This window comes from Macrotis lagotis, chromosome 1 (assembly GCF_037893015.1).
Source record: "Macrotis lagotis isolate mMagLag1 chromosome 1, bilby.v1.9.chrom.fasta, whole genome shotgun sequence".
Lineage (NCBI taxonomy): Eukaryota > Metazoa > Chordata > Mammalia > Peramelemorphia > Peramelidae > Macrotis > Macrotis lagotis.
In genome coordinates, this window is record NC_133658.1 from 732994394 (window position 1) to 733282751 (window position 288358).

Below are 288358 nucleotides of genomic sequence, written 5' to 3' on the forward strand. Positions count from 1 at the left end.
TTCATGGAAATAATCCAGTCTGTAAAATACCATGATCATGTTTGGTATCAGTATAATGGGGGGACTGGTTAATGAGAACTCAGTCCTAGAAGTTTGCTTCTATAAGTGCCTGATGATGTGAAATGGAGCAAGGCCCCTCAGTAAAATCACAAAAATGAAACTGGTAATATTTTAACAGACAGGAAAGAGCCAACTAATTGGCTTCTGAATCAGTAGACCATGAAAATTAGGATTAAAATTATTATTATCACCTTAGATGAAAAGGTAAAAATAAAAAGTCAAGCAATTCAGGTCACTCCAACTTGACCTATTTAAACTAGCTATGGAAATGGCCCCGAACTTGTACGTGTTGTTAAGTCCTTTGTAGCACAGGATAGACAGACATGGGTGAGTTGCAATCTGTATCTTCAAGGGAATTCACACATCAATGCAATTACAGATCCATTAGAGTATTGGACCAATGGACAATTGATTCAGATTATCAGTATTTCCTGTGATGTTTTAGCTGATATAAATAATTTACCACAATGAATGCAACAGAAACTAGAAACATACTGCTCTAGTCTGCAAAAACTTGATCTCCTTGCCAAGAGTTAAGATATAGCAACTTAAAGGTAACATTAGTTATAAATATGAACAGAATTCATATGAAATTCCATAGAAAGGTTGAGGAAGAGTATGGGCAATATATTATTTCATAAAACTTTTCAGATACTCAGGCATATGCATGAACAAACAAATGATCCAAATAAGTCTTTTGTCTATTCTTAATCCCTTTAACATTCATTCAATAAATACTTGTTCATTTTCTATCATATGCAAGGCACAATACAAGTAATTGATAAGGACCAACTGGGGGAGATTAATCGGCTAGAACACTTCTGGGGAAGGGTAATCAGAAATGTGATGTAATGTAGATTATGTCATATGGAGATTAGTTGGAGGAAATGGGGATTTTTGCTCTAGAGAGAGGAGTACTTAGAAAATGGCTATTTTCAAATATTTGAAGTACAGTCTTACAGAACTAAGATTAGTTTTGTTTTGTCATGCCTCCTCAGAAGACAGAACTTGGAACCATAAGTAAGAGTGGCAGAAAGGCATATTTAAGCTTGACATAAGAAAAAACAAAACTTTGAGCTATTATAAGTATCTAAAAGCACAATGTATTACTTGAGGAGATCTTTTTTTTTCATGATATTGGTAATCTTCAAGTAGAAGACCAATTATTGCTGCTCAACAATGTGTTAGAAAGTACTACTGTTCAGATCAGGCCTAACAGCCAGAAGACTTAAGAAGTTCCTTTTAATATTGTGATTCTGTGAAGATGAGAAGACTGATAGAAAATTTAAAGAAAGGAGGAATTAACTTATTTTTTGTAACTCAACAGATTCCTATTGAAATGATGTTGGTTTCTTCTGTGTCTTCATCAGTATAAACACATTATTTCACTCATAGATTTGTAAATATATGAGTCATTTGGTTCCATCTCTCTACTGATTTAGATCAATCTTTGGGCAAGAAGGAGACTCCATTGAGAGAAGGGAATAATGTTTGTCCTTCATTCTCAAAGGATGAGGACATCAGTGAGGTGATGCTGGATAAAGCACATGAATTAGATTTAGGGATGGGGGGTTGGGCTGTGCTAAGTCTTTCTCCTCCAGAGTCATCTGGGTCTAGTGACCAGATGTGAATCAAGATGACTAGAGTTGGCCCTGGATGTGGGGCAATCAGGATTAAGTAACTTGCCCAAAGTCACACAGCTAATAAGTGTCAGAGGCTGGATTCAAACTCTCTTCCTCCTGATTCCAAGGCCAGTGCTCTATCCACTGCACCAAAGAAGACACCCTCTAAAATGCAAAGGGGAACTAATTCTATGGAAGTATACTACAACAAATTAGAGGAGAGAAGAAAACTGTTTCTGCTGCTTAAAATGTAGAATGACTCATGATAAATTTTGCTTATCCTAGAAGACATGGGATTTTCCTGGTAGAATGCAGGAAAATCTGTATAATTTCAGGAGCAGCAATGACTTAATAACCTCCAGAAATTTTGTCTGGCATCCTCCATCTTCCTACTAATCCATTTGGTGAGATAAGAGGAGGTGAAGTCATAACTCAGATGTATTTCCCTGAAATGTAGGTCTGAAACTTTTGCTTTACAGCAAGACTAAATTTGTTGGGCAGTGAGGTGGCACAGTAGAGTGCCTCAGACACTTACAAACTATATGACAAATCACTTAACCCTATTTGCTTCAGTTTACTCATCTGGACAAGGAAATGGAAAACCAATCCAAGTATCTTTGCCCAGAAAACTCCAAATGGGGTCACAGATACACTGCACAACAATAGTTACAATAAAAGTTTGCTTTATTCTGTCTCTAGGAAGTCAATCATAAAAATCTCCCAGTTATACTTTATTAGAAATTCTGCCCAACTCTAGTGCTTTGCTCTATCTGTTAAAATTACTTTGGAAGCAGATAGGAAGAGGAAATATAAAAAGAAATCTCTTCCTTGAATAGTTGTCTAGAGTAATCAAATGAAAAAGAATGATTATATTTCTGTCAAATGAATGAGTTTAAAACAATATGCTTTCACGTTTATGTCTTGGGGAGAATTCTTAACTATAGAAAGATAGAAGAGATCATAAAAACAAAATAGATATTTTCAAATACATAAATATTGAAAACTTTTGCATGAATAAAATCAATGAATATAGAATAAGAGGATCTCAAGTGGGAAAATATTTGTATAAAATATAACTGATAAAAGTATTATATCCAAGATATATAGATGATGCAAATATATAACATTGAAAGCTGGTTTCCAATTAATAAGTGGTAAAAGGATATGAACAAATTTTTCATAAGAATTACAGAGAAATAATTAAAAATGTTTCCATTCACTAAATCAAAAAGTATATCCATTTTACGTAGAAATAAGATATGAGATTTATCAGAAGCTGTACAATTATGCTATAAGAATAGAAGATAATATAACTTTTCTCCATATCTTATTATATATCCTTGAAATAATGCATTACCTCACCAAATCTATAATATATGTATATATTTTTAATTTTTATGTTATTATATTTTTCAATTACTTGCAAAGATAGTTTTCAACACTCATCTTTTATAAGCTTTTGAGTTCCACATTTTTCCAACAACCTCCCTTTCTTCTTCTCTTCCCATGGCAAGCAATCTGATATAGGTTGTACATGTACAATTGTTTGAATATATTTCCTTATTAGTCATGTTGTGAAAGAAGAATTAGAACTAAAGGGAAAAGATGAGAAAGAAAAAAACATAAAAGAAGTTTTAAAAAGTGAACATAATACATTTTGTTCTGCATTCAGACTCCATAGTTTTTTCTCTGGATGTTGATTATATTTTCCATCACCAGTCCTTTAGAATTGTCATTGATCACTGAACTGCTGAGAGGAGCTGCAGTAAATATATTTTTAAACTTTTTTTCTTTTAAATTTTATTTTATTTTTCCAAATTCCATGTAAAAATAACTTTTAACATTTTTTTAAAAATACAATTTGATTTCCTAATTTTCTAACCCTTCTCCCTAAGACAGGAAACAATTTTATATAGATTATATATATATATATATATATATATATATATATATATATATATCCCACTCACCTTTTCAGACCCAACTCAAGTTCCACCTTTTTAATTGTCACCTGTGACAACCCAGTTTTCTCATCTGCTAAATAGGGATGGCAATAAAAATATTTGTAAAACACCATTTATAAATGTTAGATTTTCTCAATATCATCCTGGTTCTGTTACTTATTACTGGTGTGACTTCAGGCAAACACTTCTTTCTGGAGCTCAGTTTTCTCTGTAAAGTAGGGTTAATGGATTAAACCTCCATGGTCTCCAGATCTATAATTCCTCTGGCATTACTAATATTGTTATTATTACGTTATTGTGTATACTATAATTATTATTGTTACTACCATTATTTCTACTTCAGCTTCTACTGCTATTACTATTACTACTACCACCCCCCACCCTCCACCACCACCACCACCATCACTATACTACTATCACTTTAGATGTCTACTGCCTTAATAGATACTAGAAGCAAATATTTTTCAAAAACCTTTAGCTGGGGGCAGCTAGGTGGCGCAGTGGGTGGTGCAGTCAGGAGTACCTGAGTTCAAATCCATCCTCAGACACTTAATGATTACCTAGCTGTGTGGCCTTGGGCAAGCCATGTAACCCCCATTGTCTTGCAAAAATCTAAAAAAAAACCAAACCCAAAACCTTTAGCTGATCACTCAATGGGCAACCGTAACGTTGAGAAATGGTATTATTTTTAGATTAGAATGATACTATAATGTTTCCTCCCAGGAATGATAAAGATACAGGATTCCATTGCCTGAATTGTTAAGTTTCCCTAAAACCTTGAGAAAAAATAAAAATTTTTCTCAATGTGGTAGAAGGCAGAAAGCTTTAGAATCTCATGAAAAATAGTATTTCAAAAATACATTTTGAGTAGAAAATAAAAGCTTCATTTAATTAGTAAATGAAATAATGGAGAAAGACATTTGAGCTAGCTAAAGGTTTTTTTAGTATTATTGAATTTGAAAGAAATTGCTAAAAAAGGCAAATTGAGTTATCTTTCTTTTTTACTGAATCTCTTAACCTTTAAGCCCTCTTTTAAAAAAAATTGTTATCCCTTTTTCCTTTTTTTTTTTTTTTGCAAGGCAAACAGGGTTAAGTGGCTTGCCCAAGGCCACACACAGCTAGGTAATTATTAAGTGTCTTAGGACTGGATTTGAACCCAGGTACTCCTGACTACAGAGCCAGTGCTTTATCCACTACGCCACCTAGCCACCCCTATTATCCCTTTTTCCTATAACACTTAGTGTTTATAGTTGAAATTTTTTTTAATGATTTTAATGTATTAGTCATATCCCAACCAAAAAACCCTCACCCATTGTTCAAGTAACTTCCTATAATGATTGACAATACATGTATCTACTTAAAAAGAAAATTTCATTATGAACTTAATCATCAAGAAAGTTCATTGTTTTCTTTTTGAAACTTCTCTTATATGTAGTTTGTTTAAAAACCTCATTTTTCCCACTTTTGCTTCTGTTGAGTATTGCTATAAAAAGTCATGAAGTTACACTGATAGCAGTTTTAAATTTATCCTCCACAGTCTTGGTTGAGTCTTTATTGCTCATAGGATCATAGCTCTCGAACTGGAGGGGACTTTAGAAGTCTTTTAGTCCAGCTCCTTTATTTAACAGATGAAGAAACTGAGGCAAAGGAATGTTTTTGTGACTTCCCCAAGGTCACACATGTAGGAAATGTCAGAAAGTAGAATGTGAGAGCAGTTCTCAACACTTGAGAGCCAGTGCTTTTTACATCTATACTCATTCTTTTATTTTTGATTCTTGTCTCAGCCCTCATAGCAAATGTTCCACAAATTTTTCTCCCCTCAGCAGATGACTTTTTCTCTTGTCTATTCTACAATCTGTCTCTAATGTCATCACTCTTCTTACTCAACATCCTGGACCCAGATGACTCCAAAGGAGAGAATGAGGCTGATTTCTTTGCACAGCCCTCCTTCATTTAAATCCATTTTATTTGGAAATCATGACTTTACCATCCTGATGCCCTGGTCCTTTTCAAGAACAAGGGACAAACAATAAGTTGACAGAGAGATGACTTTGGAGTCTTGGTCCATGTCTCATATATACTGCCTGTGTTTTGACCCTGGACAGGTCCTTTAACTGCTTGGTACCCAAATGTCAAGACTCTAAGTTGAAGAGCAGCTGGTTGATCTGCATTAGGAAATAGTAAAGAAAGAAGAGAAGGAGGAAGAGGAGGAAGAAGATGAAGAAGAAAAAGACATTTAAATTTCTAATAGTGAAAGAAAAGCAAATTACAAAATGAAAATCAGCAATGAAATGGGAATATTTACATTTCAAGGGTTGTAGGTAGTCAGGCACACTATTAGGAAAGCTAGGAAATGATTCAACTATTCAGAGCATCAATTTAGAATTATACAATGAAAGTGACTAAACTTTTTGTATTCTTTGACTCAGTGATTTCCTCTATTGGGCACATACACTGGAAAAGTCAAAGAAAGAAACAAAGCTCCAGTATATACTGAAATATTCATTGTGTTCAATTCATTGAAGTTGCAACAATTTGTAAATGAAGTCTTTTAATTGGAGATTGACAAAAAACTGCGGTAAATGGTTATAATGAAATATGATTATGCAAGAGAAACAATGAACCTGAGGAATTTAGAGAAAGATGATAAAATTCAACAGAGTGAAATAAGAAACAAAAGACTATATACAACTCAGGGCTAATGTAGCACTGAAAGATTCAGGTGCTTTGGGATAATGAAACATTCCCCTTATTGATCTCCAAGCCTCAGGATGATTTGGGATATATCATGAAAGGGATTGCAACAGTAGAGAAAGATTCTGGCTCATACTTATCTTTGACTTTCCCATATAGCAAAAAGTTCCCTTTCCCTAAACTTGATGTAGTGAAGGGGAGGGCACTGGAAGGATTGCCTCTTTTCCCAAAACCCAGCAGCATGGAATCTGCCAGCACACCAAAGATAAAATAGGGGCTCAAGTGGGTGAGCTGAACCTAGACCTTGGGGAAACTAGTTTCCTTTTTCTGCTTTGTGATTGGGTAGGTCTTACCTTGAACCAATTTTACTTATTACAAAATCCAGATTTCCTGGGTCTGACTGGTGACAGTGGTAAGTTCTGGATAAGAAAATGCCATTTAAAAGGGGGAGTAACCCAACTCCTAATCTACCTTTCCAGAAGATATGACCTTGAATTGTTTGAATGGTGGAATGATGAAATAAAATGTAAAATGTAAATTGATGAAATAACAAGTCACCTGAGGAGAGATAGGAGACAGCATGTGGTAGGCAGTTCAGATCACCATTACTACCTCCTTTACCTCCCCTCCAGACCCTGAGAACATGAGTTCAAGAGCCTTGGGAATATCAGTGCCCTACCACTCCCCACTCCCAAACCACCAAATGTCCTTCCAACTATCTTTGAAAGGAGAAATTATTATAGAGAGAACCAACCCCAATTACTGACCAATTGCCAGACAGATAAGCCTGAGAACCCTTCAGAACACCTTCCGTGTTTTCAACCAATCCCTCACAGCCATCATACTAGGAAGCAACTCCTATGGAGATGGAGACAGTCATCTATACCAACTGCCACTAAACAGGGTGGTCAAGCAAGCCCAACTGAAGTAACAAAGTTCCCTGAAGGAGAGACAAGAGACATCATATGCAAGGCAAATCAACTACAATCTCCTTTAACACCATTTCCCCTCAGACCATGCTTGAGATTACTCAGAACCCAGAACCCAAGAGATTTGGGAAAAACAGTGTTTCTAGCCCTGTATCCCCAACCATTATCCTGAGAAGGAACCCCTCCAGAGATGCAGCCTAGCACCTGCTTCTGCTGGTGTAACAACCACAGATTTGAAGTCCCTGAAAGAAAGTTCCTGCCAACAAAGTCTTTGAATTGTCATATGTTTCAATTTTATCAGTAGAAATTACTTTGAAGAAAAACCAGTAATAATTTTCTTTGCTTTTGCATTCTAAGGATCTTTCCATCTAACTTGAAGTTGAAACTTTTCATATACGTTGGACCTCATTAGATTGTAAGTTCCTTGAGAACACGGGTTGTCTTGTCTAACTTAAGTATTTGTATCCCCAACTCATAGCATGGTGCTATGCACTTAAGTAAGCACTTAATAAACATTTTATTCATTCATTCCAAATGTCTATTAAGCAGTCCCACAAACTGCATCATATTCTAATTTTTTTAAGTTTCAATCTTCTAGGAAAATATAACTGGAGTTAGTTATAAATTATTGTATCATTTTGTCTTTGCCAATGTACATTGCAAATGTCTTTTTTTAGTTTTCTAGATTTCTGCAGGGCAGTATGTAATCACCATATAATAAATCTACAGTAGGGGAGGGACCTTAATGGAGGGGAAGAGTGCATAATATCCCAGACCCTTGGACCATTAGCTCTTAAAATGATTTAACATCAATAAAAGAAATGGCTTTTAAAAATCATTATTCTTATTCAATTCCATAAGTATTTATTCAATATAATAGCTTTTCCTAGCTTTTGAACTAAATCTTTAAATTTTACCTAGTTATATTCTGATGGAATAAATATGTTCACTATGAACTTATAGTTGAAAACTTTTGCTTATTATTACTTGCTGATAAAGGTCTAAAATTATTTTATCCTTTAGAAAAATCATTTTATCTGAAGTCTTTAGTAAACACTTTTTTTGGAGACCTAAAAATATAAATTCATTCATTGTAATAAACCATGAGGACACCAAATTGCTTCCACAAAACAACTGATAAATATCCTTTAAGGAGCTTTAGCATTGGAGATTTAGACCTAGAACATAAAACTAAATGTAAAAGGCCTTTGAAAGAGATTATTTCAATGCTTATGATTTACATTGTACTTTCAAATTACATAAATGAAATTATTACAAAACCATTTTTAAAGATAACTTTTGACTTACTAGAAGAAGATTATTGGTTTCTAAAATATTCTCTCATGATGCTGTAATGATTACAAAGTAGAAAAATAGCACAATCCCTGAAGAATTAAACTTGTGGTTCAGCTAATGCAGATGAGGAAAGTGAGGCAAATGGGGTTTAAAGGACTTGCCTAAGGTCACATAGTTAGAAAGTATCTGAGACTGGATTTCAAGTCAGGTCTTCCTGACTCTAGGTCCATCACTCTAACCTCTGTGCTGCCTAGCTACCCAACCAAAGTTGATTATCACCCAAAAGGCAATGGAGACATACATCAGATATTGGATACATATTTTTATCTTCACACATAACACACACACACACACAAAGATAGTAAAATTAGTCACTAAAAGTTATACAGTTGTATGCAGTTTGTGAGACTGTTTCCTCTTAGACTGATCCTTTTGAGAACTGGCAACAGTAAATTTTTTATTTTGTTTCCTTTTTTTTTTAACCACAGTGCTTAGTACAGTGGTTGGCACATGGCAGATGCTTGATCGATGCTTGTTGACTGATGTATATCACCATGCTTCTGCATCCTCCAATAATTCTCTGACAAGCAGATCAGGGGTTGAGCTTTTCCCTCTGTCACTAGCGTCCTCCCCCTGAGAGGGAGAGATAATAATAATAATAATAATGATAATAATAATAATAATAACAATAGCCAGTGAAATAGTGAAATTTTATGATGAGAGACTATGGGGAGTTATCTGTGAGTCCAGATATGAAACCCTGAAGGAGTAGATTTTACCCTAGGATAAACCTTGATTTAGGGAGAGTGAGTTGCCCAGAACTGGCCTCAGAGACTGAATGTCAATATCATTTTCTCTTCCCTCAGAGCAATTATAGTTTTCTAGGGACATTTATGAGAGAATATTCACAAATAAGATATCTAAGTGATACCGTTTTTAACCCTACATTGGTATCAACATGAGAAAAGGGAGCACCCATGAGGGCAGGTGACTTAAGCAGACCCAGAACCCAATATATGAATATAATCAGCATATATGTGTGATTACATACATGATATAATCTATAAAAGAACTTGCTTGTGTGAATGTATGCATGCATGCATATTCTCAAGGAAAAGGTTTAAAGATAAGTAAAAGAAGCCTTGACAAATAATTCATTTCTACTTCTCTTCCTTTTCTGGCAGAGTTTAGCACAACCTTTCAAACATCTCTAATAAAATCTCAATGGAAAACGGATCTCTTCTTCCTTGTCTAGACTACTTAATTTGTCCTCCCTTTAGCTATTGTCTTGTTCCAAAAGAAGCAACTTAGTGTGAAATTCATGGGAAAGATGCTATTCAAAGTTGAATTTCATTATTCAGTAACAATCTGAAGACTCAATGAAAATAATGAATGTTTCTGAAACCTTGATGAAAGATACTGAAATTATGGAACATGTCATTTTCTCTGAAAATAGAACATTGGAAAGCTAGTACATTAGTAAATGAAACATTAGTGATTGAATGAATGAAGGGCAGCAGTAATTAACTGAAAACACATTGCTAATATATAACTTGTTCCTGAAAAAGAATTCTTGCTACTGTGAAGATGCATTCAACCAATCTTAAAATTATTTTCTTTCCTCCATGGCATTTTACCATCTCTTGATCAAAAATAGGAGAATAGTGTTTTTATTTCAAGTTTGTTCCCACCACGACCTGGAATTATTTACTAACCAATTTGATATACCCAAGGCATTCTAATCATGAAATTATACAACTAGATGTCTCCAGAAAACCAAGGAAGACACAATTACCAATTTGATGGCTCCAATGAGAAAGTCTTGATGCTTTGCTTACCATGGATTGGAAGACTAGATAACTAGAATTAACTCTAATTTCAACAAAATTGAAAACCATCTGAAGGCTGTCTTTTAGCAATCTTCTCCACTTACCCTCCCCAATTTTTAAGTCTCCTTTTCCCCCCCAGATATCTCCACTTTTCTTCATTCCTCTTAATAAAACTGCTGATAGCTTTCCTTTTAAGTTACTTCTAGTACTAAATATTATGATATTATGAATGTCCATATAATGTACCACCTCTAGGCAATGTGTGCTTTTAAATAGGGAACAATATTTTCCCTGGGGAATGAATGTCTAATAATAAAACTATATAAAGGCATTATAATGACTGACCAGTGGAGGAACTAAATTTCTTGGGAAGTGAGATAAAGAGATCTTCTTATCTCTCCCCAGATCTTAAAGCCACAGAAGCAGCTGATTGCCTACTTCACCAGTGCATGTAGTATCAGGAAGAATAGAACTAAAGGATGGAAGGGTTAAAAGGAAGCAGTTTAAAATTTCTTGAGGTTTGGGGCGGCTGGGTGACACAGTGGATAGAATGCAGCCCTGGAGTCAGAAGTCCCTGAGTTCAAATCTGACCTCAGACACAATTACCCAGCTGTGTGGCCTTGGGCAAGCCACTTAACTCCACTGCCTTGCAAAAAAAAAAAATTCTTGAGGTTCAACAGACAAATTTCTTTGTATTCCCAGAATTTAGCACAATGTGGGACAAGTATCAATAGTAGTCTATAAACATTTAAGTGCTCATACATAGTACATTGAGCACTGTGTTAAATACTGGGGATACAAATGAAAAAGACAGTCTTTGCCCTCAAGAAGCTTAAAATCTAATGGGGGGAAGATAAATTGAAACAAGGAGAGGTAGGAGGGCATTATGGAGAAGTCAAAGAAATCCAAAATGAATGCAGCATGGCAAGCATTGACATATCTTATGGTAAGAATGCACATCTTATAATCTGGTTGTGACTTTCTTCCTTGTCTACTCCACTCACAATAATCTAGAACAGAGACAGACAGCATTCTTTCGGGGTGCATCTCTTTCACCCAATCTTCTCCTGAATATTCTAAATGGCACATCTCTCAGTCCTGGATTCCCTTTAGAACCAACACCCTGGAAATGGGTATGCAGCACTGGTAAGAGCCCAGGATTCAAAAGAGATATCTATGGTCCTGTGGAATGGATGTAACAAATTGTCGTAGAATGTGAGCATGTGAAAGTGGTAAAGGGTACTTCAATCAGGATTAGAAATGTGGGAAGGAATTGAAATCAGAGCAAGAAATATTGGATCTCTTGTTCTGTTTTGTCTTCTGCTTTTGCAAGACAATCAGGTTAAGTGACTTGCCCACACAGCTAGGTAATTATTAAGTGTATGAGGTCTCATTTGAACTCAGGTCCTCCTAACTCCAGGGCCAATCTTTCTTTAAATCCATTTTAGCCTCCATTGTTTCTCTCCCATTATCTCCCCTTGTCCTTCTTGGCAGAAAAAAAAGGTAGAATTAAATAAAATTATTTAAAATTTTTTTTATTCATTTTGAACTTTAAAACAAAAAGAGAAAAAAGAAAATATTTCCATTTGTGCAGCACTACATGTATATAGAAAGTTTCTCCGTCTCTCTGTCTCTCTCTCTCTCTCTCTCTCTCTCTCTCTATATATATATATATATATATAACCATATGTCTATTTATCAATTTTATGAATAGCAGCTTCCTTCATGGGTTCTTTGTGGTTGATTTGAGAGCTTATAATACTTATAATGACAATTGTTCTTAGAACAATATTACTATTACTGTTCCCTTGGTTCTGCCCATTCCACTCTTTGTTATTTTAAATTTATTATATTTTTATATATTATTCTAAATTTATTATATTTTATATATCTTACCATATAAAACAAGTTTTTATTCTAAATTGCTATTTCCCTTAAGGACTACCATGTTTCTCTACTTGTCAAATAAGTCCTATTAGCTGAATAAGGTGCTTTTTGGCTCTTTTGGTCTCCCTTGTTCTAACAATTAGTTGTTTGTCTCAATTGCAAATTTTTTTTTATTTTCATTTCTTTTAGTTTTATACTAATTCTTTTCTTTGCATTAACAGTTCAGGAGTCTGGCTATACACAGATAAAGACCTCTTCATCCAGGAAGATCACTTCAGCTCAGGAACCCTTTTGATACCTTTGAAATATTCTTTGGCCCTGGAGTCCCTCCCTCTGATCGGAGGGAGGAGAGCTTTACCTAGAATTTCCATTTAGACAACTCTTCATTTCCCTCCTGGCCGAATTTTTATCTCCCCCTGGCCCTTTAGTTTCCCTTTATGTGCTGTCTTCCCTATCAAAATGAGGAAAGGGTTTGTCTTTCTTTTTGCTTGTATATGTATTTGCAGAGCTTACTACTATGCCTATCATGTAATAATCATTTAATAATAGTCTGTTGATGAGTAAATTTAATGAGTCTTTACCTTTCTATTAAAATATAATCACTTTATTTTTTTGGTGATATTGTAACTCATGTTTAATGTCTTCAGAATTTTAACTTGAAAAAAGAATTCATAAGGTAACTTCAGTCCTAAGAATCTGTTGCTTTGATAGGAGTCTATCTCACTTATCCCTCTCAGACAAGCTTCATATCCCTCCTTATTCCCAGGCTATCTTCTAGACCCTTCTGGTCATTCTACTCCCACTCTCATTCTCCAAGCTCTAGAATGATGATCAAATTAATTACAATATTGTGTGTCAGTCTATTTTCTGTAATCCCACTCCCTCCAGTAATTTTCTATACTCTCTTATGTGTGTTTTCGCCTTTTATATTGCAAGCTTCTTAAGAGTGGAGACTATTTTTGCTTTTGTATCCTCAGTGCTGGATACATAGTAAATGTTTAATAAATAAAAGCTTTTTCATTCATTCCTTCATCTATTCATTCATGTAGAGATATGGAATTTCTGTTCATTACATAAGACTTTGATTCCTCTCATTCCTGATTTTTTACTCATGTTTCCAATATGATTCTCATTATCTTTCCCATACACACTTTTGCATTAAAGTGGTGGTCATTCAAATGAGAGATAGAGAACGTTATGAAATACAAAATGGATAATTTTGATTACATTAAACTGAAAAGTTTTTGCACAAATAAAACCAAATACAACCAAAATTAGAAGCAAAATAGGAAACTGGGAAAAAATTTTTAGTCAGTGTTTCTGATAAAGGTCTCTCATTTCTAAAAATAGAGAACTGCATCAAATTTATAAAAATATAAGTCATTTCCCAATTAATAAATGGTCAAAGGATATGATCACAAAGTTTTCAGATGAAGAAATTAAAACTATCTATAGTCATATGAAAAAATACTCTGTCACTATTAATTAGAAAAATGCAAATTAAAACAATTCTGAGGTACCACCTCACACCTATCAGATTGGTTATATGAAAGAAAAGTTAAGTAATAAATGTTGAAAGGGATGTGGGAAAACTGGAACACTAATGCACGTTTGGTAGACTTGTAAACTAATCCAGCCATCTGGAGAACAATTTGGAATTATGCCCAAAGGACAATAAAACTATGTACACCCTTTGAGTCAGCAATATCCCTACTAGGTCTATATACCAGAGAGATGACTGAAAAGGGGGAAAGACCTACAGGTACAAGAATATTCATAGCAATTCTTTTTTATTGTGGTGGCAAAGAATTGGAAATTGAGGGGATGCCCATCCATTGGGGAATGACTGAACTAGTGGTATATTGAATATAATGGAATATTGTTGTTATATAAGAAATCATGAGCAGACTGATTTCAAAAAAATCTAGAAAAAATTACATGAACTGATGCTGAATGAAGTGAGCAGAACTAGGAGAACATTGTATATCTTAAGGCAACATTGTATGATATTTAACTATAATAGATGTAATTGCTCTCAGCAATATAGTGATAAAAGATAATTCTAAAAGATCTGCAATAGAAAATGCCATCTACATCCAGAGAAAGAACTATGGGATTTAAATGCAGATCAAAGCATACTATTTCACATTTTAAAAATTTATTGTTTTTTCCTTCTTGTGATTTTTCCCTTTTGCTTTGATTCTTTTTTCACAGTATGACTGATATGGAAATATATGTAATATGAATGTACATATATAACCTATATCAGATCAGTTACTAACCTAGAGTAGGGGGGAGGGAAGGGTGGAAGGGAAGAAAACTACAAAAATGAATATTGAAAATTTTCTTTGCTTATAATTGGAAAAATAAATATATAAGAAAGAATGAAAGAGAAAGAAGAAAAGAAGAGGTGGCTAGGTGGTGCAGTGGATAGAGCACCGGCCCTGGAGTCAGGAGTACCTGAGTTCAAATCTGGCCTCAGACACTTAATAATTACCTAGCTGTGTGGCCTTGGGCAAGTCACTTAACCCCATTTACCTTGCAAAAACCTAAAAAAAACCAGAAATAAAAACAACAAAATTTTGGTCATTTAATTTGAAGAATGTCTTACCAAATCCTTCATAAAATTTGCCTGTCTCTAGCCTCAGCAAGTAATACATATTGATATAAGCTAGTTATCTCCATGGTGACCTTTTTTGCAAATACTTACCAAGAACACTATGATACAAATGATCAACAGTCATAGAAAATGCTGTTTTTGATTACCCTTCAGAAAATGAAAAAACAATTTAGCCAGTCATTTCTTTGCTTCTCCAAGGAGTACTTGTCAGCTGTCTTTTCACATAGTTGTAGCTTTTTTGTGTTCTTTTCTAACATCATGAATATTTAGCATGTTTACTCATTTGTCATTGGACAAAGATTTCACATTTAGAGTACTAGCAGCTAAGTTAATATTTCTAATCTAAATTTGATATAATTTTTAGCACCCCTTTGCCTCCATTTCTACCATTTTTTCTACCATCATTACCAGGTTTTCAGTGGATTTACTGCTGAGCCAGAAATCAGAAAAACCTGAGCTCAAGTCCAGGTTAAGATAGTTACTAGCCATGTGATCCCAGACAAATCACTTAAACTCTGTCTCAATTTCCTCATCTGTAAAATGGTGAATAATACCACCTATCTCCCACCTATCTTTTTTATGTCACTGTCTGCATATTAACCATCATTAGTAATGTGTTGCAATGTACATATATGTACACTTTTCCTAGGACTGTTGTGAGGGTTAAATGGGAAAATATTCATAAAGTACTTAGCACATAGTGTGTGGCACATAGTAAGAGCTATAGAAATATTAGCTATTATTTTTAACAGTACAAAAGCAGAGGAATCTGAGGAACATTTTGTGCTTTTCCTTGTTTCATGTTTTGCCAGGGCCAAAGAATTCATTACCCATTAGCAAGTCTACTAGTGATAAGCCTCTCACCAACTGGACTAGTTGTCCAAAAGCAGATTCAATTTAATACTTGGGGTCATGCTGGAAACCTTTCCAATGAACTTGTCAGAGCTTATACTGCAATGATGTAGTCTTTGAGAGATCTAAGTCACCTTCATATCATCATGAGGCATACAAGTAGGACTCTGTAAGGACATTACCGGGTTTTAAAGAAAAATGAGCACTTTTAAATAGAGGCACATCTGGAGAAATGAAAGATTATTTTAAAAATGAAAAAATTTGAAAAAGAAAGATGGTTAACTCTCTGAAGAATTTTGTTTTGGGAGCAAATCCTCCTGTGTACAAGTCTTTATACATTTGGAGACTTTTTGAACTCTTGGAGATGTATCCTCTGGTAATTAGCAGGATAGTTTGTCCTTTATTTACATATATACATACACACACATATATACAGTTTGATTCTCTATATGTCTTTTGAACATCTGTCTTTAGCAATACTATGTTTTATAATGTGAACATCTGAAGGATTTGGCATCAATGTTGTTTTCATAGGACTGTGAAAAATGAAACAGTGCTGAGTAAATGAATTTTTATGATAATGTTTATGAACTACAGCTGATGACAATCTCAAACAACAGTATTTCACTGTCTTCATTATCTTTAGGAAGTACCACCTGCTGACTTTTCTAAGAAATAATATGGTGTTGGTTGTTTCTCATATTCATTCTCTCTTCTTATGTCTTATGTATGTAGTCAGCATAGTATAGTAGTAAATAGCACTAAATTTGGAAACAAAGGACTTGGCTTCAAGTGTTGGGTACTAGTTTTATAACTAGGTGAACAACTGTATCTTAATTTTCTTATCTGTAAAATGGGGATAATCATATTGTATTACCTATCTCACAGGGTGGTTGTGATAAAAGGGTTCTGTAAATTATATATACTTTGAAGAATATATGAATTCTCATTCATGTGGATTATTCCCTTCATCAATCGACAAATTAACAAAGAATCTGGAAAGAATTTGATAAGACATTCTCCAAATAATACTAATAGAAACAAATGAAAGTCATTCCTTGCCCTTCATTAGCTTACATATTAGTGGAGAAAGAAAATAAGGAAACTGAAAGAGGGAAGAGGAGAAATAAAGGAAAGAAAAATGAAGTTAAGAATTGGTCAAGAGAGGCATTGTAGAGAAAAAGTTTCAGATTCAGGAGATAAGCTAAGTGAGGGGGAAAAAGGGAATGAATATGTCTGTCACCTATCCTTCCTTAAACTAGAGGTGCCAGGAAGAACTGACCAGTCAGAGGGAGGAGTGATCTTCCAGTGTGAGGATCAGGGTAAAGAATGAGAATGCTGCTGGGGCACCTGCAATACATATCCCATCCAGAGTTCATCTTGTGTGACTCTTCACTATATCTTTCCATAAATTCTCTCTTTTTTTTAGGTTTTTGCAAGGCAAATGGGGTTAAGTGGCTTGCCCAAGGCCACACAGCTAGGTAATTATTAAGTGTCTGAGACCAGATTTGAACTCAGGTACTCCTGACTCCGAGGCAGGTGCTTTATCCACTACACCACCTAGCTGCCTCCCATAAATTCTCTATAAAGGATCTACCTAATAAATTGTGGGCCTCCTTTGATTCTTTTAATATCTTGTAATTACCAGTTTCTTGGCTAGTTCTCACTACATGACTGACCCCCTCCCTTTGCTGTCATGTATTTTTCTGATGATATTTTTATGTCACTGTTTGCATATTAACCATCACTGGTGATGAGATTGTGGGCAACTTTAAAAGGGACAGTACTCAGGGGTGTGCTGGAGTCAGATGGAACTGGCTCACAGAGGAAATTGTTAAATTTTCAGTGTAAGCAACCCAGAAATTAGCAGATGTTACAAAAAGGGACTATATTTATTGTTTAGACTTAAGAAAATTATTTAATAAAAAATAAATTTAATTTAATAATCAAGATTAAAGTATGCTATGTGTACATCCCTGCTCCCCCTAGAAAGCTATTTGTTAAACATTTACCACCACACTCCTGGGCATAGTTTCCAGGAATAATGTTCCCCCTTGTTCTCTACACTGCCACATCATTCTAAATACCATACTTTAAAAAGAACATTGATAAACTGAGGAGCTTATATCAGAAGCCTTGCATTCATATGATGTCATATAGGCATCAGTTGAAGGAAATGGGTCTGTTTAATCTTAAAGAAAAGGAAAATCATAGAGAAGGGATATAATAGTTTTCTTAGAGTATTTGAAGGGTTACTATGTGGAAGAGGATTTGTATTTATTTTTTTGAGTCCCAGAAGGCCAAATAAATAGAAGAATTAAAAGTTGCAGAAGCTAATTCAGGCTGGATGTAAGGAAAAATTCCCTAAGAATTTTGTTATTGTTTAGTCGTTTCAATCTTGTCCAACTTTTCATGATCCCATTTGGGGTTTTCTTGGCAAGGATACTGGAATGGTTAGCCACTTCCTTCTCCAACTCATTTCACACATGAGGAAATGAGGCAAACAGGGTTAAGTGACTTGCCTGTCACACAACTAATAAGTCTAAGGCCAGATTTGAACTCAGGAAGATGAGTCTTCCTTACTTCAGGCTTAATGCTCTATCCCTGCATCACCTAGCTGCCCTCCTAAAAGTGCACTGGGTTGTTCAGGACAAGGCTGGATGATCACCTGTCAGATATATTGTAGTAGTAATTCTTTTTAGGAGTTAGACTGATTGATTGTTGAAATCCCTTCCAATTCTAATGAAAGAGGGACTGACCAATAGAGGATCAAGTCCTTTAAGCATGTTACTCTACCTTGTACCAACTCATATAAGAAGCATGCTGATCCTACTTCTGGAAGATATGTGATTTAGGGACAGCCCTCCTCTACATCACCTCACATAGTATGTGCAGGTCTGTGGGCTTACTCTGTGGTAATAAAAAGCCTTTTAATTGCCTGCTATACTGGAACTATCTATCTCTCTCTTTCTCTATATCTATATCTATATCTATATATCTATCTAATATATGTACATATATACATACATACATTCTATTAAAGATGTATATATATACACATATATGCTTTATATATATTTATATATATGTACATATATATATATATATATATATATATATCAATAACTGAAATAAACAGACTAGGGAAGAGACCAATCCTGAAAAATCATCTATTTATCCCAATTGAGTAGTGAATTAGCCAGACAGACAGCCATGTCCTGTAAGGAAGAGAACAACCATTTATTGTCTATGCCTTGCCTAGAAGTGTACTTGGTCAGGGGCAATGTTTCATAGCAATTACCTCAACTTTGAGCCTATTCTTTCCAGGAATCGTGGTTTTAGAAGAGAGGTTGTGAACAATGGGCTTGCAGTTTCAGTTAGATCTAACTATATCTTTTTAGTTAATATTCTTTTATAAAGTTTAATTGATTATATTTACTGTGAAGACAAAATAAGACCTAAAGTGTGTGTGTGTGTATGTGTGTGTATGTCTTTTCACTAAATGTTCTTTGACAAAAGCAAACTGATCATATATCACAGCTGTATATTGCAGTAAATTGAGCACTGCACCTGGAGTCAGGAAGACTTGAATTTAAATCTGGCTTCAGGTGCTTACTAGTTATTTGACACTGTACACGTCATATCATTCTGTTTGCCTCCATTTCCTCATTTGTAAAATGAGCTGGAGAAAGAAAAGATATTCCAGTATCTTTGCCAGGAAAACTCCAAATGGGGTTATGAAGAGTGAGACACAATTAGACAACAAAAAGAATTAATCATAATTATTTAATTGATATTGAGAAAGTGGTAGGTAGTCAATTGATATTGGAGCAGTAATTCATTGTTATATGATACTGAGATGATAGTAATTGGCATTTGTCATAAATATTGAGGAGGAACATATTAGAAGAAGAAGAATTAAGAGAAAGAGAAGCAGTGAAAAATACCCCTATCCCTTAGAGATACCTTGAGAATTCTGAGAAGTATAACCAAGCTCTAGAGAGCTGATCTTCTGGGAAAAGTATGAACTGGAAAAATGATCCACAAAGCCTATCTTTGTTACACTAAAAATGTGGAATTCTGAGATGCATCATTTCATTGTCCCTTAGGCCAGATTAAACTGTTCCAAGGATCATAACCATATATCATTATGAAGAGAAACTGTGAAATCATTTTTTGTTTCAGAGATTAGTTCAGTATTATTAAAAATACCACACAATTTCTCAACTCATTCTCTTACTATTCACTATTACAACTCATTGCCTATCTATAATGTCTATATAAATTTGAGATTAAGGGCAACTAGATGGCACAACGGATAGAGCACTGGTCTTGGAGATAGGAGGACTGGAGTTTGTATCCTGCCTCAGACATTTACTAACTGTGTGACCTTGAGCAAGTCACTTAAACCTGATTGCCTCATATCCAGAGCCATCTCCTGATCCATAATTGGTCACTGAACCCAGAAGACTCTGGAGGAGAAAGTGAGGCTGGTGATGTGGCACAGCTCCCCCCTTACTTCAATCCAATTCACATGCTTGTCATGGCATCATGTCCCTGATGTTATGGTCTTCTTCAAAAATGAAGGACAACCCTTAAATCTGATGTTAGTATTATAAAAGTAATAAAATATTACAAGTAATGTTCTTTTTGTTCAGTTGCTTCAGTTTTGTGACTTCATAACCCCATTTGGGGTTTTCTGGCAAAGATATTAGAGTGGTTTGCTATTTTCTTTTTCAGATCATTTTTTAGATGAGTATCTGAAGCAAATAGGGTTAAATGACTTGCCTAGGATCACACAACTAGTAATTGTCTGAGGCTGGATTTAAACCCTGGTCTTCCTGATTCCTTCATCAATAACGTGTTTCAGGTATACATAGCTTTTATTCATGTACAGACACAAAACTATAATTATAGCACATATTTTTACAAACCACCACTTCAATCTTTATTATATTATGGTGGCACATGAATTACTCCAAATTCCTGAAGGTAACAGAAACAAGCTGTAGCAGGTCCTACCAAACCAAAAAAGTTTTGATTGTGAGCCCAGAAGCTAACTGTGTATCTGTTATTTTACAAACCAGTCTAGCTAAGTTTTGTGTCATTGACAAAAGATGATTCCCTATCCCCTTCCCCCGCTTTGGCCACAGCACTCTTTATGACTGTGTCATTAAATACAGCAGGATTGCAATCAACATTAGGGGAAAGAATGTCCAAACCAATAAAACTACTGATCCTTGAAGAATTGAGTCATCTTTATAGCATCCACAGGAAATAGGCACAAATACAACATAGAATACTGAATTATCAGCTAATGGAAATAAAAAGTTTAAATAAACAGTCCTTGGCATCATGGAACTTATATTCTAGAAAGAGGAAGACATAGAGATCTCGTTATATGATATTATATAATAGATGCATTCAAATGTTAGTTCCCTGCATTCCTTCACCCCCAGAGCTATATAAATTAAAAGAGAGAAATTTGTTACTTACCTGGAAACATCTGAGAGACTTCTTAGAGAAGATGGAATTTGAATTGTTTTTGAATGATGAAGAAGAAGAAATGAACAAATGAAATGGCAGTGGGTAGGGAGGGCAGGAAAAAGGAGATTCCAGACAGAGACAACAGTTTGAATGAAAATACAAAGTCATGAAATAGAATGTGTCAAGAATTCTTACATAAATCCAGAAAGATATGATGCCATCAAAAGCAGTGAATTTTGATTGCCAGATTGGAAAGTTTCTCTGACAAGGAGGGAGCTATTGAAAAATTTTGAGCAGAGGAATGACAGGATCTATGCACAAGGTAAGATGAATTGGAGAGATGGAAGAACAAAAGCATGAAGACCTGTAAGTAGGTAGGCCATTACAGTAGTCATATGGATGGTAATGAGAACCTCAATTAAGGTAGTGGCAGTAGTACTGAATAAAGAAGAGAGCATATGTAAATAATATTGTAAAGACAGAATTGATAAATCTTAGTAGAAGCAAGTTTTATTCCTATTTATACTGAAGCATAGGTTGAAAGTCAGATTGTAGAATGGGAAGACTGAAATGAATCATGAGAGATCAACTAGTCAAACCCTACCCTCAGGTAGAACTATTTAAAAATATCCCTGGAGAATTAATTATATTTCAAAAGACCTCTAGATATAATCTTCCCAGATTTTTTTGTTTTAACATTCAATAATCTTAACAGTATTTTCTTTCTTATCTTCAACCTAAATCACTGATTGCAATTTCAGCTTAAACTCTTTTCCTTATTCCTGGTGTTCCATGAAGATAAAGAGCAACAAGCCTTCCTCCTCTGTGTCAAACTCCTTTCGAGAGCTGAAGGTTATTATTTAGTCATCCTCTAACCTTCTTTTCCAAACTGAGTCATTTTAATTTCTTTACTTTTCCTGCATCAGTTTTATTTTCCAAACTTTTAATTGCTCTATGGGATTCTTCACTGAAACACTATCCAACCAAGTTCTCCTAAGTCATTGAACACAAACCTAGGTCCTGCATTGTGGTAATGATTCTAGCAGCAGAATAGGATTCCTAGAGAAATATGATGGATATCAAACATCTCAGGATTTGTAAAGAACAAGCATTCTCTCTTAGACCTGAAAGTGATTTAGGTCTAAATCCAGGGCAGCTAGGTGGCACAGTGGTTAGGGTACCAGTCCCAGAGTCAGGAGGTCTAAAGCCAAAGAAGCAAGGCTAGGCCTGGAATTGGGAAGATCTGAGTTTTTATCTCGCTTTGATACTTATTGTGTAACCCTCTGTTTGTCTCAGTTTCCTCAGCTGTAGAATGGGGATAGTACCTCCTTTTCAGAATAATTGTGAGGATCAAATGAGATAATATTTAAAAGTACTTATTTAGTACAGTGCCTAGAATATAGTAGGTGTTATGCAAATACTAATTATTATTATTATTATTATTATTATTATTACAAAAGAATTAAACCATAACTAGGAGTTCTTAAAGGGAAAAATATAGTCTGACAGACAGGAAAGAAGGAAAAGCAGGGACCTAGAAAACTCAGCAATAATAGCTGTAGTACTTAAGATTCAACATCCTTGGTTCTACTCACAACCAAGAAGCCAAGCTGGAAAGATTTAGCAGCACAAGGACAATGACCAAGAGGAGGAACTGAGAGCAGGATTGAACTTGTAAGAGAAAGATGGACATGGGTCATCAAGTCTGAAAGCATCTCAGAAAAGAAAACTCATGCTGAAGTTTATTATACCCATCTCTTCTCAGAATAAGGAAAGTTCCCTCCAAAAGCTCTACCTTTTTCTCAGCTCCCCCACCCTGTACCCCTTTCTATATTCTGTTTGCTTCTTTTACCTAAATATATCATGTATCCTGAATTTTGCTTCAAATATAAGGAGGCCAAGGGTTAGGCTAGAGATACATTTAACTTTCAGATCTCTGTCTCTAAGTTAGAAATTTTCCTAACTGGGAACTCTGAGATATAATGATCATATCAGTAACTTTATTGTGTATAAACTTCACAAAATAGAAGAGAAAGTTTCCATGAGGACTTTAAGGCCATTATGTTGAGTACAAATTCATACACAATAAAGTAGCTTGCTGTCATAACAGGATATAGTTAATTAGATCCACAGCCTCCTATGTGAGAAAGGAAAAGGGAAATAGCTAAGACATAGGTAAGATAGGCAAGGTTTTAATGAGAATCAACTCCACCCCTTCCAGAAAGGAAGAGGAAACAAAGACAAGGAATGGAAGTACAATTCTGCAGTGGGGAAACAAAACAACTTGATCAGTTTAGCTGGAACATAGAGTAGGTATATGAAGGAAATGATATTTAAAATTTTTGTTTTTAGTATATTTTTATTTAGTGAAATAGTTCTCAATTACTTGTAAAAAAAGTTTAACATTCATTTTTTAAAATGTTGAGTTCCAAATTTTCCCTCTCCCTCCTTATTTTCCCCACCTCTTGAGAAGGCAAGCAATTAATATCAGTCATACATATGATAACATGAAATATATTTCCTTTTTAACCATATTGCAAAAGAAAACACACACACATACAAATCCAAGAAAAATAAAGTATAAAAATATGTAATATACTCTCTACAGTAGATAACATTTTCTTTGGAATTATTTTGGATAATTATCTTTTTTTTAAGTTTTTGCAAGGCAATTGACTTGCCCAAGGTCACACAGCTAGGTAATTATTAAGTGTCTGAGGCTGGATTTGAACTTAGGTCCTCCTGACTCCAGGGTCAGTGCTCTATCCACTATACTACCTAGCTGCCCCAGGATAATTGTCTTGATCAGAATAGCAACGTTTTTCTCAGCTGATCATCCTTATAATATTGCTGTTACTAGTTCTGCTTACTTCACTTTGCATCAATTCATATAAGTCTTCCTAAGTTTTTCTGAAAGTATCCTGATCATCATTTCTTATAGCACAGTAGTATTTTATCATAGATTTAGAATAAAATAGTATTAGAACACATAATTAGAATACAATAGTATTTCAGTAGTAATCATATATCACAACTCATTCAGATTTTCCCCACTCAAAAGGTATGTCCTCAATTTCCAATTCTTGGTCATTACAAAAAGAGCTGCTATAAATATTTTTGTATGAATAGGTCCTTTCCCCTTTTCTTTGATCTCTTTGGAATACAAATCAGGAGTGTTATTGTTGAGTCAAAGGGTATGCACAGTTTTATAGATGGAATGCACTAGGGAGCCATTGTTCTTTTTTTGATCTGGAAAGGACATGTTCACAATTCAAGTCATTTAAGAAATGGATTAGAAAGGGTAGATCAGTACAATAATTTTGCAATCTTTTTCAGAAGCCTTAAATTCATACACAACTTAATAATGAGAATAAGAATAGTTCACATTTATATAATGCTTTAGGGTATGTAAAGACTTTATATTCATTGTCTCATTTGGTTCTCACAACCTTTCTGAGGTAAATACTATTAAAGAGAGAATGTAATACAGGCTGTTTCTTATTTGATCAAGGGTTAAGTTATGTGGTATAAGCATAATAATTGTATGGGGAACATGTATATATTGTGAGAGAAGATTTTCATGGACTACATGGAAATTGAACTGTCTTATAGGATAAGTAAGATTATGCTAGGTGAAAAGAAGTTAGGAAGTAGATTTTAGTCTGAGTAAATACCAAGAACAAAGAGGTGGTAATGAAAACTATGAGAGTGAGGATTCCTTGTTTCTAAGGAAACAAGTTTGACTGGAGCAGTATCTGGCTTCCATTGGGGGAAGGGGTATTATAATAAACTTTCTTATTCCTTCATTCAGAACATTGGGGAAAATGTTAATAAATTCATATTTTTCTTTAATCTTATTTCCAATATCCTATTGTTGCTAGAAGTCTGATGCTGAATATCACCAGCTTCTGCATCTCTGGGCTACGCCTTTTTTTAAAAATTTTTTTTGCAAAGCAATACCCACAGTCACACAGCCAGGTAATTATTAAGAGTCTGAGGCTATATTTGAACTCAGGTCCTTCTGACTCCAGGGCTGGTGCTCTATTCACCACACCACCTAGCTGCCCCAGTTATGCTTTCTTGATCATCCTCCTTTATCACTTCATGTGTGATCCTAATTACTTCTCTAATGTTACCCCTACCTCTTTCCCTTTTTTGTCTGTGGTGGACTTGCTTTCCAGTCAAAGTTGCAGATTATTCCTGTGACTTCTTCTTCAAGTACAACTTCCCAACAATCACTCCAAGAACCAGTGACTTATATTTCTATTTTTCATACCCATTCTTTTTTTTTTTTTAATTTACTGCCAATTGTCTATAAAGGTGATAGCTGTGGCTTAAAGAGCAGAGGACTCTTCACAGGGAAATCAGTACAATCTCAGTAAAGGAAGATTTGAATTATCCTACCCAGAATTCTGTTTAATGATGTTCTTAATGCATCAATTTTCTTTTCTTTTCATTAGCATATTTGGTAATTGTTACTTTCAGATAAATTATATCTAAATTATCTCTGAAGTTCTGTACTTCAGAGTTCTTTTTTTTTCTTTTTTGGTGCTGCTGTCTAAACAAGTCTTTTAAATTGCTCCATCTAGAGTTTTTGTTCAAGTTCTGAGACTCTTATAATTTAAGGGGAAAAAAAGGTCTATTCATCTTGTAATTTTACTTATCATGGAAATTAGATAGTCCAGGGTACATTTCGTCCTGTTGACTCACATCTGACCTCATTATGATACAAAAGAATATGTATTATAATAAAAATGTAGTCATTTCTCAGTTATAAACCTACTTAGACCTTGAACCAGTTGATCTGTATGGTAATAAAACTATCAGATTATTAACATCATCCTTATTACTGAACTGAATGCTCCAAAGTGAACTTTAAATATAAAATTATTGAAACTGAGACTCAATCTTTGGGAATTCAAATAAAGCTGGTGTAGTACTGGAAGCACAGAACTCAATAAATAGTAGATGGATTGGAATAACATGACTATTATTGATAATCTTCTTTTTATCCCTCCAGTTACCTTTAGACTAGAAAAGATAAGTTGCTATTTTTTTGTCACACCATTAGTCAAAAAGAAGGTTCAACCTGAATTAGTCAAATTTTTACCTATACAATTTTGTGTAATTTATTTATATTCCTATGGGGTAAAAAAGGCTCAATTTCATTATTTTTTAATATAACTGTAGATGAAAAATGACTCAAAACATGTGGATTATAAATTATATTATAGATTCTTTTACTGATCCTGCAAATCAAATACTTCAAGACATCTTTTGTCTTTGTTGACTCACAACTTGTCATTATAGGTTTTTACTGATACAGTAAATTAAATGTTTTGTGACATTTCTTATTCTTGTTGACATACAACTTTCTATGACACAAATAATAGCAATTCTACAATCAAAGAGCCTCTTTTCAGGAGAGAATTTGTTAAACAGCTCTCAGAGCTTAGAACTATATAGCAAAGTTCTCTATGCAGAGAAGTGAAACAATTAAATTATTTTAAAAATTATATTACAAACTTAACCACCACCAAACACTAATAATCAGTTGTACACACATAATACAATGTAAAAGAAAGACTAGCTTAATGGGTTGAATATGTGACTGGTATAGTTAGCAAAACCTGACTTCAATTCCAATCTGACTTCACACTTTACAACAAACACCAGGCAAATTTCCACACCTGGAAGTACCCTATAATTAAATCACACATCCTTCACAAATTCAAACAATAAAGAATATAATTTTATATAACATTTTTGGTATTGAACAAAGTACAAGTGACTAAATTAACACAGTCTGTTACTCCCAAGATAAAATGTTTTTGTTTTGTATTACTAAGTCAATCAGATATTGTGAATTCTGGGGCTTTGTTTTTTTTATATCTATATATGCTTTAGGCAACTCTTGGGATTTGATTTATTAATTTGTGATTTGTGATGATGAAGAGCAGTTATATATCTGGATTCCTCTATATTGATTAAACTACTAATCCTTCATATATTCAAGTACTGAAGAACATGCTTTTACAAAAAAATTCTTAAATTTGGGAAGGGTTAAAAATAATCACATTAAAAAACCATCTCTTCCCAGAAGTTTCTGCTTTATATCTCTTAACAAGTCAGCCTGACATTTCATTCCCTGTGACTTTTTTACATATATGTATATGTTGGCATGTGTACAAATAGACACGTGCATGTGAATGCATGTATTTATACATGTGTGTATGTGTAAATGTGTGTATACTCATATAGGGATGTGTTGAGTCAACTTGAACCAGCTCATGTAAGGACCAATTGTTAAGTTTTCAGTATAAATATTCACATCTTGAATAATAGCAAAGTCTAGAAATCAGGGCTTGATTTAGTGTTTTGTCTGTTGTCTGGACTTAATAAAATGATGAAAAAATATTAATACCAATTAAATTATAAAACATGTCATATCCACCTTTTCTGAAAATGCTGTTTGTTAAACATTTGCCAGTATCCTCCTGCTTGCATCCATATGCACATAAGTATATTGCATATTTCTTGTGTATATGTACATGTATATATGTATAGATACATGTGTATGTGTGGCCATTCCTGTTTTCAAGGCAACTGTCTAGAACTACGAGTTGCAGAGCAGTTACTGACCTGCCCTGTAAAATTTCTTCCTTAGAAGTTTCAATGAAATTACAGGTCAAGTTCACATATAGCTATGTAGTTCCATTGCTACCTAGATATACTACTGCTACATAGACAAAGAATGTAGAATTGCACATGGGTCACCCAAATGATGATATAGACCAAAAAAAAAAATCACTGAATTACTGAACTGTCCAAAGGAAAACATGAAGATGCAAGTGACTAATCTGGAGTATAGATCACAACTGGACAATTTCAGGATGACTGACTTTTCAGGAAAGTTAGGAAACCTAAGGAAATGATAAATATGAAGAATGCAAAGAAATTAGAGATATCCTTACAAAGTGTTGCCAAACAGGATCACCATCAAAGTATATTTTATTTCTGCTGTCCTTATACCTATCCTTTTGCTTCTGCTGGTATATTATTTTATTTATGTTGTCAGAATGTACTGATGACTTGGCTTGGACTCATTTGATAAGACTCTACATTTCCTTTCATTCTTCATATTTATCATTTCTTTCATTTTTTCTAATTTTTGGAGAAATATTAACAATCCTGAAGGTTATGATGTTATGTTTTATGTATGTAAAGTTATAAATTACGATGTATTTTCCAGGTCTGTCACTTGAGTCTACATGTTTTCCAATTCTTTGGATAATTCAGGGATTTTTTTGCCTATATTTCTCTCTGTGAGCTGCACTCTGTACAATTCTTTTTAATGCTTCAGTGGAAGTGTATGTGTATATTATATATATATTATATATATATATTTCTAATATGAAAACATGTATATATAAGCATATTTCAATACATGTTTGGACTGAATCTATTTGTTGTTAGTTGCTCTTTTGAATTTTCTGAGTTTTTCTACTGTAAACTCCAAATTGGACACTTTCTTCATCATTTCCTAATCTAGTCTTTTTCATCATCTTTCAATTCTGGCTTCAGTGTTTCATGTGATTTTTCATGTGTTGATTTTTATTTTCTTGTGTAAATGGGGGGAGGGAAAAGAGCCGTTTTTCTTTTTCTTTCTTTCTTTCTTCCTTCCTTTTTTTTTTTTTAGTTCTTCTCTTGTTTTGGAGTGGTATATGAGAACTTTGATTCCCTTTGCCTCTCATGCTCTGATCTCTGGAAAGCCCCAAATGTAACAGTATCTATAGCACTTGCTTAATAAAGATGCTAAATAGGATTCAACTAAAGCAATAATATTGTTGCTATTAACAATCCTTTCAGTTATAATAATTTATTCTTTAGTTCCCTTAGTCATTCAATCAAGAAGCATTTATTAAGCTCCTTCCATATATATGTTAGATACTTTTAAATTCTGGGGATATAAAAAAAAGGTAAAAAAATGAAAATAGAGCAAAAAAATTAAGGAGCTCAGAGTTGAACAGGATATTGTTATTGTTCAGTCATGTCAACTGTTTGACTCTTTGTGACTTCATTTAGGGTTTTCATTTGAGGTATTTCAGAGGGAAGGTACTAAGATTAAGGAGGACCTGGAAATGAGTCTTACAAAAGGTAAGACTTTAGCTGACACTTGAAAGTAGCCTGGAAGACTAGGAGGTGAAGATGAGAAAAAGAATTCCAGGTATGAGGGACAGCTAGTAAAAATGCCAGGAGTCATGGGGTATAGCATTTATTGTGAGGAACTGCAAGGAAGCCATCAGATTACCAAAAGGTAGAAAAGGGACAGATTATGAAGAACTTTAAAAGCTGACTTTGTTCATGTTCATTTTATTTCATCTTTTTCTTCTGATTAACCTTTACATCATTAATCATCATCATTATCAAGTATTTAATGAGTACATTCTGTGTCCCAGGAATTGTGTGTTGTCCAGGTATGAATGTATCCCAATCCACAGTCAAACAGTGAAGTGACCAGAAACAGTAAGTGAACTTACAAAGTAAATTAAAATAATTGATGTGTTCCCTTCAGGGTACATGTGCCTACACTGGAAACATTTTCCTTCTCATTATTTAAAGTCTTGCCTTGATAAAACATTCAACATAAAATATTTAGTGGGAGTTTTCACTGGTTCTTCAGGATCCTAAGAGATAATTTAATTTAATTTTAATGCTACAGCATTAAAAATCTTTTTGGCAGAAGAAGGGAGGAAGGAAAAGAAGTCTGAGAAGGGGGGGAGTGGGTGAGAAGAGAACAAGGAAGACAATTTTACTTAGTCTTGCCAAGTTCAGAGACACAGGCATACACGGAAAGTATATTTCCCTTTCTTAGAAACTGAGAATTATCTGCCTCCTTTTAGTAATTGCCCTATAAATCCAAAGAAACACTGACTTCTCTTCTTTCTTTTTTTTCCTTCTCTTCTATAAATGTTTAATGACTGCTTAATAGGTGCAAGGCCCAGTGTTGGGTGATATAAAGCGATAAAGATCAATTAAAACCTAGACCATACCCTTAAGGAGTTTGTAATCTAATAGTGAAGCTAAGATATACATATAATTCAAAACCAGAAAAGTTTATTAGGGACTTACTATGTGCATGGTGGTAGAGATAACCTAGCACCAACTCACCCCCAAACCTTTCAAGTCTTCTTATACCCTATTCAACAGCAAATACTCTTGATCCAAGATACTAACCTGGCTATACTACTCCATCTCTTGGCTGGGCACTTTCTCTGCCTGTACCCCAGGTCTGCAATACTCTACTTTGACCTGGTGACCTCTCTGGCTTCCATCTAAAATCTTACTTTCTGCAGGAAGTTTTCCCTAACCTAACCAACCTAAATAATAATTCTTGGAGCTTCAATCTTCTGAACTACAATTCATAGGATTCTATTTTTCAAACTATGCTACCAGTTTCCATCCATTGTTCTCCCTCTCCTTTCTCTTCTCTGTTAATTATTCTCATACTTTGAACACCTATTCTTCTCAGTTTCTTCTGTTCCTAGGAGCACTCAAGAAAGGTTCATCAAAATCAAAGTATGACATTCATGGATATGATGTCTGATTACAAGAATGAAAGCAACAAAACATTCTTAAGATTTAAAGACATTCAAAATTGTAAACACTAATCATCTTTTAGGGAAAAAAAATCTCTGGAAGTATCAAGAGTTCTTTTTAAAAATGAGTATAAATTTTAAACATTATTCTTATAAGGAAAAAGAAAACAAAATCAAAGGTAATAGAACCTCAGACAGGACCTGAGGTGTCAATGAGAAAATTATTTTCATTGTGTGTTACTTGTTAAATTGTTATGTACTCTCTTTAAATATAAGCTTTCATCCCTTATTTATGTGCTTATTTGACATTTTTTGACTGAACTATTGAGTTTATAATTTTAAAGACAATTTCAATTTTAATTTTTTTATTATTATTATTATTTTAAGTTTTTTTGCAAGGCAATGGGGTTAAGTGGCTTGCCTAAGACCACACAGGTAATTATTAAGTGTTTGAGGCCGGATTTGAACTCAGGTACTCCTGAATCCAGCCAGTGCTCTATGCACTGTGCCACCTAGCCACCCCAGCAATTTTAATTTTTAAAGGTCATATTTAATTACTTTTCAAATGGTTATCAGGAAGGAACTATTTTGAAAAAAATACAGTTGTTGATGCCCACTATATTTAATTCCAATGATAGAACAATTAATGAATGAGAAATAATAATAATAATAACGACCCATGATACCTTTGATTTCTACATTTTTAAACTGATCATGTCTCATATAATTTCTTAATGTGTATTTGTCTTTTATTTCAGTGACAAAGGGAGATAATTTTAAAAATTAAATAATAAAATCATAACTGAAATTTATCTAGATTTTAAAGGGTTTTGTACATATGATTTCATTTGATGTTCACAACAATTCCATTTTGTGTAGATGAAGAAATTGAAAGTGACTAGCCCAGAGTGTCACCATTACTAAAAATTTACAATGGGATTTAAATCCAAGTCTTTCTGGTGTCTAGACCAAGGGCTTTAATCACTGAGCAATGCCACTTGCCATATTTTTCATAAACAATATGTTCAATTTTTGAAGGGGAAAATTCCCTCCAATATATATTCAGATATACACACAGTGTTTAAGTAAATAAGTATGTGTGGATGTATTGGGAGAGGATGGAAAGGCTGATGATTTTATTTTTAACTACAATCCATGAAAAAACAGGAATGTAAAACAAAGGAACTGGGACAGAGGTCTCTGGCTCCTCTGGTTTCTCCCAATCCTTTTCCCTAAGTTAATGTGCATGGCAACTAGGACAGAAAATTGGAAAGATTGGGTAAGAATTATAAATGCAGTAATGCAGAAGGGGGATAGAGAAGGCAGTACGAATTTGGTTATTTTAGAAGCTCTATTCTCCTTAGAGACACAAAGCGAATACAGAATAAAATACAGAGAAAAATAATTAGAAAATAGAATTTTTAAAAACTAGAGGGAAGAGAAATAATAAGAGACAAAGAGCACAGTTTTCACTGGAAAACATGATCAAGAGTATCTGTCTGTCTATCTAATGATATATTGACATAATATGTGGTCTGTCTGTCTATCTATCTATCTATCTATCTATCAATCTATCTATCTAATGGTATATTGACATAATATGTGGCCTTATCACTATGGGCCTTGAATGCCATTGTAGGTTGTTTGGATTTTATCTTATGCACATAACCATTAATAATTAATATAGGTATTAAAGAGTTTTAAAAAACTAATTAGATGTTAGTGTGCTAGATGAAATGGAGTAAGGAGAGACTAAAAGCCAGAAAATAGTTGCAAAGCAATGGCAAAATTACAGACATGAGGTAATGAAGACTTGAATTACTATAGCTGCAGTGGCAATGGAAAGGAAAGAATGGACTAAAAAGTGTCTACTTAGAGATTTAAAAATGCTGTGGTTTTAGGATCTGTAATGATTTGCTTCCATTCAAACCCTGAGCCCTATTATAGAAAATGGAATGGGCTTCTTTGACCCAAGTAATAAAATGAGAAAGAACAAATGAAGTCAACATCCCCTGACATCATTGCAATTTCCTCCAACAAATTTCATTATTAACATCATCAATGCTTTTTAATATGTGTCCATTTGATATTCCTATTCATAGACATGCTTCTGTATTATCTCTTAAAGGAAAACAAAGGTAAAAGAAAATTTTCTGTTAGAAACTTTTGCTTAATAACTGCAGGTCATGCCTAGACCATTTAATAATACACCTGGGACAAGAGGTACTTAAAACACTTAAAGCATAACCATATATTCAAGAGATGGGAATTGCTCCTAAGGAGATTTGATAGAGAAATCAGTATTCCGGTGTTATTTATTTGAACCTGGTATGTGTCCCTGAAAAAGATCATATTGACATCCTGATTTCATAGGGGTCAAGCTCTTCCTTAAGATTAAGATTTAGTCTTAATACCTAAGCTTCTTTCATTAGTATAATTTCTACTTCCTCATGCAGCTGGAACTGTGAAGTGAATTAATCAATATTTACTTGTTCAATGCTATTAGGAGCAGTTAGGTGGCAGAGTGGATAGAAAACCGGATGGGGAAAAGGTTACCATATATTTCTCAGGGTTATCGTGAGGATCAAATGTGATAAATTTGCAAAGCATTTAGTACAATGCTTGGGACATAGTAGATGCTGAATAAATGATTGTTTCTTTTGTTCTTTCCTGGCTCCTGGAACTAAAAAGTGCACATTGCTTCACTGGATATTAGACAAAAGCTTACTGTACTCTTCCTCACTATCCTACCCCTTTGGGAAATTCAGTTCTCAGGATGCAACTAAGTAAAAAAGCCAGCTTAGACAAAGAAAATGTCTCTCTGTGGTTATGTTCATTTGTGTCTGACTCTTCATGACCTTTCATTTGGGATTTTCTTGATAAAGATCCTTAGAGTGGTTTGCCCTTGGGAAACTGAGGCAAATGAAATTGAATGACATGCCCAGGGTTACACAACTAGTAAATATCTTAGGCCTGATTTGAACTCAGCAAGATTTGTCAGAGAGATTCCATGTTCAATCCTCCATCCACCGGACTTTTTAGCTAATGCTTTTTCTGAAGTAGAACTCTCAAATGTAAAGCCAAGTAAAATTATGAATGGGTCAGTCAGCCTTTATTAGGTGTTTGGGGCAGCTAGGCAGCATAATGGTTAGAGCACTGTCACTTGCCACTTAACTCTGACTGTCTCACATCCAGGGCCATCTCCAGTCATCCTGACTCATATCTGGCTACTGGACCCAGATATGACTTAGCATAGCAGTTCCTCACTCAAATACAATTCATGCCCTTGTCATGGTATCACCTACCTGATGTCATGGTTTTTCCAAGAATGAAGGACAAACAGCATTAGGTGTTTACTCTGGGTTCAGGTACTACCCTTGGAACACAAAGAGTTAAAAACAATCCCTGCCCTCAAGGATTTTACATTCTCATGGGAGAAATAACACATAAATTTGCATACAGAGTATATGAAAGGTAACCTGAGTGGGTATTACAGGTGAAGGGGACAGGAAAGGTCTCTTGCCAAAAGTGAGATTTGAGCTGAATCTTGAAGGAATCCAGAGAAGCTAAGGGGCAAGGGGAAGGAAGGAGAGAATTCCAGGAAAGGGGGTAGAGGGTCATATAGTGCAAAGAGAAAGGAGAAGAGGGGTGTGTGCAAACAATAGAAAGTATGTCAATGTTGCTGAAACACAGAATGCTTGGAGATGGAAGGAAAAAAATGTTTAAGAGGACTGGAAAGGTAGAAAAGGTCATAAAAATCTTTAAAATTCATATAAAGGAATTTGCATTTCCTCCTGGAGTCATCAATGGTGGGTGATGATGGGTTAATATGGTCAGGGACTATGCTTTAGGAAAAATCTCTGGAAGCTGAGGAGAGGAAAGAGTAGAGAAAGAGAAGACAAAGAGGCCAATTAGAAGGCTGCCATTGCAGTCTAGAAGAGAGGTGATGAGGGTCTGAAATAAGGTAGTATTTGAGAGCAGAGAAAGAGACTTATTAGAAAAATGTTATAAAGAGAAATATGAAAAAACCTAAAAATAGTAATTGACAATGGGTAGATTCTCAATTTGGTAATGGCATATTTGAAGATTTTTTTTAGGTTTTTTTTTTTGCAAGGCAAATGGGGTTAAGTGGCTTGCCCAAGGCCACACAGCTAGGTAATCATTAAGTGTCTCAGGCCAGATTTGAACTCGGGTACTCCTGACTCCAGGGCCAGTGCTCTATCCACTATGCCACCTAGCTGCCCCCATATATTTGAAGATATTTTAAATCATCTGGGCCAGTTACCAAAAACAAAGTCAGATATTCTTCAAAGATAGTGAACTATTTCTTAGGGTAAAAAATAAATCTATATACTTTAGAATGTAAGTTTCCCAAGGACAGGAACTATTTTTTTCTTTCTTTGTAATTTCATGTAACTAGGCAATAGTACATACAGCCAAAAAGAAGTGCCTGGTATATAATAAAAGCTTAATAAATGTTTGTTGATATTATCTGATATCCCTTTCACTGTCATGTTTGCCCAATGATCTTCACTTATGAAATAGAAATCTCTAAGCCCAAAACAGTAATAATTGTTCTTGTCATTCATGGTTAAAAAAGCAACAAAAACAAACTTTTCTTCTTTTTTTTTCAATTAGTATTTTATTTTTCCCCAATTACATATTTTTTCAACATTTATTTTTGTAAGATTTCAAATTTCAAGTTTTTCTCCTTTTCTCCCTCCCCTCCCCCCCTTTCCAAGACAGCAAGCCATCTGATATAGGTTATACATGTACAATCATGAAAAAAAAAAACTTTTCAAATGCCACTTGCTATACAGTTTTGGAAAAGGATAGAAATGATAAGTGTTGTCTAAGGTTGCATAGTGAGTAAATGGCAGAACAAAACTATAAACCAAATCTTAGACTTCAAGAATGGCATTTGAGCTTAGAAGAACATATTGCTTCTTTTAAAATAACATTTACTTTATGACCCCTCTCTTGCAGGGCTAGTCTTGTTACATATGTACAATTCGGTATTCTAAGATACTCTGAAGGATTTGTGTATCTCTCTCCTATCATTATTAACTGGACCTACCATTGGTTGAATTGCCTCCAAATTAGGGGACAAAAACTATTACTCCTGGTCCTACCTAATTACTTAACATCAAATTAGTTTTTACAGAGGGATATTTACTTCAAAGATATAGCAAGAACAAATGTACAAACATTTCCTCCAACACATTTGAGACATACTCTTCTTTAACTACCTTATTCTCTGAGAGAATAATTTTGAAATTTAGTTCACTTCCTATGTAACACTGGTCCTACCAAGTTCATATCCAGGTGTGGCACCAGATGAATCCTTCCATTGAGCTAGAGTCTTGAAGGTCACTCCCAAAAATCAGTCCTTGCCCTCCCAGATATCAATATTGCACTAGCTATAAAATCAAGCCTGGATCTCAGCTTCCAGATTCCTACAACATGGAAAATATGAGCTCCTTAGTCACTGAAGTGAATGAGGACTAGAGAATATAGCTAAAGGAGATAAAACTTTTTGAATGTCTCCATAGTCAATCAAAGAGTTTTCCTTTTAACACAAGGTTAGCAGACCAGAACCACTCACAAACTGTTTAGGAATATTTCATATATATCTCTCCAAGGTATTTTCCTTAGACATTATCAGGATTCTCCCTGAAATAACTCCTCAACATCTTCCAACTGAAGAGATGCCATTTTCTCCCCTAGTATCTCAATGTGGAAATAACCGCTCAGGTATTCTGGACATGTACCAGGTGCCCCATTATATATTAACAAAACTATGAATGTGTTTAACATTTTTCCTAAGTTGCTTAAGTTAAACTCTAATGTTTCATCATAGCATGGCAGTGATTCTAGGTTCTCAAAATCCTTTTCATCAAAGTATAGGCTTTACACTATTAGTGTATATAATGTAATATATAATCACTAATGAATGTAATCCTTGTATAAGATGAAATTTAATTTCTGAGGACTGTCTAACTCAGCATGGAAAGGTTCATCACCAGTAGGTTTACTATTAGTGATGAATTTTTTTAACCATGGTATCTCATGAAGCAAAGAAAAATATAAGATGTCCTTTCTCATAAGCATGATGCCTCTTTTCTATGGTAATGGTGATAGAGTGGTGGGAATGGGGGTAGAAGATACTAAGAATGGCACCCTTTTTTGACTGTAAACATTAATTTAGCTATTGGTATTCCAAGTATGACATTCTTTCTTGATGATTAATAACTGGACATATTACTTGAGGATCTGAATCCTATCACCTTGACATTCTTGCTATTAAAATAGAAGTTGCAGTTATTTGGAAGAATGACTCAGTTTCTCCTTAGGGAAGCAACTAATGTAGTTAGCAGGGCTGGTTTTCTCTTTTCAGTCCAAGGAAATATTGTTTCATGAATATTTTGTCATCCTGTATTACAGTATTCATAAGTGAGAAAAGACCAATATATAAATAATTACAACTTATGCTCGAATATCTGTTTCAAGGCATGAAGAGGTAAAAGACCCTCAACATTACATACATATCTACCTTGATTCATATTAACCTCAATGCAAAGGGTGGTAAGGATGGCAAGAAATATGCTAGAAAATGTGAATCAGAAATAAGGAATAAAAGAGGACAATAAATATATTATCATAAATACTTTCTTGAAGAAAAGATTCTGAAAGCTAGGTATAGAAAGGACAAAATAATGTTAATTTTTTTTATTTTAACAGACAGGAAATTGCTCATTATTGATGCAGGAGTTATTTTTAAATCAGTTATCAGTGTAGTCAGTAAAGGTCAAAATTTGCTCAAAACTAGAAAAACTTATAATTAGAAAAAGAAGTGTTATACAGTTGGAACTCCTTATTAAGCTATTTAAACAAAGTATTACAAAAATGGGATAGAAATGTAAGAAAGAACATGGGAGAAAGAGAATAAGCATTTATTAAAAGTTTTACTGTGTGCCAGTAATATTATCTCATTTGATCAAACAGGATAATAATTGTATTGTGTAAGTACAATGTTTGGCACATAGTGCTATATAAATGTTAGCTTTTATAATCATCATCATCATCATCATTATCTTTACAACAACTCTGTGAGATAGGTCCTATTTCCATTCCTATCTTTACAAATGAGACCAGGGTCATATAGCTATTAAGTATCTGAGGCTGAATTTAAAAACAAATCTTGACTCTAGGGTCCATCTACTGTGACACCCAGCTGCTATAGACACTGATCCTATTCAAAATAAACTACTCTATATAAAACATTTTGCAAACCTTACAATGCTATAAAATGTTAGCTGCTATTGTCCAATAAATTCATACTGAAGTTTAATAAAAACTAGCATAATGAAGAGACCAAAATCATCTAAAAATTTTGGGGGTTTTTTATGCGTGTTTTTTTTTCAGAAAGGAAATATTTCACTTAACTGACAAATATAAAAACATAGCAGCTGAGGGTAATATTAGCTTATAACATAAACTTGTTTATAAAATATTATGGAGAATAATGGAAAATTCTGAGTAGTATTGCTTCATAAAACAGGGAGAAACAGCTGAAGGCAAGAACCAGTTTAAAGAAAGCGTGATAGGAAATCCAACTAAGAAAAGTCATCCCAAGGGCATTTAAAGATAAAAAGGGATTAGAAAACAAATAGAAGAATGAAAAAGGTCTGCAAAGATTTTTTGCAATAAACATTTTTTTAGGTTTTTTTTTTTTAAGTTTTTGCAAGGCAAATGGGGTTAAGTGGCTTGCCCAAGGCCACACAGCTAGGTAATTATTAAGTGTCTGAAACTGGATTTGAACCCAGGTACTCCTGACTCCAGGGCTGGTGCTCTATCCACTGCGCCACTTAGTCGCCCCTGCAATAAACATTTTGACAATAAAAAAAAATACAGTCACCCTGCTTGAATTCTAACATCACAAACCTGGATTGCTTGTATGGATATTAGAAATGCACTAAAAAAGAGCAAAACAAAGGGGAAAAGCTGCTAGATTAGACCATGAAAAAAAAAGAGTAGAATTGTAGTGGAAATTAGACAATTATCAAAGTTTTGAGGGATAGAAACCCAAGACATCCAAGGAAAGGAAGATAGGAAAGGAAGATAGTAAAGCCAAGAATTAAGAGGACTGCTCATGAAAAATTGCAAGCTACTCAAAAAACTTCAAACTTCTCCCTGAAATGAAGGTCCATTTTTTAATACTAATATTCTACTAGTGTTATTGTTGAACAATGAATCATGGCACACTACCTTCTCTAAAGGATTGAGTATTGCCCAGGGGAAAATGCAAAGTTCATGGAGGTGTTAGAAGGCCACAATATATATACTAAATTAAAAAATATGAAGAACCATAACAAAGAATAGTATTAAAGAAATGCACGATTGAAAAAAAATGATCTTTTTGTGGTCTGATTGGAGGTTAGCCATTAGATGATCTATATGAATACCAGATAACCCTCTGGTATCAAGAGAAAGCAAGGAAGGCTGTCAACATGTTGGGTGGATCTCTTTTAGTCAATTTTTGAGAAGATTTGGTCAAGTCTCAGTCACAAAAGAATGTTACTTCTCTACTCAATAAACTCCTATTGCCCTCAGTAACAAATGCAAAATGTTCTGTTTGACCCTCTAAGCCTTTCAAAAATTAGCCCCTTTCTACCTTTCCAGTCTTCTCAAACCTTACTTCCAAAAAACATACTCTTTGATCTACTGACAGTGGTCTTATAGCAAACATTTCACTCCATTGCCAGGTATTTTCTCTGGCTATCTCCCATGCTTGGAATGCTCTCTCTCCTCTGCTCTCACTACTCACCACCCGGTTTCTTGATTTATTGATTGAGATATGGTTTATAATCTCTAACATTATAAGGAACACCTGCATTGATTAGGCAAAATTGTTGAACAATGTTATCTCTGTTGCTACATCTACCAAGGAATTATATATGGCTTAAATGTTCAGGGTCTGTTTCTTACACTAATATCTCTCACAGAGACATGAGAGTACTTGCTCTCTTGGTTGGTTTGCTTATTCCAGCCTTCCCTCACACTAGCAGACTCAATTCAGACAAGGACCACCACCACCAGGTTACACACAAATGATTCCTAGTGTATAATATTATTGAGGAATATATTTTCTCTACTGAGCAATTCAGTTCTGAAGCTCTCTACAATGCTTTTCCTTTTATATAAATCCTGTCAGTTACAATACATCTTAAACATAACCATTTGCTTCTCAATAAAGCAGAATAAATAACAGTGATACCATAGGAATTCACATATCAAAGAAAATGCAGGAATAATATATCATATTCACACACAAACCTGAATCATATTTGCTCACCAATTAAATCAATCATGTGAGTGTGCACACAATTACAGAATCCTGCCAAACTAATATATGATGAAAGAAGTCCCAGGTGCTCAAGGTAACAACTCTGGAACCATAAATTTCTCTCTCAGGAAATAATAATGCTTTGGTGAGTGTAGGGTCTTGTGTTAAATAGACACTTCTGCTAAGCTGAATCATGTAATGCTTGACTAACACCCCACTAAACCTGACATCTCACACTAGTTTATCCACTGATGACTTCTCTGCTTTTACTCTGATCCTCTGCTCAGAGAGATTTACTCAACAACAATTGTTGACTCCCCCACTTCCAATTTTAAACTTACTGATGAAAATCTGAAATCTGTACTTTCACCTCTCTCTTATCTTTCTGGATTCAGACTCTTGAACCTTACTGTATGATTAGTAATCAAATTCTCATTTTCTGTCTATAAACCAATAAATTAAATTTGTCCTATAGAACAAGTCTGGGGTCAATATGTCCAGAACACTATATAGTTGGACATGTTAAAAACTTAGCAAATGCATGTCTCTGAGATCTTTGGGTTAAACTCAACTTTCTGGGGGCAGCTAGTGGATAGGATAGAAAATTGTCTAGCTTGTGTGACCTTGGGCAAGTCATTTAATCCTATTACCTTAGATAAATAATATTAAACTCAACCTTCTGTAACTATTTTTCAGAGTAATTATTTCTCTTAGAACTTTGAGTAGATTTAACTCAGCAACAGCATTAAAAGAACGGAACATTACATCAACATGAATGAGACATACTTTTTTGGTAGAGAATTTAATTCAAGAAGTATTTAAATGTTTATTATGACGATTATTATTCTGCTAAATACCAGGGATACAAATACATTCCCTGTCCTTAAGGAACTTTATCAGAAGATAAAATACATACATAAATAAAATAAGGACATGAGGTAGTGAGTTAAAGTGGGGAATGGAGAGATCACATAATCTGGTAAACTAGATTAAATCTAGTAAAGGGGAGTGAGCGTACATATCAAATAGGGGAATGTGGGGGGAGGTTCCACAGAGGTTGAACCTTAAAGGAAGATAGAATTCTTTTTTTTTTAGTTTTTTTTTTTTTGCAAGGCAGTGGGGTTAAGTGGCTTGCCTAAGTCCACACAGCTAGGTCATTATTAAGCATCTGAGGTCGGATTTGAACTCAGGTACTCCTGACTCCAAAGCCAGTGCTCTATCCACTGCACCACCTAGTGACCCCAGAAGACAAAATTCTGAAAGGTTTATTGATAAAGAATATACTTCAGGAATAGAAGATGGTTTGTGTGGCTGCACAGAGAGGGAAGGAGGACATGCTGAACTTGTTGAACAAATTGTAGTTTTGTTGAATTATAATGAAGAGTCCTTTTCCCCTTCTGATCCCCTCCATTCAATCAGTTGGTAGGTCTAATTGATTCTATCTATAAATGGCTTACCTCTCTTCCCATTTTCCCACTCTTATTGCTATCTTTTTCATTAACTTTCACCTGGGCAATTGTATTATCCTCATAATTGGTTTCCTTGAGTCCAGTCTAGCATTTCCAATTAATTTATACTGAACACTGTTGGAAAAATAATATTCCTAGTAAAGGAGTTTGATTATGTTACTCCCTCATTACAAAGTTAGTGAGTCTCATTTTTCCTACAGGATGAAATACACATTCCTTAGTTTAGCATTCTGGGTTCTCCACGATCTACCTTCAATCTGTTTTTTTTTTTTCTCTAAAATTTTAGGGAAAATTTTATTTTTTTCTCTCATTTCCATTTCCCCATACTCTTTTCTTCTCAGTTGGTCAATCAGTATTAAGTGGTCACTATGTCCCAGGTGTTGTGCAATGGATTTACAAAGAAACGTAAAAGCCAGTCCCTGCTCTCAAGGAGCTCACAGTCTAATTGTGGAGACAACATGTAAATGGCTATGTATAAATTAATTATATAAGACAAAAATGAAAATAAATACCAGAAGGAAGGCACTAGAATTGAGAGGGATTTGGGAAAGGTTTATGGTAGGAGGTGAGATTTTATTTTTTTTTTATTTTTTAAAACTTATTTTATTTATATATTATTTTTTCCCAGTTCTATATAAAAAAAATAACATTTGTTTTTACAATGAATGAGTTCTAAATTCTCTTCCCTCTTCCTACCCACAAGCAATTTGATATAGGTTATAAATGTGGACTCATGCAAAATATTACCATAAATGTCATAATATGAAAGAAAATAGATTCCCCCCTTAAGAAAAATAAAGTTTAAAAAAATTAGGAGGTGAGATTTTAACTGGGACTTAAAGGAAGTCAGGCAAGTCAGACAAAACAAGAGAGATGGAGATCTGAAGAGGGGAGTATCAAACAATTAGAGCCTTCCAAGGGGAAATTCCCCTATACTAGTCATAGGGACATGATGGAGGCTCTAGTACATATCAAGTTTCCATGGGATGTACATGTCTTCTCTAGTGAAACTGGAAGTTGTTTTCCTGGTTCAGCTTTTCTCACTTTACATCAATTAGCATGACTTCCCATGTTTCTCTATATTCACCACATTATTCATATTATTATTCTTACCACAAGGTCATATTCCATTATATTCATTTTTCACAATTTGTTTAATCCTTTCTAGTTATTTGTTACAAAAAATGCTATAAATATTTTGGCATAAAAAGGATTTTTCTTTTTTGACATTGACCTCCCAGGAGTATATACCTAGTAGCAGAATCTCTGGCTCAGAGGGTTATTGATACTTTAATCATTTTTTTCTCATAATTTCAAATTGTTTTCCAGAATATTCACACTAATTTTCTAACCTTATCTGACACTACTATCCCATTATTCATTGAAGTTCCAATCACACTGTATTCCCCAAGCTTAGTTTTCCTCTTGATCTGAAATAAGTTCTTGCATATCCCATTCTTTTGAAAGCTTTCCTTTCCTTAAGAGTCTAGCTCAGGTGCTACCTATTTTGTGAAAACTTCACACAGCTAGTGTTGAGTGCAGATGTAAACTCAGGTCTTCCTGCTTGTGGGACAGGAGCTCTATCCACACTGTACCCTCCTAGGTGGTACCCTGTTCTCTTTTTAAGTACATCACAACATTTTGGAATAGTATGTGGTTGCTTTAAAAAGCAAAGGATGACCTCTACTAGGTGCATGCCTAATCCCTAGTTCTTTTTTGGGGCGGGGCAGGTTTTTGATTTCCTTTATTTTTGGCATTGCACACTTGGATTTCTTTGTTTCATGAGTAGCAAAGGAAAGCTGAGTATAACTGTAGCATGTAACCAACAAAGGACTAATAGGAAGAACAGAAGTAAATGATGTCATCAAAGAATTGTTTGAGAAGAGAAAGAGGGATGACAGAGAACTGGAGTGTACCAATGTTCCCCTTGTGACATCAGGAGGAAGCAAGGACCTCCTATGGTAAGTTTTCATGACATGAATGAAAATCACACAGAAGGGGCAGGCATATATTAAGTTTGAGGAAACATCCGCATTGATGAAGTCCTGAATTCATTTTATTTTAGTCAACAAATTCAATATGGTTAAATGTAAAGTCTTATAATTGGCTATAAAAAGCAAGACTAAAAGACAGGATAGGGGGAAGCATGGCTAAATGATTGATGTGAACAAAACCTAGCAGTGTTATTGGGCTTCAATTTGAGTGAATCAGTATTGTGACATGATAGCCAAAGAAAAAACTAGTACTCAAGGTAGGAAGTAACAGTCTTGCAGGAATTAGTAAACTTAGCTATTTCAGTTTTGGTTACCACAAAGTGGGGAGGATTTCAGTAAAGTGGAGGTGGGAGATTTCTGAACAGGATGGCAAAGTAACTTGTGACCAGTTGAAAGAACAGAATATTGATAACTGCTTTTATCCCATCCATAACAGTCCCTCTTTTCCATAACATTACCAAGAAATAATGTTCAATGGTTTACTAAAATCTAGCTAAAACATGTTTCTAATTTACTAATGTGGCAATCTATCATCTATCTAGATTATTCTGGAGATTAGAAGATTTGTTGGTGTTATGTGTATGAATGTGTAGGGTTTGGGGTTGATTGTATACTACATGTATTTGAAAATTAGATCTATTGTTGAGGGGTTAGTTTTAGTCTGCTTATCTGTCTACATTTCCCTACCCAAATCCTGGCTGAAGTCATCTATTGATAACCAGGTTTTCCTCTTCTTTCTCAAGGAATTCAGTACTTAGCTCCAAGTTTCTGTCTCAACCCTTATTTGTCCTTACACTTGGGAACTTCAGGGTATATACTGACGCCTCCTCAAACATCTTACTTTCTAAGTTTATTTATTACTACCAAGTCCTACCTCTTTATTCCTTCTAAATCACACATAAGGATGGTCATAAATTTGACCACCATCTTTGTAGGTAATCTTCTTTAGTCATCTTGCTCTTATCTTTTGAGTCATTTCATAGGTAAAAACCACTCTGATATGTGAAGCATGAAAATAATCTCTGATTAATTTGTTTAATATAGTTAAAATTTTTTAACCCTATAGGGAGTTGAAATCTGTCTTCAAGATCACAAGGCTAGACCCTGAAATAATAAGAAAAGACTTCAAAGTTAATGTTTTCTTCTAGTTACAGGTTATTAGACCTTTTCTTGAAGTAACCTGCTCCCCCACCACATCCCCTTGCATTTCACAGCCATCTGGTCTTACCTATCACAATCATCTGCTTTCTTAAGAATAGCAGTGAAAAATCACATGAAGGGGCTTTTCTTTTTTTCTTTCTTATATTAAGTTTTTGTGGTTTGAGACAGTAATTAGAGGAAGTCAATGGCAACAGTCCTCCCCTCCAAGGTAATCATCTGAGAAGTGGTTATTACATGTCCTTTTATCCCTCCAAAATAATTACTTGAGGGAAAAGTCATTTCTTTGAAATTCTAAAGGTCACTTCTCAATAAAAAAACAAGCAAAGATATTTGTTAAAATATCTTACAATATGGAAACTTTTATGAATCAATACATCCCTCTGTGGAATATAGTTATATATAAATGTTTAGAAACATACAAACACAACCCCCCCACACACATATAGAGCATTTTATATATATATATATTATATATATATATTATCTCATTTAATCCTCAAAACGACCCTGTGAAATAGATTTAATATAGTATATATCAATATAATGTATGTTTGCACATATGCATACATATATACACATATATATTGGGGGGAAAAGAGGGCAGTATTTAGACTTTATAGCTCACTCTACTTTCCATCTTCAAAACCATGGGACCCCTGATATACCCCTCCCCCTACTTCCTAGTTTCTTTTTGAATGTTGTCTTCTCTGAATAGATTTCAAATTTTTTGAGGACAGGAACTGTTGAACTGTTCTTTTTCTTATGTGCTTAATAAATATTTATTGAATTGAATATACACATATATGTATATGTATCTCACATAAAACTTACCTCACTAGGTTGTTGGGAGAATCAAATGAGATAATAAAGCTAAAGTACTTTGTAAACTATAAAATGCTAAATAGATTCTAGCTATTATTATTATTATTATTATGCTAATTTTACTTTGGTTAAGAGTTATTTTCTTTCTTTTTTTTCATTCCTGCTGGGGAAGCAAGAGTAATCTCTTCCCCCTCTCATCCCTGGAGTTTGCTCATTTTGTTTTGTGGTTAGTAATATTTCTTTATTATGTTAAATCAATCTAATCCCAGAGTTTACTCATTTTGTTTTGTTGTTAGTAATATTTCTTTGTTTTTATGTTAAACCAATCTAATCCAAAGTAGGAAGAAACCAAGTATTTAAGATCCTCCTGCATATAGATATAATTAACTAGCACTTACTAAAAGTAGATAAAGATTCTCTGCTAAGTATTATATGAATAATTTTCTTGTATGCCCTTAAAATACATGTATATTTTTCTTTTTATTTGTTGATTTTTAGAAAAGTCATTTGTAACCATAATGAGAATACATATTTATACCTAAATATATTTCTTTGTGCTCTTGCTAAAAGAAAACAGTACCTCAGTGATTATTTTCCATCGCTGATATTGAATTAATATAGTCAATCTAATCTCCATTTGCTCCCATTGCTGGCAAGAGTTAAGACTTCATAGATAAAGCACACAACTGAAAAAAAATTTGCTGTCCTAACCTGAGTCTAAAGAAATATAAGACTATTTCTTCATAGAACCAATCTCTAGGACTACTACAAAATGGTTTTTAGGCTGAACTCCATTAGCCTCATCTAATAAAGATTTTGGAAATAAGTTAAGATAGACAGTAACTTCAGAACACAGTAAGGAAGTAAGACCTATAATATACATAAGAAAGGACTAAAGTCCTATCTTCAGGTTTTTTTTTTTTTGAGGCTGCATATCAATTATGTTTAGCAATGGGTTAGAAACCACAGATATACCAGGTTTGGTGGAATAGAACCTCATTTGGAAATGTGTCCCCGCCTTAAATAAGTTGGTGTGTTACTCCTACTTTTAACCCTCCTGCTTCTCCTCTGGGTAAAGAGATGACATACTTCATGAACTGCTTCTCCTCCTCCTCCTCCTCCTCCTCCTCCTCCTCCTCCTCCTCCTCCATTTCAGAACTTTTCCTCCTATTTTCCCCCATTCTGTCCTCTTTTGTTCTAGGATCTGATGAAAAGGTGGTTCTACTCTTAGCTAAGACTGACTCCTCTATTTGGGCCCTTCATCCTTTTCCTTTCTGTTTACCAGGAACTAGCCCATGATTGATTTTCAAAGAGATTTTTGTTTGACATCTTGCTATATTTTATGTATCACTACATTCTTCTATGGGCAATCCTGCCTCCTCCCTTCAAACTTCTTGAGGGCAGGGACTGCTTTCAACTCTTTGATTTGCTACAGTGTTTCTCTGGCTTCTACTGTTTTAAGGCCACCTGTTGTTACATTGCTCATTCTCCATAGCCTAGGGTTCTCAGAAAAGGTTGGGAGATTAGTATTTTCTCTGTACTGGCTAGAGCTCTGACCAGTTGTGTTCTCCAATTTTAGGGGGAAATGACTTGCATTCTAGTTTCATTTAGCTTTAACAAAGTAATATTTTCCCTAGCACCTGAGACCCTAATCCCTCCTATACATCTCAGTCTTGGAAGGCTCAATTCTTAAACTAGAAAAAATTCTACCAAATTCAAGTCTATCTCGAACTATTGCTGGACTGGCAGCAACATCTAGCCTGGAATCCAAAATTCCCAAGGCTCAGTTTTCTAGGTCTGAGATTCCACTCCCTGTACCTAGAACTGAAAAGGACAAATAAAACAGACCAAAGCTCTAAACCCATTTCTCAGGGCCTCAAGGTCTGTGGGGAAGGTATAACTCAGTCCTAACTCCCCATTTGCTTTCTCTTTTTTCTCCCACCTTCCTCAATCCTCCTACTTACTTCATTGTGTCATCTGCTGTGAGTGAATGAACCCACCCCTAGATGGCAAGTGCTGGAAAAGAGGACATCTGTATTTAGTCAGGTAGATTTAAAGTTGTATTTAGTTTTGTAGATTTAAAGTCACAGATAATTCTGACTGTATAGTCAATACAAAAAAGCTGCTCCCAGACATATAGTTCTCCAATTCAGAACATTCAGCCATGTTCTAGTTTTCCTGTCTCTCAGAAGCAGGGCCCAAGCCAATATAAAAAAGCTGCTCCCAACCACATGGTAGGTCAATTCAGAATGTTCAGTTGTGTTCTAGTTCTCCTGTCTCTTAGAAGCAGCTCCTAAGCATTTCCCATCATTGACCTGGGCATGTGCCAAACCTCCATTAGGTATTTCCACCACTTAGCACACTACCTGGTACATTTTAAGCCCAATTTGATAGATGCTTTTTCCTTGCTTTGAGTTTGTGATACCTCCATCCTGATCCTTCTACCTACTTGACTGCTTTCTCAAGTCTCTCCTCATGGATCAACATTCATGCCCCATAATCCAACTGCATTTAATTTACAAAATTCTTTCCTGGGCCTTCTTCTTTATCTATATTCTTTCCCTTGGTGGCATTTTGGGTATGATACTAAATTACTTTTGAAGGGTTGTATCATTTTATAGTCTTTCCAATAGTGAATCAGTCTCTTCCAAAAATGGCCATTTTCCATTTGATAATCTTATTGGTAGAACCTCAGATTGTTTATTTCTTCTTTTGAAAATTGTCTATTCATAACCTTTGATCATCTATCAATTGGGAAATGGTTCTTGTTCTTGTATTTGGATATCAGGCTTTTAGGAGAGAAATTTGCTTCAATGATTTGTTTTTCAGTTAACTGTTTACCTTCTAATTTAAAATTGCATTAAATTTGTGCAAAGTTTTCAATTTTAGAGCCTACTTTTCCAAGTCTTTTCCCCATTACAATGCTAATATTTTTTAATTTACTTTATCATCTGCATTTTCCAACATATCCTTCCACCTCATCTTCATAAGGAATCATCCCTTATAAAAAAGAATAAAAGAGAAAAAACTCAGTTCAGTAAAACTATAATAACCAAGTCTGGCATCATATTATGGGTTTCACACCCATAATCTTCACTTTTGCAAGGAAGGAAGGGAGGTTTAGGCTTGTTCCTTTACTCCCTTTCATTCCACCAGTACTTGTCATCATTGCACTGGCATTACATCTTCTGTCCTTCAACTGTATAATATATAGATTTTCTAGTTTTCTCTGGACTCACATAATGAACCACTATTTTCTGTCTTGATTTTTGCTGATGCTCCTCAAATGTTTTTGCAAATGTGTGTTGAGAGTAGGGAATATAAGGAGCAGTAGAGAGGGTCAAGGCTGAAAAAGGAGGTTTTAAAGATTAAGGCTAAAGAGTTTTATTTTATTCAACAAGCATTGGAGGAATCACTGGATAATAGGAAAATAATATGATCCAGGCTGTCTATCAGGAAGACTGGTAATGGTGTATATAGGTGGTTTAAAGGAAGATACTAGAAAAAGCTACATAGGTTAGGTTAAAAATCAAATAAAAAACTATTTATGATTTTCCTACTATGTGCAATACCTCACTGGATGCTATTTGATTATAGAGGATAATTTTTTTCTAATGAATTCAATATATAATAATGAAAGTCAATGTGGGAACTGACTTCATAGCAAACTTTAAACATCTTTAGCCCTGTAGCTTAGAGATAGTTATTCGGGTGAGTACAATCTCTACATACCAGAGAGAGAACCGGGCAGAACCTTGCTTTGCTCACCTCCCTCGATTACTTTTGTACTAATATTTAAAAGCAAACTAGACTTTAAAAGCAACAACGGGGCATTTTTGGATCATTTTAGGCAATTAAACTAATTTCCGGTTCAAGAAAATTAAAGTTGAACTTCCTGAAATGAAGGCTGGGTTTTCAAGCGCTGCACTTTAAAAATAGACAGAAGGAAACTGTTGTACTAGTTTACGCTTCAGTGTTACTTCTCACAGTTTGTCTATTTTTCCACTCCCACTTCCCAGTCTTATCAACTTCCTTGGGTCTGCCTGGGTAATATTATCCTCGTTGGGTCTCGTTCCGTTCTTCCCTGAGCAGTTCCTGCTGTCTGGAAAAAATTAAATTTAGAGAGTATATTTATAAGCATCATCAAAACTCATACCAAGAGGCGGCTGCCTTTTTGCAGCCCACTTACCCTCCCTCTCGCATCACCCGGCTAAGCAGGCGGGTACGTGCCGCGTCCTGACTTCTCTCTAACTCTTGCTTTGATAAAGGGATAGTTGGGGCGACCGGTTGCCCTTCCCGGGGCCTCGGTCTCCCCATCTGTAGGGCTGGGGATTGGGCTTGGACTCGGGGTTCTGCTCCCCCGGGGGGTCCGACTCGCTACGCGCCTGAGGCTTGGACTCGGCGGGGCCGGGGCCGGCTGCGGCGCCGCCCCGGGGCGGGGGGGGGGTGTCGGCAGCTCCCGCGTCCCCGGCCCCGGCCCCGGCCCCGGCCCCGGCCCCGGCCCCGGCCCCGGCCCCGGCCCCGGCCCCGGCCCGGTTGTGCTCCCTCTCCCGGGCCGCCGCGCCGCTCGCCGGGCCGGGAGGGCGGGAGGAGGGCAGCAGCCCGGCCGCGCGGGCGCTAGGACCCGCGGGGCGCGCGGGCGGTGGGCTGCGCTCCTCCCCGCCCCCGGCCCGGCCCGGCCCGGCCCGGCCCGGCCCGCCGCGCGTTGGGGGCGGGGCCCCGGCCCGGGGAAGGAGGAGGAGGAGGAGAGGGCGGCGCCTGGCGCGCGTGCGGCCGCTGGGCTCGGCGGGCCGGCGGCTGGGGGCGGGGCTTGCGGGGCTCTGGCGGCGGGCGGAGGCGGTGCGGGCCGCTCGGGCTCTGGGTCCCCGGGTGCGGCTGGTGGGTGGCGCCGGCGTTGCCTGGGCAGGCCGGGCATTAGGGCCCCGGCGGAGCTCGCTCCCCAGGCCGCGCTGGGCGGAGTGCGGGGCGGACTGGAGCGGGCCCCGGAGGCTGCGCCCTGAGCCGGGGAGGAGCCGCAGCCCGAGCCGGAGCCGGAGCCCGAGCCCGAGCCGGAGCCGGAGCCCGAGCCGGAGCCCGAGCCCGAGCCGCAGCCCGAGCCGGAGCCCAAGCCCGAGCCGGGGCCGCAGCGCCGGGGCCGGACCTCGTCGCGCTCGGTCTGGGGCTCTCGCGGGCGCTCCTTCCGCCGGCCGGGGCTGTCGGGCGGCCGCGGCTGAGGGCGGCGGCCCCGCCGCCCTGCTGCTGCTCCTCCCCCGCGCCCGGCGCTCGCAGCCCGGCGCCGCCGCCGCCGCCGCCGCCGCGCCTGGGTGGAAGATGGCGCTGGGCGGATGGAAATCCTAATGACAGTCTCCAAATTTGCCTTCATCTGTACCATGGTAGGTGCGAGCCGCCGGGGCGGGCGTCCCGGGGCCTGACCTTCCCCGCCCGCGGCCGCCCGACACCCGGGGCCTAGCCGCGGGGAGGGCGAGGGCGGGCCGGGCAGAGGCGCCGTTAGAGGCGGCGGGGGCGGGCCTGGGGCTCGGGCGCCGCGGCGGGGCCCCGGAGGCCTCCCCGGACCGGCCGGCGCGGGCGCGCGTGGGCGGCCGGCCGCGGGGCGCGGGGCTCCCCTCCCGTGGGCGTGCGCGTGTGCCCCCAGCCCCTCCGCCAGGGCCGGGAGCGGGCAAGGGCTTCCCTCCTGAACGCGCGTGTGCGTGTGTGTGTGTCGGACCGGCACGCGCGTGTGAGGGTCGGAGGGGCGTGTGCGGATCCCCGCGGTCTCCGCCTGCGCGTGTGCGCGTGTGCGGTGCTGGGGGGCCCCGGCGTGCGTGTCAAGTTTGGAGGCTGCGGAGGCTTGGCCGGGAGCCCTCCCGGTGTGCGCCTCCTCCAGCCTCCCCGGGTGTGTTGTTGGAGGCTGAGATCGGGGACCCCCCTCCCTCGTGGGAGTTGCCGAAGGCTCTTCCCTGTGTCTGGGTTAAGGGGAGACTTGTGGACACACGTGGGTGGACGTTGACAGCCTCCTCTATGCGAGTGATGGCACGAAGAGGGCGTCTTGGATTTTGAGGGCGATTGGGAAATTGGGGACCAGGAGGGGAAAGAAACTTCTGTCATTCAGCCCAGAGTGGTTCTGTTTGGAAGAAGAGGAGGAAAGATTTGTGAGATTCGAGGGCAGAGGAGACTAAGTGGGGCGGGGGGATTGGTCAGAATAGAGGGAAAGCAAACAAATTAGAAATTTTAGATTTTGAGTGTGGAGGAAATCTTAGGTTTTGTCACTAAGGAAGGGCCTACTAAAGGTGTCGATTGGAAGTCTGTTGCTCATTGTGGAGGATTGGGTAATTTTTTTTTTTTTTTACTTCTTACCTCTAATGTTTTCAGGTTGAAAAGATGAGCTGGTTTGTTTAAATGTAAAAATCTGGAAATAAGTATTGCTTCAGAATTTTTCTTATTTTTTTTTTATTTTTAATTTACTGAGTAGTTCCATAATGAAGTGCCTGCCCCCTTTTCCAAACACAGTGACTGTTCAGGTGCTAGCTAGTTCTCTCAGAATACAAGTTATTTTTAAAAACTTCATTGATTCTTATTTAATCAAATATAGCAAATCCATCTGTATTTATTTAGTTTAAAAATATCTCCATCCAGATTCTGATATGGATGGGATATTTGTGTGTATATTCTGTGATCACCTCAACCCCCCCCCCCAAATAAACCCCCAGCTTTTCTCTTCAAAACAGAAGTACCCCAGTGATGCCTAAAACCTCGACTGTAACTCAACAATTATTAAGTCCTGTGTGTCAGGACTGGCTGGCTCTGGGGATACAAAGGCAAAAACAAGCAAAACAACCTAGGTCCTCAAGGAACTTAGATTCTATGAGGGAACTGTCATCTGAATGTGAGAGCAAATAGAAACATACTTATAGAATAATTTGGAGGTGGCAGGTTGTGGGCTGGGGGAGATCTCCATGAAAGGCCTTCCCATATGAAGGGAACACTTTAGCTGGACTTTGAAGAAGCTAAGAATTGTAAGCATGGGTTCAGCATATATATAAAAGGGCTCAGACACTGGAGAGAGGATGCTCTATTTGGGGAACTTTTTGGTGAGTTCAGGGTAAACCTGGAAAGGTAGGTTTGGGACTAGGTTATGAAGAACTTCAAAAACCTGAGGAATTCTTGTTTGTTCCTAATTGCAACCACAACTTCTTAGGCAGGGAATGATGGTCAGATCAGTGCTTATGGAATATCAATTTGGTAGTTGTTTGGAAGATGAATAGGAAAGGGAAGGGAATGGTCCAGAGAACCTAATTAAGAGGCTATTAGTCCTACAAAAAGGTGATAAAGGCCTGAGCCTGGTGGAGGCCATGTGAGGAGTGAGAAGGAAATTGCTCCTTATGGAGGTAGATAAGATTTTTTCCACTGATCACACATAAGAGGTGCTAGATGGAGAATTAAATTGTCAAGGGTCACACAAATTACAAGCCTGAGTGACTAGAAGAATAGTAGTCTTTTCAACAGAATTTAGAATTGGGAAGAGGAGGGGGGGGTGTGTAAAGAAATATGAGCTGTGTTTTGGATATATTGATTTTTGTGATAACTATGGAAATATATAATAGATGATATAACTAGAGTTGAAATACTAGGGCAGGATATATAGCTCTGGAAATAATCTGCCTAAGCAGTTTTTTGTGTGCAGCTGAAAGGACAGCAGTAGCCAGCATCATAATGGGAACAGTTGTGATTCTAGACTGTATATGTATGGGTGAGAATAGTTACACTTTGAAAAATAAATGGACCCAATTTAGGTTCATAGGTTTTGAAATTTTTATTCTTTTTCTCCTTAATATCAACGCCTTAAAAGATCACAATTAAGGGAAAGATTCTAATTGTCAGAAGTCATTGTCCTGACTCCAGGGCCGGTGCTTTATCCACTGTGCCACCTAGCCGCCCCCAGAAGTCATTTTTTTATGTTATCTCTAAGAAATGAATAATCAGAGCATATTAAGTACTTAAATCAAGTGACAATCTAATATCTTTGAGTAAGGAAAATATGTAACTCATTCAAACTAATTTTTTTCCAAATGTTGCAGTTTTTAATAGGATTTAGGGAGATCTGTGGAGATTTTTCTCCATAGAGAGCTAAATGTGACTGGGATCTAGGTAGACACAGGTTCTAATCCTACTTCCTATACTTAATAGCTGTATGACCATAAGTCAGTCATTTGCCCTCAGAGTTTCAATTTTTCTTTTGTAAAATGAGAATATCTATAGTAATTCAGTTATTATGAGGCTCAATTATATAAAGCATCTTACAAATTTTAAAGTGCTATATCTTTATTCACAAATATTCACATTTGCTTTCTATATTCTTTATATTCTTTAGACTATTTTATGTGTGTGTGTATATATATATATATATATATATATATATATATATATATATAGTGGTTGGGTTTTTTTTATCTGATACATTTCAGGATGAATACAGAATTTATAGTTTTGTTTTAAAGTAAGAACTTTGTTAGATTTGCCAACAAGGCAGTTCAAAAAGAAGAGGAAATCAAAGAGACTGAGGTTACAAGAAGTATCATGGTAGAATTCAGGTAACTAAAGACAAGGGGTAGGAATAATATTTAGCTTTGCCTGTTGTAGAGTGGACAACTTTTGAATGAATGAATTAAAGATTTTCATTTCCAAGTGTCCCTTGTTTGCCTTCTCCAAAGTGTTTACAAAACTACAGGTGATTGAGCTTGACTTCCTAGATTCCTAGGAAAATTCTAGAATGAATCATTAAAGAGCTAATTATTTAAAATCTAGAAAAGGAAGTGATTACAGTGAGCTAGTATGGCTTCAAGAACAAATAATGGGGGCAGCTAGGTGGCTAGGGGAATAGAGCACTAGCCCTGGAGTCAGAAGGGCTTGAGTTCAAATGTGACCTCAGACACTTAATTACTTAGCTACATGACCTTGGGCAAATCACTTAACTCCATTGCCTTGCAACCCCCCCCCAAAAAAAAGAAAAAGAATGGCAGACAGACTTTTTTTTGGACATAATTCCTAATTAATATATGGGAGGAATTCTGTAAATATATTTTACTAATTTTAGCCAATATTTTAATTATATTTCTCATGTTATTCTTGTGGAGATGATAAATTAGTTAATAATACAGTTAGTTGGATTCAGAACTTTGTTCTTGGCCAAATTATTGTCAGCTTGGTGGGAAGTGCCCCAGGGATCTGTTCTTGATTTTTTTTGTTCTTGGGTTTTTTTTTTAAATGTGAACTTGACTAAAGGTATAGATGGTATGTCCATCATATCTGCAGATGGCACTAAATTAGGAGGGATAGCTACCACATTGGATGAAGGAATCAAGCTCTAAAATGACCTTGAAAAATTTAGACTAATGTACTGAATTTTAGTAAGATGGCATTCTTTGGGGATAAATGCGAAGTCTTATATTTGGATTTTAAAAAAGCACTAATTTCACAAGTATAGGATGGGGAAGCATGAGACAGTAGTTATTTTGAAATCTACAGGGGGATGATATTAGTGGATTACATGTTGGATAAGAGACAGCCAGTGTGATGTGGCAATCAAAAAAAAGTTTATATGATCTTGGGGTGTATTTAAAGAGGCATAAAGGAATAAAGAGGTAATAATCTCACCACAGCCTGTACTCCTCAGACCTTATAGTATTGTGTTCAGTTCTGGTCACCACAATTTTGAAAGATATTGATAAATTGAAGGGGAAATATCAAGATCTTAAGGACTTTGAATCCATATCTCCTGAGGATCACTTGAAACATCTTGTTTTAACTCAGGGACAGGAGAGGGGAAACAAGATAGGCCATCTTTAAATAAAGGGCTGTCATTTCAAAGAGGGGTTACACATGTTTTATGGGTCCCAGAGAGTGTTGAACCAGAAACTATATATGGAAGTTGCAAAGAGGCAAATTTGGTCTTGGTGGCTATCAAGAAAAAAAAAACTTGCCTAATAATTAGAGCAGTTCTTTGGTTGAATGGGATGCTTTGAGAAGTGTGATTTTTTTCCCCCCTATCTTTGAAGGGAGTGATATTCAAGATGAAGCAGTATGACTACTTGTCAAGGTATGTTATAATGGAGACTTATTTTGAGAACAGATGGCCTCAAGTCCCTTCTACCCCTCAGATTCTGTGATTTTCTGATATCTAATTCTGGCCATTCACTTTCAAATTTGTGTCCTTTGTCACAAGGAGAGCTAGATAAGGATAACCTCTAGTGTATGATTACCATTAAGGGAAAAGCAGTAACACAATACTTGCTAATGGTAGAATAATATTTTCATTTGAATGTATAAAACCATTGGTTAAAACAGAATTTTTAGACTTTTCCATGGTCTTGTTGATACTTCTCTTCAACTTTTTATTATTTCCTGAAATGTTTCAAACTGGACTTCTCACTATTACTCAAACTTTCTCTTACCATATATACTTGGAATCCACTCCCTTTAATTTCGTTGAATTTTCTTTTTTTTTTCTTTTTGAATTTTCATCTTTCAGGGTACATTGAAAGTGCCATTTTTTCCTTTGAACATTCTCTAAGATAGAAAGAAGTAAAGAACTAATCTTGAGTTCAAATCCCAGCTCTGCTGTTTACTACCACCATTGTTATTATGGGAAAATCTCTTAACCCCTCTCCAAGTTGCTTAGCTTCTTCATTTCCAAACTGAGGAAACTGAACTAGCATTCTTGCTCTAGATGTATGAGCATTTATGCTCATATACACTTACTAGAGCACCTTGGTTGGTACTCCAAATTTGTATAGAATACTTACTATACGTTCTAAGATTATGACTTTTTTGATTCTAGGGATGTTTGTTGAATTACAATAATTAATTAAGAATTTATTACATATTTTCTATGTATCAAACAGTGTTCTAGACTTGATAAATGTGAAAGTGTTGGGTTGCAAATACAAAAATGAGACCTTTGTATCACAGCTCAAGAGTGTTTTGTTAGGGGGATGCACCATGTTCACATGTGTGAACTCCAGGGTTTATATAAAATAATTCAGTGATTTCTTGGGGAAATGCCTGAAAAACAGAAGAATCGGAGAAGGCCTCTTAAAGGAGGTGCCGTTTGAAAGAAACAAGAAATTGGAGTCAGATATGAGGAGAGAGAGATCATTTCAAGTCTGGTGGATAACACATGTAAAGTTCTTGAGGGAATACTTCAAATGAGGACTAAGTGATAGGGAATAATGTATAATCAACTTGGAAAGGGAGATCAGATCCAGATCCTGAAAGTCTTTAAATGTCAAATTGAATCTGTATTTTAATCTAAGGGGAAAGACACCACAAAAACTTTTTATGCAGAAGAGTGTCATGATTAGATGTGCACTTTAGGAATATCATTTTCGTAATTCTGTGCTGTTTGGATTAAAGAGAGGAATGAAAGATGTAGGGAAACCTAATGAGACTGTGTCCCAGGCCAGAATTGTTGAGTGTTTGCATTAGGGTTGATGTGTTGAGTCAAAAGAAGGGAGCGATTGTGGGTAGAAGAAGGCTGACCTTGGAGTGTTGAGGGTCTGGATTTCAAACTTTCCTCTGACAGATGTATAACCCTGGACAAGCCACTTACCCTCTCAGTGTCCTGGGCAGTTAGCCAAGGGAAGAGCACTGATCAGTATTGGTGGGGGCAGTTTTTTCAACTGGTACTTTTCTATGTTAATGAAATCACAATCCTGGTTATAAAAAAATGAAAAACATTTTTTTAGGAGGGGAAAAATTAACCTTTGGTAGGCTAATTTTTAATATAACTACAATTTTTTTTATTTTCAAAGTAATTTAGTTAAAACGTTTGGGTATAAATTCCACTGTATTTACTTAAACACCCTTTCAGGAGAATAATAAAACTTGGATAATAAAGAACTGTTTGTTATGGTTGGTTGAACATTGAAAATGAATATTTTGGGGGCATGAGATTTGTTGGTAGAACAATTCAGCAGAAGCATTATGACATCTTATCCCAATCGCCATAGAGCTTTTAGTAAATACTCCAGAAGAATTAGAATTGAGTTGGAAAGCTTGGAAAGGATCTCAGAGGTCATTTATTCTAAACTCTACTGAAAGTATGAATCATATCAATAATAACTAACAAAAGTTCATCAGTCTCTGCTGGAAGAGTACCACGGACAGAACTTAACTGTATTTGCAGCAAGCCCATTTCATTGGACAGCTTTAATTGTTAGGAAGTTTTAACTTTGTGTGGAGCTGGAATCTTCCACCCTAAGAACTTTTTCCATTTTCTCTCTCTTTAGGGACAAACAGAATGAGTTTAAATGAGTTGTCTTCTCCACTCCCCTACCCATCAGATGTGTGAAAAGGCTAAACATCTTTGTTTCTTAAAATTGATCCTTATTTGACATAGTTTGGAGTTTTCTCACTGTCCTTTGGAAATGTTTCAGCTTGTGTGTCTAAAATGTGACAATCAGGATTAGACACAGTAGTCCAGAGTGATTAAAGTAAAGATCAACATATCATGGAACTGTTACTACCTTTGTTTTGGATACTGTACTTCCATTAATGGACTATTAATTATAGTAGCCTCCTATTTGCCTTCCCTTCCTGAAATATAGTGGTACCTTGATACTCCGGAGCTTCATTACCAGTCAAACCCTTTACTTTGCATTTTGATGAGGGAAGAATGTTTCAGAATTCTGAGCTTGTTTGAGACTTATCTCACTTGATAGAATTTGTATGATTCTTGGTCTTTGGTTCATAGTGAATGTTTTAGCCAGAAACTCTGAGAGCCTCCCCTCCTGGACTTTTTTTTTTACTTGAGAAAAGAGACTGTTCTTTGCTTTTCTTATTTGTCAGCTTTAATCTTTGAGAAGCCCTGAAGGTTGTTCCTCCCAGTTTAAGAAAAGTGTTCATTGGCCTCTTTTCCTCTTTTCTTCTTACCTAACCTTAATCACTCTGCTTCAGTCAAACTGAGACCTGGGAAAGACTGTAGCTCTAAAAGGTTAAGGTCTACTACTGCATTTCCAGGCCCTCTTCAGTTGTCCTGATTCTTATCTGACCATTGAACCCAGATGACTTGGGAGGGGGAACTTGAGATTGGTGACTTTGCACAGCTTCCTCTCACTTACATACAATTAAATTGCATGTCATGTCATGAGATCACTTTCCTGATGTCATGGACCTCTTAGAGAGTGAAGGACATACAACAACCCATTATGCCAGGAACTCCTTTTAGTATATGTAAAAGTGAAGTGACATTTTATTTTTCTATGTACTTAATTGCTTTTTTATCCATGTCTATTTAGTGTTAAAGTTCGGTATTACAAAACTACATCTTTTCTTAATATTGACCCAGTAAAGTGTGAAAGTTCTGGGGAATTTTTCATGAATTATTTCTCATTATGTTATTTCTTATGGAAAAAATTCATACCTTTTCCGTTTTATCACTCTTCAAGATTTCTGGAATGAGATAATGAAGAGTATCAAGGTACCACTGTGTGCATGTGTATGTGTTTCTCTTATTTGAATAACTCTGATGACTTCTATTGCTTTTAGTTATCAAATACAAATTCTTCTGTTTGATATTTAAAGTTCTCAATTATCTGGCACCTTAATTTCCAATCTCATTGTACATTGTTCTCCTTATTCATGTTTCTATTCAGCAAAATTGACTGTTGCTTTGTTGCTTTGCAATGTGCCTTTGTCCTGGTTCTTGTACTTGGTCATCTTTGCCTCTATTAGAATCCCTTATGTACTTCAAAATTCATCTCAAATGCCACAACATACTTGAAACCTTTCCTGATCTCTTCTTCCATTTATTTTATATACATAATATGTTTGTATATGCATCTATTCAGTTTTACCTTTTTTTTTTGTATATCTGACTTCTAGTATAGTGACTGGAATGTATTATCTAATTGGTAATTGCTTGTTGAGTGATTACAGCATCCTAAAATTATAATAGTTTTTTGCCTTATATATTTTTTTTTGAGGCAGTGGGTTTAAGTGACTTTCCAAGGTTCACACAGGTAAATTAAGTTTTTGAGGTAAGATTTGAACTCAAGTCTTCCTGACTCCAGACTGGAGTTCCAGCCTAACTGCCCCCTAAATCTTTTTCACATGAATGGATTGCTTTTTAATCATATAGTTTCCATTACATACTTGTGTTGGATTTTTTGCTTTTAAGTGTAGGACTTAAGTTAATTCCTAAGATTATCCTAAAATAATCCCTAAGATATAGTCTTTGCACTCTTCAGTCCTGTTAAGTCTTTTTTGGATCCTGATTTTTGTTTTCTATTGTAATAACTATTTTTTCTAGTTCTTGTAATTAGTATATGTGGCAAGCATACAGCTATCTATATCTTCAACCATTGATCAAAATGTGTGTGTATCTTCAACCATTGATCAAAATGTGTGGCAGAAAGATATCCATCTAGGCTGATTTTAAGGGATCATAGGTATTTATTGGGTTGGTCAGTTCTGAACTCATTTGGTCTGATCATTCAGTTATTTCATCTTGTCCTAAGTTGTCATAGAAATTGTAAAATGCCTTGCAGAAACCCACAATTACTTGTAGTATTATCCATGTTTCCTAGTCTCTAGTAATCTTGTAAAAAAAAAAATTAGGGTGATATTTTTATATTGTTCTAGGCAGTGCTAGGCATTGGGGATAAAAAAGCAAAAATGAATTGACCCTCCAGGGTCCAGCAGAACAAGTTTAATCCCTTTTCCAAAAGACAGCCTCTCTAGTACTTGAAGACAGTTATCAAGCCTCTTACTGTTCCTTCTCTGTCCCCCTCCCCCCAGTCTTTTCTTTTCCAGGCTAAATACCCTTACCCTTACTTCCTTCATCAGTTTCTCTTACTAAAAGCCCGTCACCATTATCCTTTCTTCCCTCTAACTTTTCAGTGTAATTTCTAAAATGTAATATCCATGCCTGAACATATTCCAATTTTAGTCTGTATATCAAGATTGCCTTCCTCTTCTTGTTCTCTTAATGCAGCCTGAAATCATGAAATCTTTTAGCCAACATATCACTAGTAACTCTCGAATTGAGGTTTCAGTACAGTAAAACTCCCAGATTTTTCTGAAGACAGATTGATGTCTAGCCAGGTTTCTTTCATCTTATATTTGTAAATGATGTCAATTTCTTGATCTTAGTTATAAAACTTTGCATTTATTCTTAATGAATTTGTCTTAGTGATATTCTACCCAGTGTTCCATGTCTATCAAAAATCTTTTAAAGTTCTTTTATTTAATGTGTTGCCAGTACTACAGATCTGATAATAATTTATGTCTTTATCTGATAAATTCCAACTCAAGGACAAACATAACCTTGGAGCACTCCTTTAGAGTCCTTTCAAACTGACACGAAACTATTATAACTACTTTACATTCTGACTTTCTTTCACAATCTATGTAGCCTATCTTGACTATCCTATGTGATTCTTCTTATATCCTTATGAATTTGCCACTAGGAATCCATTAACTTATTGGGGAATCTTTGAGTTTTCCTGACATTGAGGAAATATATCCTTTGCAGTACTTGGTGGTTTTTTTGGTTTGTTTTTTTTTTTTTGCAAGGCAAATGGGGTTAAGTGGCTTCCCCAAGGCCACACAGCTAGGTAATTATTAAGTGTCTGAGGCTGGTTTTGAACTTAGATCTTCCTGACTCCAAAGCCAGTGCTTTATCCACTAGCCACCTAGCTGCCCCTATTGGTGGTTTTTGTCCTGTTGAGCAGATCTTTTTCAATCAAACATTGATAACATCTTTTTCACCACTTTCTCTTCATGATTTTTTGTTTGTAATGTGTACAGCCCACTCAAATCTACCACACAGTTCCTCAGCTTCTATAACTCTTATGATTCAGGTCTTTGGAGACTGTTATATTCCATGACTCACAACCATCCAACATTCCAAGAATATTGGTATTAAAAAAATAGGCCTGCCTGTGTTTTAGGGAGATAACTGAGGTCCTTAGAATAACTTTGTAATTTCCCAAAGATAATCTTGTTCTCTTCTTTTTCAATTCTGGGCCTGACTATCTGTTCAAGAAATATACTGTTGGCTAAGGTCTGTGAGTTGTCTATCCAACTGAGCATTATATTCTCACCATAGGTATATTTCATTTACTAGTATTTTTGGTGGATAATTGGCTCATACTTTTGAGTGATTATGGATCTCATTATTCCAGGATTTGATATCCTCTGCAAAGAGGAGCCTCTGAAGGACCTCCCTATCCTTAGGGAAGCATTCTTTGACTTGGATGCTGCACTGAATCTTCACAATGACAGTGTTAAGTACCTTTGTTTTTGGTGGGGGGGAAATCTTATTGTATCTACTATTGATTATAAAAAATTAAAATTTTTTATAAATTATAATAAAACTTTATGATTTGATAGAGTGAATTTTAGACTTTCTTCCACTGGTGCATATTGAAAGGTGCTTATTAAAATTATACAAGCTATCTTATAACATGAAACAGCGATAGTCTTGTTTGATCCCTTTATGAATATCAAGTTAGGCATAAAAAAGGAAGAATTATATGTATTTTGTACAGTTTATATAAAATGTTATTGTTTCCTTTGGGGAAGCTAGTCTAGTGTTTATACTTGGAATTATTAGAAAAATATCTTAGTAGTCTGAGTCCAGGAAAACTACTTCAGGAAGAAAATCTCTAGAAATCAGAAATTTTATTTAGAAATATTATTTTACAGTCCACGCACAATTTTTTTTATCCTTGAGAATTAGGTATGAAAAACAGAATTATCCCTTTTCTTTCCATTGATAGTCTGAGGGTTTATCACATATCATTAAGACTTTTCCAAGAATCTTTTGATTATTAATTATATGATTATTATTATATTAATTTACATTCACTGAATACTTAGAACCTTTTAAAACTTATCCTGTGTCAATTACTGTAATAACATTTTTGTTGGCATATGATGTAGTTATATCTTTAGATATCCCATGTAAATTTTGTCACTTTTTAAAAATCAGACATAGTGAGAGAAAATTAAATAGATATCTGTATAGCATTGTAAACTTTTTACAATGAAATGTTATTTAAATGCTATGTATTATGCCAGAAATATATATATTGAAAACTTATTACAACAACCCATAATTTTTGAATATATTTAAAACTAATAATTAGATTTAAAACATCTATGATAAATATCTTAAAAAGAATATATTGTAGTCTGATTTTCTTTGGAAAGAAAATTTTTGACTATGGTTACTAAGAATTGACTAAAGTGAGATTTAGTTTTGCATAATGTTAAATACAAATGTTTGTGTGAAGTTTAAGATGTGCAACATAGAGCATCTTTGAATGAATTTATATATCTCAGTGCTTCTCACTTTATGATTCTTCTTTGTATTTAATCTATGTAATATCTGGAGTAATGATGTTTGTTCTTTAATGTTGTGTTTAAAACTCTTATCAGTAATGTTCTCAAGTTTGAGATTAAATACCAGTAAGAATTAGTGATCTGTCTAGGTATGAGAACCTCACCAGTGTGATACATATGCTAGCAGGTGTTTGGTATATAATGGTTTATTTAAAGTTTTAATTTCAGTGAATTAGGCTTTAATCTTTGAAAATTGAATCTTGCTTTTTATTTTTGGGCATTTCAGAGTGAGTTTATATGTGGGACTGATTCAGAATGTTAGGATTATATAGCAAAAGTCTTAATTAACTTGAGAGAACTTTCAAAGATAACTTTAGAGAACATGGAATTCTTTCCCAAAAATTTTGTTTTCTCTACCGTGAAATAACCTATAGGGAAGTTAGTTTGAAACCTCTCGAACAACATATGATTGGATTGTACACTTGTTTTCCATCAAATGTGTCTGTTTTTAAAAATGGAAGTTTCCTCTGCATCCCCAAAGTGGAGTAGAAAAACAAAAGAAAAGGTATTTTTTTATTTTGGAAATATTTGTCAAACATAACCACAGGTGCAGCTAGGTGGTGCAGTGGATAGAGCACTGGCCCTGGAGTCAGAAGTACCTGAGTTCAGATCCGGCCTCAGACACTTAATAATTACCTGTGTGACCTTGGGCAAGCCACTTAACCTCATTGCCTGGCCAAAAAAAAAAACCCCTATAAACAAAACAAAAACACAACCACATGCTATTCATTGTTAGTGCTGTATTGAGTATAACTAACAGGGCAGTATTAGTAGTACTACATTATAAACAGATACTATAGAAAGCATAGAAGGAATTAATCTCTAAGGGTAATATTTCATGGAGGAGTTGAAACTAGTTGGGCCTTGAAAGATTGGCTAGGTTAGATGGTGGGGTGGGTGTGGGGTTGGGGTGTTGTGGATATACAGATGGAAAATACTTGATTCTACTGGTGAAATTGTTTGCCAGGGGTTAATGTAATAGTAACTCTTAAGGAGGGTCATCTGGATGAATGCTTGTTATTGTTTAATTGCTTATTGCATATTATTTCAGAGGTAGGTTCTTACAAAAAGGAGAACTTGAAAGAAATGGACATTTATCTATAAACTATAGAATACTAAGAAGAGTAATACACAATAGTATAAAATTAATCCATCTTTTGAAAATGAAATCAAACAATATGTGTTAATTGTACACATAACCTGTATCAGATTACTTGCTATCTTAGGGTGGGGGAAGGGAAGGGTGAGAGGGAGAGAACTTGATAAAAATGAATGTTGAATATTATTTTTACCTATAATTGGATAGAAGAACACAGAGAAAAAGGAAAATGACATTAAATTAGAGTGAATGATATAATAAAAGGAGGAAAAAATATTCCAGATGTATTATATCAAACTTTTAATAATACCTATAAGAAAGAAATCATCCTCAGACTTTGTGAAAGAGAACATAACTATCAACCCCACTTTGAGACAATCTAATCTCTTTTTTTAGGGTGGTTTTTTTTTTGCAAGGCAGTGGTGTTAAGTGGCTTGCCCAAGGCCACACAGCTAGGTAATTATTAAGTGTCTCAGGCTGGATTTGAGCTCAGGTACTCCTGACTCCAGGGCCAGTGCTCTATCCACTGTGCCACCTAGCTGCTTGAGACAATCTAATCTTAATATAGGTATTCTTTCTTTACTTCTTTTATGGCATGGAACCCTGTGGCAGTTTCTAGGTAAGACTTTGGACTCTTCTTAGAATAATATTCAATGTTTTTAAATGCACAGGATTACAAAGAAAACCAATTATTTTGAAATGGTTATCAAAATTAAAAAAATTAAAAACTCCAACCAAAATAATTCATAGGTCCTAGATTAAGAACCCTTGTTATAAATGCTTAAATCAGGCAAAGATGATGAAGAGAAAGAACTATAGGCTAATATCACTAATGACTCTAGCTTACAAAAATGTAAATAGTCCTAGCAAAAGGACTAGTAGCACATCCTTAAAATCATAAACTGTGAATAAATTAAATAATTTTATTCCAAAAAAAGGTAAGGATAATTTAACATTAGGAAAGTAGTAAACATAATCATAAACAAATGCCCAGAATAGCATGATTATATAACAGGGCAGAAAAAGCCTACAGAGTCATTTATCCTAGAAGTATAGGCATTTCAACATATCTCAAACCAAAAGTTAGAATTTTTTGGTTTTTGCAAGATAACGGGGTGAGTTGCCCATGAGCACACAGCTAAGCAATTATTAAGTGTCTGAGGTCACATTTGAATTCAGGTCCTCCAGACTCCAGGACTCGTGCTCTATCCATTGTGCCACCTAGCTGCCCCAAAAGGTGTGTCATTAATACCTCTGTGGCAAGCCCCCTTCGTCCCTCCCTCCCTCCCTCTGCAATGGGGTGAAGTGACCTGCCCAAGGTCATGTAGCTAGGCCATCTTTGAACTCAGGTCCTCCTGACTCCAGGGCTACTATTCACTGCACTACCTAACTGCTCCTAAAATTGTTTTCAGTGAAAAAAAATTAGAAACTTTATCAGTAAATACAAGAGGGAAAAGAGAAAGGGAGACCTTTCTCCACTATTACTTGACAATTTTAGAAATGGTGGAATTTCAAGAACTATGTGATAGCAGTTAGACAAGAAAAAGAAATTAAAGGCATAAACATAGACCTTTGCAAAGGCAAAGCAGAGTTGAATCTAACCCTTTTGCTAATATTTTCTTTCAAAACTCCTGAAGATCATTGAAGACACTATTTGAGACAGTAGTAAATTAGTAGGATACAAAATAAATTCACAAAAATCAACACTATTTCCATATAGCAGTAATAAAATCCAGAAGGAAATATAAAAAGAGAAGTCTCATTCAAAATAACAAAAAATGAATAACTTATCTGAGAGGCAATCCAACAAGGGACACTAAAGGCATATAAATACAATTTACAAAACACCCTAAAGGAATAAAAAAACACTTTAAACAACTGTAGTGATATTCATTGCTCATGTTTGGGCTACTAAAATAAAATAAAGATGATGTTATCTGTTTTAATTTATAGATTTAGTGCTGTACCAAGCTATCAAGGAGATTCTTGATAGAGTTAAGACAAAATAAGAACCCAACTCCTTTGGAAAAGCAAAAAGTCTAGAAACTCAAGGGAAATAATGAAATAAACTGGAATAAAGAAAAAATAGTGCTTCCATACTTCAGTCATACTTTAAAGTAGTAGTTGTATTTTTTTTTAATTTTTTTTATTTTTTTAACTACATGCAGTGGTAATTTTCAACATCATTTTTTCAAGGTTTTGAATTTTACATTTTTCTCCCTCCCTTCTCTCCCCCGATAGAAAGCAATAGGCTATACATATTTTACTATGCTAAACATAGAACCATATTAATCATGTTGTGAAAGAAAAATCAAATTAAATTGGGGGAAAAATCATTAAGAAAGTAGGGGGGGAAAAAGCCAATACATAAAATAGCTTTTAAAAATTGAAGATAGTAAGCTTTGCTTTGTGTTTAAGTTTCACAGTTCCTTCTCTGGATATGGATTGTGTTTACTATCACAAGTCTTTTAGATTTGAGTTTGATTATTGTGCTGCTGAAATGAACAAGTACATCATAGTTGATCATCACTCAATGTTACTTTTAGTTTTTTAAAGCAGTAATTGTCGGAAGAGTTTGATATTAACTTAAAAAATGGAAAAGCAGGGCGGCTAGGTGGCGCAGTGGATAGAGCACCGGCCCTGGAGTCAGGAGTACCTGGGTTCAAGTCCGGTCTCAGACACTTAATAATTACCTAGCTGCGTGGCCCTGGGCAAGCCACTTAACCCCATTTGCCTTGCAAAAACCTAAAAAAAAAAAAATAGAAAAGCAAATCAGTGAATAACACTAGAAAAAGAATTAGAAACAATTTATCTCTACCTATAATTTGCTAAACCTGAGAAATATGAGATACTTGGGGAAGAAACACCTGCTTACTAAGAACTGTAGAAAGTCTGTCAGAAATATGGCTTAAACCATATCCCACAATAAGCTAAAAATAGATACTGTGACCTGCCTAATAAAGGGAAGAGTTAGATCAGGTATCTTTTGCAGGTATGGAGAGGGTAGAAAATTCTTAACTAAACAAGGGTCACATTTTTTTTTTGAATAATCTTTTTCCCCAATTACATGTAAAAGCAATTTTTTTTTTAGGTTTTTTTGCAAGGTACTGGGGTTAAGTGGCTTGCCCAGGGCCACGCAGCTAGGTAATTATTAAGTGTCTGAGGCCGGACTTGAACCCAGGTACTCCTGACTCCAGGGTCGGTGCTCTATCCACTGCGCCACCTAGCTGCCCCCTGTAAAAGTGATTTTAACATTCATTTTTAAAATTTTTGAGTTCCAGATTTCCTCCTTGTTCTGTGACAGTAAGCAATGTGATATAAGTTACACACGTAGTCATGCAAAACATTTCCATATTAGGCAGACGGAAGAAAACATACCAAAATAAAATAAAAACCACAAAAGAAGTATAATTTTTGTGCTTTGATCTCCATTCAGACTCCATCAGTTCTTTCTCTGGAAGTAAAATAACATTTTTTATTATGAGTGCTTTGGAATTGTCTTGGATTGCTGAGAATAACTCAGTCATTCCAAAGTATTGCTGTTACTGTGTACAATGTTATAATGGTTCTACTCACTTCATTTTCCATACATGCAAAGGTAGTTTTTTACATTCATCCTTTTGCAGACTTCTAAGATCCATATTTTTCTACCACTTTCTCTTTCCTCCCCCCCCCTTCCCATGGCAGTAAACTATCTGATAGAGTATACATATATAATTGTGTTTAACATATTTCCATATTAGTCATGTTGTGATAAAGAAATTAGAACTAAGGGGGGGGAATCATGAGAAAGAAAAAAAATATTAAAGAAATTTCTAAAAAGGTGAACAGAGTATATACTTTGCTCTGCATTCAAACTTTATAGGTAAAAAACACACCCTCTGTATGTGGATGGCGTTTTTCATAATAAGACTCAGGATTGTCCTTGATCACTGAACTGCAGAGAAGAGTTGTGACCGTAGTTAATCATCTCACAATATTGCTGGTAATGTGTACAGTGTTCTCCTGGTTTCTGCTTACTTCACTCAGCATCAATTCATGCAAGTCTTTCTATGCTTCTCTGAAGTCATTTTGCTCATGATTTCTTACAAAACAATAAGACTTGATCACATTCATATTCCATAACTTTTTCCAACCATTCCCCAATTGAAGGGCATCTCCTAAATTTCCAATTCTTTGCCATTACAAAAAAAGAGTTATTATAAATATTTTTGTACAAGTGAATTTTCCCCCTTTTTTATGATCTCTTTGGGATACAGAGCTAGCTAGTATAGGTACTGCTGGATCAAAGGGTATGCACAGTGTTATAACACTTTCGGTATAGTTCCAAATTGCTCTCCAGAGCAACCCTTAACAGAAATATTTAATGCAGTGATTTTCCCCATTAACTACTTCACCTGTTATCCTAGCTACAGTGATTTTCTTTGGGCAAAAGTGTCTCAATTTTACATAATCAAATTTATCTGTTTAATCTTTTGCAATATATCTAGTCATATGAAAAAATGCTCTAGATCATTATTAATTTAAATGAGAAAAGCAAATTAAAACAACTCTGATGTACCTACCATCTCACACCTAACAGATTGGCTAATGTTACAGAAAAGAAAAATGACAAATGTGGGAAAACTGGAACACTAATGTTGCTGTGAATGGAACCAACCTTTCTGGAATACCACTTGGAATTCTTCTAAGAAAGTGCCCAACATAATAAAGCCTTTTGACCCAGAGATTCCTAGGCACAAATCATAGAGAGGTCAAAAATAAAAAGGGACCACAGAATTCATGGGAGCACTTTTTTTGTGGTAATAAAGAACTGAAGATAAAATAGGTACCCAGTGACTGGGGAAAAGTCTCAAGAAATTGTACTGTGTGAATGTAATGGAGTATATATCTGTGATATAAGAATAATTTAGAGAAACATGGGGAGACTTAATTTGAACTCATAAAACTAGGTAAACAGCATGCACAGTGACTATAGTAGTTTAAATGAAAAAAAACAGATGGATGCTGTTTAAACATGATGAAGGGAATATGAATAATTGCTCCTCTTTCCCTTCTTTGTAGATATTGAGGATAATGGGATGTCACATTGCAAATGTTACCCAGATTGGTTAATGTTTTGCTTAGTTTGTTGAACTGCTATTTGAGATAGGTAGGTGATACAGTGGGTAGTGTGATAGGCCTGGAATCAGAAGACCTGTATTCAAATCCATTGTAAGACACTAGCCATGTGACTCCTGTCTGCTTTAAAATGGAAATAATAATAGCACCTATTTCCCAGGGCAGGTGTGAGGATGAAATGAGATGATAATTTGTAAATGTATCACACAGGGGCCTGGTACAGAATAGGTGCTTAAAATGGCTTTTCTCCCTCTCTTTTCCTCCATCCCTCCCTATTTTATTTAATAAGTGGTTTGATATTTGGAGGAGGGGTTGAATGTATGTATGGAAATGAAGCTAATATTGCTATAAAAGCAAAAGAGGGGAAGACAATTGGAAGTTAAGACACCAGAATGATGTATGAGAACAGGTTGTTAGAGAATTTTAGAGTTACCAGGGACCCCAGTGGCCAGGTAGTACAACTCATAAGTGAAAGCAGCCCGACTCTAGCATACTAAACAAATGTTCATCCCTCCTTTGATTAAAGAGGGAGGGAAATCTCAGTTATTAGAATATTTTTCTTGACATCTTGCCTGGATTTGTCTCTTTGCAACTCTGCCCATTTTCTCCTCTTAGGGTTGACATAAGCTACCACCCAAACCCCTCTCCACTCCCTTCTTCAGGTTAAACATTCCCAGTTGTTTTAATTGAACTTCTTATGACATAAACTCATGGTTCTTTTCCATCCAGTTTATCAGTGACTTCAACTATGGTGCCCAGAACTTGCAGATGAGATCTGACAGGATCAGTGTGTAGCAGGACAATTATTACTTCCCTTTTGCTGATGTTGTACCTCTCTTTAAGAGGCTCAAGAAATCACATTATCTTTTTTTGGCTGCTGTATCACACTGGTTTATATTGAGCATTAGCTCTACTAACAAATCCCTCCCTGACACCCCCCTTCCCCATCTTTTTCTGAATAACTATTATCTTATTCCTGTCTTGTCCTGTACTTTTTTTTTTTTGCACAGCATTGGGGTTAAGTGGCTTGCCCAAGGCCACACAGCTAGGTAATTGTTAAAAAGTTAGATTTATCCACTCAAATGTGACTTCACATTTACCCCAAATGAATTTAATTTTATTGAATTTATCTCAATGTTCTATGCTTGTTGAGGTCTTTTTTGAATGCTGCTTCTGTCACCAGTGTACTAGCAATTCCTTTTGGATGTTGTTGGCATGTTTGATGAGCATGTCATTTATGCCTTTATCCAAGTCACTAACAAAAATTTTAAATGGCACAGGACCAAGTGTAAATACCTGAGGTATTCTACTGGAGAGTTCCTACCTAGAGTTTAGCCAGTCAAAAATAGTTTTGAATTCATCCAGGTGTATAATAGTCTAGACCACAGTTCTCTATCTTTTCTACAAGATTTGTATGAGATAGATCATCAAAAGCTTTGCTAAACATCTAGGTTTACCAATAATTGTAATATTCTACTTATCTATTACTTTAGTAATCCTGCCCAAAAAGGAAATGAGGTTTGACTGGTATGACCTGTTCTTGATAAAGCCATTCTGACATGTAATCTCCGATTCCCTTTGTAGATCATCATCCAGACTTTTCTCAGGAACTGCAATGTATAGAGATTTAAGAGATGATTTTTGAAATGATAGAACAGGAAAAAAGAATGATGCGGTTAGAGAGGGAGAACTAGAGGGGGGAAAAGGTCTTATGGTATACAGAGTATTAAAGTTACATGGAATAGGTAGCTAGCATTTTCAGGAATAGGAGCAAAGTAGGTGGTTGTTAGAATTATTTAAAGGACAATATATCTATGTGTGTGTGTGTGTGTGTGTGTGTGTGTGTGTGTGTGTATGTTTAATTGTCTTAGTCTTTCCCCATTAGTTTTCTTTGAGTAGTTTTTCTTGTGCAAAGAGTGGTATGTCAGTCAAGTAAACATTTATTAAGGAGTTATTATGTAACAGGCATTATAGTAAGCACAGGGGATATAGATATGAAAGAGTCCTTGCACTCAAGGATCTTACAATCTAATGATAATGATACAGAAAAGAAAGCCGAAAGGGGAGAAGAGGCAAGATAAAGCATGATGGAGAAGTCAAAGGAATGCAGCTAGCTAGGAAGTTAAGAGATGAGACTGGCTTAGACTACTCTTTAAATAGTGGGTTGGTTGCTCATCACTTATTTCTAGTCAGAGGGAAGAGAAGGTACTGATGCGTAAGTACCAAGACTGAGTGAATCTTGCAGAAGATGATGTTTCCCAGTAATGTGATTCCTTAGGGGCATGATGGAGAAGTCAAAGGAGGTTAGAAAATAACACATTTTTTCTTTTTGGATTTAATGTTTATTTTACTTAACGTGCCTTATTCTTTAATAATTTTTTGTTGATCTCTCTTGTTTTTCTTGACTGCTAATAAAATAGCTACTGCAGGCATCTTGCCAAAGATTTCTTTTTGGAATTAGGTCACCACCTATAAAAGTTGATAAGGATAAAGGACAAATTGTAAAACTTTAAAAGTTACTTAATAAAGTAATTTAGAACACCCCCCCCCCCCAACCCTATGTATTTATCCAGTAAAACTGAGAGGTCTTTTCTCTTCACTATTGTACTCCCATCTCTTAGAGTCTTGGGAAGGTCTGGTGTGGTGAAACAAAGATATTTTTTCCTAGAAAAATTAGAACAATGGAAATGTTTGGGCATTTTTGAACACACCAAATTTTCTTCCATACAGTGTTAAAATAGTGGCTCAAAAAGAAATCTGGGGGGCGGCTAGATGGCGCAGTGGATAGAGTACTGGCCTTGGAGGCAGGAGTACCTGAGTTCAAATCCGACCTCAGACACTTAATAATTACCTAGCTGTGTGGCCTTGGGCAAGCCACTTAACCCCATTGCCTTAGAAAATCTAAAAAAGAAAAAAAAAGAAAAAGAAATCTGAAGAGGCAGAATCAACAAAAGAATGGGGTGAACTGTTTTCCAGCTCAGGACCACTGAGAAGATTGACAAGAAAGTCTGTTTTACAGGGATCAGATTGAAGTGCAGTTTAACACAGGTTACACTAGTACATCAGACTTGGCAAGCTGGTAGCAGGCTTTAGGGGTGACTGAATTAGCAGAGCTTTCAGAATACTGACTGACAGTAAGGAAGTCAAGGATTGAAGGATATTATAGGGGACCCTTTGCTGACCCTGTGAGCAGCATTCTGTTGCATTACCTATACATGGTTTGGGGTTGATGTCCTAAATTAAGGAGAAGCAGTTGCAGGAAGCAAGATACTGGAGATAGTTTCAGATTATTCACAATCCAGAGCACATGAAAGGATGACAGTGATCAAACCTCTCTTTAGATCATACCACCTTGGAAGAACTGAAAACTTAAGAAGACACCACCCCCTCCCATCCCCCAAATAGCTCTGAAAAACAATAGCATGAAAAAAATCTGAAATTTGGGACAATGTCCCTTTCAACCTGGGAACGGAGGCCAACTTTGATATAAAGTTAAAAATCAAAAAAATAGGCTGGAAAAATGAGTAAACATCAAATAGAAATCTGACTATAGAAAGTTACAGTGATGAGAGGGAAGATCAAAACAAACTCAAAAGAAAATAATGTCAATACAGCTACCTGCAAATCCTTAAAGAAAAATGTGAATTGGACTTAGGCAAAATGAAACAAATGAACAAACATACTAAAAAGGATACCTGGAAGAGCTCAAAAAGGTTTTTAAAAATCAAAAAAGATAGGTAGAGGAAAAATAGGGAAAAGAAATGACAGTGAAAAATCATGTAAAATCATGTGGAAAAGGGAACATCTTGATAAAGAAGTCTCAGAAAACAGAATTAACTAAATGGTAAAAGAGGCACAAAAATCCAATGAAGGGCAGTATGTCTTAAAAAAGCAGAATTGCCCAAATGGAAAAAAGAGGTACAAAAACTTACTGGCAAAAGAACTCCTTAAAAAGTAGAATTGTGACCAAATGGAAACAGAACCAACTCCTTTAAAAGTAAATGACCGTGGCCTTGGGCAAGCCACTTAACCCCATTTGCCTTGCAAAAACCTAAAAAAAAGTAAATGACCAACTGGAAAAGCAATGTAGCTCATCAAAAAGTAAAATTTAACAACTAGAAAAGGAAACAAAAGCTAATTGAAGAACATAAAGGTGTAAAAATTAGAATTGGACAAATGAAAACTAATGACTAGACATCAAGATTTCATTAATGAAAAGTCTGAAAAAAATAGAAAAAATATAAAGTACCTCTTGGGGGAAATGATTGATCTGGAAAATAGATCCAGAAGAGATTATCTATGAATTATAGATGTACCTGAAAACTATGATTAGAAAAAGATTCAGGACAATATCCTGCAGGGAATTGTCATGAAAAACTGCCCTAAAATAAGAAAGTAAAATAGTCTTGAAAGGATCCATTGATCACTTCTAGAAAGAGACCCCAAAATTAAAAATTGCAGAGGACAAAGGAGCTTGGATTGCATTCAAGGATAAACTACTCTGCAAAATTCAGCATATTTGTTTAGGGGGAAAGATGAACTTTCATTGAAACAGAGGACTTTCAAACTTACCTGATAAAAAGACTAGAACTTAACTAAAAATTTGTTCTTCAAATATAAGACTGGAGATGAGTAAAAAGGTAAATATGGAAAGGGGAAAAATATTAGTCAATAAGACTAAATTACTACCACAGGAAAATGATCCTTGAAACTCTTGAGAATTATCTCTTTCTTAGGACAGTTGAAAGGAACATACTTAGGCAGAGGGTATAAGTAGAAATTGACTGTGATGGGGATCAGACTTTTTAATGGGACAGTTGAGGTGGAGAGGGTTCTTGGACAAAAGATGTGGGTATGAAGTGATTATGAGAATTGTACTTCAATCAGGACAGATAAAAGGAGTATATTTTGACAGTGGATGTGGAAACCAGTCAGATATAAAACAATTAAGACATGAAAAAAGAGAATTATTCCAGAAGAAGAAAGCATTAAAAAGATAATTAACACTGCATGATGAGACCCAAAGGACCTGTTATAATAAAGGGTAAGCAGTGAGTGAGTACTGAGTTAATCTAACTCTCAACAGTTTTGGCTCAGACAGAATAACATATATTTCCAGTTGAGTTTAGACATTTATTTTATCCTGCAGGAGGAGAGGGAAATAAAGAGGAAGGAACACAATTTTGAGTTACAGAATCAGTGATCAATGTTTAAACTAGATGTGAACAATTCCTGGATACCTCTACTGAATCAGTCTATCAAAGTTATAAAAAGGAAATGGGGGGTGGCTAGGGCAAGCCACTTAACCCCATTTGCCTTGCAAAAACCTTTAAAAAAAAAAGGAAGAGGGCTGATAACAGAGAGGGCAGATTGAGAGAGGCAGCAATTAGAAGCAAAACATTTGGGAGAAGGGAGAAGGAGAAAGGAGAGAAAAAAAGTACAAAGGGGGAAAAGATATAGGATGGAGGGAAATAAAGAATTTGTAATCTTAACTATGAATGAGAATGGGATGAACTCTTCCATAAAATGGAAGTGGACAGCAGAGTGAATCCTGTACTATCTTGTTTATAAGAATCACATTTGAAACAGAGAAATTACACATTGGGTAAATGTTAAAAAGACTGGAATAGAATATATTGCCCTTTAGCTGAAGTAAAGACAAAAACCTAGGGGGTAGTAATCCTGATCTCAGACAAAGCAAAAGTAGATCTAATTAAGAGGGATAAGAAAAGAGAAAGACAATAAAAGACTAACATGCATTTGTGAAATATTCCTTATAGTACCCATCAACTGGGAATGGCAGAACAAGCTATGATATATGAATGTTATGAAGTACTATTTTTCTATAAGAAATCATGAACAGACTGACTTCGGAAAAACATAGAAAGACTGGTGCTGAATGAAGTGAGCTGAACTAGGAAAACATTTTACACATAACTATAATAATTGTGAAATGATCAACTATTCTGGAAGTAACTTTTCTCAGCAGTTCAGTGATCAAGGACAATCCTGAGAGAGCTATTAAGGAAAGTACCATTCATATCCAGAGAAGAAACTGGATTTTGAATGCAGAGCAAAGCAGTGTTTACTTTTTAAAACTTTTTTTGAAAAAACAACATTAATTTTTTTAAGTCACAACCCAACTATTCCTACCTGTCCTCTCTCATTTATGCCCTCCAATAAATTTGCCAGGAGGTGCCTATCCAAAATATGTGGAGTCTCCTTTTAATGCTCTCTACTCCATGTAAATGCTAGTGGAGCATCCATGATATATAACATAAGAAGGATATCTCAAACACAATGAATATAACTGACAAAATATGTTGTATCTTCATCCTTTTATCAAGCTAGAACACGATTTTGAGTTAAAGAATCAGTGATCAGTGTAAACTAGGTGTGAACAATTCCTGGATAGCTCTACTGAATCAGTCTATCAAAGTTATAAACTAGATAGGAGGAGTGAAGTGCTTCAAACTACTGGATGGAACTGCATGGCAAAAATCATTGAGATTGGTTGAAAGAATTAGACATAACCTCTTGGCCTAGATATATCAGAAATATTCTGGAAAGTAAGAGAACAAGGATTGCAAGTAAGAATTGTGTGTGATAGTTCAGTTGGAAAGATGGATATTGACTGAAATGGAGGACTTTGAAGCATTCCTGAAGAAAATAAGAATAGCTGATGAAAAAGTTTGATTTTCACAAAGACTTAAGAGAAACACAGAAAGGTAAACAAGTGATTGGTTGAGGTTAAATTGTTTATATTTCTACATGAGAAGGTGATACTTGTAACTCCTAAGAACTTTCTCATTTTTAGACATTTAGAAGGAATATCTGTGTGTGTGTGTACACACACACACACACACACACACACACACACACACACACACGGCACTGGTGCGAGGTGACTATGATGAGATGATAGAGGTACTATGGGGCTAAATTATCTCACATAAAAGAAGTGTGGGAGAGCTTTTACAATGGATGGGAAAAATGGGGTGGGGGTGGGAAAGTACTTTGGCAGGAAACACTAGAACTTACTCTCATTGGAACTGGTCAAAGAGGGAACTGCAAACTCAATTGGGTGTAGAAATTTGTCTTATATCCTACAAAGAAGTAGAAAGGGGGGCAATGATGGAAAGGCAGATGGGGAAGAGCAAAACACTTGAGGGACAGGATAAAAGGACAGAATGATAGGGCAAAAAAATAGAATGAGGGAAATACAGTTATTAATCAACTGTGAATATGAATGGGATGCACTCACCTCATAAATGGATAGAGTAGATTACATAATTTAGATATAAAGATGATATGATCATAAGCAAATTAGGGTAGTATGGAATAGTTTACTTGTCAGTGAAGAATTTATGAGACAGCATTATAAGATATAAAGTGAATAATTTTGATTGCATTAAATTAAAAAGGTTTTACCCCAAACAGTACAACCAAGATTAACTGAAAATGGGGGAAATTTTAGAAAAATCTCTAAAGGCTTTATTTCTCAACTACATAGAGAACCAAATCATATGATTCATGACTATGAGTCATTCTCCAATTGATAATTGGTCAAATAAAAAAATGGAATGATTGGTCAAAAGGTATGAATAGGCTGTTTTTAGATGAAGAAATTATAACTATATAAAGTTATATGAAAGAATACTCTAAATCACTTTTTTTAAAGGTTTTTGCAAGACAAATGGGGTTAAGTGGCTTGCCCAAGGCCACATAGCTAGGTAATTATTAAGTGTCTGAGACCGGATTTGAACCCGGGTACTCCTGACTCAAAGGCCAGTGCTTTATCTACTACGCCACCTAGCCTCCCCTAAATCAATCTTTATTAGAGAAATGCAAATTAAAATTCTGAGATGCCACCTTACACCAATCAGATTGGCTAATTTGACAGAAAAGAAAAAATAAAGGTACTAGGGATATGGCAGAATTGCAACACTAATGCATTGTTGGTAGAGTTGTGAACTGTTAATGATTCTGGAGAGCCATTTGGAATTATGGCCAAAGGACTTAGAAGACTCTTTTTGCCATCAACAACAATTAGGTCTGTATCACAAAGAGATTAAAAAAATAGGAAAAAAGATCTAATATACAAAAATATTTATAGCAGCTATTTTTGTGGTGGTAAAGAATTGGAATTGTGGGCTTGCCCATTGCTTGTTAAATGGTTGAACAAGGTGTGGTATATGATTGCGATGGCATACTATTGTGCTATAAGGAATGATAAGTAGTAGAATGCTTTCAGAAATTCCTGGGGAGACTTACATGTATTGGTGCAAAGTGAAATGAGCAGAACGGAACATTGTTAATGTGCTTACATGTTATCAGAGAATGCTAATAGCAAATTGTACAATAATCAACTCTAAATGACTTAGCTGTTCTAAGAATTGCAATGATCTAAGACAATTCTGAAGGACTACAACTGAGAAACAACTGATACTTTAAAAATCCACCTTTATTTTACTTATTTTTTCCTTTTTTATTTCTGCATTTTCTTTCACAATATGACTAATATGGAAATTTTCTGTGTGAGGGCATGAACTGATTAACCTATATAAAAATTGCTTACCTTCTCAATGAGGGGTATGGAGATAAATTGGAACTTAAATTAAAAAAATGAATGAAAACATTTTGTTTTAATAATTGGAAAAATGATTGTCATAAGTTTAATATTTTGTATAATGTGGAATAATTTATGAGTTTACATTAGGAATGCAGTCTGAGATTCTACCCAACTCTCCTGACGTAGAATTGTTTATAATGTCAGAGCTTTTAGTCAGGACTTTTAGAAATCAGAGGGATAGTGTGGCTCCTAATAGAGGTAAGATTGGAAGGAACATCAAGAAACTGTATAGTTTAGCCCAGTGAAGAAACTGAGGTCCAGATAGGGTAAATGATTTCTTCAAGATTACAAAATTATAAGTTCCAGAAACAGCATTTGAAACTTAGGTCCCCTGACTCTAGAGTTAGTGGGTTTTTCCCCCCTCTCATATTAGCTTTTCTTGTTTCATCTAGTCTGTCTTCTTCATTTAATAGGTAGTAGACTGAGGTAAATTTGGACTTAAACTCCGACTTTCCAACTCCCATCTTAGTATTCTTCTCATGTAATGGTAAGTAAGTCCTTTGTGTAAGAGCCATTATTCTTGTTTTCTGTTTATTTCAGTCCTTTATATTCTGTGTCATCTCAAAGAAATCAATCGGTTTGGAATGTGAAAAAGGATTATTGGTAAATAAATAGTTGCCATGGAATAGTTTATTAAAGCCAATACTAGTTTTTTATTCCTTCATGTATTCTTAGGGTAAGAAACTTACATTATGAAAATTTTCCTAATATTCATCCACAGGCATATGCATATTTATAAATTACATAATTTCTTTTCATGCTTCTTTCCCACTGCCCTTCCCCTCAGCAGAAAACAGTCTGGTGAACATTGTACATATACATTCGTGTTTAACATGTTTACAGATTAGTCCTTTCTTTCTTTTTTAACATTTTAACATTTTATTTGTTTCCCAGTTATATAAAATAGTAGTATCTACCTATCATTTTTTGTAAGGTTTTGGATTTTACAACCCCCCCCTCCCCCCACAGAAGGCTGTCTGATATTTTTTACAATGTTTCAATGCTGTACATTGATCGAAATTGAATGTGTTATAAGAGTAAACATACCCCCCCCCCAAGAAGATAAGAAATCTCAAGAATCTCATGTACTTCAGTCTGTTCAGATTCCAATGGCTCTATCTCTGGGGTGAGTTGCTTTCTTTATCATAAGTCCACCAGAGAAGTTACTTCAATATTTTTCCCACAGTTGCTATTATTAGCTGTAACTTTATTCCTCTCCACTCTTTATTCTCTCTCTCTCTCCTTTCATCCTAGCCCTGTCCAAAAGTGTGTTGTATCTGAGTATCCTCTCCTTCAATCTTCCCTCTCTTCTATCACCTATTCCCCCCTTCCCTCTCCCCATTCCCCCTTATCCCATCCTTTTCTTCTCATTTTTCTCTAGGGTAAGATAGATTTCATCGCCCTATTAAGTGTGTATGTTATTTCCTCTCTGTGCCATTTCTGATGAGAATGAAAGCTCCCTCATTCCCCCTTGCCTTCCCCCTTTCCACTCCATTGAAAAAGCCTTTTCTGGACTCTTATGTGTAATTTCTTAGTTTCTTCTTCATCTCCATTCCCTTCCTCCCAGCACTTTCCTTTATCACCCATTGACTCTATCTTTTTTACTTTATTATACCATTATATTCTGCTTCTTCCTATGTCCTGTCTATATATGCTCCTTCTAACAGCTTTTATAAATGAGAAAATTCATATGAGTTATCAATGTCTTCTTCCCATGCAGGAATACGAAGCAGTTCAATATTATTAAGTTCCTCATAGTTAGCCCTTCTTCCACTCCCTCTATGGTTTACCAGTCCTGTACTTTGAGATCAGACTTTCAGTTCAGCTCTGGTTGTTTCAGTAGGAAAGTTTGAAAGTCCCCTGTTTCATTGAAAATCCATCTTTTCCCCTGGAAGAGTATGTTCAGTTTTGCTGGGTAGTTGATTCTCAGTTGTAAACCAAGAAAGTTTGCCTTCTGAAATATCATATTCCAATCCTTATGAGCCCTTAATGTAGATGCTGCCAGATCCTGTGTAATCCTGACTATAGAGCCACGGTAGTTGAATTGTTTGTTTCTGGCATCTTTTAGAATTTTCTCTTTGATTTGGGAGTTTTGGAATTTGGCTATAATATTCCTGGAAGTTTTTCTTTTGGGATCTCTTTCAGGGGGTGACCAGTGAATTCTCTCGATTTCTATTTTAACCCTCTGCTTCTAGGATCTCAGGGCAATTTTGCTGTATTATTTCTTGAAAAATGAAGCCTAGACTCTTTTCCTGATCATGGCTTTCAGATAACCCAATAATTTTGAAATTATTTCTTCTGGATCTGTTTTCAAGGTCAGTTGTTTTTCTAATGAGATACTTCACATTTTCTTCTAATTTTTGACTTTTTGGGAAAAGTTTTATTTCTTCCTGATTTCTTGCAAAGTCATCAGCTTCCTTTAGTTCCATTCTGCATTTGAAGGAATTATTTTCTTCAGAGAGCTTTTTTATCTCATTTTCCAGCTGACCAATTCTGCTTTTTAAGGCATTCTTTTCCTCATTTGCCTTTTGTTTTGCTTTTTCCATTAGGCCTAAACTGGTTTTTAACATATTATTTTCTTCAGTATTTTTTTGTATATCTTTCACCAAGCTGTTGATTTGGTTTTCATGATTTTTCTGCATTGCTCTCATTTCTCCTCCCAATTTTTCCTCCATCTTCCTTAATTGCTTTTCAAAGTCTTTTTTGAGCTCATCCATAGTCTGAACCCATTTTCGGTTTCTCTTGGAGGTTTTGGATGCAGAGAAGCTTTGACTTTGTCGTCATCTGAGTATGTGTTTTCATCTTCCATGAGACTAAAGTAATTCTCTATGGTCAGATTCTTCTTTTTCTGTTGTTTACTCATTTCCTCAGCTTAAGACAGCACTTCCAAGGCTTTGGGGTTTTGGGACACCTCACTGGGACCTTTATTCTTTCAAGGTCTCATGCTCTCTTGCCTGTGCTTTGATATGAAGATGACCACCTCACTTCCCTCTACCTTGGAGCTGTAAGAAGGGATCCTGCTTGGTTACCTAGTATGGAAGCCCAAACTAAAACCTGGATCTGAGTGTAGGCAAGCAGCAGAGTCTTACCCTGAGGGACTGCAGAGAAATTTCTGCAGTCTGCTCTGACCCCTTACTGTCTTTAGGGGTACAGGCTGCTTTCTCCAGATTCTTGCAGATTCTGTGGCTGTGCTCCTCACTCCATACTCATTCTATTGGAGCAGAGTTCTCTCAATGCCTCTTCAAGCTGTTGCCAGTGATCTTTGGGCTGGGCTGCGGCCATGGCTTTTTTCCAACCCCTAGTCCTGGTAAAACACATCTTTCCGGCAGAACTTCTAAGTTATCTTCGCCTGGGTAAATATCACTCAGTCTGTGGGTTCTGCCCCTCTGAATTTTGGCTAGAGTCAAATTTTGTTGGTTTTTGGATTTTTGTGGGGGAAGGAGTTCCTGGGAAATGCTGCCTTCATGCTGCCATCTTGCCTCCCCCCCTTCCCCATTCATGGTTTCTTATAGAACAATGGTATACCATAACTTGTTTAGCTATTGTGTAATTGATGGGCATCCCCTCAATTTTAATTTTTTTTTTGCTCCATCAAAAAGAGCTGCTATGATATGTGGGTCTTTTCCCTTTTTTATGATTTCTTTTGAATATTAGAACTAGTATTAGTATTGCTGGGACTAAGAATATGATCAGTTTTTACTGCTCTTTGTGACGTTCCTTATTGCTCTCCTGAGTGGTTGGATTAATTTACAACTCCACCAATAGTGCATTAATGTTCCAGTCCTCCCAAAACTTCTCCAACATTAATTGTTTTCCCTTTTTGTCACCTTATCCAATTTGATAGATGTAAGTTGGTACCTCATGGCTGTTTTAATTTGTATTTCTCTAATCATTAATCATTTGGAGCATTTTTTTGTATGATTATATACAGCTTTAATTTCTTCATTTGAAAACTGCCTGCTCATGTCCTTTGACCATTTATCAATTGGGGAATGGCTTTATAAATTTGATTCAGTTCTCTATATATTTAGAATTAAGACATTTCTCAAGACTCCTGTCTGTGAAAATTGTTTCACAGTTTTCTGTTTTCCTTTTAATCTTGGCAGCATTTGTTTTATTAGTGCAAAAACTAATATTGTCTAAATCATCCATTTTGCAGTTGATAAATATGCACTATTTCTTGTTTGGACATAAATTTTTCCCTTTCCATAGATCTGAAAATATTTCTTGATTTATTAATTGGTCTATAGTAATGCCCTTTATGTCTTTTTTTAATTATTTATTAAAGATTTTATTTGAGTTTTACAATTTTTCCCCAATCTTACTTCCCTCCCCCCCCATGGAAAGCAATCTGTCAGTCTTATTCTTATGTTGTACAAGTAATGTTTTTTTATACATTACTAAAATATTCTTGTTTAAGAGTAAACATAATACCCCCTTCCCCCCAAGAAAATACAGACCCGCATAAGAGATAAAGGGGAGAGAAAAAATAAAAAAATAATAATAATTGTAGGTATGGCCAGGTGGCGCAGTGGATGGAGCACCGGCCCTGGAGTCAGGAGCACAAGCCCAAATCTGGCCTCAGACACCCAACAATCACCCAGCTGTGTGACCCTATGCAAGCCACCCCAACCTCATTGTCCTGCAAAAACCAAAACAATAAAAAATTAAAAAAAGACCCAAAATAAAATAAAATAGTAATAATAGTAGTAGGGGCGGCTGGGTGGCAGACAGGTCACTGGCCCTTGAGCCAGGAGCACCCAGGTCCAAATCCAGCCTTAGACACCCAAGAATCACCCAGTTGTGTGGCCCCAGGCAGGCCACCCAGTCACATTTGCCCTGCAATACCCCCCAGAAAATAATAATAAAAAAAATGTGCTTCAGTCTGTGTTCTAACACCACCAGCTCTGTCTCAGGTAGATCACATTCTTTAGGATAAGTCCATCACAAAAGTTACTTCCATTTTTTTCCACCATTGCCATTGCTGATTGCAACTCCCTCCTTGCGTATTTCTCCACTACCGTGATCTATATTTTTTCTCTCCTTTCACTCTGACTCTGCTGTAGGGTAGCTGAGTGGCGCAGCAGACAGATCCCCAGCCCTGGGGCCAAGAGGCCCCGAACCCACATAGCACCCCTTACCCAGCATCTACCTGGCCCTATGGTCCCAGACAGGCTATCCAATCCCAGCCCCTTGCAAGAAGTAAAAAAGAAAATGTGTTATAACTGATCACTCTCCCACCATGGTCCATCCTCTCCTCCATGACTCATATCCTCCCCTTCCCCTGGCCCCTTCTCTCCTTCTTACTCCAGATGTCTATACCCCATTGAGTATATATGCTGTTTCCTCTCCTAGCCACCTCTGATGAGAGCGAAGATTCCCTCATTCCCCCTCACTTTCCCCCCTTCCATATCATTGCAATAGCTCATTGTAATAAAGAAAAATCTTATTATATGAAATATCTTAGCCTATTCCTCCTCTCTTTTTTTCCTCCCATTATGTTTCCCTTTTATCTCTTGACTCCATTTTTACACCACAGTATATCTTCAAATTCAGTTTTCTCCTGTGCTTTATCTATAAAAGCTCCTTCTACCTGCTCTATTAAATGAGAAGGTTCATATGAGTTATTATCAGTGTCATTTTTCTATGCAGGAATACATGTAGTTCATCATCATTAGGTCCCTCATATTTTCCCCCTTTCCTCCAATCTCTATGCTTCACCTGAGTCCTGTATCTGAAGATCAAACCTTCTGTTCAGCTCTGGCCATTCCAACAGGAACATTTGAAATTCCCCTGGTTCATTGAAAGTCCATCTTTTTCCCTGGAAGAGGACGTTCAGTTTTGCTGGATAGTTGATTCTTGGTTGCATTCCAAGCTCTTTTACCTTCTGGAATATAATATTCCAAGCCCTACGAGCTTTTAATGTAGTTGCTGCTAAGTCTGACTGCAGTTCCACGATATTTGAATTGTGTCCTTCTGGCTGCTTGTAATATTTTCTCTTTGACCTGGGAGTTCTGGAGCTTGGCTATAATATTCCTAGGGGTTGTTTTTTTTGGGGGGGGGGTCTCTTTCTCGGGGAGATGGGTGGATTCTCTCCATTTCTATTTTGCCCTCTGCTTCTAGGATAGCAGGGCAATTTTCCTGTAATAATTTTTTGAAAATGATGTCAAGGCTCTTTTCCTGGTCATGACTTTTAGGTATTTCAATAATTTTTAAATTATCTTTCCTAAGTCTGTTTTCCATATCAGTTGTTTTTTCAATAAGATGTTTCACATGTTCTTCTAATTTTTCATTCTTTTGGTTTTGAAGTATTGAGTCCTGATTTGTAAAATCAGCAATCTCCCTGAGTTCTATTCTTTGTCTGAAGGATTTGTTTTCCTCAGAGAGCTTTCTTATCTCCTTTTCTATCTGGCCAATTCTGCTTTTTAAAGCATTCTTCTCCTCCCTAACTTTTTTGAACTGATTTATCCATTTGACCTATGCTGGTTTTTAGCATGTTATTTTCTTCAGCATTTTTTTGGATCTCCTTGACTAAGCTGCTGACTTTGTTTTCATGTTTTTCCTGCATCTCTCTTATTTCTTTTCCCATTTTTTCCTCTATCTACCTTACTTGATTTTCAGTCTTTTTTGAGCTCTGTCATGGCCTGAGCCCAATTTCTGTTTTTCTTGGAGTCTTTAAATGCAGGAGCTTGTGCTTCCTCATCTTCAGACTGAGTGTTTTGATCCTTCTTGAGCTCACAGGAAAAGTATTTCTCAATGGTGTTCTTATTTTTTCTCTGCTTACTCATTTTCCCAGCCTGAGCCTGGTTTTGGGGTGCTTCCTGAAATTTTGCGACACTCCCACAAGGGTCTCAGTGTGTGAGGCTCTGTCTTCCCTCCTGGTCTGTGAATGACCCATAAGCGCCCCGCTCTGCCACAGGGCCGAGGTGGGGGGGGCCCCTGCTGTTCTGTGGGGGGGTCTAGACTGTGATCAGGATCTGAATGTGGTCAGAGCCCCAGAGTCCTGTTCCAGGGACAGAGGACAGAGCTCTGCAGTTTCTCTCCACTCCCCTCCCTTGGCTCAATGGGCTCATGCCCTGGGGCCTCCTGCTTATCAGCTCTACCTGCTCCTGGTTCCTGGATCTGGGCTGCTGCAGCCAAGCTGCTTGAGGTGAAGTTCCCCCGCTGTTCCCCCAAGTTGTGCCCGGTGCTCCCTGGGGTGTAGGTGAGGAAACTACCCCTGTTGCTGTTAGCCCCGGCTCCCTACTCCCTGGGGCTGCCTCCTGGTCCTGCGCTATGGTGGTTCACCCCTCTGTTGGGCCACCCCTCCAAACCTGTGGAGCCAAGTCTTTCCACTCTTTCTACTCTTTTTCCAGGTTTCCTTGGGTTGGAGAACTGCCTCACTGGATCCCTCTGTGGATTCTGTCTCTCGAAAATGTAGTTAGAGTCCTTAGTTTATAAGTTTTGGTGCAGAGCAACTGAGAGAAGGTCTTCTCCTGTAGCCATCTTGGCTCGGCCATGCCCTTTATGTCTTAATCCTGTACCCATTTTGACCTTATTTTGGGTTAGGGTGTAAGATGTGAGTCTATGCCTAGTTTTTGTCACACTGTTTTCCAATTTTCCCACCAATTTTTTGTCAAATAGTGAGTTCTTATCCCTGAAGCTGATGTCTTTGGATTTGTCAAACTAGATTATTATAGTCATTTACTACTGTTTCTTTTGTACCTATCCTAATTTACTAGTCTCTATTACTCTATTTCTTAACCAGTACCAGGCAGTTTTGAATGTAAAGGAAGGTAGCCTTGATCAGTTCCTTTGATATTCTTGACCTTTTGTTGATATATTTTCCTAACTTGGAAAAATAGTTATTTGGTGGTGTGATTGGTATGGCACTGAATAAGTAATTTAATTTGGGTAAAATTGTCATTTTTATTATTTTACCATTATTTTACCATTTGACATTTTTCCAATTGTTTAGTTCTAACTTTATTTGTGTGAAAAGTGTTTTGTAATTGTGTTCATACAGTTTCTGGATTTGTCCTGGGGGGATTGATTCCCAAGTATTTAATGATGTCTGTAGTTATTTTAAATGGAATTTTTCTTTTTTCTTGCTCTTGGGCTTTGTTGTTCATTTATGTGGATTATATCCTAATACTTTGCTGAATTTGTCAATTGTTTCAGGAGATTTTTAAGATGATTTTTCTCAGGTTCTCTAATTATATCATCATATCATCTACAAAGAGTGAAAGTTTTTCTTCCGTATTGTCAACTTTAATTCTTTCAATTTCTTTTTCTTTTCTTATTGATAAAATTAACATTTATATATTGAATGGTAATAGTGATAATGGGCATCCTTGTTTCACCTGATTTTATTGGAAAGGCTCCAAGTTTATCCCTCTTATATAGTTATTTTGATGGTTTTAGATAGATATTGCTTATTATTTTAAGGAAATGCCATTTATTTCTATACTATTTTAATAGGATTGGATGCTGTTTTTTGTCAAAGACTTTTCAGCATCTATTGAGATAATTGTATGATTTGTTGGTTTTATTGTTGTTATGTTTAATTATGTTGTGTTTCCTATTATTTATACTTGGTATAAATCTTACCTGATCATCATGTATTATCCTATTATCTCTTTGCTCAAATTTCATTTAAGATTTTTGCATCAATGTTCAATAGGAAGATTGGTCTATAATTTTTTAAATCTGTTTTGTTTCTCTTGTTCTAGGTATCAGTACCGTATTGGTATCCTAAAAGGAATTTGGTAGAATTACTCCTATTTTTTTAAATAGTTAATGTTGAATTGGAATTAATTGTTCCTTAAATGTTTTGGTAGAATTCACTTGCCAGTCCATCTGAAGCTGGAGACTTTTTATTTGGGAGTTTATTAATGGTTTCTTCAATTTCTTTTTTTGGAAATGGGGTTAAGTTTTTTTCTCTTCTGTTAACCTGGGTAGTTTGTTATTTTTATAAATATTCATCCATTTCACTCAGGTTTTCAAATTTATTGGCAAATAGTTGATCAAAATATATCCTAATTATTGCTTTAATTTCCTCAATGGTAATGTTTACCTTTTTATGTTACTGGTAATTTGATTTACTTCCTTTTCAAAAGCAGATTAACAAGCTTTATCTATTTTTTTATTTATTTAATATTTATTCTCATTTTGTACAAATAATGGTTTTTTACATTAATAAAATATTCTGTTTAAGAGTAAATGAAATACACCTCCCCCATAAATATAGACTTGCTTGAGCAATAAAGTAAAGGGGAGAGAAAAAATAAAATTAAAAAATATAACAGTAATAATTGTAGGTATGGCCAGGTGGCACAATGGACGGAGCACCAGCCCTGGAGCCACGAGCACCCAAGCCCACATCCGGCCCTGTACACCCAACAATCACCCAGCCATGTGACATGCAAGCCACCTGAACCCCAATGCCCTGCAAAAACCAAAAAAAAAGGAAAAAAAGACCCAAAATAAAATAAAATGGTAATAATAGTAGGGGTGGCTGGGTGGCAGACAGAGCATTGGCCCCTTGAGCCAGGAGCACCCGGGTCCAAATCTGGCCTCACTAGACACCCAACAATCACCCTGCTATGCAGCCCCAGGCAGGCCAGCCAGCCCCATTTGCCCCCCAAAAACAATAATAATAATAATAAAAGATGTGCTTGAGTCTTTGTTCCAACACCAACAACTCTGTTGCAGGTAGATCACATTCTTTATGATAAGTCCATGGCAAAAGTTACTTCCATATTTTTCCACCATTGCCAATGCTGATTGCAACTCCCTCCTTTCTTATTTCTCCACTACCATGTACTATATTTTCTCTCTCCTTTCACTCTGACTCTGCTGTAGGGTAGCTGAGTGGCACAGCAGACAGATCCCTGGCTCTGGGGTCAAGAGGCCCTGAGCCCCCATACCACCCCTTAGGCCTAGCATCCACCTGGCCCTTTGGTCCAGGACAGGCCATCCAATCCCAGCCCCTTGCAAGAAGTAAAAAGGAAAATGTGTTATAACTGACCACTCTCCCCGCAATGGTCCATCCTCTCCTCCATGACTCATATCCCTCTCTTCTTCTTACTCCAGATGCCTATACCCCATTGATTATATATGCTGTTTCCTCTCTGAGCCACCTCTGATGAGAGCGAAGTTTCCCTCATTCCCCCTTACATATCATTGCAATAGCTCATTGTAATAAAGAAAAATCTTATTATATGAAATATCTTGGCCTATTCCCCCTCTCCTTTTTCTTTCTCCCATTACATTTCCCTTTTTTTCTGTTGACTCCATTTTTGCACCATATTTTATCTTTGAATTCCACTTTCTCCTGTTATTCAACTATAAGAGCTCCCTCTACCTGCTCTATTAACTGAGAAGGTTCATATGAGTATTATCAATGTCATTTTTCTATACAGGAATACATGTAGTTCATGATCATGAAGTCCCTCATATTTTCCCCTTCTCTTCCAATCTCTATGCTTCCCCTGAGTCCTGTATCTGAAGATCAAAACTTCTGTTCAGCTCTGGCCATTCCAACAGGAACATTTGAAATTTGAAATTCCTGGTTCATTGAAAGTCCATCTTTTTGCCTGGAAGAGGACATTCAGCCTTGCTGGGTAGTTGATTCTTGGCCGCATTTTAAGCTCTTTTGCCTTCCAGTATATTATATTCCAAGCCCTACGAGCTTTTAATGTAGTTGCTGCTAAGTCATGTGTGATCCTGATTGTAGCTCCACGATATTTGAATTGTGTCCTTCTGGCTGCTTGTAATATTTTCTCTTTGACTTGGGAGTTCTGGAGCTTGGCTATAATATTCCTAGGGGTTGTTTTTTTTTGGGGGGGGGGTCTCTTTCTCGGGGAGATGGGTGGATTCTCTCCATTTCTATTTTGCCCTCTGCTTCGAGGATAGTAGGGCAGTTTTCCTGTAGTAATTCTTTGAAAATGATTTCAAGGCTCTTTTCCTTATCATGACTTTCAGGTATTCCAGTAATTTTTAAATTATCTTTCCTAAGTCTGTTTTCCATATCAGTTGCTTTTTCAATAAGATATTTCACATTTTCTTCTAATTTTTCAGTTTTTTGGTTTTCAAGTATTGATTCCTGATTTCTAGTAAATTCATTGATCTCCCTGAATTCTGTTCTTTGTCTGAAGGATTTGTTCTTCTCAGAGTTTTCTTATCTCTTTTTCCATCTGGCCAATTTTACTTTTTAAAGCATTCTTCTCCTCAATAACTTTTTGAACTGTTTTATCTATTTGACCTAAGCTGGTTTTCAGCATGCTATTTTCTTCAGCATTTTTTTGGATTTCCTTGACTAAGCTGCTGACTGTATTTTCATGTTTTTCCTGCATCTCTCCCCTTTCTTTTCCCAGTTTTTCTTCCAACTCCCTCATTTGATTTTCAAAGTCTTTTTTGAGCTCTGTCATAGCCTGAGCCCAATTTCTATTTTTCTTGGATTCTTTAGATGCAGGAGCTTGTCCTTCCTCATCTTCAGACTGAGTATTTTGATCCTTCTTGAGCTCATTTGCAAAATATTTCTCAATGGTGTTCCTCTTTTTTCTCTGCTTGCTCATTTTCCCAGCCTGGGCCTGTTTTGGGGGTGCTTCCTGAGCTTTTGGGACACTCCCCCAAGGGTCTCAGTATGTGAGGCTCTGTCCTCCCTCCTGGTCTGTGAATGACCATATGCTCTGCACCCCCTCTGCTACAGGGCTGAGGTGGAGGGGAGCGCTGCTGTTTTATTGGGGGGCCTAGACTGTGATCAGGATCTGAATGTGGTCAGAACCCTAGAGTCCTGTTCCAGAGGCAGAGGACCAAGCTCTGCAGTCTCTCTTCACTCTGTTCCCTAGGTTCAATGGGCTCATGCCCTGGAGGCTTCTGCTTATCAGCTCTGCCTGCTTCTGTTTTCTGGATCTGGGCTGCCCAAAGACCAGGTTGCTTGCTGTGTGCCCTGAGGCCTGGGCTTCATGTGCTCCCTCTGGCAGAGGTCCCCTTCTGTTCCCCCAATTTGTGCCTGGTGTTCCTGGGTCGTAGGTCAGGAGACTTCCCCATGCTATGAGCCGGGGCTCTGAACGCCCTGGGGCTGCCTCCTTGAGACTGAAGTTCTTTGACTCTGGCCGGCGCCTCTCCAGCCCCGGGGAGCAGAGCCTCTTTCTGCTCTTTTCCAGGTTACCTTGAATCAGAGAACTGTCTCACTGGGTACCTTTATGGGTTCTGTCTCTTGAAAGTTTAGAGTCCTTAGTTTATGAATTTTATCAGAGAGCTCCTAAGACTCAATCCTTTCTTGTGGCCATCTTGGCCCCCTCTCTATTTTGTTTTTTTAAAACAAAACCAACTCTTAGTTTTATTAGGTTAGTGTTCTTTTCCTTTCAATTTTATTTCTTTGCTTTTATTTTCAGAATTTCTAATTTGGTATTAATTGAGGATCTTTAATTTTTTTTTCCCCAGCTTTTTTAGTTGCATGTCCAATTCATCGATCTCTTTCTCTAGTTTATTTATATATGCATTTTGAGATAAAAAATTTCCTTTAAAAATGCTTTGGCTGCATCCCATAAATTTTGGTATGATGTTTCGTTGTTCTTATTTATTCAGATGAAGTGACTGATTACTTTTATGATTTACTGTTTAATCCACTCTTTCTTTAAAATTAAGATATTTAGTTTACAATTTTTAGTTTATCTTTCTAAGACCCTTTATCATATGTAATTTTTATTGTCATGATTTGAAGTTTTTATTATTTTTGCCTTTCTGCATTTGATTGTAAGATTTTTATGCCCTTATTACATGGTTACTTTTGGTATAAGTGCCATGAATGGCAGACAAAAAAGTATATTCTTTTCTGACTTCATTAAGGTTTTTCCAGAAATCTGTCATATCTAAGTTGTCTGAGATTTTATTCACCTTTACATCCTTCTTGTTTATTTTGTAGTTAGATTCTGAGAGAAGGACTTTGAGGTCCTCATTATTATAGTTTTGCTGTCTGTCTCCTAATTCGTTCATCTTATTCTCTAAGAATTTGGATGCTATACCACTGGGTACATATTTGTTTAATTGCTTTTATCCTTTTTAATGAGATCTCTTTTTGCTTTCACTTTGTCTGAGTTTACTACTCCTGATTTTTTGTACTTTGACTGAAGCATAATATATTTTGTTCCAGGCTTTTACCTTTACCCTCTGTGTATTTCTCTGCTTCAAATGAGTTTCTTGTAAACAACATATTGTAGGATTCTGGTTTTTAATTCATTCTGCTATCGACCTCTTTTTTATGGGAGAGTTCATTCCATTCACATTTATAGTCAAGATTGCTAATTCTTTATTTTCCTCCATATTATGTTTCCCTGTTTGGACTTCTCTTTCTCCTTTCCTCCTATTCCTCCACACCTATGTTTTGCTTCCTTTCCCTTTTATCTTTTCTTTTAAATTTTAACTTTGTTTAACTTTCAATAATACCTTCAACTTCCCTTTTAATTGGTCCCTTCTTCCTCCCCCCCCCCCCCACTTTCCTGTAGGGTAGAATAGATTTTTAAACCTAAATGGGAATGTATGTTATTCCTCTCTGGATCAAACCTATTGAGTAGAATTTACTTAGTGTTCACACTCTCCCTTTCCCTTCATTCTAATAGGTCTTTGTGTCTCTTTACCTGTTATTTATCCACTATTGCGTAGCCTTCTCCTGGTATAGTACATTTTTTTATGTTTTTATTGTTTTAACACTGAGTTGTTCTTACATCCCATTTGTCAAAATATACTTTTATCTGATTTGATAGAAGCACTATCAAAGTATAATTGGCTTGCTGTCTAGGTGCTGGGACCTGGACTGCACTGTGGCTAAAAGCCTCTTGCTGGCTTTCCTGCTCTCCTGCCTAGCTGGGCTCTATTTCCCCATTCCCCCCAAAGAAACATCTTCACTAAAGATCCTTCATGATGTCTACAATTGAAAACTTGCTTTGAGCTTTTCTTTTTTTTGGGTGGGATCTGTAGCTTTAATGTCTGTGTAGAGGCTTCATTTAGCATTGTGTAGGGAAAAACTACAGGAGCATGCCAGCTTCATGCCCCCATCTTGGCTGACCTCCAGAAGTCTCTATCAAAATTTACATTGCAAAAAGACAAAAGTTACATGAATCTTGGAACAACTTTTGACCAACAAAAGAGTCACTTTAAGATGTGAAAAAAAGAAAGCAAATTGAAACATTGACTATTGTGTAATAATAGTAGCATGAGATTGAAATCACATGGACAGAATGATTATCATTCACTTACAGATGTCATATCTCATGAATAGGGTTTGTTAGTAGCCCGTCAAATTAAAGTTTGATAAACATTCCTTGAATTTTGATATTTCTTGCTAGGACAATCAGCAAATAATCTTTAAAAAAGGAATCTTATTTTTCACACAAAGGTAAGAAGTTGGAGGTGAATTTGTAGCATATTCAGATGAGTTTGTTAAATGTAATTGCCTTACCTAATGGCAACCAAAAAAAAAACCTCCTAATTTTTACTAAGCTTACAGATTTCACTGTGTTTCTAGTGTATAGAACACTGTCCTGGGAGTTAAGAAATATGGATAGTTTCTCATATTTTTCAACTCTGTAGTATTCACTGTTTTTGAGACTTCATTTGGTTATATTTAAGCTTAGATTACTTGCTTTTTCTTACCAAATAAGGCTATTGAAAGATGAATGTTAGTTGAAAATACTTTGAGCTCCCTGAAAGAAATAGTATGCTATAAATTCCAAGTATTTTGTAAAACCTCAAAATTCATTCACTAAGGTGATTTAACTTAAATTAAAGCTTTCTGGAACTTAAAAATAAAACACCCCTTATTTTTCCAGGCAGTAGCAAAGTACTTTATTATACCTAGTTTAATTCATTTTATTCTTAAATTTTTACTGTTAACAGTGTATATATAGCCAAGTATTAAATTATAAAATGTATCTAAAAGTTTGTTTGAAGTTCTACAATATGTTGTCAGACTATTCTCTAAAAAAATATCAATCTGCTTCCCACCAGAAATGTACCTGCTTTTTCAGATTCCTGCCAGTATTGAGTTTGTCATTTTTGCCAGTGGATATGAAGTGGTACCTAAAAGTTTTAATTTTCTGAATGGTTGATAATGTTGAACATTTTTTGAGTGAATTTTGAAAACCTTTCGAAATTCTTGTTTTTTAATCCATAGTAGAAAATTTTTATCTTAAATTGTTTCAAATTAAATGATAGTCAGATAAAGAAATTGCCAATTTGATGTAACTTTTTTTATTGTTAGTTATTTACAATGTGAGGTAAGATGTGGAAAAGATTAGTATCCTAAAGACTTAAAGCCCAGCTATCAATAAAACAATTTCTGTGTTTCTGTCGTAAAATGGTAATCCATCCTTTTCATTTGGGAAACCAGAATATTTGAAATGTATCCCTAGCATTTCAGGTTGATTTTGTGTAGGGCTACAGTGCAGTCCCTCAAAATATTGTTTTAGTTCTACCATCAAAGAATACTGAGATGGGTGATGCTGTGCAAAACAAATGTGACAATTATGTTCTTTTATTAAATATCATTTTAAAAACTTAAGAATCTTTAGTCCCTTCGATTTGGAAGTTTTTTCCAGAGGAGAAACTCTCAATTGCTTATTCTATATTATTCTAGTTTATAACCTCTCACAGGGTAAGGGTTCCTGACTTTTTTTGTGTCATGGACCTAACTAACTATTCATTTGTTTCATTTGTGTCAGACTCTTTGTTATCCCATTTGGGATTTTCCTGGTAGAAATAATACAGTGGTTTTCCATTTCCTTCTCCAGCTATTTTACAGATGAAAAAACTGAGACAACAGGTTTAAAGTCACTTACCCAGGGCCCCACAGCTGGTAAGTGTCTTAAGGCCGGATTTGAATTCTTGAAGAGGAGTCTTAGTCCCAACATTCTATCTAGTTATCCTGAAGCCTTTATACCTCTTCTCAAAATGTCTTTAAATCAATAGAATTATATAGTTTTATTGAAATGTTTTTTTACCAGAAAATTAAAAAAATGACAAATTTATGGTATGATTCATAGATTCCTCCTGAAATCTATCCATGAATCCTAAGACATAGACAATTCTTGCTGTAATGGATGCATTCAGCATATTGGAGGCCATCTTTTTTCTCTTGGTATCAAAAGGTATCGAAGGAACACTGATTGACCACTTGCCATCTTCTCTCCTTACCATAAGACCAGCTCATCTTTTCTTCCTATTCATTTCTTTGAATGTTTGTCCCTCTTCTTTGGCTTTCCTCATTGATTACATATTGTAACCCATCGAGATATAGGGTAGAATGTATTCAATTGTTGTATTCCATCATCTCATAGCACCATGGTGCCACAGGAGGAATTGAAACCATTTAAAGCCAAGAGACTCCTGTAGCAATCAGATCATCTCTGATAGTCCTGTTTCCTATAAATCAGGACCTGGGATGGAATGATTTTGGTAAATGCAAATGAGAAGAATGCCTTGCACAGCATACCACTCTCTATAAACAAATTGTGCAACTCATGCCTTCAATCATTTGGTAGGTTGGTGTGGTCTTTTTCAATACTTGAAAGACTACTAGTAGTAAAATAAACTGGAGAAGGAAATGCAAACCACGGTAGTGTCTTTGCCAAGAAAACCCCAAATAGGGTCATGGTGAGTTAGACATGACTGAAAACAATCGAATGTTACTCATATGTAAAATAGGGATAACAATAACCCCAGTCTCAGATCAGATCAAACGAGTCATGCATGTCAAATGCTTGTAAACCATACAGCACTAAATAAATTGTTAGCTGTTTGTATTAGTTATTTCATATACCACAGTTCTGTTAAGCTAGTCTTGCAGTTTCTCACATATGATGCTTTATCTCAAATCTCCATTCCTTTCCTATTTCTTATGAATCTCTGAGCTAAAGTTTGAGCTAAAGCCCTGGGTTTACTTGACTCTTTTTTCTGATTCTTCCAGCTACTAATGTCTTTTCCATAAAATCATGGTCCAGATTGTTGTTCACTTCCTACCTTACAAAAAAAAAAAAAACAAACCAGGTTGCAATTTGTAAATTTCTCATGGTTAGAGATGGTGTTTCACTTTTTGTCTTTGTGTTCCCAGTTTCTGGAACAGTGCCTGGAATTACTTGGGATTGGAGTTCATTTTGGCCAGATCAGTGAATATTGTTTCTATAGACCATTAGCTGGAAAGGAGAATAACTTAGGGATATAAGAAAATCTCTTGACAGTGACACTGGTATTTTATAGGATTTTTTCCAGATTAGCACTTTTTACTTGTTTACATATGGATAGATGTATATGCACACATACGTATTTTAATAACCCCTTGAGATCTTGTGTTTTATGATTACATCATAATATCATAGCTTTAAAGATGTATTAGATGAAAAATAAAATCTAGACCAAACCTCTCATTTAATAATTAAGGGAACTGAATCCTACTGAATTGAAGAAATTTTACCTAGGCATGTCATTCTTTCTGTTATGCCATGTTGTGAGTATTAGTATATCATTTCATAGATGACAGAAAAATCATGATTGCTTTAAAACTTTCAGAGTAGGCAGCAAACTTGGAAGACTCAGGTTTTTCATCCTAGGAAGGAAAGAAGGAAGAATTTCTTCAACCCTTTTCATATTGCTAGGTATTGTGCTTTACAAATCTCTAATTTGATCCTTACAACAGTCCTGGGTGGTAGATGTTATTGTTAGCTCCATTTTACAGTTGGGGGAGACGGCTAGGTGGCACAGTGGATAAAGCACCGGCTCTGGAGTCAGGAGTACCTGGGTTCAAATCCAGTCTCAGACACTTAATAATGACTTAGCTGTGTGGCCTTGGGCAAACCACTTAACCCCATTGCCTAGTAAAAACTTAAAAAAAAAAAAAAAAAAAAGGCATTTTACAGTTGAGGAAGCTGAGACAGATAGTTTAAATGACATGTCAGAGACCTGAAAGAATTTGAAGTCAGGTCTTCCAGATTTCAGGTCCAGTCCTCTTTCCACTACACTGTTAGCTGACCTAGATTAGTGCTTCCCTAATATTCCCCTCCCCATCTCAAAACCAGTCTGTTAACAATGTAAATTTCAGGAACAGACTACAGATTCTAAAGCTGTACCATATAAACATTGGAAGAAAATATGCATTCTTTAAATTTATTTATAAAGTAGATATTGTGTGAGTTTGTGTGTGTGTGTGTGTGTGTGTGTGTGTGTGTGTGTGTGTGTTTTGAATTTTTTTTGTTGTAACTGATTCATTTTAGGTCAAACATAGCAATGGGAAAATTAAACTTAAAAAAACCCCAAAACACTAATTTGTCAAATTATAAGTTAATGAAAATTTGGGGGAAGACTATCTAATGAAGATTTCTTTCATTCAAACTATAATTATAAGAATTTAATGACTGCTGTATGTGATACTTGACAAGTTACAATTTCTTAAGCTTTTACTTCTATTATAATTTTAGGCAGTTTAATGTATTTTTTCTTTTAATAAGGAAACTTCTTAAGGATTTGATTTAGAGCTACTGGAAAAAAAGCAAGATTCAGTCATTTCAAGCTTCATTTTTTAAGGTTTAAATAGCATTTTTGATAATTGTATTGAATTGGGATACTTTCTACTTGTTTTTCTTTAAATTGTATAAATTTGTAATAAATGTTCTCCTTAGTGTTACTTAAATAAAAATGGCATATTAGATGAGGAGAGAGCATTATAGGTATGAGGGCAGATTTTTGTAGCTTGTGTCTATAAGAACTGATGATCATTAATTAAAAAGCATTATTAATTAAGCTCCTACTATGTGGCAGACTATGCTGTGTACTGAAGATATGCAAATTTAACTGATCTCATTATTTTAGTTCCCTCCATGGAAACTGTTTGTAACTTATTCATGCTTGCCCACTCTGCAATTCTCCTCAATGTTCTTTCAGAACTTCTCAGGGTGGGGTAGGGGGTCGAGTTCATGCTAAACTTCTTTTCTTCCAGTATTGTGAGGATACCAGTGGAGCAATTTGACTGTTCATTCATCGTCTCTTTTGCCAAGTTACCATCTCATCTTCTTTCTGTCAAAAATTTCTTAACATCTTTTACTCTTGTTCTTCAGAGTTCCTCTTTGATTTTATGTCAGGCACTGTGTACCTTATATTGTCTTCTGTATGACATTCATCTTTAGTTCTTTGAAAGTAGTAGTGTTCTAATTCTCATTGTTGTACAGCAGCAGCAGTAAAATGTTGTAAAGATAAGGTCTTTGAATTCACAAGAAACTTGGGGTCAGTAAGAGTGATTTGCAGTTTTCTCAAAAGTATTCCAACCTGCTCTCTTCTTCCTTTTCAACTCTGGACCCAGTTCATTTTCTGTCTCTAGATTAATACGTGGTATTGGTTGAGGTCTATCAAATGTCCTCCCAGATGCGGTTTAAAATCTGGGCTTCATCATTTGGTCTTTCCCATATGAATGGATAGGCCAAACACCTTTGAGTGATTACAGATCTCTTCCAGGAGTCCAGTTCAGTGATCTGAGACTTGATTCGATCAACAGTGTCATCTGCAAAAAGGAGCATTTGGAGGACCTCATCATCCACAGGGAAAATATCCCTCTTTAATCTTGATTCTAGGTTGGATCTCTTTCTAAGATGAATACTTTTGGTGAGCATACATCTCCCTGTTCTGTGCTTTAACTGATTTCTTATCAGAAGATCATTTAACAGGATTATTCCTCTTGTTAAATCTTCCAAGGAGAATATCTTTATAATATAGATGAGAGATACTTTCTTTTTAGAGTCTGCACGGTAGTGCTTTTTTCTTTTGAGTCAAAAACTTTTTTGTAATCCACAGTTAAGAAGCATGTGGAATTTGCTACATTTTTCACTTTGAGATGGTAAAAATGTGGTTCATTGTTGACTATCATTTGTGGAAGTCTTGTTTAGTTGTTTTAGTCTTGTCTTACTCTTCATAACCTCATTTGGGTTTCTCTTGGCAAAGATATTGGAGTGGTTTGCCATTTCCTTCTCTGGCTCATTTTACAGAGGAGAAAACTGAAGCAAACTTGGATAAATGACTTGCCCAGGATCATACAGCTAGAAAGTGTCTGAGGCTAAATTTGTACTTCCTGACTGCAAGCCTGATATTCTGTGCACTGGATCACTGGATATATATCCACTATGTGTCTGTGTGTATACACACAGGCACACACACAAAGACACACAGACCTAAACAAACACACACATACACACACACACACACACACACACACACACACACATATAAAACTCTTAAAGATGTACTTGCCTTTATTCAGTAATAACAAGATTTGAGATTTTTTTCCATGCCTTTTGGTATCTTCTCCAGATAACTTGTAAATCAGTTCCTTAATGTTCTCATCATTTTTTTCTTCTAGATTTAATCTTCTCAGTATATACTTGATTAACCTAGTTGAAGTTTTCCTATCTTTGTTCTTTTTAGTACCATTTGTACTTCATTTAAAGTATCTGAAGTTTGTGTTTTAGGATCCAGATGTAGTGGTTCCACTATGTTTGATGGAGAAAAAAGTTTGTTACAACTGTTTTTACTATTTTCTTTTTTCTTCTATTTATGTTTTCTATTTGTATCTTTGCATGTCCTAAGCAATGACTTCGTTTAGTTGGACATATATTGCCAATTTTCTTTAGTTTTAGTCTCTGGTATTTCTTTCTACTTTATAAAATATCATTGTTCCTGATTTTGTATCATCCTTTGGAAGAATTTGCACATGAGTTTATATTTTCATCTGGATAATGCCTTTGGCAGCCATTTTTCTCTTTAGCAAGTAATTGTTTATTGATTGGTGCTTTCTGGGTTCTTATTTCTTTTTCTTTTTTTTTAGGTTTTTTTTTTTTTGCAAGGCAAATGGGGTTAAGTGGCTTGCCCAAGGCCACACAGCTTAATTATTAAGTGTCTGAGACCGGATTTGAACCCAGGTATTCCTGACTCCAAGGCCAGTGCTTTATCCACTACACCACCTAGCTGCCCTCTTATTTCTTTATTGTAGCCTTTAACTTAGTGATTTAGCTTTTTGGTGAAATTGTTGTCAATATTGATGTGATTTCTGTTCATTTCCCGTTTAAAATTTTCATATCTTTGGTCTGTCCATTTCTTTTCTATTGAATCATAATTTCCCTATCGTTTCACCTTTTCTCATCTTTTCATTGAAGTCTCCAAGTTTTAGTTATTGGAGCATATGTTGATTTGAGTTGGAGGGTGTTCGAAATTTCTTAATAAGAATTTCACTTTCTTTCATACCAAGCAACTTAGGCTGGTGCATATATGCTTTGATTATTTTAATTGTTAGAACAAGATTGTGAAATATACTTGACTCCTTTCTGTTAGCAACTGATTAGTTATTTTGAGTAGTCCTTGGTATTTTCTAGATTTAATCTTCTCAATATATACTTGATTAACCTAGTTGTTTTCTTATCTGTGTTCTTTTTAGTGCCATTTGTACTTCATTTAAAGTATTCAGCAGAGGGAGTGAGATGGAAGAAATCTTTTATCCTAGGTTCTGAAAAATCTAATGAACTGACATCATACATCTTAATAGCTGCATATAAATCTTTCAATTATAAATTAAATTTTTTTTTAATTTATTTAAGGTAATGGGAATAAGTGACTTGCCCAAGATCACCCAGCTAGGCAATTATTAAGTGTCTTTGGTCTGATCAGAACTCAGGTCCTCCTGACTCCAGGACCAGTGCTCTATACACTGTGCCACCTAACTGCCTTTGGTTTTATTCCAGAAATTCACTTTTAAGTTTGCTAATTGTTAAACATTTTCTTTTAGCAACAGTATTACAAATGTTGATAAGATTCCTAGTTTGAATCACAAAGCTGTCAGTTCTCCATACTACTATTGTTCAGTTACATGTGAATGTAAATGGAATCATGTGGTCTACATTATAAGAGACTTGTAAGACTCATAACTGACTGAGAATTCTTGATAAAATATCTGCAACTCATGATCAGTTTTTTGTTTGAAGACCTCTAAGAAGGGGAAGCCCATTTATTACCTTATGAGGCAATATGCTACACGTTTGGACCATTCTTATTATTAAGAAGTTTTTCTTTATATCAAGCTGAAATCTAACTTTTTCAATTTCCCCAGTTATTCCCATTTTTTCCTCCCTCTGGACCCAAATTAGAATAAATCTAATCTTCTTTTCAAAATCTACCCTTCAAAATGTCAAAAACAATTATTGTGGGTTGTCCCCATGCTTCTAATCAAGGCTCCGTTTCCTTTAATTGGTTCTCATATGACATGATCTCAAGCCCTTTTAAGCATCCTCCTTGTGTTCCTCTCAACATTCTCCACTTTATCTATGATATGTCCTCCAATGTCACATCTAATAGTAAACACAGTCTGGACTGACTAGAATGCAACAGAACTGTCATTTTATATTGAACACTATAGTAACCTCCATGTAAGTTACAATTTTATTAGCTTTTTTGGCTTTCATTTTCAGCTTTTTATTTATTGCATCATAATTCCACTTGTGAATGAAGTTAAGGTAAATTGAGGCACAATGTTCCAAACATTGATAAGGCTAGTAGTTGGCTTTAGCTCTTCAGCATGTCTGTCCCCGCCCCCAAAAGAAGCCAACTCAAATGAAGAAGGGAAATCATTTTTCATTGACAAAAGATCATTCAAAACTAGAAGGCACCATCATAGGTGTGGGGGACAATATGGATGGTTGAACATTTGGAATACAGGGGTAGCAATTTGCACTCCTTCTATCTTGTCCCTATAGAACACTCATTGGTGGTGTCTAGTAAGTGTCACAGCCATAAACAGACAAGACTTTCTTGAAGGATAGCCACTGTTTCAGAGATAAAAGATCAAATTCCCTTTCATCTACCTGTATTCTTCAAGGATAACATTTCCTTGACCTAAGAATAGAATAGTGATTAGTAAGAAAATTGAACTTCTAAAACTTAATTAACTGTTGCATAAAGAAACATGACTCAGTTATGTTGTCAATGATACAGATTAGAATCAATTGCAAAAATAGAGACATCAAGATTTTCTCACACTAAACCTCTTATGAACTGCTATATAGTTGTTTTCCCTTGTGAAAGATTTTTTGGACCTAGTTTAGAATCTAGAATTTTGCATTTATTTTTGCTAAATTTTAAAATGTTAAATTTCATCTAATTAGATTTGATAGTGTACAGCCTGTTGATCTTTATAGATCTTTTGTTGCCCCTCCTACCTCTGTGTTACCTGCCATTCTTTTAAGCATAGCACCTATGCCTTTATTGAAGTCACTGACAAAATAAACCACATAGTAACTGAGATAGCTCCAGAGATCTCCCTTGAAGTTGTCATTGACTTTGATGATTATTCTACCAATTCTGAATCCACTAAACTATTCATATGAACCTCAAAATTATCTTTTGCCTACAAGGATTGAAGGAATTTTTCCAATGCTGTGCCCAGAGAGAGACTTTAATGGGCTTACTCCAAAACCTTTCCCTACCTTCTTTTGATTTGTCTAGACAGTATTTTTATTATAAATGAGAATGGACTACAATAAATGACATTTGTAGTATAAAGGAAATTGGGGAGGAGAGAGGATGGGAAGGCAATGGGTGTAGTCTGTGATATTACCAAGGTCATTCCCCTAGAGAATGAATGATTTTATATACTACAACAGCAGCCCATATTTTTTTATAGTACTGTAAGCTTTATAAAACTTTCTATGCAATGAACATGATATAGATAGTAATGAGTCTTATCTTCATTTTGGAGATCAGGAAACTGAAACTCCAAAAGTAAAAACACTTATATTATAAAAATGATTCACAGATATGAGATGGAATTTTGAACTCTGATTTCCTGTCTCCCCAGTTGATTGCACTTCTTTTATGCCATACCATGTGCCTCACTTGCATCATTTAGTTTTTTTTTTATATAGTTTTTGCAAGGCAAATGGGGTGAAGTGGCTTGCCCAAGGCTACATGACTAGGTAATTATAAGTGTCTGAGGTCACATTTGAACTCAAGTACTCCTGACTCCAGGGCTCTATCCACTGCACCAGCTAGCTGCCCCATCATTTAGTTTCTAATGAAAAAAATTACCTTTTTAGTTTAAATTTGTTAGAGTAGTTTGTAAAAGTATGAATTTCCTAGGTTGGAATTTAATCTTGGGGTTTTAATAAATTAGTGAATTGCTTGCATAGCTATCCCAAAGTGTAGCTATATATTTGACTAGATAAACTTCATTAACTGAAATGGAGGTTTTATAAAATGTACTGATTACTGAAATGTCCCTTTGAGAACAGTATTGATTCATATGTAAAGAATTGTTTCTTGAAAATTCTGGTGCATATATTGAAGTTTCTTGTCATCTTTAGATTTGTGTTAAAGTTATAGCTTTATTTTTTATTCATTTGTTTTGTACTTTTAGTCATTTATATGGTTTCATTAAAGAAATTCCTGCTTGTATCACATTTCCATTTTGTTTAGTAATTAAAGATACAGTTAGTATTAGAATTATAATGTGGTTGAACTCTATAAAGTTATGGAGAACATGGAATCTTGAATAAGTTTCAGATAAATCATTGGATGATTTATAGTGGATTTTTAAAAATACTGTATTATAAACTTAATTGTCATCCATAGAAACTCATTCTGAAGACAACAAAATATTCAGTCTTACATAAAATAAGCAAAAATACCCTCTGGAGTGTATCTACTTTTTGGGTTCTCACCTTGCTTTGCATCATTTTGTCAAAATTTTTTATGCTTCTTTAAATGAATGAATGAATCAGTGAATCAATAAGCATTTGTTAAATGCATACAGTGTGCCAGGTACTGTGGTAGACACTAGGGATACAGATTAGTCCCTGCCTTCAAAGAATTTTATATTCTAATAAAATGATATAACATATATAGGGAAGATAGTGTCCAGGGAAGGGATCATCACTTGAGCCATAAGACAATAGATCATCAGGACTATTGATATTGAAAGGGCATATACCTTGACTATACAGTTTTATAACTTTACAACTGCCAGCAACCTCTTTACCCATTTCAGCTAGACATTAGAATCTACATTTTAGACATTACCATCTCTTATTATTATACTATCTTCAAGGTGCTAAACTTTGAAATTCTACTTTCTAATTATAACATCTACACTTACCATGATTTATAACTCTTTTCTCTTAGTTCCTTCCTCCCCCTTCCCCAAACTCGGGCTTCCTCTTGTTTTTTGCCCAGCCTTGACCCTGTCTTCTGTGATGTTACAAAATAGACCACATTTTTATCATTATACAATTGTCTGAAGGATAAAGAGAATACAATATTTAACTGCATTTGTTATTGACTAAGGGGTAAAGAGGAAACATGTGTTAGAACAAAACATTACCTTAACTGACCTTTAGAATGCCTCCCCTATATATATATCAAAAGAATCCAAGATTCTTTGAAAAATGTGTAACTTTGTTTGAAAAACCTTCTGATTATTATCAAGTGGGCATAAACTGATGAAAGACATGCTTGCTAGAGTATTTGCAACTAGACTATCAGGGGTCTGCCATCAATATGAGTGGAAGATAGGTTACCTGCAGATGGTGAGGTTCTGTTTGATAATGACCGTGTCTTGATTGCTCCAAGCTCCAGAACATTGCACAATTACCTGGATAACATCTATATTTAATTCAAACACAGAAATGAATCTGTCATCTCATCAGTTTGGATATACTCTCCCGTGATTTGGCTATCAGTTCAGCAATGCCTCCGATCTTGTGCATCTTTTGTCCATGTTCTCCCATATATTCACCCAAACCTTTGGGAGCCTAGCTCATTTTATTTATTCCATACTATTGGAGCACTTGAATTATTTTCATGTCACACTCATCCAATAACTATCCAATTATTTTCTCTTATTATATTTTAGATTATATATTTTACTATTGTTCTTTGAAATTCCTCATCAGTTATGTGTTTTAGCTTTCTTATATTCTCTCTGTATCAATCTAATACTTATTTTCAAATCTTTAGGCATAAGAGTTCCATGTCTCATTGGTATAAGACAACAGTCTAAGATGGATATTTTTAAAAAGTGGACCTGGTTATGACTAACCCTACCACAGAGTCTTCTAGAAGAGATCTTATAACCATTCAAAGATTTTGACCCGATCATCTGTTTAGGATAGACCAAGTGGCTAAAGACTTTATTTTGATGAGATTATGATATGTAGTTGCATGCTTAGCATATGGAATTTGATCATCAAGTCATTATGTATAAATGATACAAGAGGGTACAAATGAATCATCATCTCTAGTTGTTCTATATATCAGTTTAGAGCTAAGTTCCCCAAGTCACTAAATTGTGTGTGTGTGTGTGTGTGTGTGTGTGTATACACCCTTTGATCCATTAATATCATTACTCGGCATGTACTTTAGAGGTAAAAGAAAGAGAAAAAGAAACCTTAAGTACACTAATATTTATAGTAGTGAGAAAGATCTGTAAGCCTGTGGGTCAATTAAAGAATGGCTAAATAAAATATATAATATACATTAGTATATTAATGTTATGGGTCATAATTGTAATATAAAGCATGATAGAAAGGATGACTTTAGAGAAACTTGTGAAGATTTATGAACTGATGTTAAGTGAAGTGAGCAGAGCCAGGAGAATGAGTTATACAGTAAAATAACTCTGAAAGACTTGAAATTTGATCAGTGTAGCAACCAGCCATTCTTCTAGAAAAGACTGATGAGCATGCTGCTCATCTCTTGACAAATCAGTGATGGACTCAAGATGTAGAATAAGACATTTGGTACAAGATCATTGTGAGAATTTATTTTTCTTGACTATGCATATATGATACAAGAGTTTAGTTTTATTTTTTTTCTTTTGTTTTTATTTTCCCAATGGAGTATTGAAGGGAGAGGAGAACTAGGGACAGAGTAACCAAAAAAAACAAAGAAAGAAAAGTGAAGGAAGGGCATTGAAGTATCTTTTTTAAAATGCAAAGGAGACCATAAAGCATGGTAAACAGGATAGATTTGAAAACTATATTTTGAATATATGATATGATTTAAGCTCTACATATATACACAGCCTTATGCTGTGTATATAGAAATGCCTATTTTATTTAGTATTGTTTAAGCTTACTAAAAATACACTTTAAAAAATTATCAAAAAACCAAATGGACTCAGAATGGAATAAGTAGAGGATGAATTGTCTTTAAAGAAATTTGAGAACTCCTTTAAAAATTGTAGGTATTGGGGTGGATAGGTGGCGCAGGGGATAGCTCACCAGCCCTGGAGTCAGGAGTACCTGAGTTCAAATCCAGACTCAGACACTTAATAATTACCTAGCTGTGTGGCCTTGGGCAAGCCACTTAACCCCATTGCCTTGCTAAAACCTAAAATAAAAAAAGTATTTCCCAGAAACATTGATTCTTTATTTTTGTTTTACTGTTATTACACATTAGATTTATAATTGTACTATTGGGATAGTCTCCTGATAGGTTTCCCTACTTCAAGTCTGTCCTCAACCTATTCCATCTTCTATACAGCTACCAAAATGATTTTCTTAGAGCACTGATCTTACTGTATCACTCCCTCACTATTCATTAAATTCCATTGGCTTCCTATTACTTCTTGAACTAAATACAAACTCCTGTGTTTGGTATTTAAAACTCTTTGTAACCTGAATGCAAGCATGTTGTATATAATACTTCCTCAGTCCAACCAATGCACCTGCTTTCTTGCTAAATTACAACACTTACTTTCTTGGTTTTTTTTTTTTTTAACAACCATTGCCCTCCCATCTCCATTCCTGAAATCCATTCCTTTCTTTCTCTGCTTCTAGTCTTTTTTAAAAAATGTTAGTATTTTTTTCTTCCTCTGCTTCTAGAAATAACTAGTTAACTTCAAAGCTCATCTCCAGAACCACTATTACTAATATCCCTAACTGCTAGAACTTGCCCCACCCTCACTGAAAAAAATCTAAGTTTGAGAACTGGGACTGATTATGATTTTGAATTTTTACTGCTTTGCATATGTATGTGCTTAATGCTTTTGTAAAATGCAGAAACTGGAACTATTTGAGTAACTTGTCCAAAGCCAGGCATTTAATCATGTATATGTGATGTAATGAACAATCTCTTTATTACCTTGAACTTTTCTTGTCAATTTTATGGTTACTTAGCTTTTGAGTTGTTTTGATTTTTTTCTTCCAAATGACCTGAACAACTTTTTGAGGGTGGAAACTATTCATAATATTATCTCCTTCAATATTTAATGACTTTAAGTATAACTAATATGCTTTGAAACTGGAAGGGATCTTAAGAGATCAGAGATTCTAGCTACCCCATTTTAAGGATGAAGAATCTGAAAACCCAGAGAGGTTTAGCTGACCAAGGTTATACAGATAGGAAAAAAGTAGAGCCAGTATTTACATCCAAATCTAGTAGACAGCTCAACTACTGTATCTCTGGCTCTTCTATGTGCTACTATATGCTCATTCTGATTGGTTTTACCAAGTTTCAATCCATGCTTCCCATCCCACCTAGTCATCCATCATGAAAGCTTGCCACCTGCCCTGCTTATGCAGTCTTTCTACATTATGCAGTGAGCTTCTACACCTGATCTCTAGAGATCCTGTCATCTTCCTTCTCAGGAAAGCTATTATACTTACCTTTGGTATTGAGCCCTGCTGCTGAATTGGGCTGATTGTTGGTGAGTGTCAATGTCTTTAGTTCCTCTTTTAGATTGTTGTCCCTAGTAAATGCGTCATATTCCTTCCAGAAATTCCATACCTAGCAAATTAGGTACTAATTTTAGTCTCCTTTGTCTCTTAGGTATCTTGTGAAATGCTTTGTCTCTATTACCCATTTCCCTTTCCCCTTTTTTACCCATTGATCTTTAAATAGTAATCAAATCAATATTACCATTACTGCTGCAAAGTTCATGACATTTGATTGCCCTATGCTTCTACTCATAATCTGGCTTTCCAGGCCTCTACTTCTCTCTATATTCTAATAGGGGAATACAACAATACAACTCCTAGAGGGTGAGAGCAATCTCGCTTTTGAGTATGAATCAACAATATCTTGCACAGTGCCTGACATCAAAAATGCTTAGTAAACTTTTTTATTCACTTTTTCATCCTGACATTGCCTGAGTGCTTCCTCAGATCTTTTTGAAAAGGAGAGATATTTTTTCCAAGTATCTTACATTCTAGAGTTTACTACAAAACAAGGTTATTTAAACCAGTTGCTTCTTATTGTTTAACTAGTCCAATTAATTTACTTTGATTTTTTTTTTCTTAATTCACCAACCAGTCTTGTTGATTATTGATTTTATAGTCTAGTTGACTTAGGGAGTTATTTCTCTTTTGTTCTATTTCCCCCCTTCCCCTTCCCCCATTGTGCACAATTATTTCCCTTATGATTCCAGACTATTTCTCCTCCAAAAGAATTTTATCATTTTGTTTCACTCTCCTGAGAGTCTATACTTGAATCTGTGCCTTGGTTCACATACATAGTTATCAAGTAGGAAAACTCACTCCATAAATACAGGTCTTCACTTTCTCTACAATTTAGAACTTAAAAGAGTGCCCTAGTGTACCAGTGAGTTCAATGCCTTACCCATGGTCTTGTAGCTAGGAGATTTGGATATTGTTATTTTTATTATTAATTAAATTTAACCATTAACTGTGAATAGTCCTCTGATTGTCTGTATTTCAGTAGTTTATTTAATAGACTGACTACCATACATTTTGATGGGATTTCTCTTATTTCCTCTTGACTTTTGTTGTTCTATGCAGAAAGCTTATAACTTTTGCCAATTTATATTGTATTCTGATTCTTTATTGAAGTTTGTCTGATACTTTGGAATTTTCAAAATAAACCATCCTGCTGTCTTGCAGATAGTTTTTTTTTTCTTTTGCCAGTTATGCCTTCGGTTTCTTTCTCTTCCTTTTATTTGAATTGCTGAAAAGATACCAAATAATAGTTGGGAGAGGGGGCTCTCTTTGCTTTACCTATTTTTTTAAGTGGGAAAGGTCTAGATGCTCCTACAAATAATGCTAGCTTTTAGTTTTAAGCTCCCTGTGAACCATTTTTCTATTTAGCTGCAGCTTAGGTCATCAGTTTTCATTTACAGTAAAAATGTCAGTGCTAACATGATTCATTTCCTCCACCATGTTAGCTTTTTCTCACCAAAAGGTGAATTAATATTGATAGGAAATATAAAATGATTCTTAGCACCCTCTGATCCTCTTTTCTGCCATAATATTATAGTCACTATAAAAGTTTCAAAGGGGCTTACATAAAACTGAAGACTATTTTGTGTTCTTCCTTAGTTCCTTGTTTTCCTTTGGTAGTGGTCAAAGAATTCTTCATTTAGTGGTCAAGCTAAAGAGAGATGAGCTTATATATGTTTAGGCTGGTTTTCTTACATCTGATCTGTCCCTTGTCAGGATCCTATTTTTAAAACCTAAAGATGGTTAAATGTTAGGATTGGAGTATACTTTCTATCAGTCTTAGCACTCTTAGGAATCATATTTTTTTCCTCTTTTTTCTTTTTCTTTTCCTTTCAGTTTTGCAAGGCAATGGAGTTAAGCTGTGACTTAGCTGGTCACATAGCTGGGTAATTGTTAAGTGTCTGAAGCCAAATTTGAACTCAGGTCATCTTGACTCCAGGGCCAGTGCTCTATCTGCTGTGCCACCTAGCAGCCCCCTATTTTTTTCTCTTACAAATTTTTAAAGGAAAATGAATAGTTTTCTGTATTATTTGAAATTGATAAAATAATATAGTTCATTGGAATAGTTGCCAATTTCCAGTCTTTTCAAAAGAATAGAAACATTTAGAACAGAAAAGTGCCTCTAGTGATTTATTTTGTGTGTATTTGTAGGCTTACTTAATACTGTACTTTTCTGTTATTACATCACTGTAAGTTCAAAGGTGTTGATTTCTAGAAATGATTATTATATTATCTTGGTAATATACCCTGTCATCTGAAGATTTTTTCACAATACCAAAATAATTTCCTTCTGGTAAGTATTAACTTTGTCATTCTGACAAATAGTGACATTCATTTTTATACATATTTATTACTAGGTGTTATGGAGCTAGAGGGTCTGTACCCTTCTTTCCTTCTAAAACCTCAGGTACAAGCCCACGTTCCAGTTGTTCATTTTTTCTTTTAAGTATTCTAAATGAGCCCTCATTTTAAGTCTTAGGGTTCTGCTTGGGAGAGTTATGTGATCGTTCATAATTTACAGAATTACAAAATTTGAGAGAAGGAACTTCATCTGCCCTTGAGTTCAACACATAGGTACTTAGGAATCTCTATTATAACAATCAATCATCCAACCTCTGCTTAAAAAGATTTCCAAGGAAGAGAATTCATCACCTTATAAGGTTAACCATTCCACAGCTAATTGATAGGTAATTAAGGCTAAATAGAAAACTCTGATCTTTCAACTTTTTAGGGACTTGGAATCAGCTATCATGTGCATACTGAATCTACTTTTCTTCAGACTGAAAACCTTCAACCAGTCCTCATAATGCTATTAATTTAAGGACTTTAGCCATTCTTGTCTTCTGGACAATGTCTTCTTGACAATGTCTTTCTCAAAGTATAATACCCAGAAGTGAACTTGGTACTCCAGTTGATGTCATACGACAAGAACAGCATATCATCTTCCTGTTCCTGGAATTTGTGCCCCTCCTAATGCAGTCCAAAATTGTTTTGATTTTTTTTTATTTTTCTAAAGCAACCATAACACTGCTCATTGAGATTGCAGTTCACTGACAACCCAAATCTTTTTCAGAACAATTATTGCTTCCCACATTTTTAATTTGTGAAGCTGATTTTTTGTATTCTTCATGTAAGACTTTACATTTATGCATATTAAAATTCATTTTGGTTCATGTTCTTAGCCTGTCAAGGTCCTTTGATATCCTTCTATATTATATCTTCAATATTAGCTATCCCATTCAGCTTTATGTCTTGTGCAGATTTGAACTTATTTTCTATGCCTTTATCAAAACAAATAATAAAAAATGTTAAATAGTACAAAGTTACCTGCAGATACTTGAGGTGGTGTACTGCAGTGACACTGAACCGATTAACAACTCTTGAGTTTGGCTATCCAGTTTTGAATCCACATGTATTGTGTAATCAGTATCTCTCCCATCTTTTCCATCAGAGTAGCATGAGGACCCTATATTCTTTGTTACAAAATCAAAGTAAATTATACCTTAGTTTAATTGTCCTTTCCAAAAATAAAAAAAGGAAATAGGTTTTTCTGACTTGACTTACTCTTGATGAAGCTATGTTACCTTTTGAGAATATTACTTTAAAGATTTTTGTTAAAAAAGTTCTCTTTAAAGATCTTTCAAGAATTCTCACAGGAATGGAATTGGAGCCTACTGGCCTGTAGAGTACAGATTCCATTCTGTTCCCTCATTTGAAAATCAGGGCAACGTTTAACTGTTAGCCCCCTGGGAAGTCTTAATGTCTCAGGTTAGAATTGTAGTTTGTGAAATAGAAATCTTAGAAGGTGTCCCTGATTTTCACATTTGAAAATGAGCTAATTTATAAAAGGAGAATCAAGCTTACCCCACAGTAATGAAGAGACTTTGGTTTTGTGTGGGTTTTTTTAAGTTCCTTTTAAACAAGGGAAGAGAGGGAAGGAGAAATAAGATGCTCCTTCCCTCTATTCTTTGCAGCAGAGGGAATTGAATTTACTGTCATTAAGACCCTTCCTCCAGTTTGACTGCAGGTCTACTGTGGAAAATGATTACTGGCTTGACTAGGGGAAGTCTGATGGTTTTCTCTTCCAATTAAAGTCTCCTCTCCATTTCTCTATTCCTGGTCCATGACACTGCCTCTTCTTGGTACTTTTCTTCTCTTCCAGTGCCCCAAACTTCCTGTTCTAGCTATATCTCATATCTCTCTCATGTTAACCCCTTCTTTTCCTGCTTAAATGATCCCTTTTCAATTCTCCCTGGAAGTTGATAGAGAGGGCTATATTTAAATATGATAATGACCACTTCTCTGTTATATTGAACAAATTTGGATTCTAAAATCTTTTCTAAACTTCTGGTGAGTTTTGAGTTTGTGCAGATAATTCTTTACCTCCATCTTCATTTCTTTGCATTTTTAATCAAGATAATTGATATTTATCTGTAAGGTAGCTATCTAACAGCATCAAAAACCAATTCTTTTAGGTAGTATTTTTGTTGAGAAGGCGACTTTTTTGTAGAAGACTGTAGCAGTGGAACAATTTAAATCTAACCTTCCAAAGAAACTTAAAGGCTGGTGTTATAAGGAGAGTCCTGGATTCAATCAGAAAATTTGTATTTGTATATACTATTCTTGCTGCTTATAACTTATGTGACTTTTGAGCAGATCACTTAGCTTTTCTGGATTTTAGTTTCTCATTCTATAAAAAGGAATTGAATCAGTTGATTTCTAAGATCCCTTCTAGCTTTGAATTCCAACTTTGCTGGCTCTTTCCCTTTCCTCCTTAATGCCCAGATGCCTTCTGCCACTATCTCTTCACTCATTTTATGTAATGAAGTGACCCTTCTTGCCAATATAAACCCCTCTCCTGCAGATCTGCCCCCATCATTCCCTTTCTTTCATTTATCTTAATCTATTTCTGTCTATTGACGGTTGGCATATCCAGAACACAACACTAGATTTCTTTGCCTTTATATTGTAGTCATTGTAAATATTGTATTCTTGGCTTTCTTAATTTACTCTGAACTTCAAAGTTCTATTCATTATAATTATTTTCTAATTTCCTAATAATGGATTATTAGTTTCATATTTATTTAGATATTCCCTAATTGATGGGTATCTACTTTGCATCTTGCTTGGTCTTTTCTACCACAAAAAAAAGGATGCTACAAACACTTTGTGTGTGTGTGTGTGTGTGTGTGTAGAGGCACAGAGGGTGGAGGAGGAAGAAGAAGAAAGAAGAAGAAAATGAGAGAACACCTTTATTTTTGTTATAACTTCTCTATCTCCCTTACAGTGGTAGCTCCAAGTAAAAGGGTTATAGCCATTTTAGTTAGTTGTTGTTTTAGCAGAAAGCCAAATTGATTTCCCAGAATGTTTGATTGTGTATGTGAGTGTTTTTCTGAAGCCTTCCAAGTTTTGGTCATTTTCATCTAGGCCTTTTGTTTTTATATTGTTCATTTTATATCATTCGAACCACTTAATACCTGTTGTCTTTTGCAATATTCCACACTGTAGTTCTCCACCTCTGCAAACATCAAACTTGAACAATAATAATTACACAGCATATTTTGTTCTTTACATTTATATAATTATAGTTGTTGAAAAGTTTCATGGTTCTACAAACTTCACTATGTATCATATCTCATGTTTTCATATGCTTTGAATTTTTATTCATTGTGTGTGTGTATATATATATATATATATGTATATAAAGAGAGAGAGAGAGAGAGAGAGAGAGAGAGAGAGAAAGAGAGAGAGAGAGAGAGAGAGATACTCCACTACATTCATGTAAGCTTGTTCAGCTTCAAATCAGTGGGCATACACTTTGTTTCTAAAGTTCTTTGCTACCACAAAAATATGCTGTGACTATTTTGTTATATACAAACAACTCTTGTGATATTTTGAAAAAGTGCATTTTTTTTGGTGCTTTGGGTTAATGTAAAATGTGGGCTTTCTTGTGAAATCTTTGACAAATTAATCTCCATATGCAACTTTACATATCATGAAGTCACATCAAGCATTATCACTATAGGGAAGTACCATACAAGTACTGAACCTAAATATGAAATAAAATGACCATATTGTATAAATGGATTGTTTTAATAAGCACTATCTTTTTATGTTGTCTTCCCCCATTTTTCTTTTTACTTTTGTTTTAAAATTCACTTTTATATTATCTTCAGTTCTAAATTTTCTCCTTCCTTACACTTCTTTTTTTTATTTTTTTATTTTTAGATTTTTCAAGGTAATGGGGTTAAGTGGCTTGCCCAAGACCACACGGCTAGGTAATTATTAAGTGTCTGAGGTCGGATTTGAACCCAGGTACTCCTGACTCCAAGGCAGGTGCTCTGTTCACTGTGTCACCTAGCCACCCCCTTCCTTACATTTCTAAAAATAAAAAAGGATAACAGGGGAGGTAGTAGAATCACAATTTTCAAACATTCAGGATGACCACCAGAGCAGTCTGGTTAATAGAAAAAAATAATGTATTTGGAATCAAAGAAGTTTAAAGCATGACTCTGCTTTTGTTTAGCCCTTTTCAGTTGTGTTTAATTCTTTATGATCACATTTGGAGTTTTCTTGGCAAAGATACTGGAATGGTTTGTAATTTGCTTGTCGAGCTTATTTTATAGATGTGGAAACTGAAGTAAACAGGGATAAGTGATTTCCTCAGGGTCACATAGCTATAGTACATATCTGAGGCAGGATTTGAACCCAGGTACTTCTGATTCCAGGGTTGGTACTCTAGGAGCTTTTTTTTTTTAATTGTTAGGAAAACTTTTAGAAATCAAACTAAATTTGCCTCACAGCAAATTCCATTCATTGCTGTTAGTTTTTCCTTCTGGGTAAAGTCTAATCCCTCTCCCAAAGCAAATCTGCAAATATATGAAGACAGCTATCATGTCCCCCATAAGTCTTTAAGGGAAAATTCTCAGTATCTTCCAGAGAGTCCATGTAGGTCATGATCTCAAGGTCCATCATTATTTTCTTACTCTCCCTGTATAGTTTCTTTGGTACTAAAGTGGGATTTAATCACCTTCCTTGGATATTATGCCTATCTGATTACAGACTACTTAGTACTTTTTTGAGTATCACATTACTTTCTTTACTCAATTTGAGTTTGTTAAAACCTTGTGATTTTTTTTTTTGGATGACCATATATTTAGCCATGCCTCCCCCATCAACCTATCTGAATATATTTTTGTATTCTGATTGTCATCCTTTTAGTTGTGTCACCTGAAAATGGGATGTCTGTGATTTCTACTTTAATCTAAATTGTTGATAAAAAAAAGATGTTTTGAATTAAATTAATAGGGGACCATCTTAGCTATTATCCAAGTTAATGTAGAAACATTAATGACTACTTTTTTGGTGCAGAAGTTCAAGTAAAAAAGTTTGGAACTTACTGTACATTTCAAAAAATAATTAAGTGTCTAGAATATGTTAAGTGCTGGGGATGCAAAGAAAAATGTCCAGTATTCTGGGAGTCCTTTTGTAGCATGGTTTTGTCAGTTCAGTTTTGTTCAATTTCTTATCTCTATTATTGTGTAGTCTATACAGTCTTGATTTATTGCAACAAATGATGTGTGTCTCTCTGAATTAAAGACAACTAGTTGACATTTATTTTAAGACCTTACAAATGAATATGAGCAAGTGGGTGGCACAATAGATAGAGAGCCAGGCCAGGGAGACCTGAGTTCAAATTATTAGCTGTAAGACTTTGGGCAAGTCACTTAATCTTGTGTGCCTCAGGTTCCTCTTCTGTAAAATGAAATAGAGAAAGAAATATGAAACCATTCCAGGAAAATTCCTAATGGTGTCAACATTTTTCACATCAGAGCTGAAAAATAACTGAACAGCAAAAATGAATATGACCTATCTTGACTTGCTTTTATTTATTACTATATATCCTTACTGGAGACAGAGATCTGCTTTACTTGAACTTTCTTGGCAAATTCTGTTTTTCATTGATTGTATTGTGCTTCTAATTATTGCTTTAAAAAAATCATCATTGATTTTTGCTATATACTTTCTTTACTGTTTTTTTTATTCTCCCCCTATTATGTTTTTCTCACTCTCAGGATTCTCAACTTCTATCATTTGGTTTTGTTTTGTTTTATGATTTCTCACAGTCATCAGCCTCCCTTAGCACCATTATACATTTGGAGGAATTATTTTCTTCAGAGAGCTTCTGTATCTCCTTTTCCATCTGGCCTTTTGTTCTGCTTTTTTCCATTTGATTCAAACTGGTTTTTAAGATGTTATTTTCTTCAGGGTTTTTTTGGGGTTGGTTTTTTTTTTTTTTTTTTTTTGGTATTTTCCTTCACCAAGCTACTTACTTGGTTTTCATGAGTTTCCTATATTGCTCTCATTTCTTCTCCCAATTTTTCCTCCACCTCCTTTACTTGATTTTAAAAATCTTCTGAGCTCTTCCTTAGCCTTAGAGGCTTTGGATATAGAAGTTTTCACTTTGTTATCTTCTGATTGTGTATTTTGATCCTCCATGGGACCAAAATTATTGACTGTGGTCAGAATTTTTTCTTCTGTTTGCTCCTTTCCCTAGTCTCTACTTCTGGAGTGGAGAATGCACTTCCCAAGCTTTTGAGGAGTTTTTATGGCTGTTTTCAGAGATACTCCCAGGGACCTCAATTCTTTCTTGCCTGACCAGACACTTCCCTCTATCCTGGAGCTGTTCCTCTATGGTAGTAAGGGGGCCTAGAGCTGAGCATGGACAAAGCAATAAAGTCCTGTCCCAGGGACAGTGTAGAGACCTCTGCAGTCTCCCCCTGACCCCCTTACTCTGTGGACTGAGTGGTGCTGGAAGCAGCTACTCAGTGGCTCCCTGCTAGGAGTGAGGGTAGATGAGAACTGCTCCTAGTTCCCAGGGCTGGGGCTGTGCTGAGCCTTGCACTGGCCTGGGCTCTGCTCTCACTCTGGTGCGACAATTGTTTTCCTGCAGAACTTTCCAATTGTCTTTGGCAGTCCCTGGACTGAGAAGTCTGGAAACTACCGCTGCCATGGACCCAGGAACCCCCAGGGACCAAGGTATCTTGTGGTGTGTTCCCGAATAATTGGAGCTGGCTCTCTCTGGCATTGGTCTTGCTGTGGACCCTTTCTAACCCTGGTTTAACAGACCCTGCAGATCTTCCATATTGTCTTGGGCTGGAAAATTGTTTCACTCAGTCTTTTTGTGAATTCTGCCACTCTAGAATTTGGTTAGAGTCATATTTTAAAGATATCTGGAGTGGTCTGAAGGAGAGTTTTATTCCCATTTTGGCTCCACATCCCCCCTCCCCCCTCCCCCTATCAATTGGTTTGGACATTTACTTGTCACCCTTGCTAACATCTCTCTTCTTGCTCCACCTTTTTTTTTTTTTTGGCTTTTCCCTCCTACTAAGTGAAATGTATTTCTGCACTTAACTGTATTCTCTCTTCTTTTGATCAATTCAGATAAAAATTAAATTGTTTCTCCTGTTCTCTCATCTCTTTCTTTTTTTTATCCATTTTTTAAAATTATTTTTTGTTTTTCTTTTCGCAAAGCAATGTGGTTAAAGTGACTTGCCTGTGGTCACACAGTAAATATAAAGTGTCTGAGGTTGGATTTGAATCAGATCCTTCTGACTCCAGGACTGTGCTGTATCCATAGGGCTAACTAGCTGCCACTGTCATTAACTCTTAAATTGGAATCATGTGAGATTATTTTCCATAATCTTTCTGTCTCTTCTCCCATTGAAGTATATTCTTTTTTCTCCTTTAAAAATAAGCAAAACTACTCCCAGGACATCTGTGACTGAAGCTTCACATGACATTAGGATTCTATTTATAGTTTTTTTCTTATTTTTCCATTTTTTCCTATAACACTTCTCTTTTCATTTTAGAAAACATCAAAATTTTTTTTTTGCCAAATTCTTGCTTCACCTTACATGGGAATTCTAGTTGAACTTGTGCCCAAACTGTGTTTTTGAGTTTTTGCTTCTTGAAACTTTCTTTCAGGTTTGTCTTGAGCATTTCCCAAACCATAATATCTCTTTGTGTTGAAATTCCTTTTTAGTTTGTTCATTCTTCCAGGCTTACTCTGACTGTGGATTTCTGGGAGAATGATCTGGGATATGTATGTTTGGTTCTATTTTGTATCTTTTTAAGTTCTATTCTGTATGAAATCATGAGAGTACAGTTTTAAACTCAGAAACAGGATATAAGTGAAAGTAAGCAATTAAACTGGTCTTGTAATAGATAAGTCTTCTGTGAAACAAAAATAAATATTATTTTTAAAAATGCACCTTTCATTTTCTACCTTTAGTTCTTTGCAATTCTGTGAAGAGGTAGGAGTCATGCTTCATCAGAAGTTATAATTGGTCACTTCAGAGTTAGGAAATCTTTCAAAGTTGTTTTCCTTTATTTTGTTGTATTTATTGCATAAATTGTTTTCCTGGTTCTCTTCACTTTATTCTATATTAGTTCTTACTCAAATCTTCTTAGGTTTCTCTTAATCAGTTTTTCTTTTATGTTTATAATAAACTTCCATTACATTCATATGCCAAAATTTCCTTAGCCATTTACCAATTGAGAGGTATCTGCTTTGTTTTCAATACTTTATTAAATAAAAATGTTGCTATAAATATTTTTGTTCACAGGATGCTTTCTATCTTTAAACTTTTAGATACATAGTGGTATTGCTGAATCAAAAGATGTACAATTCCAAATTGCTTTCTAGAATGATTGTGCTAATTTATAGCCTCAGCAACAGTTCACAAATGTGGTTGACCTCCTCCTGCCCCATCTACAGTTGACCTTTTCCTCTTTTGACAGTTTTGCCAATCTGGATGTCAAGTAAATTGCTTGTATCTTATAGTAAGTTTCTAGGAATTCGTAGAGAAGAAAGGGTATCTTATTATTAGGCACGAATTACATAAAAACATATGTAGTAAAGGCTTTAATAATTGTCTGTAGAATAAATATTTGTTGAATTAAATTGAGTAAACATAAGGTTTGGAATATAACTGTGACTGGTCTGTTAGGAATTTTGAAAAATAATGGGAAAAATAGTTATTGTAAATGCCTTTTTCATATAAGTTCAAATGTAAAATTAGTCTTATAATCAATATTTTTCTTCAGTGCTTTTACTATATTTTTATGATTTCAAAAATATCGTGGGGGGGAGAGCCTGTATTCATATATGACTTATTTAGACTACGAAACTCTTTGCGGGGGTGGGCACAATCTTTATTTTCTTGAAATAAATGATGTCGTCTTAAATTTACCTGGAAGAAGTACAGTTGATTGATTTTTTTTATGACATTATTTGTGAATGCTAAGATTTTTATTTTTCATTTTGTAGGGCGCCAATGCCTCGGCTTTAGAGAAAGAGATTGGTCCAGAACAATTTCCAGTCAATGAACACTATTTTGGATTAGTCAATGTAAGTTTCCTTATCATAACTTTTTTACAAATGTCCTGATTGTGTATATAGTTTGAAAATAGTGAATGAATGGCAACATTTAGTTGAAATGGTTGTTCCTTTGCACTATTTAGAATTCAATTATACCCAAGATTTGATTGAGAATTATTTTTATTTAAAGAAATGAGGAAAATGACAGAATCTGATAAGGATAGGTATTAAAAATTAGAATAACTTCTGATTGTCAGTGTTTGGAATGAAAAGGAAAAAACTATTCCCTATCCTTAAGGAGTTAATTTTTTTTTTTTACTTTTTTCAATAAATGAATGAATTAGAGTTATTTCTTAAGAGTTAATCAAATTATATTTCCTCTTTACATATAAAAAATTAAACATTAACTTACAAAAAATTTCAGTTCCAAATTCTCTCCCTCTTTACTCTCCCCTCTCCTTGAGAAGGCAAGTAATTTCATATAGATCATACATGTGCAGTCATGCAAAATATTTTTCCATATTAACCATGTTGCAAAAGGAAACACAGACCAAAAAATGTCCAAGAAAAATCAAGTAAAAAAAAAAGTATCAATCTGCATACAGGTTCCATTAGAGCCTTCTCTGAAGGTAGATAGCAATTTTCATCTTAAGTCATTTAGAATTGTTTTGGATCATTGAATTACTGAGATTAGGTAAGTCATTCACGTATAGTATTTGTTATCCTGATTCTGTTCACTTCACTGCATCAGTTCATGTTCAGCATTCTACTCAACATTTCTTACAGAACATTAGTATTCCATCACAATCATATACTCCAACCTCCACCATTTTCAGCCATTCTCCAGTTGATACCCTCAATTTCCAGTTCTTTGTCACCTCAAAAAGAGTTGCTGTAAATATTTTGTACTTTAGATCCTTTTCCTTTTTCTTTGATCTCTTTGGGATATAAACCTCAAATTGATATTACTGGGTCAAAAGGGTATATGCACAGTTTTAATAACCCTTTGGGCATAGTTCCAAATTGTCTTCCAGAATAGGGTTTAGTTTACAACTCCCAACTGTGCATTAGTATCCCAATTTTTTCCAGGATCTCTCCACCATTTTTAACTCCTTTTCTGTCACATTAGCCAGTCTGATAGGTATGAGATGGTGTCTCAGTGTTTTAATATACATATATCTAATCAGTAGTGATTTAGAGCATTTTTCATATGATTACTTTGATATATGGTAACTTTGATTTCTTTATCTGAAAACTTCCTATTCATATCTTTTGATCATTTATTGATTGGAAAATGACTTATATTCTTATAAATAAAGAATAAAAGCTTTATCAGAGAAACTTGCTATAAAATTTTACTCCCTAGTTTCTAGGTATACTTCTAATCTTCACTGCATTGGTTTTTGTTTGTGCTAAAACTTTTAATTTGATATAATTGATGTTGTTGTTTATGTTTTTTACTTGAAGGAGGACCATGAGTGAATTGGATTTAAGCAGAGTTGCTTATCTTAGTTTCTCCTCCAAGCTATCTGGACCAGGTGGCCAGATATTTATCAGGACAACTGAAGAGAACCCTGAATACATTGGGAGACCTTGATCTTTTTCAATCTCTCAATTTGATTGAAACAAGGCCCATTTGTGATTAAGGTTAGATTTCAAAGAAATGAAGCAGAGGGTGGGCTTCTTTCACCAAGTCCAAAAAAATAAAATGAGTTTGGGAGGAGAAGATCCTTGGGATTTCTTGCTAGAATAGAAAAAAAAAATTGCTATTTACATTCACTCTGAGCCAGTCAGGAGCCAAGCAGTGACTTAGCTGGGCTTAGCCTGGTGCCCATTGTTGACCAGGTGATGAGAGCCTGTATAGATTTAGGGCTAGTAGTCTCACCATTTTACATCTGGTAGCTCTTTAACTTGTTTGCTCATAAATTCTTCACTTATCCTTAGGTAACATTTTCCTTCTCAAATTTGCATATGATGCAATATATATTTAAATCACATACCAAATTTGACTTTATCTTGGTATATGAGATGTTGATTTATATCTAATTTCTATCACATTGCTTTTCATTTTTCCCAGAAATTTGTCAACAATTTCTTGTTTCAAAAGCTTGATTCTTGGGTTTATCAAACACTAGATTACAACTACTATATTGTATACATAATATTATTCCATTGATCGATCACCACATTATTTCTCAGACAGTTCCAGATTGTTTTGATGATTACCACTTTGTATTTCAGTTAGAGGCCTAGTACTACTAAACCTTCCCGCCTTCACATTTTTTTATATTGATTCCCTGATGTTCTTGACCTTTACTCTATCAGATAAATTTTGTTTATTGTTTTTTTTCTAGCCCTATAAAATGCTTTTTTGGGTTGTGATTGGTATGGTACTGAGTAAGTAAAAACAGATAGGCTTGTCATTTTTTATTATAGTGTATAGTGGTTTGGCCTACTCATGAACAATCAATATTTCTCCAACTGTTTAAATATGACTTTATTTGTATGAAAGTGTTGTGTAATTTGTGATTTGCTTTGACAGGTAGCTCCTAAGCATTTTATATTATTTGCAGTTTTTTTAAATTAATTTCTCTTATCTCTCCCTATAAAGACTTTGTTGGTAATATATAGAAAAGTTGATTATTTATTTGGATTTATTTTATATACTACAACTTTTAAGTTTGATTATTCAAGTTTTTTAGTTGACAAAGTTTTTAGTTCTGGCTCCATAATATTTGAATTGTTTATTTCTGTATACTTGCAATACTCTCTCCTCGAGCTCAGAATTCTGGAAATTGGCTATAATATTTTTGGGAGTAAGTCTTTTTTTAAAAAAAATCTTTTTCTGGAATGATCAGTAAATTCTCTTGAGTTCTATTTTGTCTTCTAGTACTCACTTCAGGGCTGTTTTCCTTAATAATTTCTTGAAATATCATGCCTACATTCTTTTTTGGTTATGGCTTTCAGGTAGTCCAGTAATTCTTTTTTTTTTTCGTACTAGGCTTTGGGGTTAAGTGACTTGCCCAAGGTCACACAACTACGTAATTATTAAGTGTCTTGAGGCTAGATTTGAACTCATTTGGTCTTCCTGACTCCAGGGCTAGTGCTGTATCCCCTGCCCCGCCTAGCAGTCCCTTAGTAATTCTTAAATTATAATTCCTCTACTTTCCACATCAGTTGTTTTTCTGATGGGATATTTTCCTTTTATTTTTTCATTTTTAAAAATTTTGTTTTGTTGTTTCCTGGTGTCTCATGGTGTCAGTAGCTTCCACTCAACCAATTCTAATTTTTAATGAATTATTTTCATTATTGAAATTCTTTTTTGAACCTCTTTTTTCCATTTGCTAACACTGTTTACTCTCTTTACATGATTTCCTTATTTTCTTTTCCCAATTTTCCCTCTACCTCTCTTATTTGATTTTTATAATTCTTTTTGAGCTCTTCCAGAAATTGTGGCGCTAGTGTCCATTTCATGATTTTTTTTTCTTTGAGGTTTTGCATGTAGCTGTTTTGACATAACATTTTCTTCTGAGTTTTTTATCATGATATAATAACTTTTGATCATCAGGACCTCTCTTGTCTGTCTCTTATACACACAGAAACACACATACACATGCCACCCCAACACACACACACACACACACACACGAGTTGGATATAGCTGAAATGATTTAGCAACAACAAAAATCTAAAACCAAAACCTATTCAAACAGTATGTAATGTAGATAAACTAATAATCCTTTCCAGTAAAATCAGGACCAAACAAGGATGTTTATTGTAATGACTTCTATTTTACTTATAACAAATGCTGATAGCAACAAGACAGTTAAAATGAATTTGAGGAAATAAGAAGAAACAAAATTATGGCTTTTATAGATGATATGATAGTATATTTAAGGGATCTTAAAGGGTCAGCAGAAAATTAATTTAAAAAATTAACTTCAGCAAACTTGCAAAATATAAAATAAATTCTCACATATCATTAGCTTTGCTATATAGCACCAATAAAATCCAGTTAGAATAGGTAGAGAAATGCTCTTTGAAATTATTACAAAGTAATAATACTTGGGAGCCCACACAGAAATTCTGTGAACTACTTACAAAAAATAGTGGTGTAAATAATTAGAAAAATATTACTTGTTCGTGGATAGGGTGAAATAATGTAATAAAAATGACAAAACCTGTTAACCAATCAAACTATCAAAGGAATACTTTATAAACATGGAAAAGTACTGACCACACTCATCTGAGAAATAGGTCAAAAGTCTCAAGACAAATAATGAGAAAGAATGGAAATGAAGGCAATCTAGAAGTGCCAGATTTCAAACTATATTACAAGATAGTTATTATTAAAACAATTTCTTACTGGTTTTAAAATAGAGATTGATTATTGTAACAGATTGGAAGTAAGACATACAAAACCAAATTAATTTGAAAACCCCAATTATTGGGAGAAGTGATTTTAACAAAAGAAAATTCTGGGGAAATTGAACAGCACAATGGAATTAATTGTAAGATAAAATTCTTGATCATATAAGGAATAGGGAACATCACAGAAAAGAAAATGAATAATTTTGATTATATATAATCAGTATTGCTTTGTGTGAACAATAAAGCAAAGATTAAAGGGAAACAATTGTACTGGGGAAACTTTATCAAGTTTTTCTGGTAAAGGACTCATTTCCAAGATATATAAAGAACTGACTCAGATTTATAAGAATAAAAGCCATTCCTAACTGATAGACTGATATGACTAGATATTTCTCAAGGAAAGAAACTCAGGCTATCCTTAGTCACATGAAAAAATGCAAATTAAAGCAGTTCCCAGGTTCTACCTTATATCTCTCAGATGGACAAAGATAACAAAAAATAAAGAAAATGATAACTATTGGAAGACTTGAGAAAACAGGCTCTGTTCTTACTCTTGTGAATGAAGGAGTACAACCATTCTTTAAAGCAATTTGGAATTTACACAAAAAGTTACTAAACAGCCCATATTCTTTGACCCAGCTATCTCACTGTGAGGTATTTACCCATCAAAATCATAAATGAAGATGAAACTATAGAAAGAAGAAATGGTCTCACTTAAATTTATAGCAGTTCTATTTGTGGTAACAAAAATTGGAAACTAAAGTATTAGAAACTAAAGTAATGCTCACAGATTTAGGAGTAGCTAAATTAAATTGTGGTACATGAATTGTGATGAGAATATTTTTTACTGTAAGAAATGAGGGGAAAAGATTTCAAAGGCATCGAAAGACTTAAATAAACTGATTTAAGCATCAGGAGAACAATTTATATAGTAAAACTCAACAACTTTGAAAACTGAGAATTATGACCAATTTTATGATTATTCATTCATGTTCCCAGAGGATGAACATTGATATCCATGACAGAGGTAATGGATTTAGGGTGCAGAGTGATTTGTATACAACTATTAAGGGAATTTGATCTGCTAGACTATACATATTTGTTACAAAGGATTTGCTTTACTTTTTTTTTTTAGTAGGGAGTAGGAGTGAGAAAAAATAGATTTCTTTTAATTTTTAAAGGGAGGTGGGGAGAAGTACAAATATGGAATGTTGCATGTATTTTCAGATGATATTCCTATATGGCTGATTTTACTTAGTTTTAATTTATCATAAGATACCTCGCTCAATGTGGGAATATTCTTCAAATGTTTGTGATTTAAACACAAAACACAAAGACAAAACTTAGAAGGTGGGATGGATAGGTGACAGTGTAGAGAACCCCGGCCCTTGAGGACCTGAGTTCAAAGTCAGTCTAGATAATTGGCTTTAGCTGTAGGATTCTGAGCAAGTCATTTAACACCTACTGCCTTGCCAAATAGATAACTAAAACTTGGAAGGTATGAGCAGCATCAAGGGTCCACATGAAGCTTAGCAAGATGACACACCTCTTCATTTGCTACTTGAGTGAAGGAGGAAATAGTTGGGAAAATGTCTGAATCCTGTGCCAGAAGGTAGGAAGGGAATGACATTTATTTTTCAATAAGATTTGAAGCAAGACACTCAGTAAAGAAAGTAGGGAAATGGGGTTCCTTGGAGGATTGAAGAGAGAGGAAAGGTTTGAAAGAACCTCTTCAGTCAGTGAATTAAGGAGTACTTAAACTGATTGCCTTGCAGAAAGGGAGATCTAGCTGAGATTAAGTAATAGTTAGCATAGTTTCTTCAAACTCTGTTCAGCAAAATGTGACTAGGAGTGAACTAGGTAGAGATTTGGATCAGTCCAGTGTTGGATTTTGATAAAAGAAGATTGGATGTAGAACAAAGGGGGCAAAGAATTTGAAACTAAATTACAGCAGAGTTGTCATAAACTCCCAGAAATATATAAAGTACAATTGAGAAGCATTTGACAAAATAAAATTTTCTAAGTCAATATGCAATTTATAGGGATTATTATGTATAGTTTAATGGCCTTCATTTCTATTTGAATTTGACACTAGATTACCACCGCAAATTGAATTGCTTCACTGAAGGGGTATAAGTAGGGATGAGAGGAGATAGCCAGTGTGAATGGAGAGGTGGAAATAATGGATGACATGCTAAGGATACAGGGTTTAGGGTTGTATGGTTTAGAGAAAAGATGGAACATGATCAAAATTTATGATAAAGAAGTTTCAGAGGTCAAGAATATGAAAATGGTATATGTAGGTTGGATGTGGAAATTGAGTAGTCTGACTAATTGGGAAGTAAGTATATTTGAGATAACATCTGTATATTTTGTTGAAATCCTTTAGCATTGAGGGCAGAAGTTGAGGTGGAAAGTCAAGGAGCCTGACTCCACATTGAACTCAATGTGGATAAAAATTCTGGCATTGGAAAATGCTGTCAAATTGAAAGAAAAAAATTTTTTAAAGGAACAATTAATATGTAGCCTACACAAAAATTTATCTCAAAATTTATGAAAAATCATAGTCTATTGACCTTTTTAAGATACAAATATAGTACTGATGCCTATTTTAGTGAAAGGTAAAGCAAACTCTAGACCAGTGTTATTAATTAATAGTAATTCATCAAATTTAAATAAAATCTAGTCAAAAACCAATAGCAATTTATGTAAAAATTATTCACTCACTGTGTTTTAAATTAGATTTATATCAGGATTACAAAGATGACTTACATTTGGTAATCAGTTAACATAATAGTATTAAAAACAAAAGTATCCTGAAGCACATGATTAGATAAATACATAGAAAAGACCTTTGATGAAATATAATATTTATACTAAAAAGCTATAAAACAGATATTGAAGGACTTTTTTTTTAATAGGGTAAAAAGTTTCAAAAATCAAAAGGTGTCAGTACATGTAATGAGGAATCATTAAAGACTTTCCTATTTATTAGAGGACTAAAGGAAGAATGGGTCCCCTTACTTATGTTGTTTTGACATAGTTAAAGAAATAATAGTGATAGCAATAAAAAAAAAAATAAGGGTATAAAGATAGCCAGAAAGGAGACAAAATTATTCTGATGGGGTGGCATGATGATTTGCTTAGAAAATACTGGGGAGGAAACAAAGTAAATGAGATACTAGAAGTAACAGGATACAAAATAAACTCACAAAAATCACCTGCATTTCTATATGTAGCAATAATAAAAGCCATGAAGAAACAATTGAGAAATCCCAGTGGAAGTAAATATTAAAAGTGTATCAGATATCTAGAAGACAATTTATGAAACCATACTCCAAACTTAGACTTACAAATGGTCCTTAAAGAAATGAGTAAAATAATTAGAAGAATATTCCAAGGCTTATGGCAAGGCCTTACCAATATAATAAAACTGATAATAATATCTAAAGTTTTATAGATTTATATATAACACTCGAGCTACTGAAGAATTTATAGAGCTAGATAAAATGTTAGCACAATTCATTTGAAAGACAGCAGATAGGAAATCTTAAGGGAAACATTGGGGGGAAAAGTAATTATGAAGGGTAAGTGACATTTCTAGCCTGTCACAAAACAGTCATCATCACAGTATTCTTAAATGGAAACATATCAATGAAATAGACAAGTATGGAAGAATCAGAACAAATTGGATTCAATAACTCAGTACTTAATAAAGATAATGGATAAAAAGTAAAAAAGTCACATTTGAAAAGAATTGTTAGAAAAATTGGAAAGCAGTCTTGTTATTTAAGTTTATGCAGTGTTTTAGATATCCCAGTAAACTTAGATTTGTGACCTGAACGTTAAATTAATATTCATATTCAATCCACAAACTGCACTAGACTCAGTTGTTTCTGTTCCAGAAGTTCCACCTTGGAACTTCTAAGCTTCCGCTAGTAAAATTGTGCCTAGAGTTCTTGCTCCCTGCTGGCTGCTCTAGCATTGCTTCACTTTCTCTCTGGCCATCTTCCAACTGCTCTGTCTTCTCCACTCTCTCATTCCAGTTCTAGAACCAAAATCAAGTCAATACATTGTCACTGCTGCTGGAAAGGATGTGCTTTCCCTGGCCACCTGCCCTAAGTTTCTTGTCCCTTCCCATTGAAATGTTAAATTCCCTGTGGGGCAGGAGCAGTGTTTGACTGGAATAAGGATGCTTTTTATTTATTCATACCATGAAACATTTCAAAGAAAGCCAGCTTTTCACAAAAATGGTTGTGGAGCGATTTCCTATCCAAAACAGGATAGATATAAAAAACAAAATAAATCATTTAAGCTACAAAAACAAGAGCCAAAAGTTGTTTAGAGAAAAATTCTAGATCTAATATCTTTAAGTATCTGATATCTAATACATTCAGGCAACTAATCACTTAACAAATATTTATCAAGTGCTTCTTGTTGTTCAGTCTTATCAGTCTCTTTAATGACCCCTTTGGGGTTTTCTAGGCAAAGATACTTGAAGTGGCTTACCATTTCCTTCACCAGCTTGTTTTATGGATGAGGAACTGAGGCAGGCAAGGGTAAGTGACTTGCCCAGGGTTACTTAGCTAGTAAGTGTCTGAGGCTGCTTTTGAACTTAGAACACTGAATCTGGAGTCAGGAAGGCCTATCTCCTGTGCCATCCCACTGCCCCTCTTATTCATTGTATACCAAACATCAAGCTGCTAGGTGCCAAGGATAAAAATAACAAGGAAAAACAATCCCAGCTTTTAAGACACTTTCATTTTAATGAAGACAGATAGTTACAGGATGACTATAGAGAGATTAAATACAAATAAATAAAAAACAGTTAAATATAATTTAGCTTGGGAAGGAGAGTCCTAGCAGTTGAGGGAACCAAGGCAGGTTTCATGTATTGAAGGAAGATCAGTAATTCTGTGAGATTGGAGTGTATTCTAAACATCAGGGACAGATGGCCAGTAAAAAGGGGAAGATGGCATGTCATGTATGAGGAACAGTGAGAAAGAAAGCCAGTTTTGCTGGGTCACAGGAGTGTGGGACAGGGAAGCAACTTGAGACTGGAAAGATTGAGATTAGGTTGAGATGGGCTTTTAAGGTTTTTTTTAAGGTTTTTTTTTTTTGCAAGGCAAATGGAGTTAAGTGACTTTCCCAAGGCCACACAGCTAGGTAATTATTAAGTGTCTGAGACCAGATTTGAACCCAGGTACTCCTGACTCCAGGGCTGGTGCTTTATCCACTGCGCCACCTAGCCGCCCCTAGATGGGCTTTTGTAGATAGCTAAATAGGGAAGTATATTTGATTCTAGAGAAAGTATGGAGCCACTGATACTGATATTGAAAGTCACATGATAAAATCTATATTTAAGGAAAATCATATTGGTAGCAGGGTGTAAATTGGACTAGAATAAGGGAAAACTTGAGGCAGTTATATCTTTGCAGTAATCTTTGTAAGAAATGATAATGATTTGTCCTAAGGTAATATTTGTGTGAATAAAGAGGGGAGGGGTCACCATCTTCCAAGTCTCTTAAGCTTGCAACCTGGGTATCATTTTTGACTCTTCTAATTCTGTAATTTCTCATATCCAGTCTATTGCCAAGTTCTATTGATTTTATTTTATTATTTTTTTATTTTTTTATTTTTTATTTTTTGCAAGGCAATGGGGTTAAGTGGCTTGCCCAAAGCCACGCAGCTAGGTAATTATTAAGTGTCTGAGACCGGATTTGAACTCAGGTCCTCCTGACTTCCAGGGCTGGTGCTCTATCCACTGTGCCACCTAGCTACCCCTTGATTTTATTTTTGTCACATCTTTCACACATGCTTCATTCTCTCCTCTGACACTTGCCACCCCTTCCAAGAACCGAACCTCAATTTCCAGATGGCCTGTACCGTTATAGTATCTGGCTTGTGTATCTCTGTCAGTCTGTTTCTCCCCACTGCTGTCCATTCTCTACATATCTGTCAAAGTAATTTTCCTAAAGCACTGATTTAACCATGTCACACTCCCCTGAATCCCATTTTTCCCCAATAGCTTCCTATTACCTCCAAGAGGATAAGATCTTCCTTTTGACTTTCAAAGACTCATATCTAATCTACCCTGTTCTTCTCTGTTTTCTAGTTTTCCTATACCTTACCACTCCATCTCAAACTCTACAACAGCTTCCTTTCTATTCTTCAGCAATATACTGATATTTTCACTGGCTAGCTCTCATTCTTGAAAGTTCTCCCTTCCTATCTGAGCCTCCTTGTTCCTTAGCTTCCTTCAAGTTCCAGCTAAAACTGTACTTTCAACAGGAAGTATTTTCCAGTTTCTCTTCATTCTAGTTCCTTCCTTCTGTTTATTTTAAATTTATCCTGAATATGGCCTTTTTATTTATATAGTTTTTGTATGTTTCCTCGATTTAGATTGTGAGCTCCATGAGAGCAAGTGCCTTTCATCTTTATTTGTATCCCCACTGCTTAGTGTGGTTCTTTGAACATAGAAGGGATTTAATCAATATTTATTGACTGATGATTTGGTAATTGGGTATATGGGATAAGAGATAATCAGGAACAAATTTTTAAAAAAGAACCAAAAACTATTAGCAATGTCATGTAGAGGGGCAGCTAGGTGGTAGAGTAGATAGAACACCGACCCTGGAGTCAGGAGGACCTGAGTTCAAATCCAGCCTTAGATACTTAATAATTACCTAGCTGTGTGACCTTGGGCAAGTCGCATTTTTGTCTTGCAAAAAAAAAACAACCCAGAATTATTCTGCTTGACATTATTTTAGGTCACTAATATTAGGAGAAATGAAAGTCAAAACAGTTCTCAGGTTTCTTGTCACACCCAGCAATTTGGCAAAGATGGCAAGTTCCTTTTCGATGCCCATATTCTTATCTTTCTTAAGTATCCTGTTCATTCCAAAGGGGTCTTGGAATAGGAAAATGTGAAGACAGTGTATTCATTAAACTTTTCTCCTTGTACTATTGTATGTATTCAAAACAATACTTTAAACTTGTTTAATTCATTGCTTTGAGAGAGGTTGGACCACAACTTATTTATTCCTTTAGGGTAGAATATGATTATTAGAAATATATAACTTTTAACAAGTTCACTATGACAGTAATAAATTTTCTTCTGTAATAAGTATATGAATATCTTACAGTAGTCACATTAATTTGATTTTACTTCTAATCCTTCTGCTTTAAGAACTCATTTAAATCCAAGATGACTTCATCTTTCTGAGTTGGCTATACTTCTTTTTAGTCTTAAGAAAATTTATTCTCTGTGGTAGAATGTTTCTTTTCTCCTGGACTGCAATTTTCCCACTTTGTCTACCTTAAAATGTTTGACAGGTAGAACTACTAAAGCCTAATAATGAATTTTTACTTTGAAATGGGGCATCATGAGAATTTTAGACTGTTACAGGTAGAAGGGATTTTTAAATACCCAAATTTTATGAAGTATTGGCTTCTGCCCCAATTAAAAATTATAAGATTTAGAGGACATAGAACATTTCTTTTCAGGAAGAGATGAGGAATGTCTTGTTTAGAACCTATAAATAACTTAAGACATATTAGTTTTAATATATAGCCTTTAGAAGGAAAATGAGTTATGACACATTTTATAGAGGAGAAAGTAACTGAAGTTTGAAATGGTTGCCCAATGAGTAATGGATAAAATCTAGTTGAATGAAGTAAATTAAGATATTTTGCCAAACAGAAGTAATGATAGTTTTGGATGGAATAGGGAGACAAGGGGAAAAGAGAAGTCTGTATATCAGGATATTATTAATATAGAGAGGTACAGAAAGATTTCAATTTCCCCTTAATCCTTGCTGTAAAGTATAAGAAATCAAAGTGTTATGTTTCATGTCAATGAGAAGATAAACATTTATTCTTTATTATTTAGAAAGTTTTCTTTAGAGATTAAATATAGTCAAACAGAAAAACATTTAAAGAAAGTATCTCCCGACTTTTTAAAAAGTTACCAAACTCTTCTGTTTTCTTAATTCAGACATTTTCTATAGTCACATATTTACTAAATTATAGTTAATACCTTTTTGTCTAGACTTGCATCATCAACTCATACTTATTTTTTGCAATGCTCTGTGGTTTTTCTACTTAAATTCTTTCAGTACAATCTGGTATCATTGACTTTTTCCCCAGTAATCTCACTACTTTGAGGTTTGATCTCTTGGTTATTCCCTTTTTTTTTTGAAAGCTTTTATTTATTTTGAGTTTTACAATTTTCCCCCTAAACTTGCTTCCCTCCCCCACCCCCCCACAGCAGGCAATCTGTTAGTCTTTACATTGTTTCCATGGTATACATTGATGTAAGCTGAATGTGATGAGAGAGAAATCATATCCTTAAGGAAGAAAAATAAAGTATAAGAGATAGCAAGATTACATAATAAGATAATGAGCTTTTTTCCCCTAAATTAAAGGTAATAGTCTTTGGTCTTTGTTCAAACTCCACAATTCTTTCTCTGGATACAGATGGTATTCTCCATAGCAGATTGCCCAGAATTATCCCTGATTGGGGCGGCTAGTTGGCAGAGTGGATTAGAGCACCTGCCCTGTAGTCAGGAGCAGCTGTGGCCTCAGACACTTCATAATTACCTAGCTGTGTGGCCTTGGGCAAGCCACATAACCCCATTTATCTTGCAAAAACCTTTAAAGTCCCTGATTGTTGCACTGATGGAATGAGCAAGTCCATCAAAGTTGATCATCACCCCCATGTTGCTGTTAGGGTGTACAATGTTTTTCTGGTTCTGCTCATCTCAATCAGCATCAGTTCATGCAAATCCTTCCAGGCTTCCCTGAATTCCCATCCTTCCTGTTTTTGTTTTTTCTTTTAGTATATTACTAAAATATTCTTGTTGAAGAGTAAGCATAATACCCCTCCCCCAAGAAAATATAGACCCTCATGGGAAATAAAGTAGAGGGAAAAAAAATGTGTTTCAGTCTGTGTTCTGATTCTATCTGCTCTGTCTTGGGTGGTTCACATCTTTCTGATAAGTCCATCATAAAAGTTACTTCCATATTTTTCCACTGTTGCTGATTGTAATTCCCTCCATCCATTCTTTCCCACTACCATATATTATATTTTCTCTCTCCTTTCACTCTGACCTCTAGATTATTCCCTTTGTACAATAATTGTGCAATCATTTACTTTTTAGGTTTTTTTTTTTTTTTGCAAGGCAAATGGTTTTAAGTGGCTTGCCCAAGGCCACACAGCTAGGTAATTATTAAATATCTGAGACCGGATTTGAACCCAGGTACTCCTGACTCCAAGGCCGGTGCTTTATCCACTACGCCACCTAGCCGCCCCAATCATTTACTTTTTAAAAGGGATAGTGTGGTACGATTATTAGAGTACTAGCCGAGAAAATCTAAATTCAGTTACTACTTCAGGCTTGACTCTAGGCAAATAGATTAACCTCATCTGATTAATGGATAATAGACAGTAGATAATAGATACTATGAGGACCAAATGGAACAAACTTAGTAAAATTCCATTTAGAAATTAAAACAATATAGAAATATGAATAGTTGTTGCTTCTTAAATACTTCATAGATATTTTTTGTTTTACAAGGAGTTTTTTTCTATTAGCATTTGTTGTAACTAATTGATTCACTGTAGTTTTGGGTTTTTGGGGATTTTTTTTTTTTTTTAGGTTTTTGCAAGGTAAATGGGGTTAGGTGGCTTGCCCAAGGCCCCAAAGCTAGGTAATTATTAAATGTCTTGAGGCCGGATTTGAACCCAGGTACTCCTGACTCCAGGGCTGGTGCTCTATCCACTGTGCCATCTAACTGCCCCCTTCACTGTAGTTTTTGGTTTTTATTTATTTTTTTTGCATTCTCATTCACTAATTTATATATGAGTATGTGTGTTCATATTCATTTTTACATGAAATCTCCATTGTTGCAAAGAGCTTTGAAGTGAAGAGGAAATGAGAACAGAAAGAGAGAGGATTGAATGGTCTGTGAAACTATCTAAATCATTAAGGAAGAAGATAATAGAAGAGAAAATAGAATTAAAAAGATAGATTTTTGAAATGCCTATGGGTAATTAATTACAAATTGAGATGTTCTGATGGCAGTTGATGTGAGACTAGAGTTCAGGAGAGAGTTTAGGGCTGGGGAAAAATATACATATATATATATATGTATATATATATATATATGAATCATCTGTATAAAGATGACAATTGAACCTTTAGGAGCTATTGAGGTAACTAGATGAGATCATAAAGAGCAGAGTTCTTAATTTGATATCTGTGAATCCCCATGAATTTTTCATATGAATTTCAGGGAAATTTGTGAACTTATCTGATTAATTTTTTTTTGGTAATGTTATATAAGTGTTTTTAAAAAATCCTGAAAAGGGGCCCATAAACTTCACAACTCTTAAGAGGTTCAATGACTGAAAAATATCCTAGATCCCCTGGTATAAAGGGCATAAAATGAGGACCCAGGACAGAATGGGGAAACTTATGGTTAGTGGGCATAATCTGGAGAAAAATCCAACTAAGTTGTACAGGTCAAAGGAGAACCTCAAAGAGTGTTTGTTTCAAAAACCTAGAGAGGAGAAAATAACCAAGGCAAGAAAGTTATTGATATAATCAAGGGCAGCAGGTCACAAAAGATGAGAATTGAGCAAAGGTCATTAGATTTAGCAATTAAGAGATCATTGCTGATTTTGGAGAGAACAGTTTCAATTGTATGAAGAGAGTGGAAGTCAGATTGCAAAGAGTTGCAAATGAAATTAAATAGAGATAGCAAGTATAGATGGCTTTCTCAAGGAGTTTAGCCTGAGGAATAGTGCTTTCTATACTCTCTTATTTTCTCATCTTTCTTTCACTTCTTAATTCTTTGAAATATGGCTTTTAGCCTCTTCCCTTAACTGAAATTGCTCTCTTCAAGATTGTTACTCATCTACTGATTGCCAAGTCCTTATCAACTTTTGTTAGTTTTCATAATTAGTAATTACTTTAATACAATTCTTTTCTTCTTAGCTTTTTGTGCCAGTGTTCTTCTTGTCTGTCTTCTTTCTGGCTGTTCCTTAGTCTTTTATGCTAGATCATCACCCATATCCTGTCTTACATATGTAGTGCATGTATCTAAATGATTTTTTTTTCTGTCCTTGGCCTTCTCTTTTCATTCTTTCCCTTTCTTTCTAGAGGCTTAAGGTGCAGTCTCTTTTCAGCATAAGAGATCCCTTTATTTTCCAGGTGAATTCACATATCCTGTTGTTTAAATATGAAAACAATTTTACCACTGTCACCCCCCCCCCAGCCCTTTCTACAAGGGAAAATGATTGACCAAACTTTTGTGGGGGGGAATAGGAGTTGTGCCAAATATGGGGCAAATGAAATTTTCTTTTGGATGTTTAGAACTTCCTGAGAAGGCTTGTTTCAAAGACATGGTGATTGTATACAGAAGATAGAATAGAGGACAGTTAAATGGATTTAACAAGGACTTTTTAAAAATAATTCTTCTTAGCAGATAAGTTTTGCTGGAGGTTGGATCAAAAGCTCAAGGGACTTTCAAGTGCCAAGATGATGGAGTGAAGATGTAACTCCTTGAAGTTCTTCCAAATTCCTTACCAAATACCAAATTACTCCCCAAATAATGTTGAAACTTTGTCAGAACTGATCTAGGATCAGGAAAGAAGTTTACTAACACAGTAAGAAAGTTTTGTCACCAGAGCAGCGCTAGCAGCCAGCTTCACAGCATAGGGCTTGCAGCAAGGTCCATAGCCTGGGACAAGAGGACAGCAATGTCAAAACAAAATGTATTTTGATCTGAGACCCAAAAAGAACTCCTAGAAGAACTAAAAAGATTTTTTAAAAAAACAAATTAGAGAAGAGAAAGAAAACTTGGAAAAAGAGATGAGAGCAATAGAAGAAAATCATGAAAAAATAGACAAGAGCATATAAAAAGATATAGAAAACTTCATTAAGGAAAATAACTCCCTAAGAAATAGAATTGGCCAAGTGGAAAAGGAAGTACAAAAAGTTCACTGAAGAAAACAATTCCTTAAAAATTAGAATTTGGCAAGTGGAAATTAATGATTTTGTAAGACATCAAGTGGTGATAAAGCAAAAGAAAATGGGAAATTTCTCATTGGAAAAAATAGACCCAGAAAATGATCCAAGGAAGATAATTTAAGAATTATTGGACTACCTGAAATCCATGATTTTTAAAAAGAGCCTGGATATCATCTTTCAAAAGAGGATGATTCAAAAAATTATCATCAAAAACTGAACCAGAAGGCAAAATAGAAATTGAAAGAATTCATTGATCACCACCTGAAAAAGCAAAAACTCCTGGGAATATCATAGTCAAATTCCAGTGCCCACAGGTCAAGGAGAAAGTCCTACAAGTGGCTAAAAAGAAGCAATTCAGTATCATAGAGCTATAGTCAGGATCACACAGATGAAAAAAACTGGAGAGCTTAAAATATGTCATTTTGGAAGGCAAAGAAGTTAGGATTTAATCACAAATCATCTACCAATATAATATTTCAGGGAAAATGAATATTTAATGAAATAGAGAATTTTAAAGCATTCCAATTAAAAGACAAAACTGAATGAAAAATTTGATCACCAAATACAAAACTGAAGGGAAACATAAAAAAGGTAAAAAGAGTCAAAAAGAGAACATAAAAGACTAAACTTAAATTTAGAATGCTTGTTTTTCCATATAGTAAATTAATATTTGTAATTCTTAGCAGTTAGAAAGAGTATACATAGACAGAAGATGTGACTTTGGAATAATATTTGTCAATAGATAAAGCTATATGAATGCAGTAAAACACTTTCCTTTTTTTCTTTTTTTTTAATTAAAGATTTTATTTAGAGTTTTACAATTTTCCCCCCTAATCTTAACTTCCCTCCCCCCACCCCCACAGAAGGTAGTTTGTCAGTCTTTACATTGTTTCTATGGTAAACATTGATACAAATTGAGTGTGATGAGAGAGAAATGATATCCTTAAGGAAGAAACAAAGTATGAGAGATAGAAAGATCAGACAATAATATATCAGGGTTTTTTTTTTCTTAATTTAAGGTAATAGTCCTTGGTCTTTGTTCAAATTCCGCAGTTCTTTCTCTGGATACAGATGGTATTCTCCATTGCAGACAGCCCAAAATTTTTCCTGATTGTTGCACTGATGGAATGAGCGAGTCCATCAGAGTTGATCATTGCCCCCATGTTGCTGTTAGGGTGTACAGTGTTTTTCTGGTTCTGCTCATCTCACTCAGCATCAGTTCATGCAAATCCTTCCAGGCTTCCCTGAATTCCCATCCCTCCTGGTTTCTAATAGAACAATAGTGTTCCATTACATACATATACCAAAGTTTGCTAAGCCATTCCCCAATTGAAGGACATTTACTTGATTTCCAATTCTTTGCCACCACAAACAGGGCTGCTATGAATATTTTTTGTACAAGTGATGTTTTTACCCTTTTTCATCATCTTTTCAGGGTATAGACCGAGGAGTGGTATGCTGGATCAAAGGGTATGCACATTTTTTTTTACAAATAATGTTTTTTATACATTAATAAAATATTCTTAAGAGTAAACAAAATATCCCCCTCCCCCCCAAAATATAGACTCGCTTGAGTGATAAAGGAGAGAGAGAAAAAAATTAAAATTAAAAAAAATAGTAATAATTGTGGGTATGGCCAGGTGGCGCAATGGATGGAGCACCAGCCCTGGAGCCACGAGCACCTGAGCCCATATCTGGCCCCGTACACCCAACAGTCACCCAGCCATGTGACATGCAAACCACCCCAACCCCACTGCCCTGCAAAAACCAAAAAAAAAGAAAGGGAAAAAAAGACCCAAAATAAAATAAAATAAAATATTAATAATAGTAGGGGTGGCTGGGTGGCGGACAGAGCATTGGCCCCTGAGCCAGGAGCACCTCAGGCACTCAACAAATCACCCCGCTATGCCCCAGGCAGGCTACCCAGCCCCATTTGCCCTGCACCCCCCCAAAACAACAACAAAAAAACCCAACAATAATAATAATGATAAATGTGCTTGAGTCTTTGTTCCAACACCAACAACTCTGTTGTGGGTGGATCACATTCTTTATGATAAATCCATCACAAGTTACTTCCATATTTTTTCAACGTTGCCATTGTTGATCGCAACTCCCTCCTTTCATATTTCTCCACTACCATGTACTATATTTTCTCTCTCCTTTCACTCTGACTCTCCTGTAGGGTAGCTGAGTGGTGCAGCAGACAGATCCCTGGCCCTGGGGCCAAAAGGCCCTGAGCCCCCATACCACCCCTTAGGCCCAGAATCCACCTGACCCTATGGTCCAGGACAGGCCATCCCATCCCAGCTCCTTGCAAGAATTAAAAAAGAAAATGTGTTATATCTGACCACTCTCCCCTCATGGTCCATTCTCTCCTCCTTTATTCACATCCCCACCCCTTCCCCCTGTCCCCCCCTCCTTCTTACTCCAGATGTCTATACCCCATTGAGTATATATGCTGTTTCCTCTCCTAGCCACCTCTGATGAGAGCGAAGATTCCCTCATTCCCCCTTGCCTTCCCCCATTCCATTTCATTGCAATAGCTCATTGTAATAAAGAAAAATCTTATTATATGAAATATCTTGGCCTATTCCCCCCCTCTCCTTTTTCTTTCTTCCATTACATTTCCCTTTTTTCCTATTAACTCCATTTTTATACCATATTTTATCTTCAAATTCAGCTTTCTCCTGTGCTTCAACTATAAAAGCTCCTTCTACCTGCTTTATTAACTGAGAAGGTTCATATGAGTATTATCAGTGTCATTTTTATCAGTATCATTTTTCTATGCAGGAATACATGCAGTTCATCATCATTAAGTCCCTCATATTTTCCCCTTCTCCTCCAATCTCTATGCTTCACCTGAGTCCTATGTCTGAAGATCAAACCTTCTGTTCAGCTCTGGCCATTCCAACAGGAACATTTGAAATTCCCCTGGTTCATTGAAAGTCCATCTTTTTCTGACTTGGGAGTTCTGGAACTTGACTATTAATATTTCTAGGGGTTGGCTTTTTGGGATCTCTTTCTGGGGGGCGGGATCAGTGGATTCTCTCCATTTCTATTTTGCCCTCTGCTTCTAGGTTATCAGGGCAATTTTCTTGGGGCTCTTTTCCTGATCATGACTTTGTTGTATTCCAATAATTTTTAAATTATCTTTCCTAAATCTGTTTTCCATATCAGTTGTTTTTTCAGTGAGATGTTTCACATTTTCTTCTAATCTTTTCATTTTTTTGGTTTTGAAGTAATGAATCCTGATTTCTCATAAATTCATCAATCTCCCTGAGTTCTATTCTTTGTCTGAAGGATTTGTTTACCTCAGAGAGATTTCTTATCTTTTTTCCCATCTGGCCAACTTTGCTTTTTAAAGCATTCTTCTCCTCAATAACATTTTGAACTGTTTTATTATCCATTTGACCTAAGCTGTATTTTAGCATGCTATTTTCTTCCACATTTTTTTGAATCTCCTTGACTAAGCTACTGACTTCATTTTCATGTTTTTTCTACATCTCTCTCATTTCTCTTCCCAGTTTTTCTTCTAACTCCCTCATTTGATTTTCAAAGTCTTTTTTGAGCTCTGTCATAGCCTGATCCTAATTTCTGTTTTTCTTGGAGTCTTTTAGATGCAGAAGCTTGTGTTTCCTCATCTCCAGACTGAGTATATTGATCCTTCTTGGGATCATAGATAATGTATTTCTCAATGGTTTCCTGTTTTTTTCTCTGCTTGCTCATTTTCCCAGCCTGTGCCTGTTTTGGGGGTGCTTCCTGAGCTTTTGGGACACTCCCACGAGGGTCTCAGTGTGTGAGGCTCTGTCCTCCCTCCTGGTCTGTGAATGACCATATACGCTCCCCTCTGCCACGGGGCTGAGGTGGAGGGGGCCCCTGCTGTTCTATTGGGGGGGGCCTAGACTGCGATCAGGATCTGAATGGGGTCAGAGCCCCAGAGTCCTGTTCTAGGGGCAGAGGACAGAGCTCTGCAGTCTCTCTCTCTCTTCACTCCCTTCCCTGGGCTCAATGGGCTCATTCCCTGGGGGCTCCTGCTTACAGGCTCCACCTGCTTCTGTTCCTGTGTTCCTGGACCTGGACTGGGGAGCTACTGCTGTGTGCCCTGAGGGCTGGAGAGGTCCTGTCCTGTGTCTCCGCCCCCCCCCTTTCCCCAATTTGTGCCCGGTGCTCCCCGGGATGTAGGTCAGGAAATCCCCCGCAGCTGTGAGCCGCAGCTCCCAGCACCCTGGAGCTGCCTTTGGGAGGCTGAAGTTCTTTCGTGGGGGGCCAGGGCAGGCTGCCCCTCCAGCTCTGGGGAGCAGAGCCTTTCTGTTCTTTTCCAAGTTACCTTGACTAGGAGAACTACCTCATTGGGTCCCTCTGTGGGTTCTGTCTCTCGAAAATTTAGTTAAAGTCCTTAGTTTCGAAGATTTATGAGAGAGCGCCTAAGACAGGATCCACTCTTGTCACCATCTTGGCTCTGCCCCCATCCCAATAAAATACTTTTCACACAATGTCAGATCTAAACAATTAGTAAAATATTGTTTGTGGCTAGGTTGAACCAATATAATAAAAATGACAATTCTACCTAATTTAATTTATTCAGTGCCATACCAAAGTACCAAAAAATTTTTATAGACCTTTTAAAAATCAAGGGAATCAATAGGAGAAAAATGTGAAAGAAAGTGGTTGAGCTGTACCAGAACTAAAAACTGATTACAGAGTACTTAATTATCAAAACATTCTGGTACTGGCTAAGAAATAGAATGATGGATCAGTGGAATAGATTAGATACACATTGCATTATAGAAAATTACTATAGTAAGCTAATCTATGATAAAGCTAGATCTAAGCTTCTGAAAGAATTCATTGTTACTTTATGGATTATTATTTAGTCTGCATGAGATGAAGCAACAGGCACTTATTCAATATTTACTTCATGTCAAATGCTACTGAAATTAAGAACAAGCAAAAAACAACCCAGTTTTTGCCTTCAAGGAACTTACATTCTTATGGGGTGGGGTGCAGGGTACAACATGTAATTAGTAAGTTCATATAAGAAGTTTGGAAGGGGAGATGTTCATAAACAGTGGAAATATAAAGGCTTCCTGCAGAAGTTAGACTTTGTGCTGAGACTAAAAAAAAGGCCAAGGGAATCAAGTAATAGAATGGAAGTGCAGAGCATTCCTGGCATGAGAGGACAGCTAATAGCATCCAGCCTGAAGGTGGAGTGCCCTCAAAAAGGACTTTCAAATAGTCCAAGTACATGGAGAAGGGTACAAAGGAATCAGTTTGTGAATGACTTTAAACACCAAACAGAGGAGAGTTTTGGTAGGTAATAGAGAAAAGCAAAGTCCTTAAAATTCATTGGGGGGGTGGTTATATGGTAGAGGCAGCTAGGTGGTACAGTGTATAGAGCACCAACCCTAGAGTCAGGAGGATCTGAGTTCAAAAATCAGACCTCGGGCACTTGATACTTACTAGCTGTGTGATCTTGGTCAAGTCACTTAACATTAAGTGCCTAGCATCCAGGGCCAGCTCCAGTTCCATTGGACCCAGATGACTCTGACTGTAGAGGAGAAAGTGAGCTGGTGAGGTAGCACAGTATCCCTCACTCTAAGGCAGTTCACGTCCTTACCATGTTAGCACCTCCCTGATGTCATGGTCTTTTATGAGAATCATATGTTAAGAACTATGTTTCAGAAAAACTGGTAGTTCAATGGAAGATAATTGGAATGAGTTAGATCAGGGAATCACTTAGTTGATTGAGAAGGGATGGAGATCTAGTTTGTGAACTAGGGGTAGGAGTAGAAAGGGAAACATTCAAGATGCATGGATGTCAGAGGGATAAGATTTGGCAGTGGATTGTATCTTTGGTGAGTGAGGATGACACTGAGGTAATGAGCCTGGGTTGCTGGGAGGATGGTGGTACCCTGGACAGTTATAAGAAAATTTTAAAAGGGTTAATGTTTGGAGAGTATAGTGAGGTAGGGGTTGGAAGAGAGGTGACAAAGATGGAAATATTTTGGACATTTTGGTCAATTTAATAAATGTTAAAAATCCATACTTTATATAAATAGAAATATTTTTATTATCACTACCTAGGTTCCTTTTTTTTTAAGGTTTTTTTCAGGCAATGGGGTTAAGTGGCTTGCCCAAGGCCACACAGCTAGGTAATTATTAAGTGTCTGAGACCGGATTTGAACTCAGGTACTCCTGATTCCAGGGCCGGTGCTCTATCCACTGCACTGCCTAGCTGCCTCCTAGGTTCCTTTTTAAAAAGTTTTTCTAAGGCTTAGTATTCTGTGCTTTCTTTTAAATCAATCCCTTTACTCACCTGTGATATTTTTATTTTTTCTGCAATTAGTTGAATTCTAGTGCCTTTTTAACCTTAAAAGATAATGTTTGGGTTGTAAGGGAATAAGTAAATATAATAAGTCATAGCATGAGGATGTCAGCTTTGAGATGTTGAGGTATACTTTAACACATCCCCTTTTTTTTACTTTATTTTCATTTGTTGATCAAGGAAGTAAATGCAGTAGATAACAAAGCTGAGCAATTTGAGACTGAACATTAAGGCAAAAGGCAAATCACTGAAAAACCACTTGTTGGAGAATTACTAAAAGATTTTAGCAAATAGTTTTGAATCTTATAGATGACTTACTATAAAGTTTTCAGTTTGGAATGTGATTGATTTTTTTCTCTGAATTTTCAAGTACTCTGTTGTGAATTTGAAATTAAGAAAAATCATCAAAACCAGTATGTCAAAGTTGATAAGATCCTTTAATGCTGAAACTCACATTTTAGCAACTTTGCTATTTTCCCCTTCTAAACCTAGATCTGTGACACTATCTTTTGGAGAATTACTTTGATCAGTGAAGCTAACAGAGACTTTTTCCTTTATGTTCTAGTTTGGAAACACCTGCTACTGCAATTCAGTTCTTCAAGCACTTTATTTTTGCCGTCCATTTCGGGAAAAAGTTCTAGCTTACAAGAGTCAACCTAGGAAGAAAGAGAATCTTCTTACGTGCTTAGCAGATCTCTTTCACAGTATAGCCACTCAGAAGAAAAAGGTTGGAGTAATACCTCCTAAGAAGTTCATAACAAGGTTACGAAAAGAAAATGGTAATTCTTTTACTTCCAGTATACTTGTATCAATTATAAACTAGTCCTACAAGGTTTACATACTTGAATAAGAATTACTTTGTTTTCAGGATATTCAAATTAAGATTTTATTTAACTTAGTTCCATGAATTATGCATATCCTTTAGTGAGAATGAGAATTTTGTGTATTCTTAAAGGATTCTTATTGTGTAAATATTTCTATAATAAAATATATTGTTTTTTAAAAAATACTATTTTTTGAGGAAAAGTCAGGTCATCATTATGTTGGTATTTGTTGATAGGATCATAGGATATAGTGATGAACTTAATATTATAGATGATTACAGAGTTCCAAAAACATAAATTGATATTTCTTATTCATTCAGTTAGTAAATAGTGGACTCTGTACCTGAACAAAGAAATACTGAATAATTTCCACTATTCTATCATCCCTAATTCACTTCTTTGCATTTAAATTCAAACAGCATTTTAAGGCTGAATTTTTTTAATTTTGGCAAAGTTTAGCATAAGGGCATAGGTTTCTGTCTAGGCAAGAATTATAAATAAATGCTACCCTATTTTCTCTTTTTTTCTTCCTTTCCTGCTTGAACTATTTACTGTAATCAAAATGTCTTGAAAGTGAGTTACAATTTTCTTCAACCTTAACCCAAATCAGTTTTAAATCCCTTTGATATTGGTAAATAGTTCAGAAACTGAAGAGTTAGTAATAATTTGCCTTATTCTCACTTGATAATGAACACAAAAGCTCTATTTTAGTTATCTAAATAATGAAGTTAAATAAATGATACCTAGTTCCACAAGTGAATTATTGGTTCAGAGGATACAAATCTTGATTCCCATTAATACATTCAACAAATATTTATCAAGTACCCATTGTCTATGAAGATGGCACTGTGTTTCTTGGTGCAGAACTGGTGTAAGATTCTGAAAACAATGATATATATATATATTTTTTTTTAAGATAAATTTCCTCATCATTCCATTAACTAAACTTTCCCTTTGATTTTATTAGCAGTCAGGAAATATAGTGGATAATAATAGTAGCTAATATTTATATGACATTTTAAGATTTGCAAAGAGCTTCATAAGTAATTCATTTTAGCTTTATAGCAACCCTGGGAGATTGATGCTTTATTCTCCCTGTTTCACAGATGAGAAAACTGAGGCAGAGGCTAGAGTGCTTGAGTTAAGTTTAAGAGCAATTGAATTTGAATCCTGCTTCAGATGTGTACTAGCTGTGTGATCCTAGGCAAGTCATTTAATCTCTCTAATCTTGAATTTTCTTGTTTATAAAATGGGAACAATAATAATAATAAATGCATCTGCCTTACAGGGATATTGTGGGGATCAGGTGAAATTAATATATGAAAAGCACTTTAACCAACTTTTAAAGTGTTATATAAAATGTTAGCTAATAAGTACTAGCTTTAATTCAAAAGTTGGTTTTTTTAAAAAAAATTATTCTATTCTAGAATTCTATAAACGTGCCTTCATTGATTATTTTTAAGCCCCTCAGCTACAGAGAGCATAATAATATTTGTAACTGTTTTGTGATTATGTATTTGCCATTCTGTTTTCTGAGTTTAGGAAAATTGTTTAGTTTAGAAGCTAAGTATTTAAAATTTTTATCTAGTCCATTCTTTTGTCAGAATTTTAAAAACTTGAGGGAGTTATTTTGTCATGCATTTACCTTTATTGTCAGTCAAATATTGCTTTTGTGTATATGTGAATCCCACATATGTGCATGATTATTTTTGTAAAATCAAGTTCAGTTCCTATTAGATCATGTCATATGTCCAGTATATTTTATATTTCAATTAGTATGAACTTTTGAAATAGTTAATGCCTATAATGAATTTTGAGTTCTAAATTTTTAATTCATAAAAAGGAGGATTGTTTTATTTGCAAGGGATTATAGATGATGCTATTCTAAAGCTTTGTCCTCTATAGATGTAAACTGTATTTGAAATAGATTCTGAAATAACATTGTCATATAAAATATGTCCTCTATGCTCAATTCTATGAGCATTTATTAAACATTTTAAACATTTAAAAAAATTTGAGTTATCCATTTTCTCCTTCCCCTTCCCTCCTTGAGAAGGTAAGCAATTTGGTATAGATTATACATGTGTATTAATGCACAATACTTCCATGTTAGCCTGTTAAGAAATAAAATGAATATCAACTGTTGGTTTTTCTCAATAATTCTGTTAAGAGTAGTTTGGTAAATATTAGTGTTTCAACTCTGGCTCTGGTTGGTGTTCTGTTCCAGTGCTTGTTCCTTCCCCTACTTCCATTTCTGCATTTTCACTATTCATTGCAGAAGGAATCAGCACACAGTAGGCACTTGATTGAAACCATGCATATGCAGACTTTCAAGTAGCATAATGTTCAGAACATTCCCCATATGTTAATAGTTGCAAGCATTTTCATTTTTTGAAGCAAACGTTATAATAGAACTAACTACATTTTGGATTCCAAAAAGAGGTATTAGTACTCTGCTTTCACAGCACCATTAATCTAGTATAACTATAATCCATTGTCAGTCATTGTAACTCCACTATGAGTTTGACGTCACTTTGTGGACAGATATGTCCAGCTGGAGGTAGAGAATCTTTGGAAGCTGGAGAATCTTTGGTTCTAGTCTTGGAGCTCCATCTCAATATGATTTCAATTATATTGTTCAAGTCCAATGGCTTGTATCTTTTTTCACTCTTTAATATTGTGTGGTAAAATGATGGTCTGCTTATGTCAAAAGTCATTCTGTAGACTTTTTTTTAAAACACTTTGTCATGGGATAAGTCTCTGTACAAACTATTAAATCCACACATGTGATATATAACCTAGGGCATTGTGCCAGACTTGCATATCTACCATCTTCATAATTGAAGAAGGTGTCACATTTAACTTCCTGAGAAATAGCAGGATCAAGCTAGCTTTATGCAAAAATGTATTAACTTCAGACGGTCACAGATAGATCTGTACTTTATGTAGTTCTTGGAAAAATATAATAAGAAGAATGACAAAATCTGTACAACAGAACCCAGCAGATATATATATATATATATATATATATATATATATATATATATATATATATGCATGCAGTTATTATGCATAGTATTGTTGGATGCTTGACAAAAAGAGTAATAATTGTGGTGACTTCCAAGGAATACTCATTCCAATTTTCAGGGACAGGTTATAATCATGAAAAAAAAATTTAATAGTTCTATGAGTGGTTAGAGACTTTTGAGATAGTGATGAGTTTTAAAGAATGGGTAGGATTTGAATAGGTGGCATTCTAGATAAGCACAAAGTAGAAATATGAGAAAGAAATTATGAATTTTGGTTAATGGGACTGTAGTTTTCACCATATTGCCAAAGGAGTCCATTACTTAAGCAAGTTATGAATCTCTAATCCAGTTCAATGCCTTGTTTTTATAGATGTGGAAAAGATGGCCCAAAGCGTGATTTGCTCTAAATCTCACAACTAGTTAATACCATTCAATCTAGTTTTAGGGACAAGTTACTCAAGTTTTCTGACTTATATTTTAGTGCTCCTTTTACTTCATCAAACTTGCTTTAATAAGCAAAGCAGTGTTTTGATCATACATAGCTTTTATTTATTCATTGATCTCTCTCTCTCTTGTGACTTTTAATCATTTCATTTCTCTTTACCTCAGTTTCCTTTCTAGAAGAATGTGTATAATGATTGTTGTTCCTAAAAATTTGTGTGGTTCATTGTCTATGATAAAGTGATTGCATTATTTACTCATTTGTAAATATTCCTGAGACAATTGTGAATTATAAAGTAAAGTATGTTGTCTGAATAATAGGCTAATTTCTATAATGAAAACATGGCTTTTGGGGGGGGGGGGTAATGAAAACTTCTGTCATTGCCAGAAAAAATTTAGGAATGTTTTTAAGCATCTTTTTTTTTTACTATCAGTTATTTAAGAATATATTCAATATTACTTTGTATTTTCGGATATCCATACTTCCTTCCCTTAACTCAAGAATTATTTTCAAATCAACTATTCCTGATGTGTTACCAGCTTAACTATTCTGATTCTCTAAAAATTTTTTATTTTATATTACTATTTATATGAAGCTATGCTCCCTTTGTTAATAACTTAATATTAATTTGTCTTCATGTTTAGAACTTTTTGACAACTACATGCAGCAAGATGCACATGAGTTTTTGAATTACCTACTAAACACAATTGCTGATATTTTACAAGAAGAGAGAAAGCAGGAAAAGCAAAATGGTCGTCTACCTAATGGCAATATTGATAATGAAAATAACAACAGCACACCAGACCCAACTTGGGTTCATGAGATCTTTCAGGGAACATTAACTAATGAAACCAGATGTCTTACTTGTGAAACTGTAAGTTTTATGTTAATTTTTTTTTGCTTAGAAAATTATAATTATTCGTATTTTGTTGATAGAAAATGAGAGATAAATTTGAAAATTGTAATTTATCTTCATGAAAGAAATACTAGTATGAAATAAGATATTTCATATTCTTTTTTATTGCAATGTATTTTATAACTTCAAATGCTATTGAACTCACTAACAAATCAGTTAGTGATTTTAATAGTTCGAGTGTTTCTGTATTGCTCTAATGATATTCGTTGCAAAAGAATACATTATTAAAATGGAAGAAAGTACAGTAATCTCTGTTGTGGCATCCTAATTTTTTAAAAATCCCTTGTACCTTTTAAAGCATAAAAGTCTTAAGCTAATGGTTTCTAGGGTTTTATAACAGTTCATGGCAACACAAAATTTTTTTTAAAATTACAGCAATTTTATAAATATTAAAAGTGTAAAAAGCAGAAATAACATTTATTGATAGAATTCTTTAAAATTTCATAATTAATAATATTAAAGTTTTATGTGGGCTTATTTTTCCCATTATAAACTTTCTTAATGTGATGTCATGCTACTTTTAATTATTTTTCATCACCAACTGATTTCTATTTGATCTGAGAGAATTTGTATTTGATTTTTTAGCTTTTTTTTGCTTTGCTTTTATATTTCTGCGACTTAATTCTTTCATCTTTACTTGACTTTCATCTTTACTTCACCCCATTCGATTTTCTTTTCATTTCAGTTATTTATCAGTAAGGTAGTATTATTTAACTTTTTTAAGTTTGTTTGGTTTTTTTTGCAAGGCAATGGGGTTAAGTGGCTTGCCCAAGGTCCCACAACTAGTTAATTATTAAGTGTCTGAGGCCAGATTTGAACTCAGGTACTCCTGACTCCAGGACCGGTGCTCCATCCACTGTGCCACCTAACTGTCCCTATTATTTAACTTTTAAAAATAGTTATACTTATGTTTAATTGTTGAGTGTTTGAATAGTTTTCTGTAGGTTCTGTGATGATTAAATTTTTTTAATTGAAGTTTTGGGGAAAATCCAGACTGTTATATTGTATTTTCCAAAAAGAATGAGGTCAAATGTTGTTTAGTTTCACATGGATATACTTCATATTCAAGTGTTGTAAGAAATGTAATAACACACTTCATCTTTGTCATGAGATTATACTGACATTGCTAGTGGTAAATCATGCTAATAATTGAGATAATACGGATACTCAAATTTGACTTCATGCATTTGTCAAATTAAAGTAATTGCTAGGTTTATGTTCTGTTAGTCTCACTTATGCTGTTGACTTTGATTTGAACTTGTTTTCTTGGAAAAAGTGATTGTATTTATATTGGAGACTTAGTAGGGAAATATCCAATAATTTTGACTCTTAATTTTGTACTTTTCAAAGATTCTCAAGCTTGCCAGGTGTCTTAACTCAGATCTAAGGAGGTTTAGAGCTCACACAAGACAAGTAAAGCAAGTTAGGTTAATTGAAGAGAACTACTCAAAAAATGAAGAACTGTCAGGGAGAATGATGGAATTAATTACAGCAGATCTACTAGGTGGAATTATCTTCATGTTACAGGCTCCTTGAAGGGGCAGCGGAGAAATGGAATACTCTTTCCCAAACTAATAAAGAAATTCTGTTGGATTTTATAGTATTCTTATTTCCCCAGGCTTGGAAAAAAGGAGCCAGGACTAGGTACTAGTACTGATTCATGCTAGTGTGGACTAGCAAGACGCCTTGAGAATACAAGATAATTGATATTCAGAATCCCTGCCTGTAGCAATTCTTGCCTTAATTGTTGGTCTTGGAGTGACTCAGGGTTTTTTGAGATTTCCTGGGACTTCCTTTAACTGGCTTCTATGTTCTGTACTCTTGGTGGTGTTAGACTCTGCCCAGGGGTACATGAGACCAGCAAAATTCCCTAAGTGTACAACCATAACAAAATGTATTTTGGAAATGTTTAATACAATAAATAAAAATACAATTCAACACAGATAACACTTGTTTGTTGTTTAAATTGGTTGTTCTGAAGTAGTTTTTCCCTAAATTTGTATTTGTTGCTGAAATAAAAACCAAGACAATAACAATAGTAACAGTTATTTCATATTTCATATTTAATAAGGATAAAAAATTCATTTCTGTTTCATAGAAGAAAACCTCCCTGTGGAAAGTAGGGTCCATTGAATTAACACATTAACAATAGCTATTGCATGTGGCCTATTTCTTGTAACTGAAACTGCTGAGACATTCAAGTTGTAAAGAAATAAAATATTTGAATTAAATAAAAACCTAGTTCTTGTAAATTAAGGGGTTTTTGGGGTTTTTTTTTTTTTAGGTTTTTGCAAGGCAAACGGGGTTAAGTGGCTTGCCCAAGGCCACACAGCTGTAAATTAAGTTTTGAGAGAGTAGGCAACTACTTGACAAAGTCTTTAGAGGGCTGACCGGAAATATAGAAACTGTTCAAATTCACAACCATCCTGATTGGGCTAAACCTGTGGGTGTTTGAGCCATAGCCAATTATATGCAAATTTTTAGATAGGTGAATACTTGGAGGGGGCAGCTAAAAATATGAATTAAACGGATCTGAAACTACATTGAAATTTGGAACTAAGCAGATGTGAGGATACTCAGTCTACCAAGAAGTTTATTTGCATAAGCTAGGAATAAAACCCAAGTCTAATGCTTCTAATTATGATTTTTTTTTCTTCCATTATTCCCAGCTACCTTTCTTCTAATTAAAGGGTAGTCACAGAGACTTATTGTTTGTGCAGTTGTTTTGTCATGTCTGCCTCTTAATGAACCCATTTGGGGCATTCTAGCCACTATCACAGAGACAGGAATTGAATTATATATGGCCACTGAAGTTCCTGATAACTTCAAAATTCTGTGATCCTTTGAGAGAAGTTATATGAAAAATGAGACCTCATTTATCATGTTCTTTAATATTTGTCTTAGTTATTGAAATATAGAATTCCAAAAAGTAATCTTCAACTTAGTTAAAACCATAGGTTTAGACAGCCTGGTTGTTTTGGTGCATCAGACATCATCCTGGTACCATTTAGTGAGAAAATATTTTATTTGATGACAGTATCTATGAAGAAATTGCTTAAATATAGAGAATATATATCACATCAGTAACATTCATAAGATGATGTATTTCAAAGCTTTTTTAATTTATATGTTCATAATAGCATTTTATTTACTTTGATTGTTGACTGGGATTTTCTAATTAGCTGAATTTTCTGCTTAAGAACAAAATTTTCACACCCTTAGTTGGTAAAAATTATAAATTATAAAAATTTTCAGGGCGGCTAGGTTGCGCAGTGCTTAGAACACTGGCCCTGGAGTCAGGGGTACCTGATTTCAAATCTGGCCTCAGACACTTAATAATTACCTAGCTATGTGGCCTTGGGCCAGCCACTTAACCCCATTGCCTTGCAAAAACCTTTAAAAAAATTATAAAAATTTTCTGAAATGTTCCAAAGAGGCTGTGTCACCCTATGAAAGTTTTGGAATATATTCTCCCTTCTGTAGTTGAAAATAATAATGCTTTTTATATATACTTGCTTTTTTAACTTTTGTATACTCTTTTTAAGCTTTTTTAAATGCTACATTCTGTTTATTCATTTAAAATATTAGTCATATATTAAAAAAGAATATTTCCAAAAGGACATAGTTCTTATAATTTTGAATCTTGGATGGCTGTAATTAACACATGTAAAAATCTTTCAGATTGACTTTATTTTTAGGTTAAGATCTTTCTGCCTTACTGATTAAGAGATGTATTTGTTAACATGTTACACACACACACACACACACACACACACACACACACACAGAGCGTGTGTGTGTGTGTATGTGTATAGGTATTTATATATATCTGTATATATACATATATACTATATATATATAATATAAAAACATTGAAAAAATTCTTTAAAAATCCAATATTTTTAATAAGCTCTTTCTTTCTGCTTTTTTATTCTATAAGAAATATGGAAATAAGAAATATTTTGCACCTTATATTTTTCCAAGATTCAAAGTTAGGTAATTATAGCAGATATCACACCAGTGATAAAAGCTTTTTATAGGTCCCCTGTATAATTGGGGAATGAAATTTTCTATTTAGCTGAATGTAATAATTTACAGAAATGGATTTGGGCTTATAGTATGGAAATAGAAAATGATAGGATATTGTAGTTAAATGAAATTCTAATTAATCAGATTACTTTTTTTTAAAACCTTGTGGAGAGTGGCAACCTTGTGGAGAGTGGCGGCTAGGTGGCGCAGTGGATAAAGCACCGGCCCTGGAGTCAGGAGTACCTGGGTTCAAATCTGGTATCAGACACTTAATAATTACCTAGCTGTGTGGCCTTGGGCAAGCCACTTAACCCCATTTGCCTTGCAAAAACCTAAAACAAACAAACAAAAAAACCTTGTGGAAAATCTTTATAAAATACTCAGCACATAGATCAACACCTTTCAAGATAGGCACTTGTCAAACTATAGATTCCTTCTCAACCTGTATAAACTTGCATGAATCTTTGGGGGTAGGGGTTGCAAGGCAATGGGGTTAAGTGGCTTGCCCAAGGTCACACAGCTAGGTAATTATTAAGTGTCTGAGCCAATTTGAACTCAAGTCGTCCTGACTCCAGGGCCTGTGCTCTACCCACTGTGCCACCTAGTTATTCCTGCATGAATCTTCTATAAGGGAGTCACCCAGACTACCAGAAGCCTTCCTGCTAATCATATAATCTGGGTTCAAATCTCAATTCTGTTAACTTCCATGTGACCCTGGAAAATTAATTCAATATCTCTGACTTCCATTCCTGCAAAAAACCTAAAAAAAAGAGGACTGGAAAAATGAGTTGGGAATGGAATGCAAAGATTTTTAATGCTGGTCTAGGAAATTTTATTCTTTGTGGTAGAATAAACGGTGATTCCTCCAAAGGTTTTAAAGAGGAGAGAGGCAAAATCAGATGGGCCTGTGCCTTAGGAAGATTTTGATAACTTAATCAATTGGAGATAAGAGAGATTTTGAGTCAGGTTACAACAGTCTAGGGATTAGGGTTATGAGCATTGAGAGATACAAGAAATGAGACTGAAACAGAATAGAGGAGAGTTGGGAACTGTATGTGATTAGGAGGATAGTGAATCAAGGAAAAAGAAATTGAACTTAGACGAAATAGAAGGAATTAATAGTCTAGTTAGCAAGTATATGTCAGGCAACTATGGTAAACCAAGCATTAGGGATACAAAGAAAGGGTAAAAAAGCAGTCAGGAGGATAGGAGTTCGAATCCAGTCTCTGACACCTACTTGCTGTGTGACCTTGGGTAAATTACTTAACCTTGATGGCCTTCCACCAGTCATCCTGAATCAGAAATGGTCACTGGATCCAGATGACCCTGGAGGAGAAAGTGAGGCTGATGATTTAGCATAGCACCTCCACTCCCCCACCCCACACTCAAATCCAGTTCATGTGCTTGTCATGAAATCACTTCTCTGATGTCATGATTTTCTTTGAAAATGAAAGAAAAAAAAAACCTCACATGAAGGGGTCCTACACTAAAGAAATTTCTGATTCAGCCCTATCTCTACTTACTGTAATAAAAATCTCAATATCATCAAAGATTTCTGTTTTCTCAACAATGACATATTTGATCTTATCAATCAATAAGCATTTATAATAAACAATAAGAAATAAACACTATTCAGTGCTTTCACTAAAGCATAAGTAGTCCTTAATTCTTCTTTGATTATCTTTCTGTCATGATTTATCCACAGTTGTCCAAATATCTAACTTCCCAGCAGATCACCTAATTTCTGGCTTTACTGAGAAAACTAAGGCTATTCATTTTTAGGGTTCTTATTTCTGTACCATAGTAAATAGACTATTAAGACTTGAAATTAGGAGACTTGGAGAATTTTTTTTTGATTGCCAAGTGAACTGTCTACCTAATAGGAATTTCTGTTCTTAAATCAAAGAGCAAACTCTAATCTTTTTTGTTTTAAATAGAAGATAGTTAGCCAAGTAGAATTTTAAAATTAGTAAATAAATTGTAAGTGAAAAACTGCTCAAAAAATTTCAATGAATCTGTTGCCTACTAAAATAACTTCTTAGCCTGTTTCTCACAACCTCCCTGATTTGGTTCCAAATTTTCTATACTTATTCTTCTTTTCTTCTTCTGAACTTTTTGTTTGTTTTTGCAAGGCTATGGGGTTAAATGACTTGCCCAAAGTCACACAGGGAAGTTAAGTACTAAGTGTCTTGAGTTCGCATTTGAACTTCCACTTCTCCTGATTCCAGAACTAAGTGCTCTATTCACTGTACCACCTAGCTTCCCCTCTTCTGTACTCTGTAATCCAGTCAACCCAGACTACTTGTTGTTCCTATATCTTTGTTCATTCTTTTTGTCTCCATTCTTTGGTCTCCTCCTCCACAAGAAAATCTTTATTTTCTTGAAATTTTACCTATCTTTCAAGACCAAGGTCAAATACATCATTCATTATGTCTTCTCTGAAGTATCTAGATGCTTAGTAGGCCTAAAGAATCTGGCCAATCTAATTTAATCATTATCTGACCAATAATGTCTTAGGCAAACCTAGCCAGGAAAGGAACGTCTAGTTTCTGGCATATGTCTTTATGAAGGTGAACTTACCAACAGTAGAGTCCATGTCACTTAGATATAATTATTAAGAAATTTGGTCGTGTGCTCACCTCCATTATAATAAGTCAAAATCTTCCTCTGCAACTTTTACCCAATGTTACTTAATCCATCTTCTGGAACAGAAATAGTTCTAGAGCAGAATAAATCTTACCCTTTTATGTATTAACAGTTTTTCAAATACTTCAAAATAGCTATGATACTTTCCCTGATTCTTAGCTTCTCCAGCCTCATCCTGCCTTGTTCCTTCATTTGAACTACTTTTGGCATTGTTTCTCATCCACCCTAGTCACTCTTCTAGTTACATTCCAACTTGTCAGTGCCTTTCCTAAAATGTAGTCCCTGAAATTCAGTCATTTATAGAATCTGAATGTGAAGGAATCTCAGGTATCAGTCTAGTTTGTAAAAGAAACCTCTTAGCACCAGTTATGAGTAGTCCTCCAGCTAATGATTGAAAGTATGAAGGGACTTGCTGCTTCTTCCTTCTGAGAATTATTCCTTTTCCATTTCATTTTCAGATGAGGACTGAGGCAGATAGGGTAAAGTGACTTCCCAGGGTCATACAGCTAGAAAGTGTCTGTGGCTGGATTTTGAACTGAAGAAGATGGGTCTTCCTGACAAGGCTCAGCTCTCTGTCCACTATACTACTTAGCTGCCCTGGGAATTAACTCTGTTTGGTTTAATTGAAAGAATAAAAGCTTTTATTATTTGGTCTTTGTTTTGCTCAAATACCAAACTTATGCTCGTCAAGAAGACTATCTTATTGAGAACTCACATAGGGCAAGTATTCACAATGGGGTCTAAAGCAATACCAAGATACCCTGAAGGTTTCTCTTTAAGAACTCTGGAACTGGTTGTGCAGCATGGGAGACGTGGCACAGGACCACCCATCATGGTGTGCCCTCATCAGTGAGAGTGCTGTGCTCTATGAACAAGGCAGAATTGAAGTAGCTCAAAGAAAACATAAGTTTAAAGTAATCACCCCAGTTATCCCCATGGACATATGTGCCTGATCTGTGGTAGAGCATTCCAAGCTCACATTGGTCTGATAGCCAAAGTCAGAAACACTTTAACTTGTGTTAATATAGTGATGTCATTTTGGTCTTCTTTGATAACAAAGGACAAGAACCACCCAACCAACCAATAAAACAATGGAGCTATAAATAAGACTCAAAAACTACCTGCAAAGAGCTTATATTTTAATAGGAAGATTCAACTGAGATGTAAATATGGTGTCTAAGGAGAGACTCTTTGGTCCAGGAAGTTACAAAAGTGCTTAGTGGAGAGATAGGTGAATAAATTAGGCACACATTCCAAAGACAGTGGAAGAAATAATATTATTTTTATATACATTGTTGTTTACAAATTGTTTTTTCCATTGACATCTTGAGGGCAGGCACAAGAGTTTGCTTTTTTGTGTGTCTCTTGCACTTAACATTTATAGTAAACACTATAAATGCTTATTCCCTGACTGAGATGGAAAGATTAAAATCTCCAAGGCTTTGTTTCTAGTCTCTATAGAAAACATCAGATTTGGGATTAGGGCCTGATTTTGAATCCTGACTTGTGGTGCTTACAATTTTAGATGACCAAATCACATAATGTCTGCTTTATTATCTCTAAAGTATGAGAAAAATGGGCTTAGATGCTCTCTATGGTAACTTGCAGCTCAAAATCCAATGATGCTATACTCTTTTCCTTTTCATCCAGTATTGGACTCTAATTGTGTTTATACTGCATATAAATAAATAAATAGACATTGATTCAGTTGGAATCGGATTTTCCCTAAGTTATTTTCTGTGTAGAGTTTTAAAGGTTTATCACTTATTTATTTTTCTCAAGCAAAAGTTCCTTCAAATGTCACCTACAGAGGAGGATATGGGATGCAGTTTAGATTTCGTGCTTCAGAATTGTGATTTTTAAAATTGTATATTGAAGAAATAACTAATTTGAATTTACAAATTATTTGCATTAATTAAAAATTCACATCAACTATTTTTTATTAAGAGTAACACTTGGAGTCTTAGTGCCTACAAATACAGAATGGCAGGTGTTCTATATTTTTATTGAATAATCCAAGTCTTGTGGTTTATAAATAAAACCTTTTAGAACAATTTGTGTATATTTATTAATGCAATGTGTTGGACTTAATTGTCATCATTTAGAAGCAAGGACATAATAGTTACTTGAGAAAATTAATTTTCATCTCTTGTTTCTACAGATAAGTAGTAAAGATGAAGATTTTTTAGACCTTTCTGTTGATGTAGAGCAAAATACATCAATTACTCACTGTCTAAGGTAGAGTTACATAACTTTTAATTGATTTTAAGATTCATTGTAACATTTTGACTTGGGATATTTTAAAATGTGTGCACAATTTTCTTATAAAAACAAAAGAGATAAAATATTTTAAATCAACTTTCTTTCTCCCCAACTTAGCCATGTTGTCTTTTCTCATTTTTGCCATTTTGTTTAGTGTGAAGTAAAATTTGAGTTGATTTACATTTGTCTAGTAAAGACAATGATTCTAAATAAATAGTCTTTCATACGGTTTTTAATTTTCATTTTGTCTTTTGAGTGCTGCTTATCTCTTTCCTTTGACCACTGTCCAGTGAGGAATAACTCTTATTTGTGTTAGTTCTTCATATATCTTAGATATCAGATACCTGACTGCAAAATTTTTATCTTTTGTGTTTAACCTCTGGCTCTATTTTTATTAATTTATAGATTAGATTTTATAGATCAGCTGAGTTTGTCTTGGCTATTGATCTATTTTGTTCTCTCTCTCTAGTGTTTGTGTGTGTGTGTGTGTGTGTGTGTGTCCTTTTGTATGTTGTATGTTTGTGTGTTTACTCTTAATTTATTATCACAAATTGTGTAAAATCAATATTGGCCTAAAATGAGTATCTGCCAAACGTTTTTGCAGTTTTTTATGTAGTTTTTACTAGTTGGGAGGTTCTTCCCCAAGTAGTTTATGTTTGTGATGATTTTTCTATTCACTGATAGAATTTTTTATCTGGATTTTTACATAGGGGTTTTAGCAACACGGAAACTCTATGCAGTGAATACAAATATTACTGCGAAGAATGTCGCAGCAAACAGGAAGCACACAAAAGGTAAAATTAATATTTTCTGAATGTGGGTAATTATGAGATGTATACAAAGGGTTTTCATCTCTTATTACTGAAATCATTCCTTTTTAACTTTTTCTGGCACCAGTTGAAGCTCAAGGGAAAAAATTGTGTTCTTCTAATGAGGCTTTGCAAAATAACTGTCTCCAATTTTTGGTTCAGAAAAATCTAGTCCCTAAATGACACCTCAAAGTCATGTAAAAATAATTATATTTATCATTATCACTAGTTAAATTCTCATTGAGTACTGTACATCTTCTGCAAAAACTATAAACCTTTGATCGTTTTCTAAATTTAATAATGCTTTAAACAATTTCAGAATCAGAGGTAATTTTCAGTTTAGAAATTATCCCACTTGAGAGAGACATTTGTACTTTTTAGGAATAAAACATTGATTTCCTGTTTAAAATTTTATGCCACCTTTGAACATTACTAAGATGATTTTTAAAACTTTAAATGTCAACATATAAATGGGATTTTTTTTTCCCCCTGCAATCAACCATAATATAACCTTTTCAGGAACATTCTTCATTCAAGAGAAAAAAAAATGCACCTTTATTGAGCTTTTGCAAGAAGGAATCGTCTTAGGTTAGATCATATGTCCCAGATTTTGTTCTAATCAAATAAGCGTTTTAATAAATAAGGTTTTCTTTTTAAAAAATTAATGTTGTATTTATTATTAGGAAGAGATTTTAATGGTAACCCTTTTCAATTAATGAATTATTCAGTTTAATGAAGAAAAGCTTTATTATTATTTTCTAGGTATGATTGGAACTTTGCTACTATCTGTAAGATTATTACTTTGTGTATATTTGAAGATGCAAGGTCTTTGAATTTAGTCCCAGCTGCAGACTACATCTGCATTCAGACAGCTAAACTTTGCTATGTATGCAGCATCAGTAGGCTGGCCACTTGCTGATAAATTCTTTGGCTATGGCAACCTATGAAACAAAAGAAACCTAGAAAAGACTTTCTTCCTATGTGGCCTTTCTGCAGTGACAGTAACAGAAGGGGAAAAAAGGTAGAGTGTGCTAAAATCATTGTTTTTTTAGGACTTTTCTAAATATTAACTGATATCCTAAAAATGAGGTTCTTTTTCAGTGACTGACAAAAGGTCGTACTACTTGAGAAAAACAAATAACAATCTTTACATTCTCCCCTTACATGATAGGAAAAAATTAGGTTGTAGTTAAGTGAATGGGTAGATTGAATATTAATGTGCTTTTTAAAAAGTGAAATTTCATTGAAGTATGAAATGACTTGCTAGAAATGATTGGATTGAATTGTTAGATTAAATTGTTTGTAAATTATGTATAGATCTGATGTACATATTTGGTATTATGAATAGGGCATTAAATTAAAAGTCTGCCTTTGTTTCAATTTCTGCCTTTGACATCAGCTGTGTAACCCTAGACAAACCATTTAACCTCTGATGAGGTAGAGTACCAAGGCTGATAGAATCATTCAGGATGAACAGGTTTTCCTTATAATGAGCTTCTTGAGGCATAGTGGAAATGTTAAGAGATGTTTCAGAATAGTGTAGCAAGGTGAGAGAAAGAAGCAGCCTCCTTCATGAGCTCTACCAGTTCTTACACTCTTCTCTAGAAAGTTATCTGGACACTGTAGATTGATCTGTTGTATCCTGCAACTTCTCTTTCTGGTATCTGGAGAAAATCTGAAAATGGGCTTGTTTGATGGTTATTCTATGCAATAAGTTGGGGTTCTGTGCTTTTCTTGATTATCTAGGCAGGGAAGGGTGGGGTTGAAGAGGACAAAAAATAAACAGCTACACCTGTGTTTTAATTATATGAGATAAAAGAGTCAGCACACTAACAAGCTGGAAGCTGGGATGCCGTTTCAGTTTTACCTCCTTTTTCTGTCTCCCTACCTTAAAAGGTAGCACGTGACTATCTGGTATTATAGTGGTCATGATAAATATTACAAAAAGACACCCATGCAGATAATGGCATGTATTGGAGGCAGTTCCACTGTGAATTATTTAAATAAAATGCTAACAGAAATATGATAAATAGATAAGAGTAGACATTGACATCTTTTCCTGAGGAGCTTTAAACAATGTAAAGAAGTTACCAGAGGGAAGATACCAGAAGAATCCTGAAAATCCTTAGCAAGGAAATTTGATTTCCTTAATAACTAGAAAGAGCTGACATGCTAACTTAGGATAAACTTATTAAATGCTATCTCTTCTTGACTTGTTTAGGATGATTCCCTTGCCTGAATTGAACTCTCGTCTGTTTCTTAGAATCCCTAGTTTCCTTTAACTCTGTCTGCATGAAATATTTCTTTAATTTCCTCTACTACAAACTCCAGCCCATTGCCTCACAATGACCAGGAATTTGGTGTATGTGTGTGTATGCACATATACACTCAGGTGTACAGGTTATATCATGTAATATAATGTAACTTTGTCAAGGGAAAGTTTGTTAAATTTTTGTTTCCATTCCTAGTTCCTAGTATAGTGTCTGACATATAATTGCCTATTGATTACTGTTATCTCTGAATAGAAATTATCTCCCTCTCTTGATAATGTTACTGACTAAAATACTTTATAAAAATTGCTTGTTTGATTTAGGAATTTAAAACAGACAGAGTAGAATTCTTAGCTGATTACTTTAGGTTTTCAAAGACTCTGTAAAGTGCAAACTCTGGCAGTCTTACCAGACTAGAAAAACTTTGAATATGAAGCCATTCATTTTTGTTATAGTGATGTCATTTTGGTCATCTTTGTTAAAGAAGGACAAGAACCAACCAAGAACTCTAGGTAATTTTGCAGATAATTGTCTTTAGATCATGGTCCACTGGGTCTTTTTTGTTTGGTTCTGTGAAATAGACTTTCAACCCATTAAATAATTTGTACTATGTTGCATTTCAGACGTGTTGACCAAATCATAGATCACTAGTCTTGGAAGGAAATGCTGAAGCAATTTAATGACATCACTTCATTTTATTTTTGAAGAAGCTAAAGACCAAAGGAAACTAAAAGACTTATTTGAAGTCACATAGGAAGTAATCCTCAGTGGTGTTATTTGAACCTAGGTCCTTTGATTCCATAGATTGTTCTTTTCAGTTTACCATGCTGATATTGTCAAATTGGAGAATGTATCAAATGTGACTTGCTTTGACAGTTAATTTAAAATAGCCTTTAAAAACGCAGTATTCTTTAAAATTGAGTTTCATTTTTATTCTCAGTGTCCCTCTATTATAAAAGTTTGTAACCACTTCTCAGATTTTCCTGTGTTTCAAACATGCCACTAAAATTTGTTATTTTTTCTGATTCATTTGTGTTGTGGCAGTTATACTGACTAAAGGTGGAGAACAAGTGCCAGTAAACATTATTTGACCCTTTAAGCAGAATCTAGAAGCATCTTCTGTTAATTATCATGCCTCTATTATATTCTCACACAGATCATGACACCTTTGAGTCAAAGTGGATTTGTTGTTGTTGTTGTTATTGTACAATGCCTTACATGTAGTCTAAACTGAGTAAATGTTTTGGGATTTGTCTGTTAAAACTTTATACCCCCAAACCGATTACTTTGTTATTTTAGTTTCAAACTTATTCAAGCATGTTAATTAAATTGGACCAAGTATTTAGTGGTTTATTTTCCTTTTTTAAAAGTAATTTTAGTTTTAAATACTAGTGAAAACTATTACATTTTCATATATCTTGTCAGATTAGATATAGAAATAGGAGTTAAATATTCAAGAAAGTAAGCTAAGTACTAAGCATTTTAGAAATAGTAAACTATAATCTAACTTTGCAGTCTAATTTTTTTATGATCTTAATCTGATTTTTAAAACTTATTGCATGAATCAGTATTTTAATAGTTTTGTTTTAATAATTGCTCCTCAACCTGGAATTATGGAAAATGGTAGATCTCATCATTGACTAAAAAACTTTTTATGGATATGATGAAGATTGCTTTCAAAATGTGGAATACCATATGCATGATCCAATGTAAATTTGAAATATTTTCAGTTTATTTTGTATACCTTCTAATTTTTTTTTAGTAGTCTTTTTTCCCTCCATCTCACTCACCCCTCTAGTACAAAGAGATATCAAACTCTCTGGGAACCAAATTAAAATGTAACTGGAAAATGATTAACTTACAAATACAACATCCTTAAAGGTAACTTGAGGGTTTTTTAAAGTCCATATGCAGCCTTCTAGGATTCCTATTTGACACCAATATTCTAGGTGAATATTAATGCTTATATCTTATGTTAACCATTCTTGGTGGATTCTTCATGACTCCATTTGGGGTTTTATGGGCAAAGCTACTGGAATGGTTTTCCATTTCCTTCTCCCACTCACTCATTTTAGATTTCAGTAGTAAACAGGTTAAGTGACTTGCCCAGAGTCACACAGCTAGTGATCAGATTTAAATTTCGGAAGATGAGTCTTCCTGTCTCCAGGCCTAACATTCTAGCCACTGCACCACCTAGCCATCCCAACTGTATTCTACTCTACTACGGATTAAAAACTTGGTACTCTATTAAATATTCAAATTTCTTAGGTCCAGTATAAAGGGTTTTTCAAGGCATCACATGAATATATTTTTGTCTATTAAAAGTAGAGAATAGGTGAAATGAGTATCAGAAGTCTTTTCCTATAAAAAAAGATAAATGTATGTTGCCTTTGTAATATGTTTATTCTTTATAGTTAAGATAGAATTTTTTCCCTAACAATTGATTTTTTTTAACGTAAAATTTAGCTCAAATATTGATCAACTAGTGCAGAAATGCAAAAAAAAAAACCAAACCAAAAACCCAACCTAATTGTAATATTGAATGTCTTAACATAAAGTGCATGTTGATTGAATTCTGTTCATAGAAATGACTGCTTTTGTTTCTTTTAGTGCTATTTTGGACATACTTTTTGACTTTAAAAAAAAATTCATTAACAGGATGAAAGTAAAAAAACTGCCCATGATTTTGGCGCTGCACTTGAAGAGATTTAAATATATGGATCAGCTTCACCGATACACAAAACTTTCTTATCGGGTAGTTTTTCCTTTAGAACTTCGACTATTTAACACTTCTGGAGATGCCACCAATCCTGACAGAATGTATGACCTTGTTGCTGTTGTGGTTCACTGTGGAAGGTAACCGTAACTTATCTTTTAAGTTTTAAGGTTTTAATATTTCATTCTATAATTAAAAAATATTCTATAAATTAAAAACATTCTTTACATTTGAAATGATACATCCTTAAAGAAATAGAGAGCAAGCTTTGGATGTCAGAAGACATGAATTCTAGTTTCTCCTTTGATAATTGCTGACTCTGTCCACCTGGGCAGGTCACTTAACCTCTCTTCTCATCTCAGTCCTTCCCAAAAAATCTTCCTGAGACTAAATTGTATTTTATAGCCTACAATGTGCAAGTTATTGTGCCTATGTATATAATATTTATTGAAAAGTCCATTCAAATAGAAAAGTATATTTATTGTATAATTATAAAAGCCAAATTCTTAAAATTTCAAATAAGGCAGTTTACACTGCCCAATTAGAATTTCCTCTGCAGCTTTTGTTCTAGTCATTCTTCTTCCTTGCCTGTAGAAAATATTCCAGTGGCATGTTGCATCAGATAAAAATTCTACATTTTTCCATCCTTTGTTGCTTGTTCCTCTGTTTTATTTAGAGCATGTAGACTGGAGTAAATTAGGGAACCAGAGTGAAAGGCCCTATTCTTGGTGTCACCTGAATCTGTACTTCTTAAAGCAGAGAGCAAGTGACAGAGTATAAAAAAATCCATTTTTCTACCAATGTTACTAATAACCTTTTTAAAAAAAATTATTTTTGTTTTCTGATAGGTACTGTATTAATACATATACAATGCATTGCATATAACAGGTATCCAATAAATTATTGTTGAATTAAGACAAAGCATATTTACTCTAAAATAATTTTGAGAGGAAAATAGTATTCCTTGATGCCTGATGAAAACTTCAGGTTGGTAAAATGTTTTATAGGATAACTGCATTTTGAAAACTATTTCTAATGTTGCTACAACATATATTTCATAACCATATACTTAATTATTGCAACCAACTTTTACTAGTAAGTGAAAAGGAGACAGAAAAATCCCTCTGACTCTTTTCAAAGTTTATTGTCTTCACTACTTGTATGGTATCTTCTTTATTGTAAAATTAATTATTATTTCCCTAATTACCAAAGTTAGAGTGACAACAAGAGTAGACAGCAAAATTCTAAAGCATATTAAAAATCCTTATTTGCATAAATTTGCCAGGAGATGCTTGGTAGGAAGAAAAAGACAGATGAAGTTAAAATTGTCTTTCTGAAAGAGAAGGAAATCACCTTGTTATCAAAGAATTGGGATTGATTCCTGAGCCTTATCAACAATAGTATTAGTTGAGGGGGGGGGGGTAGAAATGCCTTAAACTTTCTGATTTCTCTACAGTTTACTGGAATGATTTTATAACAAAAATGTTAATATTTCAGTATTTGTTAATCTTAGAATAATTCCTTTCTGTCACATATCTAGTAAATAAAAGGGCTAAGATTTTAACTTGAGGCTTTTGACTCTAAAGTTTGTGCAATTTCCATTACTCCAGACTAATTGATACAAAAAAAAAATTTGAAGTCAAATTATCACCTACTGTTGACCTCTATGAAGTCATTTAGCCTCTCTAGGTCTTGTTTTCCTCATCTATAAAGCATTGAAGTAGAAAATCTGGTTCCATCCAGCTCTAAATCTTTGAACATGTTGATGAGATTATAGACTATTATATTAGAGTAAAGACTGTGAGGGAAGCATTACTTTAAATAACAACTATGTGCTTCCAGTGTCTAAAGGTGACTTGACATTTCTAAATGATTTAAGGAATTCACTTTTTAAAAATTTATCTTTTCCCACTACAAACTTAGCAAGCATAAACTAACATGAACATTTCAGAATGCCAAAGCAGCCAAATCAAGGGATTATTTGAAAGCATGACTCTATATGCAGCTTTAAAAAAAATAAGTACATTTTAAAATTAACGTGATTGTACCATTGCTTGCATTTTTGAACTTTTTTCTCTATTCTGTGTATTTAATGTTTAGTTGGTGCTGGGGTTTTTTTGCATCACTATCATAACTTCATTGTCTTCTAGAATAAAAGTCCTTCCTTTAAAAAATAGTTTAGTCAAACAAAACAAATTCACATATTGTCTGTTTCTGAAAATAAATGACTCATTCTGTATTCTCTAGTCCATCTATCCTCTACTGAGAGTACATGTTCAGTTTTCCAGAGTGTTGATTACTCACTGCATTGACCAGAGATCTTAAAGCTTTCAAGATTATTTTCCTTTACATTATTGTAGTCATTGTGTGAATTATTCTCCTAGTTCTGTATCAGTTCAAAAAGTTTTCCTAGGTTTCTTAAAATCTTTCCCTTTCATTATTTCTTGTACTGTAATAGTCTTCCATTTATTGTCCGTAATTTTTTTAGCCATTTCCGATTTGGTGAAAACTCATTTGTTTTTTAATTCTTTGCTGCAATAAAATTAGTTGCTTTAAATATTTTTGGTACAATGACTTTGATCTCTTTGGAATATGCACCTAGATATAGAATCTCTGGGGCAACAGACATACACAGATTATTGATTTTGGGAATGTAGTTTCAGAATGCTTTTAGAAAGGTAGGACCAATTTATAGTCCTACCAACTTTGATCCTCAAATTTTGTAATCTCTGTAAATGCATAACATTTGCATAAAACTTTTCAAAGTTTCCCCAAGTGTAATTTTTGTCCTTAGACCATATCCATTTATATGGATATATAAATTATTACTTTATTGTAGAACTGTTTATTTAAGATAATATATTGGACCCGTTTTTAGGTAATTTGATACTTTGATACTGAGAGTCAAAACCATAGGAATGAAGTTTAATAAAAAATATAAAAGGAACCTTTTTAAATGATTTAAGAATTCAAAGAAATCTAATCAGTTTCACTTAGTTTAATTAAAGGTTGAACATGATGCACTGGAAATTGTATGAAACTATCTTAAAGTGGTTGCTAGGGATTGATGTTATTATATGGGCAATTAGGACAGAATTTTACTTATTAATTTAATTTAAAACTTCTTTTTTTTCAGGTGTAGATAAAATGTTTAAAAGTATATTTTGTAAGATGCCAGGTCTTCAAATTCACTCCATCCTTAGATGAATTTAAGCCAGGGAAACAAATAAGATATTGGATGCCCTCTCAAAGATTTTTGATATTTGACTTATAATAGGACTTTATACCCCATTAACCGTTTTAAGTCACACCTTCTAATTACTCAATTCTCCCACCACCCCACACAGGCAGTGTTACTTAACCTATAAAGATTTTTCCATGAACAGTTTAAACGTTGAGCTTTGTCTTTTTAATAAATCTCAGCACACTTGTAACATTTTCAATAATTGTCACATTAGGTGGTTTATGCAAACTGACACAGTACAATCAGAATTAATAAACAGCACTTCATGGAATGTCCCACTGAATTTAAACCTCAATATTGTACTATAATGCTTTCCTTATATATAAAAACTAGGGAAACGTTTATCTATGGTACAGTTTGATCTTTGTAAATTAACTCAAAATATATAAAAGCAGTCACTCAGGAGCACCCATTTAAATGAGAAGTATGATTCCTGTATAAATATCTAATTTTGATTAAAGACTTAGGACACCTTAACCCTTCATTTCATATTAATTTCTAAAATAGCTTTGACTAACATTTTTAAAAAACAGTTCTGTTCTAATAAAAAATTATAATTGTTAATCTTTTCCTTTTTTTACTCTCCTAGACTCTGCCACTTCCCTTTTTTTCCTCATTTTATATCTTTTAACTTTTAATTCCTCTCTTCAAAATATTTAAAGTTAAGCCTGTAGTGGAACATTAGATAATTGAATAATTCAAATCTGTAGTAATAGAGAAAATACACCTATTAGAAACCTGATCCTCCCCCCTTTTAAATAGAAACTTTCCTTTGTAATGAAAATTGAAAAAGCAATACTAATACAATAAGGTTCTTCTGTAGACCATTCTCTTACCTAAAAATATTCCCTTAACAAACGAGTCCAAGGTATCTAGTCACATAGAAGAAACATATAGCTTCATCTTAGTTGATGTTTTATATACATATACACAGTAATATTTTCAGCAAACTTGGAAAATTTGTATTTCAAAGGTCCATAGGACCTACTTGCCAGTTTAGAATGTAGGTTAATCCACGCTTCCAAGTTTGCTTAAAGAAAAATACACACATATTTTAGTGATAGTAAGAATGTATACTTAAGTGCTAATTAATAGTATCTTAATTTTTTATTCAGAGGTCTGATGATTTGAATTTAGATTCCAGTCCCTGGATGCACTGTCTTTTGTTTTCTTTTAAATTATACTTGATGTTTGCCTAGAAAGAAAAAATAGTAAGGATGTGAATCAGGGTTAATTCTGTATTTTTCATTCCTAGGAGATTTCATCTTTGGTAAGAGATATAAAAGAATTTTTCTGTGAAGTATTTTTAAAATTAGCCTATTAAAACAAAAAGCAAATCAGTAATATTGTAATAATAATATAGCTATATATAAATTAACTATTCTATTAGGTATTTCTTTAAAACACTTTTTAAAGAAATAATTTTAACTCCTGAATAGCTCAGGAGTTAAATCAACTTGACAATGTATTATCAGACAAAATGGGTAAAGGCTATGTCATTTATTTTCATAAATATATAGCCATTTCTAGCCTGAAATTTAGAGATCAAAAGCTTGAAAATTAAGTATCATTGCACAATATAACTGCCTTCTATTTCTCTCTTTTATAGTGGTCCTAATCGAGGCCATTACATTGCAATAGTTAAGAGTCATGATTTTTGGTTATTGTTTGATGATGACATTGTAGAGGTAAGTAGTTGTTTTTTTTTAATTTTCACTTTTCTATTTTCTTTTAAACGTGTAGTCTTTCTTTTTGCGAATACTATACTTCTTTTCCTTTACTTTATATTCCCTAACCTATGTGACTTGTTAAATAGCACATAAATATCCTATTTAATCTCAAAACACTAATATTTTCTTCTTTTCAATAAGTTTATATTTTGTTTCATTAGCAGTTTCTTTAGGATATGGGATTTTATTTTTAAAAGGGAGAAAACTAAATTGTGTTGATCCATTTTAAAGTTGAAGAATTTATATTGCATTTGTGAAAAGAAAACAACACTTATATGTTCCTTACCAATTTTTCATTATGTCATATAGAAAATAGATGCACAAGCTATTGAAGAATTCTACGGGTTGACATCAGATATCTCAAAGAACTCTGAGTCTGGTTACATCCTCTTCTATCAGTCTCGGGACTGAATGGGAACTGTGGTGAAGAGATACTTTCTGCCTCATTTCTTTGGTTATTTTGGAAAGGATCAAGCACTGATTTTTCAAGAAAAGTGAAATGCAGGGAGCTCAGGGGGCAGTAGTGCACTTTGCACACAACAGGCAAAAACTATGGATTAAGAAGCCCTTCATATCATGGTAGTTGATTTATTTGCTCAGGTATCATGCTGTCTGTACAGTTCCATGAGAGAATAATTTGAAATCAGAGATACCAGCTTCTCTTGTCAGAGTAGCCTTCCAGTAATTGACTTGCATTTTTTTCTTTGTTATTTGCACCAATAAATTTGAAAACCTTTGAGGTACATTAGAAAGAATAGGAACTTGTGCTAGATTGTATTGATTATTTAAAAAGAAGACACTGAATACACTGCATAAATTAAATTATGTTCAGTTTGGAGAGCATATTCTGTGGTTTTTTTCATGAATAAACCTGAAATATTCTTGGGCCCAACACTTGTAGTTGCTTTCCTGACATACTAGACTAATATGATGAACTCCAGTGTCAGGGAGGCAAATATGTTTTGCTTCTCTGAAGAAGCTTCTAATAATATACAGTATATGTATATGTAGGGAACAATTGGTCAAAGGTGGCTTTTTGCTTCCCCAAGGGGAAAGACTGGCTCTGTAATTATAGTTTATTCTTATTTATTTGACTTATTGTATCTGATAGAGTCTAAGTATTGTATGAATTGTCAATGATTCTGTCAACAAGTTTTAAGGATACTTCTGTTAGTTTTAGTCAGTTATACCCTTTAAAGTGTTTAGTTTTCTATTTTGAAGGATAATTTTAATTCTATTTAAAATCAGTTAAGATATCTTGAGAAAAATTCTATGAGAGGAGGTAAATTTTCTTTTCCAGGAGTAACTGGTATCTCTGTCTAAATAGTTTTTCCTTAAATTTTAATTTCTAAATCATCTGTTCTATTCAACTTGGAAGAGAAGAAAAAACTCTTAAATTTTTCCTACAACTGTTAGAATGATAAAAGAAATGTGTACCATAAAGAGATACTGGTGCAGTGGTGATATATTCTTTATAGTCCTTAACTATACTAACTGTTCACATTGAAGATATGCTTGGAAAAACCTGACATTACATATTATGATAATTTCAGAATGTCATTTCTTTCCTTGCGAAATGATCCACTCTTTAGCAGCCTGGATGATTTCTTGAATAGTCTAGGAATCCAAAAAGATAAAGCCAGCATTTTTGCAGTAGCAAATAATACTGGGATTCTCAGAAACTAAATTTTTTTGTTTGTATAAGATTTTGGGGTTTTAAAAAATAACTTTAGACACTATTTAAATCATGGCAGCACCAGGTAATGTGTAATGTAAAATATATGTAAACTATTGCAGTTGACACTTTTCCATGCATCAGTATGTTGTCTGACAGTGGCTGAATGTAACTTAATGGAAAGATAATTGAATATGTATTCCAAATAATAGCAATCAGGCTTTGAATGTTCTTTATCACCCCTATTCAGAGATAATTTGTTTTTGCTTTACTGTAATTTTCTAAAGTTATTTTATTAATATTGTTAAAATATGTAAAAAAGAATGTTTTCTTCGCTGCTATAATTAGCATTTACTTTTAGCTCAGGAAAAGACTTAACCTATTCGTTCAGCTGAACAGATCTTTAACAGGGTCACTTAACTAATTGGGCTTGTTTAAACAAATGTGCAGGAAGAAAGTAAAACTGTATTTTAACAAATTGCTTTTAAGATGCAAAGTTTCTAAAGCCTTACCTTGGCTAGAATTTTTTGTACAAATTGTACATAGCCTGCCTAACCTACCAGCATTGCAGAGAGAATTTTAAAAAAGAAAAGAAAAACCAAGCATGTGAGAGAAAGTGATGAAAAAGGAAGTAAATGAGATTTTTGTTATAAGGGCTTATACCAAATTATCTTGGAATTTAGAGCTGTGTTTCTACAGCTTTCTCTCAACAGGGGAAAGGAAGAAAGTGAAGACTGAATCATCTTATTTCATGGGTCAAGCCACAGTATGTGTCAGAAAGAAGGAAGTCCTTTGCATAATATCATGTTAGTTGCTAACTAACAAATGTTTTTTTTTTACTTTTAAAATGTATTAAAAGCCAAGGTTATATTTCATACTTTAGCAAGTTACAGCATTTTTATTGAGTTCAGTGATAGTCACACAATTTTTCCTGTTTCTTCACAACATCTACACTATATTTCATAAAATGATTTGTGGGGGTAGGGATTGTGGGAGTGATAGTTCTAAATTTACTTTTTACTTCTAATGCAACTGAAGCTAAGTAAAAAGTCAAAGTTGATGTCAGAAGCTATAGTTTATTTTTTAAACTATTGGGGTGGGGAAGGAAGGAATATAATAATAGTAAGCAAGAAAAATGACCAATATAGAAAGCATTATAAAGTTGTCTGGTTGATTGTGATTAAGATAAGAATGGGAAAGATTGTCTTAAGTTGTAAATGGTGGCTGATTGCTGTGTAACTATGTAAATGTTCAGTGGGGTTGCTAGCAGTCCCATATTTTGTATATTGGAGCAAAAATTTCTATGAAGTATCTTTAAAGGGTGAGTATCCTATATAAAGTCTTTCTCTTGAATCACGTGGCCTCTCTCTTTTAAATCTTGGAAGATGACTAGAGACAGTAGATGTGAACTTGGGAGAAAGGGACATGGGAGCTGTATGCATATGGGTCTCATTGCCTCTAGCCATCAATTTGTTTTTTATGTCCTTGATGGCAGCAGTACAAAGACCTCACTTTCATAATGTACTACTCTTGATACTTTGTTTAATTACACTTTTTGTGAAAGACTTCATGAGGCAATTCAAATAGAATATTGGGTTGGGAGCTGGGAAACAGATTCTGAATTATCCTGCTCTTTAGTAAATCAGTTGTGTGACCTTGGGCAAGTCACTTAACCTCTCTGTACTTCATTCTCCCTATCTGTAAAATGGGAGTGATACCTACCCCTATTTACCTACCTCACAGGGTTGTTGTGGGGATTAATTAGATATAATGTCTGTAAAACATTTGAGCTCCTTGGAGAACAGCTCAGTATAAATACAAAGTAATCTATTAAAGTTGGTTTATTTGTGCTGGGTTTTTTTTAGTGTTTTTTTTCTTTGACATAAGTGATTTTATGAGAACTTGGAATAAACACTAAGAAGAAAATATTTTTTTTCTGTAAAGCCAGTTCAGTAGTAAAGCAGTGGTATTTCACATTTACCAGGTGTCTTCTTGGCTCTCTAGCTCAAATATAAGACACTGTATTTTCATAAGACAATAATGTCCATTAGAATTTTGGAATTATTAATCCATGTGTAAAATAACCACATCAATATGTTCATGTGGGATATATATATATATATATATATATATATATATATATATATCTGAATTAGGCACATATTAGGGAAAAACTAACTTCCTGACCCTTAATGAACACATCTGTAAGGAATGGATGATTCTACTTGACCTGCCTATTTCTATAATAGAACTTTTTGTCTTGAGGGCTACATTTATAAATGTATTTCTTGGGGGGGAGTCTGTGAATTTGAATGTGAAAAAAAATTCCATCTTTATTTGTACTAGCCTCTAACTGTAATTTAGATTTCCTTCAACTATGAATATAGGCGCTAAACATTCTGAGAAGTGATTCATAGGTTTTACTGGACTGCCAAAGAGGTCTATGATCCAAAGTAAGTTAAAAACTTCCTCACTCTATAGGATTATCTACTCATCATGATGGCTTAGTTTACTCTAATCCTGTTCAAATCAGTGACAGATGATCAGCATTCATTTCCCTGTTGCCCCACTTAAGAGACCAGCAACTGTTCAGTCTGTGTTTTATAAATAGCACATTGCACTACTTTTTTGGGTGGGTGGGTGGGAGAGAATCAAATATTTATTAAGAGGGAGAAAAGACTACTGTGTTTTCTTGACATAAATGTTTTAGTCACAGTTAAACTGAAAAATAAGCTGAAACAGTATCTTGAAAGTATAAGAAATCGATAAGATAAAAATTTTTCTAGAGAAAATTAAAAGCTTTAAATAAGCAAAATTGATCTTCAGAATCCAAGTTTCTAACACCAAATTATTGCTTGGTTTATATGAAGTTGTTTACAAAATTGTCAGACCTCATTCAGTAGTAGATATATTGGTGCTACAATAGTAAAATAGTTTTTGATGAATTTATAAAACAACTTTAAATGATTCCACTTACTAATGGTAATATAGGAGAGGGAGAAACCGTCCTTATAGCTGAAGACCTTTTGGGATCAATTTTTTAAGAAATTAAAATCTATTCAAGTAAATGAAGAACAGAAATAGCTAAGGATGTTCATAGGATTGCGTATGTTAAAAGTTGATGGTAGGAAAAAATTGTACTTTGCGAAGGACTTAGAGAAATGCTACATTAAGAGAAATTTTCTTTTTTCCTTTAGTTTTTATATTCTAAAACTTTAGTTCTCAAAACAGAGCATTTCTCATAACTAAGCATACAAATATGTCAAAAATATGAAAACACAAATCTCCATTTAATACTACTTGCTTTTTTTTAAAAAGTATATAATAAATTTTGTTATTTTGGAAACTATTGCATTTCTGTATTTTATGAATTTTCTTTTGTCCTGTACATTTTAATCAGAATTCTCAAATCTTTGAAAGTTGTTTCTTTATATTACTGCTGTCTTGTAAATTTTTCTCCCTCATGTTTGCTTTAATCTTCCTCTGTCCATATCACATTCAACTAATGTCTACTCCTTTCATTTTTTGTATGTTCTTCTCATGCAAATCATGTATAGAAATCACTCTATTCTTCCTTCTATTTTACTGTACTCTTTTTTTCTTAATCCTTTCTCCCCATTCTCCTCTTCAGATGATTGTAGTAGCACAAGTTCCCCTAATACCCCTTTAAGACCTTAAATTTCATCTTTTCCTATTAGGCTATTTGGCACTGCATCATCATCATATATTTGTTTCTATTTGTTGAAATTAAATGTAGTTCTCTAGATTCCTCTGAAATATAATTCTGAAGGATTTCAACTCAGGTCTGCTCTTGTCATCAGAAATTCTTAAGCATTCACTTTCATTAAATATCTATTCTTCCCCCCCCCCCCCCATGCCCACTGTAGAAATATTCTCAACTTTGAAGGGTAACTTATTGATTATATTTTTCCTTTTGGAACATTGTAGTCCCAGATCTCTTGTTTATAGTAGAAATTTCCAATTCTTGTATGATCCTAGCTGATACCTCTTGGTACTTATACCACTGCTTTCTGGATTGTTGCATTGTGGTTCCTTGATATAAGAGCTCTAGATTTTTTGGCTCTGACATTCCTGAAACTTTTCTTTTTGAGTATTTATTTTTGGAGGTGATGTGTAGATTCTTTTTCATTTTCATTTTGCCCTCTAGTTGTAATAGATTTGGGCAGTTTTTATTTAGAATTTCTGGAATGATTTTTTTTTTGAATAATGTAGGGGTTTTTTTCATGGAATTTAAGGATTTCAAATTATCTCTCCTTGATCTGTTTTTCTAGATTAGTTTTTATTATTGGATATGTTATACTTCCATTTTTAAAATCTTTATTTTTAAATTTTTTTTGCTATCATGAAGTCATGTTTTGTTTAGCTAATTTTATTTTCAATCCAAGCTATTCTCTTTCTAATTCTAAGTATTCATGTAGTCTTTAAAGAAAGCACTCTTCCCTCTGCCCCTATTTAGTTTCTGTTCATTTCAGGTTCAGTTATTCTTCTCCTATGAGGGGATCTTTAGATTTGCAACAACTTTTTAAAAAATTATCTCTTTAGTTTTAGTTCCTGAATTAGGGCTTCATGCCTGGATCAGGATCTCTCCCCATGCTGGTGGGTGGTTGGCTTTTGTGGTTCCAGCTTGGGTCTCCCAAAATAAGATTTCATGAATCTTTGAGGTTCAGAACACTGGATCTTTAGGGCTCTCCAGCGTCTCTGTATAGAGTGCTGGATGGGGTTGGGGTGGGGTCCTAATGTGGCTGTTAATCCCCAGGGTTTTCAAGGTTCCAGAAGTGAGTACCCTAGGACTTTTTCAAAGAAGCTTTCTACTTTTAATGCCTTAAAATCCAGAGCTTTTTAGGCTACAAGTGTTACTGGTTGTGCTAGGAGACTCCCCTGGTCAGGTACCCCTTCTTCCACCACCACCCCTTTCTGTTGCTCATGGGTATCTGGCTGATTTTTTGTAGGATCAAAAGAAGTCTGTATAATTTCTCATTAGATTTCTTGATCGTTATTCAGATTGGTGTGAACTTACCAGTGGGAAGACTTTTTTTTTCTCCTGTTAGATAAAATGTTGACATTATATCACCTTAAATATAGTATGTATTACAAGTAGTAACTTGTAATAATACTTCTGGAGTGAAGAGAAAGTCATGACAAAGTTAGGTGAGCATATATGTACTTTAGTGTATAAATTACCAGGTCTCTTAAAATTACTTCTTTTAAGCAGTTTCTTTTTCATATTACCTGTTTCTTTTATGCTGTCTTGACTGGCTTTTCTTAATGGCATAGCTTTGTCAGGACTACTTTATAGATACAGTGCCATTTTTATGACCCCATACCATAAAGTCTAAAGATGTTGGTTAATTTAAAAAATAAAATTATTTGAAAGGAATGAAGTGGGCCCTTTATTTTACTAGAAGTTAAGCACTTTTTTTAAAAGCACTTATTATTACATATCTCACTTACCATTAAGGTTTTTCAAACCAAAACCTGAGTCTAGTTTTTTGACTATCGATGTTGGTTTTTACTAATAAATGTGGTTGGTTTTTCATTTGTTAATCTCCAGTATGTTTGATTTGCCTCATTTAGAAAGCAATCCTTTAAATTTTTTTTAGTTTTTAAGATATACATATCTTAAAAGCTAAAAACTTTAATTGCAGAAGATTCTCACTTAGTGCTAATTCTGTATAACATCCTTTTATCTTGCAGTAATGTGTAAGTGTTTTGTGTATTATGTTGTGAAACACTATAACAGAGGGTAATGGAGAACTGTACGGTGATGTGTGGCCTTCAGCACTTTACAGAAATAAAATTACCAAGGAAAAGTAGTAGAAAGATCATAACATAAAGAAAATATACAATAGAGAATGACTTGGTCTTTTGAGAATAAAGAGTAACTTGTGGACAGACCATGTTCTTCATTGATATCCTTAAAGGCTCAAATTCCAGAGGTGTCCACAAATTTATTATGAGCTTTTTGTTTCAGACTTTTTGGAATGACAGATCTTGCCATGGTGGACAGCAATAACCATCCAGTTGATCTCCATTGTTGGAGGGACTATATATGTGTATATCTGAAATAATAGATTTGAAATTGTATATTAACCAAGAAAAATGGAGGACTGGGCATTTTCTTTGATCTTTAAAACCTCTCAACCCTCTCTTACTACCTCCTTGAAATCAGGCACAGAGAGATAGTACAATTTTAGCTGCTTCCACAGTCTGACACCAAGAGCTTTAATTCATTGAACTAATGGCAGAGAAGGTCAATTCTTATTATCTAAAGGTCTTGCTTAGCACCCCATTCCATACTGCACTCCATGCTCCTGCAGTAGGGCTGCACAAGTTGACTCACAGGTTTGCAAAGAAATCAACACTACTAACACCTGTCCTCCCACTGACACAGAAAATCGAAAGAAAATTGTCCTGTCTGGGATGGCAATATTCCTGTGCTGCAACTATGCAACCAGAGAATTGACTAACAATGGGGAATGAGGCAGTATTTGTATGTAGGGCTAAATGGCACTCTATTAAACCTGAAGGAAAGAGTGCATCCTTTGGAGTCCAAGGTCATTGAAATGTTTATTGTCCAGCCTAGGCTGAAACAGCTTTAAGCTTCAGCATTCTGGGAAACTGCCATGACAGGGGAAGGAGTCAGATAGTAATAAGGTAGTATATGGGGGAAAGCCTCATTACTAAAGACCTCAGGAGTAGGTGAACTTGGGCAAAGACTACATAAGTAGACAAATAGGAGTGTTTAAAGAAAACCAAAGTGAATATAGCTCCGATTAATCCCAGAAATCTATTAGAATGTTTTGAGATAAAGGAAAATGAATTAACAACTTAATAATAAAGGACCTGTGAATTCCTAAAACAGCATAGAACCTCAGCAGTTTATTCCCAAATGATTTAAAAGAAGAATTGTGAAGACAGAATTTATGATCTGCACAAATAAAGTAATTGGTAAATAGAAAAATGTGAATCCATCATGATGAGTCTCCAAAGAAATGAGTATAACTACTTGGGAACGCAACCAAACACAAGGAAAATTTGGAAAAAGCAAGGAACAAACTTTTATAAATACATGATCTTTATATAAGCAAAATATACTGATCTTAAATGATAATATATCGAAAAAGCTTCCAAAAGAAAAGGAATGAGAACATGATACAAAGTATTTGCCCATAACTTTTGAACTTTAAATTTTCCAGGAATGAATTAGTTTTTTTTTGGGGGGGGGTGCTACTGATGCCCAGAGAAGTTGAGGGTAAAGACCCAGAGAGGAGATTTCATGGAAATAAAGAGAAAATGGCCATAAACACTGCAAAAGTTAATAAACTGCACAATCAAATATATAGTAAAATTCCTACCATGAAGCTAAAACTCTTATCACCTGAAAGAATTATTTCCAAGAACAAAAGGGGCTGAGGACTAGTTCTACACAGCAGTAAAATAGGAACTGTTTAAGGAACCCAAAAGTATTTTAGGAACTTTAATCCCATGAGGAATATAGAGTAAAGAATGAAAGTAGATAGGCTGTGACTTAGAGATTAAAGTTTAGAATATGAGAAGGTTAAAATAAAAGGCAGGAAAAAGGCATTGAAAATGTAAAAATGATGGAATACAGAGGAATGGAAATTTGCTTAACTAAGGGAAGAAGGAATAAGATAAAGTAGAAACAAATGGAAACTACTAAACAGCAAACTAGAGAAAGTGTAACAGGTGTGAGAAGGCTTGAAGCTGAGAAGAAAGCTGGAAGGAATAGGATTTAAAGTAGATTTGTTTAAAAACTGAAAAGACAATGTACAGTGTTTGCAAAAGGAGAGGGAGAAAAATCCTAACTTGGGGAAAAAATTGAAACAAAAATGTAAACCTCATTCTAAATATGAATGTGTTAAAAATGAAAAACTGACACAAAACTAAAATCTGTTGCTTCTAATAAACATAAAAAAGACATGGACAGAAAGTTGAAAAAAATTCACTCCAGGTAAACTTGAAAATAGAGCAGTTGCAATCATGTTATCAGACAAAGGTGTAAAAACATTCACAACACAAAAAGGAATTATATTTTTTTAGGTTTTTTGTAAGGCAAATGGTAAACCCATGGCTTGCCCAAGGCCACACAGCTAGGAAATTATTGTGTCTTGAGACCAGATTTGAACCCAAGTACTCCTGATTCCAGGGCCAGTGTTTTAGCCACTGTGCCACCTAGCTGCCCCACAAAAAGGAATTTATAAAGCATTACATTATGCTGAAAGGAACAATAAACAACAAACCAGTACTAGTATTAGACACTTGCCCTAAATGCCTTAATATAAAGGAAAGACTGTGAGAAGAGAAAATGGCAGTTTATCAGTGGCAGGTTTCAATGTCTCTGCCTGGGTTTTGAATAAATCTAACATAACAAAAGGGGAAATAAGGAATAAATTGATGGAGAAAGTAGATCTGAAAGGCTGCTAATAGAAGCATATATAATTTTTCAGCACCAACACTTTTTGAAAAATTGATCAAGTATGTAAGGGTACAATCACTGCAAGCAAATGTGAAAAAGCAGAAAAGCATTCTTTGCAGATCATAACAGTGAAAGTAGTAATCAGTTTAGGGAGTACAAGCAAGAGGGAGCCAAATGACTTAAGAAATTGTTAATAAATGAATCAAAGAACAAATAGGGAAAAATTATGTGAAAGAAAATGGTTTCTTATATGTAGCTAAAGCACTCATAGGGAAAATCATTCCTACAAACACAACAAAATAGAAGATATTAATGAATATTTTCTAAAAATTAAAAAAATCAATAGCCTTAAAAAAGCACAGAGGGAAATTAAAATTTAGATAAGAAATTAATGAAAAAAATGATAAAACTAAAATCTGAATCTTTCAAAAAATAAATAAATAAACTATTAGCTAATCTGATTTAAAAGAAGGTAGAAAATCATATCAAAATAGCAAATAAGATGAAATCACAATGTATCCATAAGAATTAAAAAGAAGTATCAATACCTATTATGCACATTATATGTTAACAAAACTCAGAACATGAAATAAATACCTTTAAAAATCTAAAATATTGAAACTTAGAACACCAAATAGAGCTCTTAATTCAATTAGAACAAGAAATAGAACTACATGAAGCAGCTACCAAAGGGGGGGAAATTGCCCCAGATGGTTTCACAACATTCTATCAGAATTTCAAAGAACAATCAGTATCAATCAGATAATTCTCAAAAGTTAAGAAAACACCCTAACAAATTCTTTTTGTGAGACAAGTATAATCCAATTATTTCAACCAGGGAAGATAAAGTACAGGACAATTATGAACTAACATCATTAATGAATATCAATTCCCAATTTTAAAATTCTGTTAGGTTGGGGTAGCTAGGCTGCACAGTGGATAGAGTATTAGCTCTGGAATCAGGAGGACCTGAGTTCAATTCCAGCCTCAGTCACATACTAATTACCTAGCTGTGTGACCTTGGGCAAGTCACTTAACTCCACTGGCTTGCAAAAATAAAAATTCTGTTAGACTATATATACAAGTAGTCATTTATCATGACAGTGGGATTTGTGCCAGGAAAATAATAGTGGTTCAAATTAGAAAAACAGTCACAATCATTGAAAGCAAATATACTAAGCTACACAATTATCTCAATAGATACAGAAAACATCTCATTAATACACAACTGCTACAAAATAATGGACATAGAGATATCTTTTCTAAAAATATAGGTATTAACTAAAAAGACAAGTGGCATATACAGGGATGATAGAATCCTTTGTAATAAATATAAAAATAAAGCAAGAACACCCATCATCACTAATTGCTGCTGTTCTGGAAATGTTGGTAATAGCATAATAGAAGAGAAAGAAATTAAAGGTATAAAGATAGGTAAAGTGAAGATAAAATTGTCCTATTTGCTGATATGATAGTTTACTTAGAAAATCAGCAAAGAAATTTATTGAGGCTAAAGCTTCAGCAAGCTTGCAGACTATAAAATCCTCAAAAATCAACAGCATTTCCATATAATAATCTAGAATCAACAAGGAAAAGGAAAAATTCAACTTCAAAGTACTACAAAGTGCATAAAATATCTGGGGAATCAATCTAAAAGCAGACTATTCAATTACAAAGGGCTCCTTAAAGATATAAATGTTAAATAATAGAAAATTCAGCAACTCATGGTTGGGTCATGCCAATATAATAAAAATAATATTACTAAAGTTAATTTATAATTTTAGTACTATGTTGATCAAGTTATTTTTTAAAAGTACTTTATAGAGATAAATAAAATTCTTTTGGAAAAAATGAAATCTAGACTGTCAAAGAAATAATGAAACGTGTTGAAGATAAAGGAGAATAGCACTTTTAGACCTCCTATAAAGCAACAGTCATCAAAGCCATCTGATACCAGTTAAAAAATAGCAGTGGAAAAAGCAAGATGAAGGAGAATCAGAATGGAACTCTACTTAATGTTTGATAAACTAAAAAACACATTACTTAGCATCCTATTTGATGATAACTTCCAGGAAAATTGGACAGCAATCTGGCAGAAATTAGACCAGCACCTTATATCATACTCTACAATTCATTGTAAATGGACTTTAATATTAAAGATCAATACCATTAAAAAAAATTGAAAGTGAGGGGTGGCTAGGAGTCAGTGTCCCTCAATGCAGCCCAGATCCCAGGAAACGGAAGCAGGCAGACAGAGCCCTGGCAGCTGCTCCAAGAGCACTCAGTTCATGGAAGGTAAAGGGGTGGGGGGAGACTGTAGAGGTTTCTCCTCTGTCCCTGGAATAGGACTCTTGTGCTTTGTCCATATTCAGACCCTGGTGGCAGTCTGGGGGCCCCCTATTGCCATCCACAGACCAGAGTACGGGCAGGAGAGCAGTCAGAGTCTTGCGGGAGTTATCCCAATAATACTCAAAATCTTGGGAGTACCTCAAACCAGGTACAGACTGGGGAAATGAATAAACAGAAACAAAGGAACCTGACCATAGACAATTACTTTGGTGCCATAGAGAACCAAAACACGCAATCAGAAGACCAGAAAGTTCTAGCTTCTGTATCTAAAGACTCCAAGAAATATAGAAGTTGGTCTCAGGCTATTTCAGAGCTCAAAAAAAGATTTTGAAAATCAGGTAAGGGAAGTAGAGGAAAAATTGGGAAAAGAAATGAGGGAGATGAGGGAAAAAACATGAAAATCAAGTCATCAGCTTAGTCAAGGAGCTTCAAAAAATGCTGAAGAAAATAACATACTATTTGAGTTTTGAGTTTTACAATTTTTCTCCCAATCTTACTTCCCTCCCCACCCCATGGAAAGTAATCTGTCAGTCTTTATTTTGTTTCCATGTTGTACATTGATCCACACTGAGTGTGATGAGAGAGAAATCACATCCTTAAGGAAGAAACAAAAAGTATAAGAGATAACAAGTTCAGACAATAAGGTGTTTTTTTTCTAAATTAAAGGGAATAGTCCTTGAAATTTGTTCAAACTCCACAGCTCTTTATCTGGATATAGATGGTATTCTCCATTGCAGATAGCCCCAAATTGTCCCTGGTTGTTGCACTGATGGAATGAGCAAGTCCATCAAGGTTTATCATCATCCCCATGTTGTTGTTAGGGTATACAATGTTTTTCTGGTTCTGCTCATCTCATCAGTTCATGCAAATCCCTCCAGGCTTCCCTGAATTCCCATCCCTCCTGGTTTCTAATAGAACAATAGTTTTTGATGACATACATATACCACAGTTTGCTAAGCCATTCCCCAATTACAAGACATTTACTTGATTTCCAATTCTTTGCCACCACAAATGGCTGCTATGAATATTTTTGTACAAGTGATGTTTTTACCCTTTTTCATCATCTCTTTAAGGTATAGACCCAGTAGTAGTATTGCTGGAACAAAAGGTATGCATATTTTTGTTGCCCTTTGGGCGTAGTTCCAGAAAGGTTGGATGAGTTCACAGTTCCACCAACAGTGTAATAGTGTCCCAGATTTCCCACAACCCTTCCAACAATGATCATTATCCTTTCTGGTCATATTGGACAGTCTAAGAGGTATGAGGTGATACTTCAGAGAGGCTTTGATTTGCATTTCTCTAATAATTAATGGTTTAGAGCAATTTTTCTGATGGCTATGGATTGCTTTGATCTCATCTGTAAATTGCCTTTGCATATCCTTTGATCATTTGTCAATTGGGGAATGGCTTTTTTTTTAAAAAAAAATATGACTCAGTTCTCTGTATATTTTAGAAATGAGTCCTTTGTTAGAATCATTACAAGTAAAGATTGTTTCCCAATTTACTACATTTCTTTTGATCTTGGTTACAGTGGTTTTATCTGCAAAAGCTTTTTCATTTAATGTAATTGAAATCTTCTAGTTTGTTTTTGGTGATGTTCTCCATCTCTTCCTCAGTCATAAACTGCTCCCCTTTCCATAGATCTGATAGGTAAACTAATCCTTGATCTTCTAATTTGCTTATAGTATTGTTTTTTATGTCTAAATCCTGTAACTATTTGGATCTTATCTTGGTATAGGGTGTGAGGTGTTGGTCTAATCTAAGTTTCTTCCATACTAACTTCCAATTTTTCGAGCAGTTTTTGTCAAAGAGAGAGTTTTTATCCCAATAGCTGGACTCTTTGGGTTTATCAAACAGCAGATTACTATAATCGTCTCCTGCTTTTGTACCTAGTCTATTCCACTGGTCCACCACTCGATTTGTTAGCCAATACCAAACAGTTTTGATGACTGATGCTTTATAATATAATTTTAGATCAGGTAGGGCTAAGCCCCCTTCTTTTGTACTTTTTTTCATTAAATTCCTTGAAATTCTTGATTTTTTTATTTCTCCATATGAATTTACTTATAATTTTTTCTAACTCATTAAAGTAATTTTTTGGTATTTTGATTGGTAGAACACAAACAGGTAGTTTAGTTTTGGTAGAATTTTCATTTTTATTATATTAGCTCTACTTATCAAATGAGCAGTTGATATTTGCCCAGTTATTTAAATCTGATTTAATTTATGTGAGAAGTGTTTTATAATTGTTTTCAAAAAGATTCTGAGTCTGTCTTGGCAAATAGACTCCCAGGTATTTTATATTGTCTGAGGTTACTTTGAATGGGATTTCTCTTTCTAGTTCTTCCTGCTGTATCTTGCTAGACATATATAGAAAACTTGAAGATTTATGAGGGTTGAAAGTAATATACTAAAAACTAGTTTAGGTCAAATGAAAAACAGTTCAAAAAGTTAATGAAGAGAAAAATATCTTAAAAAGCAGAACTGGCCAGATGGAGCTAAAGGAAACTGATGAACTTGCAAGGAATCAAGATACAATAAAACAATATCAAAAGAATGAAAAACTAGAAGAAAACATGAAATATCTTACTGAAAAAGCAAGGGATCTGGAAAACAAATCCAGCAAACAATTTAAAAATTATTGGGCTACCTGAAAGTCATGATCAGGAAAAGAGCATTGACTTCATTTTAAAAGAATTTCTACAGGAAAATTGTCCTGATATCCTAGAAGCAGAGGGCAAAATAGAATTTGAAAGAGTCCACCAATCTCCTACTGAAAGAGATAAGATAAAATAAAATAAAATAAACCCCAGGAATATTATAGCCAAGTTTCAGAACTCTCAAGGCAAAGAGAAAATGCTACAAGCAGCCACAATGACACAATTCAAATACTGGGGAGCTTCAGTCAAGATCACCCAGGACTTAGCAGCATCCACATTAAGGGCTCGTGAAAGTAAATGTACTGGAAGAAAGGAAAGGAGCAGCAGAGTAGACTAAGATATTTCATATAAAAGAGTCAAGAAATAGCTTTTGCAATGATATGGAAAGGGGGAAGGTGAGGGGGATTGAGGGAGCCTTCATTCTCATCAGAAATGGCTCAGAAAGGAAATAATAGAAGAGAAAGGAGAGAAAGGGGACAAGAGAGGGGAGGGAGGGAGGATAGATCATAGGAAGAGATAGTCAGGTATAATACTTTTTTTTTTTTTACTTTTTGCAAGGTGGTAGGATTGGATGGCCTGTGTGGGAGCATGGGGCTAGGTGGGTGCTGGGTCTCTGGGGTAGGATGTAGGCTTGGGGCCTCTTGGCCCCACGGCTGGTGCTCTGTCCACTGAGCCACTCAACTGTCCCACAGCATACTTTTAAAGAGGGACAGATAGAAAGGAGAGAGAAAATATAATAAATGATAGTGGGGAGGAATGGATGGAGGAAATTATAATCAGCAACAGCAACTGTGAAAGCAACTTCTCTGATGGACTTATGATAATGAGACAGTGCTGATGGTATCGGAATACAGACTGAAGTATATTTTTCCCCCCTCTTTCTTTCACTTCATTTCTGGTGAGATTTTTATTTTTGTGGGGGGGGGTTATCTTTACTCTTACAGCAAGACTATTTTAGTAATGTATAAATAAATTAAAAAAGTAAATTAATTAAAAAAACTAAAAGCAAGTAACATTTTATAGAAACTGATGAGAAGTAAGGTAAGTTGAACCAGGAAAATAACATATGGAGTGACAGCAATGTAATTGGAAACCATCACAAAACAAGTGAAAGTGAATACTATGAAATTATGAACAAGTTTTTTTTCATAAAAAGATGTGGGGACTACTCCATTTCTTTTTTTTTTTGGCAAATGTGGGTGTGGCACACTACACATGTTGAATTTGGTTAAAAGTGGTTGATTCAAATGAAGTATGTGTATCTTTTTCATTTATTATAAAAATTAGCTTGGGGAGAGGACAAGAATATAGTGAAAATGTGGGTAATATAAAACCAAAATCTCAATTTTGAAAATAAATAACTTGTTTTGTCACACCCTCTTGAAATTTTCTCTCTCCCTTAACTAAATTTCTAGAGAGAGTGGTCTGTGCTCCCAATTTCCAGTTCCTTCCTTATTTGCATCCACTCAGTCCCTTGCACTTAAACCCTTTGCAGTCTGACTCCAGTCCCAACTGCTTTACTAAAATTTTTTATCAGTCATGAATTTATTATTTCTAAACATACTCCAACCCCATCTTTGATTTGCTTTGGAATTTGACACTATGGATTACTTCTATTGGCTCCTTGGCTTTTGTATTATTTTGGTGATAAGTATTTATATAAAGTACCAGGCACTTTTCCAGACACTAGAGATACATTCCTGCCCTTGTGTAGTCCTAAGAGTAATACATGTTCACTTATAAAAAATTTTAAATTCTATGAAGTGAACTAATGTATTTTGGAAAGGGATTTAACAATCAGGGTTGTAGTAAAAATGATTTTTTCCTGTTTCTAAGAGAGGAAAAAGCACTGGATTTGAAGTTGAGACCTGAGTTTGAATTCTAACCCCACTATTATAGATCAGCATTAAAGATCAGACTATTAGAAAATTAAAAGGGAAACAGACCATATATTTATTACAGAAATGGGCAGGAAAGGCATTGTTATTATTATTAATCAAACAATAGCTAGGAGCAATGACAAAAGATGAAATAAATTACTTAGATCACTTGAAACTGAAAAGCTTCTGCACAGACAACATTCATATAACTTGGATAAGAAGAGAGGTGAAATGTGAAAAAAACACTATCAAATTTCTCTGATAAGGATTTGGTATCTGAAATTTATAAGCATTTAATAAATATATAAAAGACTAAAAGGCATTCCCAAATAGATAAATGATAAAAAGATATGAACAAAAGATTCTCAAAAGAATTGTAAAGTGTTCACAACCACAAAAAAATGCTCTAATTCTCTAATAAGAAAAATACTAATCAAATTAACTATGAGGTTTTACCTTATACCTTGTAAATTCGCAAAAATCCCCTCCAAAAATGGCAACAATGAATATTGAAGGAATTGTGAAAAGATAGGCACACATTTATTGTTAGAGCTATGAAGTGGTACAATAGAAATTTGGGAAGCAATTTGAAATTATTTAAATAAAGGAATCAAACTGTTCTTATTATTTGAACCAGAGACTTCATGACTGGATTTATTTTCCAAAGAAATTGTTAAGAAAAAAAGTCCCCACATACTCCAAAATATTTATAGCAACACTATTTGTGATATCTAAGAACTGGAAACAATGTAGATACTTATCAACTGGGAAATTGCTAAATTGTGCTTTATAAATATAATGGAAAATTACTGTGCTGTAAGAAATTATGTACTTCATGAATATAGATCATGCTAAAAAAACAAAAGAAAATATAAAAAAATTATAAAGTTCAAAGTGGACTTGAATAAAGTCAGTTAAGGAGACACCCCTAGCCTATCCTTCCAAGGAAGTTGTTAAACACTGCACTAATTTTGGAACTTTTTCAATGTACTGATCAGTTATGCTGAATTTTTTCCCCTCTCTTAAAAATGCTGAGATAACTCTGTGGGAGGGGAGGACCATAAGAGGTCCTTTGGCAATATAAGAAACAGAAGATATCAGTTAAAAACTTATTTTTAAAAAAATGGATGAAGAATCCTTATTTCATTAAACATCTCTTCTATACTAAGAGCTGCACTAAGCAGAAGGAATATAACTATCTGCTTTAAAGAAGCTATATCTGATTAGGGAGACAAATGTGTACATGTTTTAAGTGTGTGCAAAATTAATAGAAGGATAGTTTGGAGGTAAGGAGGGGGTGTACTCCAGGAAAGAACTGGACAGTAAAAAAGGACACAAAGATGGGAAATTAGGTGTTGTGTATGAGGAAGAGTAAGAAACCTGTCTTGTTTGGATTACAGACTTCAGAGACAGAGATAGTATGTCATAGAAGATAACGAGTCCCACTATTACACTGTTGGTGGAGCTGTGAACTCATCCAACCTTTCTGGAGAGAAATTTGGAACTTATGCCCAAAGGGCAACAAAAATGTGCATACCCTTTGATCCAGCAATACCACTACTGGGTCTATGCCTTGAAGAGATGATGAAAAAGGGTAAAAACATCACTTGTACAAAAATATTCATAACGGCCCTGTTTGTGGTGGCAAAGAATTGGAAATCAAGTAAATGTCCTTCAGTTGAGGAATGGCTTAGCAAACTGATATAATGTATGTCATGGAACACTGTTGTTCTATTAGAAACCAGGAGGGATGGGAATTCAGGGAAGCCTGGAGGGATTTGCATGAACTGATGCTGAGTGAGATAAGCAGAACTGGAAAAACACTGTACACCCAAACAGCAACATGGGGTAATGATCAACCTTGATGGACTTGCTCATTCCATCAGTGCAACAACCAGAGACAATTTTGGGCTGTCTGCAATGGAGAATACCATCTGTATCCAGATAAAGAACCATGGAGATAGAAAAAAAAGTTCAAGGTCTATTCCCTTTAGAAAAAAAACAGATTATCTTATTGTCTGATCTTGTTATCTCTTATACTTTTTGTTTCTTCCTTAAGGATATGATTTCTCTCTCATCACACTCAATTTGGATCAGTGTGCAACGTGGAAACAAAGTAAAGACTGACAGATTGCCTTCTGTGGGAGGTGGGGAAAGGGAAGTAAGATTGGGGGGAAAATTGTAAAACTAAAAATAAATAAAATCTTTAATCAAGAAGATAACTAGTCCTAAAGTCAGGAAGACCTGGGCTCATATCCTATGTCTGACACATATGAAATAAGCTTTGTGACCCGGGACTAGTCACCAAACCTCTCATGGACCTAAACAAATATCCAAGACTACAAATTGAGGCAGCTAGATGACTCAGCGGATAGAGTACTAGGCCTGGAGTCAGGAAGATCTGAGTTTAAATCCAGCCTGAGACACTTACTAGCTTTGTGACTTTGGGCAAGTAATTTAACTTGTTTGCCTTAATATACTACAGAAGGAAATGGCAAACCACTCCAGTATGTTTGCCAAACAGCCTTTGCATTGTCTTTGTTCTGTCTCCTTCAAATTCCTTGTGCCATCATATTACACTGGCATCAACAGTTCATCCAGTAGATATCATCCTGAGGGAGTTCGGCCTACCTAATACTCTTGCCACTCATCTCTATCTGACTTTAGTAGGGCACACACATCAACACACACTTGGTCACTGAGCTGCTCTACATAAGCATGTACCCCCTTTCATTTGAAAATCAAGGTTCATGGTAGCTTTCAGAATTCAGACCATGAATGAGATCTATTAATACAACAAAATAAGATAGAAGAGGAAATTCTCTCCATCTCCCTCAACTCCACATATACAGCCTTCAATTATACAACACACTTATATATACCTGAGCACATACTTATGTGACCATGTCACTTTTGAGTTGGGGGCTTCTAGCAGGTTCCATTTCCTCTTTAGTTAGGACTATCCCTCCCTCCTGGGTCCAGGACTGTTCAGGACACAGCAAATCAACATCAAAAAGAGGAATACATTTTTGGAACAATTGACCTTCAGCATTACTGAGTGCTATTTGTTTCTTCTATGAATTACTGACTGATAGAGATTTGAAGCAGTTTTATCTAAAGATTGATAGTACAGGGGTGGCTAGGTGGCGCAGTGGATAGAGCACTGGCCCTGGAGTCAGGAATACCTCAGTTCAAATCTGGCCTCAGACACTTAATAATTACCTAGCTATGTGGCCTTGGGCAAGCCACTTAACACCATTTGCCTCCCAAAAAACCTAAAAAAAAATTGATAGTACATGGGGGGACTGTTTTGTGCAGACTATTAACTTCAGACAACAGTTTGCACCCAAGGCAACAGTTGGCAGTGTGTGTGCCATAGTTATGATTGCCTACATATCACTTCTTGAAATTACTAATCAGTGCCTGTCCAACCAGATCTAAAACAGACTATCTCTAATTAATGTGTAACCAGTAGGATAAGAAGTTAAAGTTGGGTCAAGTAGATAAATTAGATAAAAGTGCTTAAAAAAATGAAAACTTGGTATTAATCTTATTAGTGAAGTTTCTGTGGAGAGCAAAAGAAGAAAGATAGGCCCATCTCTTTCCCTACATTTCTTAAAATAATTTTCTTTTGCCCCACAGCAATCTAAATAGGATGTCACAAAGGCCCAGTTCACTCAGACCCAGGGTTGTCTATATCAGGAAAGTTAGGGAGGAAAGCATAAAAGGAAATGAGGAAGAGAAACATAAACAAGAGAGGACGGAATGATATAAAATATACTTGGTAATTTTATTTTCTCAGTTTAAAATTCCTTTGAAATCTATTCAAACAATTTGAAACTTAAAAAGAGAGTCAGTATGAAACTGAAAAATTGTTAATGTAAGACAGAACCTGAAATTGACAGCTACTCCATAAAAATCCACTGAATCTAACAACTATGCAGAAATCTTCACCTCCACATTTTTCCAATTCAGCCTGTAAATAAGCAATATCATTATCGGAGGCCTGTAGGTGATGTTGTATATGAAGCTCTGGATATGACCACAGATAGTGGTAGTGGTGTTTTTATTTTTTCTCTAACTTCTGGCTATTCAGGGCACTCCTGGTTCCTTTGCACAGTCAGCTGGTCTAGCAGTTTCTTAGCAAAATGAAGAAAAGTTTCATGTTTCAGGGCCCTCTGCTCTGTCAAGTAAACAAACATTTATTAAGCTTCCATTCTATGGCAGGCACTATGATGAATTCTGTAGATTAAAAAAAAAAGACAAAGATAGTCCCTGGCCTTAAGGTGCTCACAATCTAGAGAGAAAATTTTCAAGCATCCCTGTAGATACAAGTTACAGAAGATGGGTTAATTGGATGCAATCTCACAGGGGAGGCATTAACAACAATAGAATCCTGAAGGAAGGCAGTGAAAACAGAAAATGAAGGCAAGATGAGATTTTACTCTGAACAAAATGTATGCCATAGTCCAGGGGTTTCTTTTTCTCCTAAGATCTATTCCACTAAGTTTTTTTTAATTGCTATTTTCCAAGTTCTCTCTCTCTCTCTCTCTCTCTGACCATCCAGTTCTTGACCAAGTTCCCTCCAGTTTGTTGCTTTCAGATACTATACATTTATTCACTTTTGAGAAGGGATGAAATGTGGTTGGTATAAACACACTCAATCCTGCCACTTATCTGTCTCAATTTGATAAGAATTTGATTATGTAATATATCTGGATACTTTCCTTGATTCCCCCTCCCCCTTCTTCCTCTCTCCATTCCGCCCACCCCTGCCCTGCCCTTGAAGGAAACTCCTTTAGTGGGAACAGACTGGTATATTGATGAATCCTGCCTCCAAAATGAGGAAAAAGATTTGATTGCTTATTCTGGTACCACCACCGCTGTTACAGAAGTGACTGGAGTTTCATCATTACTTGCTGCCCGTTTAGTACAACAAGCCAAACTTGAGCCAATAGACAGTAGGTATGCAATCAGGGTGTTAAGGAAACATTGGGGCTTCCTGATTTCTTCAGGATAGCCCATTAAAAATCAGAAACAGGTTTCCCATCTATTAGACTGTTTACAGCTTTCTCAGGCCTTGGCAGTAATTAAGATTCCAGGGCATAACCATTCATATCTGTTACCTGACCAAGCAGCTAAAACCACAAACCAAAAAAGACTTCAAAATGAGGGATGTAAACTTGATAAGACTATAGGATTATGGATTGCCCCAAATGGTCCAAATAGTTATATCTTAGAATCATCCCTCCCTCTGATGAAACCCCTTCATTCATTCAGCTGATAGAGTTGCAGTCACTGCCTTTGAGATATGTTCAACCTGCCCCCAAGCACAATGCATCCCAAGTCACTGCAGCCAACTTGAGGAGTTTCTTCTCCCAGGTGAACCTTTTTTTTTTTTAAGGGTTTTTTTTTGCAAGGCAATGGGGTTAAGTGGCTTGCCCAAGGCCACACAGCTAGGTAATTATTAAGTGTCTGAGGCTGGATTTGAACTCAGGTACTCCTGACTGCAGGGCTGGTGCTCTATCCACTGCTCCACCTAGCTGCCCCCAGGTACACCTTTTGAAACCTAGCAGATTGACTTCATCCAACTGCCATCTGCCCTTGGTTAAAAATATGTTTTAGTTAAGATCTAAATGTTTTCCTGGTTTGTGGAAGTATCTCTGCTGAAATGTCACAACCTTCTGGGATGGCAAAAAATCCTACTAGAAAAAAATCATTCCTTTAAGGGGGATTCCTAGAGAAATACACAGTGATAGAGGTGCTTTCCAGGCTCTTTCTTTTTTTTCCCTCTTCTCTAATCTCCCTCAGTATTAGCAACTCTACCCATCACCTCAGTGTAGACACTTGATTTTCTTACCATCTGGCTCTTAACCAAGCTCCCTTCAGTTCATGGGTTTCAGATGCTATGAATTTCACAAGAGCTTAATTAGTTAGCTTGCAGTATCTCTACTGAGCCTATCACCACCAATCCTCAGGAATGGTTGAAAGAGTTATTGGGATACATAAGATCTCCCTAAATTATCTGAGGACTAGGCATCCCCTTGGCCCAAAGCTTTCTGTTCTCAAGTTTTGTTTACTAGCATGGTTATCTGAACTGACATGAAGTCAATAATAGAAAATGTGATAGTCTGAAAACTCCTAAGGTCATGTCTGTGCCTGGGAGAAGTCATGAGAAAGACCTAAGTATTATCCTTCTGACTCTATTTCCCTGTTATACTATTTCCTTTCTGGAAAAGGAAAATTTATCATCTGGTGAATCTGGAGCTTACCTGTAACACCCTGTGACAAAATAATTAGCTGTCAGATTCTCATGCCTGGAACCAAACAGAGCTAAAGGAGTTTTTCCCTTATCATATGTCAACTATGCCTCTCTTTTTCCTTTTATAGCACATTTCTTTAATTAAGAAGTTTTGCAAATTCATATTAAATCAATTAGATAATTGACAATCATCAAAATAAAAAATCATCACTTTATAAGGGACTCTTCCCCTTATTGTCAGGTGTTATGATTTTCATATTGATCAATATGATATTGATAGCTTGGATTTTTCAGAGTTCCCTTTTCACAGACAGACTCTGGGGCTAGGAAAACAGTGAAAACAAAGAAACAGAAGTCATCTTGCCTATATTAAGTGCAGTGTATCGGTATAACTTGTACTGTACTGTTAACTCCAAAACTATACAATCAACCCAGCCATTTGCACAGGACTTCTACCAGGATGGTCACAAGTGATGTAATTATTATTTTTGTCCTGAATAGTGGGTTTGGACTGGAAAGATCACTCAGACCCTAAATATGATTGTTCAATGATGGTGTATAAAATAGCCAGTTCCACAACAATAAGGTAGAGTTCTAAGGAATGTAGTAATCTCATGATTTGCAAATTGGTTCTTTGCAAAGAAAGTAATTAATAAACTGCTATCTGATTTACTGGCACTCTGTCTTTGGCCTGCTTTATCATGCCCAGCTTAGAGACAGCTTAGCAAAACCTCAGTTGACAAATTAAATAACAACAGCAAAAGTGCAGGTCTGATCATGTCACCCTTCTATTTAATAAACTGTAATGGCTCTTTCTTACCACCAAGATCAAGTTTAAAACTCTCTAGTTGGTTTTCAGAGACCTTTCTATGGACCTTATAATCCTGTGACACTGAGAGGCACTCTCTTTTCCTACTCTTAATATTTGCACTGACTGTCCCTCACTCCCAGAGCTCTCTCCCTCTTTATCTCCACTTCTGAGATTCCCTGACTTCTTAAAGTTCCACCTACTGCCAGAATCCTTTCCCAGTCCTCTTTAAACTTAATGTCTTCCTTCTGATGACCCTGATTTATCCTTTAAATATCTTGTTTGCCCAGATTTCTACATGACTACCCCATTAGATGTGAGCTCCTTGAGAACAGATACTTTTTTTTGGTCTTTCTTTGTATCTCTAACCCTTGGAAACATAATAGCTTGATACCTAATAAAAACTTATTTGACTGAAAGAATGAATTATAAATAGAAACCTTTCAAAATTGTAGATCCTAGGAAGAACTCAACAATGGAAGAAGTTGCTCACAGAGATGGAGGGACACTTAGAAATCCCTCCTTCATTTTATTTTTAGTATTATTAAGGTGTTTTAGTGTAAGTATCCAATAAGACTACTAAAGAAATTTCATGAGAAGGCTTCTATTGGATCATGATCAAGTTTGTAAAATAAAACAAAATAAAAATAAAACCATACTGCCTTTATGTTGTCCTTTGTTATATAAAAAATCAGTTACCAGGACTGGACTGGACAGGTGCAGAGTGGATAGAATGATTCATCTAATATAGTAGAAAGAGTATGAAAATCAGAGAAATTGTGTTTTTACTATCATTTCTATCATTAACCTTGATTAAGGGGTTCCCTTAGCTGTATGTAAGGATGAGACTGTTTCTTAAAATTAATTACTTTTGTTATGTAAGAACATTGAATTAGTCAATCAAAGCTGATTGTGAACAGCCTATATACCTCCTTGAATTAATCAAAGCCATTGTGTGAGATACTTAGTCATGCTCAGAGAAAGGAAGAGCTATGTCAGAACAGATTGAGAGTCTAAGGATCTGGAAAAGAACTGGAAGCCTAGGGGAGGCAGAGCTAAACTGTGCTGGAAAGATGCCTGAAGGGTCCCTGCGAGGAGGAGAATTGACCACACAAGCATCTCAGAGCAAAAAGCATCAGCTGATGCCACCAGATGGACCCAATTCTTCAAGATCTGAGGGAAATTCAAAGAAAAAGGTCTTTCTTCATGTACCCCTCCCTGTACATGCCCAACCTCAAATACTACAGTAGATAGTATATGTTTAATAAATATACAGTATAACTTGTTTCATTACCCAAATTTTTGCAGCAGTCTGAATCTTGCTTCATCCACAAAAAGGTCCAATGTTAATTAGAGACAGATATAAATGCAAATTAAGACAAGACAATCAAACTTTTGGATTGATGCTAGGAATTTTCTTGAATGGGAGTTTGGAGCAATTGTACTTGTTTTCCTGAGTTTTCTTTGAAATAAATTCCCTGAAACTGCTGAAGGTGGAACATATACACTATGGGGATCATTATATGACTCCCCAGTTTAAAATGTGCTAATTATTGTAATAGAGTATTATAAGTAAAAACCAAATAGCTGACCCAAATGACCTTTAAGATTATTTTCCTTATATTTTAAGTGGAAGGTGCCAACCTAATTAATTTATTTCAGGAAGTCCTGAACCCATTCTACAATTTTTAATGGACTTCCAGATTTTCCTAATATTCTAGGTATAGACTGCCATCCTAATACTTTTCAGGAAAGTCTGAAACCATTCTGCAATTCTTTTAATTGGACTTGTGAAATGGCTTAATTATTTTACAGAACCCACTGAGATTACTTATCTGCTGCATTTACTGTCCACCATCACAATTTTTTCTCTAATGACCTCTCATCTAACAATCTTCCTCTTACAGTGCTGCATTCTTTGTGCTGATGAGACCTGTGTGTCTGCCATACAAGATTGTATATGGTTGTTGAGCTATATTGAAAAGATGATTTTTTATTTACTTCCACTTTAGTTTTATTTTATTTTAGAAGCTATTGTTACCCTGACTTGGGAGCTGTTACTTTCTTTTTTTCTTTTGCTTTGCAGGTCACTGATATAGATATACACTATCATATATATGTAATACATATATACTTAACACTGGAAAACCAAGCTTGGAGAATTTTTAAAATATATTTTGAATCACATTTTCCTTTTTCCCAAGGAGATGCTTGGTTGCAGAGGTCACTGGGGAATTAGAATTAGAGTCAGAGCTTGCAAAACATCATAGTATCATGCTTAATGCCTGGTTAGAGCTTTCTTTTGCCCATTTTTGGCCATATTGTGGAATGCTACACAGTCATGCTTCAGTCGTAGGAGAAGTGAGCCCAAGGCTTACATTTCTCAGTTCTTTGGTATAATGTGTTATGGTTTAAAAGCCTGTGAGAAGTATCTGTTTATGGGGGTCTATTCCCATGGAATGTCATCAGAATAAAGGACTTTTTAAAAATATCTTCTGGGAACAGAATGTTTGCATTCATTCTGGAAGTTTGGGCAAGTATCCATATAACTATTTATTCTACCTTTGCATCCATGACCAGATCTGGAAATAGCCCATCCTTAGGTCACTGTTGGCAACCAGTGATTTCCGAATGGTAGTGAGAAGGAATGTGGGATGGACGTTATAGCCCGGAATAATAATGAAGAATCTCATAAATGAAGAGACCTTAGAGACTAACCAGTCCATTCATATCAGAACAGAAATACTGTGTGGGACCTTGATCACTGGGAATGTAATCATTCCATGAGGTTATATGTCATACTTTTAGATATTTCTAATTATTTAGATGTTTTTATTTTCTATTTTTCCTTATACTAGCTTCTGGGGCCAAGCTGAACATGTCTCTGATCCTGTGTTACATGGGAGTCCTTCAAATATTGGAGGAGACCTGGTTATGGTAGCTCACTCCTGTAATCCCTGCCCCCCCCCCCAGGGGGCAGGGAAGGTTGAAGTCAGCATATTGTTTGAGTTCCCGACTTCTGAATTTCAATAGGGATAAAACTGATCATTTCTCAGGAGTAATGGATCACAAGGCTGCCTAAGGAGTGATAAATTGGAAAAATGGACCTGGTTAAAGCCTCCATATTGAACAATATTGGGATCAGCCCCTGAAGTAACACTTTACTTCAAACCTGGGTGAGAGAGTCCTGGACTCAAAAAATTCAAACAAATAAATAAAAAACAATTATTGGAAAAGAATATTACATCTCCCTTAAATCTTGTTTCTGGTTTGAACATCTCTAGTCTTTTCAATTGTTCCTTGAATCACTCTTCTGATTATCGTTTTCTAAACCTGTTTTGCCACTGTCTGTCTTAAAATGTGACTCAGTTCATCTATAAAATGAGGGGATCAGACTGTATGGTCCCTATGGTTCCAACCCTGTATGGTTCCAACCCTAAAACTAGGGTCCTAAGTCATGGCCAGAACAGAGGATAATTCTCTAGGTATAAAATACAGTGAGAATGCTACCTCCCTCATTCTAAACACTATTAATGTAGATCAGGTTAGCATAAACTTTTGTAGCTATTCATTCTTCTCTCACATGCAACCCCAACCCTGACCCCTGGTTGTTTTTAATAAGGTGTTGTCTGACCATTGCTTTCCTATCCTCTATTTGTAAAATTGATGTTTTAAAACCAGATACATTGCTATTGTTCTGTCATTTTCAGTTAGTCTGACTCTTTGTGACCTTATTTGGGCTTTTCTTGGCAAGGATATCACTCTGGTTTCCCATTTCTTTCTCCAGTGCATGTTATAGATGAGAAAACTGAGGCAAGCAAGGTTAAGTGACTGGCCCAAGGTCACACAGTTGGTACGTGTCTGAGGTAAGATTTAAACTCCGGAAGAGGAGTCTTCCTGACTCTAGGCCAGCTACCTAGTTGACCCAAATACAAGTGTAAGATTTTACATTTTCTTCTTGGGCTTCAATCCTAGCATTGAGTGCTTAAAAGAGTACCTGGCACATAGCTAATACTTAAATTTTTCTTGATTGTTTGATTGTGTCTTATTAGATTTGGCACATTGGCCTACTGAAGTCCTTTTTATTTTTAAATATTGATTTTATTCCAACATATTCTTTTCTAACTCTGTTTCATCTTCCCATTGTATAAGCATGCTATCCATGTCTTTAATAGATAAGTTGGACACACAAAAGAAGAGTACTGAATCTTGTAGCACTCCACTAGACTTTAGAGACTGACACTGATTCATTAATACTCATCACTGTTGTCCAGTTTTTTTTGGGTTTTTTTAGGTCTTGGCAAGGCAAATGGGGTTAAGTGGCTTGCCCAAGGCCACACAACTAGATAATTATTAAGTGTCTGAGGCCAGATTTGAACTCAGATACTCCTGACTCCAGGGCCAGTGCTCTATCCACTGCTCCACCTAGCTGCCCCTCCACTGTGCCACCTAGCCGCCCCTGTTGTCATTTTTTAACCAGTTCTGAAGTCTTCTACCTGTGAATGCCTGGTCTCAGGTCCCTGTCTCAGTTGTTGCCATCTCTTTGCAACAGGTCAGAGATACTTACTCAGATGCAAAAGAATTTGAGTTTGGATTGTAGTTCTCTGAGTTTAGAATTGTGGACTTTAGAAGTATAGAATCAAAAATCCAGAAGCATTGGACCATAGAGGATAGGAAGGACAGCTGTCTTCATTCTGGGAGAGATTTTGATCACATTTTCTAGGTTTTGAGTTACTACTAAATACTAAATAAAGTCCTAGGTAAGTACTAAATAAAGTCTCAAATGTTCTCAACAGGGGTAGGCAAACTAGGGTAACAGGCAGTAAGGAGCAATACCTCAAACATTGTTGATGCTACTTTAACCCCTTCTCTAGTCCATCATTGTTTTCTCTTTTTTCCTTTTTCTCATTCTTTCCTCATTCCTTCCTTTTCTATGCCATAGACTTGTCAATGGCACTGATAAAAAAAAAGCTTTCTCTTACAGGTGTCATTAGGGGTATATAGATGATTCAGACATAGAGTCAGGAAGACCCTATTTCAAATCTAATTGCAGACACTAACTAGCCATGTGACCCTTTGCCAGTCATTTAGACTCTGTTTGCCTTACTCCAGTGGAGAACATGGCAAACCACTACAGTATCTTTGCCAAGAAAACTCCAAATGGGGTCACAAAGAATAAGACATGACTGAACAACAAACTGGGATCATAAGGATAATGAAGACCTCTAAATTAAAGGGATTGGGGCAGCTAGGTGGCGGAGTGGATAGAGTACTGGCCCTGGAATCAGGAGTACCTGAGTTCAAATCCAGCCTCAGACACTTAATAATTTCCTAGCTCTGTGACCTTGGGCAAGTCACTCTTAACCCCTTTGCCTCAAATTAAAAAAAAAATAGAGAGATGGCTCCAAATTTCAAAAATGGAGGTTTCAGAAGCTAACACAAGATAGTAGAGGGAATCATAGTTCTCATTATGCCCATAAAGACAAGTCCTCAAAGAAAGATAGAATCCTTATTTACCCATAAAATCAATAAACATGAAAGAACAGAAATAAAAAACCCCAATCACTTTATAACAAAATAAATAAATATAACTAAACTAGGATATTAAATAAGCAAAACAACAATTTAAAAATACCACAGAGAACTGACTGCTAAAGTACCAGAAGCAACAGGCAATGGGAAAAAAATAACTTAAAATATCCTAAAAGGTATCCTCAAGAGATAATGGCAAATTCAAAAGAATTAAGAATTAAAAATGCTAAGAAAATTAGAAGATCAAATAAAAGAGCTTCAAGTTAAAAATCAGATGAAATAAGAATTCAAGTGTCTTTTTAAATGAACTAAAGGAAATTATAAAGAAAATCAGTGAAGAGAATACATTAGAAAACAAAAAAGCAAAGATATAGGAGTGACTATAGCAGACATATCACAGTTTAAATTTGAACTATACAAAAAAAGCAGACAAAGCAGGAGGAAACAGACTCAAAAAAATCACTGAATTCTCTAAACTACTTGAAAATAAGAGACACATTTGGAATTTTATTCATTTGATTCAGTTGTGTTCAATTTTTTGTGACTCTCAGGCTTTCTTGGTAAGTATACTGGAATGGTTTGCCATTTCATTGTCCATCTCATTCAAGAGGAGGAAACTGAGTCACTTAGCTAGTAAATTTCTGAGCCTGGATGTGAACTCAGGAAAATGAGTCTTTTTGATACTAGGCTCAATATCTGCAACAGACAAATCACAATTCAGCATTATTTAGATAATCAATAAACAATTTCAACTTACTGTGTTTTATTGATTCTATAATTTCCATGCTCATAGTTGAAACTTGTTTATAAATCAAATATTCCATTGTCTACAATCCACTCTTGTTCTCTTTGAAAAGAACACTGTGGTCTTAATGATTGTTCCTTAGAAAATTATTTCTGTCCTTCTGGTAGCTTAAAGGATTTCTCCCTTAGCAGTGTTATGTTAGAGTTTAAAGTGCCTAAATATGTTAAAGAAGGTGGCTAGGTGGCTCAATGTTGGGTCTAGAGTCAGGAAGACTTGAGTTCAAATCTAGTTTCAGATACTCATGAGCAGTGTAACCCTGGGCAAGCCACTTAGCCTCAATTTACCTTAATCCTCTGGAGAAGGAAATGACAAATCACTCCATTTCCTTGGTCAAGAAAATTCTATGGGCAGTATTGGTGTGGTATTGTCCATGGAATTATGAAAAGTTAAACATGACTAAAGAATAACAAATTATGTTAAATACTTGGTTCTTCCTTGCCAGCATCCTATGGATTCTATCTGTATCTCTTTACTTATTTTGTCACTTCTGGGAAATTTCTTTGATTTCCTGAAATATAATATCCAGGTGTATCTCTTTTTCTAAATAAATAGTATTGAAAAATGCTAAATAAAGCACTTAAATATAAAATTCAGTATATTCAAAATACCCTCAAAGAAACCCCAAATTCTCCACTATGTTCAAATGGTATTTATAAATGAAATGTAAAAATGATTTAAAACCAGAATAATGATAAATATAATGTCTTCTCAATAAGACAAAATAAAGACTATATTCTTTTATAATTAGATATAGATAAAGCTTTGATATAGTATCCATTTGCATGAAAAAATGTCAAATATAGTCAAATAAAAGTTTTCCAAAGCTAAATTAAAAATATATGTTTGGGACCACAAGCAAATATTATAGTAAAAATACTAAAATTATTTCCCTTTTGAAGAAAAAAAGATTTCAGAGAAAGACATTTTCTCTAACCACAGCTATTTTGTGTAGGTTAGACACTTAATACTATTTTTTTTGGCATTGGGAGAGAAGTATCTAGACCTATGATTCTATTAGTTTAAGGAAATTCTGGAGTAAAAACTACAGATTGGAGAAATTGATAAGGAAGTAATCTCTTTAATACTGCAAGGAACAATAGGAGCATGCTCAGGTCACCTAATATGGAGGTACCCTGGGAAGGGTTTCCTGGGCAAATCCAGATTGCTTAATATGAAAGGTAAGCCTTCCTTGATTGGCTATTGTACATTTAAGTGAGGCAGTACTATGTTAAGTCATCAGCCACTCAATCTCTTCTTTAGCATCTTCTGTGACTAGTGGCAAGACATAGAACAGAACAACTGGAGATGACCCCAGATGCAATGAGAGACCTTGGCCCTTTTAAGCTAAAGTCTTTCCTGGGTGATTTAAGACTAGGTAAAAAAAAAAATGAGGCAAAAGATGGCCTAGTTGCCTACTTAAAAAAAAAAATCAAACTTGGAGAAGAAACCCTCAGGGATTCTGCCCAGAATAGAAACAATTGCTATTTATATTCACTCTGAACTATCAAAACCCAAATAATGACCAAGAGCAGCTTGGACTGGGACTTATTATTGACCAGTCAATGAGAGTCAGAGTAATTTGGATTTAAGGTCAAGCTCACTAAAGCTCATTGCTTAGGGTCACACAGTAGTGTCAGAGATGAGAATCTCTTCTTGCTCCAGTTTGGAGGAAAATAAAACTGCCTTAAAGAACAATTGTTTCAGTTTGGAGGAAAATAAAACTGCCTTAGAGAACAATTGTTTATTGGGAAAAGGGAATAACCATGGGAAAGCACACACATTTCCAGAGTGGAAAGAAACATCAGTGACTTGAGTCACTAGGATACTTCACTTAGTCCTCTCTGTCATAGTGGATCTCTGTTCCTAACTCTATAGAGATCATTCCATCTTTGCTTTTATGGCTCCCTCCAGATTAGTTGGTATTTGGAATACAACTCTCTTGTATTTGGAATACAACTTTCCCCCTCCACCACTACTCTAACTTCTTACTTCTAGTTCTGTCACCACAAACTCCTCAACTAACATGCTTGGCCTTGGCCTTCACTCATTGTTCAAAACGAACTATATAGAGGATAAATAGGAAATAGCAGAGAGAGGGCATTGGAATAGAAAAGGGTTGGGGAAATCTTTGTGAAGAAGAAGGTATTTTAGTTGGGACTTAACAGAAGCCTGGAAGTTAGTAGTCTGAAGTGGAAGAGAGAGAATAGTCCAAGCATGGGAGAACAACCAGAGACTATGCTCAGAAAGAAAGATAAGAGTGTCTTGTTCTTGGAACAGCCAGGAAACCAGTGTCCTTGGGTCAGACAAGAATGTGTGTTGGGGAAATAAGAAAGTTGAAAATAGAGAATTCCAAACAGAGAATTTTTGTATTTGATTCTGGAGGCAATAGGGGAACCATTGAAGCTTTTTTTGGGGGGGAGGGGAAGTTGACATGGTTGGACCTGCAGTTTAGGAAAATTATTTTAGTGACTGAATGGAGGATAGATTGGAGTAGACAGCAGACCCAGCAACAGGGTGATGCAATAATAAAGGAGGTGCTTTAGATCCATTCCAGATAGGTGACCATATCAGAGGAGGGACTATTGTAAAGGTGAAACCAGCAAGCCTTGGCACCAAATTGAATATGAGAATATGAGAGATATTAAGTAATCCAGGATAACTCCCAGTTCAGAACTAATTGGGAGGAGGATGTTGCCTTCTATAGCAATTGCTGTTGTTTGACCTTCATTCTCAAAGAAGACCATGACTAGCACATGAACTGGATTTGAGTGGGGAGTCCTGGGCTAAATCACCAGCCTCACTTTTTCCTCCAGAATCATCTGGATGCAATATATAGATAGGCAAGATATAAGTGGGGGGGGGGGGAGTTGGTTGTTGTCCTTCATTATTGAAGAAACTCAAAATGACATCACTGTGTTTGAGACAAATTAACAGCGTGTCTGACTGTGACTGATCAGACCAATACAAGCTTGGAATGCTCTACTACAGGTTTGGGCCCATGTGAACCCATGTGAGTGCTCTAAACGTACATGTGTCACATTTCCTTTGAACTGCTTCCATTCTGTTTTCCTCATAGAGTGCAACTCCCCCCACTGATGAGGATATGCCAGTGTCTCCTATGATGTACAATCAATTCCAAAGTTCTTCAATGAGACCAGGGTGTCCCATGATCGCTTCTTCTGACCCCCTTGTGAGCACTTGCCCTCTGTGAGTTCTCCATAAAATAGTTTTTTGGGGGCAAGTTTACATCTGGCATTCTAACAGTGTATCCCCATCATAGTTGCACTCTTTGAAGTAATGTAGGAATCCTCTGCAGTTTAGTTCAAGAAAGGACCTCAGTGTTGGTGCATGATCTCCCATTTGCAGATGATTGTGCAGCCTCTGAAGCTGAGCTACAACAAAGAATAGATCCATTCTCTGCTGCTTGTGCTCATTTTGGTCTAACAATTAATACCAAGAAAGCATAGGTGCTCCATCAGCCAGCACTGTAGCATCCATATGTGGAACCATTGATTACAGCAAATGGAGAAGTTTTGAGTACTATGGACAAGTTCACTTACCCTGTTAGTGTCTTTTCCAGGGAGGTGCACACTGACAATGAGATTGACACATGCATTGCCAAAGCTAGCTCAGTATTTGAAAGGTTCTGAAAGGGGGGGGGGGGGGGCGCAAAGAGATATTAGACTGACTACCAAACTGAAGGTCTCTAGACCTCATTGCTATATGCCTCTGAAACCTGGACAGTCTACCAGCACCATGTCAGGAAACTGATTCCCTTCCATTTAAATTGTCTTAGGAAGATTCTGAAGATCACCTGGCAGGAGAAGATACTAGACAGACAAAGGAGAAAAAGTAGATGGAAAGCTAATGAATTCCTTGTTGGACATACTAAGTTTAAGAAGTCTATTAGACATCTCCTTTGAGATGTCTGAAAGGCAGTTGGAAATTCAAAATTGGAAGTCATCAGAGAATTTGGGCCAGGATGGTAGATTTGAGAATCACCAGTATAGAAATGGTAATTAAATCCATGGGAGCTGATGAGATTAACTATTATTATTTCAATAGAGAAAGAAGAGATATGAGGACTCTGGCCTGAGGCACACCTTTGATTAGAGGGCATGAATTGCCTTCTGTGGGGGGTGGGGGAAGGGAAGTAAGATTAGGGGAAAAATTGTAAAACTCAAAATAAATAAAATCTTTAAAAAAAAAAGAAGATCCATCAAAAGATGCAGAGCTGTCAGATTTAAGGAAAGCCAGGAAAAAGAAATATCTTGAAACTTAAAAGGAGAGACTATCAGGGAGGAGAGAGTGATCAACAGTTTCAAAGTCTGTGGAGATTAAGGAATCTGAGGGCTGAGAAAGGGCCTATGGATTTGGCAACTAAGAGATCATTAAAATTCTTGGAGAGGGGGTGGTGTAGTGGCATAGTGGATAAAGCACTGGCCCTGGAGTCAGGAGTACCTGGGTTCAAATCTGGTTTTAGACACTTAATAATTACCCAGCTGTGTGGCCTTGGGCAGCCACTTAACCCCATTTGCCTTGCAAAAAAAACCTGAAAAAAAATCTTGGAGAGAGTGGTTTTAGTGGAATAAGTTCAGAAACTAATTTTTTTATTTTTTTATTCTCATTTTGTACAAATTTTTTTTTACATAAATAAAATATTCTTGTTTAAGAGTAAATGAAATACCCCCCTCCCCCCATAAATATAGACTTGCTTGAGCAATAAAGTAAAGGGGAGAGAAAAAAATTAAAATTAAAAAAAATAATAGTAATAATTGTAGGTATGGCCAGGTGGCACAATGGACGAAGCACCAGCCCTGGAGCCATGAGCACCCAAGCCCACATCCAGCCTTGTAGACCCAACAATCACCCAGCCATGTGACATGCAAGCCACCCAATCCCCACTGCCCTGCAAAAAACCAAAAAGAAGAAAAAAAAAGACCCAAAATAAAATAAAATAGTAATAATAGTAGGGGTGGCTGGGTGGCAGACAGAGCATTGGCCCTTGAGCGAGGAGCACCTGGGTCCAAATTCGGCCTCAGACAGCCAACGATCACCCTGCTATGCAACTATTTTTTTAAAAGGTTAAGAAGAGAGTGAGAGGAGAGAAAGTAGAGGAACATATTTAAATAATCTTCTCCAAGACTTTAGCCTCAGTGAGCAGAAGAGATATAGGATGAAAGTTAATGGGGATGGAAGGATCAAGTGAGGGGTCTTTTTCAGGATGGGGAATGCTTAAGGAATGAACCAGAAGACAACAAATGGCTGTTGGCAGAAATCAAGGGAGAAGGGAATAAATGAGGACTAGCTCTTAGCACCTGTCTGGCTGATGAAATACAGTTTTTTAAAAAGGTCAATATTTCCTAAAGTGACTCAAAGATTTAATGTAATGCCAAGGTACCAACAAAATAGAAATAGATAGTTATAGTAAAAAGTTAGATAAAAAAATATGTGGACAAAAATAGCAATAAGAATTATGAAAAAGGTAAAAAACTACCAGAGACAGACAAACATAACCAGATCTCTGAATTAACTTTAATGCAGTAATTATTTTAAAAATTTAAAAAGAATAGAATTCTTATTATGCAAATAAATAAATAGAACACTAAAATGGTGGTTGTAAAAATTGCATTAGAAAAAAATAGATGAATAAGTTGGTAGAACAGAATAGAGAATATAGAGAAAGAACCTTAATATTTATTTTAAAATAATCTGTTTCATACATCTATGCTTAAAAATGTCTAGGGAGGACTCTACCTGATAAATATTGCCAGAGAAAACTGGCTGAATTTTAAAAACAAATTTGATGGCATTCTTCACATAGTACTCCACAATATACTTTCTGAGGACCATTCATAAAATTATAAGAAGTAAAAGGAATATATTCTTGTAAACTTCAAAAAGGAAGGGCAGTAATATCAACTAAACAGAAATTATTGGAGACAAAGATGATGGGTGTGATTACATGAAGAAAAATGGATTTTTATACACAATAAAAAGCAATACTAGGAACCATACTGAAGAATATTTCTTACTTCAAATCAAGTCTAGGGCAATCCTATCAAATTCCAAGTCCTTGCACATTGGTTTCTTAGATCTTCCCTGCAGGTCACCATGGTTTGAGCTCCTGGTTCTGGGAACTCTACCTAGAGCTGAAAAAGACAAGTGAAACACAACCAAAATCCTAAGCCCAATTTTCGGGGTGAAAAGATGGTAGCAATCTTTCCTCCAGTCCAGTTTAGTTCTTCATGCTCATACTGAAGATAAACAGGATCTTCAACTCTGGGTACAACTGGAAAAAGAGAACCTAGCCTACTCTGTAGTTTTTAAAATGCAACCTATTCTAGTTGTGCAACCAATGGAAAGAGGCTTCTCCTACATGTGGTAGGGAATGCATGCTACCTCCTCTCTCTCTCTTCATGGGTGTCTCGAACTTAGTTGTTCTGGGTATGCATTGCAAAGTCTACACACGCACACACATATACATATTTACAATATTTTACATATATTTATTTACAATATATTACATATATTTCATACAATACCCCTGGGGATGAAGGCAAAGTTTATCATCTCCATTTCAGAGATGAACAGTTGAAGTCTAAGTAGGTAGAGTATGTTATGCAATTGGAAAGTAGTAAAGCCAGGGTTAGAATCCAGTTTCCTTATTAATACTCTGGTGTTTTTAATAATCTTAGAGGCAATGAAAATGTAAGGAAGTTACCCTCACAGGCAAATGTGGTTCTGCTGTTCTGCCTAATCTGGACCTTTGCCACCAACTATGACCAAGGCTTTCTGTGGGTCACCCTGTAGTACTCTTTTATCATGGCAGCAATCCCACTTCACAAAGACATAAATTCTGCTGTCAAAGTGATTTTTTTCCCTAAAACCTAAGTTTGATCTTATCATATTCCTTGACTAATTAACTCCAGTACATCCACTTTAGATTCAGAATCAAATATAACTCACAGGAGTTAGAGCTAGAGATTATAAAGTCTAATCCTTTCATTTTACAGATAAGATTATTGAGACCCAGAGAAAAGAACTATCTACGATTATTCAAGTGGTAAGTGAAAGAGCTTGAGGTTTTGATCCACATCCTACAACTTCAAATTCAGTCTTCTTCTTCTTCTTCTTCTTTTTCTTCTTCTTTTAGTTTTTTTTTACAAGGCAAATAGTTAAGTGGCTTGCCCAAGGTCACACTGCTACATAATTATTAAGTGTTTGAGGTCACATTTGAACTCAAGTACTCCTGATTCCAGGGCTCTATCCACTGCACCACCTAGCTTCCCCAATGTCAGTCTTCTTTAAAAAAAAAAAGGAACCATATCTGAATTAAGTGGCTTCTAAATACTTTAAGTACTTAGAAACTTTACATAGTTGAATGCCTAATGCTTTACTCAATTCAAGATATACATTGATCTGGTGGAAAGAAGTCCCTCTAAAAACAGGATAAGAATTAGTGAATTTTCTTTCCTTTACCCAAAACTAATGACAAGGATTTCCTGATTCAGGTTTGAGCAGCCTTCAGTCATCTTCTAGTTATAAGATGAGCAAGATATTATTTTAAATGCTGTTTTTATCTTGGCAGCAATCCCACTTCACAAAGATATAAATTCTGCTGCCAAAGTAATTTTTCCCCCCTAAATCAATGGGTTTGATCATGTCATACTCTCTAATCAATTAATTCCAGTAGCTCCTCATTAGGTCCAAAATCAAAAATAAAATTTTCCATTTGGTATTTAAATTTACAACCTATCTCTCTCCCACTTTTCCAGTCTTAAACTGTACTCTCCTTCATATCCATGATCCAGTTACATGGGGTACTATTTTTAAAATAATATTTTATTTTTACCTCAATTATATGTAAAAATAATTTTTAACATTTTGTTTCTAAAAGTTTTGAGTTCCAAATTCTATCTTTCCTTCCTTTTCTTTCCCTGCCTCCTCCCTGAGACAGGAAGCAGTCTGTTATAGGTCAACATGGGCAGTCACATAAAACTATTTTCATATTTGTTATTACGTGGAAGAAAATTTGTACCGAAGAAAGGAAAGAAAGTGGAAAATATCGTGTTTAGGACTATATTTATATGCCATCAGTTCTTTCTCTGGAGTTGAATAGCATTTTTCATCATGAGTCCTTTAGGACTGTCTTGGATCATTATATTTCTGAGAATACCTAAATCATTCATAGTTGATCATTGTATAATATTGCTGTTAATGTGTATGGTGCTCTTGGTTCTGCTCACTTCAATCTTCATCAGCTTGTGAAGTCTTTCCAAGTTTTTCTGAAATTATCTTGCTTGTCATTTCTTGTAGCACAATAATATTCCATCACAATCATATACCACAGCTTGGTCAGGCATTCCCCAGTTGATGGTCATCCCCTCAATTTCAAATTCTTGGCCACCATACACAAAAAAGCTGCTATGAATATTTTTATATAACAAGGTCCTTTTCCCTTTTTTGAATAAATTTCTTTATCTGGTATCAGTGGGTCAGGAGAATTGGACCCCTGGGTTCACACTGACATTTTTTTCTCAAAGGTCAAGAATTTGTTTTAGCTTCATATTCAATTTACTGAAATATATTCAGGGAAAATTTTAAACTCTGTGATTAGGTTTCTAAGTTTACTGTTTCTTAATCCCATGCCATGGTACTGTTATTTAAAATATTTTTAGTAGTGGGTATTTGGAGATGAGAAGTCACTTGTGATGATAGCAGCAATTAGTCATTATTTGGCAATGAGCCTTGGTTCTGGGTGACTTGGTGATTGAGCACACAGTACACAAACTGTGTTTAAAAAATAATAACATGTAAATTCTCCAGACTTGGGGAAAAAAAGACTGATTTCAGCTGCCTTTTTTGAAACACATGAGCAAAAAAAGCTAGCTAGTGGCATCAAGTTGTCCAGAACCCTAAGACATTTCAAATGAGAAGCTATTTCTTCTGAGATGATAGGAGTGGTCATTAAGAACTCAGACATTTTGTTAAACTGCTTCTCTCTGGAGGGTAACCTCAAGCAAATAAGAGGCCTGCCAACACCCCCTTCCAGTGAGGTCAAAGCTAAAGACAAGTGTGTCAATAGATTTCTCTTCAAGAATTGGCTAATCAAGAGAAATACAAATTAAACTAAGGTACTACCTCACCCCTATCATATTGTCTAAAGACAAAAAAGAAAATGATGGGAAAATTGGGACATTAATGCACTACTAGTGGAGTTGTGAACTGCACTAGTCATTCTGGAGAGCAATCTAGATCTATGCCCAAAGAGCAATAAAACTGATCATACCTTTTGACCCAGAAATACCAATAATGGACCAATATCCAAAAGAAATCAAAATATTCAAAAATATTTATAGCAGCTCTTTTTGTGGTGGCAAAGAGTTGGAAATTGAGGGAATGCCCATCAATTGGGAAATGGCCGAACAAATTATAGTATATGAATGTTATAAAATTCTATTGTTCTATAAGAAACCATGATTGGTTAGACTTTAGAGGAGCATGGAAAGAATTACATGAACTGTTGCCGAGCGAAGGGAGCAGAACCAAGAGAACATTGTACACATTAACAACAACATTGTGAACTGATCAACTATGATGCCTAGAGCATCTCTTGGTAGTTTCAAGATCAAGGACAACCCTAGGAGACTTGTTAGAATGCCATCCACATCTAGAGGGGAAAAAATCTATCTCATGATTCTCTTTCCCCTTAGTCCTAATTTCTCTTACACAAAATGACACATGTAAATATGTTAAGCACAAATGGACATGTACAACTTTTACCAGATTGTTCACTGCCAAGGAGAGGGGGAAAGGAAAGCTAGAAGAATGTGTAGCTTATAAATTTGGAAATGGATGAATATTAAAAAAGTCATAGCCTGTATTTGGAAAAATGAAACAAAATATTAATAAAAAAAACCCAAAACAACAAAAACAAAGACAAATGAGATGTAGGTAAAGCCTTTTGCAAACCTTAAATCCCTCTATGAAGGCAGACATTGGAGTGAAAAAGGAGTTCCTGGAGATAAGCTCCACATTTATCACAGAGGATGTGTGATGGACTGTGGGCAAATCTTGTAATCTCCCAGTGCCCCATGGTGCCTTTTATGATTATATATTTCAGAGCAGGTGATGATCTGCATTGTTTGAAGAAATTTTCTCTATTTAAAGGTGGGGTAGGGACAAGGCTGTATAAAAATATCAGTTATCATCACAGAAAGCAGAGGATTACTTACCCTATACAGCAGGCTCTCTTCTTTTAATAGAAAGTGAACTTCTTAGGGACAAGGATTATATTCTTACCTCTAGCATAATGCATAAGGTGTTTAATAAATGTTCATTGAAGTGAATTGAAATAATCCAAAACTACTCATATTTGTAGGCCATAGGTAGCTTCCTGAATGGAATTCTAAATTTATTAATCATTCATATATTGGCAAAAGTATGATATGTATATCTGATACCATGACAAATGCTCTGATTATTCATGTAGAAATAGTGAATTGCAAGTTCTCTGTAGGTAACAAACCATTTAGCATTATGTAAATATGAGTTCTCTCACTAATCATTTCTCCCCAAATCTCAAAGAAAAGAATACCCTCTTTCTCTTCCCCCCAAACCAGTAAATAATATTTAAGAATAAATCTGTCTGATAATTTTGACCTAAGAAGAGCATTCCTTAATGGCTAAGGACTTCAATGATGATTTGCCACTCAAACCCAGGGAAAAGAATTCCCTAGTTACAGACAAAAGTTTAAAGTTCTGGATAAACATCATGGTGTTTAGTACTCATTTCAGTTCCAGGATATAATTGAGTTTAGGAAAACAAAGGGATTGGAATAATTTCAAAAAAAGAAAAACAAATCAGACTAGTTGAAAGTGATTGCAGACTCCTCCCCTCCTGCTCTGCCATTGTTAGCCCTAGTTTTCATAAGGTAATTTGTGTCAAAGTTGTTGAAGATGATTAACTCTACCTTGAATCTCAGTTTTCAAAAATATATTAGCCAAAGATTTAGCATGTAGTGTTATTATTTACTTCTGAAGATCTCCACTTGGCTTTTCCCTTGAGCCAACCTCAGGAACAGAAGATAGCACCATAGTAAAGTGTCAGTCAGGGTATTGGAGGTCAGGTCAGGATGACCTTTGTATTACTATTGGTTGAAAAATTAGTAGGATCATCAAGCTAAAACCAGAAAGTATTTCAGTGTTCCATCTAATCTAATCCTTTCATTTGACGGATGAAGAAAATGAGGCCCAGGGAAGTTATGTGTCTTGTTCAAGGTAACAGAGCTAATAATTCTGCTAGAGGCAAGATTTTGAACTCTGGTCTTTTTGACTGCATGTCTAGGGCTCTGACCACTGTGTTATCTGCTTCTCCCTCCACTTCCTCTTTTCACACTGACACCCAATTGAAGGAAAAACACAGTATCTATTTCCTCCCTACCTTCTACCTCCAAAGCAAAAAGCAAAACAAAAAGACCAAAAAACAGTGTAGCCCTTTTTCAGAATTACAAATTATGGTCTGAATTTCAGAAAAACATCCTACTTTGTGTGTGTCCTATCAATATCTTGTAAAATTCTTAGATTCCTTTGTCTTGGGGTTTGCCAGTTAGATTTCTTTCTTAGAGAACAAGCTTTAAATCGAAATCACTCTGACTCTCATTAATTGGCCAACAGTGGTTCTAGGCCAAGTTCCACTGGTCATTGTTTAGGCCCTGATTGTCTCAGAATGAAAGTAAGGAACACTTGTTTCTGTTTTGGTCAGAGACTCAGAGTCTTTCCTCCCAATTTTTTTTTTAACTAGGTAAAAAAAGGTCATTCTTTGCTTTATTTTTTTTTAACTTAACCTAATTACTGGGTTAGACTGATACATTTAGTTGTGTGAACATGTGCAAGTTGCTTAATATCTCATTGTCCTGATTCAGGGAATTATAGGCATAGAGAGATATTGTAATTGGAAACAAATTTTTTAATCTTTTCCTGCACTTGACCTTTACTTTGATCTAGTGGGTCCTTAGATGGTAGATTGTACAAGCATAATAGTAAACTTGCTGAACTGCTTCCAATAGACAAACTCTCCTAAAAATAAAATTTTTTTGTCCTTCATTCTCGAAGACCACATCATCAAGGAGGTAATGCTATGACAAGCACATGAATTAGCTTTGAGTGAGTCACCAACCTCACTTTCTCCTCCAGAGTCATCTAGATCCAGTGGCTAGATATGAATCAGGATGACAGGAGATGGCGCTGGATGAGAGGCAGTCAGGATTAAGTGACTTGCCCAAGGTCACACAGTGAGTAATGTGAAGTACTTGAGGTGGGATTCAAACTCCCAACCTCCTGACTCTATGGCCAGTGCTCTATTCACTGTGCCACCTAGCTGCCCTTCTATACAAGACCTGGACCACTCTCAAAATGCCCTCCCCTCAATGAATCCTGAGGGACTATTTAAGGAGAAACTGGACCATTTCTTGCTCCCTCTGATTTCTCATTCTAGAGTTAATTAACCACTCGTCTACCTGGTTAAACTGTTCTGCACAAAATCATATGGCCTTTAAGAACTCCTATCTCTCATTTTCTTTTGTGTTGTAATAACTTTTTAATAAATCTATGTTTTCTTTTTAAACTTGCACTCCAAGGTCAGAGTCATGCGTTCTTCATGGGAAACTAATGAATCCTCCTACAATATTTCCAATACACTCTTTATGACTTAGAGTCCAAGTCTTTTAGACTTTTAAGTTCCAGAGGAATAGTCCATATAGTAGTTGAAATATCCATGTAAATGATGAAGTTTGGGTTGAGTCTAATGAAGAATTCACAAGTCAAAGACTCAGAGCTATAAGGGATATAAAATTAGATTTATTTCCTTTAAAGGAATGTCTAAATTTCCTATCAGAACTCTTCCCTCAGGGAGGAAATGGGAAGTGATTTATATAGTCAGGAGTCTTCACAAAAGTTGCTCATTGTGTCCCATTTCCATTGGGAAATAAAGTCAAACAAAGATGATTAAGCTCATCATTTCTTTGAACATTTTGCTTTCTTCACAAAGAAGTTCCTACTAATAAAGAAATTGCAATTCCATCATTGCCCTCTTTCTCCTCCACAATAGTAGGTGCTATGCTACATGCTTAAGATATAAAATCAAAAAAATAATGTCTACTGTTTGCCCTCAAAGGCAAAGATAGTTACACTAAAAGCAAGTATAGTTGTTTTGGCTAAGGGTATCATTGGAAATAAGATCGGAATTATTTTTTGAAAGACTTGAAAGCACAATAGTTCCAGCTATTACCTTGAAAAGCAAGCTCATTCATCATAAAAGGATTTGCAAACAACCAATAGGAAAATACAAGATGGAAATGTAGTCAAATATGATAACACTTTCCCAAATAAAGAATTTATTCATTCTTTTTAAAAAATTTTTATTTTATTTCCATTTAATAGTATTTTATATTTTTCCCAATTACATGTAAAGAAAGTTTTCAGCATTCATTTCTGTAAGATTTTTCTCCCTCCCTCCCTCCCCAGCTCTCTTCCTAAAATGGTAGCCTGGCTGGTTGGTTGATTGGTTCTTGTCCTTCATTATCAAAGAAGGCCAAAAATGATATCACTATGTTTGAGATAAATTACAGTATGTCCGACTATGGCTGATCAGACCAATATGAGCTTGGGATGCTCTACCACAGGTCAAGCACAAATACTCCATGTGAACACCTGGGATGGGTACTTTAAACTCATGAATATCATTTCCTTTAAGTTGCTTCCATTCTGCCTTCCTCATAGAGTGCAGCCCCCTCACTGATGAGGGCATGTCATCCTAGGCAGTCTTGTGCCAGTGTCTCCCATGCTGTACAATTAATTCTAAAGTTCTTCAATGAGACCTTCAGTGTGTCCTGGTATTACTTCTTCTGATGCCCCTTGTGAGCTCAAGCCCTGTGTGAGCTATCCATAAAATAGTCTTTTTGACAAGCATTCTAACATGTCCAGCCCACTCTCTGTAGTAATGTTGGAATGCTAGGCAGTGTAGCTCAAGAATGGACCTCAGTGTCTGGTACCTTCTCCTGCCAGGTGATCTTCAGAATTTTCCTAAGACAATTTAAAAGGAAATGATTCAGTTTTCTGACACTGTGCTGGTAAACTGTCCAGGTTTCACAGACATATAGCAATGAGGTCAGCACAAAGGCTGGTAGTCAGTTTGGTAATCAGTCTAATGTCTCTTCTCTCCTACACTTCCTTTCAGAGCCTCCCAAATACTGAGCTAACTCTGGCAATGAGAGTGTCAACCTCATTATCAGTGTGTACCTCCTTGGAAAGGACACTGTCAAGGTAAGTGAACTTGTCCACAATGGAAGGCAATTTGATATAATATAATATAGCACCTATTTCCATATTAGTCATGGTTGTGAAAGAAGCATAAAAAGGAAACACAAAAAAGAATAAAGTAAGTTTAAAAAGTATGGTTTGATCTGCATTCAGGAATGTATTGTTTTTCTTTTTGGATGTGAACTGCATTTTATTTTGTGAATCCTTTGTACTTGTCTTGGATCACTGTGTTGTTGAGAAGAGCTGATTCATTAATCGTTGATCATCTCACAAATGGTGCTGTTAGAGTGTACAGTGTTCTAGTGCTGCTCACTTCACTCAGCATTAGTTCACAAAAGTCCAGGTTTTTCTGAAATCTGCCTGCTCATCCTTTCTTATAGCACAATAGTATCCCATTACATTCATATACCACAACTTGTTCAACCATTCCCCAATTAATAGGCATTGCCTTAATTTCCAATTCTTTGCCATCACAAAAGAGCTGGTAAAATATTTTTATAATGTAGGTACTTTTCCCCCTTTTTTATGATCTCTTTGGAATATGGCCCTTTGGGTAAAGTTCCAAATTGCTCTCCAAAATATTCACAACTTCACCAACAATGCATTAGTGTTCTAATTTTCCTACACCTCTTGCAACATTTATCATTTCCTTTTTCTTTCATATTAGCCTGTCTATTGTATTAGCCAAACTCTGGTACCTCAAAGTTGTTTTAATTTGCATTTTTCTAATCAATAGTGATTTAGAGCATTTTTTCATCTGACTATAGAATGCTTCGATATCTTCATCTAAAAATTGCCTATTCATATCCTTTGATCATTTGTCATTTGAGAAATAACTTGTAATCTTATAATTTTGACTCAGTTCTTCAATAGGCATTTAAGTAATTAATATGAATTTTCCTAAAGTCATACACAGTAGTCATTCTAGTCCATTCTGGAACCTGTCTCCATCCTGGTCCATAGTCCTATGAGTTCATCCAGAATAATATTTCTCAATTTCTGCATATGAAAAGATATCTCATCTACAATCTCTGAGTTTCTTGGACATCATTATTTAAAGTCTTAAGATGTCTTTTTTGTCCAATAATTATTTTTTAAAATAAATTTTTGACATCTTTTTTATATCACCTACATTTCCCCATATACCTTTACTTCCTTCTAAATAGCCATCCCTGATAGTAAAAATAAATCATCATTTTAATAATTAAAATTAATGAGTAAGAAAAAACAATGGTAAAACTACTCAACTTATTGAAAAAAATCTGAGTTTTAAATGCACTGTTCCACATCGGAGGACTCTGGTCTCTTTGGATGAGGGGAGAAAGGGAAGTATTCTCATATTTTCTTTTTAGGAGTTGAGTTTGGTCTTGTTTTGTAGATGTTGTTTTTTTCCATTAAATTGTTGTAGTTATTCCTGGTTCTGCCTAATTTATTTACATTAATTCATCTGTCTTTGTCTTTCCATGCTTCTCTCTTTTCATTCTAATCATCCTTTCTTACAGCACAGTAATATTCCATTACATTTATGAACTAGAATTTGTTTAGTCATTTCCCTTTTAAGGGACATAATTTTGTTCCCAGATCTTTGCTATAATAAAGGTGTAGCTATAAATATTTTGACATATATAGAGCCTTTCTTTTTGTTAATATCTTTGTTGAGGTGTCTTTCTAGCGGTAGAATCCCTGTGTTAAAATGTATGGCCTTTTTAACCATTTTATTTGCATAACACTTGTATTAATTTACAACTCTATGCACAAAATATTATTAAGCTTGTTTTTCTAGTTTTTGTTTTTTGATTTTTATTTATTTTTAATATTTATTTTAAAATTTTGAATTCCAATTCTCTCAGTCCATTGAGAAGGCAAGCAATGTGATATCAAGTATATATGTCAAGAAATGCAAAATGTATTTCCATATTAGCCATATTGTAAAACAAATTAAAATAACTATAAAAAAATAAGCTTAAAGAAAGTGAAAAGTCTACTTCAGTCTATGCTCAGAGTTCATCAGATCTTCTCTTTGGAAGTACGTATTTCATCATGGGTCCTTTGGAATTGTCTAGGATCATTGTATTGATCAGAGTAGCTGCGTACAATGTTGCCAAGTATAATATTCTCCTGGTTCTTCTCATTTCACTTTGCTTTAACGTGTATAAATCTTCCCAGGATTTTCTTAAATCATTCCCCATATCAAGAATATTTGTTTTCCTACAATCCCTCTAACAATAACATTTCCTTTTCCTTGTCCTTTTTGTTAGTTTTCTGAGTGTGAGTTAGAACTTCAGGGTTGTTTAGATTTGCATTTCTCTTATTATGAGTTATTTAGAAAATTCTTTCATGTGATTGTATAATTCTTATTAACTCTGGGTATCCCTATTACCAATATTTCCCTTCACTGTTGCATTGATAACAAATTACAATTCTATTTCTTTAACTTTTGCTGTTAGAATTCATCCAGGTAGTAGGGTAAGGTCCAGTTGAATTAAGCCCCTTTGGGTTCTGAGAAGGATGGGGCTACAAAAAAAAAGTAATTTTGGCTCAAAGTTGTCATCAGTTTTGGTTGTCTGTGACTAACTTTACTTTTTCTTGGACTTTTCCTTGCTTCAAGTTTCCCTGTATTTATTAATGATTTGTTCATCTGAACTATCCTTCATGGTCTTGTCTTCTTTTAGTGTGTGGATGCTGAATTCCCCTGACTCTCCCCAAAATTCAGCAAATGGATCCTATTTAATATCTAACTGATAACAAATATTATCAGACTCTGGCCCACTGAAGAGTTATCCCTTAGGATGTTACTCCTTAAGGGCCCTGTTTCTGGAGACAGATAACCTGAGTTCAAATATGATTGCCTCTGATTCTTGCTAGCCATGCCACATTGGGTAAAGTAACCTCTTTTTTAGGCCTTATCTGAAAAATGAGGGAGTTGACCTGGATTCTTCTAGCTCTAGATCTATTATCCTTGCTCTGCACATCCCAGTTGTTGGATGCTCGTGGACTAATCTTTGAATCATGGAGACTTTTCATGGTAATAACTTACTAGGCTTGGCTCATTAGGTGCCAACCCATTAAAAAGAAAACAACAATTGGGTACATCTTTTGTTCATTAACTCAGGTTAAGATATTCAGTTGCTCACCATGCTAACAGATCTAGGTAAGAAACATAGCTGAAACAGTAAATGTTTAATAGGGACAAAATTCAATAGAGAGTCAACCTAAGTCAGAAAGATTTTGGTTCAAGTCTTGTGATTCTAGGCAAGTCCATTAAGCTATTATTACCCCTAGGGAGCTAAGGCTATAAATTATAAAATAGGATCCTATTTACACTCTGATCAAGAATTCTCTAAAGCCAGTGTAATCATAGGTCTGATTTTTTTTTAATTGTACAAATAGCTAGGGATGTAGAGACAAAATGAAAAACAGTTTCTGATCTCAAGGAGTCTATGTTCTCTATTGTATAGAGAGAATGCAATATAATATAAAGAAAAATCACTAATAACCATGATTATTAGAACCTTTCCTGATTTTTTTTTCTATAGATCATTGCCATCTCACATGAGCCTTGAAGGAAGGTAAATGGAGGTGAGGCAGGAGTACATGCCTGCCATGCAGAGCAACTCTTGCAAAGTCTAGGGAATAAATGATGGTCTTTATAATCTTTCCTGCCCTTGGGAAACAATTTCCTTCAAGAAGACTGGAAAAAGGAAGGCTCAGGTGGTGTGGTAGCACAAGCTCTGGAGTCAGGAGAACCCAAGTTCAAATCCAGCTCAGATACAAATCAGCTGTGTGACCTTGGGCAAGTCATTTAACCCCATCACCTTACAAAATAAACAAGCAACAACAACCACAAAAAAAAAATAAGAAAAAGGAAGGCTCAGGCACAGATTCTTTCTTGAGCAGGACCTGGGGATGGAAATTTCCAAAAATGTCGAGTCTATTTCTACTATCACCTGTTTTTTCTTCTGTCTCTCTTTATTTGTCTCCCGGGGTACTGTCTCCATGTGGGTCCCAGCATGACTTGCTTAGAAACTGTTTTCCAGTCACTACTCATCAGCTTCTCCACAGTCAGGGAGTTTAATCACTTTGCTATGCTTCTTACTTAGCTCTATGACCCAAAAGAAACATCCACTACTCTATCCATTCAGTAAGGAAAAACTCATCACTCTGTGTCATTTCTGTGAGTGGTAGGTGAGAGGACTCTGCTCTGCCATAGGCCTAAGGGGTGTCTTAGCTGATATCCTAGGAGTGGGGAGCAGGGAACTTTCTTTTCACATAAGCTCCAGGGAGCTTCTCTCTATCTTCCAAGGGGAAGGAAAGAACCCTCTGCTCTTGACTCTTTGCTTACCTCCCCTGTAGCATGCTGGGAATATCTCTCATCCACTCTAGCATTCTAGGTAACAGAGGGGTGATCTGGTTCTTGAGCTGGTGAGGACTCTTGAAGGGGGGGACCCATTGCCAGGAGTTAGATTACTGTCAGCAGAATCTGATGAAGGAAGTAGTATTTCCTGCCAAGACTGGGGATTTTTTCATTTTGTTCCTTTTGTTGAAAATTTGACCTAAGAGAAGAACATGGGTAGCAACTTCTCTGTTTTAGCTAGTGAGCCACAAAACTGGGTGATAATAATATTAATAATAATGATGATATTAACTAGCATTTATGTAGTACTTTAAAGTTTGCCAACTGCATTATAAATATTAGCCAAGACAGCCAAGCGGTACAGCAGTTAGAGTTTTGGTCCTTGAGAGAGGAAGGCCTGAGTGTAAATCCCACCACAAACATTTACTAGCTGGGTGACCCTGGGCAAGTCATGAATTGCCTCTCTCACACCTTGATTTTCCCTATCAGTAAAATGAAGATACTAATAGGACCTGTTTCTCAGTGTTCTTGTGAAGAGTAAATGAATTTATATATGTAAAATATTTTTTTTTGGCAAGGAAATGGGGTTAAGTGTCTTGCCCAAGGCCACACAGCTAGCTAATTATTAAGTGTCTGAGGTCGGATTTGAACCCAGGTCCTCCTGATTCCAGGGCCAATGCTCTATCCACTGCGCCACCTAGCCGCCCCTTAAAATGCTTTTTAAACCTTAAAGTTCTTTATAAATACTAGCTATTATTTAATCCTTACAACATACTTGTGAGATAGGTACAATTATTAACTCCATTTTTACATATTGGACAATTGAACTTAAAGAAGGTTAAGTACGTGCCCAGAATCACACAGCTAACAAGTGTGTGAGGATGATTTTGAGGTCAGGCCTTCCTGACTCCAAGTTCAGAGTGTGCTATCTTCTAAGCCATTTAGATGCCCTTCAACATTGGGAATTCATCAAATGGCTTTAATGGGAGAGCTTTGAGATCAACAATTAGCAAAATTAAAGTAACAAACGAAGACCCAAAAAGGAAATCTTGATTTTATACAAATTTAGCAACTCCTTCCATAAGGAAGAACCCAAAAATTTGCTGAATTAAAATATTTCCTTAAAAAAATCACTCAGGGGGCAGCTAGGTGGCGTAGTGGATAGAGCAACGGCCCTGGAGTCAGGAGTACCTGGGTTCAAATCCGATCTCAGACAATTAATAATTACCTAGCTGTGTGGCCTTGGGCAAGCCACTTAACCCCCTTTGCCTTGCAAAAAAAAAACCTTAAAAAAAATCACTCAGAACACCTTTTACAGAGATGAAGTTGCTTGCTTTCTTAGTTTCATTTATCAACTGAAGTGATAAGACGATACTCTTCAAATAAAATCTAAGAATGTAGGACTTGACCAAAAGTCCATTCTTAATCCAAAAAGTATCTGTGTCTACATCTCTTCCCTTGCCTTCGTTTCTCCTGGAGGATCTGGTTTTCCAAGAGATGGTAGAGTCAGAACAAATTGGAAGGACCCTGCACTCATTCAACTCCTTGACTTTGCAAGAACTGCCCTGCACAACTGGTACATATTCCTACCTCATTTCAACCTTTCAGACGTCTTGGCTTCCTTTAAGGCTCATGATATGGGCCACAGAAAACTTTTCCTGATCCCTATAATTGTTAATATACCCTTTTGTATTATATTGCATTTTTGCATAAATGTGTCCCTATTTCCCCCATGTTCCTTAGTAGAATATAAACATCCCAAAGGCAGGAACTGTTTAAATTTGTCTTTGTATCCATGCCATCTTGAATATACTTGTAGTACTTGTATAAGGTGTCTTTTTATTGCCTAAGTATGTCATATTTGGGTCCATATGGGTCTGTATAAATTTGATTCAAGGGAGACTTTGATACCTGCTAGGTAGGCAGCAGGAAATTGGGACCAAGTGTCTAGTTGTTCTGCTTTCCTTAGAGAGAGGTTAGAATTATACCAATATTATACTAATCATACCCCTCTAAATATTGCTAGACTAGGGATAATAATTTTTAGATTCAGGAAATACTTCTGGTCACTATCTTTTTAATTGGGAAGAATGTTCCAAGCTACATATCTAAAGATTTGACTCTCTTTCCAACTAACACATATAGTAAATAGCAAATAGACTCATTTATACATGCCACTAGCATGTGAAAATCAGAGAAGTTATATGGACTAGAATATATCAAACAATACACATGGCAATTGAGTTCTCCTCCTCAAAGCAGAAGCAATATCTCAACTCAACCAAGGTACAGTCTCTGATCCCACTCAAGGGAAAATTCTCTAATGTATTAACTAGAAATCAATTGAGATTTATTTACATGTTGGTTTCTTCCTAAAGTTTCCTTCAGAGATCAGGAGAGAGTAGAAACTAGATTGTTATCTCTTTCAAAGCTGGGAAGCCTAGATTACAGTTATTTATTTTTTCCTGTGATGTTAAAGGTATAAAGTAACTCCAATCTTTCAGCTTTTTTGTCTTGTATGGCTGGAGTTCATTTCAATTCACTTCAATTCATTTAAACAAACATTCATTAAGTATTGACTATATGCAAGGTACTATGCAAGTTGTAAGGGATATGTAACACCTGTCCCAAAGTCCATTGGAATGACACAATTCCTCATTAGTGAAGATAAATGTGGGGCAGATCAAGGCAGAGTGGGTAAGACTGGGAGAACTCCAGACTTCTTGAATCTCCTTTGGGACTCATCAAACTTCAGGTCTTCTTGGAGACCTTTATAATATTGCGTTCCTTTGGGCACTCCTGGCTTCCTGCCTTGAGAGGGAAGATAGAAGAACCAAAATTAGATTGCTAAAGGAAGAAATTAAAAGAGATGAGAGGAGCTGGAAGTCTCTATCATGTCCCTGACCCCAATTTACTACACTAGAGACATCAGAAAATTTCTCCTTAGAACCCTCTCTCTTGGTTGAGTTGAATTACCTTGTTCCCAAAGGGAGAGCTCCCCGACCCTGTATTGTCTGGTATATATTCTCCCATATGAATCTTCTCTGATTCTTGTTTTGCTATAATTTGAATAAATAGGTTTCTTTTCTTCACTAGGGGTTTTCATTGTGATATTTGATGAGAGAGGGGCCAGGCCTTGGAAATAAAGCCTAGAGTCCTCCTTCCCCTAATAACAATGAGACAATGATCATAAATTATATTAAACTTGTTCATATATCCTAGACTAATACTATTTAAGGGAGCAGAGAGATATCATTCTAGTCTGAGGAGAGCAGAGTGGCCTCTGACCCTAACTTCCTATTTAGGGAAGGAGTTAAAGTTCCTGGAGAAGGATGGGAGGAGAAGAAACTAGAAATGTACAATTTGCCACATAAGGATAGCCTTCTGATGCAGGACATGTGAGACTTCATTAAAATCATGTGAGGACTTTCCATTACAATAGAAAGACAAGAAAAACAATCTATACCCCCGAGGAACTTGCATTTACTAGTCATACTATAACATACATTCTAGTAACTACAGAACAATGACAACAACAACAATAAAATCTAAGAAGGCAGCAACTGAAAACAGTAGGGAAGAAGTCTTCATCCTGAAAGGAGGATGTGAGTTAGGCCTAGAAGGGCAACAAGGTTTTTGAAAGGCAGAGATGAGATAAGAATTCACTTCTTGTTAAACAAATACAAAGAATTTCCCCAAGTAATTTATCTTCTTGGAGTGTTTGAATATAGAGCTACTGTTTTCCATGGTTTCTGTTTCTTGCTTATCTGTTTCGCAGAATAATTTTTTTTATTTTTTAACCAAGACCAAATTGTTTTAATTATTTCTACTTTGTGATGAACTGATGTCTAGAAATGCTATTTTCCTTCACTCTTACTTATTCAATTATTTCCTCTTGATATTTTGAACTTTTTGTTCCTCCAAATGAATTTTGTTATCATTTTTTAAGGTTACCTTTTTAATATTCTGTTAATTATATAGTTCTTTAGAATATGTTTCCTATCAGAACCAGAAAAGCAATTTATTTTATTTTCCCAATGCCTGACCCATGGTAAATGCTTCATAAATACTACCTATCCATCTCTCTCTCTCTCTCTCATCTATCATCTCTATCTCTCATGTATCTTTTTGTATCTGTATTTCTCATCTATCTCTCTCTATTAAACCCTCATCTTTGTATATCTACCATCTATCTCTGTCTATCAATCTATCTTCATTTTCGTGCCACTAATTTCTTCCATTCTATGAACATGATGGCAGATTGGGGGTGGTAATAAAAGATGTGGACTATAAAATTCTACCTTTCTAGGTATTCATTTTTAAAATGCTAGGTTTCTTCCTATCTAGAATCTGTGATTATAGCTGCCTTGAAAAATGCCTCTTTGTGATTTTCAAATGAATTGTGACCATGTACAGAAGCAGGAGGCAGGTCTCTGAGCTTTAGAAATTGGCATAATCCTGTCTTGGTGTGCATGCCTGGCCCTGAATGTTGCTGGCAGCCATGATGGGAAAAGTTCTGACAGAAGCTTATAAAATACTGAAAAGCAGGAAGTCTTGTTTTGTGAATTTTCAAACCTTTTAAATGAATCTTCTCATATTGCTGCAATGGGTTTTTTCCCAGAATCTTAGAAGTGGTTTCTCCCTAAACAATCAGATGCTTAGAAAAATAGTAGCTTTTGTGGTTCTTGTTGGGGATTCAGGAGATGGAGAAGTCATTATAAGAGCTCACATATACATACACACATATACAAACATATCTCTATATACACACATACAAACATATATATATATATATATATATATATATAATACACTTTCAGGGTTACCAAGTGCTTTCTTTAAAACAATAATGTAAAGCAGACAGTACAATAATGTAAAGTAGTACAATACAGTAATGTAAAGTAGGCAATATTATTCATTTCCATTAAGGATATGAGAAATCGAGACCCTGAAGGATTAGGTTATTTTCTGAGCTGGAGTTGTGACTGGGACATAGGTCTTTTCACACCACCTTTATGTTTCCATACAGAGGAATCCATAGTAGCCAGAGATTCTAGCTTTGATAAACACTTTTTTATAAAAAGAAAAGTTGAGTGCAAGGTCTAGAAGATGCTTAATTTAGTGAAACTATGATCCTAATTATGAGGGTAATCCTTCAATAGTGTAGAACATAGCCCATTTGTGACTCTTACATCCCCCCCCCCCCCCCCCCCCCCCCCCCCCCCCCCGCCAAAGTCCACCCAACATAAAGGGCACTTTCCTCTTAATCTCTTGACATAACATGCCCACTCATTTAACATCAGCAATACCACTGTTATCTCTCAATATTGCTGTATTATCCACTGTCTACTTCCTTTCCAGTCTTCCATCTCTTTGATGACAATATTCATGCTACTTTACATATTTTATTCATCATTTGGATATGCTGCATTCTATTATACCCATTGTGTATCTGTTGTCTGTAAAAATTGCATATCCCATTATTTGTAGCCTCATAGCAGCCCTAGAATTACTACAACAAGAAGATGGAGTTTTGCTTCCATTAGAAGCTTGGGACTGTTTAAGACGTTTTCTCAAATGAAAATCAAGCCATTTTCTTTTTTCTATTCAGTTCTGACATTAAAAAAGAACAAAGATTAGAAAAAATAGCTTGATTGAATCATTAATAAATAAGGAGTAAATTATACTGGTGATGATATTATTGTGAGGTCATTGAGGAATCAATTTGAAAGGCATCTAGAGGATGGGAAAATAACAAAGGTGTGGAAAAATTAGACATTTTTGATTCTAAAATAGTGTGACAATATTCAATAGTGGACCAGATCTTTACCATCTCATAACTGATAAAGAAACTATTGTACTTATTTGTTATTAAGAAAAAATATATTTGACTTGATAGAACAAAATGTAGCCTTTCAGGATCTTATATAGTAAAGTTTCTCTCATCCTTATAGCAATCTCATTTAAGATTTTTTGAAAGATATAACAACAGAAATAGCCCTGCTCAATAACCCTCTGATAATAATCATAAGGTGTGGCATAAAACAGGAAAATGTATGCTCACTGAAAGTATTCCCTCCTGTGAGGGTAGAGAGTCCAGATCTAAGACTGTGTCTCTGTATATGTATTTCCAGATGACATTTATTTTTGAAGATGACATTGGGTTGAGTACATAAAATTCTAAGACAAGGCAGAGCCTTTTGGAAGAGATCTAGAGTCACTAAAATGAATTTGGCCTACTTATCCACACAAGAAAGACTAAATGGGTGAAGATATTTCAATATACTTTTGTATCAACATCCTTTGGAGCTTATTCAATAGCAGTATATCTAGGACAAACAGTACAGATGAGAAAGCTGATTCTAGAGTTGAAACAAAGAAGAGCAGAGCATGTTATATTTTCTTTCAGGAAACTGCAAAGGACTTTTACTAATTCTAAACTTCTTATATCAACAAAAGCCCTTCTTTTCAATATAAACAATTTCACTGGTTTTATTGAATGGGAAACATCACAGTCTCTAAAAAATTAAATGTGAGTACAGCACTGATGGTAATAGAAAGGGACATGGTGGTATTTTCACATTATAACCTAAAACTAATGAAGAACAGGAAAAAAGGATGACATCAAAAACTGAATGACAGAAGAAGATGAATTGGTCATATGGTAAGAGAGATGGATGGTGGACGGCCAGACTACACCACTGATAACCTGTTGATGTGAGTTAATACAATGCCTCCAGTATTAGTGACTCTGTCCAACTTTTGGTATAACATACCTGAGAGTCACTTTGGGATGGGTAGGCATAGGTGATTTGCAATCTGCATTGTTGGAGGGAGCTCTTAAGTCAATGAGATTCTAGACCTATTTGAGGATCTGAATACATAAACTACTAATGAAAGCTTAATAATTTTGGGATATTAACTTTTCCTGGGAAGATTTGAGACTAATAAATTTTAAGTTAAAAGGAGAGGTTTGACATGCATTTATACTAGTGAAGAAAAAAAAAGAAGCCTTTGGTTTTCATGACCTTTGAGGCTTGCTCCATTTCCCTTCTCTCTTTGATATTTTTCTTAATCTTTCCCTTTTCCTGAATTTGTTTCCAAATGCATAGAAAAGTCTATTCACAGCCCCCAGGCGGCAAGCACATCTCTTTAGCTAAAACACTGAATTCAGAGAAGCCTTTTCCTTGGTAGGTCTGTTCAGAATCTGCAGGTACTATTAAGTTTACTTTTGAAATCTCTATTCACATTATCACCCATTTTATGTTCCATTTGTTTCCTCCTTTTTCTCTCTTTTTAAGTGTTTTGCTTTCACTCTTCCCCCTCCCCTCCCCTTCCCCCATCAGTTTTTCTTCTTTTTTTCAGTTCCTCCTTCTCCTGTTTAGTTCTATCAATGCTTTTTTTTTTTTTGCAAGGCAATGGGGTTAAGTGGCTTGCCCAGGGCCACACAGCTAGGTAATTAAGTGTCTGAGGTCGGATTTGAACTCAGGTACTTCTGACTCCAGGGTCAGTGCTCTATCCACTGTGCCACCTAGCTGCCCCTATCAATGCTTTCTTTACAGGAATTTTTACTTTATTTTTAACCTCTCTACCAGGAATAGAATTTATTCTTATTATAAATAATCCTTCCTCTAACTAAAAGGTATCAATACTGGTTAGAACAACATTCAGTTAGTTTTTTGTCTGCCAATTATTAGTTGATATTTTGTAATTCAACAATTTCTCTCTGGGTATCTCCCAAGTCATGAGATTGTAGCATTAAGTTGTGGAAGAGACCATAGAAATATACTGTGGTCCAATCACTTCATTTTACAGGTGAGGAAACTGAGGCATAAGTAAGGTTAAGTGAGTTGTTCAAAGTTGCACAGGTGGCAAGTGGCAGAGATGGACATGATCCAGGTTTTCTGACACCAAAATCTAGTGTTCTTTCCATTATAAAGAGATGCCTCCCCATAAAGGGTCATCATAGGAATCAACATAATGTAACTTAACTTTATTTTACCACCCTTGTTTTATTTTTTTCTCTCTGGCCTCATGTCTTCTATTATTTATCTCTTCTCACCACTGCCTTTGAGTGTTTTCCTTTTCATCTCCATTCTCATTTAAAACCACAACCACATGTCCTGTTTAATGGAAAGTACTCTTCTCTCAGCTTAATTTTCTACCTGCTTTTTCTTCTTTATTGTCTTTCTTTTCTCCTTTCCCCCAAAGTTCTTCTAAAAGGAGGTAGGTGCTCCTTTCTGACACTTGGTCTGATCAATTATCTCAAATTTCAAATCTTCTGACCCTCAGAATTTTAGTGCAATCTCAACTAACAATGATGGTAATGATGATTGATATTTACATGTAACATTTCAACTTCCAAAAATTTTACATACATTTATTTTATTTGATTTTTATAGCAATTCTGTGAGGTAGGATTTGGGAATATTATTGTACCCATTTTCAGATGAGGCCCAGAAAGGTTAAGCCAATTTGTGAACATAAGTAGTAAGTAAATGACAGAGCTGATATTTGAATAGAAATTATTTTCCTACTACCTCATGCATCTTATTTAATATAGAATTTGGCACATAATAAGCACTTGAAAATACTTATCTAGATATCCATCCATCATAACAGCTAGCATTTATATTGTGACCAATAAGTGGTAGAGTGGATAAAAGTGCTGGCCCTGGGATCAGAGATTCATCTTACTAAATTCAAATCTGGCCTCAGACCCTTCCTTACTTGTTGTGTGACCCTGGGTGAGTCATTTAACCCCATTGTCCTCTTCTACATAATGAGCTGTATAAGGAAAATGACCAATCATTCTGGAATCTTTACCAAGGAAATCCAAAATTGTGTCATGAAGAGTTGGATACTATTGAAAAACAACTGAACAATAGCAAAAGTGCCAGGCTGAGTGATTTACAAATATAATCTCATTGATCCTCAAAACAATCCTGTAACATAGATAATATTATTATTTCCATTATTCATTGAAGAAGCTGAGATAAAGGTCACAGAGCTAATAAGTATATGAGGTATTTGAAATTACATTTTCCTGACTCTAGGTCTTTTCACTGTGCCACCTAGCTGCCTATCCACCTACCTATCTACTACTTACCAGTCTACCTACATGATGATCTATTTACCATCAATCTCATCCTCCTTGACTGCCAAAGTATCCCAGCTCAAGAGGCTATTCTGCTGCTCTCAGTTGTCATGGCAATAAGAACCACTTTGGGTTTGCACCCCACTATTTTTGTAAATAGAAAGAACTACAGGATCCTCAGGTTCCAACTGCTGAGAGCAACAATCAAATATGGAAAACCAGAAAAGTTTCCACTCTCTATTAAGTGAAGCTGTGGTGTTATAGGAAGGGAAAATTGATAGGACAGGTGAAGAATTCAGCCTTAGAAAGGGACATAGCATAATGGATAGGGTGCTGGCCATAGAGTAGGAAAGACTTGATTTCCAATCTTGCTTCAGATATGTGCTGTGTGACCTTGGGTAAATTACTTCAACTTTTTATGACTTTGTTTTCTCATCTGTAAAATGAGGGGCATGGACTTCATGACTTCTAACTCTATTCTAGCTCTAAATTTATGATCTTACCCCACTTTTTGATCTTGTCTGATTTCACTAAATAGACAGGTCCCTCTCTATCTCCTGCCTCAGGAGAATGCTGATCACAGGACCATCTGGAGACTGCTTATAGGGGAACAAAGTAGAAGGAGAGGAAGACTAATCTGTAGGGGTAGAAATCCCGAAGGGAGGAAAAGTTTTCTTATTTTCTTATATCTTGGAGTACAAATTCTTTAATAGAATTAATAATGATAACTGTCATTTTTATAGCATTTCACATACATTATCTCATTTGTTTCTTGTAAGAACCCTGTGGAAGACTGCTATTATCCCCATTTTATAGCTGACTAAGCAGATAAGTAGCACAGTGTCTGGAGGTAGAGAACCTTATCTTCCTGAGTTCAAATCTGGCCTCAGTTTAGGCAAGTTTGCCTCAATTTCCTCATCTGTAAAATGAGCTGGAGAAAGAAATGACAAACCATCAGTATCTTTGTCAAGAAAACCTCAAATGGAGTCAGATGCAGCTGAAAAAGAAAAATCAAATTTTTACTCAGCTTTAAGTGACTGCATTCTTAAAGTGAAATGTTGATCTTCCTTGGCTGCAGATTTGATCAGTAAATTCCAACAGCTCCCTATTATAACTTGTCTCTGGGTTTTAAACGCATTTTCAACCTGTTCCCAACCTCATTCCATACTCTTTATGTATTATTCCCCTTCCAGGAAGGTTTCAGAAAAATCTTGGGAAGTATGGACAAAATCAGAAGAACAATTTATAAAAATGACGACAATCTGATAAAGAAAAGCAACTTTGAAAGAACTGGGAACTCTGGTCAGCCTAATGACTAACCACAATCTCAGAGGACTACTGATGAAATGTACATCTAACTTCTCAATAAGGAGACGAAGGACACAGAGTGTAGAATGAAATATTTTTTTGGACATGACCAATATGGAAATTTGTTTTGCTTGGCTATACATGTTTGTAATAGGAGTTTTGTTTTTTATTTCAATATCTTTTAGTGTTGGGGAGGGTGGGAGGAAAAGAAGGTAAATCTTTGCTGATTGAAAAAATATATAAATAAAAATGATTCCCCATTCTATGTCTATACTTCAGAAAAACTTACTTTCTCTTTATTCCTCAGTGACTACACTCCATTTTCCATTTGCATGCCTTTCTACTAGCCGTCTCCCTTACTTGAAATATATTTTGTACTAGCGATCTCCCATACCTGGAATAGTCTCCTTCTACCTAAAGAATACTATCTTCATACCATCTTCTAGATGAAATTCAAGCATCACTGTTTATGTAGACTTTCTTGATTCATCCAGTTACTAAAACCCTCCTTCCCTAATTGTTTAGTTTTGCCAGATGTAACTACTGTCTTCCCAATGAAATGTAAGATCCTGGGAAGTAGGAATTTTTCTTTTTGACTTTGGATTCCGAGCACCTACCACATTGCCCTACCACTATAGGTGCTTGTTGATTGATTGACCAACTGACTAATCTTTACACAAACTGTTAAGTATGTGAAGCAGAATTCAAATCCATATCTACTACCTCCAAGTCCAACACTGTTTTTCTATGTCTTACTGTCTCTGTAGTGTAGGTGGCCCATGAGAAAGCAGGAGAAAGTTCTCGTGGACAAGTGACTCATTTTTTTTCCTACCTCTTCCCCTTTCCAGAGAGCCCAGGGATGATAAGGACTGGAGATCCAACTTCACATCTTCAGTCCTTATCTCCTATCCTATCTTATCTTGCTCTCCTCTCTTCAATTCTTGAAAAGAAAATTGTTCCTTTTACTACGTACCTTCTACATATATCACAACCACTCACACACACACACACACAAATCCCAATACCACCTCAGTACATAGTCTGGTACACCTCTGATGTTTCATGCTTTTTGTTTTTGTTTTTTGTTTTTTTAGTTTTTGCAAGACAATGGGGTTAAGTGGCTTGCCCAAGGCCTTACAACTAGGTAATTATTAAGTGACTGAGGTCAGACTTGAACTCAGGTACTCCTGACTTCAGGGCCCAGTGCTCTATCCACTGTACCACCTAGCCGCCCCTGTTTCATGTTTTAATTTGAACATTACTAACCTTCATTTCTGCCACCCTCAAAGGAGAATATCAACTGAACCAGGTTCAGAGTTGGAGTTGGGAGCAACCAAAGAGTGGAGCCTATTAGATAAAGTGAATCCCCAGGAGGAAGGTTTTTCCATGGAGCTGGTGCCTTTCTCCTGGGAGCAAATCCTTTTCACAGCTGATGATGCTGTCCCACTGAAAGAGAATGTAGCCTGGTGATCTTTGTACCACATCTGTGTGCTTGGCAAAGTGGGTGGAGGATGAAGTTAAGTGTGACAAGTTTTGGTGACATTCTAAGCACCCATATGTGCTTCCAGGACTAGTGAACTAAAATGCTCGACATTTTTCTTTATCCTTTCTTAGGTGGGTGGGTGGTTTTTTTCCCCCTGAGCTGTTTTGATTTAATTTTGACTTCCTGGCATTGTTGAGTTTGAAGTTTAAAGTGAATATCATTTTAGAGGAATTCAGTTTCTGGCATAAAAGAATGTAATATAGACACACACACACACACACACACACACACACACACACACGCTTGCTTCCTAATTTCTTTTATCTGCACTGTACCAACACTAAGGAATATTTCCTGAGCACCACAGGGTTTCTGGCACTGAAAGTTTCAGGAAAGATGTATAGATGGGAATCATACAAGAATGTGACTCCTGCCTGTTAGAAACTACCAGGAAATACCAAATAGATATTTGTAGGAAAAAAACAACTAGAGATGAATACAACAGAGGCATTTTCTGAGGTCCTAGGGTGAAGATAGACATTGAAAATGAAATCATCATCATCATCTTCTTCTTCTTCTTCTTCTTCTTCTCCTCCTCCTCCTCCTCTTCCTTTTTCTTTTCTTCTTGTGCTTCTCCTCCTTTTTTCTTCTTCTCATTCTCTTCCTCCTCCTCCTCCTCTTCCCACTCCTCCTCATCTTTTTCTATTTTCCCTTTCAGGTTTTCAATTAATTAACAAGATTGATTAAGTACCTGCCATGTGCCAGCCACTACCATGCAGGGTGTGTGATAGGAGCTATAAAAATAAGTAAGACATGTTCTGCCCTTGAAGATAAGCACAAGAAAACTTGTATAATAAAGATATGTCCATTATCTTGTGTAATGCCCTAGTCTAGGGAGCAATTATTTATTAAAAGAAGCTCCCACAAGTTCAATGACTCATAGAATTTAGAGCTAAAGGTATCTAAATATAACCCCCACCTTTACTTGACAAGTGACCATCTGGAATATACTTGAAGATCTTTAAGGAGGGGAAAACCACCAGCTTTCTATGCAGCCAAACCCACATCTGGACAACTTCAACTAAGGGAAAATTATTCCTGACTATCAAGTCCATTTTTTTTTTCTGTCTTCCACTTCCATCCACTTTTCTTGGTTCTTCCTTTTGGGGACAAATAAAACAACTCCCTCTTCCAAGATACAGTCTTGATGGATACTTGAAGATAGCTATCATACTTCCCTATCCCCTAAATCTTTTCTTCTTTATGTTAAATGTCTTCCATTCCTTGAGCTGATTCTAAGATGACAATCCTAAGATGGTGAAGCCCTTTTCAGGGTTGCTCATTTGCCTTTGGTGTCCACTTGTAATACAAGTTTTACCTGTGCCTCCAAAAAAATTGTACTATGCAAAGTGGCCACACCCTGGTAAAATCATCTTGACAGATGGGCAAAACCAGGCTGAGGGTAACTGATAGTCCTCAAACCAATGGAGGGTTAGGGAGACATCTACCCCAACACATATGAGGATTTCTCTCGGTGGAAAGGGTGGATGAGAAGAATTTATTCCAATGGCCACGAAGGTGGCTGAAACAGACCCTGTGGATCACTTAGAGCTTGGTCAAACAGCTAAGACACCAAAGTCATCCACTGAATCCTGGGCCATTGACAGTTGTTTTAACTTTTGCCTTGATATTGGACCTTGATGGAAGAGAGAGTGAGGATGATGACTTTGTGCAACTCTGCCTCATTTAAATCCAAATCATAAGCAAATCAAGACTTCACCTATTCTCTACCATTTTACCGCATAATTGTGATGTCATTGGTCCTCTTTTGAAAGTGAAGGATAAATAACAACAAATAACATGACACGAAATCAAGGACATTCACCATCCTGGTTGCATTACCATTCTGATTGGATTGTATCCCTCTCCTCATCACTCCTACCCACCACCCCCAACCTGTCCTCCAGTTTATCAATATACTTAAACTAGGTTCATACCTGAGCCTAGTACTCCAGATGAAACCTAGGATAGATGACAGTAGGATAATTCCATTCTTATTTCTGAAAGCTAGTTCTCTATTACAACCCTAAATTGTATATTTTTTTACATTAAGACACTTGTGTGCCTGGATGAAGATGGATTGTGTTAGCATCCATGGACTCTGTGGAGCAAGAGTCTTCTGGGGAGGAGAATAAATTGGAGTTAGTGTTAATGACAACATCCAGCACAGGATGAGGGCATGAGACAGCAAGCACACACAATGCCTGCTTGTTAGTTGTTGAGAATAAACTGAGGCAACTGCCTGCTATGACTGGGACAATTGACTGCTAACAGACCAGAAATGAAATGAAATGAGATACCATGGTGGAATATTCTCTACCCTATTTGTACCTATGAGAGACATTTTTCTGACCATGGATGCCATCCCTTGGGTTTCCCTAAATATTTTCTGAGGGAAGAGACTTAATTCCCTTGAAGGTGGATTTGAAAAGCATTCTTTTATTAATTATTTCAATCATAATTAAATGCCTTAGTTTTTTTAATAGAACCATAGATAAAGATTTTGAGGGAAGATAACAGATCATCTAGTCCAACTCCTACCCCCTTTCTCCACTTAGTGATGAACAAACTGAGGCCTCAGGGAGCTGGTGACTTGCTTAACGTCACAGATAATGAGCATCAGAGTCCCCCAATGTTGTTCCCTCCCCATGCCCCCAGTCAGGCTCTCATTGCTACTGATCTGGACCATTATGCTAACCTCCAAACTGGTCTTCCTACTTCAACTCTTTCAGCTACAGTGCTTTCCATTTGGAACTGTTACTCTTGACATGTTCTGCTAGCTTGGCACAAATAGTTCATATGATTTCAGAAGGTCCAGTCAATCTGAGCTGAGGGTAGGATGAATCCAAAAAAATCCATATTGAATCCAATTATCCTCGGGCACATTAAAATAGAATGAAAATGCATGCTGAAAATAGTAAGATGGAAGCATTTATAAAGAGACTATTATGTGCTAGGCATTGTACTGTGCTAAAATATTTAAATATTTTCTCATTTGAAATTTTAAAATATTTATCTCATTTGATCCTCACAACAACTCTGTGAGGTAGATATTATTATTATTCTCATTTTACAGTTGAGGAATCTGAGACAGAAAGAGGTTAAGTGATTTGCCCAGGATCACACAGCTAGAAAATGTGATAAAGTTATAGGCAGAATTTGAACTTGAACTTGCATTTAGTTTGTAAGGTCCTTGATGGCAGGGACTGTCTTTTGTCTCTTTGTATTCCCTTGTAAGTGCCTGGTGCTAGTGGACATGTTTGTATTTGTGAGTATTGAACCAGTAACACACTAGTTCCAGTTCAACCAAATCTAGAATTGATACTTTAACTAAAATTGGCCTTATTTCTTCTCAAGTTTTGTTGGTCAGGGAGGGTAGTAATGACAGTGAGGTGGGAAGAAGAGAGGGCCTATCTTGCCTTAATTTTGTAAGAACTTTCTTCACCCTTCAGTCAATCAACTAAAAAGCATTTATTAAGTCTCTGCTATGTGCTAGGGCCTGTATTATGTGATATAAATATCAAGGCAAAAATGTAATAGTCCCTGCCTTCAGGGAGCTTACAATTTATTGGGAGAGAAATCATGTACATAAATATATCTAAGATACATTCAAAATAATTATAACAAAAAATCCCCTCTTGGAACTATTTGATTCACAGGTCTAGGATAGTCCATCCTCATTTATTCTCCATTTTTGCTGTTTCTTTAAAGCTTATATAAAAGCTGCTTATTCAGGCTAGTTTACTATGCTGTGAAATTTGATTTCTTCACCAATACTTTTCTCTTATTAGTTTTCTTAGCAGTCATGTGGCCTTGATGACATACAACATCTTTACAAGGGGAGAATTAACTTGGTGTCAAGTCTCTCAGTCAACCCTCAGAGGCACATCTTGGCCTTGGAGTCCTCTTTCATTCTTCACTCACATTCCCACCTTTTATCCACTTAGTTGCTATATACTATGGTATCTACCTCCACAATATCTGTCCTATATCTCTCCTTTCCATATATAGGGCATCCTCCCCCAATGTGCCCCCCTTCACCTGGACCATAATAGTCTCCAAACTGGTCTTCTTACCTCAACTCTCTCAATGATCCTTCACATAGGAACCAAAATAATACTCCAAAAGTACAGATTTAAACATGTCTTTCCCTTGCTCAAAACCCTTCAATGGTTCCCTATTTCCTTTAGGAGAAAAACTATAAGTGCCTTAGTGGAGTACCTAAGGTCCTCCACAATCTGAATTTAACATATTTACAGTATCATTTCACATCACTCTTGTTTGTAGACTGTTCTAGACAACTACACTACTGATTGGCCCCATACTTGACATGTCAAGGTAGTCTCACTGTGATCCTCCCAAAGGAAGCTTAGTGTAGTGGAAAGGACATGCACAGTAGATGCACTGACTATAACAAAATGAATAGAAAGAACAGTAAAGTGAGATGGAATGTTTTATAATTACAGACAATCTTCAACTTTCTTGAGGGTAATATTCCTAGAAAACAGCATAAAAGTAGAAAATGTGAATGTTGATAACAATGAATCTCTGGGAAAGACGGGACTAGATTCCTGTGACCACTTTCATTAGAGATGGCTGAAAATATACCTTTATGAATACAATTCTATGTAACAAAACATTAATTGTGATAACATATACTTTTCCTAACACAGTAACCATGAAATAACCCATAAGATGCAATACACAAAGTGAAATTATTAACATACAAAGCATTTTTCTCACTAGTAATTCTGCAATCTTATGACCTTTTATGTGAAGATCTCAATAAAAAACTCACTGATTTCAGACAATATTCATTTTTCATAATACATGAAATCTATGGTACCATAAATGCTGTACAGCAAATAAGATTCTTAAAACTAAAACTTTTTTAACCCAAATCTTACCTTCCACTGTGTCAGATGGTGATGTTAGAGTGCTGTACTATATACTATTGCTATAAACCTCTCTATGTTAGCCACCCTCTGAAAACCAAGTTAGAGCTTGCTAGGACTCTAGACAGTGCTATTGGAAGACTCCATGAGGTCTTCAACATTCTGTCCTCTCTGGTGGGTGGATGGTGTTAGTGATCATGAAGGATGTGCCAGCTTGAAAAAATCCATTAAATGTCTATTTCAAGAGCTGTTTGAGATGCTTAAGGGTCTCCCAGTCAACAGTGGCTGCAAACATTCATGGCACCTTTATTTTCTCACTAAGTCACGTCGCTTTGGACTAGAGCCCAAAGTATTTTGGTTACACTTTGGGGGCATAATTCAAAACATAAAACTTGAGTTTTAAAGGCAAACAGGAATAACATTCAACAGAGGAGCAGGAATTTTTTATTTTCTGATGGTGGGGTGATCAACCCCAGTGAAGCACCTAATAGAATACCAGTTCTTCGCAAACTTGCATGCAGCATGCCTCTCATTGTTTTCTTTTAGTGTTCATAGCCATGAATGTGTGGGTTGCCCAATGTGAAAGTGAAAATGAGGTTACTATAAAAATCACAGGAATACTTGAAGTTGTGAAAATTGTGAAAGTTAAATGACAGGAGGCAGCTAGATGCCTACAGCAGCCTTGGAATGATGGTGGGGAGGGAGGCAGGAATAACAGGAGGAAGATTGCTTTGCAGCTACAGATGCCTAGATCCAAGTAAGATTAAAATTAGTCCAGTCAAAGTAGATCAACATTAAGAGTAAGTGTAAAGGATTAATGTTGAATTATAACGGACAAAAAGGTTGGAAAGAAGCCTATAATTGTCTATCAAAGCAAAGAGGGCAGGATACAACCCATTTTCCCATCATCTGATTAGTTGGTCTCTTACCCCTTAGGGTCAGCCTATGGCCTCCACTTTGAAGACCCATAATTTCAAGTAGGATGGGACCCTAATAATGAGGATAAATCTCCCATCTTATCTCTGTTTCCTTGGGCAATTCAACAACAAATGTTTACTAAGCACCTACTTTAGGGGCAGCTAGGTGGCACAGTGGCTAGAGTACCAGCCTTGGAGTCAGGAGGACCTAAGTTCAAATCCTTTCTCAATCACTTAGTGATTACTTAGCTGTGTGACTTTGGGCAAGTCACTTAACCCCATTGCCTTGAAAAAACAAAAACAAAACAAAGGAAAGTTAAATGACAAATGTTGAGGACTGACTGTTAAAAGACTGGGTTTGTCCCTAGAAAAGGATTAGAAATTGAAACTTCCTCTTCATTGAAGACAGGAAAAACAATGGATGTAGTGTGTGTGCTGTCAGACATGGTTAATATTTTGATTGCCTTTGCTGAACTGTTTTTTCATTCTTTTTGAACCTTTGTTACACGGAAATCCTCTTGACCAGTGGAAATAGAAGGGATCTATTGGAAATATGAATACAAAAATATTCAATCATTTTTTAAAAAGTTATAACCACTCTATTGTAAAGCCTAAATCTCTGATCTGGGAGGGACTATAATTCAGATCTGTAAATTTTCTTTTCATATATTCTTATGTTGCACCATCCTGGGCAGAAGCCTCCCTAGTTCTGATTCTGGATTTATGAAGCAGATAAAGTCTGTCATCAGGGACCCTTCCTCCCTTGAATGCCCAGTTCACCCTCAGGTCCCTATGCTTTCTTCCAATCTGCCTTCCTTCTGGGAGCCTTGGCACAGGAGGGAGGTTAGTTGCTATAGAGCAGCTCAGAGCCCCCAAAGGCCAATATGATGTCTGGTAAAAAAATATGAGTCAAATGTTGTTGATGCCCACATTGCTAACCATTCCAAGGTCTGGTGGCTACCCCGGGTTTTCAATCTGTTTGCCGCTTTTGCACAAACAACAGCCAGGAGGGTTTTTTTTTAAACTAGCTTTGGAGCAGTATTTTGGAAATGAAATGACAAATTGTAGATGTCTTTCTCCCTGTTAATAGATAATGCAGCTATGAGGCTGAATCTCTAGGAAGTCTTTTTGACTAGAGTTTGAGATTCAGGTGAAGGAGATAAGTGTTGCAGTCCAGAGCCATAACTAGGGTAGAGCAACTAGGGCTTACCTCAGGGTACTGAAATTTAGAGGGGACAATCATTGTGCTTTTATTTGTTGAGCAGTACAGAGAAACTAAGCTTAGCACTTAGTAAGAGTAATTAGTTAAAATAGAAAGTTATTAGAAGGCTTCCTCTTCCCACACCTCTTATGCTAAGTGACCTTTGCTGCAAGGGTAAATTCTCAGTGACACAGATTCTTCATTGCCCTCCTCCAAACTGAAATGAGTCACATTTTGTTCTACTTGATCCAAAAATGGGAAGTTATGGTTCCGCTGGAATCAGAGAAACTGAATTCAAACTTCACCTCTGGCAGTTAATACTTGTGTAATTTTGTATAAACTGTTCAACCTCCCTGGACCATATCTGTAAAATGGACTAGATGGACTCTGAGGTGCCTTTCAGCTCTGTCTATTATTCTAAGCTGTTCTCCCCAAACTCCCTGGCTCCAGTCATCAGAAGTATCAGCTTGCAACAGGAGCCTGGAAGGTTTTGGGGAAAAGAATTTGGAGGCCCACTGACCTAGAACAGCTGCCTCACCCTCCCTGCCCTATCTTTCCTCCCAGAATAGCACACCCAGTAGAGGCAGCTGCCTGGGTCACACTCTTCCCTTGTCCTTCCTTCCTTTGCCTGCCTCTTCTTGGGAACATAAATCACAAATCAAGCAACAGCTGAGAAAGGAAGCATTTGTGTAAAGGGGATAGACATGAGCTCCCCCAGCCCTAATCCCATCCTTCCCCCACTGTCATTCTGGGTCTGCAATTGTACCAGCATGCAAAAACAACTCAATATGCCATAAGCTAGGCTGTCTTTTTGTCTTTTTTCCTTTTTTTTAAGGGCAATAAAATGTAATGAGAAAAAATATCATCAAGGCACATTGCTAATTACACGATGAGAGCCCTAGCACATTTAATGGCACCTTCCTATTAAGACATGATTAAAAATGTGATATTCCTCCCTAGTTGGAGGGAATGGCATCTCTTTCCAAACACTCCAGTTTCCAATCAACCATCTCAGTTTTAATCTAGGCAAGGCACGATGCTGCTGCCAGACAAGCAACATTTCTGGGAGATGGTACCACAGGTGGGCTTGAGAGTCAGCTTCCCAGGCTTGAGCCTGGAGAATTCCATCTGGGAAGCCCTGCTGGGGAAATTGTGTTCCTGATTTCTCAGCAGGCTGTGGCCCTGGTGCCATTTCCTCAGCATTGGGAATTTCTCCAGTCATACTCTGCACCATTCACATGCCAGCATTTGCTTGGGAAATCAACTTCAGAGCTGTAATTTCTCTCTCCAGCTGGTGCTTGCCCGGTCTCACTCTGGAGATGAGCTAATTATTTGATCTGACTTCAGGCAGAAGCATGATGGGTAGTCCTGCCCTCTAAGAGGTGGACGATAAACTTTTTTTTTTAATTTCAGTGGAAATATTGGTATCATCATAGGTTTTATCCATTTAAGTAAAAATTTTAAGCCACAAAATGGCAGCTCAAAAAAGTGAATATGATTTATTTTAATCTGTATTGAGAGACATGGCTTCTGAGAATAGACAATAGTCTTCCTGAAATCAGTCCTGGTTAGATATCCATCTCGATGATAGTATTCATTTCTCTAGGGCCACATTTTGGAAGGACATTTGGTAGAATACTAGAGAGCATTCAGGTAATTATGAACAACCAAGAAAGTGAAGGGTCTCAAGTTCATGCCTTCAGACCATTAATTGGTTTAAGGAGACAAGGATGATTAATCTGGAGAAGAGATCATGGGGGGGGGAGTGATAAATGTTTAAGTATATGAAAGGCAAGTATATATGGAAGATGGAATGGATTTGATCTGTTTAACACCACAGGTTAAACTCATAGGAGCAGAGTGAGAAACAGCAAAGTAGGAGAAAATGAGACAAATTTAGGGTAGATGTAAGGAAAAACTTCCTAATGGAGTAGTTTCAAAATGGAATAGAGACTACTGTAGGAGGGAAGTCTTCAAGCTGGATATACTTGTCAGGTATAATTTAGAGAGAATGCTTCAGCTGAATTAGATGTCACTGAACTCCCTTCATTTTCTGAAAGTGATTGATTTTCTGATTCTTAGATAATGTGGAGTAAATACCTTTCTCTATAGTTCAGTGTATTCAGTGTCCTCACCTCCCCCCTGTGGCTCCCTGTCAGATGCTCCTGAAAAATCAACACCCCACAAATCAAAGGCCCTGATGTGTGCGGGAATCTGTATATTTAAAACTAGAGCAACTGGCATGAGGTGGAGCATTCTTGAGTGGAAACTGGATAAGCACAGATCAGGAACTGATTATTAGACAGGCATCCAAGACTTTGGTAGCCCAAGGCCTCTGTGTTCAACTGTATTGCAGAATGAAGAAGTTGCCCAATGGGAGAATAGCTCTTGTTATTAAAGGATTAAATGCCTGTCGCTAAAAGCTAATTGATGTGTTCCTGCTCCTACCTGAGGAAGTCCTGAGTTCAAAGCTGGCCTCAGACACTTACTATCTATGTGACCCAGGGAAAGTCACTTCACCTCTGTCTGCTTCAGTGTCCTCAATTATAAAAATGGAGATAATATCAGCAATTACCTCCCAGCAATATTGTGAAGGTCAAATGAGATCATATATGTAAATATGTGCCTGGAACTTCTTCTGTTTTGTTCTAGTGAGTTCTGTTGTTTTCCTTTCCTTACATTAAAAAAGTAAAATGAAACTGTTCCTAGCAGAAGTTCATTGTTTCATATAGTTCTTTTTTTGGTTCTTTGTATATTGCAACATTCATGTTTGTTAATGATAACTGACTTCATTAATAAGTTCAAGAGAGAAAAAAGGGAAGGAAAGAAGAGGAAGGGAGGAAGGAAGAAAGGAAGGAAGGAAGAAAGAAAGAAAAAGAAACAAAGAAAGAAAAAAAGAAGAAAAAGGAAGGAAAGAAAGAAAGAAAAACAGAGGCTAAAGACCATGTGAATGGGACAGGTATGATGATTAGTAAAGGGAAGCTTGCTGAGAAGAAGTAACTGCTAAACTGGTTTACCCAATTGACTTTCTATTTTTGTTTCCTTTAGGGCAGGCACTAAGGACAATTTCAGAAACCTTTCCTCTACTATGTAATTTTAGACAGAGATGGAATTAGGTTTCCTACTTAAATTAAGTTTAAGTCCCTTAAATCATGGGGGTGGTGATTGATACTGTAGTGAGATGTGGTATTTATATAGTTAGACAATAGTGGAAAAAGATATTCCAGCAGACTATCATTTCTCTGGCAACTTGGAGCACTAGCTTTTTGCCCTAAGTCCACATCCATAAAGAGTGGGATAAAGAAAGACTTTCCAGGGAAGAATGAAATCTATCTAATTATTTTTAAAAATCTATCCTTGAAAAATTTTTTTTCCTTGAAGGGAACAATATAGAATATATGTTTGTGTTGATACAACATATTCATAAAATTATACATCTATACATACTTATGGATATATATATTTATTTATATGTATGTTATGTTGTTAAAAATCAATGTAATATAAGAATAGGTTAATGTCAGAGAGCACCAAATCAATCAACTATCTCACTATATAATATAATATGATATGACAAAGCATGCCATGTCATATCAAGTCATATCATATCATGCAGCATGTCAAATATAGAGAGTTGTGGGACATTTTCTCCCCTTCCTCCTCCTTTTATTTGCATAATGGGAGGATAAAGCATTTCCATTTGAAGGTATACACAGTAGGAGAAAAGGAAGGGAGAGTCTTTGGAATGAGAGTGTTGATGATTTACAAAAGGAAGAGCTCTGGAAGTTTTTACTTTTATCTTGTATGAGAAGATTGTACAAAAAAGAATATGCTTGAGAAATTTCTTCTTGCCTGAGAAATTTTCCTTGGAAGACAGGTGAACTAAGTGACATGCTAAGGACCTGAGAGAGTACCATAAAGAATACTAAAAAGGAGAGAGAGAGAGACAGAGACAGAAAGACAGAGAGAGAGAGAGAGAGAGAGAGAGAGAGAGAGAGAGTAAAAGAGACAGAGTAAAAGAGAGACAGAGACAGAGAGATAGTGACAGAGAGAGACAGAGAAAGAGATGGAGACAGACAGAGACAGAGTAAAAGAGAGACAGAGAGAGCGTGCACACATGCCACTCCTGCTTCAAAGGGCAGTGAGAATTTATAAACAGGATTTATAGACAAAGGGGATCCTCTGCCAAAAGAACCCTCCTTTCCAGCATTGTGACTCAGAATACCTACATATATGTCTTTGGGACTAATGATTATTCATCCAAAGTCCTGTTTAGTTTTATTTCTTTTAATAATATTGTAAATTATATGGTTAGAAGAAGGGTCTCTCCTCCATAAATATACGTTCCTAGGTTTTATGAGTGAGTGGAGGTGTGTTGGAGTATGAATCAAAAGACTAAAACTTTTCCCTAAATTGTTCTCAGAGTCTTTAGTTTGAGACCTTTAAATATGCCTTGTTAAATAGCTACATTGTGTTGAATAAATGATTTAGTTTTGTGATTATGAACAGATTAGATACCAGCTTTCCACTTAATTCTTACCGTGATAGCTCATTTTGGCAAGGAGGTAACAATGGATTCCCATAGGCTATTGCAGCAGAATGTGGGCTCTGATAGGCTCTGCCATGGTAGAAGGGCTTTGTGCATGGGCATAATAAAAATGACTAGCATTTATGTAGTATCTACTATATGCTATGTACTTTTCAAATATTATCTCATTTTATCCTCACAATAACCTTGAGAGATAAGTGTTCTTATTATCTCCATTTTACAGTTGAGGAACCTGAGGCAAACAGAAATTAAGTGACATATATAAGATCACCAGGGTAAATTTCTGAGTTTGAATTTGAACTCAGGAGTTCCTGACTCCTGACCTAGAGTTGTATCCATTCCACCACCTAGTTGCTCAAATCAACTCTCTTTCCAAAGGCTCTTCATCCTCCCTTTTCTCTAGTTTATATATTTTTTCCTCCAAATACTCAAATAGGAGGCCTGTGTGTGTGGGAATATCACAGCATTCCACATTTGATATATTAGATAATGACTCTTACTGATAATGAAGTGCATGGTTGGTTTGGCTCCCCTTTCCAGGTTTAACCTATTCTGATTTGAACATTTTTTTTTAGGTTTTTTTTTTAGGTTTTTTGGGGTTTTTTTTGCAAGGCAATGGGGCTAAGTGGCTTGCCCAAGGCCACACAGCTAGGTGTCTGAAGCTGAACATGTTTATTTTAAACCTGGATTTAGAGAGTTCATTTACTCAGGGTATCAGTCAGGTGATGGATTTCTTTTTTGATTCCATTGCAATATGAAGACCAATCAAATGATCAATAAACTTTTATTAAGCACCTACTGAGTGCCCGGTACTTTGTTAAACACTGGGAAAACAAAAAGGAGTGCCTTCAAGGAGCTCATAATCTAATGTACCATTAACTAAAATAGGGGGATGATGATCTGCATCAGTGTAGGTAAAATCCACACCAACAAAATGGCAGGTTTTTTGAATGATTAAATTTGGTAAGTTGTCCTATGCACCCCTGAGCATTCCCCCTTCTTAACAGAAAGCTGGAAGGTTTCCCTTGCCCATGATTCAGACATGTTTTTATAAGAAGATGATCTTACAACAGTTCATTGTTGTTCACTGTTGTTCACTCTTTGCTGATTTGAATTGGAAAGTGGGACATTAATGATTAAGTCACAGTTCTACTGTCTTTGTCCTCTTCAAGCTTCTCAGTCAGGGACAATCCTTTTAACCATTCAGAACAACTCTCCCCCTCCCACAAATAGCACAGCTGTTGCACTCATACTCATTCTGTTTCCAACAGTCTTGAGTTGTCATCAACTCTTGGGACTCCTCCTAAAAGTTTTTTTCTTTTTCCTTATGAATTTTGAAAACATCAACATGGAAATGTCAATAAATAAAGAGCAGAAGAAAGGATCATTTATGAAACTACAGACTTCTATTACATATAGGTTTTCCAAAGTGTATTGGTGAATAAAAATGCTCTATCTGAATTTCTTTCTTCTCTCTTGTCTGTATTTTTCATATTTCATTCTTTTTTCCTTTCTCCTCCTCCTTCTCTCTCTCCTCCTCCTGTTCTCTCCTTCTTTCTCTACTCCCCTCCTCCTCTCCTCCTCCATTGCTCACTAAGTCCCTCTTCCTCCCTCCAATAATCCTTTTCTTGTAACTAGTAAGTCTAGTCAGCTAAAACAAATCAATTCTTTGACCAGGTCTGCAAGTGTGCTATATGTGTCATTCTGCACCTACAATCTAATACCTCTTTTCCAAGAAGTTAGAGGCATGCTTTGTCATTAGTCATCTGGAGTCATGAGTGTTTATTGTGTTGATCTAAGCTTGGATGTGACTCTTCCCATCATTCTATGCTTACACTTCCCAGGCTGGGCATCAGTCTACCAAAGAAGGTGGCTTATAACAGTTGGGTTACTTTCTGATCATCCTGAATACCCCACATGGAATTGCAGTCTCCTGCTTCTCTATGCAGCTGTCCCATCACCCCCAAACCAGCAGTAGAAAAGGGGAAAACTCTTCCAGTGGAAAGGTCACATCTGTGTCTCTCTTTCTCTCTCAGCCCTGTGGTTTTTCAAGCTTCTGAAAGAAGTAGAAATGTGTGTGAAAGAAATGAGGGGGCATGGACATTAACACAAATGTATGACTAAGTATGAGTTATATAAACTACGGAATTAGAATGTTTCCTTTAAGTAATAGATCCTGATTTCTCCTCTGAGGGTAAATTTACATGTCCTAAGTATGCATGTACAGGAAGTAAATTCTCATCTGAAATTTAATCATATTCCTGAATAGAAACATAGAATTTTGGCTTTAGAGTTGGGAGAGACTTTAGAGTTCAGATAGTTTTACGCCCATCATTTTACAGATCAAGCAACTAATCAGTTGCAGAGATATGAAGAACCAGAATTGTGATTCATATCAAATTCCTCTGACTCCAGATTCCACATTTTTTGTACAGCAACATGCTGACATTCAATCTCTCCTCCTTTTTAGCATTCAGGTAACTTGGAACACCAGATTTTCTATAAGAGTCCTACATCTGTTTTTCAGAATGAATTCCCGCTTACCCTTTGGGTAATAGTTTGTTGGGGGAGGGGAGTGATGCTTTAGTTTCACATGATATTTTGTTAATCAGTGTCTCTCCCAGTCAGGGCTCTGGGAGCATTCTCTATAGGTCTCTGAACACAAATTCCATTGTCTGTTGGTGGTAGACAACTGTATTTTATCTCATCTTGAACTTCACAGGGTACCTGGGTTGTATTCTGTGACTTGAATACTGACAATAGTAATTTTGTTTACTAGCATTGATATTACCCTCAATGATTCTTTGGTCAAGCTATTATCCTGGTACCCCACCCTAACCCCTCTCCTTGCTGTGCTTACTTGGGTATGACAATGTGTTTTTCTTGTTTGTTATTGTTTAGTGATTTCAGGCATGTGTGTCTATTCATGACCCCGTTTGAAGTTTGCTTGGCAGAGATACTAAATGAGAAAACTGAGGCAAACAGGATTAAGTGATTCATCAGGAACATGGAGCTAATAAGTATCTGAGACTGGATTTAAATTTAGGTCTTCCTGACTCTAGGCCTGGTGCTCTATCCATTGTACCATCAAGCTGACCCATGACAATATATTTAGCTATAGTAAATTTATGGAGAATGTAATGGTCCATAAAACCTACACAGAACAAAGCAGAAAATTCCAAATCTTCATCCTCATGCCTCTAGATTTCCATCCAGCCTAAACAAAGAATTCTTGCTAAGGGGAGGGAGCCCTCAGTCTAAATTTATTTCCCTACATTGGAGATCTCCTATCCTGCACCCTAAATGCACCCCAGGAGAAACATCATCTTATGTTCTATTGCTTCACTAAATTTAACTCCATATCTAGTGAAAAAGCAAGAGAGGCTAGAAGAACCAAACATTCAGTTCCCATAGGAGAGTTACCAAGGTAACAGTGTATTGGGAGGGGACCTGTATTTGGAGTCAGAAGATTTGGATTTGAATCCCAGTTCTGCCACTCACTACAATTGTGAATTGAAGGGAATCATTTAATTTCTCTGGGTCTCAATTTCTTCATCTCTAAGATGACTTCTAAGGTCCCTATCTATAGTTTTAAAAAGCCTATAATCCTAGGAATAAGTCAAAGTCTTAAGGAGCATTTATGGATTTCCTCAGATAAAAGCAAGCACATTAAAATTTGCGGCCCTGACAGGTCAGTGGTCGCTTACTGGAGGGGAAGTAAAGGTTTGACATTATCTGAAATTATTATTTTCAATGAGGCTGACACCCTGTGTTTGTTGTCATCATGATAATGAAAACTCACATGATTACAAAATGCTTTTTTTCACAGTAACCCTAGGGGTGGGTTATAGAAATTTTTTTTTAATCCCCATTCTAAAAATGAAGAAACTTAGACTGAGACCAAATGACCTAAGTTCATATGGATGCCGTCAAAACCAGGACTCAATAAGAGTCTTTTGACTCCAACTTTAGTTTTCGTTCTTACCTCTATACAAAATAGTTGAAGATTCCCTCCAACTTGACTCTAAACAACTTGAGAACAGATATTGAAATATATTTCATCTTATTATTCCCAGAGTCTGCCAAATGCCTTGCTCAAATAGGCACCTACTATAACATTTATTAAATTATTGAAAAGAATTTATCAATGACACAGTTGTTGTTGGATTGTGTTTGCTTCTTCATGATCCCATGAACCATAGCATGCCAGACCCTTCCATCTTCCACTCTTCCAAAGTCTGTCCAAGTTCATATTCATTGCTTCCATGACACTCTTTCTCATCTGCTACCAACACCTTCTCCTTTTGCCTTTAATTTTTTTTTTTTTAGGTTTTTGCAAGGCAAATGGGGTTAAGTGGCTTGCCCAAGGCCACACAGCTAGGTAATTATTAAGTGTCTGAGACCAGATTTGAACCCAGGTACTCCTGACTCCAAGGCCAGTGCTTTATCCACTACTCCACCTAGCCTGCCTTTTGCCTTTAATCTTTCCCAACATCAGTGTCTTTTCCAAGGAATCCTGCCTCCTCCTTATATGATCAAAGTATTTAAACTTCAGTTTCTGTATTTATAAACTTCCAGTGAATAGTCTCAGTTAATTTCTTTGCATATCAACTAATTTGATCTCCTTGTTGTCCAAGGAACTCTCACATCTTTTTTTTTAAGGTTTTATTTTTTTGCAAGGCAATGGGGTTAAGTGACTTGCCCAAGGACACATAGCTAGGCAATTATTAAGTGTCTGAGGCCAGATTTGAACTCAGGTACTCCTGACTCCAGGGCCGGTGCTCTATCTACTGTATACCTAGCTGCCCACATCTAATATATTATTAAATGATATAATAAAGCAGAATATAAAAATAATATGAAATATGTATAATAATTATAATATAGAGTGGTTATATACATTATAATATATAAAGTATATATAATATAATAATTTATAATATAATTGTCATATACAAATACATAAATTTAGATATGTAATATATTAGTAATATACAATATATAGTAGGTTATTCTATTGTACACTAGAAATAGGATAAATAATTATATATAATTTATAACAAAAATAAAGATATATCAGAAACCACCTTTGAGTTTGCAAAACCCTTTATAACTATTGTCTCCTCTGATCCTCACAACCATCCTGGAAGGAAGGTGGTAGGATGTGTATCCCCATTTCACAGAGGAGAAAACTGAGGCAGTCAAGGTGATGTTGCTTGCCCAAGATCACTAGCTGATAAGACTGAATCTGCTCCCACTGCCTCAAGGCCCCCATCTGTGAGGGGCAGTACTCTGTTGCATTTCCCCTACAAAGTGTCAGGAACACTCAGAAGAGGAGAGTCTCTTGGTTATCCAAATTCCTTCTGCAACCAAGCTTGGTCTCAGAGCTCAAGAATTTCTCAGTGACTTGATTGCTTTTCAAGATTCTGGGTAATAGGCAAAACAACTCCTAAAATTCCTCATATAACTTTCTTTTACCCCCTCTTTTCTTCCCTCTCTTCTCCAAAATAGCATTAGACTATTTGTAGTTATGTTTATGTAAAACATGTCTATTTGTATATGTGTACATATATGTGTATGTGTGTATATTGGCCACTCAGAATTTTTCTTAAAGTAATATTACTCTGATTGCATACAATATTCTCTTGGTTCTGCTCATTTTGCTCTTCATTATTTTGTTTAAATCTATCCATGTTTTTCTAAACTCAAAGCTTTCATCACTTCTTATAGTTCTGTACTATTCCATCACAATCCTATACTACAATACGATCAGTCCATTCCTGTGCTTTGCCACCACAAAGAGACTGCTATAAATATTCTACAACATATAGGTTCTTTTTCCTTTTCCCTTAATCATCTTTGGAAATAGACCTAGAAGTGATATTATTGGGTTAAATGGTATAGGCAATTTGATAACTCTGAGCATTATTCCAGATTATTCTCTAAAATGTTGGATCAGTTTGCAATTCTGCCAATAGTGAATGTATTCCAATTTTCCTCATCCTCTCCAACATTTATTGCTTTTCCCTTTCATCATTTTAGTCAATCTGATAGGTATAAAATAATATCAAGGTTGTTTAAATTTGTATTTCTCTAATCAATAATGATTTAGATCATTTTTTAAATGACTATAAATTGTTTTGGTTTCTTCAATAGAAAACTGCCTGTTCATATCCTTTAATTATTTGTCAATTGGAGAATGACTGGTATTCTTATAGATTTGACAAAGTTCATGTTGCTTTGTAGAAGGAGATCAGAAGAAAAAGAAATAGCTTTTTTTTATCTGTACTAACCTGAATGTAGGGTTAGATCTCACCAAAACCCTGAGACAGGCAGCATCTAATAGTGGAAAGAACATGGATTGTGGAGTAATAAGACTTGGATTCAAAACTGCCTTTTTCTGTCATTTCTGTGTCCTTTGCAAGGCACTTATTTTCTCAGTTTCCTCATCTGTAAAAGGAGGAATTGACTGGATGGCCTCTAAATCATCATCTTAAGGTAGAATGTAATTTGATTATTTAAATTATTGTAACTTTAGCTACTAAGACTGAGATGATATTGTGGAGAGAATAAACATTTATAGTCTTATGATCATAGATCTGAGCTTTCATTGGGAAATGAAACTGAAGTCTAAGGAAAGAGGAGTAAAGGGAATAAGAATTCATTAAGTACCTTCCATATATTCTAAGTACTATATGCTAAGCCCTATAAATTATCTTATTTGATCCCCATAGATACTATTATGATTCTTATTTTACAGTTGAGGAAGCTGATGGAGACAAAAGTTGAATGACAGGGTCAGACAGCTAAGAAGTATCTAAAGCAGGATTTGAACTCAGTTCTTCCTGATTCTGGGTCCAGTGCTCTGTGCACAATGATGTCATTTAGTCGCTAGAATAAGAAATGACTTTGCTTGCCCAGGTAGAAAGCATAAAAAGTGATATCTGTATCCTGGTCTCCTGTTCCTAGAGTTGGTTCATTTCCCATTTGACTAGGTTGATATCTCTCAGACTTTATAATCCAGGGTAGCAGAACCTTGGGGCCATCTTGGTCTGACTTTGCTACTGTGGAGGAGATATAAAATTCAATAAATCTAGTATTTTTTTAGGGGTGAATTAATTAAATGTCTGACCAGATATAGCCCATGAATGATACTTTAAATATCCAAATGGACCTTGGCAGAAAAAAGCTCCCCCTCCTTGTCTCATATAAGTAAGAACCTAATCATATGCTGTCTTGTATAACTTCCTGGGGCTTACATGTATTAATCTTGTTTCACCAACAATGCTATTAAACTACTTAAAAGTGGGGGCCATGTTTTAAGTATCTCATACCCTACTCATAGTTCTAGATGGTTCTGGGCATCTGGATGGTACTCAATAAGCAACTGATGATTGACTCACTCTTCTTGAAACAGGAACCGAGAGACTATTGCTTCATATTAATGAGTCTGATCTTAATCAGCTTGGCTGACTAAGAAGTAATCACTGTTTTCAGAGTGCTGCCATTCAAATGAGATCATAGGGTGACAGATGTATAGATGGAAGGGACATTAGTGGTCATTCTTGTAAAGATGAAGAAGCTAATTTCTAGAGAGGTTATATAACTTTCTCAAGGTCACACATTCTGTAAATGGCAGAGCCAGGATTTAGATCCCATGCCAAAGAAAACTTTCCTGTGTTGTGCAAGTGTAAGTTAGTATTATCATTCCAGCCTCTATCTCTGTGCATCATTGTGTGTTGCTTCATTGGCATAAATCTCCTGGGTGCAGCAAGTGGCCTTTTTGTGAGTTGGTTGCATATGCTTTAGTCCCTGAGAGATTTCAAGCACAAAGTACTCTGAATGTTGGCCAAGGAATGTGTGTGTGTGTGTCAGACCAGAGAAGGAACCCTGTAGGATAACTGACTGAGCATACCATCTGTGATGACCCTTGAAAACAGCTGGAGTCATCCCAGCTGATGAGCCATCATGACCTGGAGTGTGTGGGAAGCTGCAGATTCATCATAAATGGTTTTCTGTAGCAGATGTTGTTTGAGTTCATTACTTACACCTCATTCGGAACTTACTGCCACATAGCAATCCTTTCATTCCCCTCAGATTGACTCTCCAATTCCCTCCCTGAAGCAATTGTTCCAAACTTTCTTCTTACTCCTCAGGTACCAACTCCATCCTTTCTTCACATTTTCTCTTAAATATATGATTGTACCTATTACTTCACTGAGAGGGTTGTTCCTTCCATTATTGCCCCATCTTTCTTACATCTGCGATATTTCCTTTTCTTTTGACACCTTCCCTGCTGCCAACAAGTATGCTCAGGTTCCCCTACCTGGTTACCTATCCAGGAGTTCTCTTCTCTCTTTCATTATCAAGATTCTTAGAAAAGTCATCTATATTTACTGCTTTCACTGCCCTATCACTTTTCAGTTCTCTTCGATCTGGCCTCCATTTCCATCATTCTATTGAATGATTCAACACCAGTTAGTTTAACACAAATTCCAATGTTCTCTACTTAGTCTTCATCATCAAGTACTTCTCTGTTGCATTTGAAAGTGGTGAAAATTCCCTTGTTCTTGACAATACCTCTTCTCTTGGCTTCCATGACATTTGCCACCCTAGACTGATTCTACTTCCCTTTATTCTCTAGTCATCTTCCCTCTAGTTGTCTTCCTGCCTCACATGTGTCTTCCATTGCTCACTCCCACCCCTTCCAATTCTAGAACCAATATCTAAAAGATATTTTCATTACTACTGAAAAAAGATGTGCCAATCAATCCCATTGTGGCTCCATTCACCTTCCCAGTAATTTTCCAAACCAAAATATTCATGACTGGCTATAATTTCCCATAAACATTGCCTCCTATTAAAATGTAATTTTCTAGTGTCTTATTCTCTTCAGTTGGATGTAAGAGAGCTCCTTTTTATATTTTCAGTACCTTGGACAATGTATTGCACATGAAATAATTTAATAACTGTTTGTTGAATTGAACCAATAGTGAAGCATTAGCTTTAGCCAATGATTTTTGTCCTCTGTAAAGGTCAATAGGGTATTATACAAAATGGTATATTATAGCTCAGACAGAGTTGCTAAAATGACAAGTATAATGCCTTGGAAGTGGGAAAACATTCTTCAATTCTCTTGGAAGGCTGTAAAATCTGTATGTACACTATTCATGTCTAACAATACTCCTTTCTACAACTGCCCTCTCTACTCTCTACCTTTAGCAGTGAATTAGACTGTCAGCAAACATTTTTTAAGCATTTACTATATTCAAAGAAATGTGCTGAGTGTAAAAAGAAAGGCAAAACAAAAACAAAAACAAAAATACTCTAGCAACAGTCCCTACCTTCAAGGAGTTCACTTACTAAAGAATGAGACAGCAAGCCAACTATCACGTACATACAAGATGTAGACAATATAGATAGAAGATGGTCTCAAGTGGAGATAAGAAATCAGGTTATTGCATAGAAAATCTAAACTAATGAAATAAGATGAAACCATTTGGTATACTTAGAGAATTAATTTATCTAATTAGAAATGTTTAGAAATTAAATAAAAGAGTTTTGAGGACCGTATGATGGTGAAGAACTTGGAGTTGGAATTCTGATTCAAACATGGTGAAGCCACTTAACCTCTTGAACTTTAATTTCCTCATCTGTAAAATGATGATAAATAATATCTTCCCTCACAGGGTTGTTATGAGGATCAAATGAGATAACATATATAAAGAGCTATATGGATACCGACGACTATTATTATTGTTATTATTATAGGAAGTGAGTTTGTCTAATTATCTCATCAGGATAGTCCAGGAAGTCCAAGTCTTAGATAATATGAATGTTTATGGGTTTTTAAAAATTAAGGTAGACAGAAATTTTATAAATTTGAGCCACTTTGAAAAGTTATGATCTTTTTCAAAAGTTAGGCAATAAAATCTCAATTTACTTGTTGTTATAATCAGGAATTGTATATTCTGATACCTTGATGAATCTATGATTACTTCCATCTACTGCTCTCTCCCCTCCTCATTCTGCAGTTTCTTTTCCTCTAGACCAATAGCATCCTTTTTTAAAAAAAATTAAGTTTATTTATTTATTTTTCCAACAACCATATTTCCCCCTGTATAAGATGCATTTTCATTTTGGGTCCTGAAATTTGAAAAAAAATGTAATATATAAAATTATTGAACTCAAGTTTTATTCATCATGAAATTCAAGGACCTTCTGCTCATAACTTTTAGGAATCTTTTGGGCAATTCTGGTGCACCAATAGTTTCCTCCTTCGAAAGCAATCACATCTTTCTCATCAGCAATTCTTCTGGTCTCATGCTGAACCATCTTTGTGAACACAGGAATTCCACTTGCCTTTTGCTCTTCTTGCCTATTCCCTCTCTAACTCAGGCCATTTGGCTGACTTGTGTCTTGTGCCTTCTTCTGCTGGGCATTTTCAGGAGAGTTTCTTCTTCCTGTAGCTAGTGTTGGATTGTATTCTCAGTTGGAAGAGGACCAGATTGACATTCAGCAGGATGATTTTCATTTACTTTTGCAAATTGGATCACTTTGAACTTGAATTCAGCACTGGATGAAAATCTTTTCTGAGCCATTTCTGGGCAAAACATGGCAAAACGTAGCCTCATATATCAGTAATAAATATGAAACAATGAGCACGAGGAATAAGTTGAAAAAGTGGCAAATGCAAGTAAAAAAATCTAAACCCACTGTATAAGGGGCTCCCAAATTTTTCAAAAAAGGGCACATCTTATACATGGGGAAATTCGGTACATGCAAAGCTAATTTTCAATATTCATCTTTTGTAAGATTTTGAGTTCCATACTTTTCTCCTTCTCTCCTTTCCCCCCTCCCCTTGACAGTAAGCCATCTGATATAGGTTATACATGTATAATTGTGTTAAGCATATTTCCATATTAGTCACGTTGTAAAAGCTGACTCAGAAGAAAAGGGAACAAAACACCAGCCTTCTCATCCTAAAGATGCTTCCATTCTTGGTGTCTCTCTTCTGATTGGTGAGTTCCTGCATAGGGCCACTACTTCATGAAGAACCAAGGCTATTCATGTTCACTTTCTCTTCTGCCTCTTCCCTTAACTCTGGAGTTTTCAACCTTGCTCCCACATAGGAACCTCCTTCTCTGCCCTTCTCCTCCTCCATTAGAATATGAATTCCTTTAGGGTAGGAACTATTTCACTTTTGTCTTTGTCTACCCAGTACTTACTTATTAGCCCCCTGCCCAGGACAAAGTAAGCTCTAAATAAGTGCTCATTTACTAGTAAATGGATTATTCTCTTTTATACTCAATTTGTATTTATAGTCAACCCTAAATCACTTTCACTTTCATGTTTAGGCTTTAGATTCACAGTAGGAGTAGGTTCTGAAGTCAAAGTCAGAGGAGGCCTCTATTCTAGTGTTTAGATAGGGTGTGCCTGTGTTTACCTCTGTTGATGAGATCTGAGACTAAGAAAGAAGGATTTCATTAAAAAATTCACCAATCAGCATCCTCATAAACCTAGGAGAAATCCACAGTGAAAACAGCAAGCAGATTTGAAAAAACCCTCAAAAACTATGAAACTGATTGTGATATTTAATTGAATGGACATGGAGATGAGTTATACTTCTATGCATAATGATTAAATAATGCAAATGGGTCATAAACTGGCCCCAGAATTTAATAGAAAGAATTGTAGGCATATAAACTAATATACATGAAGTGCTTATGGGAAGGAGGGTACTAACAACTGGGAAAGACTTCATATGGTGGGTGGTACTTGAGTTGAGAGTTGAAGGAACCAGCGGAAAGAGCACTTATAGTAATGAGGATCTCTGTTCAAATCTGGTCTCAGACACTTGATACTTACTATCCTGGAGACCTTGGGCAAGTCACTTAACTCTAACTGCCTCACATCCAGGGCCATCTTCAGTCATCCTGATCTATATCTGGCCACTGGACCCAGATGACTTTAGAGTAGATAGTGAGACTGGTAATGTTGCCCAGCACAGTCTCACTTAAATCCAATTCACTTGCATGCTATGGCTTCACCTCCTTGATGTCATAGACTTCTTTAAGAATGAAGGACAGACATCCAGGTGAAGGAAACCAACTGTTCCAATGAATGGGGAATACATTTCAGCCAGTCAACGGGAAGACACAAAGGTGGGTAGTCTTCTGGTTGAGGACAAAGGGAGTAGGTTCATTCCATTTTAATATATTTCTGGTTTGAAGCAGCATGACTGGCTTCAATTCTTGAGCTGAACATTCTATAGCACTAAAGATCTTCTAGCACCTTAATGTCCAGAAGACTTTAATAATTCCAAAAAGACTGATGCAACCACTGACTTTCAGGGCCTGACTCCCATTACTAAGGGACCTTTTCAAGGGGCCAGAACTTATGTGATCTCATCTCTATCATTGCTTCAACATATTGAAGATACCATCTGGAATCATCACCACTGCCAGATTAGTTTATGAATGAGGACTGGGCATGGGGAAGAGATACACAATGGGGCTATATTCTTGGCAGACAAATCTGTAATGGAGAAAGTTAAAAATAGGCATAATTGGAGATAAAAGGATCATAAACTTTTTTTCAATTCCCAAAAGAACCTAAAATATTGTTGGAGTGCATATAGGTGATAAATGTTTCTCCAGGTGACTTGTTCTTTTGTTCTTGTTAATGGAGACAATTTTAAGAAATTTTCCCTAATATTGAATCAATATCACATTTCCAACATCAATCTATCCTGTAATCTAGATTATAAAATCTTTGTGTTATATTAAAAATTTTTGTGTTCATTAGGATATTATGCTATAGTTTTCTTTCCCTGTTTCAGGTCTCCCTGATTTAGGTATCAAAACCAAATTTTAATGGTAGAGGGAATTTGAGAGGATCCCTTCTTTTCCTATTTTTGCAATCATTTTGTATAATATTGGAATTAATTGTTCTTTGAACATTTGATAGAATTTATAGATCCATCTGTTCCTGGCTTTTTTTCCTTGGGAGTTCATTTATGAATTATTCAATTTCTTTTTTTCTGAAACTGGATTGTTTAAATTCTCTACTTTTTATTCTGTTAATCTGGATAGTTTAAATATTTTGTAAATATTCATCTGTAATAACAATATATAATGAGAGACCTCTCATTTCATTGTCTCAGACCAAGACCAGGATTGTTATAACTCGCCCTATCAAATTTCTCGAGTATCCTGAGAGAAGGTTTCCCAGGTTCCATTTAACTACTTAACAATAGGTAGCTTTAACAAAGGAATATTTATTTTATTGATGTAGGAAGAACAAACTTTAAATTATTTTCTTTAATACCTCCCTAAACAGCCTGAGTCTTTGGAGGGAAGGAAAGTAAATCTCATAAACTAGCTTGATTCCCATATAGCAATGGTCTTGCCAAGTTCATGTCCAGATGAGCCTACATCTAAGTTATTACTGTCCTAGATACCTAGAGATGATTCCTTCAAATGTCTCCTAGATCCTCAGGCCATTGATGCTCTGCTAGTTGTGAAATCTAAACTCTGGAATGATGGAATGCAGGAGGAGGGTCTACTCTCTTTAAGCCTTGGGGCCTGGATGATCTTCTGACTGCCAATATGAATTAGATCAAGGAGGCCTCTGCATCTTTTGAACTCCGAGGTTATAGACTGCACTCCCTTCACCAGCTGTCAAGTGCTCCCAGAATTGCTAAGGCATGGACCATAAATAAAATTGAAAAGACTTTTGAATTCTTCCATAGACAGAATGTCTAGGCATGTTCCACATGTCTATCTAAGATATTTCCCTTACATTTTATCACAATTCTCTGAGCAGCAGCCCCTTAGAGATGGAAAAGATGCCATCTCAGGGGTCTGTACATGCTCCTTAACCTCCAGGATCATCTGTTTCATTTAAGTTGCTATTTATGTTGGCAGATAGTTGTACAAAACAATTCTACTCATTTTCTTTCTTTATTGACTGTGAATTCTCCTTTTTGGCTGCTAATAAGTTGGTGTTTTTTTATTTTAAAAATCCAATTAGGTAATGGTTTATCCACTTTATTCTTTTTTTTCTTAGTTGCTTTTTTTTTTTTGGCAAGGCAATGGGGTTAAGTGGCTTGCCCAAGGCCACACAGCTAGGTAATTATTAAATGTCTGAGGCTGGATTTAAACTCAGGTACTTCTGACTCCAGGGTCAGTGCTCTCTCTATCCATTGTGCCACCTAGCCACCCCTCCACTTTATTCTTTAAAACTTCTTTAGTATTATTCATTAATTTGATTGCTTTTACTTTAAATCTTATTAATTTCTTTGATTTTTAAGGTATTTAGTTGGCTATTTATAGTTTGTTGGTCTTTAGTCTATTTACTTTCATGTTCATTTTGATTTTAATTGATCTGTTTCTCCTTTTTTTTTGATTATTAAAGTATTTAGAAATTTATATTTTCCCCCTGAGAACTGTTTTGGTTTCATTCCCCAAATTCTTCTGTGTTGTCACATCTCTGTCATTATCTTCTGTGTATTAATCTATTGTTTCTGTGATTTTGATTTTTGACTCATCAGTACTTTAAGGATCAATTTATTTAGTCTCCAGTTAATTTTTAATCCTTTCATCAATATAATTGTATTGCATTGTAGTCAGCAAATAATGTACTTAGTATTTCTGATTTTCTGAATTTGGGGTTTTTTATGCCCTTAATACTTTATCAGTTTTTGTAAAGGTGCCATGGGTACTGTGGACAGAGTACCTGAACTAATCACCAATCACATGGTATCATACGGATTGGGTTCAATTTGGGGAGTCATTTTCTACTATTCTACATGACTTGGGTCCTCACCTGAGTTTCCTCTGGGATCAAAATAATTTGATTTGTTTTTACACCCATCCAAGGATTCCCTTAGGAATAGCAGAATTTGGCTTGTCTGGGACTCAACAAAATCAAAACAAACATAAAAATATAAAGAAGTAAATGAAAGAACCCTTAGCTACCAGGCAAAGATTCAAGGTCTTGAAACTTGGAATAAAGGACAGATTTTTATCTTAGCAGAGAGACACACTTAGGATTTTCCTCTGAATCCATAAAAACCCAACATCTTCTCTTCAATGCTTCCACCTCTCAGAAACCTACACAGCTCTACCTCCCCTCCCCCTCCCCTCCCTCTTCCACTTACTCACTATATGGGGGCATCCTTGCAAGAGCAAAGCACTCAGCTTGCTAGATAATTAAACCTGTCTTTTTACTCAAGATTTTATTCAGGGATATGCTTGTAAATGTTTAACAACTTAATCTGTTATTAAAATTTCTTCATCATTTTCCTAAGTCTAGACAATCAACAAAACAAGAAGTCAAGACCTAATTTGCATCATTTCTTGATTTCTGAGATGTAAATGTTCACACTGAAAATTCAGCACTTAACTCTCCCTTACCCACTAGTTGTTCTTCTTTATATAGTCTTCCAGACTAGCCTAAATGAAACCTTAGGTGAATATTTCCAAGAGGAAAGAGCTTAACAGGATTGCTAGGGAGCTGAGCAACTCTGCAGTACATATAACTCAAAAGCACCAGCAAAAACATTGATGTGGTGGTTACCCCTCATGAGAATCTTCTTCCCTTTTATATATTTGGAGAGTGATAGGTCATAGAGCTAAGTCCTCATTGTCTGTTTCCTCTATCTGTTGACAGTTCTTCTCCTGTGGGGAAATTAGATTGCGTTGGCTTGTCTTCAGATCCTGTGGTGAATAAGTGTGTCTCCAAGGTCCAGTTGGTCTGTGTCACCAGCTGGTTGAATTTCTCCATAAACACGATTCCCTGGTTGACTACTTGGTTGTCATTTAGGTTGAGATACTGACTTCTCTCCAGGGACCCAAGTCCTTATCCATGGCTAACAATTAATATCTCTCTCCAGGTCTCTTGAGTTTATATGTCCTTTTAAAAACTAAACCAAAAGGCACAGCCCTGGTGAGAACCCAGAAACAATGCCAACAACAATGGTTTTTATCAATGAGGCTATAAAGATTTCATATTTTGTGAACAAAGGGATTTAGGACTGGGCTAGGAAGGGGATTCTCCTTGGGATCTGTATGGACCTATATAGTTTGGGGTAAGATTATTTCAAAAACTGTCATAATTTGTTACCTTGGAAATCTGATATCTGGGATTAAGCACTGTAAAAGGAATTGTTAAGCTTTGTCTTGGGGCGAGAAAACAACTTATTTCTTGCCTCATCTGTCCCACTGGTCTGGAAACAGTCTTTCTGAAGAAAGCAATGATTTAACTAGGTCCTTCAGCAAAATAGAGGCTTAATTTCCTGCCTCCCAGTCCTGGGATCCCACAAGTGATTAAACTAATTCTCTGATACTTTCTAAATCTAAATCTTTCAAATATCAGCCCAACCTCCCATTCTGCATTCAGGAAAACAAGCAAACAATTGAGGACACATACCCGTAATTAAGATTATTCTTATGGCATATAGATTTGAAGCTGTAATGTCTGAGGATTCACATGTAAATGTATTCATATATTCAGAAACAATGTTAGGGGGAAAAACCCAGTGAATTCTGTTTAAATCACCCTACATCTGTGAGCAATAGCTGAATCTGTACTTAATTCACTACTGTTTAATATTGCTTTTATTATGTTAGAAATCTCCTGCTTGGGGTGACTAGGTGGAGCAGTGGATAGAGCACTTGCCCTGGAGTCAGGAGTACCTGAGTTCAAATCTGGTCTCAGACACTTAATAATTACCTAGCTGTGTGGCCTTGGGTAAGCCACCTAACCCCATTGCCTTGCAAAAACTAATTAAAAAAAAAGAAATCTCCTGCTGGAAATGGACAGCCAAGATACTTTGGTTGAGAGACAACTATTTTCCGGCCGCTTCTCCTTTTCCTCCTGGTTGAGCCAGTTTTCTTTTGAAAACTTGATTCCTCAGGCTGAAATGACCACATTCATATATTCACCACTCTGGCTGTTTGATGAAACACTTTATCTCCCAGCTCTGAACATTTTCTCTGGTTGCCTCTGGAATATTAGCTCTCTCCCCGCTGTTTTGACTTCTGATCTCCCTGGCTTCCTTTTAGTCCCAATCAATATCCCATCTTCTATAGGGAGCCTTCTCCAAGCCCTCTTAATTCTGGTGCTTCCCCTCTTTTAATTATTTTCTTTTTATCTTGCATGTAACTTGTTTTCTTTATATGTGTTTGCATGTTGACTCCTTTATTAGACTGTAAGTTCTTTGAGAGCAGGGAATGTCTTTTGTCTCTTTTTGTAACATCAGTACTTGGTACAGTGTCTGTTCCATGGCAGTTTCTTAAGAAATGTTTATTGATTTGATTCCTGCAGCACTAAATGAGGAAGCCCATAAAACCTGAAGCATTTGGACAAGGGAAGGGCGCCCAAAAGCTCCCCTTTTCCACCTGCTGAGTGTGAATATCAGCTAGGTGTCAATTCCTCAATGGATTCCCCAGTCTGTCTCCACATCAATTGAACCCCCATTCAAGCTCTCCTCTCCCTTCCCCAAATGTCTGTTCCTGTCTCATCCATGAAAGAATTCTTTCACAACCAAGGGGGCTTGACACCGAGCAGATCTGACCTGTTTCTCTCCTCCCTAACTCTGTCCCTTCTTATTGTAAATATTTCCCTTCAGAAAAACTTGCTTACTTTATTTTCTCTCTGCTGGCTCCAATCTTGTGATCATCTTCCTCTCAGTCATGTCAGTTTTTTTTCCATTAGGAATATCAGTCATTGATTAGGGCAAATGACCTTGGCAGATGTTGAGTGTATAAAAGAATGGATCAGGAATCAATACCTGGATGGTAGGACCTCCCCCTCCTCTCTGGAACACCAGAGGTCTGCCTTTGAGTTCTTACTCTTAGCAACATATGAGATTATCTTCTTATTCCCCTACTTGCACTGTACCTTGGACTCATGAACCTCATTATGAAAACATAAGTTTTACAGCAAATTTCTCTGATATAAAGAGAATGGAGCCAAATTTATAAAACTGAGAGCCATTCCATAATCTATAAATGGTCAAGGGATGTGCTTAGGCATTTTTCAGAAGAAGAAATCAAAATTATTGATAGTCATGAAAGAATACTTTAAATCATTGATAAGTAGAGAAATACAAATTAAAGCAACTCTGAGGTACCACCTCGTACCCATCATATTGGCTAGCAAGACAGAGGAGGAAAATGACAAATGCTGGGGAGGATATGGTAAACTAGATACACTAATACACTATTGTAGTTGTGAGCTGTTCACAGTATTCTGGAAAACAATTTGGAATATGCCCAGAGATTTTTAAGTCAGCATTATAACTATTTGATCTGCAACCCAAAGAAATCATAGATAACAGAAAAAAGACTCAAATGTGCACAACTTTTTATAGCATTTCTTTTTGTGATAGCAAAGAAATGAAAACTAAGGAAATGCCCATTCACTGGGGCATGGTTGAACAAGTTGTGGTATATGATTTTGCTGGAATACTATTATGCTGAAATGATGAAAGAGATGGGTTTCAGAAAAATGTGGGAAGACTTATATGAACTGATAAAAAGTGAAATAAGAACCAGGAGAACATGGTACATAGTAACAGCAATATTGTAATGGCACTAACTGTGGAACACTTAGTTACTTTGATCAATACAATGTTCTATGGCAGTTCTAAAGGACTCATATTGTAAAATGCTATCCATCTCCAGAGAGAGAAATTTGATGAGCTCTGAATATAGATTAAAGCATAGTTTTTTTATTTTTGACTTTTTTCCCTTTTTCAACATGACTAATGTATAAATATTTTGAATGACACCAAATGTATAATGGGAATCATATTTCTTATCTTCTCAATGAGTTCTTGCCTTCAATGAATTTCTTGCCTTCAACAATCTTTCCACTGATCTTTCACACTCTTATACCATTGTGGGTGGTGATGATGTATTGGATGATATTGATACCTGTGATATATTGCATATATAGTCTTGTCAACTACTGGATATTTTGGTCAGATCTGATTTCTCCCACAACCTGTGTCTGTGCTGAGAGTTCTCATTCACAGTTAGAATAAACTACAATATCCAGGTCTACACATCAAATTTGTCATTTATGTTGCTTCTGTTTTCTTTGTCAAGAAGGCTCTGATTTAGATTGAAGAGAATAAGATGAAAAGGTTTAAGAAAAATAAACCCAAATTAAACAGGAATTTATCAGAAAAGTACTTTGCTACCTTTAATAAGTTTAGATGACCTGATCAAGACAAATTATCTCTTTTGTAATTTATGGTTACTGAAATAACTTGTAGATGAGATTGCTGAACCAATATGTGATCTTTGGTTTGGAGAACTTGAGAGGTGTTAGGAAGCCTAGGATAAACAAGTGTTGTCCAATTTTCACAAGGAATAAGGCATAGAATTTGCAACCTGTAGGATAGCAAGCTTGACATTAGACCACAGCAGTATTGTAGAAGAGTCTAAATAGGTAATTTGTGAATGTTCAGAAAGATAAGTAATAGCCACTGTAGGTTATTATGAATTAAGAACAAGTCATGCCAGACAAACCTGACTTCTTTTTTTAATAACATGATTAGCCCGAAAGAACTGCTATAAATGCAGCACACTTGGATTTCAGCCAATCCTTTGATTGAGTTACATAAATTGGAAAAATATGGGGTGGAATTAGGTAAAATCCGAAATGGTTGAATAATAAGTAACAGAACATTGATTAATGAATTTTTATCAACCTGAAGGAAGACCACAAGTGCTCTGTGTTGTAAGTTATTATACAAAATGAATAGGAATAAATAGACTGCAGTAGATTAAGTATTAATCTGGAGTCAGGAAGATCTAAGTTCAAATATGGTCTAAGACATTTACTGGACAAGTCACTTATCTATCTTCCTCTATTGCAATCATCTTTCAGGTGAGGATTAAATAATATAATAATTGTGGAATTCTCTGCTCATACTAAAGTGCTATATAAATGATCATTATAGTAATTTTTATCAAAATTCAAGAACCAGTATTGTATATAATAATGAAATGTTAGAATTCATTTCAATGAGATCAGAAGTCAAGCAAAATTGTATATTATCTTAGCTATTATTTGATATACTTCTAGAAATGCTAGCTAAAGGAATAAGAGATAAGCTTATGCAAAGAGGAAACAAAACTTGCTTTTTTGCAGGCAGTCAGCTTAAAGAACTCTAGAGATATATAACTAAATTAATTAAAACTTCATCAAAGTAAAAAAAATAAAATAAATACACCGAAGTAATTAACCCTTTTGAAAATTTACTAAAAAAAACAAGCAGGAAGAAATAAAAGGTGAAATTACATTTAGAATAATTGCAGAATGTACAAAATTATTAGAGAGGTCATTGATTAAGATATTAATAGGAATTTTATAGTTATGACTATAAACCACTCTTTATAAAAAATAAGATAGTATTAAGTAGGTACTAATTATTCAAAACTACCTAAATTTTTTTATTCAAGTTCTATCTAAATGAAACTACTGAATGTTACTTTCTAGGGATGGAAAAATAACAACATTCATCTGGAATAAGAAAAGGTAAAGATTTCAAAGAAATCAGCCAATTCATCAATTAAAAGCTTTTTTTTTTATTATGTACTTAATTAGGTGGATAGAAGATTGGACCTAGACTCAGGAAGTCTTGGATTTGAATCCACTTCAGTCATTTGACCCTGGATAAATCATTTAAGTTCTCTAAGGCTCAGTTTGCTGATCTGTTTGAAGGGAGGGGGGTCTAGTACCTGCACAGAAGGCCTGGGATTGCACCTTCCATGCTGATGGCCTGAGAAGTAAAGAAACAGTCTTTGAGAGTGATTTTTAGGACTCCAGCCCAGTGTTACCTGAAATATGTTCTTATTTAACCATCATGCCACATTTGGACAATAATTTGATGGAATTGAACTAAACTTTGAGCCTCACCCAGAAACCAACATGGTATCAGGGAGCTTATGCCCTTGAAGTGTTGAGAGGGCAGGGGAAATGTTTATATGCTCAATCTTACTATATAATTTAATATTCCTTTATAAAAGTTAATCAAGTTAAGTGACACTAGTCACAGGACCTAACAATGGTGTGTGTGGGGGGGAAGGAAATATAGCTGGGGAAGCTTGAGTCAATGGCAATAAAGAAGAGAAATACCAACCATTCAATATTATACTCTGCCATCCGGAGGGACTATGCATTAGTCCTGGCTCAGGCAGAGAGAACTACAATATAAATAGGGTGTGTAAGATAAGTCTCTTGAACTTGTAGACCTCTCAGATTGCTTCTTGCTCTAAATCTGTGAGTAGATAAATTCATAATTATTTCCTGGTCACAGGACTCTATATTGGCTAATGGTGTGAAAAGGCCACCACCAAGGGTTTTTGAATTAGAAGAACTGAGATCTTGTCATACTTTGTCCAATTCATACTATGTAATTTCAAGCAAGTCACTTAATTTATCTGAATTTCAATTTCCTTACTTATAAAATGTCTACCCTTAATTTAGGAATCAAATTAGAAAATATATATGAATGTACATTTGCAAAAATAGAATATATAAAATATGTAACCTAAGTGGTATTGTGATTATTCATAAGAAAAATTGTAACAAAATGTTGAACACAGAGTCTGCCAGTGGACATTGTCTCCTGTTATAAAATAATTGACCTTTAGGAAAACTTATTCAGTCTCTAGGTTAAAGAGAGGTATAAAGGGGCAACAGAAAGGTTGCTAAGGGGCAACAGAAAGTAGAAAAGTTGAAATATTTACTTTGATAAATTGGTAGCTTTATGATCTTATCTGTATGTGTACTCCACTGGTTAGATGAAAGCCTCTTCACACATTCTCATCCAGAAAAATTAAAAAATTAAAAAAATTTTTTTACCTTGTTTCTTATATCACCATAGTATGTATTGCTCCCTTTTTTTTACCCCTTCCCCCTTTCAGGGAGTTATTCCATAGGACAAATAGTATTTTTTTTTTTGGTAGAGGGGGAAAAAAAGGTAAACTGATTGATACATTGAAAAAGTCCTAAAACAGTTGCAGTGTGTGACATTTGTGAACCTTCTACTATCATGAAGGGTGAGGATGGAGAAATATTTTTGTATCTTTTTGAGTCCCATTCGATCTTTATAATTTTGTTAGCTAGTTATGATTTTTTGGTGCATCTCTATTCTATTAACTTTGTTGTAGTTATTATATGCATTGTTTTCTTACCTCTGCTTATTTCATTCTTCATCAATTCATATAGATTTTTTCCATACTTCTCTATAGTAATCACATACATCATTTTTTATAACACAGTAATATTCCATTACATTCATGTACCACAATTTGTTTAGCCATTCTGCAATTGATGGGCATCTACTTTATTTACAGTTTTCAGATATCATAAAAAGTACTATTATAAATATTTTGGAGTATAAGGGGACTTTTTTTCTTATTGATGACTTCCTTGGCATATAAACCCAGTAATTACATCTCTAATTCAAAGATTTGCTTTATTTGCATAATTCCAAATTACTTTCTAAAATGGTTGTACTATTTCACAGCTCCACCAGCAATGTAATAATGTGCTTTTCTTTCTATAATCCCTCCAATACTTTTGCCAATTTTTTTTGTCATTTTTTGTCAATTTGAAGGGTTGAAAACTCAGGGTTGTTTTGATTTGCATTTCTTTAATTATTAGTGACTTGGAGCACTTCATTTCTTCATGTGATTGTTAATATTTTTCAGGAGAACTGGTTGTTCTATTCTTTGACCATTTATCTATTGAGGAATGACTATTAATAATATATATGTACCTATACATATGTATATACATATACATACTCTATATATTTATATTTATATATAAAATCTTACATACTAAAACCTTATTTTGACCACTTCCCTTCTAATTTTAGGTGCTTTAAATCTATGCAGAAGCTTTTCAGTTTCAAGTAATTAAATTTATCCATTTTATCTTTTGTAATTGCCACTATATCTTATTTGTTGAGAATACATCTCTTACCCATAGCTGTGAGATCTCTTTCTCTTCTAATTTTTCTGTTTAACAATATAGTCTGGTGCAGAAGACCTGAGTTCAAACTTGGCCTCAGGCACTAACTAGTTGTGAAAACTTGGACAACTCACTTAATCCCTGTTTTCCTCATTTCTCCATATGAAAACTGAACTTAAAAAAATTGCCTATTTCCCAGAGCTGCTGTGAGAATTAAATGAGATAAAAATTGTAAAACATTTAATATAATGCCTGGCACAGAGGGAATATATATATAAATACCAGTTGTCATTATATAACATCATCATCATCATTAATTTTGGAATGTTGCGTAAAGTCTTAATCGAGGTCTCATTTCTGCTAGGTTGCTCTCCAGTTTTCCCAACAATTTTATCAAATAGGGAGTTTGTAATTTATGTTTTCCACTTCATTGAACACTAAGTTCTGTTGTTTCTGAATCTTTCCTGTCAAAGGGAGTTCAAAATGTGTTTCTTTGATATATTTCTCTATTCTTTAACTAAAAGCAGATTTTATCATAAAAAGAATCTATCTAAAACCAAAAGCAAGCATCATATGAAGTGGGTATATAGTAGAACCTTCTCCAGTGAATATGGCAGTGAAGCATGGATGCCCACTCTCCTCATTGTTATTTGATGGTTTAGAAAATGCTAGTTATAGTAATAAGACAAGAGAAAGGAATTAAAGGAAGAAAGACTGGTAAAGAGGAGATTGAAATGTTTCAATGTCTGTAGTTTTGTAATATAGTTTGAAATATGGAAGGGCTATTCACCCTTTTACCTTACTTCTTTGCAATATTTTCCTTGATATTATAGATTTTTTTCTCAAATGAATTTTATTATTATTTTATCAAGTTCTATATAATGTATCTCCTTGGTAATTTGATCAGTACCATTAAAAGTGTAAAGTAATTTTGATATTATTGTCGCTTTCATTATTTTGCATGCTTGGTGTGCAAAGAAGCTTTTTGTAATTGAATCTAAGGTGTGTGTGTGTGTGTGTGTGTGTGTGTGTGTGTGTGTGTGTGTGAATTGGCAGGTTTATCCTCTGATATTTTATGCATTTTGTAGTTATTTGGAATGGGGTTCCTCCTTTTTATTATTATTTTTTGTTGTTATTATTGTCTAAAAATGCTATTGACTTTTGAGGATCTATTTTGTAGCCAGCAACTTCACTGAAGTGGTGGTCTCATCTAGTATCTTTGCTTGTTCCCTGGGTTTTCCAAGTAAACTATTATATCATCAATAAACAGTCATAATTTTATCTCCTCTTTAGCTATCTTTCTTCCTTTCTTTAATTCCTTTCTCTTGTATAATTGTTATAGGTAGTATTTTCTTTTTCCTTTTTTCTTTTTTTTGCAAGGCAAATGGGGTTAAGTGACTTGACCAAGGCCACATAGCTAGATAGTTATTAAGTGTCTGAGACCGCATTTGAACTCAGGTACTCCTGACTCCAAGGCCGGTGCTTTATCCACTACGCCACCTAGCTGCCTCCCCCTTTTCCTTTTTTTTTAAAAGATTTTATTTATTTTGAGTTTTACAAATTTTTCCCTAATCTTACTCCCCCCCCCCCCACTCCCCACAGAAGGCAATTTGTCAGTCTTTACATTGTTTCCATGGTATACAATGATCCAAATTGAGTGTGATGAGAGAGAAATCATATCCTTAAGGAAGAAACATAAAGTATGATAGCAAGATCAGACAGTAAGACATCAGTTTTTTTTCCCCCTAAATTTAAGGTAATAGTCCTTGGTCTTTGTTCAACTCCACAGTTGTTTTTCTGGATACAGATAGTATTCTCCATTGCAGACAGTCTCAAATTGTCCCTGATTGTTGCACTGATGGAATGAGTGAGTCCATCAAGGTTGATCATCGCCCCCATGTTGCTGTTAGGGTGTACAGTGTTTTTCTGGTTCTGCTCATTTCACTTAGAATCCGTTCATGCAAATCTCTCCAGGCTTCCCTGAATTCCCATCCTTCCTGGTTTCTAACAGAACAATATTGTTCCATGAAATACATATACCACAGTTTACTAAGCCATTCCCCAAATGAAGGACATTTACTTAATTTCCAATTCCTTGCCACCACAAACAGGGCTGCTATGAATATTTTTGTACAAGTGATGTTTTTACCCTTTCTCATAAACTCTTCAGGGTATAGACCCAGTAGTGGTATTGCTGGATCAAAGGGTATGCACATTTTTGTTGCCCTTTGGGTGTAGTTTATAGCTAGTATTTTCAAAACTATGAAATAATGATGGGTAAAGTGGGCATTCCTGCTTCATTTCCATATTCAGTAGAGAAGGTTCTAGTATATCCCTTCTTCATATAGCTTGCTTTTGGTTTTAGGAAGATATTTTTATGATAATAAAAAAGTCTCCCTTTGCCTATACTTCATAAGGTTTTTAGCATAAAACAGATTTGTACTGTGACAAAGACTATCTAAAACTTTTGAGAAGATCTAATTATGTTCTTTGTTTTCCTAATGTTGGACCATCCTTGCATTCCTTGTATGAATTCTACTTGTTCTTAATGAATGATTTTTTTAGATGCATCAATTGAGTCTGAGAGAAATTTGTTTAAAATTTTTCAATCAGGGTAGTATGTGGCTCAATGAATAGAGTACCAGCTCTGGGCTTAGGAGGACCTGAGTTCAAATGTGGCTTCAGACACTTAATAATTACCTAGCTGTGTAACCTTGTGCAAGTCACTCAATTCCATTTCTTGCAAAAAAAATTTTTTTCAGCCAATACTCATTAATGATATTATCCTATAGTTTTCTTTCCAAGTTTTCTCTTTCCCTGGTCTAAGATTTAGGAATTATTTGTATCATAAAAAAAGATTCTGGTAGAATTCTTTCTGAATTTTTGAGAATAACTTGTCAAGTATGGGTACTAACTTTGGTACTTTTTTGGTAATTCTTTTGGTAATTCTTTGGTAATTTTTTTACAGCTATTTTTATTTCTTTTTAAAGATCTCTAAATGATCTTCTGATAATGTAGGTATATTATCTTTTTGAAAATATTCTACTTTTGTATTCTCAGTTTTGATGGTCAATAGCTGTGTACAATATGTTCTCATTCTTTTTATTTGGATTTTGATGTTATTTCACCTTGTTCATTTGACATTTTATTGATTTAATTTTCTGATCAATTCTTTTTATTCAGCTTAGCTGAGGTTTATCAATTTTATCTGTCTTTTCAAAGAACCAACTTTTAGTTGAGGTTTTTAATTTCTATTTTTTTCCCCAATTTATCTCTTCCCCCCTCTAATTTTTAATATTGCCTCTTTCATGCTTATTTTAAGTTTATGTTTAAATTTTAAAAATGCATGTTCATTTCATTAATCTTTTTATTTTCTATTTTGTTAATGTATACTTGCAAGGATATGGATTTTTACTGGGGCCTTCTTTAGCTGCATCCCAGAAATTTTGGGATGTAGTTTCATTATTATCATTTTCTTTTACTTATCTCTTAATTATTTTTTCTTTTTAAAAATTTTTTTTAGTTTTTTTTTTGGCAAGGCAAACGGGGTTAAGTGACTTGCCCAAGGCCACACAGCTAGGTAATTATTAAGTGTCTGAGACCAGATTTGAACCCAGGTACTCCTGATTCCAGGGCCAGTGCTTTATCCACTACACCACCTAGCCACCCCAATTATTTCTTTTTCTTTTTTTTCTTTTTTCTTTTTTCTTTGTTTAGAGTCAAGTGGCTTGCCCAAGGCCACACAGCTAGGTAATTATTAAGTGTCTGAGGCTGGATTTGAACTCAGATACTCCTGACTCCAGGGCTGGTGCTCTGTCCACTGCCCCACCTAGCTGCTCTCTCTTAGTTATTTCTAATATTTGTTTTTGATCAATCCATTGTGTAAGATTTCATAGTTAAGACTCCATTTGAGTCTATTATTTGTGGTCCCTGAACCAATTTCCATTTTTATTGCATTTGAGTTTTTTATTTTTAATTTATGGAATATAGAAATCTGTAACATAGTATGATTTAAAAAAGATGATTGCAAATGAAATTGCAAATCTACTATGCCAAACTTGCTATTCCTTTCAAATGCATGACAAAGTTATCATGTAAATTTCTTTTTTTTCTTTTTCTTCTTCCCTTCTCTTTCCCCTGTGCCACAGAGATGGTTACCTTTAAGCATAAATAGGTAAAATTGTTCTATACATACTTCTATTTATCAATTCTTTCTCTGGATACAGATAGTGTTTTTCTTCATATGTCCTTTATAGTTAATATTCTTTGGGTTTTATTCATTTTGTACTTCATTATTTCATGTAAGTCTTTCCATGTTTTTCTACCATCACTCATCATTTCTTACAGCACAGTAATATTCAGTCACAAGTATATATCTCAGCTTGTTGAGCCATTTCCCCAATTGATGGACTTTCCTGCATTTTACAGTTCTTTGCTACCATAAAGAGAGCTGCTAAAAAACATTTTTTTGCCTGATTTTGAAAATATACCATGTAATGGTATTTCTGGGTCAAAGGGTATAGCCAGTTTAATATCTCTTTGGGCATAATTCCAGATCACTCTTCAAAATGGTTGAGTAAGTTCACAATTCTACCAACAATGAATTGGAGTCCCAATTTTTCCACACGCCTCCCAACATTTGTCATCTTCCCCTTCTGTCATTTTAGCCAGTCTGGTAGATGCAAAATGAAATCGCAAGATAGTTTAAATGTGCATTTCTCTAATAAATAGTGATTTAGAACATTTTTTCATACATATTTTCTGATTTCTTCATCAGAAAACTACCTGTTCATATCTTTTGACCATTTATCAATTGAGGAAAGACTGATATTCTTATAGATTTTGACAACAGTATTTATATATTTTAGAAATGGGATCTTTATTAGATAAACTGTCTTTAAAAATATTTTCCCCAATTTCCTGCCTGCTTTCTAATCTTGGCTACATTTATTTTATTTGTACAAAATCTTTTTAATTTAATGTAATCAAAATTATCCCTTTTACACTTAACTTTCCTCTCTATTTCCTACTTTTTCAGAGTTTTTTTTTGCAAGGCAGTGGGGTTAAGTGACTTGCCCAAGGCCACACAGCTAGGTAATTATGAAGTGTCTAAGGTCGGATTTGAACTCAGGTAATCCTGACTCCAGGGCTGGTTCTCTATCCATTGCGCCACCTAGCTGCCCCTATTTTCTACTTTTTCTTAAGTCTTATAAGTAATATGGTCTGTGTTCTAAATTTCTTGTAAAAATCTCTCTTTATATCTAGGTCATAAATCCATTTTGACCTTATCTTAGTAAATGGTGTAATATATTGATCACACTCTCTGTCATACTGCTTTCCAGTTTTTCCAATAATTATTTTTTTTATTAAATGACGAATTCTTATCCCAAAATATCTTGTCTTTACACTTGTTAAGGATAAAGCTATTGTCTAGTCATTGCTGTAAATGTATATCTATTCTATTCCATTGATCTGCTTTTTTATCTTAGCCATTACCAGATAGTTTTGATAATTATTGACTTGTAATATAAATTAAGATTTGGTACCACTAAACCTCCTTTCTTTACATTTTTTCATTATTTTCTTTGATATTCTTGACTTTGTTTTTCCAATTTTTATCTAGCTCAAGAAAATTTTTTTGGCAATTTAATTTGGATGACATTTAATATATATATATATATATATATATATATATATATATATATATATGTATATGTATATATGAAAGTTTGGGTAAAATTATCATTTTTATTATATTGACCCTGCCTCAACATGAATAATTAATATTTCTTCAGTTACTTAAATCTTATTTTATTTGTATAAAAAGTTTTTTTTTTATAATTTTGTTTACCTAGTTCCTGGATTTGTTTTGGCAGATGTATTCCCAGGAATTTTATACTGTCTAGAGCTATTTTAATTTTAATTTTTTTAGGTTTTTTCAAGGCAAATGGGGTTAAGTGGCTTGCCCAAGGCCACACAGCTAGGTAATTATTAAGTGTCTGAGACCTCATTTGAACCCAGGTACTCCTGACTACAAGGCCAGTGGTTTATCCACTATGCCACCTAGCCACCCCTAGAACTATTTGAATGGGTAATGTTTAGTATCATTTCTGGTAGAGTTTTGTTTATTACATATAGGAATGTTGATGATTTAAGTGCATTTACTTTATATCCTGTTACTTTGCTAAAACTGTTAGTTGTTTCAACTAACTTTTCAGTTGAGTCTTTGGGATTTTCCAAGAATATCATCATATTATAGGCAAAAAAAAGCTTGATTGCCTTATTCCTTATTCTAATTCCTTCTCTTTCTTTTTTCTTCTCTTATTGCTATTGCTCTTCTTGCCTTATTGTTATTTCTGGGATTTCCAATACAATGTTGAATAATATTGGTGATAGTGGGCACACCTGATTTTGTTATTTTTATTCTAAACAAAGAAGTTTATATATTAGTATCATATTTTTTTTATGAAAGAAATTTGGTGGGATCCTTTCTTTACCTATTATTCCAAATAATTTATTTAATATTAGAATTAATTGATCTTTAAATATTTGACAGAATTCACTTGTAAATAACTCCTTATAATTGCTTTTATTTTTTCTTTGTTGGCATTATATTCACCCATTTCATTTTTATGCTAGTAATTTGGTTTTCTTCTCTCTTAAAATTAAGTCAACCAATTTTTTAATTCTTTTTGTTTTTCTTTCCAGAAAGCCAATACCTACTTTTATTTATCAATTCAACATTTTTTTCCTCTGAATTTTGTGATTCTCATCTTTAGTTTTTAACATTTCTAATTTAATGTTTAATTGGGGATTCTCACACAGGATATTTTTCTTTAAGATTTTATTTATTTGGGGTTTTACAATTTTTCCCCTAATCTTCCTTCTCTCCTACGCCATCCCCCACAGACTGCTGTCTGGCAGTCTGTTAGTTTTTACATTATTTCCAAAGTGTGCACTAGGTATGATCTAAGTTGAATGTGATGACAGAGAAATCATACCCTTAAGTAATAAAAATAAAGTATAAGAGATAGCAGAATTAAATAATAAGATAACAGATTTTTTTTTTCTAAATTAAAAGTAATAGTCTTTGGTCTTTGTTCAAACTCCACAATTCTTTCTCTGGATACAGATGCTATTCTCCATTGCAGATAGCCCAAAATTGTCCCTGATTGTTGTACTGATATAATGAGCAGGTCCATCAAGGTTAATCATCACCCCCATGTTGCTGTTAGGGTGTACAGCCTCATCTCGCTCAGCATCAGTTCATGCAAATCCTTTCAGGCTTCCCTGAATTCCCATCCCTCCTGGTTTCTAATAGAACAATAGTGTTCCATGACATACATATACCACAGTTTGTCAAACCATTCCCCAATTGAAGGACATTTACTTAATTTCCAATTCTTTGCCACATAGTTCTTTTGCCACAGGGCCACTATGAATATTTTTTGTACAAGTGATGTTTTTACCCTTTTTTATAATCTCTTCAGGGTATAGACCCAGTAGTGGTATTGTTAGATCAAAGGGTATGCACATTTGGGCATAATTTCAAATTGCTCTCCAGAAAGGTTGGATGAGTTCACAGCTCCACCAACAATGTATTAGTGTCCCAGATTTCCCACATCCCTTCTAACATAGATTATTGTCCTTTCTTGTCATATTGGCCAGTCTGATAGGTGTGAGGTAGTATCTCAGAGATGCTTTAATATGCATTTCTCTAATAAGTAATGATTTAGAACTATGGATTGCTTTGATTTCCTCATCTGTAATTTGTCAAATGTGTTTCTTGTAAGTAGCATATTTTAGGATCCTGGTTTTTAATCCACTCTGCTATTCACTTACATTTTAAGGAAGAGTTCATCCCATTCACATTCAAAGTTATAATTACTAACTCTTTATTGCCCTCCATGCTATCTTCCCTGTTTGTATTTTCCTCCTTTTCCCCCTTTATGCATATTCCCCAGTATTTTGTTTCTGAATACTGCCACCTTCAGTGTGTTTGCACTCCTATATCAACCTCCCTCCTCTTTCTTTTCCCTTTCCCTTTTCCCCTTCTTCCCTCCCTTCCTTCTGTTAGTTCCCATTTTTCTCCCCCCCTCCCCATTCCTATCTCCCCCCTCCCCTTTTCCCATTTTAATACTTGAAAGGTAAGATAAGTTTCTTAACTTAACTGACTATTTGTGTAAGTTAACTTTAAGCCAGGCCTGATGAGAGGAAGATTCAGGTGGTTCTCAGCGCCTCCCTTCTTCCCCTCTATTACAATAGGTCTTTTGTACCTCTTAATGTAATGAGATTTACCTCATTCAATCTTCTCCATCCTCCTGTCTCCTTACTGTCCCCCCTTTTAAGGAAGTATTGTTTTTTAAATCATTCTGTCTGAGTCACAGAAAAGTCATGAGTGTTCATCACTTCTGGTTAAGTATATTCTCTCTAATAGAGTTACAATTCTCAAGAGTTATTAGAGCCTTTCTCCCAGGAGGGCATATAGCCAGTTTCATCTTATTTGATAGCAGTTTTTTTCTTTACCTTTTTTTTCCTTACCTTTTCATGTATCTCTTGAGCCTCCTGTTTGATGTCCAGATTTTCTATTAAGCTCTGCTCTTTTCATCAGGAAATGTTGGAAGTCTCCCATTTCGGTAAATGTCCATCTTTTCCCCTGGAAGAGAAGGCTCAGCTTTGCTGGATAGTGGATTCTTTGCTGCATTCCAAGTTCCCTTTCTCTTTGAAATATCTCATTCCAGGCCCTTACATCCCTTAATGTTGAGGCAGCCAGGTCCTGTGTAATTCATACTGTGGCTCCTTGGTAAATAAATTGTTTTTGGCTGCTTGCAGGATTTTCTCTTTTATCTGATAGTTCTGGAATTTGACCACAACATTCCTTGGTGTTTTCATTTTAGGATCTCTGAAAATAATATTTTTAATAATTCTACTTTTAAGTATAAAATCTTTGTAAAAGTGTCATGAACTTCTGATAAAAAGCATTTTCCTTTCTATTTTCATTCAGTTCTCTCCAGATATCTATCACACCAAGTTTATCTATATTTCTATTCATTTTCTCAACTTCTTTCTTATTTATTTTTGGTTATATTTATGTAGTTCTAAGTGGGGAAGATTAAGGTTCCCCTGCCATTATAATTCTATCTCTACCTGCAATTCATTTAATTTTACTCTTTGTTTTGTTAATTTTTTTTTTTAGTTTTTTTTTTTGCAAGGCAATGGGGTTAAGTGGTTTGCCCAAGGCCACACAGCTAGGCCATTATTAAGTGTCTGAGGCCGGATTTGAACTCAGGTACTCCTGACTCCAGGGCCAGTGCTCTATCCACTGTGCCACCTAGCTACCCCTTAACTTTACTCTTGAAAATTAGATGTCATAGTATTTGGTGTATATAGGTTCAGTATTGCTTCATTGCCTTCATTGTCTTTTATCTAAAGGAAGTTACCCTGTTTATCTCTTTTAATTAAATTTACTTTAGCCATAACTTTGTCTGAGATTAAAATTGGAACCCCCCTTTTTTATATCAGCTGAAGAATTATAAATTCTACATCAACCCTCCATTTTAACTCTGTGTATATCTCTTATTCTTAAATGCGTTTTTGTAAACAATATATGGTTGAATTCTGCTTTGTAATACATTCTTCTGTTTTCATTTTATGGGTGTGTTCATTCCATTCACATTCAGAGATAAAAATTACTATTTGTGAATTTCCTTCCATCTTATTTTTACTCACTATTTTCCTATTCTCCCTCTTTTTTTAAACCTATTCCTGTAACCTTATTTATTTTCTTTCCTTACTCTCTTATTCCTTATTTTAGTTACCCCTCTAAAAGTCCCTCCCCCATTATATCTTTCAATTTTCTCAACTTTCTAGAACTTCAGAAAACTTCTATACCTCTTCAGGTGTATACTTTGTTTCCTCTTCAACCAAGATAAGAGTAAGATTCTTAAACTACTATTCCTCTACTCCCACCTGTTTTCTCTGCATTAGTTCTTTCCTTCATATCTTTTTTATCTTTTCCTACCCGGTTCTATTTTTTTGAATCATCTTATCATATATAACTTAGCCCCAACCTTTATTTCAATCCACCTTAATAATGATGACAAGTTAAAGAATGTTGATAACATTTTCATATATTCTAAGTAAACAGTTTGATCTTTACCAATGCCTTAGAATTTGTCGTCAATAATTTCCCTATATTTCTTCTGAATCTTTTTTAAATAAAATTTTCCACTGAGTTCTAAATCTTTTTTTTAATCAAATTTTCCACTAAGTTCTAGTCTTTCAGTTTATCAAGTATTCACTTTTTTCCTTTCAGGATCATATACTGCTATTAAGTTATTCTTGGATGCAACACCAGCTCCTTTTTTCTTCAAAATATAATATTCAAAGACTTACAGTCTTTTAATGTATAAGATCTTGTGAAATTTTGAATACTTCTTCTGCAGTATTTTTTATTGTTCTTGATTACAATGTTTTTTCTTTTACCTTGGAATTTTCAAACTTGGCTATAACATTCCTATAATTTTTCTTGTGCAGATCTCTATCAAGTGGTAAATTGTAGATTCTTTCCTATTTCTATTTTTGTCAATTTGTTCTAAATCTTCAGGGCATTTTTTCTTGTTACTATTTCTAACGTTGTGTTTAGATTCTTATTTTGATCATAACTTGTATTCTAACAATTCTAATATTGTCTCTCTTTAATCTGTTATCCATATCAATTATTTTTTTCTCATGAGATGTTTCACATTATCTTCTATTTTTTCTCATTGGATTTTTCTTGGTGTCTTGTAATGTCAATTGATTCCACTTGCCCAATTCTAGTTTTTAAATAATTATTTTCTTAAGATTTTGTTTATATTTTTTGGTTTTTTTAACTTCTCTTCTTCAAGATTATCTTTCACTTTTATGAATTTACATTCCCAATCAACTGTTTTTTCTTTTATTTCTTTATGGAGCTTGCCACTGCAGATTCAGTTTCTATTCTGTTCATTATTTTTGATGAGTGGGACAAGCATTTTGCTCTTATGACTCTCATTTTTCTCTCTTTTTTAAAAAGTTTTTCCTAGGCAATGTGAGATGTTGGTCTATGCCTAGATTTTGCCATACTATCTTCCAGTTTTCCCAGCAGTTTTTTTGTGTCAAAGAGTTTTTATTCCAGAAGCTGGAATCTTTGGGTTTATCAAATTGTAAATGCTATAATTATTTACTGCTATCTCTTTTGCACCTAATCTATTCCACTGATCCACCATTCTACATCTTAACCACTGCTAGAAATTTTTGATGACTGATGCTTTATAATATATTTTAGATCTGACTTGACTAGGCTGCCTTCCTTTGCATTTTTTCCATTAATTCTTTTGATATTCTTCACCTTTTGTTCCTCTATATGAATTTAGTTCCTATTTTTTTTTCTAGTTCATTAATGTAGTTTTTTGGAAGGTATGGCACTATGTAAGTAATTTAATTTAGGTAGAATTGTCATTTTTATTATATCAGCTCTGTCTATCCATGAGCAATTGACATTTGCCCAGTCATTTAGACCTGATTTTATTTGTGTGAAAAGTGCCTTATACTTGTTTTCTTAAAGTTTTTGAATCTGCTTTGGCAGGTAGACTCCCAAATATTTAATGTTGTCTGAAGTTATTTTATTTATTTATTTAATATAAATATTTTATTTGTTTTTCCAACTACCTACAGTGGCAGATTTACTAATCATTTTTTTTTGCAAACTTTTGACTTTTATAATTTTTCTTCCTCCCTCCCTTCTCTGTCAACAGAAAGCAATCTTATATAGGCTTGACATTTGTAACCATGATAAACATAATTGAATGTCTTGTGACAGAATAAGATCCAAAAGGAAGAAAGAAAAGTTAGATATAACAAAATTATATAATACAAAAGACAGCTTTTAAAAATTGAAGATAATAAGAATTGATCTTCAATTAAACTCCACAGTTTCTTCTTAGGCTATGGATGGTATTTTCTGTCACAAGTCCTTTAAAATTGTCTTTGATTATTGCATTACCGAAATGAAGAAATCCATCATGACTGATCATCATCCGATATTGTTGTGGGTATAATGTTCTAGTTCTGCTCATCTCACTCTGCATCAATTTATTCAAGTCTTTCCAGGCTTTTCTGAAATCTTTTCCCTCTTGATTTATTATAGAACAATAGTGCTCCATCACATACATATACCACATTTTGTTTAGTCACTCCCCAATTGATGGGCATCCCCTCAATTTCCAATTCTTCACCACTAACAAAAAGAGCTGCTATCTGCTATGAATATTTTTGTACATGTGGGATTTTTACCCTTTTTTGTGATCTCTTCAGGATGCAGAGCCAGTAGTGATATTGTTGTATCAAAGGGTATGCACATTTTTATTGCCCTTTGGACATAGTTCCAAATTGCTCTCCAGAAAGGTTGAATCAATTCACAATACTACCAACAATGTATTAATGTCCCAGATTTCCCATTTCTCTGCAACATTGATCATTATACTTTCTAGTCAAATTGGCCAATCTGAGAGATATGAGATGATTTAATTTGCATTCCTCTAATCAATAATGATTTAGAGCAATTTTTCATTTGAATATAGATATCTTTGATTTCTTTGTCTGAGAATTGCCTTTCCATATCTTTTGACCATTAATCAATGACTTGAATGACTTGTTTTTTTTAATAAATTTGGCTCAATTTTCTATATATTTTAGAAATGAGTTCTTTGTCAGAAATACTAGTTATACAAATTGTTTCCCAATTTACTATATTCTTTTTAATCTTGGTTGAAGTGGTGTTGTGCGAAACTTTTAATTTAATGCAATCAAAATTATCCATTTTGTTTTTTATAATGTTCTCTATCTCTTCTTTGGTCATAAACTGTTCCCCTTTCCATAAATCTGACAGGTAAACTATTCCTTGTTCTTTTAATATTACCTTTTATGTCTAAATCCTGCACCCATTTTGGCCTGATCTTGATATAGGTTGTGAGATGTTGGTCTATGTCTAGTTTCTGCCAAACTCTCTTGCAGTTTTCCCAGCAGTTTTTATTGAAGAATGAGTTATTTTCCCAGAAGCTAGTCAATTACTGTTATCTCTTTTGTGCCTAATCTATTCCACTGCTCCACTCTATTTTTTTAACCAGTACCAGACAGTCTTGATGACTAATGCTTTATAATATAATTTTAGATCTGTTATAACTAGGCTGCCTTCCTTTGCATTTTTTTTCCATTAATTCTCTTGATATTCTTGACATTTTTTTTCCAAATGAATTTAGTTACTATTTTTTTCTAGCTCATTAAAGTAATTTTTTTGGAAGTTTGGTTGGTATAGCATTAAATAAGTAATTTAATTTAGTTAGAAATGTCATTTTTATTATATTAACTTGGCCTACCCATGAACAATTGGTATTTGCCCAGTTCTTTGGATCTGCTTTTATTTGTGTGAAAAGTGTTTTCATAGAGTTTTTGAGTCCACCTTGGCAGGTAGACTCCCAAATATTTTGATGTCTGAAGTTATTTTAAATGGGATTTCTTTCCATCTCTTGCTGCTTTATCTTGTTAGTAATATATAGGAATGCAGAGGATTAATGTGGATTAGTTTTATATCCTGCAACTTTGCTAAAGTTGCTAATTATTTCCAGTAGGTTTTTAGATGGTTCTCTAGAAAATATCTGCAAAGAGCGAGAATTTTGTTTCTAACTCTAATTCCTTCCTTTTCTTTTCCTCTCTTATTTCTAAAACTAGCATTTTGTTTTCTTCTTTCTGGTTTTTTAATCAAATTAATGAAAGATTTATCTATTTTATTGTTTTTTTCATTAAACCAAATCTTAGTTTTATTTATTAGTTCAATTGTTTTCTTTCATTTGATTTTATTGATTTCACCTTTAATTTTCAGAATTTCTAATTTAGTATTTAATTGGGGATTTTTAATTCATTCTTTCTCTAACTTTTTAAGTTGCATACTCAGTTCATTGATCTCTTTATTTTATTCGTGTAAATATTTAAAGATATAAAATATCCCCTAACAACTGCTTTGATTGTATCCCATAAATTTTGGCATGTTGTCTTGTAATTGTCATTGTCTTGAATGAAATCATTAATTCTTTCTATGATTTTTTGTTTGATCCACTCATTCTTTAAAATTAGGTTATTTAGTTTCCAAATAATTTTAAGTCTATTTCTCCATGGCCATTTATTTCATGTGATTTTTATAATATCATGATCTGAAATGGATGCATTCAATATTTCTTTCTGCATTGATTATGAGGTTTTTAATGCCCCAATACATGGTCAGTTTTTGTGTAGGTGTCAGAAAAAGGTATATTCCTTTATATCCCCATTCATTTTCTCCAGAGGTCCATCACATTTAAGTTTTCTAACATTCTATCCATGTCCTTAACTTCCTTCTTGTTTATTTTATGGTTAGATTTATCTGATTCTGAAAGACAGAGGTTGAAATCCCCATCAATAGAGTTTTGCTGTCTTTGTCTTCCTGTAACTCATTTAGCTTTTCCTCTAAGAATTTGGATGTTATACTGCCTGGCACATACATGTATTGAAATTACTTCATTGTCTATGGTAACTTTCAGGAAGATGCAATTTCCTTCCTTATCTCTTTTAATGAGATCTATTTTTGCTATTACTTTGTTTGAGATAAGGATTACTACCCCTGCTTTTTTCACTTCAACTGAAGCATAATATGTTCTGCTCCAGCCTTATACCTTTACTCTGGGTATATCTCTCTGCTTCAAATGTGTTTCTTGTAGGCAGCATATTGTAGGATTCTTGTTTTTAATCTTCTCAGCTATCCTTTTCCATTTCATGGGAGAGTTCATCCCTTTCACATTCACAGTTATAATTACTAACTCTTTATTGTCTCTCATACAATCTCCCCTTTGTATTCTTTCACCTTATCCCTCTTCCCCAGTGTTTTGCTTCTGAATACCATCTTCCTCAGTGTTTCCCCCTTCTATCCACAACCCTCCTTTTCTTTCCCCTTTCCCCTTCTTCTTTCTTCCCCCCTTCCCTTCCTAATACTTGAAAGTTAAGATGAATTTCTAAACTCATCTGTGTGTTAATCTCTCTTTGAGCCAAATATGATGATAGTAAGATTCAGGTGATTCTCACCTCCTCCCTTCTTTCCCTCTATTGCAATAGGTCCTTTGCACTTCTTCATGGATTGTAATTTACACCATTCAACCACTCCTTTCCTCCATCTCTTTGCAATCCTCCCTCTCCTTTTTTAATGAAAATGTTCTTTTAAAAAAATCATTCTGCTATCTTCCCTCTGTTTGTATTTTCCCCCCTTTCCCCCCTTTATCCATATTCCCTAGTATTTTGTTTCTGAATACCACCCCCTTCAGTGTGTTTGCCCTCCTATATCACCCCCTCCCCTTTCTTTCTCCTTTCCCTTCCCTTCCTTTTGTTATTTCCCCTTCCTCCCTCCCCTTCCCTTTCTCTGTCCCCCCTCCCCTTTTCCCCTTTTAATACAGAAGGAGGATAGCATGGAGGGCAATAAAGAATTAGTAATTATAACTTTGAATGTGAATGGGATGAACTCTCCCTTAAAATGTAAGCAAATAGCAGAGTGGATTAAAAACCAGAATCCTACAATATGCTGCTTACAAGAAACTCATTTGAAGCAGAGAGATACATATAGAGTAAAGGTAAAAGGTTGGAGTAAAATATATTTTGCTTCAATTGAAGTCAAAAAAGCAGGGGTAGCAATCATTACCTCAGACAAAGTAGCAGCAAAAATAGATAGTGTTAAAAGAGATAAGGAAAGAAACTTTATCCTCCAAAAGGGTACCATAGACAATAAAGTCATTTCAATACTGAATATATATGCACCCAGTGGGACAGCACCCAAATTCTTAGAGGAGAAGCTGAAAGAACTACAAGAAGACATAGACAGCAAAACCCTACTAGTGGGTGACCTCAACCTCCCTCTATTAGATCTAGATAAATCGAATCATAAAATAAACAAGAAAGAAGTTAAGGAGGTAAATAGATTGTTAGAAAAATTAGATATGGTAGATTTATGGAGGAAACTGAACAGGGATAGAAAGGAATATACCTTTTCCTCTGCAGTACATGGAACTTATACAAAAATTGACCATGTACTAGGACATAAAAACCAATGATCAACTGCAGAAAGGCAGAAATAGTGAATACATCTTTCTCAGATCACAATGCAATAAAAGTCATATGCAATACTGGGCCAAGGAGATATAGACCCAGAACAAATTGGAAACTGAATAGCCTTATTTTAAAAAATGAGTGGACCAAAAAACAAATTATAGAAAGAATTAACCAATTTATCCTAGATAATGATAATAATGAAACAACATACCAAAACCTATGGGATTTATTCAAAGCGACTCACAGGGGATATATAGCTCTAAATGCTTACATGAATAAGTTGGAGAAAGAGGAAATCAATGAACTAAACATTCAACTAAAAAAATTAGAGAAAGAACAAATGAAAAATCCCCAATTAAATACCAAATTAGAAATTCTAAAAATTAAAGGAGAAATTAATAAAATCATAAGCAAAAATCTATTGAATTAATAAATAAAACCAAAAGTTGGTATTATGAAAAAAACCAATAAAATTGATAAACCTCTGGTCAATTTGATTAAAAAAAAGAAAGAAGAAAACCAAATTGCTAGTATCATAAATGAAAATGGTGAACTCACCACTAATGAGGAGGAAATTAAAGTAATAATTCAAAATTATTTTGCCCAACTCTATGCCAATAAATTTGATAATGTAAGTGAAATGGATGAATATTTACAAAAATATAAGTTGCCTAGGTTCAATGAAGAAGAGATTAAATACCTAAACAACCCTATCTCAGAAAAAAGAAATTCAACAAGCCATCATTGAACTCCCTAAAAAAAAATCTCCAGGGCCTGATGGATTCACAAGTGAATTCTACCAAACATTTAAGGAACAATTGGTTCCAATTCTATATAAACTCTTTGGAAAAATAGGGAAAGATGGAACTCTGCCTAACTCTGTCTATGAAACCAATATGGTGCTGTTACCTAAACCAGGAAGAGTTAAAACAGAGAAAGAAAATTATAGACCTATTTCCCTGATGAATATAGATACAAAAATCTCAAAATCTTAGTGAAACGATTACAACAAGTTATGATTAGGATAATACATTATGATCAAGTAGGATTTATTCCAGGAATGCAGGGTTGGTACAATATTAGGAAAACTGTTAGTATACTTAATTATATAAACAACAAATCTATCAGAAATCATGTGATCATATCAATAGATGCTGAAAAAGCTTTTGACAAAATACAGCATCCATTCCTATTAAAAACACCAGAGAGTGTAGGAATAAGTGGACTATTCCTTAAAATAATTAGCAGTATCTATCTGAAACCATCAACAAGCATTATACTCAATGGGGAGAGTCTAGAGGTATTCCCAATAAGATCAGGGGTGAAACAAGGGTGCCCATTATCGCCACTACTATTCAATATTGTATTAGAAATATTAGTGTCAGCAATTAGAGAAGAAAAAGAAATTGCAGGAATTAGAATTGGGAAGGAAGAAACAAAACTCTCACTCTTTGCAGATGATATGATGGTCTACCTAGAGAATCCCAAGAAATCATCCAAAAAACTACTGGAAACAATTAGAAATTTTAGCAAAATTGCAGGTTATAAAATAAACCCTCATAAATCCTCAACTTTTCTATATATGTCTAGCAAGATACAGCAGGAAGAGCTAGAAAGATAAATTCCATTCAAAGTAACCTCAGACAATATAAAATACTTGGGAGTCTATTTGCCAAGACAGACTTAGAATCTTTTTGAAAACAATTATAAAACACTTCTCACACAAATTAAATAAGATTTAAATAACTGGGCAAATATCAACTGCTCATGGATAGGTAGAGCTAATACAATAAAAATGACAATTCTACCAAAACTAAACTATCTGTTTAGTGCCCTACCAATCAAAATTCCAAAAAATTACTTTAATGAGTTAGAAAAAATTATAAGTAAATTCATATGGAGAAATAAAAAGTCAAGAATTGCCAGGAGCTTAATGAAAAAAAGTGCAAAAGAAGGTGGCTTAGCCCTGCTTGATCTAAAATTATATTATAAAGCATCAGTCATCAAAACTGTTTGGTATTGGCTAAGAAATAGAGTGGTGGACCAGTGGAATAGACTAGGTGTAAAAGCAGGAGATGATTATAGTAATCTGCTGTTCAATAAACCCAAAGAGTTCAGCCATTGGGATAAAAACTCCCTCTTTGATAAAAACTGCTGGGATAATTGGAAGTTAGTATGGAAGAAACTTAGATTAGACTAACATCTAACACCCTTTATCAAGATAAGATCCAAATGGTTACCAGACTTAGACATAAAAAAACAACACTATAAGCAAATTAGAAGATCAAGGACTAGTTTACCTGTCAGATCTATGGAAACGGGAGCAGTTTATGACTAAGGAAGAGTTGGAGAACATCACAAAAATCCAACTAGATGATTTTGATTACATTAAATTTAAAAGCTTTTGCACAGATAAAACAACTGTAACCAAGATCAAAAGAAATGTAGTAAATTGGGAAACAATCTTTACAACTAATGATTTTGACAGAGAACTCATTTCTAAAATATACAGAGAACTGAGTCATATTTTTAAAAGAAAAACCATTCCCCAATTGACGAATGGTCAAAGGATATGCAAAGGCAATTTACAGATGAGGAGATCAAATAAATTCATAGCCATATGAAAAAATGCTCTAAATCATTAATTATTGGAGAAATGCAAATTAAAGTTTCTCTGAGGTACCACATCACACCTCTCAGATTGGCCAATATGACTAGAAAGGATAATGATCATTGTTGGAAGGGATGTGGGACATCTGGGACACTATTACACTGTTGGTGGAGCTGTGAACTCATCCAACCTTTTTGGAGAGCTATTTGGAACTATGCCCAAAGGGCAACAAAAATGTGCATACCCTTTGACCCAGTAATACCAGTACTGGGTCTATATCCTGAAGAGATGAAGAAAAAAGGTAAAAACATTACTTGTACAAAAATATTTATAGCAGCCCTGTTTGTGGTGGCAAAGAATTGGAAATCAAGTAAATGTCCTTCAATTGGGGAATGGCTTAGCAAACTTTGGTGTACATATGTCATAGAACACTATTGTTCTATTAGAAACCAGGAGGGATGGAATTTCAGGGAAGCCTGGAGGGGTTTGCATGAACTGATGTTGAGTGAGATGAGAAGAACCAGAAAAACACTGTGCACCCTAACAGCAACATGGGAGTGATGATCAACCTTGAAGGACTCGCTCATTCCATCAGTGCAACAATGTGGAACAATTTTGGGCTGTCTGCAAAGGAGAGTGCCATCTGTACCCAGTTAAGGAGCTGTGGAGTTTGAACAAAGTTCAAGGACTATTCCCTTTAATTTAGAAAAAAACAGATATCTTATTGTCTGATCTTGTTACCTCTTAGAATTCTTGTCTCTTCTCTAAGGATATGATTTCTCTCTAATCACACCCAATTTGGATCAAGGTACAACATGGAAACAAAGTGAAGACTGACAGAGTGCTTTCCGTGGGGGGGTGGGGGAGGGAAGTAAGATTGGGGGAATATTGTAAAACTCAGATAATATCTTTAATAGACATTAATTAAAAAAATAAAAAAATCATTCTGTCAAAGTCATGAACATACCATGAAAGTCCATTATTTTTAGTCTAGGTATATTCCCTCTAATCGAGTTATAATTCTCAAGAGTTATGAAAATCTTTTTTTCCAGGTGGGGCTGTAACCAGTTTGATCTTATTGGATAAGTTTTTTCTTTTCCTTTGTTTATCTTTTCAAGTATCTCTTCAATCTCCTAATTGAAGATCAAATTTTCTGTTTAGCTCTGCTCTTTTCATCAGGAAAGTTTGAAAATCAACTATCCATTAAATGTCCAACTTTTCCCCTGAAAAAGAAGACTGTTTTGCTGGATAGTGTATTCTTGGTTGTAATCCAAGGTCCCTTGCTCTTCAGAATATATTCCAGCCCTTTTATCCCTTAATATTGATGTAGCCAGATTTTGTATACTACTTCATATTTGAATTGCTTCTTTCTAGCCTCTTGCAGGATTTTCTCCTTGATCTGATAATTTTAGCATTTTGTTACAATATTCCTTGGTGTTTTCATTTTGTGATACCTTTCAGGAGGGGATCGATGGATTCTTTTAATGACTAGTTTGCCTTCCTGTTCCAGGATATCAGGGCAGTTCTCCTGAAGTATGGAGTTCAGTCTCTTTTTTTTGATCAAGGTTTTCAAGTAGTCCTGAAATTCTTAAATTGTCTCTCCTGGATCTATTGGTTGTTTACCAATGAGATATTTTAAATTTTCTTCTATTTTTTTTAATTCTGTTTAACAGATTCTTGGTGTCTCATTAGCTTCCACAGATACCAATCTATTTTAATTTTCTCCATACCATTTTGCATCTCCTTTTTTTTTTTTGGTCAATTCTATTTTTTGAAGGAGTTGTTATCTTTTTCCATTTGCCCAATTGTGTTTTTGAGGGAATTATTTTCTTCTTGCATTTGTTCAATTGCCTTTTTAAAGGATTTGTTTTCTTCTGTCATTTTTTTTGTTATAAGATGTTAATTTTCTCTTGAATAGTGTTAATTTTCTCTTGCATTTATTTCCCCAATTTTTTCATTTGATCTTTAAACTCCTTTCTGATCTCTTCTAAGAGGTATTTCTGGGTTGGAGACCAATTCAAATTCTCCTCTAAAACTTAATTATAGTATCCTTTAGCTTTCCCTAAGGTCTTGTGTTGGGGAGGGGCTGGTTCACAGCCATTCAGTGTTGAGATCTCTAGAGGCCTTGTTTACTAGGATTAGGAACTTTAGGGTTTACTCAGTGGATCAACCAGTGAGGAATATCAGAAGCTTTCTCTGGATTGTCTGTGTTGGGGGTATCAGAGGCCCACTCCCTAGGCCTGGGGCTGGATTTTGGCTGTCCTCATGCAACCTACTCACTGGGCTAGGCTGTCAGGGCTAGAAATGCAGAAGGGTCTCTCTGGATAGTTAGTGCTGGGGAAGTTCTGCTACCCATACCTGGGGCTGATTCTGTGTTTGTACTAGAGTAAAACAGACCCTCTCATAGGAAGGCTGGGGTTGGAGCTTGCTGTAGGGGTTTTCTAGACTAGCTGAGCTAGTGGAATGGGTGTTCTGGGCAGCTCTGAGCTCTCCTAATCTGTGCACCTCTGTTGGGTATGCTCAGTATCCCCCTCTCTGCATTCTTCCCCCCCCCCCAAACCTTGCTGGAAGATATTTCCTTCTATTCTTTTTTGGGTTTTGTTGATCTAAAATATGTTAAGAGGCTTGATTCTTGTCAGTTCTGAAGTAAATTCAGGATGGCTTAAAACAGTGCCTGGTTTCTCTCCACCATCACAGCTGGAAGCCAATAGCTTCAGTTTTTTTCAGTGAATTTACAACCAAGTTCTCAACTGAAAGTGTAGGGATTGTGGTGCTCTGGTAGACTTGACCTGAAATAATAAGGTTTGGAATGATTGCTGTCAAGAGTGAGGATAATGAATTGATTAGTTGGAATAGCTATTTCTCTATGATGAGGGTCAAATTGATATTAGAGAAGAAATTTGTAGGACATTCAGTTGGCAGGTTTTTGTGATTTCCTTCAGTTCTTTTTTAGTAGATGGTTTTAAAAGAAATACATAATGAGTGTAAAGTAGGATTAGTGTTTGACAAAATGTGGTTGGAGGTAGGATAAAGAGACAAAGATGAGATCTTCTTTGTTTTTATATCTGTATGCTAGACAATGTCAGGTATATAGTAGGTACTTAATGAGTGCTTAATAAATTGATTTGAATAATTAACAATGGTGAGGTTTCCAATGTTGACTGCTTGATGAGATGTGTTCTTGAAATAACCCCTTAATTAAATTAAATACAATCTCTCTCTCTCTCTTCCTCTTCCCTATTTTGTGTGTGTGTGTGTGTGTGTGTGTGTGTGTGTGTGTGTGTGTGTGTGTGTGTGTGTTATTTCTAGATAAAGATTGTTTAAAAGCAATGCCAGGATGTTATTGTTGTTTTGGATCACTTGCTGTTTCTAGATCTTGTCCTATATTTTCCTTTTTCAATACTTTGCCTGTGAAATAGACTCTTTCTTCCTCCCTCTCCATCTAATAAGTTCTTCCCCTTTTTAAAGGTCCAGTTCAGTAACATCTCATCAAGAAAGCCTTCTTTGATTTTCCACCCCAGCTAGAAGTGATCCTACTTTTGAGGTAGTTCTCCTATGCATTTAATAATCTTTGACTTTCTAATACACTTAATTATTTTCTAACCTGTATTATGACTATCTGCATATATATGTCTCAATATGTATCAGAGTGTTTTGTTTATCCTTTGACCTCATCTATAAGTGATGCCTTGGCTTGCAAGTGAATTGGATTAAAGAGAGGCAATCTCTCTCTCTCTCTCTCTCTCTCTCTCTCTCTCTCTCTCTCTCTCTCTTTTAGCTTTTTGCAAGGCAGATGGGGTTAAGTGGCTTGCCCAAGGCCACACAGCTAAGTAATTACTAAGTGTCTGAGACTGGATTTGCACCCAGGTACTCCTGACTCCAAGGCTGGTGCTTTATCCACTATGCCACCTAGCCACCCCAATCTCACTCTCTCTTATAGAATCATTGAAGTCCAATGATGGCTCAGGATACAGTGGATGACATTCACATCTTTAATGTCTTGCCAAGCTCTAGGCACACCACAGTTCCTGACGTGCTTTAGCCACTTTTGTGGCTGTTGGAACAATTTATTCTTATTCTTCCATTGCACTGGAAGAAGTCATCATATGTTTAGGATAGAAATCCTCCTAACTCACCAATGGGTTTGAAGCCTATTGGTTACCCTCAACATGGTTTAGCTTGTGTATTAAAGTGGTGTTGCTGCCTCACATGCTATAGTTTCTTGGAGCCACAGGTGAGAGTTGGACTTGCCAAGTCCTTTCTTAGGGCTGCTCACCTCATATCTGTGAGCAGCCCTAAGAAAGAACTTGGCAAGTCCTCTCCCCAGAGGTGCTATTTCTTCCTGAAAACTGCCATACACTTCTATATTAGAGTATAAGCTCCTAAAAGGCAGGGACTATTTACCAATTTCTTTCTTGTATCTCTAGTACTTAGCACAGTATCACTAATGAGTTGTTTCCAACTCTTTGTGACCCTATTTGGTATTTTCTTGACAAAGACACTGGAGTAGCTTCTTATTTTCTTCTCTAGTTAATTTTACAGATGAGGAAACTGAGGTAAACAGGGTTAATGACTTGCCCAAGATCTCACAGCTAGTGAGTATCTGGGTCATATTGAACTCAAATAATTCTGACTCTGGGCCAAGTATGCTATCCTTTGCATCACCAAGCTACCTCTAATGTAGTAGTGCCTTGATAAATATCTTCTCAGTCGAGTTGAAATGACTACTCCTGGATCCAATGCAACTTTCAGTGTGAATCATTTTGTAAAGTCATGGAATATGCTTGAAGATCATTGGACTTGGTTCCCTGGTGTTGAGGTGGAAATAAGCTTTGTTTCAGATCATTAAAACACCATAGTATCCTGGATTTAAGGTTCTCAGAGAAGTTAAGTGATTTGCTTAGGGTCATACAGCTTCTAAATTTTTTAGTGAATTCATTCTCTATATCTATCACTTCATGTTTATCTCCTTCACATAAGTGATGAAGAACTGTGTTTTCACTGCTTTGGAGGGAAAAATGTCTTTAAGCAGCAGTTGATTGTAATTTTGATGAGCCAAGAATAATCCATTTACTGGAAGAGATCATTTTTGTAATGGGTTAGAAAAAAATCAAGAGGTGGGTGGAATTAAGGGGGTGGATTCTGATGGTGTAAGGTGTGGGAAAGATGGAATAACTCCCAGCGGATCCTTGATCTTTTGCTGGGTTATTCAAATATGCTCTAGTCCAATTTCCAGATTTTTCTTTTTTATCTAGGAAGTAGAAATATGGAGTTTCAGGGTATTGTACCTAGTAACAGAGCTGTCACAATTTTTAGCCCATTGAGAAGATGTGTGGGTCTGAGATGGTGACTCACAGTGATATGTATTCACTTGCAGTCCTTGTCAATGCTGTACAATTTATTTTCTTAAATGTGTCCATTTCTAATAATATCACTAGGGTAGGACAACCAGCTGGACAATCACACAAAGCTTTCTTCCTGCTCCTTCTCCACTAACTGAGCATATGCTTAGTTTAGGACAGGTTGATTCAAGTCAATAAATGTAATTAGGTATTTTCTTCCTCTATGTAGAGTGCTGAATGAGGCCCCTGGGGGATAAACATTGATGAATAAGACACCATTTCTTTGTGCAACTCACCTTAATATGGTGCTTTCAAGTGTTTTCAAGTGCTTTCAACATTTAACCAAATGTTTTCCTTGTGATGCCCCTGATTCAAATACCTCTTTTAAAGATGAGGAAATTCAAACTAAGAATGAAGACAGGACTTGAACAGGGATACAATGTCCAAGGAAGTATTGAACCTGAGCTTCCTGCTTTCATATCTCACTTACCATCTAGTTAGGAGGGAAACACATAATAGGAAAGAAAGAAATAAGTATTTCTTAAGGTTGGGGAAACCATGGGTATGTATAGAGGTAACTGGAAAGGAGTCAGTAGATAGATAGATAGAGAGAGAGAGAGAGAGAGAGAGAGAGAGAGAGAGAGAGAGAGAGACTGAACATGAGTGTGGGGATAATAGGAACAGAAATCTACTGGAGAAGACAAAGATGTTAGGCATGGTTCCAATACCTTCTATCTGTCTCCTATGGGACAGACCCTGTGATAAGCATTGTCTTTTGGCAAATTTTGGAAGAAGAGAGATAAAAGTCATATGGCATGAGCAGGTAGCCACAAGTTGTGGTCGGTATTTGGAGGGAACTAACTTTTGAACTGATGAGACAGATTCAAAACTGTGCCAACTTCCAGGCAAAGATCAACCTTCTTCATAAATAGCAGCAGTGGTCATTTTATAGTTCTGATGACTTCTCAAATCCCTGTTTCTGATTCCTGGGGTGTAGTGAGTCTCCATAGAGGAAAAATCCATCTGTACAATCAGACTATTTTTAGATGAAATTGGGAGAAGATAACAAATAGATGTGAAATGGGAGATGAAATGGGATATGGGATAGTTTTAAAAGATATATTAAATTTTACATACATAGATCAATAGATCCAATTTATTTGCCACTCTAATTTCTTCTAGGTCTCTTCATGAAGAATTTCCATAAGGTTATTGAAGAGCATGTACTGCTTTTCATGAACCCATTTGTGATTTTCTTGGAGAAGACATTGGAGTAGTTTACCATTTCCTTCTCCAGCTCATTTTATAGATGGGGGAAACTGAGACTAATGAGGTTGAGTGGCTTGCTAAGGGTCACCCCTTAAATATTAAGGCCAGATTTGAACTCAGGAAAATGGGTCCTCCAGATTCCAAGTTCAGCACTCTACCCATGGCCTTACCTAGCTGATCTTCATGAGGTATTAGGATTCATTTGCTTTATTTGTTTGTTTTTCAAGGTAACTGAGTCTAAGTGACTTGTCCATACAGTTAATAAATGTCAAATGTCTGAGTCTGGATTTGAATTCAGGTCCTCCTGATATCAGGGTTGTATCACCTATCCACTCTATGCTTCCCCCAATTTTATTTCACAATCAGGAGCTGATCTCCCCAGCTAAAAAGTGTTATCTACCTCAAATTTTCTTAGAACCCTTTGTCTCTATTTCGTTGTCTCCATCACTTTATTTTACTCATGGGTTTGCATGTCATGACCCTCAATTAATCAGTCAGCAAGTGCTTAGTACATGCTGGGTTCTACTCCTTGAAGGCAGAATCTCTCTTTTTTCACCTCTACCCTTCCAGGTCTTTGCACAGAGCCTGGTTCAGAGTAGACAACATATATATTTATTATGTTGAATTATACTTTGGGTTGTAATAGAAGGGAGAACATCTTCCAATCACTTATTATTTCTAGAAGATCTGGCTTTCCTCTTCCTCCTAGAAATACCTGTGTTTATGTAAAAGTCTTTATTTTTATTTTTATTTTCATTATTTTTTTTCCCAATTACTTTCAAAGGTAGTTTTCAACATTCATTCATTTGTAAATTTATGAGTTCTACATTTTTTACCATTTTCCCTTCCCTCCCTATTTCCCATGGTGGTGAACAATATGGTAAGAGTTGTACATGTACAACCATGTTTAACATGTTTTCATATTAATCATGTTGTAAAAGAGGAATTAGAATTATGGGGGAAAACCATGAAAGAGTAAGAAAACATAAAATAAATTTTAAAAGATGAACTTTGTGTGCTTTGTTCTGCTTTCAGACTCCATAGTTTTCTTAGTTTTGTTTTTTGTTGTTGTTTTTTTCTGAATGTGGATGTCATTTCTATAACAGGTCCCTCAGGGTTGTCTTTGATCACTGAACTGTTGAGAGGAGCTGCACCCATTATAGCTGATCCAACATACAATGTTTCTGTTAATATGTACAATGCTCTCTTTGTTCTACTCACTTCACTCAGCATCAATTCATGCTAGTCTTTCCAGGCTTTTATAAAGTTGAGTTGGTCATGATTTCTTACAGATCAATAGTGCTCCATTACATTCATATACCATAACTTTGAAAAAATTTTCCTCAATATAGTTTGTCTTATTTCTCATTAATATTCTCATCTCTTCATTAATTTTGTGTAAAACAAGATCACCAATCATACTGATATAATTTAGAATGTTTCTATTGAAAGAAACCCAAATGAATAGTGCAAAATCAAATTCTAAGCTGTACCAACTTTCAGGCAAAGATCAACATTCTTCCTAGACAGCAGCAGTATCTACTTTACAGTTCTTATAACTTCTCAAATCCCTGTTTCTGATTCCTGGGGTGCAGTAGTTCTCCAAAGAGGAAAGATCCTCCAGGAACTACATTTAGATGAAACTGGAAAGAAGATAACAATTAGATGTGAAATGAGAAAATGTTGCCAATATTTCTATAGCAACAGATTCATGTCTTTGATTTTGGTGAAAAACCATA

General features: G+C 35.4%; 1 protein-coding gene and 1 long non-coding RNA gene across 10 annotated transcripts; one reads left to right on the forward strand and one right to left on the reverse strand.

Annotated features, from left to right (window-relative positions):
- Window positions 1-29394: 29394 nt before the first annotated feature.
- On the forward strand, window positions 29395-169403 carry USP12 (ubiquitin specific peptidase 12). 9 transcript variants are annotated; one of them, XM_074216164.1, is made up of 10 exons: window positions 50863-51003; window positions 61792-61892; window positions 117937-118017; window positions 141284-141497; window positions 145658-145887; window positions 154766-154842; window positions 155577-155660; window positions 160604-160801; window positions 165515-165593; window positions 165945-169402. In XM_074216164.1, the coding sequence occupies exons 5-10, from the start codon at window positions 145675-145677 to the stop codon at window positions 166044-166046; spliced, it is 753 nt and encodes a 250-aa protein (XP_074072265.1). In that variant the 5' UTR covers window positions 50863-51003; window positions 61792-61892; window positions 117937-118017; window positions 141284-141497; window positions 145658-145674; the 3' UTR covers window positions 166047-169402. The 9 variants fall into 9 exon arrangements, with proteins under 9 accessions (XP_074072269.1, XP_074072264.1, XP_074072265.1 ...); XM_074216162.1 differs by lacking the exon at window positions 50863-51003 and adding an exon at window positions 78279-78352 and having other exon boundaries at window positions 61877-61892; window positions 165945-169401; XM_074216163.1 differs by lacking the exons at window positions 50863-51003; window positions 61792-61892 and adding an exon at window positions 43539-43615 and having other exon boundaries at window positions 165945-169401.
- Window positions 103456-164894, reverse strand: LOC141507964 (uncharacterized). Its single transcript, XR_012474309.1, has 4 exons — window positions 164742-164894; window positions 109932-110077; window positions 106536-106656; window positions 103456-103530 (listed from the first exon to the last, which is right to left on the reverse strand). It is a non-coding gene; the product is annotated as an uncharacterized LOC141507964 (long non-coding RNA).
- Window positions 169404-288358: the final 118955 nt, after the last annotated feature.

Excerpts from the sequence above, each read along its gene's own strand:
- USP12 (XM_074216160.1), top strand. The coding sequence starts at position 57,590 with ATGACATCTTATCCCAATCGCCATAGAGCTTTTAGTAAATACTCCAGA. Across the intron at positions 57,680-117,936 it reads GCTTGGAAAGGATCTCAGAG|GGCGCCAATGCCTCGGCTTT; the intron begins GTCATTTATTCT and ends TTCATTTTGTAG. Across the intron at positions 160,802-165,514 it reads GTTGTGGTTCACTGTGGAAG|TGGTCCTAATCGAGGCCATT; the intron begins GTAACCGTAACT and ends TCTCTTTTATAG.